At 38.8% G+C, this 286,981-nt stretch overlaps 1 protein-coding gene across 1 annotated transcript; it reads right to left on the bottom strand.

Moving 5' to 3' along the window:
- Positions 1 to 46,618: 46,618 nt before the first annotated feature.
- ST8SIA1 (ST8 alpha-N-acetyl-neuraminide alpha-2,8-sialyltransferase 1) lies at positions 46,619 to 200,285 on the bottom strand (the record flags this gene model as incomplete). The annotated part of the gene is made up of 5 exons (XM_081249202.1): positions 46,619 to 47,105; positions 101,320 to 101,412; positions 107,408 to 107,517; positions 141,434 to 141,578; positions 200,050 to 200,285. 5 exons carry the CDS (start codon positions 200,283 to 200,285, stop codon positions 46,619 to 46,621), a joined length of 1,071 nt encoding a protein of 356 aa, XP_081105328.1.
- Between the last annotated feature and the right edge of the window lie 86,696 nt (positions 200,286 to 286,981).

Here is a 286,981-nt window from a genome sequence, read left to right on the forward strand (position 1 = left end):
CCCACATGCCATGCGATGTGGCCAAAAAAATAAATAAATAAATATTTAAAATCTCTAGAAATTGTCCTAAAAGCACACAGCAAATGAAGAAATAGTTATTCAAGAAAAATGCACTGAATATTTATAAGAACAGCCAGACTCTATCACACTTGAGCAAGAATTGGTTCCCTACCTCCATTGCCCCTGCCAGGTAAGCATCAAAGCTCCACTCCAAGAAGTTATGGCCAAGAAGATGGGTTTTCCTCTTCCCCTGGCTTCTAGGCAATAATTTGAAAAAAAAATCCCTAAAAATACCTCCCCAGTACTTCCCTGGGAGGAGCAAGCCACCAACATTTCTCATCCCTTCCAACTCTGTCTAAATTCCAGGTGACTGCAGGCAAGAGGTTGAGGGCTTCCTTCCTCCAACCAGTTCCCACTCATAGGGTGGAGGCCCTACTGCTGGTGTGTCAGGCTAAAAACATTGGGGCCCTGATTGCCTTTGGCCCAGCTTGCTTATAGGTCAGAGCTTCCGTATCAGGAGAGGAAAGCCAAGAAGACCAGGGGCTTTCATCATTTACCAAATCCCTGCACAAAAAAAGGTGTGTCACTCCAAGAGAAATGGACCACTGTCCTCACATCCAACTACACAGTAAATGGTTCAGAGATTTTTTTTCCCCAAAGCATGAAGCTGGGCATAAGAACAAAGAGCTCGAGCTACACGTGGAACAACTCTTACAGAACACCTACTGAATGCTGGCAGAAGACTCCAGACCTCCCAAAAGGCAAGAAACTCCCCACATACCTGGGTAGGGCAAAGCGGAGAGATTCCCGCACAGAGGATCGGTGCCGAGCGGCACTCACCAGCCCGAGAGGCTTGTCTGCTCGCCCACCAGGGCAGGCTGCGCTGGAAGCTGAGGCTCGGGCTTCGGTCAGAGCGCAGGGAGAGGACTGGGGCTGGCGGCGAGAACTCAGCCTGAAGGGGGCTAATGTGCCACAGCTAGCCGGCAGGGAGTCCGGGAAAACTCTGGAGCTGCCGAAGAGGCAAGAGACTTTTTCTTCCCTCTTGGTTTCCTGGTGCGTGAGGAGAGGGGATTAAGAGCGCTGCTTAAAGGGGCTCCACAGACGAGCGCGGGTCACGACTGAAAGCGCGGAGCCCAGTGACGGGCGTGGGACGCTGGGGCTGCTGCTGCCGCCGCCAGGAGGCCTGTGTGCGAGCGCAGGTCACTGTCCACACCGCCCTTCCGGGAGCCTGTGCAGCCCGCCACTGCCGGGGTCCCGGGATCCAGGGGCAGCTTCCCTGGGAGAACGCACGGTGCGCCTCGGGCTGGTGCAACGTCACGCCGAACTCTACCGCTGCAGGCTCGCCCCGCACTCCGTGCCCCTCCCTCCCGCCCGGCCTGAGTGAGCCAGAGTCCCTGAAGAGGCTGCTCCTTTAGCCCTGTCCTGTCTGAGCGAAGAACAGACGCCCTCCGGCAACCTACATGCAGAGGAGGGGCCAAATCCAAAGCTGAGACCCAGGAGCTGTGAGAACAAAGAAGAGAAAGGGAAACCTCTCCCAGCAGCCTCAGAAGCAGCGGATTAAAGCTCCACAATCAACTTGATGTACCCTGCATCTGTGGAATACATGAATAGACAACAAATAATCCCAAATTGAGGAGCCAGGAGTCAGTGCTGTGCCTCTGAGGTGGGAGAGCCAACTTCAGGACACTGGTCCACAAAAGACCTCCCAGCTCCACATAATATCAAACGGTGAAAATCTTACAGAGATCTCCATCTCAACACCAGCACCCAGCTTCACTCAACGACCAACAAGCTACAGTGCTGGACACCCTATGCCAAACAACTAGCAAGACAGGAACACAACGCCACCCATTAGCAGAGAGGCGGCCTAAAATCATAAAAAGTCCACAGACACCCCAAAACACACCACCAGACGTGGACCTGCCCACCAGAAAGACAAGATCCAGCCTCATCCACCAGAACACAGGCACTAGTCCCCTCCACCAGGAAGCCTACACAACCCACTAAACCAACCTTAGCCACTGGGGACAGACACCAAAAACAACAGGAACTACGAACCTGCAGCCTGCAAAAAGGAGACCCCAAACACAGTAACATAAGCAAAATGAGAAGACAGAAAAACACACAGCAGGAGAAGGAGCAAGATAAAAACCCACCAGACCTAACAAATGAAGAGGTAATAGGCAGTCTACCTGAAAAAAGAATTCAGAATAATGATGGTAAAGATGATCCAAGATTCTATTTCCCAGATCCAAAATCTTGGAAATAGAATAGACAAAATGCAAGAAACAGTTAACAAGGACCTAGAAGAACTAAAGATGAATCAAGCATCGATTAAAAACACAATACATGAAATAAAAAATACTCTAGATGGGATCAATAGCAGAATAACTGAGGCAGAAGAACGGATAAGTGAGGTGGAAGATAAAATAGTGGAAATAACTGCTGCAGAGCAAAATAAAGAAAAAGGAATGAAAAGAACAGAGGACAGTCTCAGAGACCTCTGGGACAACATTAAACGCACCAACATTCGAATTATAGGGGTTCCAGAAAAAGAAGAGAAAAAGAAAGGGACTGAGAAAATATTTGAAGAGATTATAGTTGAAAACTTCCCTAATATGGGAAAGGAAATAGTTAATCAAGTCCAGGAGGCACAGAGAGTCCCATACAGAATAAATCCAAGGAGAAATACGCCAAGACACATATTAATCAAACTGTCAAAAATTAAACACAAAGAAATCATATTAAAAGCAGCAAGGCAAAAACAACAAATAACACACAAGGGAATCCCCATCAGGTTAACAGCTGATCTCTCAGCAGAAACTCTACAAGCCAGAAGGGAGTGGCAGGACATAATTAAAGTGATGAAAGAGAAAAACCTGCAACCAAGATTACTCTACCCAGCAAGGATCTCATTCAGATTTGATGGAGAAATTAAAACGTTTACAGAGAAGCAAAAGCTGAGAGAGTTCAGCACCACAAAACCAGCTTTACAACAAATGCTAAAGGAACTTCTCTAGGCAAGAAACACAACAGAAGGAATACACCTACAATAACGAACCCAAAGCAATTAAGGAAATGGGAATAGGAACATACATATCGATAATTACCTTAAATGTAAATGGACTAAAGGCTCCCACTAAAAGACACAGATTGGCTGAATGGATACAAAAACAAGACCCATATATATGCTGTCTACAAGAGACCCACTTCAGACCTAGAGACACATACAGACTGAAAGTAAGGGGATGGAAAAAGATATTCCATGCAAATGGAAACCAAAAGAAAGCTGGAGTAGCAATTCTCATATCAGACAAAATAGACTTTAAAATAAAGACTACTAGAAGAGACAAAGAAGGACACTACATAATGATCAAGGGATCGATCCAAGAAGAAGATATAACAATTGTAAATATTTATGCACCCAACATAGGAGCACCTCAATACATAAGGCAAATACTAACAGCCATAAAAGGAGAAATCGACAGTAACACAATCATAGTAGGGGACTTTAACACCCCACTTTCACCAATGGACAGATCTTCCAAAATGAAAATAAATAAGGAAACACAAGCTTTAAATGATACATTAAACAAGATGGACTTAATTGATATTTATAGGACATTCCATCCAAAAACAACAGAATACACATTTTTCTCAAGTGCTCATGGAACATTCTCCAGGATAGATCATATCTTGGGTCACAAATCAAGCCTTGGTAAATTTAAGAAAATTGAAATTGTATCAAGTATCTTTTCTGACCACAATGCTATGAGACTAGATATCAATTACACGAAAAGAGCTCTAAAAAATACAAACACATGGAGGCTAAACAATACACTACTTAATAACGAAGTGATCACAGAAGAAATCAAAGAGGAAATTAAAAAATACCTAGAAACAAATGACAATGGAGACACGACGATCCAAAACCTATGGGATGCAGCAAAAGCAGTTCTAAGAGGGAAGTTTATAGCAATACAATCCCACCTTAAGAAACAGGAAACATCACGAATAAACAACCTAACCTTGCACCTAAAGCAATTAGAGAAAGAAGAACAAAAACATCCCAAAGTTAGCAGAAGGAAAGAAATCATAAAAATCAGATCAGAAATAAATGAAAAAGAAATAAAGGAAACGATAGAAAAGATCAATAAAACTAAAAGCTGGTTCTTTGAGAAGATAAACAAAATTGATAAACCATTAGCCAGACTCATCAAGAAAAGAAGGGAGAAGACTCAAATCAATAGAATTAGAAATGAAAAAGGAGAAGGAACAACTGACACTGCAGAAATACAAAAGATCATGAGAGATTACTATACGCAACTCTATGCCCATAAAATGGACAACCTGGAAGAGATGGACAAATTCTTAGAAATGCACAACCTGCCAAGACTGAATCAGGAAGAAATAGAAAATATGAATAGACCAATCACAAGCACTGAAATTGAAACTGTGATTAAAAATCTTCCAACAAACAAAAGCCCAGGACCAGATGGCTTCACAGGCGAATTCTATCAAACATTTAGAGAAGAGCTAACACCCATCCTTCTCAAACTCTTCCAAACAATATCAGAGGAAGGAACACTCCCAAACTCATTCTACGAGGCCACCATCACCTTGATACCAAAACCAGGCAAGGATGTCACAAAGAAAGAAAACTACAGGCCAATATCACTGATGAACATAGATGCAAAAATCCTCAACAAAATACTAGCAAACGGAATCCAACAGCACATAAAAAGGATCATACACCATGATCAAGTGGGGTTTATTCCAGGAATGCAAGGATTCTTCAATATACGCAAATCAATCAATGTGATACACCATATTAACAAGTTGAAGGAGAAAAACCATATGATCATCTCAATAGATGCAGAGAAAGCTTTTGACAAAATTCAACACCCATTTATGATAAAAACCCTGCAGAAAGTAGGCATAGAGGGAACTTTCCTCAACATAATAAAGGCCATATATGACAAACCCACAGCCAACATTGTCCTCAATGGTGAAAAACTGAAACCATTTCCACTAAGATCAGGAACAAGACAAGGCTGCCCACTCTCACCACTCTTATTCAACTTAGTTTTGGAAGTTTTAGCCACGGCAATCAGAGAAAAAAAGGAAATAAAAGGAATCCAAATTGGAAAAGAAGAAGTAAAGCTGTCACTGTTTGCAGATGACATGATACTATACATAGAGAATCCTAAACATGCTACCGAAAAACTACTAGAGCTAATTAATGAATTTGGTAAAGTAGCAGGATACAAAACTAATGTACAGAAATCTCTGGCATTCCTGTACACTAATGATGAAAAATCTGAAAATGAAATCAAGAAAACACTCCCATTTACCATTGCAACAAAAAGAATAAAATATCTAGGAATAAACCTACCTAAGGAGACAAAAGACCTGTATGCAGAAAATTATAAGACACTGATGAAAGAAATTAAAGATGATACAAATAGATGGAGAGATATACCATGCTCCTGGATTGGAAGAATCAATATTGTGAAAATGACTCTACTACCCAAAGCAATCTACAGATTCAATGCAATCCCTATCAAACTACCACTGGCATTTTTCACAGAACTAGAACAAAAAATTTCAAAATTTGTTTGGAAAAACAAAAGACCCCGAATAGCCAAAGCAATCTTGAGAACGAAAAACGGAGCTGGAGGAATCAGGCTCCCTGACTTCAGACTATACTACAAAGCTACAGTAATCAAGACAGTGTGGTACTGGCATAAAAACAGAAAGATAGATCAGTGGATCAGGATAGAAAGCCCAGAGATAAACCCACGCACATATGGCCAACTTATCTTTGATAAAGGAGGCAGGAATGTACAGTGGAGAAAGGACAGCCTCTTCAATAAGTGGTGCTGGGAAAACTGGACAGGGACATGTAAAAGTTTGAGATTAGATCATTCCCTAACACCATACACAAAAATAAGCTCAAAATGGATTAAAGACTTAAATGTAAGGCCAGAAACTATCAAACTCTTAGAGGAAAACATAGGTAGAACACTCTATGACATAAATCACAGCAAGATCCTTTTGGACCCACCTCCTAGAGAAATGGAAATAAAAACAAAGATAAACAAATGGGACCTAATGAAACTTCAAAGCTTTTGCACAGCAAAGGAAACCATAAACAAGACCAAAAGACAACCCTCAGAATGGGAGAAAATATTTGCAAATGAAGCAACTGACAAAGGATTAATCTCCCACATTTACAAGTAGCTCATGCAGCTCAATAACAAAAAAACAAACAACCCAATCCAAAAATGGGCAGAAGACTTAAATAGGCATTTCTCCAAAGAAGATATACAGACTGCCAACAAACACATGAAAGAATGCTCAACATCATTAATCATTAGAGAAATGCAAATCAAAACTACAATGAGATATCATCTCACACCAGTCAGAATGGCCATCATCAAGAAATCTAGAAACAATAAATGCTGGAGAGGGTGTGGAGAAAAGGGAACACTCTTGCACTGCTGGTGGGAATGTGAATTGGTACAGCCACTATGGAGAACGGTATGGAGGTTCCTTAAAAAACTACAAATAGAACTACCATATGACCCAGCAATCCCACTACTAGGCATATACCCTGAGAAAACCATAATTCAAAAAGAGACATGTACCAAAATGTTCATTGCAGCTCTATTCACAATAGCCCGAAGCTGGAAACAACCTAAGTGTGAATCATCGGATGAATGGATAAAGAAGATGTGGCACCTATATACAATGGAATATTACTCAGCCATAAAAAGAAACGAAACTGAGCTATTTGTAATGAGGTGGATAGACCTAGAGTCTGTCATACAGAGTGAAGTAAGTCAGAAAGAGAAAGACAAATACCGTATGCTAACACATATATACGGAATTTAAAAAAAAAATGTCATGAAGAACCTAGGGGTAAAACGGGAATAAAGACACAGACCTACTTGAGAATGGACTTGTGGATATGGGGAGGGGGAAGGGTAAGCTGTGACAAAGCGAAAGAGAGGCATGGACATATATACACTACCAAACGTAAGGTAGATAGATAGTGGGAAGCAGCCGCAGAGCACAGGGAGATCAGCTCGGTGCTTTGTGACCGCCTGGAGGGGTGGGATGGGGAGGGTGGGAGGGAGGGAGATGCATGAGGGAAGGGATGTGGCAACAGATGTATATGTATGACTGATTCACTTTGTTATAAAGCAGAAACTAATAAAATAAAATAAAATAAAATTTAAAAAAAAAAAAAGATCAAAGAGCTCTGAAGCTCTTCCCAAAGAAACTGACTTTATTTAGAAAAGAATGAGGGGGAATTCAAGGATAAAAATGCTCTAGAAGACAATGGAGATTTTTGTAGTAAGCAATTAGCTCCACAAAAGCAATAAAATAAATTGTACACTAACTTGTTTATCATAGAGAACCAGGGAACGAGGTTTAAAAAAAAAAAAAAGATCTCCTGGGATAGAAAAACTACCTCCACAAGTGGCCCAAATTTAATTGGGTTTGACTGTGGATCAATTTATATACTGAGGCATTGCTGAAAACAATAGAGCAACCAGCCAGCAGTTATTGGAGTCAAATAGCTGGGTGTGATGCCAACAGAGGCAGACAGCTTAACAGAAAGATCAAGGAAAGAGACAGTCAAAAAGAGCCCTGCTAAAACCATTGTCATTCCAGAGCGACTGTGTACATGCCCAAGGATGCACCCTCTGAGGAGTGACATCATAGAAGGTTTGAACAACACTATATACCAACTAGAGTTAATGCACATCTATACAACACTTTACCCAATAGCAGCAGAATACACATTCTTCTCAAGTACACTTGGAACATTCTTCAGTATAGACCATATGCTATGCTATACAACAAGCCTCAATAAATTTTCAAGTATTAAAATCATACAAAGTATGTTCTCTGACCACAGTGGTATTAAATTAAAAATCAGTAATAGTAGGAAACCTGGAAAATTAACACATATTGGAAATTAAACAACACATTCCTAAATAAACAATGGGACAAAGAAAGTTGGGTCAAAAAAGAAATTAAAAGAACATTAGAGGGCTTCCCTGGTGGCGCAGTGGTTGAGAGTCCGCCTGCCGATACAGGGGACACGGGTTCATGCCCTGGTCCGGGAAGATCTCACATGCTGTGGAGCAGCTGGGCCCGTGAGCCATGGCCACTGAGACTGCGTGTCCGGAGCCAGTGCTCCGCAACGGAAGAGGCCACAACAGTGAGAGGCCCGCGTACCACAAAAAAAAAAAAAAAAATTAGAAAATAATTTTTTTACATACCAAATTTATGGGACTCAGTTAAGGCAGTGCTTACAGGGAAATTTATTGCTATAAATACATATTGATAAAAGAAAAAAGATCTCAAATCAGTAGTCTAAACTTCTACCTTATGGTGCTAAATAAAAGAAGGCAAACTAAAACTAAAAGAAGCAGAAGGAAAAAATTGTAAAGATTAGAGTGAAAATTAATGAAATAGAGAATAACAAAAAATGCAGAAAATCAATAAAAACAAAACTTGCATCTTTTAGCTGAACTGATGGGGGGAGGGGTGGTCAGTGGCAGGAACAGAACATTACAAATGACTTTAAAGGAATAAAAAGGATTCTAGGGAACTACTATGAAATTGTTTTCAATCAAATTAGTTAACTTAGATAAAATGGACCAATTCCTAGAAAGACACAAACTACCAAAACTGACTCAAGAAGAAATGGAAAATCTGAGTAGACTATAAGTTAATAGATGGAATTTGTAATCAAAAATTTTCCACCAATAAAATTCCAGATGGCTGCAGTAATAAACTCTACCAAACATTTAAAGAAGACTTAACACCAATTCTTCACAAACTCTTCCAAAGGATAGAAGAGGAGGGAATACTTCCCAACTATTCTATGAGACCAGTATCACCCTGATACCAAAATCAGATAAAGATCACAAGAAAACTACATACCAATGTCCCTTAGTAAAAGTTCTCAATGGAATATTATCAAATCAAATCCAGCAAAAGAATTATACACTGTGACAAAATTCTTGGTAGCTAACCCAAGAATGCAAAATTGATTTAACAACTGAAAATCAATTAGCCTAATACCCCATTTAAATAGAATAAAAACAAAAACCACACGATCCTCTCAACAGATGCAGAGATACATTTGACAAAGTCCAACATCCCTTTATGATAAAAAAGAAAAAGGAAAACAACCTGGGAATAGAAGGGAACTTAATCTGGCAAAGGTCATCTACAAGAAAATGAGCAGCTAACATTATGTATAATAGTGAAAGACTTAATGCTTTCCCACAGAAACAAGAAAAAGATGTCTGCTCTTGTCACTTCTATTCAATATTGTACTGAGGTTTTTGCCAGGGCAATTAGGCAAGAAAATTGAAAAAAAAAACTTTCCAGATGGAAAGGAAAGAAATAAAACTATCTCTATTTAGAGATGGCATGATCCTGTATCTAGAAAATCCTAAGGATGTGAGAGCCAATGCAATCTGGACATACTGATCATGTCCTAAGATTCTCGAGTGTTGCTAGTGAGTCTGTGTCCAAGGACTATAGATTAAGTATAAATATTGAACATATTTATATATTTAATACAGATGAATATTAAAATAGCCCTGCTGGTTTCAGCTTAGAGAGGCAGTTCATCAGCTTAGTGGGAATAGATCTCTTCAGAGTTTTGGTAATTGGGTTGTGTAAGAATGAAATCCCAGGGAAAACTACAGTGATTAGATGTCATTAGAGCTATGCAAAGTTTTCCTTATTGTAATGACAATGACAACAAAGCAGAGTTTTCAGGTGGTCTTTTACATTTGGCAGTAGACTGGGTAAATGACTATCGAAGAAAATCTTGATGGTAGAACAGTTTGTAATTCTGATGGTTTTTTGTTGTTTTCTCTCTGGACTGATGGGATATATCTGAGACCAGAATTTCTTTGTGCATTTGAGTTTAGATTTCAGTTTTATATTTGTTGGGACTATTATGCTTTGAAAATATGAAGAATTTGGGAACCTAGTTATACACAGAGGGCAAATTTTTAATTACTTAGAGAAATATTTTTAAAGAAAGCTAACATAGGAAGAACCTATTTTTAATTTTACAATGCATCCTACATGTTTCAAAACACGGAATATGCTTGAAAGAAAAACAACCCTTTTCTTTTCTAAATAGAAGTAATATGTGTTTATCAGAGAAATTAAAAAATGCTAAAAAAAAACCCAGAAAATTATCTCATAATTTTATCATCCAAAGGTAACAGCTAGAAGTTGATATACACCTTTGAGACTTTTTTTCCTATGGCTATTTGTAATATGTGTGTGTTTACAAAAATGATACCATTTTTTTTTGCAACCTGTGTGACAAAACTATAAATATAATTTTATCACTATAAATATGAAAATACAAGTAACACACTATAAATATGGTAAGCACAGTCTTTAGTGGAGCCTTAGTATTCTGTTGTATTTAATTAATGTATTTAATCAATTCTCACTGTAGAAACTTTGTTTCTAATTTTTTTGTCATAATAAATGAAAAAAATCTGAATAGACATTTCACCAAAGATATACAAATGAATAATAACTACGTGAAAATTGGCTCAACATCATTAACCATCAGTGAAATACAAATCAAAACCACAGTAAGATGACTTCACACCACCAGGATGGCTACAATAAACAAGACAGATAATAAACAAATGTTGACAATTTTGGAGAGCATGGAACCCTCAAACACTGCTGGCGGGAATATAAAATGGTACAAAGCTTCGGGAAACAGTCTGGCAGTTTCTTAAAATGGTAAACATAGAGTTATCACATAATGCAACAATTCCACTCCTAACTATATACCCCCAAATGAAAACATGTCCAAACAAAAATTTGTAAACAAATGTTCACAGCAGCATTATTCACAGTAGCCATAAAGTGAAAACTACTCAGATGTCCATCAACTAATGAATATATATATATGAATATAAACGTGTGTGTATAGAGATAGATGTATACATGCACATATATGTATGATGTTGTATATCTGTATGTATTAGTTTCCTGTTGCTGCTGTAACACTGTAAACTTAGTGTCTTAAAGCAACACAAGTTTTTTATATTTTAATTCTGGAGGTCAGAGGTCCTAAAATGATGTTCGCAAGGCTGTGCTCCTTTTCGGGGCTGTGGGGAGGAATTCCATTTCCTTGTCTTTCCAACTTCTAAAGGCTTCCCTCGTTCCTTAGCTCATGGCTTTGCATCTCAAACCTTTTCCCCCTCTGCTTCTATAGTCACATCACTTTCTCTCTAATTTTGACCCCGTAGCCTTCCTCTTACAATGTCCCTGTGATTCTAGTGGGTGCACCCAGATACTTCAGGATAATTTCCTCATCTCAAGATCCATAACTTAATTATTTCTTCAGACTCTCTTGTGCCACATAAGGCAACATATGCATAGGTTCTGGGGATTAGGATATGGGTGTCTTTTGAGGGCCATTATTCCATCTATCAGACTATAAAATGGAATATTATTCAGCAATGAAGGGGAACTAAATACTGACACATGCTTCACCGTGGGTAAACGTTGAAAACATGTTAACTGAAAGAAAGCATTCGCAAAAGACAACATATTTTATGATGCCTTTTATATGAAATGCCCAGAACATGCAAATCTACAAAGACAAAAGTAGGTTAGTGGTTGCCTTCAGCTGGAGAAGTTGGAGGGAAATGGGGCGTGACTACTAAAACATATGGAATTTCTTTTTTTGAGATGATAAAAATGTTCCAAAGTTGACCGCGATATGCTTGCACAACTCTGTGAATATACTATAAACCATTGAATTGTGCACTTTAAATGGGTAGATTCTGGGGTATGTGATTTTATATAAATAAATCTGTCATATTAAGAAAAACAACTAGGACTATACATCCCCTAGAATCTCTTGCCAGCAAAATATAAGAATCCTAGTTGATTCATATCCTTGCCAGCATGTGATATTGTCACACTTCATTGGCAGGAGTATATCAATTGGCTGTAAACATATTGGAAAAGTGTTTGGTAGTAGTCTATTTGCCTATTTCTGGTAACAAACCACTATGAATTGTAATGAGTTAAAAGCAACAATTTGTTCTTTACTAGTTTTGTTGGTTGACCATGTTCAGCTGGATAGTTCTTGCTTCAGGCCTCTGGTGTAGTCGCTGTCAGATGGTAGTAAGCACTGGATTTTTCTGAAGACTTAACTGGGCTTGACATAGAAGACAGCTTGCTCGCATGGCTGGCAGTTGATTCTGGCTGTTTGCTGTAGTTTAGCTGGGGCTCTCTATCAGAGTGCTTATATGTGCTTTTCGATGCGGTTCAGGCTTTTTACAGCATGGCAGCTGGATTATAAGAGATAGCATTCCAAGAATGAGTGTTCCAAGAGACCAGAGCAGAAACTACAAGGCTTCTTATGACAGACTCTTGGGAGTCATGTGGCATCACTTCAACTACATTCTATGAGCTACATAGGGCCAGCCCAGATGCAGTGGGGAGAGAACTACACAGAACTTGAATACTGGGAAAATGTAGTTCACGGGGGCCGTCATGGGAACCTGGTTCTTACCGTCTCCCTCTAACCTCCATGATTCACTTCCCATCTAGCAACAAAATGCTCTCACAACCTTCCTAAGACCTCTAAATCCTCACTCTATTAAGTCATCAGGGTCAGGCTTGAAGTCTGTCATCTCATTACCTAAATCAGGTCTAAATATAAATGGAGCTCCTTGGGGACAGCTCCCTCTACTGAAGGTCCTCGAGTGCAGCTCTTAGAGCATGATTCTCTTAATCTGAAGACCTGTGAATTAGAGAGACAGGTTATCTTTTGATACACACCCAATGTACAATGCTAAGACAGGGAGAAGATAACTGTAGGAGACATTTCTATGTAAAAAGGAGAAGACTAAGAAGCACATAAGTGTTAGTGAGCTAGAGAAATTTTGTTGAGTCCAATCCTCCTCCCTAGAAGTGATTCTCTGAAGTTCTAGGCTCTGCCTTCTGGGCTCTCGGTTCTGCACTCTGAGCCATCTTTCCTCCCTAAGAAATAGCACTCTTCACAGCTGAGCATATTTCTCAGACCGACTCGTGCCTGTAGAAGGTCAGGGGTTATAAGGGCTCTTTTTCTTTTGAACTGTCTCTGTCCCTGAAGTCTGAGTAGGCGGTTGTTTTTGTTTGGTTTTGATTTTTTTTTTTGCCAACGTAATGCTCTTCAAAAATGGTGTAAGCTTTCTGTGATTATTATTGTTGCTCTGTCCAAGGGACAAAAAGCCACACCCACAAATATCTCCTGGATAGGCCCCATTCTTCTTTGGAATGAAGAACAGGGTGCTTTGAGATGATGTCTTTGAGATTCTTAGAAGCCTTTTTGTCTAGCAGATAAGAGAGTCATGCCCTTAAGATTCTTAAAAGCCTATTGTCTACCTATGAGGTCTATGGAGCACACATACATTTTATCTTTCTGAGGTATCAAGAAAAGATCTTACGACTAAATCCTTGACTTCATCTTTACCCTGAGACTGTGTTTTGTTGGTACTGCCAAGGATGTGATCTTGTTCTGAGGTCATTTCTTACTGTGAGAACCTTTTGCTAGCTAGAAACATTGTCATGGATCTTATTTCATACATTCTAGTAAAAAAGTGGACTGTTTCTTCTTTAATTCAACTCTTTCTTCTTACACTTTTATTACAGGCACTAGAAGAACCCAGTTATCACTTTCAATGTTCTGCCTGAAAGTCTCCTTAGCAAAGTCACAAGTTTGTTAAGACTCAGGGGATAGTGTTGCTAATTGTTCTGCCCTGATCCTCTCTCATCCAGACTGCAATAATAACTGCCTCATAGCCCTTCAAAAGTTTGGTTACAGTTTCCTCATGCCCTGTCAAGCTTCTCCTCACTATCTAGTCCCAAAATCAATGTTACATGTTTTAGGTTTTTGTTACAAAAACACCTCATATGCAAGTATCAATCTGTTTCCTTATATATTTGCTGAATAACAAACAATTCCCCAAATGTAGCATTTTAAAGTAACAGTGTATTATCTCTCATGCTTTTATAATTTTTCTGGGCTCAGCTGGGCAATGTTGATCTGGAGTCTTTCATAGCAGCTGGGACTAGAGTTCTGTGAAGACTGAGCTGGTCATCCAAGATGGCTCCCTTACATGGATAAGAATTGATGCTGGCTGTTGGCTGGGAACTAATCTCGGGCTGTCTACCAGATAAATTTTCATCCTTTTCCCCTTTGCCTTCCTTCCTACTCTTGCCTCTCTCTCTTTTTTTCTTCTCTCCCTTTCTTTCTCTTTCCTAGCTTCTCCTGCCTCTCTTTTCTTTCTCTCTCTCCTTCTTTTTATAAATGTAATTTTATTTATTTTTTTATACAGCAGGTTCTTATTAGTTACCTATTTTATACACATCAGTGTATACATGTCAATCCCGATCTCCCAATTCATCCCACCCCCCCTACCACCACCCTTCACCCCCACTTTCCCCCCTTGGTGTCCATACATTTGTTTTCTACATCTGTGTCTCTATTTCTGCCTTGCAAACCAGTTCATCTGTACTGTTTTTCTAGATTCCATATATATGTGTTAATATACAATATTTGTTTTTCTCTTTCTGACTTACTTCACTCTGTATGACAGTCTCTATGTCCATCCAGGTCTCTACAAATGACCCAATTTCGTTCCTTTTTATAGCTGAGTAATATTCCATTGTATATATGTACCACATCTTCTTTATCCATTTGTCTGTTGATGGGCATTTAGGTTGCTTCCATGACCTGGCTATTGTAAATAGTGCTTCAATGAACATTGGGGTTCATGTGTCTTTTTGAATTATGGTTTTTCTCTGGGTATATGCCCAGGAGTGGGATTGCTGGGCTCTCCTTCCTTTCATTTCTTTCTTTCTTCCTCCTTCCCTCCCTCCCTCCTCCCTTCCTTCCTTCCTTTCCCTTCCTTTCCTGTCTTTCTTTCTTTTCTTTCTCTCTTTCTTTCTCTTCCTTTTCTTTCCTTCTTTCTCCCTTCCACCTTCTTTCCTTTCTTTCTCTCTCTTTGATACTTTGAGACTTTAGTCTTTGCAGTGAGGAAACTTGGGAGGAGAGAGGCCTCATCCTGGTGTCTTGATCAGATGTTGACAATTTGTCAGCAGGTGTGTTTCTGGCCCACAGGAGCAGAGCATGCTGCATCTCCCACCACTGGTAGGTTTATGCCACATGGGGTCCCTAAAGCTTGGTTTGAGCCCTAAGGCTGTAAAACCATGAATAAGTGATGGATAATTACAATCAATCAGCCAGCAGCCAGAAAGAAGAATAACAAACAGAACTCCCAGACTTGGAAGAATTTCATGGAATAGAATTGCTGGTAGAGATAAGTGACAATTTAAATTTCGAAAATAAATAATAAGAGCATTTAGGGAGATTCTATTAAAACCTTTTTAAAAAGACCTTTAAAGATGATTTACAATTACAAAGTCAGCAAGTAAATAAAAGGAGAGATTGGTTCCTGATGAATACCCAATAGGTGACCTGTAAGAGCCACTCAAAGAAAAATCACAAAACGCAGAGCAAAAATTAAAAGAAATGAAGCATTAATAATAAAAATGGAGGGCATGGGCTTCCCTGGTGGCGCAGTGGTTGAGAGTGCACCTGCCGATGGAGGGGACATGGGTTTGTGCCCCAGTCCAGGAGGATCCCACATGCCGCGGAGCGGCTGGGCCCATGAGCCATGGCCGCGGGGCCTGCACGTCCGGAGCCTGTGCTCTGCAATGGGAGAGGCCACAAAAGTGAGAGGCCCGTGTACAGCAAAAAAAAAAAAAAAAAATGGAGGACAGATCCAGGAGGCTTAATAGTTTACTACAAGATGTAAAAGAAAAAGTAGACATACTTGTCTAGACAGAAAATGTTCAATAGGAAAAGACATCATAAATTACAAGATAAATTAAGATAGTGAAAAATATTTCCAAACACTATGGCAGATAGCATTTCTATCTATAATAAAAAGATTTTAAATTGATTTTAAAAAAAGAAAAATTGACAGAAAGCATGACACAAACTGCAGATCCAAATCAAAGTGAATATATAATAGAAGCCTTACTTCCATCAAAAAGGAAATGGTTGTTTAAATTTGGATACAGTCATACTGTGAAATATTATGTTACCTTAAAAAGATACATTAAAGGCATAAGCAGCATAAAAAGAAATGTACATATTATGATCCCATTTTTATAAAGTAAGCAGTTTCTCCAAAGCCTTACATTTCTACACATGTATGTATGGGTACACAAATGTATTTGTTTGTATATGACAATATGAGCCAGAGACAGATATGAAAATTTATGACACATGGACGTTATGACTGCATAAGAAGAAAGAGAGAGGAAGAAGTAATTAAAAAAGAACAAGAAGATTGCTTCTGAGAAAAAGAGCAAACATGACATGATATAAATTATGTAAAATTATATAGACATATATGTGTGTCTATATGCAGAAAGAGATATATGAAAGGAGAAGCATTAAATTTCACTTGTAGTTATCTCAGTCTGGAGGAATTTCAAGTATCAGTTTCTTACTTACATACATGTTAATGATTGCTTGAATTTTTTTTTCTTACAGACAACATCCTCATATCCTCAAAATTGAGGAGATGAAGGCTAAATTTTGAATGAACACATCTTGAGATAGGAAAGGTCTGAAAGGTTGCCTGGTTGACCATCAGCAAGAAATGTGATTGGATGCAGTCCTGAGTGGTCCTGCAAGAGAGCCTTAATAGCTCAAGAACTGAAAGTTGGCCAAAATAGCTCTTAATTGTTTGGGAAGGAAAACCCCTTCCAGCATCATACTGAGGAATGCTTTCCTCTTGCATGAGAGAGGGTTGGGAACCCTTGTGGGTGTGATGGCTGAGCCAATAGCAGTACTGGAATGAGGGGAGGGAGAACATCAGTGTGTGTGACAGTGATGACTGAGAAATGACAACTGCCAACAGCAACACATGTCAAACCCTGAACTCCTCTCTCACTCCCTCTCCTTCCTCCCATAATCCTTTGGGGCCAGAAAGGGGCAGACCCTCTTCCTTAGTCTTCTTGTCTAGATCCCCTTAAGGAAGACCCTAACCTGGAAGGCTTGGTTAGGAAGATAAAGAAGCTAGCCTTGGGAATTCCCTGGCGGTCAGTCCAATGGTTAGGACTCTGCGTTTTCACTGCCGAGGGCATGGGGTTTGATCCCTGGTTGGGGAACTGAGACACTGCAAGCTGCATGGCACAACTGAAAAAAAGTGAGGAGGGAAGAATATTAAGGAAATGTTTAAGCCTTCTTTCAAAATGAGAATCTGGTTCACTAGGTTATGTCTTAATGCATGATTCTATTTTCAATGTCGAATGTGGAAAATGATCTTTTATTTACTTTCTTTTGTTGAGCTTCCCTGGTGGCACAGTGGTTGAGAGTCCGCCTGCCGATGCAGGGGACACGGGTTCGTGCCCCGGTCCGGGAAGATCCCACATGCCGCGGAGCGGCTGGGCCCGTGAGCCATGGCCGCTGAGCCTGTGCGTCCGGAGCCTGTGCTCCGCAACGGGAGAGGCCACAACAGTGAGAGGCCCGCGTACCACAAAAAAAATAAAATTAAAAATAAAAAAGAGGAAAGTATAGAAATTATTTTTAAAAGTGTTACCCCCGTCACAACAAGTACCATTTACAGTGTACTTATTACATGCCAGACTCAGTACTGCGTTCTACGTGCACACCCTTACAACAACACTATAAAAGAAATATTATTAAACTTATTTATTTTAGTGAAAAGAAACAGACTCAATGGGATTAAGTAAGAATACACTTAGTTAGAATAGCACAGTCAGTGGTAAATATGATTAACTTGAAAGCACATGCTCTGAATCATTGTGTGACCGTCCTCCTAGTCGTATCCATGGAAGAGAGAGAGTGTGTGTGTGCATGTGTGTGTGTGTGTGCACGTCTGTGCTCATGTATGAGTAAAGTGTCCTCAGTAGTCTGTAAGTATCAGAATTTTGGTCTGCTATTTAATGTACTAAGAAGTAAATTCTCTTCATTCCCTCCATTTCTAAAAGCAAGATTTGCATCTTTGGGGCCTTCCAGAAGCCTAGACATAATCTCCAGTGGGGAACTAAAACCAAGAGCAGATCCAGGCTCCATAAGTGAGGGAGAAACACGGTGCTCTGTCGGCTGAGTTAAGGGAGAGCACATCTGATGAACACTCAGTAATGGCTCCTGGAGAGGGTGACCTTTGACCAGGGACTCGAAGATTTTCACGGACAAAGGGCAGGTGGACCAGGATTTCGGAAAGGAGGTGGGCTGGGGGGTACTGGGGACCACAAGAGGGAGATTTAGGCCTAGAGGACAGTGGCTGAGAAGTGCAGCTACAACAACTTGGGTTGGAGATAGAATAGGAGCAGCAGAAGATGAGGTTAAAAAGTCAGACTGTCCAGGTCTCTTCCCTGGACAGTCCTGGATGCCCAAGTGAGGAGTCTGTTCTCAATCTGAAATATAACAGGAAAGGGTCACAAATTCTCACCCTCACAGAGGCCAGGTAAGTAAAGTATGTGGGCAAAGAGGGCCAACTATAAGACACAGACATATACTTAATTTATATTAAACACTTAGAAATTATCTTCACTTCCCTAAGCAAGTATGTTGCCTTTCAATCATAATTTAAATATGTAGCTTCTCAGGTTATCTTTCATCTTCTTATGTTTGAAATAGAGATGAGGAAAGAGAAATATTTCTCCACTCTGAGAAAAACAACAGCACAAACACAACCATAAATAACAAACTATACTTGGTCCCAGCATCAGGAATAGATAGGGAGAGCTGAGGACTCAGACAAACTGGAGTGGATTTGTTTTGTCTCTGGAGGTACTCAACACGCAGCTCTTTATTGCCTCATGAGAGACCGGGCCCAGTACTTGCAGATCTTTTAGGTTTTCATGAAAAATTAGAAATTCTGAATTTGATATAAAATCCTTTGATTATTTAACAATGGCTAAAAAATGTGTTTTAAAAACTGAGTAAGCCAAACAAACAAAACATATATCCCATCTAAATTAGAACCGTGGGCTCCTAATTTGCCCCCTTGCTTAGGAAATAATTAATGTTTTTTGAATAGAAGGATAATACATTTAGAATTTACTTTAGGAACATTATCTGGGGGTCATATATGAAATGAACTAAAGAAAAAGGAGAACTCGAAGCAGATAGACCAATTAAGGCATCGTTCAAAAAGCTGGGCTTGAACTGAGCAGGAAGCTGAGGAAATGGAAAGGTGTTTCCAGGTATAGGACTGTGAAAGAGAGAAGGTCTGGAATTTGGTAGCAGGATATGGGGAACAAAAAACAAAAAACAAAACACAACATGAAGTGCAGTGGTTGTTTACAGTAATAAAAAATTCAAGGAAAAAGATTGCTTTTTCTTTCTCCCATGATGTTGATACCAAGGGAGGGTATGACAGTGACTTCAAGTGCCAGGATAAAACAAACCCCAGAACAGGAAACGTGAAGCAACAGGAAGAGTAACAGACAGAAAGATATCAGATAAGAAGGAGATTTCAGGAAAGGTTCACAGGTAACACAAACAATGAGGTCACAAGGAACGTGGACGTCAGTGAATAGGGAGCTGCCTTGTGATATTAATTTTTTTTATGTTTCCTTTTCTTTTAGAACACTTTCTTTTAAAGCAACAGTTGCTCCAAGGTCAGAGTCAGAAAATACTCCTCTGGCATATTTTATCAAGCACTTCTAATGCACTAGACATTATTCTGGCTACAGGAAATAGAATCTGAATATGATTGTAAAGTATATACTTTCATGGAGAGAATTCTAGTTCAGAAGACAGATAATCTTTTAAAAAACAGACAGTGAGAAAATAGCAAGTTATGATAAGTAAAATACAAATAACAAAACCACAGTGATGCAATACAGAATAACTAGGGGGTTACTTTAATTGGGGTGGTCAGGAAAGGTTTCTCTGTGAGGGGCCAGTTTCCATTTTCCATATTCAAGAGGAGGTCCTCATCTAGAGTCTAAACCCATACTGTTGTCTAAGTGAAAAGAAAATTATCTTGGGCCGAGGAGTACACATACTGAGGAATTTGCTGAGAGAGTTCTGACACTGTTAAACTGTCCTCACTGGTAGGGCAAATTCTCAGCTGCTCTCAGATTATTACAGTGCAGTATTAGCAAGTGAATATTTGTTTTTATTTGTTTACTTCATTGTTTTATTTTTCTCTCATGGAGCATTTTCTTGCCTTTAATATAAGTTGAAGGAGGCTTCTGGCAAAGATGGAGTTAATGGGAGCTGGCTTACTTTCCAACTTGAAACAAAAGAACAAAATATGACTTTCCTGGCAGTGGTTAAGAATCTGCCTGCCAATGCAGGGGTCACAGGTTCAATCCCTGGTCCAGGAAGATCCCACATGCTGCAGAGAAACTTAGCCCGTGCACCACAACTACTGAGCCTGCACTCTAGAGCCTGTGAGCCACAACTACTGAAGCCCATTTGCACTAGAGCTTGCGTGCCGCAACTACTGAGACCATGTGCTGCAACTACTGAAGCCCGTGCGCCCTAGGGCCAGTATTCTGCAACAAGAGAAGCCACCACAATGAGAACCCCGTGCACTGCAACAAAGAGTAGCTCCCGCTCGCCGCAACTAGAGAAAGCTCGCAAGCAGCAGTGAAGACCCAACACAGCCATAAATAAATAAATAAACAAATAAATATTCTTTTCCATTATGAAAAAAATAAAGAACAAAATAGTAGAAGATCTAAGAAGCAATAGGGATGTAAAACAGTTTGGTAGTTTCTTAAAAAGTTAAACACATTCCTGCTGCATGACCCAGACATTCCACATGTAGGTATGAGAAATGAAAACAAACATCCATACAGACATATACATAAAGCTCATAGCGATTTGATTTGTAACAGCCAAAAACTGAAAAACAAAACAAAACAAAACACATGTCCATCAGGAGACAAATGGATAAACAAACTATGGTATAGCCATATGACAGACCATTATTCACCAATAAAAAGGAACAAAGAATTGATACATGCAACTACATGGATGAATCTCAAAATAGTTTTGCTAAATAAAAGTCAGAAAACAAAGGGTATCTACTGTGTGATTTTATTTATAGAAAATTCTAAAAAATGTAAATTTGTCTATAATGACAGAATATAGATCAGTGTTTGCCTGAGGTTGGGAAGGAGGGAGGTGGGGAGAGGCAGGAAGCAGAGATAGAAAGGGGTACAAGGAAACTTTTGGGTGTGATTAATATGCTTGTTATGGTGATGTTTTTCACAGGTGTGTACATATGTCAACTGTATAATTTAAATATGTGCAATTTACTGTATACCAATTGTACCTCAATGAAGCTGTTAAAATTATCGAGGAAAATATGTCAATATCCAGAATCTGACAAAGATTACTGCAAACTCTTTCCCATTTAATGTGAGTGTGTTTTCAATATGAAGTGGGTCTTGAGGCAATGCTACTGAAATTATTTGATAAATCACTTATCTTTATAAATTGTTTAAAAGTTTTTTTTATTTAGAAATTTAATTAGCAGTTTTAACATTAATAAGGCCATACTATTGGAATATCATGTAATTATGTTGGTGTCTTTCTTGCTAAAGTTATTATTATTATTTGCACAGTTAAAAGCTTTTTAAATAAATGATGAATATGCAGTACACTATTTATGGGGGATGAAAGTGCATCTGGAAATAAAATACAACAAATTATCCACAGTGGTTCTCTCTGGGGTAGAATTACAAGCTCCATGGCTGATTTAATACATGGCCCTACTGTTTTGATTTTTAAAAATTAACATGCTTTATAATCTCCAAAACTGGATCTTTCCATTTTAAGAGAAAACAAAGAACTTCAGGAAAAGTTCCTGACACAGTGACTGGCACAAGACACTCACTGAACTGTAGCTATTACCTAAACCTCAGGTAACTGGCAGCCTTCCTGGGAACGCTGGAGCATCTTCAAAGAAACCCTATTCTGGTTCTCTACACAGACCCAGAGGAAAGACAACATGGAGAGTCTATTTATTCAACAGCCGCTTTGAAGACAAATACATCCCCTCAGTAGTCTGAGGGGATATATTTCCCCTATTTCTACTTCAGTCCTTTTCCACAAATTTCTGTCCTTTGCAGGCTAGAGCCTGATGCAAAAAAAAAAGACAGTTGTCCTAGATATACACAGTCTTTGAGGGCACAGTTTGGAGATGCACAGGACACTTGTAAAAGTGGGACAGCACAGTCTCACCGTAGCCCACAAGGAAGTAGAACCTGTGAGCAGGCAGCTGCCTCGGGACCAGGGCACAGATCTCCACCTGGTTAGCCTGGCGCTTTAGAATAAGCTGGTCGGGGAGGCAGTCGGGGAAGATGCCCAACAGAAACTGGCGAAGGAAAACATCTTCTACCGTTCGCTCTGTAGCCTGGTCCTCCCCACCACCCAGGTTACCTGTGTGCAGTGACAGCCAGTCCTTGCGGTGGGTGACGTGGTGAGGCGCGTGCGCCTCCTCGCAGTTTCACTAGCTTCTCCCCCTTGCCCAGTCGGACTCGGGCCGCCCGGTTCTTGGCGCCGACCTAGCAGGTGTTCAAGGCTCGCGAGACGCCCGGCAGCTTCCGGTTCTAGAGTGCATATGGGCGCCGCCATCTTGGGCCCTAAAGCTACCGATTTTTTAATGTTTGTCTTTTCAGGGGCTAAATATGCCCTTATTTTCTCCACCTTCCCGGGCTGCCACTCTCCGCTCCTCCCCGTGTGCTTTCCGTGTGTCATTTTCTATCAACCAAAAAAAAAAAAAAAAGTACCATCTGAAAAGCAAACTGAACCAAAGCATCACTGACTTTAAATATCAGGGATTTATTTCCTCATTTAGCCATTGAATCAGAGATAACACTTTATGCAGATGAGGTTCAGTTTTGGAAAGTGTTTTATACCGGAACAGTGAATATTTCTCTCTAGTACTGACGATTAATTGCTGTTCTTCTTTTGAATCTCTCACATGTATTGATTCATAGCAACCAAGAAGCTTAGCTTTGAATACAAGTATGGTAGGGATTGATTTGTGCGAGGGTTATTAGATGTATCAATCAAGTGGATCTTCCTTTATTTCATCAGCTCGGTTTGTACACCGGGCTCATACACAGTCTCAAAGGTTGCTAAAAGCAGCCCTAACACAGAGTGAAATCAGTGGTAAATTAAGTATCAAAGATGCAGTTACTTATTTTTCTCCTAAACCTTGGAAGAGACACCTATGACACAGTGAAAAGTTAAGACAGTATAGGATCAATTCTTTAATAAAATCATTGGCGTGATGCGCCCCCTGACAAATCAAGAGCCCAGAGAGAAAAGACAATTTAATAAATGACAGCATTTATACCCCTCCCCTATATAACACTTACAACACTTGTTCAGAATACATTTATTTGGAAAGGTAGAGTTAAACTTTGTACTCAGAGTTCTTTTCTTTTTAAGAACTAACCACTGATCCCAATATAGCTTTCCAAGGGAGAAAGAAGCTTACTCTAAAATGGAGAGTAATTTCTTTGGAAGGTACAGAATCCTTGTCACAGAAGGTTTACAAAAAGTTATTTGACAGTAAGGATAGTACTTATAAAAATGATGTCTTGAGATTCTTACAGATGCTATAGTTCTGCCATTCTTTGGGAATTAGTACATTGGCATAGTAAGAAGACCAATTTTAAAAGTCAGACTAGAAATTGCATTTTATTTAAAATTAGAGGAATTCAGTTTTACTTATAATCTCTATATATTCAGGCCATTTAGCCTGAATTGGATCATATTAAAAATGAGAAATCTCTAATCTACCATGGGGATACTACCAGTATTTTCTTCCTTCCAGACACAAATGTGTACATACCATATGATTCCATTTGTGTGAAATTCTAGAGTACAAAAACCTAACCTATAGTGTCAGAAAGCAAACAGTGTTTTTCTGGGGCCAGGATTGGGGGAATTTACTGAGAAGGAAAACAAGAAACTTTTTAGAGTGATGGACATAGTCTATACCTTACATCATGTGTCAAAAACTCATCACGCTGTGCACTTAAAATGTATTCATGTCATTACTTTAAAATTCTACTTCAATAAAGATTTTTAAAACTATATTAAGATACCATTTTTTACCTATCACATTGGCAATAAATTCAAAAGCTTGACAACACACTTTTTTGGTGAGGTTGTGGTGTAATGAACACTCTTACATTGCTTAGAGAAGAAAAAAACGTTTCAAGCCCTAAGGAGGGGAATCATATGCCTCTTGATACAAGAGTCACAGAATATGTAGCATTCCTGCCAAAAAATGCATTATCAGAATCTAATAATGTGAGGCTATCAGACAAACCCAAATTCAGAGACATTCAATTGATCTGAACTCTTAAAATTTTTCAATGTTAAAGACAGAGGAATAGTTCCAGATTGAAGGAGACTAAAGAGTTATGACAACTAAATGCAATATGTACTCCTAGACTGGATCTTAGAACAGAAAACAAACAAACAAACAAACAAAAAACAGTTATAAAGGACACAAATGGGACAATTGATAAAATTCGAATAGAAACATGTAAGATAATACTGTTATATCAACATTAAATTTCTGAAATTATCTTTATACTATGGTTATGCAGGCAAATGTCTTTGTTGTTAGGAGATATACACTGAAGAATTAGGGATTAAAGGATTATTTTGTCTGCAATTTACTCTCAAATATTTCATCAATAATAATAGTGGCAATGATTAGAGAGATAAATAAAGCAGATACGGGCAAAACAGTAATGACTGCTGTCTCTGAGTAAAGGTTATATGGGAGTAGGATTTTTACAACTTTTTAAGTTCGATGGTTCTTTTAAATTTGGATTTTTAAATAAATAATTAAAATGAATCTTCAAATAGCAGTTTCTCAATTGAGAAGGAAAGCCAAAAGAGAAAGGAGAGAATTTTTTTTTCCTTGGGCTCTTAGAATTGAGTAGACCTCTTGGATTCTCGGGAAAGACTTCAAAATGTCCCAAAGATGATAGCTTTGGGGTGTGTCTAGGAGCTCAGAAAGTAAGGCCAGAAAATAGCCTGGTAGAAAGTGGGCAAAAATGCATATGTATGGTGGTAATGGAAGGAGGTCAGTATTTCTGCAGGCTTATTTCTGCTCCTGCTCTGCCAGTTTGCTTCTCTAATTCAGGGGGCTATGAACATTTCATTGCAATTTTGGCAACACTGGAAAATGTACATACAGTAATATTAGTAACAGGTGTTGATGGCCACAATAATTCCCTGGGAAGAAAAACGTGTTCCAGAATTTACCTTGAAACTGGGGTGGACAACTTCTTTAGTCCACAATGCAACCCTTAAGATTAAGACTGTATATTAGAGTCACTGCCAGATCAATATGGTTTGGAATATCCCAAGAAAGAAGACAAAGATAGAAGGGAATTCTGTGAAAGAAAGGGAAGAAGGGAGAGAAAGGCAAGAATAAACACGTGCTGCCAGCACTACCTCAGCTGCCCCTCGAAGGCACTAGCACGAGGTGTTTGCTTCTGCTCTTACCCCTCCCACAAACCTCAGAGAGGATGATTGCCTGAAACACAGGGGCTGGTTACTGCATGAGGGACATGACACTTTTTTCAAGTCAAAGAAATTTAAACTGGGCAAGGGCTCACTACTCCTTTGAATTTTTATAATTCTTTGTTCTAGTTTGCCAACACTTGTCTCATGCCTCCCTTTATTTTAATTTTTATACATGTTTTATCTCCCTTACCAAATTGTAGATGTCCTACAGGCTGAGTACAGAACAAAGTAATTTTTATGCTCCTCAAAAAGTTCAGTATAATGCCTAACAACTCATGCTCAATAAATATTTATTGAGGGAACATGACATTAAAAAAACAAAAACAAAAAAAACTAGGCCATCAATATTTCACTTGATGTGTTGTTGTGTGTGAGAGCCCCCTAGTGTTCAAAAAGAGCTGTGTGAAGGAGCCCGGATTAACAGGAATTTAAGCAAGTTTTCAAGGGAATGATCTTGGACTCACTTCTTTAATTCAAGATGCTTTTCTTTTCTTATCTCTCTGATTTATTCTTCTGAGGGGAAAGATCAGTTTTAGAATATTGAAACTCATTAATTCTCCAGGACAGCAGCACCGACTATGCTTCAGCCTCCTTCCCAAAGGCCTTTTCATTCAACCCATTAATGGAAGATAAAGTGTGTCATTGACTCTAAGATACATCTTTTCACATTTTAACATTTCTGACAAACAGCTGTCAAACAGAATCTTATCGATGCCTTTCAAGGTCACTCTTTGCTAAGCAGTAATCATGGCATTGTAGCCATTGCCTACAGGTGTGCACACTTGGTTATGGCACTTCTCACATCAGTTATGAGCATTGTTTCTATCAAGTTTGTTAAATTTAACTGTCGTTTGAATATATTTTAAAAGATATATACCTAGATACACTAACTGCATATCTATATCTATATTTATACATGCACACACATACACATACACATATACATAGAGAGACAGAGCCATACTTGGCTTTAAAACATAAAGCTATTGTGTATGCAAAAAAGGCAAGAAAATTATGCAGTGGGATGTAAATCAGTCAGTGTAAATTGATTATTTTTTGAAAGAATTCCAGATTGTGCTGCAAAACAACAACAAGTTTCCTACAAGGCCTAAGAGGGGAAGAGACCCAGAAATCGATAGAGCTGTGTTGCATTCTATTACTGAGATGCATGTAAAAAGATTGCTTATTATGTGCCAAGCAATGCAGCCAGAAGTGGGAAAATTTGCAACTCTCCCTCTGAATAGATAAAAGAAACTTCAAAGTAATGAGTGACTGATGTGACCTATTTGCCCATTGCGCAGACTATCGGTAAGATGTTAACTTGTCAGCACCTTCCTGATTTTTTGGAACAGAAGTGGTTTACCTGTAATGATACATGATTCATTTGAGGTAAAAATGGAAACAGTAATAATGGTAAATTGAAAATCCTGGTGAATCTCAAGGTAGAAACACTTTTCAAAATCATATTGACAATGTTAGAAGTATTAAAGAGATCAAGATAGTGAACACAAGTAATAAAAATCAGCATATCTACAGCCACTATGGAAAACAGTGTGGAGGATCCTCAAAGAATTAAAAATAGAACTACCATATGATCCAGCAATTCTGCTTCTGGGAATATACCCAGAGGTGACAAAAGTACTAACTGGAAAAGATATTTGCAGCCCTGTGTTCATAGCAGCATTATTTACAATAGCCAAGACATAGAAACAACCTAAATGTCCATCAGTGGATGAATGTATAAAGAAGTTGTGATATATATATATATATATATATATATATATATATATATATATATATATATATATATATGTGTGTGTGTGTGTGTGTGTGTGTGTGTATGATGAATGTTATATATATACATATGTATATATATGATGGAATGTTATTCAGCCATAAAAACAACAACAACAACAAAAACGAGGAAACTCTACCATTTGCAAGAACACAGATGGACCTTGAAGGCATTATGCTAAGTGAAATAAGTCAGATAGAGAAAAACAAATACTATATGATCTCACTTACATGTGGAATCTAAAAAAAAAACCCCATAAAAACCTAGAAAACTAAACTCTTAGAAAAAGAGATCAGATTTGTGGTTACCAAAGGCGGAGGGGAGGAGGAGGGGGAATTGGAGGAAGGTGGTCAAAAGCTACAAACTTCCAGTTATAAGTAAATACTAAGTATGTAACATACAACATATGACTATAGCTAACACCATTGTATGATATATAGGAAAATTAAGAGAGTAAATCCTAAGAGTTCTCATCACAAGGAGAAAAATTATATTCCTTTCTTCTTTTCTTTTTTTTATTGTGTCTATATAAGGTGATGGATGTTAGCTGAACTTATTTTAATTATTTCACAATATATGCAAATCAAACCATCATGCTGTATGCTATACACTTATACAGTGATGTATATCAATTATTTCTCAATAAACTGAAAAAATCAGCATGTCACTATGATAATATGCATAATTACTGATGACTGAACAATTATCTCCATATATTTAAGCCACAACATGAAATCTAACAATGAGATCTTCTCCAAAAGCGCATTATGTATAAATGGCAAAATAATTGGATGGATAATGGTTGAGTTAATGGTGGGCTAGCTAAAAGTTACTTGGAATTGGTGTCAACAGCTACCCATAACTCACACAGTAGTTTGATTTCTGATGCATTTCATGCCCATGTATCTTAATAGTTAAAGGAGAAGCTCATTGAAAACTAACTTGAGTTGCCTTGGCTATTCTTAATTCTTGCTTTTTCCATATAAATTACAAGTTACACAACAAACTCTCTAGGTCTAGATCAATTTTAGGAGCAATGACATCTTTAAGATATTGAATCTTTTTGTTCATGAATATAGTGCATCTCTCAATTAATGTAAATCTTCTTTACTGTCAATAAATTTTATAATTAGTTTGTAAAAGACCTCTGAAATTTTTGTTGTATTTGTCATGGATTGACATTTCATTGTTTTTGTTGCTATGAAATAAAGTAATTTTATTTTTCAAATTGTATTTTCTAGCTGTTAGAAAGTAGTAGTGATAAAAGATAAAATTGACTTTCATATGTTGATCTTATATCTGATAACCTTGCTAGATTTCTGCCTTAATTTTTAAACTTGTCAAATATTGGAAGGTGAATTTGGTAATTTTGGGTTTCCTGTCATTTTTTAAAAGAAGAGTTTTTTTTTTCCTTTCAAATTATTTTATTTGTATTTATTTATCTATTTATTTATGTTAAACTAATTTTTATTGGAGTATAGTTGACTTACATGTTGTGTTAGTTTCTGCTGTACAGCAAAGTGAATCAGTTATACATATATCCACTCTTTTTTAGATTCTTCTTCCATATAGGTCATTACAGAGTATTGAGTAGCGTTCCTTATTAGTTATTAAGTTCTTATTAGTTATCTATTTTATATATAGCAGTGTGTATATGTCAATCCCAGTCTTCCAATTTATCCCTCCCCACCCCTTTCCCCCTTGGTAACCATAAGTTTGTTTTCTACATTTGTGACTCTATTTCTCTTTTGTAAATAATTTCATTTGTACCATTTTTTTAGATTCCACATATAAGTGATATCATATATTTGTCATTCTCTGTCTGATTTATACATCACTCAGTATGAAAGTCTCTAGGTCCATCCATGTCACTGAAAATGACATTATTTCGTTTTGTTTTTTTTTTATGGCTGAGTAACATTCCATTGTATATATGTACCACATCTTCTATATCCATTCATCTGTCAATGGACATTTACTTCCATGTCCTGGGTATTGTAAATAGTGCTGCAATGAACATTGGGGTGCATGTATCTTTTCGAATTACGGTTTTCTCCAGATATATGCCCAGGAGTGGGATTGCTGGATCATATGGTAACTCTATTTTTAGTTTTTTAAAGAACCTCCGTACTGTTTTCCATAGTTGCTGTACCACTCTGCTTTCAGAAAGCAGAGGTAGAAACACATCCTAACTTATTTTATGAAGTCAGTTTTACCCTAATATCAAAGCCAGACAAAGATATCACAAGGAAGCAAACATCCCAATGAACGCGTTCCTCCTGAACATGGAAACAAAATTCTTACTAAAATATTAGCAAACCAAGTCCTGAAACACATAAAAACTTTAAACGACATGAGAAAGTGGAGTTTATCACAGTTACGCAAGGTTGGTTTAATATCTTAAACTTGATTAATTTAATATACCACATTAATAAAATAAAGAAAATAAAGTTGTTCATCTCAATAGGTACACAATAATGCATTTGTAAGTAGCAATAGTCATTCATGATGACAACTCTCAAAAAACCAGGAATAGAATTCAAATTTTTCATTCTGATAAATAGCATATACAAAAAAAACTAGAGCTAGTATTGTATTAAAGCTGAAAGATGAAATGTTTTTATTTAAGATCAGGAATAAGGCAAAGATGTCTACTCTCAGCATTTCTATTACACATTGTGCTTGTGGTTCTAGCCAGTTCAGTAAGGCAAGAATAAAATTAAAGACATACTTATTGAAAAAAAGAAATACATGTGTCTTCACTTGCAGATGAAATCAAAAGCACTATCTTTAAGGAAAAACATAAAATCAACTTCGTAAAAATGAATTTTTTTATTCAAGAGACAACATTAATAAAATGAAGAAATAATTCAAACAAGGAAAAATATTTGCAAATATTATATCTGAAAAAGGATGTGCATACAAAATATATTTTTTAAATCTAAGAATTCAATAATAAGAGGAAACACTCCCTCCTCCAAATGTGCAATGCAAAGGATTTTAATAGACAGTTCACCAAAGAAGATATAAGCACTGAAAATATAAGCACTGAATATAAGCACTGAAAATATACTCAATTAGTCATTAGGGAAAAGAAAATTAAAACTCCATAGAAATACCATTACACATTAAGAAGGATATCTTTATTTATTTTATTTTTTATCATTATAATTTTTACTATGGTAAGAACCATATAAAATGATATATACCCTCTTCACAGAGGTTTAAGTATGCAGTATAATATTATGAACTATAGGCACAATGTTGTACAGAAGTTCTCTAGAACTTTTTCACTCTATACCCATTGAGAAGAGGGATATTTTTTAAAAGACCAACAATACCAACTGTTATTGAGTATGTGAAGAAACAATCATACATTTATGTTGGGTGTGTATAGCTACTTTGCAAAACAGTTTTAGTAGTTTCTTAAAAGGAAAATCTTACCATGTGGGTCAGCAATATGTACACAGATGTTTATAGCGGCATTATTCAAAGTAGCCAAGGGCCTAAACTGGCCCAAATGTACATCAACTGTTGAATTAATAGGCAAAATGTGTTAAATGAATGCAATGGAATGTTATTCAGCAATAAAAAGGAACAAACTATTGATACATGCAATGACAGGGATGAATCTCAAAAACATTCTAATAAATGAAAGAAGCCAGACATAAACGACTAAATACTGTATTATTTCATTTATATAAAGTTTCCAGAAAAGGCAAAACTATAGAGGCTGAAAGCAGATCCACAGTTGTCTGGGGTTAGGGCTGAGAGCCAGGATTGACTACTGGAATTAGGAAATTTTGGGGGACGATAGAAGGGTTATAAAATTGGACTCTGATAATGGTTTCACAACTATACATTTTACTAAAAATCATCAAACTGTACATTTACAATGGGTTAATTTTGTGGTACATGAAATACCCCAAAATAAAATTGTTTTTATTGGCAACCTAATTTATTAGCAACCTAATTTTGTTTTAACTAAAGTGTAATGTCCATGTCCCACACAGATCTTGGGTAGCTTGTCTATTAAATAATAATAATAATAATGATAACAACAATAATAATAAACCTGTCAAGCTATTAGCAAGTGGAGCAGAGGGGACTGGAAAAATCCTCAGGTGCAACAATAATTTACTTGGCCTGACATCTCCCTGCTTACTAAACCACCCTAAGAACCATTTTGATGGGAAAAGGTTAGTTAAGCTGGGCCTGAAAAACACAAGAACTTACATAGTTTTGCACATTCTGGTGATGCCTAGAACTGGAGACTGCTGCTGCTAAATCCAAAGGTAAAACCTCTGTCAAAGTGCTGAAACTCAAAGATAAAAAAATTCTAAAAGAACTAGAGGGTGAAAAAGAAGCTGAAATCACATATATGACAATAATTTTAGCAAAATCCTCATCAAACACAAGGCAAACCAGAAGACAATGGAATGACATAGTTTAAATGTTAAAGTAAAAACTGTCAAGCTATATTTCTATACCCAGTAAAACATCTTTCAAAAATGAAAATGAACTATAGACATTTTCAGATAAACAAAAGCTGTGAGAGATTTACTGCCAACACTACCAGAAAAGCTAAAGGAATTTCATCAAGCTGTTGAGAAATGATACCAGTTCTACAGAAAGGATGATAAAGCATGAAATTAGTACATGGGGGTAAACAAGCAAAGTATATTTTAATATCCTAATTTCTTTGAAAGACTAAGCAAAACAACAATACTGTATTACAGGGTTTATAAAATACATAGTAATAATACACATGTTGTCATGTCAGTTTGAGCTGCTATAACAAAGTACCATAGACTGGGTGGCTTATAAACAACAAAAAAGTTACTTCTCACATTTCTGTAGGCTGGAAGTCTGAGATCAGTGTGCCACCATGGTCAAGTTCTGGTGAGGCCTCTCTTCCAGGTTTCAGATTTCTGATTTCTTGTTGTGTCTTCATATGATAGCAGAGAGAGAAAGCAAACACTCTGGTGGCTCTTATAAGTGCACTAATCCCATTCATGAGGGCTCCACCCTCATGACCTCATTGAATCCTAATTACTATCAAAAGCCCCACGTCCTAATACCATCACATTGTAGGTAGAGTTTCAATGTATGAATTTTGGGGTAACGTAAACATTTACTTCACAACACACAACAATAGGGAAAAAAAGGACAGGAGAGACAGAGTAAAGTGACTTATACTATTGCAAACTTCTAATATTATATATAAGGTGGTATATTAATTCAAGTTATACTGTGATTAAAGGTACATATTATAATTCCTAGAGCAACAACTAAAATAAAAGCATAGATTGAAATCCAATAAGGGAGATAAATAAGACACTAAGAAAACACATGATTAATCTAAAAGAAAACAAGAAAGCAACATGGAAGGAAAAAAGGCACAGAGCAAGCCAACAGCAAACAAATAGCAAGATGACAGACTTAAACCCAGCCATATCAACAATTACATTAAGTATAAAGGGGTTGAACATTCCAATTAAAGGATAGAATTGTCAAAATAGATACAACGCTAAACAAGACCCAACTATAAGTTGTTTACAAGCGATGCATTTTAAAAATAAATATAACAATAGGGAAAATAAACAAATGGAAAAAGATATGCCATGAAAATAGTAATCATCAGGAATCTTGTGAGTCTTTATTAATGTCAGACAGAGTAGACTTCAAAACAAGGTTTATGACCAGGAGTAAAGAAAAATATTTTATTTATATATTTATCTTGATATTTATTTAGAGCATAATATTTATATTGTTAAAAATGTTAATATAGGTATTCCCCACTTTTCAAAAATTTGCTTTACACCATTTTGTTTCTATGAAAGACATATATTAGTACCTGTTTTCGCTAATGGAAGGAATTCTGAAGAGAATTTTTGCTTTTACAAAAAAAAAAGGCAAAAACTAAAAATAACATTCAGCTTTTGTCTTTTTTTTTTAACATCTTTATTGGAGTAAAATTGCTTTACAGTGTTGTGTTAGTTTCTGCTGTATAACAAAGTGAGTCAGCTACATGCATACGTATATCCCCATATCCCCTGCCTCTTGTGTCTCCCTCCCACCCTCCTTATCTCACCCCTCTAGGTGGTTGCAAAGTACACAGCTGATCTCCCTGTGCCATGCAGCTGTTTCCGTTTGTTTTGCAGTGAACCGTTATAGAGGCTTCCCACACCCCGGGCACTGACAGTGGCACCTCCAAGATCCTTCTCCAGGAACTACACTCAACATCTCAGCATCAAGCTGCCATAGCTTTGAACTATGTCTGTGAGCATCTGAGCTTTATCTCAATTTATTTTGTGCATCTGTTTTCAAGATGTGTCTTAAGGGAATTGCTTCTTCACTTCATGCCATTTCTGGTTACAAAAGGTTTCGTAAGAATGCTCTGCTTTTGGATAGCAGGGAAAACCTGTAATAAAGGGTCAATTCATGAAGAAAATATAACAGTCTTAAAAACTATTTCCCAAGCAATCAGCCACCGAGGTGATCAATTAGGACAATGGACCAACTTGAAAGTAGCAAGCAAGCCTTTATTCACTTATTGTATCATCACAAACAAGAGGCAAAAACAAGTGCCAGTTCCTAAGTGTTTAATTTTTCTTCATGGGATGGCACTGGACGAGAGTCAGATGGATGCAGTGCAGATGGGGGAGTCATCTCACTACCAAGGAGCCCTAAACAAAAGGCTTCTGCCTCTTTATGTACCTATGGGCCAGGAGGAGGGAGAGAGACAAGGGCTAGGAGCAGAAAGGCACTGAGTTAAAGTGGAGAAAAGTGCCTTAACCCAGACCCGTGATTAGGAGGATATGTACTGGGCTAGGAATGCAGACATGCATCTGAGAATGGCTGTCCCAGGAGGTCCTGAACCCCTGACTGCAATTCACTCCAGAAAATCAATACATCAGCTCTGTACAAACCTGGTGTGGCCGGGACAGCTTTCTCCCCACGAGGTCTGCCGGGCAAAGCCTTGGAATGACCTGTGGTCAGGGCATGAAGGATCAGACAGTCGTCTGACCTGGAGTCAGACTCCTCAGTGTATGTAGTTTACAAGAGAATCGCAAAGTACGTAAAGCTAAAATGCACAGAACTGAAAAAGGAATGGGCATACACTTGGAGACTTTAACATTTCTTTTTTCTGTAATTGAAAGAGCAAGCCAAAAAAACTGTCAGTAAGGATACACTTGACCTAGTAAATATTTTTAGCACACTCCTGCCAACAACTGTGCTCATGGAAGCTGGGCCATAAAACAAGGCTCAATAAATTTCAAAAAATTTAAATCATACATAGAAGATTTTCTGATCATGACAGAATTAAGTCAGAAAGAGATACCAAAAAGATACTAGTAAACACTACACATATTTGGAAATTAAAATATACACTTCTAAAAACCCATGGGTTAAAGAAGAATCACAAGGGAATTAGAAACTATTTTGAATTAAACAGTAATACAAGCACTATATATCACAATTTGCAGGGGCCACTTCTACTTCCATTCCTTGGTTCCCCAGATCCAAATATTCTAAATACGATCCAAATATCTAAATATAAGAGAAACTGGTTACTGCCCAAAACATACACCATGTCTTGTAAGATGGTACCACAACTTCCTAAGATACTGTCTCTCAGATGGTCCTTAAAGTGAATCTGTTAGGCCCTGCCAGCTTTCTGTAAGGCAACTGCTTTTAGGTCAGTGTTTCTCAAACTTTTTACATTATCCCCCCCACCCTTATTCCAAGGAAATTAAAAAAAAATTGCCCCTAATCATTGTAATATTTAAGATTTTTTTGCCCCTTAAAACAATCTTTTGCCTTTTGTGGAGGTAGTATCACTCCCATTGAGAATGAATGCTCTCCATGATATGGTAAAGAGCAATACTTGTTAATTCCATAGGCAAAAGCTCCTTTCTGTACTTCTTTTGCTGTAAAATGTGTCCTTGGTCAAAAGGATGTTGTGTGTTGTATATGCCAATATGGTACATAAGTCCTTCTGTAGACGGTGGTGTACATAAGTCATGGTGGTGATGGCAGAAGCATTGAGGACAGGAAAGACAAATCCAGAATAAATGTCTATTTCAGTGAGAACAAATTGCTGCATCTCCATGATGGAAAGCACTGATAACCACTCCTGACCTTTCAAGGCATTAACTGTCCTATCTCAGTCTTAACCTTTATAAGAGATCGAGGCAAAACAGTATGTTGAATAGATACCAGTTAATCTCTTTTCTCAGTTACCCCACTATTTTCTCTATAGGCTTCTACACAGAGTTGTTTTGCTAGCAGGTATGGAGGTTATGCATGGAATCAATAATCTGGCTTCCACCACTGCTGAGTGCCCAAGCAGTAATAGCATGGACCAATATAAAAATATACAGATTGCCAACAAACACATGAAAGGATGCTCAACATCCCTAATCATTAGAGAAATGCAAATCAAAACTACAGTGAGGTATCACCTCACACCAGTCAGAATGCCCATCATCAAAAAATCTACAAACAATAAATGCTGGAGAGGGTGTGGAGAAAAGGGAACCCTCTTGCACTGTTGGTGGGAATGTAAATTGATACAGCCACTACGGAGAACACTATGGAGGTTCCTCTAAAAACTAAAAATAGAACTACCATACGACCAAGCAATCCCGCTACTGAGCATATGTCCTGAGAAAACCATAATTCAAAAAGAGTCATGTACCACAATGTTCATTGCAGCTCTATTTACAATAGCCAGGACATGGAAGCAACCTAAGTGTCCATCGACAGATGAATGGATAAAGAAGATGTGGCACATATATACAATGGAATATTACTCAGCCATAAAAAGAAACAAAATTGAGCTATTTGTAGTGAGGTGGATGGACCTAGAGTCTGTCATACAGAGTGAAGTAAGTCAGAAAGAGAAAAACAAATACTGTATGCTAACACATATATATAGAATCTAAAAAAAAAAAAAAAAGGTCCTGAAGAACCTAGGGATAGGACAGGAATAAAGACACAGACATAGAGAATGGACTTGAGGACCCAGGGAGGGGGAAGGGTAAACTGGGATGAAGTGAGAGAGTGGCACTGACATATATACACTACCAAATGTAAAATAAATAGCTAGTGGGAAGCAGCCGCACAGCACAGGGAGATCAGCTAGGTGCTTTGTGACCACCTAGAGGGGTGGGATAGGGAGGGTGGGAAGGAGACTCAAGAGGGAGGGGATATGGGGATGTGTGTATATGTATACTGATTCACTTCGCTATAAAGCAGAAACTAACACACCATTTTAAAGCAATTATACTCCAATAAAGATGTTTAAAAAAAAAAAGGCTGTTTGGGGTTACTCTGAAATATATTTTGTATGAGAGACTGCCAAGTAAACTTACACTGTTATGTTCTTGATAAAAGATAATGAGTTTGAATCAGAATAAGAGGAATTGTGTTAAAAACAAACAAATAAATAAATAAAGCCATTTCCAAATAGATCAGTAATCCACCTGGTGGCGTGTTGATTACAGCTGACCGACCACATGAACTCTCATGCTCCATTCTTACTGTCCCCTTTTCCTCTACACACAAAGGTCAGAATCTTCATCGAAGTGTATCTTGAGATCAATAAACTCTTGATTGTTTTGTAATGTAACTTTTGATTGCATTGTTTATGATGAAAAAGATCCCAAATATTGAGGTTGATTTTTTAATTCATGCCTGGAAACCATGACTCTTGTGGAGTAAAGAAATAATTTTCTCTCCATATAAAAGACGTAAAGGATTTGTTTTCCTGTACTTTCAAAATCCTAGAAACTAGTTAATATGCCACAGAATTACACGTCAAGCATAAACAGATATGGCCTCAACTTCATCCCGTGGTTTCCAGATCACTCACAATAAACTTCACAAGATTCAATTCAATCATCCTACATCTTTAGTCCTTCATACCATCAAGAACCTAACTGTATATCCAAATAATAAGTTTTCAAGCAAAAATATAGACTGTGACTCGTAATTACACTTCTTTTGGGTTTAGGAATTCTTGAGTAATTAATGCCTTTGGATTCTTAATATCTGTTTTTGAATGCTTAAACCAAAATAAAGTAGAACAGCAGGAGTCAGTAATATCTAGATTTTTTTACTTAATGATAGTTGGTGAAAACAAGTGAGATCTATTTTCCTCATGTGATCTGAGAATAGATTAGAGCAACCCACATTTATGCTGGAGCTCTGCCCTTTTCCCCCAAATGATTCAGCTAAACCTCATGAAGATTCAACATTAGGTAACAGAATGTCCTTTCCTAAAATAGCTTTAGTCCAAAAAGCTGTTATGTGAGAATGAAGTTCAGAGAATTAATAAGGAGGTCTGCACAAAGCACCTTGACCAATTTCTGGGGAGAAATGTATGGTAAAGGATGGACCAAGGTGACTTTTTCTGATATCTCTCCCTCTTGAGAAAGTGGCAGAATGGGGCCACGGGAGTTCAAGGTAAATGGGAGCTTGAAGCAATTATCTAAATAATTCAGACAAGAAGGCACACTTGGGCTTGTCAAAGTCACTGAACCTAAATATTTTGAATCCTGTTAGAAATTTATTAAAGTATCTCTAGGGCACACATACCGATATTGACTCACTGTGTGAAGGAAAAATGTTATCCCTGGAAAAAGTAGGCTCATGTACATATACCGTGTTAAATAAATTCTCAGTTTTCTTTCTACTTTACTTTGCCCAGTAGATAGTGCCTTTCACCTGCATAACAAGTACGAATAATGTCCTTATATCCTATTCATAGCATTTATACTTCTGTATTTCTAAAATAATTTTCTAAGTAGCATGAGTTTTCACCCAGAAGAAACAAAATCAGTGTAGCTGATATGAATACAAAATAAAGGAAGAAAAGAAAAGGAAATAGAATTACCCACACGCTTCTGGGAAATAAAAAGACTTCACAAGTTATAAAAAAAAATCATTTTATTCACAGGGTACTTTTCCAAAATTTCTCCAAGTAAGGGAGGTAGAGAAATTGAGACTTACTGAACCTTCCCAGTACCAGCCATAATTACAATGAACACAGCAAAGAAAAAGACATGTTTTTACAGCAAACCTCCTCCTATGACATTGCATTTAAATTCTGTGGAGAGAACAACTCAGCAGAACCAACAGAGATACTGTTTTTCTCAAGTCATACTATAAAAAGTACCAATTAAAGTTTTTTCTTACCTGCTACATATTCTATGAAACTAAAAAAAGAAGAAATGAAGAGCACAGATTTTCCCCACACCTACTGCTAGTGGAGTTTGGTTTTATTAGGAAGAAGTAATTCCAGGTACACTTCAAAAGTGATTTCAATGTTATGGTCTAATCTAACATCTTTTCCAGAATTACTGCATCTATGGACTTTTAGACTACTGTACGAGGAAGAATATTTGAATGTTTCTATTTTTTTCTTAGTCCCAGTCTCTGCAAATTTGCTCTTGAAAAACAGCTTGCATACATGTGGAATACTATATAATGTGCAATCATTGAGTTAAAGAGAAACTTTCTTTTTCAAAGCTTTTCAGACTAACTCTGCTGTATGGTTAACTGGAGTTCTAATCATGTTCCAGACTTTTAAAAATGTAGGCAAGTTTTCAGTGGAGCTCTCCTTGTCTGTTCTCGCTCCCTTCCTTCTAGTGTCTCTGACTTTGATGTATCCCAGTGGCCATCAATCATCACAAATTGTGAATCCTATATATTATGAAAGAGTTGTCTCTAGTAACCTACCAACAAGAAAGCCCAAAGGATTGGTGCTAAAGAATGAATGAGAAAGAAAAAAAAATTGTTTCCTTGATTCCACGAATGCTAGAATTTGCTGGAAAAACAAACATTTTTAGTCTATGTGTCCCCCTGTGGTTATCACCTAAGGCGTTCCCTATGAGAAGGTTCTACTACTTCAACAAAGGATATTTACATACTGTTATCAGACGTCTCCAAGGCCTATATACTATTGTGCATTTATATAAAATAGTCACATTCACTACACTTATAAGAGTTCTTGCTGATGATAAAGATACAACTTGGAACAAACATGGTTACACCTCTACAGTGATGGGGTACACGAAGGAAATACACAAGGAAGTGGGAGCCAAGCCAGAAAAAGTTAAGGCACCCTCTGCCACCCCCCCACCAGGTCAGCCATCTTTTTCTTTTCAATGGGCATAACTAATGCAAGGGGTGTGTGTGTGTTTACACTAGAACACAGGGGAGAAAATACATCTATGTCTGCCTAAGTAATCATGAATATAAAAGCTTTTTACTGAGGTATAATTTTGGAAGCAGTGCACTAAAGCTAACTCTATGCATAGCAAAGGGTGATCATGTTTCAAAGGGTCAAGTTCAAGGTAACACTTCCTACTATCGCTGCTGCATCATGACAAAAGATTTAAATAATCTTATTTTGGGAGTACGCATCAAAGTGGAGATGGAAGAGGGGTGTGAGAATGGGAGTGTTTGCATATTCAGGCTCAGACACCAAGGAAAGCCCAACTTGGAGAGGGCAGAAAGTGGGGGGGGTAGCATTTAGACCGTGAGGGTCCAAGTAGGTAAATAAGTGCCACTTCTGCTTTCTTCCCTAAGCATCTCACAGTCTCACGCTGCTTTCTCCAGTGTCTTTCCATCATTAGCCATAACAACTGCATGACAATGTATTTCCTTTAAAATGTTTTGAAAAGGTTCTTGAGGCTGACACAAGGACAGCAGCCTCTGTGCTCTCTCTTTGCTGCACACTAAGATCCTTCCCAGTGGTCCCTCTCTATTAAAGCCCTGATTTTTATCTGTATCTTTTTCATTTTGGTTAAACCTCTTTTTTAAGATTACAATTTTCCATTTCTCTTACTATGTAGAGAAAAACAGACATATCTATCTCCTGACTTTCTCTGCCCTGGATAAAAATCACATCTCTTAGATGTTTATTGGTATCATGTGAAACATAAGCTTTTAAAATGACAAATAACTGGAGAAAATCTAATTACATAGAAGCAGAAAGAGACATGATCAATATATTTAGATACTATTCTATAAAACTCCCAGATAGCTTCACATCATTGATTCTATCCCACAGCTTCAATAGAAAAGCAAATCAGAAAGAATTTTAGCACAATGTAGAGATCAATACAAACACAGGAGGTAGGTAAATTAGTGACCATAACCAAAATATAATTCCTCTTTTGTGCTTTAAAAAGTTATAGTTATGGGCTTTGGCTATCATACAAATGCTCACAAGTATTGTAAGTCAATTTATAGTAAGTTATTTACTCCTTATTTGTTAGAGATGGAAGAAATCAGAAGTGCTGGCACCAGAAAATCAGAAGGAGACAGAAGCATATATTTTTTCTTTATTGCAATGACAAGAAGAATTTTTGTGTTATGTTTGAATGAATTTTCCATTCATGTATTTATTTCAATCTCTCACCCCTAGGATGTAGGTAAAAACTTCAGAGAAGCCTAGGCTAGGGGTAAAGCCAGTAGTACCCATTTTCTTATGCTAGGAAGAAAAGGTTATAGCAATTGCAGATTCACACAAATCTCCTTTCACTTACAAAATAGGAATTTTATGGTGCTCAACCTAAACACTGTGGCTTCACATTTAGGGTTTAATAAACAGACAGTCTAGGCTTCAGGATGCCTTTGGATGAGTCTCCAGGCTTTTCAAAGAGGCTATAGAACTTTCTCTAGGCTACTAGAGAACTAGTAGAACATGTGCTATCTTCCCAGCTTCAAGAACTCAGAAAATGCATCAGAGTAGAGAAAAAAAGCTCTATTTTTAATAAACACTGGCAAGGCCATAATCAGGTCAGGCTGACCAGAATTCTGTCACAAGACACCCAAATTTAGAGAGCACAAGTTTAAGCATCTCAGCAAATTTCCACACCAACTCTCTAGTCACAAGACTACTAGCTCGACCGCGGAGCCAGGCCAGCTTCCTTGGTAGTTGACAGAGATAGAGAGTGTTGGAAAGCCAAGGCCAAGGGCAGAGACTTCTCTGACCCTTTATGTCCGGAGAGCATGGGGACTGCATTTTTCCTCCTTTGGACTTCCCTCTTCCTTGTCCCAGCACTCAATTCACTGAAGTTGTCAAAATTGCTACTTGTATTTAGTTGTTGTTACTGCTCACTTTGTAAGAGGCTTGACCTATGTTGCAGGTGCCTCGGAGTTGTCTGCACACTTCCATCCCTGCTGTGTGCCCACTAAAATCAGATCATCTCAGAGGAGACCTCTACACTGGGAAGATGAAGAAATAAAAAGCACAGTATTGGGGCTTCCCTGGTGGCGCAGTGGTTGAGAGTCCGCCTGTCGATGCAGGGGACACGGGTTTGTGCCCCGGTCTGGGAGGATCCCACGTGCCGCGGAGTGGCTGGGCCCGTGAGCCATGGCCGCTGGGCCTGCGTGTCTGGAGCCTGTGCTCCGCAACGGGAGAGGCCACGACAGTGAGAGGCCCGTGTACCGCAAAAAAAAAAAAAAAAAAAAAAAAAAAGCACAGTATTTTTCTCAAGACTTATTCCTCCACATGCTCATCCTCAAGTTCCCACAAATGTCCTTATAGCTCTTGATCTGTGAAACTCTACAGACAGAGCGCAGTTATTACCTGGTTCTGGTGGGAAAGTTTTTATACAACACAGTAAGCATTTCCTGAAGTTTTCAGTGGACTGTGACATTTTTTTCCTCTTAGGTCCCTCCTAACTAGGATTTATCAGTTAAAAATTTCACCAAGTCAGTATTTTTAAACATAGAAATGAAAACTCTAGGTGGCTGATTTTCAAAACAGAGAAATAGGAGGTGGTATATAATAAAATTACAACCTACCATAGCTGCCGACAAGAAGAAATGTTATTGATATCATTTCTATTTGAAATTATCTGTAAATCTTTTGACTAATCTCAGAATATTTTTGGTGAATTCAGAGTCCTAGGATTTTCCCAGTTATTTTCCATGTAGATTTTTAAGCCATGTTGCCCGTTGCTTCAGGTACAAGTTATATTTAACCTAAACAAGCTTTTTACCCCAGAAAAGGGCATAAAACATCACAAAGCCAAACACAGAGTACTGTTTGAACATCTGTCACTTTGGATCATTGGATTATTTGCCCTTGTTAAAATAGCTAAAAGTGAATTCTACAGAAACAAAATCCAGGAAGCTCTCCTTAACTTCCTGTGTTACTTACAGTTTAGATGCATAATGTTGTATAAACTTGGTCAAATACTCTATATAAAGCATATGTGTCCAGTGTCCTCTTCCATATAAAAATCTTTCATACAAAAAATTACTTTTCTTTGTTATGGAATGACTTAATCCTTTAGCCATCCTCATTTGACCAAAGTCTAATTAAAATCAAACAGAGGTCATCCTTACTTATGATCCTTAACATCGGTGCAATTTTCCAGTTGGAGCTAATAAAAATAAAAATTCGCGTCAGGTACTCATTTTCAGTCTCTTCAACCCCTCTTTTATGGAGCAACCTAATTTTTGTCACTAAAAAGCAATTTAAAAATTACACTGATGTCAGAGGGTGACACCTTCTCTTGGCAGATGCATCAAAAATGATGAAATACTTTCGTATTAAATGTGTCTGCCATAACTTGAATCTCTTCTGAGCTGCATCTTAAAGGTCAGTAATATTAAAATGTAATCAACAAAATTTGACAAAGAAAGAGGTACAATTCTGAAGGATTCAATTTCAAATAAACAAAATAAAATAATGGGAGTTTAAATTCAACTTCTTGATGTGGCACATAAATACAATGGAATGTTACTCGGCCATGAAAAGGAACGAAATTGAGTTATTTGTAGTGAGGTGGATGGACTTAGAGTCTATCATACAGAGTGAAGTAAGTCAGAAAGAGAAAAACAAATACAGTATGCTAACGCATATATATGGAATCTAAAAAAATGGTACTGATGAACCTAGTGGCAGGGCAGGAATAAAGATGTAGACATAGAGAACAGACCTGAGGACACGGAGGGGGGGTGGGAGGGGAAGCTGGGACGAAGTGAGAGAGTAGCACTGACATATATACTACCAAGTGTAAAATGGATAGCTAGTGGGAAGCAGCTGCATAGCACAGGGAGATCAGCTCGGTGCTTTGTGATGACCTAGAGGGGTGGGGTAGGGAGGGTGGGAGGGAGACGCAAGAGGGAGGAGATATGGGGATATATGTATACGTATAGCTGATTCATTTTGTTGTAGAGCAGAAACTAACACAACATTGTAAAGCAATTATACTCCAATAAAGATGAAAAAACTAAAAAAGAATTCAACTTCTTAAGAGTAATAGAGTATGCCAGAGTACTCTGAAAGATAATTCTAGAAAGATCCTCACTTAGGAAAACACATATTTCAATAAGGATGGATATATATAACTTTATGCTACACACACGTACACACACACAGACACTCAAAACTCCTAGGTTTAGATACATCTATCTAACCACAGAAAAGGGAATATGTATGCCATACCTAAGGATTATCACTATAAAATAATGCCAAACTGTAACCTACTCTAAGAAAACATTCTCATTAAATTGTAGTCCTACTTTGAATGATGTGAGCATGTATGTGTATCCTTAACTGAAGACAATATGGAACAATCAAAATATTACTTTGGTCGAATCCAGGGTTTCTCAACCTTGGCACTATTGGCATTTTCAAGTGGGGAATTCTTTGTTGCAGGGGGGCAGGGGGCGCTGCTCTGTGCATTGTAGGATGTTTAGCAGGATCCCGGGCCTCTATCCACTAGATGCTGGCAGCACCCTCCAAATCATGACAATCAAAAATGTCTCCAGACATTGCCAAGCGCCACCAGATGAGGGAGGGGAATCACCCCATTAAGAAGCCCTGATCTAATTACACTTTATTGATTTGGGCCATTTCTGTTTTGCCTTTCAGAAACCCCAAATGGACTAAAAGACTAACCATTGTACAAATCTATTGCATAAACCTAGCCCAGGAATCATAAGATGTAAAATTTCCAGAAGGCATCTCCAATGGAACTGTGATACATGGGTTCTATGGAGCTCATTAGTTACATGTGAACAGTTGTAATAATTAAAGCACTAATCTGAGTGATACATATTTTATTAACTTTTATGTATGTTTTTTGTTAGGCCTTTTATATTTTGATGAAACATATAGCTAAAAATATATTCCTTTTTAAGGTAGTTATTAAGTAGTAACAATAGCTCAAAAGAGGAAATATATTCAGGGTTGTACACACAGCGAATATTTAATGCAACTCCCTCATAGTACATTCTCATTACATTTTTGCTGCCAAATAGGATCAAAAGAGCAAATGAGATCTGCAGAGAATCAATACTCTCAAATTCTTAACTTTCTAAGTATCAACAGAATCTGTGTTATGTCAACCAGCCATATTTTAACTGCTGATCTCTATAATAACCTCAATATTCAATCATATTTAGAAATTGGCTATTCCAATGATGTAGAATTTTTCCAAGGGCTTTGTTATCTTGGTATCTTTTATATTAACCCACCAAAAACTGCCACCTGTTTAAGTCTATATTGTATACTAAGTCTCTACCATTAAAAATGAAGCAGAACTTTTGGGTACACTTTACCTACATTTTGGTGACACTTAAAAATAAAGTTAGTGATTTCTACTGTCTCCTTTTAGATTAAGGCATCCCAAAGCACAAAGACCATGTGAGGTTTCTTTTACCTTTCTCTTACAGGTAAACACATCTGACTGCTTGTAATCTGTCAACAGAGTTTGTGTGCAGTTGTGTCAAAGCTGAGGTAACAAGCCTTCTAAGCAGTCCTACCTGTTACTAAGGGAATAAACAGCTACTAATTCACATCCCTTTACTGGTGTGAAGCATGCCTTGATGACCATGCTTAACACAGGGCTTACTCATGAGATGTTGGGAAGAGTCGCATTGACTAAACCAATTCTGCTCATTTGGAGTGATTTGGGGGTAAGGCTTGCATCTCATACTGGTTTGAGCATTACGGCAGCATGCAGTAGGCTGGCTTCTCTCATATCAAGGTGTAGTAGGTAGTACATAATGCATTTGTAGCTCTCCAACACCAGTTACAGATTTTTGCCACCCCAGGTCATGTGGGTTCGGCTTTCATAATCACACAGGAATGAGCTTTGTTTAACAGTGTGTGTGTGTGAGAGACTATGTATGAGGGTACACAAATATATGCATTCTTTTATGTGTGCATGCATATTCTTTATCTTGGAGGGAACATACCATGGTAGATAGAAAAGGATATGCCTTCCAATCTATCTTCCAGAGACTAAGCTTTACGTCATTGTGCTTTACTTCATCTCCAAACATTAAATTATGAAGACAATTCTGCCAATTTGCAAATAAATAATGCACTCATATTTGCAGTTTTTTGCACTAAAATAATAAGAATGCAAACAGGTTACATAATGCACACCTAAAATTGAGTTTATGCCCTAAATTCTGAGGAGGGAAAGTGGCTCTTCATTCTGACAATGAATCAACCCAGACTAAATTCAACAATGCTTCACATTGTCTAAGTAGACCTGACAAAAGGGGAGAAGGTCATTCTTATTTAACATTTTTTAAATGGAAGGGAAGGGAACTCTAGTTAACATAGACTTGGTTCAACAAATCACAATAATCAGCTGTAGCATTTTGGATCCATATTATTCAGTAAGGGATTTTTAAAATCTACCCCATCACCTACTCACTGCCCTTAAATAAGGCAAAAATAAATAATAATTTTTTAAAAACCTATAGTTCTAATGTTAGTCTTAATAAGATAGTTTTTTTTAATTAATCCAGTTCATGTTGATAATCACTAACACTTTTACCCTGGCATTTCATTTACTATACCTTGATTAATTCCTCTGCTTCAACAACTAGAGTTTTGTCTTGTTTGTGAACTGTACCATCTCCATTTGAACCATGAAAATGTGCTTTACCAACATCATTTCATCAGCATGTTACTAGTTGCACATCCACCATGTGCTATAAAAGATTTCATAGGACATTTCACTTCTTCTTTTGTCCTTCCAGCCAACAGTAAAAGTAGAGTTCCCTTTGAGTTTTTGTTGTCGTTTTTTCCAAGTGGCCCACGCAAATCCATGAAATGACCTGACCATTCCCTTTTGGAGTCACGTAGAAAACCTAACAAAAATACCCTGGCTCAGTCCTTTCTTTTTCCACAGTCCCTAGGAAGTGGGTGGGAGTGAGGTGTCCTCACATGGGTCTAACTGCATTCTCAGTGCACCAATTTTATGAAGATACCAGAGTTGGAGAAATTCCTCCGGCATGGCATGGAAGCCAGAAAAGGGCAGGACATTATCATAGTAGTGGTGGCTGATGGGTTGTTCATGCATATTCACAGAGAAGGGCCAGAAGCCATAGATGGCCACCTCTTCACAGAGGCCCAGGGCCGCGCTCACCAGAAAGAGTCCTGTGGACAGGCGCTTGGCATGAATTCCCCTACTTTTCCAGAACTTCCCAATGCTACGCAGAAAGTTGGGGTTGGCAAAGAGCACTGTTTGATTGGCACCAACATCTGACAGTGTGTAATAAACCCGGAGGGATGGCTCTGTTCCCGTCTTCATAGAAAAGGCAGGCATGTAGATGTAACTGTGGTTATACACTTTCATGTGGTCCACAAACGTCTTTCTGGACCACAGCAGGTTCTGAAACCTATCAAAAAGAAGAAGCTCAATTAAACCTGGAGAAAAGAAACTCATCAATACCCACTCTACCTTTCTTCTGATGGCCCTGATAGCTCATATCATCTCAGCAAAAAAAAGAGAAAAACACTTCTCTTGTATTTAAAATCCACCTTGAACTTACTAGTTATCTCTCATCAAGTAGCCTGACTTTTCCCCACCACAACATCTTAAACTCCAGTTAAGTTTCTTTAATGAGATGTCCTCTGAACTAAAATACATTGTACATTTTGTTCTCTTTTAGAATTTACTTGCCTGGAATGTAAAAATGAGTTAATACTCATGAATTCACAAAGATTGCTGGTTGTTGGATAGGCTTTTGATAAAAACTACTTGTGTGGTAGACATAAGCACATGACTGGTTTTCTCATCGGCAAATCAAAGGAATCACTTCTAAGATACTTCTTACCATTGAAATTCTATAAGTATGCAGCTTAATCAGTGAATGCTATATTATAATATTACATGGAAAAAGAAAGACTTGTCTCTTTAATAAAATGCTACTAAGAGTTGCCCATATTGCTTGCTCCAAAGAACTCCTCTTTCCTATGTTCTTTCAGTTTGGATTACATAGAAAGAGGATCTCTGATCCAAATGTATTCAGCTAAAATTAATGGTACACATCCTATGCATCAGGCATTGTGGAAGTACAATTTTAATGACCCAATTTTTGATCTCAGGAAATTCCAGTCCAATTGTGAAACAAAAATATAAGTGAGCACAATATAATGTTCTAAGTACAACCGTTGACATTTGTATAAATTACTATGGAAAACAGATGAAAAAATAATTCTGCCTTGGGAGAGAGAGTGGGTTCCAAGAAAGCTACAGAGAGGGGATGACATTTAAATACATCTCCTTAGGGGAACAACAGGAAGAACAACCACTAAACTATAAAGGACACTTTGGTCATAGGCAAGGGTGCAGTGTCCTGAAACAATGATGAGGATTATGTGTCCCTGGAATGAGTGAGACAGGGATTGTGGAGGCAGTGATGGGAGATGAGGTATGTTGCAAAAACCCTTGTGTCTCTAATTTGTTTGGGTTGCACTCTGTGATGACTGAGAACCTTCACAGAAGTGAGTACTTACAGCACTTACTATCTGGACTACAAATATTTCATCATCTGTTTAGTTGTCAATCTGTGTCAAAAAAAGTGACTCTGGTGATCTGGGGAAGGAAGAGGCTGGTGGCCTGGAGACCAGTTAAGAGGTTGCTGATGTAGCTCAAGTGAAAAAAGACAAGAAGACGGTGAGTGCCTTGTAACTTCTTGTTCTTTCACAAACGGAAGTCACCTGTCTTGGGTTACGTGCAGGTGAAGAAGAAGCATTTGAGAATGGAATTGAGCCACTACCAGCAGAGGGAAGTCTGGCCTGACAGGTTGGCAGGGCTCATCAGAAATATGTGAAACTGAAATTCTGAATACACAAATCCACAGGATTTTATGTCGCAATCAATGTTATGAACTCTGCCTGCCAAGAAAGATGTTCTTCTTAAGCCCAAAGAAAGGGAAATTCCTCAAGTTTTCTTCATGTCCTCGATTCAGCAGCCTGCCTTAGCAATTTTCCCTAGGCTCTGACAGAGAAGTGACAACAGGGTTTTTAGGTGCAATAACTTTACCCTAAAAGAAGGCAAGGAAGACACTGATCCATACTCTGGAGCTGGGCTAGCCTCTCCAACACAAACTCCTGCTTCCCAACTTCAATAGGCTCTGCTTAATAATTCTTTTATTCTCTCCATTATCCGCCCATATTTGCTGCTCACTAACACTTTCCCAATCGTGTAGATACACCCTGCAGATAACTTCCTACTTCATCTGAACTATGCTTCTCAAACTTTAGTTAGAATAACCTGTATCACAGATTCCTAGATTCTGTTGAGAGTGATACAGGGAGTTGCATTTTTACCCAGCATTCCCTGCTGATTCTGATGCAGGTGTCCTGGGGCTATACTTATTTAGAAGATCAACACCATCAATGTAAGCTATCTAACTCTCTGCACCTTTCCCTCAGCATCTCTTTCTTTACATCTTCTAATTTTGTCCTTGCTCCTTCTTCCTCTCTGAGTCTTCTCTTCTGTGAAACAGGCTGTTTCACACTCCCTAGTGGGTCTCCCCTCTTTAAAACAATGAACCTCTCCATCTCTACTGAATTATTCCCTTCTATCTTCTAAACATGGCTCTAACTTAATAAAAGAAAATTCAACATAAGCCCAGAGTGTTCCCAGAGCTACCCTCTAGTTCTCTCATTTCACCATCAACATCCTAGAATAGTTAGTACACTTCTGCTTGTTCCCTTTCTTGCTTCCATTCCCTCCTTATTGCTGTGCAGAATGGTTTCTATTCCACAGGGCTCTTCTGGCTGAAGGAACTTCTCCTTATTTTTGTAGTGGACTACATACTAATGAGAATCACAGAGAGCTCCAATAAAATCAAGGCAATTGATTTTATGAACTCTGTCTTAAAGCTGACTGATTACTTTTTTTTTTTTTTTTGTGGTATGCGGGCCTCTCACCATTGTGGCCAATCCCGTTGTGGAGCACAGGCTCTGGATGCACAGGCTCAGCAGCCATGGCTCACGGGCCCAGCCGCTCCGCGGCATGTGGGATCTTCCCGGACTGGGGCACGAAACCGTGTCCCCTGCATCGGCAGGTAGACTCTCAACCACTGCGCCACCAGGGAAGCCCTGACTGATTATTCTTGAAGAAGGTAGTTTTCCTTCCTTGAGTTTTAACTTTGAAAAGGAACACACATCTTGGATTTACTGTACTCCTAATTTTATTGGCATGGTTAAAAACCCAGCTTATATATTATGTTTTAGTATTTTTATCTACCTCATTCTTCAGAATAGCTCAGAATTGTTGTATATTGTATGAGTGGAAACCTATTAAATAATAATTGAAAAAGAAGAAAAATGAAACTGACCAGTCAATAAAGTATTAAAAATAGAAGTGATTAATATATAAAGAATATGGGCACACAATAGAAAAATATAACACAAAGTACAGAAATATAGCACATTTGACAAATGAATTTAATATGTGATAATAGAAACAATGATGAAATTTTTTAAATTAGTTAATAAACAACGTCAAGATAACTAGTTAATAATTTGGAAATTTGGGGGGGACAGATTCATACTTGACAAGAAATTTTTTTAAAATTTCAAGATACGTAAGATAAATATTTAAAGTCTACATAAAGAAAACAAGAAAAACTAAAGAAAACAATTGTGAACTTACCATTTACAAAATATCTTCTACAAAGGAAAATATTGACAAAATTGATTATGTTAAGATGTGAAATTTCATTACCACAAAAAAGAAGATAACTGAAATAAAAAAGGAAATGACTCCAAAAAATATTTTCAGCCAACATGACAAATAGAATGTTAATACTGACAACATTATAGTCTAAATATATTGGTATATTGACAAGAAAATGGACAAAAATACAGACAATAAAAGGGAATTGTGATTAATAAAATGTTCAGCTTCAGGTTGCCAGTCAAGATGAAAACTGAATAGAATCAGGGAAGGTAAGGGCCCAGCTCTCCCCTCCTAGAACAAATCTCTAGAAATAAGAGAAAATATGTTTTTTAAAAAAATCTACATTTATTCTAAAAAAAGAAAAGAAGGCAAAACTTCAGTCAATCCCCACATCTGGAATACTTCTGAAAACAGAAAGCTTATAGAAGGAAAGCAGAACATAAACTAACTTGCCAAGCATTACTCCAAAAGGTAGTTGTGCCCTATTCCTTAAGGCAGGAGATACTGGAGAAGGTGGGTGTCTTGGAACAATCAACAAGGTTATTGTTCAGATTATAGGGCAGCAGGAACATGCAGGTGGGTAGAACCTTAAAATCCCACACTGGCCAATTATCACTGTGTGTAGTGGAGAGGTAGTGTCAGCCTCTAGGGAGGAACAGTGGCTTTGTGCCCAGATGATACTTGGCCCAGTCCACAGGAAACTGGGGATTCTTTTCAATTCATACAGTATTGGCAGCCAGGCCAATGGAGGGCCAAGAGAGAGACCTGTAGATTATGACACTTGGGAGTCACCCAAGAGAAAGCCACCTTGCCGCCTTCTCTTCAACTGAGAGTGAAGCCCACCTGTCAACAGGTCAAGTCTCTGCACAGAGCTTCCAGTCTCCAAACAAGAACAGATAGTCAAGATCAGAAGACATTGAAGGAAAGCCTCCAACACGAAAGTCAGAGAACAGAATGGAAGAACGAAAGAACTCAGAAAAAACCAAGATCACTAAAGAGGCAGAAGAAAACTCTTAAAAGTCTATAATTAGTTTGTTTAGAAATATTAATTATTAATTATTAACTAATATTTGCACCCATAACTAAGACTTAGATGCTATAAAATGAAAAAAAAATTTAGGTAATAAGAAAGAGCTGTTAGTAACTAGAATGTATAACAACAGATGGATTCTGGTAAAGGAAATCTCCAGGAAGACAGTTTACACAGCAGGCTGAGAAAGCCATCAATCAGATTCTATGAGAGAAAAAGATAGTTTCTAAAAGGATGTCTATACATAGAGAATCCTAAAGATGCTACCAGAAAACTACTAGAGCTAATCAATGAATTTGGTAAAGTAGCAGGATACAAAATTAATGCACAGAAATCTCTTGCATTCCTACACACTAATGATGAAAAATCTGAAACAGAAATTAAGGAAACACTCCCATTTACTATTGCAACAAAAAGAATAAAATACCTAGGAATAAACCTACCTAAGGAGACAAAAGACCTGTATGCAGAAAATTATAAGACACTGATGAAAGAAATTAAAGATGATACAAACAGATGGAGAAATATACCATGTTCTTGGATTGGAAGAATCAACATTGTGAAAATGACTCTACTACCCAAAGCAATCTACAGATTCAATGCAATCCCTATCAAACTACCAATGATATTTTTCACAGAACTAGAACAAAAAATTTCACAATTTGTATGGAAACACAAAAGACCCTGAAGAGCCAAAGCAATCTTGAGAAAGAAAAATGTAGCTGGAGGAATCAGGCTCCTGGACTTCAGAATATACTACAAAGCTACAGTAATCAAGACAGTATGGTACTGGCACAAAAACAGAAAGATAGATCAATGGAACAGGATAGAAAGCCCAGAGATAAACCCACGCACATATGGTCACCTTATTTTGATAAAGGAGGCAAGAACATACAATGGAGAAAAGACAGCCTCTTCAATAAGTGGTGCTGGGAAAACTGGACAGCTCCATGTAAAAGAATGAAATTAGAACACTCACTAACACCATACACAAAAATAACCTCAAAATGGATTAAAGACCTAAATGTAAGGCCAGACACTATAAAACTCTTAGAGGAAAACAGAGGAAGAACACTCTGACATAAATCACAGCAAGATCCTTTTTGACCCACGTCCTAGAGAAATGGAAATAAAAACAAAAATAAACAAGTGGGACCTAATGAAACTTAAAACCTTTTGCACAGCAAAGGAAACCATAAACAAGATGAAAAGACCACCCTGAGAATGGGAGAAATATTTACAAATGAAGCAACTGACAAAGGATTAATCTCCAAAATTTACAAGCAGCTCATGCAGCTCAATATCAAAAAACCAAACAACCCAATCTCAAAATGGGCAGAAGACCTAAACAGACAGTTCTCCAAAGAAGATATACAGATTGCCAACAAACACATGAAAGGATGCTCAACATCCCTAATCATTAGAGAAATGCAAATCAAAACTACAATGAGGTATCACCTCACACCAGTCAGAATGGCCATCATCAAAAAATCTACAAACAATAAATGCTGGAGAGGGTGTGGAGAAAAGGGAACCCTCTTGCACTGTTGGTGGGAATGTAAATTGATACAGCCACTACGGAGAACACTATGGAGGTTCCTCTAAAAACTAAAAATAGAACTACCAGACGACCAAGCAATCCCGCTACTGAGCATATGTCCTGAGAAAACCATAACTGAAAAAGAGTCATGTACCACAATGTTCCCTGCAGCTCTATTTACAATAGCCAGGACATGGAAGCAACCTAAGTGTCCATCAACAGATGAATGGATAAAGAAGATGTGGCACATGTATACATGGAATATTACTCAGCCATAAAAAGAAACTGAGTTATTTGTAGTGAGGTGGATGGACCTAGAGTCTGTCATACAGAGTGAAGTAAGTCAGAAAGAGAAAAACAAATACCGTATGTTAACACATATATAAGGAATCTTAAAAAAAAAAAAGGTTCTGAAGAACCTAGGGGCAGGACAGGAATAAAGACGCAGATGTAGAGAATGGACTTGAGGACATGGGGAGGGGGAAGGGTAAGCTGGGATGAAGTGAGAGAGTGGCAATGGACATGTATACACTACCAAATGTAAAATAGATAGCTAGTGGGAAACAGCCGCATAGCACAGGGAAATCAGCTAGGTGCTTTGTGACCACCTAGAGCGGGGGGATAGGGAGGGTGGGAGAGAGACACAAGAGGGAGGGGATATGGGGATGTGTGTATATGTATAGCTGATTCACTTTGCTATAAAGCAGAAACTAACACACCATTGTAAAGCAATTATACTCCAGTAAAGATGTTTTTAAAAAAGCAAAAATAAAGAGGGCAAAAAAGAAAAAAAGAAACGAAATTGATTTATATGTAGTGAGGTGGATGGACCTAGAGTCTGTCATACAGAGTGAAGTAAGTCAGAAAGAGAAAAACAAATACCGCATGCTAACAAAAAAATAAATGAATAAATAAATAAAAGGATGTCTCAACAACAAAAAAGTGACCCTGACAGACTAGCATGTTGGCAGTAATGAAAGAAGATTTGCAGCTCTAATGGGAGTCTGGAGATGAATTAGTGACTGTTGCATGGAAAGCCTTTATTTACTCTGGGGAAAAATTAAAAGTTGAACCGGATATTAAATACTTGTAATAGACTTTTTGTCTCAGATGTGAACAGTACTTAGATAGACATTAAGGTAAGCACTGACTATTGACTTGATTGTGATATACCTGGATTGAGAGATCAAGAAAGTGTAAGTGTGTATGGGGGAGTGGTGCTGTGAGGAGCACTTTAAGAGAGAAAAATATTAATTTTTCCATAAGAAATCTATAGATAAATGGAAAAAATTTTAATTGCAATTAAGCAGGCTGCTTTAAAATGTAACAAGAGAAAAATCAGCTAGAGAAGTTGAAGGCCTTGGAACATTTCATGGGGGTGTGTATGACAGGAGATTGCTGCTTTCTATTTGAAAGCAGTTGTATTATTTGATCTTGAAAACTATGTATTATACACATAATATTTTGGTAAAATAGATATTAAATTTTTTAACTCATAAAAATAGAAAATAAAGAATATATATATGTATAACTGAATCACTTTGCTGTACAGCAAAAATTAACAAAACATTGTCAATCAACTATACTTCAATAAAATAAATTAAAAATATAAACTAATGTATATTGATCCAATGAACAATACCACCCAAAAGTGTAACAGTCAAGAAACTTTATGCACCTAACAAGATAGTTTCAAAATATATTTAGCAAAACTGCTTAAAATTCAGATAGATAGGTATTCACAAACCCACAATCATAATTAAGTCTTTAATTTTAAAATGTCTATTATTTTTAAACATGAATAGAAAGTTTCTAAAATGACCATGTTATGTCACAAAAGAAAATATATAGTATGATATATATACATAAAGTCCAGATCATCAACCACATAAAAATATACATACTGCACTGGAAAACATACTTCAAGTATGTTTACAAGGGGAAGTCAATATTTACAGTTGATATAATTACCTATCTAGAATATATAAGAGAACCAACTGAAAAATTATTTATTAAAACCAATAAAGTCTAGATCAACTTCTAAAAATCCATAGTTAAACTAGGAGAGAACTTCCTCAGCCTGATAAAAAATATCTATAAAAAACCTACACCTAACATAATACTTTATGGTGAGAAACTTGAAGCTCTCCCACTAACATTGGGAACGAGTCAAGGATGTCTCCAAGTCAAGAATCTCACCACTACTTTCGACATTATACTGGAAGTCATTGTTAACACAATTAGATATGAAAAGGAAGTGAAAGGTATACAGACTGAGAAGGAATAAAAAGAACTGTCTTTTCAGATGACATGTAGAAAATCTGAAAGAATTGAAAATGCTCCTGGAACTAATAAGGTTGCAGGATACAGGGTTAATATACAAAAGTCAATTGCTTTCGTATATATCAGTAATAACAAGTGGAATTTGAAATAAAAAACACAATACAATTTATACTAGCAGCACCCAAAATGAAATACTTAGGCATATATCTAACAAAATATGTACAAGGTATATGTGAGGAAAACTACAAAACTCTAATGAACTAAATAAAAATCGAGGAACTAAATAAATGGAGAGACATCACATGTTTACAAATAAGAAGACTCAATATTCTCAAGATGTCAGTTCTTCCCAACTTGACTTATAGATTCAGTGCAACCCCAATCAAAATCCCAGCAAGTTCTTTTGTGGATATCAACAAATTGATTCTAAAATTTATATGGAGAGGCAAAAGACTGAGAGTAGCCAATACAATATTGAAGGAGAAGAATGAAGTTGGAGGACTGACACTACCCAACTTCAACACTTACTATAAAGGTACAGAAATCAAGACAGTATGGAATTGGTAAAAGAATAAATAGATCAATGTAACAGAATGGGGAGCCCAGAAATAGACCCACATAAATACAGTGGGTCTTTGACAAAGGAGCAAAGTGATCTTTGACAAAGGAGCAAAGGCAACACAGTAGAACAAAGATAGTCGTTTTAACAAATGGTGCTGGAGCAAGTGGACATCCACATGCCAAAAAATGAATCTAGACACAGACTTTACACTCTTCACAAAAATTAACTCAAAATGGAACATAAACCTAAATGTAAAATGCAAAACTATAAAACTCCTAGAAGACAATGCAAGAGAAAATCTAGATGACCTTGAGTATGGTGATAACTTTTTAGATAAAACACCAAAGGCACAATCCATGAAAGAAATAATTGATAAGCTGGACTTCATTAAAATTAAGAACTTCTGCTCTGTGAAAGACAAAGTCAGGAGAATGAGAAGACAAGCCACAGCCTGGGAGAAAATATATGCGAAATACGCAGCTGATAAAGAGCTGTTATCTAAAATATACAAAGAACTGCTAAAACTCAACAATAAGAAAACAAACAACTCAATTAAAAAATGGGCCAAAGACTCTGACATCTCACCAGATGGCAAATAAGCATATGAAAAGATGTTCCACATCATACATTATCAGGGATATTCAAATGAAAGCAACAATGAGATACCACTACCCATCTATGAGGATGGACAAAATCCAGAACACTGACACCACCAAATACTTGTGAGGATGTGAAGTAACAGGAATTCTCATTCACTGCTGTTGGGAATACAACATGTATGTACAGCCACTTTGGAAGACAGTTTGGTGGTTTCTTCCAAAATTCAGCATACTCTTACCACACCATCCAGCAGTCATGCTCCTTCAACTCAAAGATGTTGAAAACTTATGTACACATGTACTTATAGCAGCTTTATTCATAATTGTCAAAACTTGGGAGCAACCAAGATGTCCTTCAGTAGGTGAATGGATAAAGAAACTGTATAATTTCAATCCAACAGAATATGATCAACGCTAAAATGAAATGAGCTATGAAGCCATTAAAAGACAGGGAGAAACCTTAAAGGCATATTATTAAGTGAAAGAAGCCAATCTGAAAGGGCTACACACTGTATGATTGCAACTATATGACATTCTGGAAAAGGCAAAGCTACAGATATAGTATAACATAAAGATCAGTGGTTGCCAGGGGTTGGAGGGGGAGAGAGGGATGAATAGGTAGAGCATGGAGGATTTTTAGGGCAGTGAAAATATTCTGTATGATACTGTAATGTTGGACACATGTCACTATACATTTGTCCAAACCCATAGAATGTACAATATCAAGACTGAACTGCAATGCAAACTATGGACTTTGGGTGATTATAATGTGTTAATGTAGGTTCATCATTGGTAACAAAATTACATCTAGTGGAAGATGTTGATAATGGGGGAGGCTAGGCATGTGTGGGGTTGGGGACATATGGGAAATCTTTGTACGTTCCTCTCAATTTTGCTGCAAACCTAAAACTGCTCTGAAAAAATAAAGTCTTTAAAAAATCCATAGTTTCCCTACACAAGAGCAAGCACATACTAAAAAAAAAACATAGTATCAAAGGTTTTATTTGTAATAGCAACATGGCCTCAAACACCTTGAAAGAAACCTAAAAATAAATATATAACATTTTTATGGAGACAGTAATGAATATTGAAAGATGTCTCTCCAAATAAATGTATAGGTTCAATGCAATCTCAACCAAAATTCCAATTTTTTTTTTTTTTTTTTTTTTTTTTGCGGTACGTGGGCCTCTCACTGTTGTGGCCTCTCACGTTGTGGAGCACAGGCTCCGGACGCGCAGGCTCAGCAGCTATGGCTCACGGGCCCAGCCGCTCCGTGGCATGTGGGATCTTCCTGAACCGGGGCACGAACCTGTGTCCCCTGCATCGGCAGGTGGACTCTCAACCACTGCGCCACCAGGGAAGCCCCCAATATTATTTTAAAATAAAATTTTATATGATGAATCTAAAATTCACATGAAAGGTAAATCAATTATACATATTCAAGGCAATTTTAGATAAAAGAAGCATACAGGAAGGACTCAACTTACCAAATATCAAAACTGATTATAAAACTATAGTAATAAAAACACAACAGAATCCATGAAAGAGCAGACAATCTATAAAGAGTCTAAAAATGGAACTAGGCATATTTAGGGATTTCCTATATGATGAAAGTGACATTTCAAGCCACTTCATAAAAACTGACTTCCATAAATTGTACTGGGACAACTAGCAAGCCAAATAATAGAAACTAAGATAAATTCCTCCCTCATAGTATTCAGAAAATTAAGTTCCAGATGGAATAAAAATATATTCTAAAATTAGAAGAAAATATAAGAAAATACTTTTAAGACCTTGGGATACAAACGGCCTTGTTAAATAAGGCACTAAAAGCAAAATCCATAAAGGAAAAGATGGATAAACATGACTGCTTCAAAATTAAATATTTCTATAAGATAAAGGTTATGTAATTAATAAGATAAGCAACAGATTGAGAGAAAGTGTTTACAACATGCATAACAAAGGATTAACAGCATGCTAACACGTATTTATGGAACCTAAGAAAAAAAAATTGTTCTGAAGAACGTAGAGGCAGGACAGGAATAAAGACGTAGACGTAGAGAATGGACTTGAGGACACGGGGAAGGGGAAGGGTAAGCTGGGATGAAGTGAGAGAATGGCATGGACATATATACACTGCCAAACGTAAAATAGATAGCAGCTGGGAAGCAGCTGAATAGCACAGGGAGATCAGCTTGGTGCTTTGTGACCACCTAGAGGGGTGGGATAGGGAGGGTGGGAGGGAGACACAAGAGGGAGGAGATATGCAGATATATGTATATGTATAGCTGATTCATTTTGTTATAAAGCGGAAACTAATACACCATTGTAAAGCAATTATACTCCAATAAAGATGTTTTAAAAAAGCAAAAAAATCCCCAAAGGATTAGTATCCAGGATACAAACAATAAAAATCAATAATATACAAATAACACAATAGACAAATGGACAATGAGCTGTCGAGTCTGAGGTGAGGAAATTCAAAGGGCCAACATACATATTAACATATGTACAACCTCACTAGCCTTCAAATTATATATTTATATCAATTTTAAAAAATTGTAACAAAACTACAGTGAAATAACAGTTTTCTACATATCCAATTGGTAAAAGTTAAGGAACATGATAATAACAAGTATTAGAAAGAGTATGAAAAAGGGGTACTTTATGCTTCAAATAGAAGTATGAATTGTTACAGTTTGGAAGGTGATTTGGCATCTTCAACATGCACACTTACTGACCCAGCACTTCCATTTCCCTGAGGGTGCTTCTGATATTTATAGAACCTCCCTCACTTCTCTTTTAAGTCTTGGCTCAAATGTAAGCACATCAAATAAATCTTTCCTGACCACCCCATTTCTCTCACATTTGTTGCATTTGTCCATTATACCTATCACTACATGACATTTTACTACATATATATAGTAAACAAAGATATATATATATATCTTTGTTTATTGTTTGTATCCTCTTGAATGTATATAAAGAGGACTTTATTTTGTCTACCCCTAAATCTAGAGCACTAATAAGGGTGCCTGGCACATGGAACCAAGTTAATATTCATGAATGTTTGCTGAAGTATGCAGAAAATCAGAAACAACCTAAGTGTCCATCACTCAGGGAATGACAAAACAGTGGTATGTCCATTCTATGAATACAAGGCAATTCTTTAATAACACGACTCTATTTGTAAGGAAGCAGAAATACTTCCAAGACAAAATGTTACATGGAAATGATGAAGATGCAGAATTACTACAGCAATTTGTATAGTGGATTATCATACAGGATAAAGATATATATTTTCACATATGTATATAAATGCATGGGAAAACGTTGGAAGGATACACAATAAACTCAAAACAATGGTTACCTCTGGGGAGAGCAGTGGGTATAGGGCAGTAAAAGAGGGTCCAGCCTTATCTGGAATGCTTCTGTTCTTTAGAAGCTGAATATATTTATGTGTTACTGTGTTATTAGATATTTCCTTTTGAAAGGTCAGGCAGCTTAATATTTATATAAATGTAAAGTAAGACAATTGTGAGTTTTTAGTTTACTCTTTTCAACACACCAATAAATTAGGCCTAGGGTGTAATTTTATTCTTTTTAAGTTTTTAATATTATTATAATGTTGTCTGTACCATATAAACCACATTTACAAAAAGAGTCACAAGTTTTCAAGTTAATTTATCTTTTAAGCATATTTCATTTTAAAAGTTCACTTCTTTTACACAGAATATATGTTCTAATTTTCTTCTCTATAACTTTTATTTGAATACTTTTCTTATTAGTTACTTCCTGTTCAAATGTTTCAGCAATTTTCCAGTAGGTTAACTCATTTCCTCCTGTTATTTACTTGCTTTTTTAATATTTTGGACTATCTGCCATGTTCATGGTTGCTGTCATTTTTCTGTGTCTTTGTGCAGCTGTTTGTTTACCCAGCTGTTGCTTCCTTTTCCTCTGTCAATGAACATTGATTTTTGTGTTGATTTACAATACTTTCCTCCTCTGGACCTTCTCATCCTACGGGGGTGCCTCTCCCACAAGAAAATATTTTACCAGATTGCAAACAACACTTCATACCAAGCTATTCCCTTCATACATAGTACATATTAAAACATGCCCTAAGAATGCAAACTTTAAAAAATATTTGTAAGGTGAAGCTTCCAAACCTAAACTGGGGATGTGGCTAAGAGGAGAGAAATTTAGGACAGGCCTTTCAGAGATGGATATATCTGAACTGAATTTTGAAGACTGAGCAGAAGTTGGCTATGTACATGGAACTGAGGAGAAAGAGCATTCCTGCCTGAGAGAGCAGCCTGGGCAAAGGCACAGAGGGGAGAGAGGGGGACTTCTGGAAAATGCAAATAATTTAGCATGGTAGAGCTTTAGCACCTTGGGAGTAGCTAGTGATGAGGCTAGGTTGGTGCACAGGGCAGTATAAAAGATTGACCTACTGGGCTTCCCTGGTGGTGCAGTAGTTGAGAGTCCGCCTGCCGATGCAGGGGACACGGGTTCGTGCCCCGGTCCGGGAGGATCACACATGCCGTGGAGCGGCTGGGCCCGTGAGCCATGGCTGCTGAGCCTGCGCGTTCAGAGCCTGTGCTCCGCAGCGGGAGAGGCCACAACAGTAAGAGGCCCGTGTACCGCAAAAAAAAAAAAATTGACCTACTGCCAATCACGGTTGAGATTTTACTCATAAAGAAAAATGGAGAGCATTTTTCCTCTGTGACAGAGATGATGAGGGTGCTCCCCTGGGGGCTATAGGAGAGGAAAGAGAAACTGACTTTGGTGACTGGGAGGACCAGGACTTAACGTCACTAGAAAACAGTGGTGAGGTCTAGGGGCAGTGTCCATGCTGATTTAGTATGAATGTTGCGCCAGTTGTTAGATCTTTGTCCCTCCTAGGTGTGAGGATGTTTTCAGTTCTGGTGGCTCCTCTCATCATGATATACAACACAAGAGAAGGTGGCTCGAGGGGAAAGATTATTACCCAATTTTGGACCTTCTGAGCTCTGGACATAAGATCACCCAGAAGAGCAATGGGCCAACATATAAAACACTGACAAATTATAGCATTTAAATGGTGGGCAAAGGGGGTAGAATTCTAGCAAAAGGTAGATGGGCAGCAAGGTGAGGGGACCCCAGGAGAGTGTTCAATAACAGAAGAGAAAAGAGTTTCAGAAGTTTGTCAACAGTGCTAGATGCTGAGAAGAGATCTAGTGAAACGAAGATAGAAAATGCTACCTGGAGATTCAGTAACACACCTGTTCTCAGTGGCATCAGCTATTTTAGTAGAAATCAATCTAGATCATGGGTTGAAAACTCAAGTGTGTCCAGGGGCTAAGCTGATTAGGAAAATATATGCAGGGCAAGGACAGGACAAGAGGGAGTGGATCTAGAAATGGAATGTACTTGTCCCATCTAAAGGATTTCAAATTAAAAAGAAAAAGAAAAAGAATGGCTAAGTAAAACTGTCATGCAGACCAGGTCTGGCCCACTGGCAACAAGTCAACCCTCAAAACTTAATCATAATTCCAAATGACAATGAGACCATGAAACCACAAAATCCCTTTGAAGCAGATGAAAAAACAAATGTAGTAGATTTGGTCTCTTGTTTATGAAATTAGTGATAGTCTCAGATAAGAAATTGGAAGACCTATAATCAAATCACAGAAATAATCAACAAATTCTATTATAATGTTCTTGCTTAACACGTGTTATCTTATTTAAGCCTTATGCTAACTCTATGAAGAGGGCATTATCTCTTTTCTGCTGTGGAGGAAATTGAGGAACAGAGCAGTTAAGTATTTTACAGAAGCTTCATAGCTGGAATGCGTATAGTAGACTCCAGATTCCAACTCAGCTCAATCTGACTGGAGATTCAAGGCTCTTTAAATCACCCTGTGTAGCTTTTCCTTAAGGGAAAGATGTATGCCTCCTGCCCTATTTGAATTCATTCACCTGTGATCTGGGATACACTCCTTCTCACATTCTCAAAAATCTGGTTCATGTTACCCTCTTTATTGCCTTTATCTTCATCCACTCCCTTCCACTGGCCCACTTCCCCCATGTGAGCTCTTGGCCAATTCTCCCTCACTTAAAACAAACTAACAACAAACAAAAATTTTCTCAAAAGTACATCTTTCTCTAGTACATCTGCTTCCTGATCTCTTTCTTTCCATGCATAGCTGATCTCTTCTTATCTCAAGTCACCCATACTCTCCGGGAGATTTAATTCACTTTCATTTCCCAAACTAGGACCCAAACTGGTAATGGGTGGAAAACACTATTTTAACAACTGATGCCAGAGTCCTTTTTGGAAACAGAATTCCCTTTGTTTAAGTGTAGAGGGTGCTTTGGGTGTTGAAGGTGAAATTCTAAGAGTATGTCCTGGGAGTAGAAAGGGAAATAAGTGATAACTAACCTCTCCTGCATACGTAATTAATGGGAATTTGGGGGCGGGGAGAGCCAAAGGGTGAGATGAAGGGAGAAAGAAAAGAAATGAGGAGTAACAACATCCCAGGAGACTAGAGAGTAGCGGTAACACATCAAGTGAGACCTTTCCAGTGACAGGGTGGTCAAATACTTTTTGTTTGTTTGTTTGTTTTGCGGTATGAGGGCCTCTCACTGCTGTGGCCTCTCCCATTGCGGAGCACAGGCTCCGGACGCGCAGGCTCAGCAGCCATGGCTCACGGGCCCAACTGCTCCGCGGCATGTGGGATCTTCCCGGACCAGGGCACGAACCCGTGTCCCCTGCATTGGCAGGCGGACTCTTAACCGCGCCACCAGGGAAGCCCTACAAGAGATACTTTTGATTGCCTTCACATTTGTCAAGCAACATCTGCTTTCACTGGTTTTTATGCAAACCATCCCCCCCTCGCCCCCCCATCTTAAACCGGAAAATGGGTAATTAGAAACTGAATAGCACTCTTAAATACAAATCTCTCATTAGAAGCTAGTTCATTTTCTTGTAAACAGAATATGATCATTTTCAACAAACATCAAACCCTCTAAGAATCATATAATCATTTTTCAATCTCACGAAGCATTTAGAAAAATTTCATTGTTTTCCGAGACAAATAAAACTGTGCTTGTTTTTCTGACCATAGGTGTTCTTCTTTTGTGGTTTCTCCCTTTTGTAGTTCTCAGAATAGCAATTATATTTATTTCTTTAAAATTCCTATGAAATTAAAGCCACAGTAAACTTTAAAAACAGATATAGATTTATTTTAAGACATATAAAATTAGGTGAGGTATATTCTAATCTGTGGAATGTCACCTTTTAGGTAAAAAAACTATGGCAATGTTGGCACAAAGCAATAATCTTATATTTTATTTTTTTTTTTCTTTTTTTTTTTTTTTTTCTTTCTTTTTGCGGTATGCGGGCCTCTCACTGTTGTGGCCTCTCCCGTTGCGGAGCACAGGCTCCGGATGCGCAGGCCCAGCGGCCATGGCTCACGGGCCCAGCCGCTCCGCGGCATATGGGATCCTCCCAGACCGGGGCACGAACCCGTATCCCCTGCATCGGCAGGCGGACTCTCAACCACTGCGCCACCAGGGAGGCCCCCAATCTTATATTTTAAAAAACAGATTTCATTTTAGAAGCCAATAGACATTACCATATTCATATATCATAAAAAATTTTAATATAGATGGTGGTCTCAAATGTGGCTTCCAATGGTAGAGAGGGTACTTGGAGAAGACTGAATATTTGACTCTTCCACAGGCAAACTATGCAACCTTAAGCAAGTTACTTCCTCTCTTTATGCCTCAATTTTTCTCCTCCAGAAAAAATGGAGATAACAAGAGCACCTAGTTATATGGTTGCTGTGAGATCTGGGTGAGTTCATACGTGTGATGCACCTTGAATAGTGCCCGGCACATAAGAATTCTTATAATTTTTGCTTTATCATCATCATCACCACCATCATCGCCATGATCGCCATCACCATCATCATCATAATCACCATTATCATCATCATCACTATCAACACCATCATCACCATCACCATCATCATCATTCTTCCTCTCCTCTCTGCAAGAACAAGTAATGAGAAACCGATTCTTAAAGAACTGTAGAGAAGTAAACATTACTGCCAAGGAAACAAGTTATAAATGAACAGAAAAACCACGTCCTAGGCAGGATGTGGCTAGCACGTGTTTATCCAGGCATTGCTAGAATACTGAAATGAGTATAACTGTACATTTGTCATTTTTCTTTATTTTGTGAAAAAAAATTAAATATGTGACTGATATTCCAAACTATCAGTGAACACTTAGAAATAACAAGGAAAGAATAAGGGTCAGTGAAAATGGTCAATTTCATGTAGTTTGCCAGAGATCTATTGAGAGCAGAAAGGGAATATCAAAGAATTGTTTCTATAATAAAAAAGAAAAAAGCTAAATATAATCAAAGTTTTATAAGAGAATGATATCTCTCCAAAATACTGTAAAATTATTTTATCACAAAGAATTTATCTGTGCCCTCCATAATGTAATTTATAAACAATTAATGGAATCATTTGCATTTACATGAACATTTTTAATGTACTGCACATTTATTCTAGGTATCACATTTATTTAATGATATATTCCATTGTTACTCAGTTTAAAATTTTGCCAATAAAATCATTATCATACATCTAAATTATATGTTTTAATGTTATTAGAGTCTCTATTTCTTTGACTACTTCACAATTGAAAAGTTAGAAAATAACTTGCATTTCTCTTCTGTGGCATAAACTCAACTCAAACTGAAAATCTGGGAAGGGTGTGAAGGAAGGGATCCTTTTCTCCCAGGTTCTGGGAAGGGGGTGGTGAGAGGGATGATCAGTTGCACTTAAGAGCCAGGAAAGAGCTGAGGGCAAGGGCACTTGCTATCACTGTGCAGCCCACTGACTGATCTGAAGAAATGGAAGAATAAATGTTCCACCTGCCTTTGGCTGGATGACTAGGCAGGTTGAATGCTTGATATTGCCTCAAAAATATGACTAATTTGGGGAGATTTCTGGATGAGAATTTTAAGAAATGAAATCATTATTAACTAGTCATTTACAAATCCCAAAAGCCACTAGAGAGTGTATTTGATAATCATGGGGAAGCAAACGGAAATATCTCACTAGATGTGCCACCTGTAACTTGCAAAGGCTACTTTTGCAGGCTGCCACAAGACATGTCAGGGTGTCCATGACTCATCTGCAACGAACACCCATTGCATCTGGTGTGGTCATTACATAGAGAGGTCATTATCTCAAAAACATAATCAACTATCAGATTTCACTTTCACTGAACCTTTCTAATCCATTTTTGGGTACGATCATCTGAGCATGCTACTTGGCAAACTTGCTCTGCTTCTGAAGATCAAGACAGAAGGCTAGTTTGTATATAATTGCAACATGGTAGGTCTTAAATTGTAAATGAAAAGGTCTGCTTGAGAATTAAGCTCTATATAAACTCTACAAAATGATTCCTGAGAAGCTTGGAATTTATAACTAACCAACCTCAAAAGCATATACTTAAGGAACACAAGAATCAACTCCAAGGCCTTATTTACAACTCACATGGTAGGACATGGATCATTCAAATACCACAAAGAGTAAACTGGACAGACTTATTTTTAAAATAGCATTGAATTATGGTTTCCTCTTTACAAAACCAGTATATAGTAATTGTATAATTGTAGAGAAATTAAGAAATGAAGATAAGCACAAAGAAGTGTGTTTGGCATATAGTAAATGTTCAGTAAATATATGCTGAATGATAGAGAGAAGGAAAAATAAAATAATAATCACACAATTCCATCAGAGTTGACCTCTATTAACATACTGATTTCCATCTTTCAACACACACATACACACACATCCCTAAAAGCAGGATTGAAATTTACACACAACTCAGAAGTCTCCCTTTTTTTTCCCTCTACAGTTGCCTTCACCTTGTTCTGGTGGTCCTATTCTTACTAATGGCTGGAGAAGACCTTCCATTTGTCAGTTTAAAGTCATTCAGTGTCTTTTGAAGTAAAACGGTCTTTGGACTAAATGCTTCATCCATTTAAAATGCAAAACTCCTTCAGAGCTGTTTTTCCTCTTTCAGGAGGTCTCTCCTCCTACTCTCCCCTCTGGATCCTCATAAAATTGATGGATCCTTTGGCCATCTCTAATGCAGTGTGGTTTATCTTGTCTGGTCCTTGGGGTCTAGCTCTGGTGTCTCTGAGATGTGGTCAGTATCTCTGGTTTCTTTGGACACCAAGCTGGCCACTAGTGCTCAAGTCTGTGGTCCCCTCTGCTGTCCCAGTAATCCATGGTTGCCCTTCCCCAACCTTGGGTCTCTTCTTCTCTATTGGTACCCTTTTTTTTTTTTTTTTTTTTTTTGGCTGGGTCACACGGCATGTGGGATCTTAGTTCCCCAACCAGGGATTGAACTCATACCACCCTGCAGTGGAAGCTTGGAGTCCTAACCACTGGACCACCAGGGAATTCCCCCTCCATCGTTGCTTTTAATGTTTTTGTATCTTCCTACTGGAAATATGGAAATGTCGTGATTCTCAAAATATCACATGCAGGCTATGGAGAACTGGAGACATCATCTCAAGCCCACCCCTGGGCACTCTCTTTTAGCCATTTTTTATTTATCTCCCAGCACCAAGATGGACTCCACTTGGGCTCCCAGTCTCCTTGGAGAGACACATAGTCCTTTCAGACACACACCCTGATCATTCACACTATTAATACCCTAACTCTCTAATTTATACCATCACCTGGAAAAAAGAAGAGGAGGCATGAGGACAGATGGGGAAGAAAGGAAAAAGAGAGAGAAAGCAAAGGGACATGAGGAAGAGAAGGTAAGTAAAAAGTACTGCCAAAAACAAATGGAAAGATAAAATCAGGGGATCAAAAACTTGTGTGGTTCAGAGTTAGAGAAACAAATAGAGAAAAGGAACAAAAATCATTTTACTTCTTTCCCTGTCACTGACTCCATTCTCCATCTGCCACAGTGAACCAAGTTGCAGAGGGAAATAGCAAAGTGAAGAAAGTAACTAAGAAGAGGAGGTGAGGTGTGTCTCAGTTGCTCTCTTCAACTTCAAGGACTAATTATACACCCATTTCCTCTCACCACCAATTCTTTCAAATCATGAACTGCAAACAGCCCCAGACAAACCTCAGTAGGCTGCAAAACAGTTGATTCTGTGGCTAGGTAAAAACAGAGGCTAAGAGTTCATTATATTACAGTTGTTGAAAACAGAGCATCTATTTTTTTTCAGGTTGTGATTCAAGTGTTAGTGGATTACATCAGCTTTTAAAGTAAACCATCTTTCCCACTTACACTTCTATTAGATGTGTGGGCAAACAGCGACTCCTTCCACTTCTATCTGTCCTCAGTCACTGCCTGTCTACACTAGAAAGTATTTTGATAACAAATTTTATATGTTATATACACCCAGCAGCCATTCTCCTACCTCTCTAAACATGGTTAATACCAACCTTCTCCCACTGCTCAAACATGGAAAAGAAAGTTAAAAAAAAAACCAGAACAGCACATATATTGGAATCTTCTTAGTACCATGCTCTCTCTATAATCACACTGTGTTAGGATAACAGACCAAATATATTTATAGGAAGGATGAATTTGGGGGAAAAAGTTCATTGATTTATTATATCTGTTATTGGATTAATTTATTTTTAACATGAGAGTCTCTATTTTTCAGCATCATCCTGTAGGGGTTTCCCGGAACTAGGTGGGGCAGTTAAGTTCCTCCTTAGAATCTCTGAGAAAAGCCTTCTGCTAGGTCATATACTAAGTTGGAAAAGCATGGTCCAGACAGATATTCAGCAGAAGAAGGGGCCTCACAAGAAGGAACTGTAGGAAAAGAAAAAAAAAGAAAAGAAAAAAAACTTTTTGCTCTTCTTGAGTCGTTTTATTTCAGGAATCGATTTACGTGAGAAAATCCTTAATTTTCCAAAAAGAAAATCTCTAATACTTAAGGAGGAGAGAAATGATACTGAAGAGTTTATGTTTTTGTCACAGTTGGTAAAAATTATCCATTCAAAGTACCAAAGGAATTTTAATTAAAAGTAAAGCACTTGGGGCTTCCCTGGTGGTGCAGTGGTTGAGAGTCCGCCTGCCGATGCAGGGGACACAGGTTCGTGCCCCGGTCCGGGAAGATCCCACATGCTGCGGAGCGGCTGGGCCCGTGAGCCATGGCCGCTGGGCCTGCGTGTCTGGAGCCTGTGCTCCGCAACGGGAGAGGCCACAGCAGTGAGAGGCCCGCGTACCGCAAAAAAAAAAAAAGTAGAGCAGTCTGTGTGAAAGAAAAGTAAGTAATATTATTGCTAGTTAACGATGAAAAGACCATATACATACTGTCTTTCTGGGTTTTATTTTTCTTTGCAAGCAATTATTACAGCTCATTGATTTATTTATGACTGAGAAATAAAATTAGCTTATTTATATATTAATAGTAAATAAGTCTATATAGTACTGATGGTTCATATTATGTGTCAACTTGATTGGGTCACGGGGTGCCCATATGTCTGGTTAAATATTATTTCTGGGTGTGCCCGAGAGGGTGCTTCCAGAGGAGATTAGGATTTGAATCCATCTGAGTAAAGCAGGTAGCTCTCCCCATCATCCAAGCCACTGAGGGCACGAATAGAACAAAAAGTCAGAGGATGGGAGAATTCATTCTCTCTGCCTGATTACTTTAGCTGGACATTGGTCTTCTGCTTTTGGATTGGGACTTAACACCATTGGTTTTGAGGCCTTTGGACAGGGACTAGAACCTAACTATGTATTCTTGGTTCTCAGTCCTTCAAACTTGGACTGGAACTAAGCCACCAGTTTTCCAGTCTCCAAGCCTGCAGACAGCAGAGGATGGGACTTCTCAGCCTCCACAGTTGCATGAATCAATCCTCTATAATAAGTCTCTTCATCTATCTATCTATCTATCTATTTATCTATGTATCCTATTGGTTCTGTTTCTCTGCAGAATCCTAACTAATACAATAGTCGTATACTTTAACATAAATAACATAAGACAAAGACATGCACACATACCTAAATTTATACCTAAATGGCTAAACTGTGCTACCCACACGATTGTATCAGCAGCCAGAACTCACGGCTGCTCTGAAAAAGTCAAGTTTAGAGGGAAATTAACAAGCCCTTTCTTATTTCTTTAAATCCTAGAAGAGCAAAACAAATAGTCTGTTCATTCATGTCACTAATTCCAGCATTTATTTAACAAATGTTTGTTGACTTGTTGTGATGGGGAATGAGGATTATAAAATTAATTTATTGTCATTGTAGAAAAGGTAAAAGGTATACTTAAGAAAAAGAAATCCCTCATAGACTCATGCAAGTGCTGAATGCACTGGCATATTTCTCCAGAGTGTCTTGTCCCCTATATATTTTTCACAAGTTGAGATCTTACATATATCTTCTATTCCACTCTTTTAAAAAAATGTTAAAGTAAAAGTATTTCCAAAATCATTTAAAGCCACTGAACGGGGACTTCCCTGGTGGAAAAGTGGTTAAGAATACACTTGCCAATGCAGGGGACGTGGGTTCAATCCCTGGTCCGGGAAGATCCCACATGCTGCGGAGCAACTAAGCCCGTATGCACAATTACTGAGCCTGCGCTCTAGAGCCTGCGAGCCACAACTACTGAAGCCCGTGCGCCTAGAACCTGTGCTCTGCAACAAGAGAAGCCACCGCAATGAGAAGCCTGTGCACCGCAATGAAGAGTAGCCCCCGCTCACCACAACTAGAGAAAGCCCGCACACAGCAATGAAGAACCAACACAGCCAAAAATAAATAAATAAAATAAATAAATTTATTTTTAAAAAGCTACTGAATGCATTTCTTACATTTTGGATGTTTAGGGTGTGGCAATTATATCAACATCCTCACATAGTATCCATTCCGACCTCTTTCTGTGCCTTCTGCTCAGAAGCTGGGATACTAAAAACTGCATTTCCCAGACTTCTTTACAGCTAGGGTTTCAGCTGTGATGTAGGTTCAGCCAATGAAATGCACCTGTGTGTCTTGAATTCTGAACTGGGTTGAATAGATTGTTTTTGAGATTTTTGTTTTAAAACATTTAATATTAACCTACAATACAATGTAAACTTTTTTGAAAAAAATTTAAAGTACACTAGATTTCTTCAGTAAATGATCAGATAACTATCCAGGTGTGGTACAAGTTGGGGCACTGCATCCTTTGTGGATGGATTTCCTGTGGCTGCATCCCTCACAAGTCCTAAAAAAAAAAAAAAAAAAAAAAAAGGCTGTTAAGTGGAGCTCCTTGTTCGAGCACCAGATAACAGTCCTCTGATTTTGCATTCTGGGGGTGATCACTCCTTCCCACACTCATTTTCTGTGACTTTTTCCTTGGCCTTGGCACCATTAGCAATTTTCATAATGACTGTTCAGTTGAAGATTCTAGGTTCTTTTTAGCTTGTTTAGCTTTTGTTTTTGTTTTCCTTTTAAGAGACACATATTCTCCACTGGCCGTCTCTTATCCAAACATCATAGTGGAGGCAAGCAAGGAAAAAGAAGTATTTGCTGCAGGAAATTCTGCAGAAGTGGAAGAAAAGACTGGAAGGGCCCCCACTGAGGCTGCAGAAACTCAACTGACTCCAATTGGGTGTCTTTGCTTGATCATTTCCTGTGGAAATGCAGCCAAATCTATAACTTCAGTCTTGAGAGTGTAGAATGAAACTGGAAACAAGTGTTTTTGTTTTAAAGTCAGATTCTGACTCAAGTAGCATGTGTCTGGAGCTAGCAGATGACGTGTAGCTTCTCAACATGGCAGGTGGCTCCCTGCTCTGCCCTCTACTGATCACAGTAAGTTCTGCAGTGCGGCCTCTGGAGTCATTCTCCGTTTCTTCAATGTTTCATCAGCCTCCCAACGATTTTAAAATCCATTTAAATCAATCCCTTTATGCTTAAACTACCTAGTATGGATTACATTCTCTACAATTAATCTTCAACAATAGAGTGTTTGTAATTGTTCAAGATAATACTGAATTCTTTGATACCCCTCCTTTTTTTTTTTTTTGCTTTCTACTTTATGCTATACAGATTTCAAGATTACCATTGTAAGATGGACTTTCAGAAGTCTTATTCCTAATTCAAAAGGTAGGAATATTTTTAAGGTTCTTGATACATGTCAATTCTTTTGTTTTTCTAGAAGAGAAGATTGCACTAATTTAGTCCCCCATGATTCTCCCATAAGAATGCACAGTCATTGTTATCTTTTCTCTTTATTTTTGCTACTTCGATGGTTAAAAATAGATAGCTTGCTATTTTAATGTAATTGTATTTAATTATTAATATTGTTGAATACTTACTCATTTCATGAGCCATCTGCATGTACTTCTTTGTGACTTTTCCACCTTTATATCCAATTATCTCCTGGGCTGTAATATTTTTCATATCTATTTACATACTATCTTTATATATGAAAGAGATTTACCATTTTTCTTTTCATAGCTGATGTAATTTTCCCCTAAATTATTGTCGGATTTTCAATTTTATTCATGTTTTGGGCAAGAAGAAATTAAAAATTTTTGGAGTCAAATAATCATCCTCCTGTGATTTCTGCCAGCACAAAGTATTCCATCCTCAGAACAAATAGGTATTCACATCAATGTTATTTTTTGTGTGGTTTGTTTCTTACGTTTTGTGTTCATTCTTATACTCGGTGGAATAGTGTTCCTCCCAAAATCCTTGTCCACCCAGAAACTCAGAATGCAACCTTATTTGGAAATAGGGTCCTTGTAATGTAATTAGTTACTCTGAAATTAGGTCATAGCAGATTAGGATGGGTCCTAATCCAATGACTGATATCCTTGTAAGAAGAGAAAACAGACATGGCCACACAGAAACACACAGGGAGAATGCCATGTGATGATGAAGGCAGAGATTGGAATGATGAGTCTACCAGCCAAAGATTGCTGGCGCCACCAGAAGCTAGGAAGAGGCATGGAAGGATCCTCCCCTAGAGACATAAAGAGGGCACGACCTTGCCCATACCTGGATTTCAGATTGCCAGCCTCCAGAGCTGTGAGACGGTAAACCTCTGTTGGTTTAAGCCCCTCAGTTTATGGTTATTTGTTACTGCAGCCCAAAGAAACTAATACGAGGAGTATACAATTGGTTTTGGTATATGGTCTCAGATAAAATGTTTATTTTTTTCTCAAATTGCGAATAACTGGTCCAGCTGAAGCCAGCTCCTAAAGGCATGTGAGAGTCAACTGCACTTCTCAATTCCACACTGACATCACACTGGTAGCTTGAAATTGGACACAGTAGCCGTTCTTACACCATGAACGTTGGCAAACTCTACAAATCATGTTGTTCCTCCACACCCCTACAGGGGGTTTTAAAACACTGACCAGCATACCACCGTTCAGTCCCTACATTTTTAACAGCTTTTGGATTTTACTATTAGTACCTTATACTGCAAATTTCCTTGAGTATTTGGCACTCAGCTCTGGTATGTGTGTGTGTGTGTGTGTGTGTATACACACACACACACACACACGGAACATACTATATAATCACGTAATTCAAGAAAGGTATTTGAGAAATATATTTTCTGAGCCCTTGTATTTTATATGAATAGACAACTTGGCTGGAGAAGGAATTCTGCTGTTCAAATCTCTGTACCTATTGTGACACTGCTCCTGAAGTTCAGTGATATGGAGAAGTCTGAAGCCACACTTATTCTTACTCCTTTGTAAGTAAACCATGTTTCTCTGACTCGGTGCTTGTAGAATTTTTCTCTTTATCCTTGAAATGTAAAAATGTTGTCAGAATATGTCAGTGGGGGTCTTTTCCCATTAAGTTGACCTTGGAATGTGACAAGTGCCTTTAATCTGTGGACCAGGTCCTGTTTCAGAAAAGATATTTTAACATTTTTTTTCTGATTGCGTCTAATGATTGCTTATTTTTTGTTCTCTCTTGATTCTTCTTCAGAAAACCTGAAACTTACACGGTTCTCCTTTCTTTTTCCTCCATCTTATTTCTTTTTTAAAATTTCTTTTAATTTTAAAATTTTTATATTGAAGTATATATTTATTGAAGTATATATTTTTATTGAAGTATATATATATATACATATTATTTTCAGATACATTTCCATTAAGTTTATTACAAGATATTGAATATAGTTCCCTGTACTATACAGCAGGACCTTGTTGATTATCTATTTTATGCATAGTAGTTTGTATCTGCTAATCCCAAACTCCTGATTTTTCCCTTCCCCCCTCCATTTCCCCTTTGGTAACCATAAGTTTGTTTTCTATGCCTGTGAGTCTGTTTCTGTTTTATAAATAAGTTCATTTGTATCATTTTTTAGATTCCACATATGTATTATCATATGATATTTGTCTTTGTCTGACTTACTTCACTTAGTATGATAATCTCTAGGTCCAATCATGTTGCTGCAAATGACATTATTTCACTCTTTTTTATGGCTGAGTAGTATTCCACTGTATATATGTACCACATCTTCTTTATCCATTCACCTGTCAATGGACATTTAGGTTGCGTCCATGTCTTGGCTATTGTAAATAGTGCTGCTATAAACATTGGGTTGTCCTCAACCTTATTTCTTGTCATGTACCTCTCTTTTTTTCCCCCTCTACATTCAAGTTTAAATATTACAGGCTTTACTGTCTGCACTCTAACTCTGCTCTTTGCTGCATCCAATGTGAAACATATTGCTTTCTTTGCAATTCTGCCTGCTCTTAGCCATCTCTGTTTTCATCTGTACTTTCAGCTCATTCTCTGTTCTCCTAAATACCCCTTGTACCCAGTGGGTCAATTCCTGTTAAGTACATCAAGCTAAGCCTTTGAAGGTTTTTTTCTTATTTCCTCTGGAAAAATTTTTTTCTGTTTTTTTTCTTCTGAGCCTTTAAGTCACTTTTCTTTGTGCTGCAGAATATTTAGGGGAATCTACACCAAATATTTTAAAATTATTTTCCATAAACAGTAAACACACATGCACGTATGCATGCACACAACCACTAACCTGATCCAGAACAATATTTGGCTGCAGGATGGGTGCATGATGTCCTCTTACCCTCTTACTGGTCATTTAGGTGTTTGTACATTGTCTTTTTTGGATCTATTCCTAGAGAGAACGCTGGAGTGCTGAACCCTGGGCCTGGTTTCCACTGTCTTGTAAACACTCATCTCTTGTTTCGACTGGACTGAGGGAGGATGTTCCACTCCAACTGGCCAGTTGACTGACTGCTAGGAAGTCATATGCAAGCTTTAGTCTTCTTCAGTCAATGACAGAAGTAAAAATTGTACTTCTAGCTGCACTATTCTTAGGGCTCTTCCTCTCTTCTTCATCTTCCCTCTGTAAACATTTTCCTGAAGCTTTTACAGATCTCAGCCTGCAAAGGGCTACTGTCTCTACCCATGTCAGCAAATGTATTGTGAAGTATGGTTTCCAAGTGGACGAAAAAGAGAACTGACAGGGAGAAGGAAGGGCATGACAATAACACTCTAAAAAGAGTTCACATGGTTTTGGAGTTTTTCTGTTTCTTGGCTAGTGGATAGAATGGGGTTGGGTCATAGTCTTTTCCCATCTTCTTCCCAGATTTCTGTGCTCTTCTGATTCAGTAGGCTTAGTTTAGGATTATGACTCTCAACTCAACATTCTCCTTGCTATAGTTAGTGGAAATTCCATAAAGATGTTAGCATTTGATTTCCTCTTATCCTTATTTTTCAGTTACCTTGTAGATTTTTTGGGTCATTTATTTATTTATGGTGATTTAATTTAAAATTTGGAATAAAGTATTTCACCAGAATGGCACATATAACCCAGTTACTTGCTGAAGATTCACTCTCTGTGTGTCAAACACTCTGGTTATAAAAAAAGATGAAAGGGACAGTGCCCAGCCTTTGGAGAGCTAAGTCTTGTAAGAGACAATGAGGAGAAGGACCATCCAGGCAGAGGGCACTCCATGAGTGCAGTGGTGCTGGTGAGCGCAGTCTTTGGGGAGTGATGAATGATGCTGGAGTTTGAGGCAAATGGGAGAGGTGGTGAGGGATGGATGATGAGCTGAGACTTCATTGAGAAAGTGATGGGGAGCCAATCAAGAATTTTCATTTTGGATTTCAGAAGATGTATCTGTACTGTAGGGGAAAACAGATTGAAGGAAGATCTTAGGACACTATTTGAGCTCTGACAAGGGCTGTTATCCTTTGAACAAGGGCAATGTCATGAGAAATAATGAGACAGTACAAAGTTAATGAATAATGTGAAAGTAACATTGTCAGGGCTTCACAGGTAGATGATGAAGCCAGGAGGTGCAAGGAAGACTTAAAGGTTAGTCACCTCAGTGACTGGCTGGATGGGGCTAATAACTGTAATAGGGATACAGGGACAAGGAAGATATAATGGGAAAGACCATTAATTCACCTTGGGGATATATTAAATGTGAGATACTTATGGGACTTCTCAATGGAGGCAACCAGTAGACACATAGCTGTCTGAAGCCAAGAAGAGAATCGCGGTCTGGGATGGATCTACACTAGTGGTGGTTATGGCTGACAGTGAAGGCTGTGGATGTTTTCCCCAAGAGAAGGCAAATCCAGTGAGAAAAAAAAAAAAGAAAGAGCTAAGAGGTAACACTGGGAAGCACCAACATCAAGGAGGGAGGGTAGATGAAAGAAAAACCAGCAAAAGAAGCTAACAAGAAACAGGAAAAAGAGATGTGTTGGGACTCAAGGGAGCAAAGAATTTCAAGGGTGGGGAGAGGGATAAACTAGGAGTTTGGGATTAACATGTACACACTACTATATATAAAATAGATAGCCAACAAGGACCTACTGTGTAGCACAAGGAACTATACCCAATATTTTGTAATAACCTATAAGGGAAAAGAATATGAAAAATATATATATACATATATATATATATATTTATGTATAACTGAGTCACTGTGCTGTACACCTGAAAGTAACACATCGCAACATTGTAAATCAATTATACTTCAATTTTTAAAAAAAGAAAAAAAATTCAAGGAAGCAGAAAAGCAAATGTTCAAACAAATATTAACTGAAAGCACTTGTACAATAACACAAGTGCTTCTAATCAGAAAACTTTTCCATCTAATGAGAATTTGTATTAGGAAGCCTCTGCCTTCTGGGCTTTTTAGCTATATCAGGCACAGGTTATTATCTAGCAAAGATTTGAGAAATGTTGCCTTTTTGTTTCACAGAATTTGTTGCAGTGATGAGCTGAGAGGTAACCCAAGAAGGATACAACTTTACAAGAGCCTCTGGTCTTAGAAGACAGCAGTAGAGTTTGAATCCTGCCCTCTACGGGGATTTGTGATGCAGAAAAGTAGAGTCTGTTTCCCATTAGTTCTCCGAATGCCATCATTAATCTTGTGGGCAGCAGGGTCAGCTCTAAGACTAACTAGCCATATACATGGTGTGACATAAACAATACTAAAGATTCCTTTCCAATCAATCACTGAAAATACCTCCCCAGCCCCTACCCCTAAGACAGCCAAGGTGTCTGCAATTTCTCTAGTTAGAGAATTATTCTAATTTGCTAAAGCACTTAGATTCCTCCAGGTGGTTCCATAAAAACACTGAGAGGAGTAAAACATTAACTCATTATCAGCCATTAATATGTCAACAGAGAAACCTGTTCATCAAATGACTTGTTACTGTCTTAGGAAAAAGAGTTGCTACAGGGCATTGAGAAGACTTGAGTCATAGGGCCCTGCCTCTAGGACAGGGCTCTTGTAAAGAAGGAATACCATGTCACTGGGAATGGGAGATAGGATGCTGAAATAAGGGAAAGGGACAATGTAAAGCAGAGTTTCTCAGACTTTTTAAACCCAAATTTCTCTTTAATAAATATTAAGATCTCTTATGTCACTGTCCCTCCAGAACCCAAATTTCTCTTTAATAAATGTTAAGATCTCTTATCTTGTCGCTGTCCCTCCAGATTCTGATGTACTTCCCAAGGTGGCTGTGACCTCCCCTAAGAATCACAAATCTGTAAATTCCAAACAACCAAAAGAAAATGTTGCTAAACATGATTTCCTGTAATTTGTGAAAACTACAAGGAAGTTTCTTAAAATTTCCAAATATAAATATTTCAATATATAATTATATTATAATACTGCATATGTTTTTCCAAAGACCCACGTCCTGCCAGAGATCCTGACTTAATGTACCGTCTGCACTACCACCACTACCCCTGTCACTAACACGTGTACTCCAAGACAGGCAAGAGGCAAGCAATCGGTCAAATTAACTAATATTGGCCATTTTTCCTCCCTGAGCTAGAGAGCATCATAGAAAATAATTGTTATAGGCTGAAGCAAAAATTTAAACCAGAAAAGCCAGCCCATGTGGTAAGAAAATGCCTGAAAATAGAATAAGGAAACAAGAATTTGGGATGGCCAAATACAGACTAATTCTTCTATTTTATGCTAATATTTACAACGGCTTTATTGCTTAGATTGGGTTGTTGTGGTTTTACAAATGCCAAATTACTAGAAGACAAGAATAAGAATTTCTCATCTGTGTGTTGACTGTTTTAAATGTGTTCGAAAAAACTGCCAGTTGGATTGAGCTACTTCTATGGAAAGGGACTGATGCTAGGGTGATGCCGTAAGAACCATAAAGAGACAGGAAATCCAGAGGATGTAGACAGGAAATCCACAGGATGCCAATAGGAAGCAGAAAGGCCCCCTCCCTCTTCCGCCAGCCTCTGTCTAATGCCCCCTATTGGAAAGCCTCACAGGGAACCAGGTAGCACAGGAAAAATGTGATCTGTAGAGTCCTGGTTCCAACATCACAAAACACTGTAAAGGAAAGTGTGTTTGTAGCTGAGACACAACAACCTACTAAGTGGCACAAGCAGTAAGAGCAGAAGCATAAAAATTTGTTGGAAGACTATTGCAGTAATTCAGAAGAGATGATGGCTTGGACCAGGGTAGTGGCCGTGGAGAAGGTGAGAAATGGCTATAATGTTTGAAAGAAGGTTCATCAGAATTGGCAGTGGATTTAATCAAATATAAGGTATGAAAGAAAAAGATAAGCCAAGGTGGACTCCAAGGTTTTTGAACTGAACAACTGGAAAAATAGAGTTTCCATTTTTTCAGATGGAGAAGATGGCAGAACCCATGAGTTTTAAAGGGGAAAAAAATAGGAGTTCTGTACAGATTATTTTAAGTTTGAAATTCATATTTGATATCCTAATAGATTAGCCAAGCTGAGAGTTGGGTGTATGAGCATGGAGATAAAGAATTATGTCCTGGCTGCAGTACAAATTTAGGAGTCATCAGGGTATATATAGTATTTAAAGCCATGAGACTGGAAGAAATCCTGTAGGGAATAAACAAATAGAGAAAAAGAAAAGTTAGAGGGTAGATTCCTGAACCACTCAAATGCTCATAGGTTTAGGAGTTGAGATGCCAGGAAAAGCTACTAAGAAGTAGTGGCTTCTGAAACAGCAAGAGAATCAAAAGAGTGTGGATTTGGAAGCTAAGTGGAGAAAATGCATTAAGAGGGAGAAGGATCAAATGTGTCACATGGTACTAAATAGGTCAAGTAAGATAAGAACTGACAATTAACAATGTGGAGTTAAAGAAATAACCCAAGAAAACTTCCCAAAGTGGGAGGACATGCGCTTGCAGATTAAAAAGGTCCACTGAGTTCTAACATGATAGATGAAAGTAGGCCAATAATAAGGAACATCATTGTGAAATTTCAAAATACTGGGGGTGCAGGAAGAGAAGGAGGTAAAGATAAGATCAGTTTGGAATGCAGGGGGAAACAGAAATCCAGATCACATACAAAGATCAGGAATCAGAATGACATCGCTTTTCTCAAAAGCAACTTTGGAATCTAGAAAACACTGGAGAAATGTCTTCAAAATGCTAAAAGAAAAGGATTTCCAAACAAGAAGTAAAATCCTACCAGAAATATCAATCAAGTTTGAGGGTAGAATAAAGATAATTTCAGACACACAAGATTTCAAAGCTTTTAATTCCCTTGTACCTTTCCTTGGGAAGCTATTGGAGGATGTGCACCAGTAAAATGGAAAAAAAAATATCCAAGAAAGAAGATGATACAGGTTATGTGAATTCAGAGATCAATACAGGTGAAAGGGGAAGGGAATCTCTAGGATGATGGTGAGGGAAGATTCCAGGATACCAGTCTTGCACCTAGTAGGTATTAGAACACGTGAGAAGATTCCGAGACTCATTCTTTAAAAAGCTGAAATTGGGGCTTCCCTGGTGGCTCAGTGGTTGAGAGTCCGCCTGCCAATGCAGGGGACACGGGTTCGTGCCCCAGTCTGGGAAGATCCCACATGCCACAGAGCAGCTGGGCCTGTGAGCCATGACCGCTGAGCCTGCGCATCCGGAGCCTGTGCTCCGCAACGGGAGAGGCCACAACAGTGAGAGGCCCACGTACTGCAAAATAAATAAATAAATAAATAATTAAAAAAATAAAAAACTAATATAAATAAAAATAAAAAGCTGAAGTTGACTGTTTATACAGCTGAGTGTCATTTAAACAACTGGTTTAGATTTGGGAAGTTGTATTACAAACAGGTACATTTAAAAAAAAAAAAAGAAAAAGAAGAAGGAATAAGACATGAATTAACTCCAGGCAGGAGGGATTGGGATGGAGGAGTGAGAGCAGGGATGTTTCGTTCTCCTCACTTCTATTTTGCCTGGAAAGTGGAAAGCAAGGTTATCACCTCAGAGAAGAGGGATGAACAGGCGATGTTGGAAGTTTGACAGAGAAGACAGCATATAATCATCTAGAAGTGGGAGAACGAATGGACTTGAAAAATGCTGTGGAACTGGCTACCAGTTCTGAGTGGCATATGAGAGAGCTGGTTTCTTTGGACTGATAAACTGAGCTAATGGAAGGTGAGAGCAGCCAGAACGAACAGAAACGACTCCAATATGAGAAAAAAGGACACCAAGCAGAGAGTGTGGCTCATAAGCCTGAGTGGTCATGAAGAAGAGCAGAGATCAATTCCAAGGGAGAATTGGCAGGAGTGGTCCCGAGCAGGCGGCGCCCAGTGTAAGAGTATTCCCAAAACGCACACTGCAGAAGTGGCTTGAAATAGAAGGTGATGATACCGCCTCATTTGAAGGAAAGCAATTTGAAGAATTGAAAGGTGTCACAGTTAAAATATCACATGGTAATTTGGCTGTGAGAATTGATTGTAGAAAGGTGGAAGATAATAGAAGCAGAGAACCTGGTAAGGGGTAATCACAATTTATCCTGAAAATGAGTAATCAATTACCTTTTACCCAGATGGGAAATAGTATACTAAGGGGTGAGCTTAAAGCTACTACAACAAGCAAGTATTTAGTGATGGGATGCTTCTCTTTTATTAAACAGCTCCAAAAAAACAACTGGAAATAGAAGCGATGGTAAATTCAACTTTAATAAAAAGGTTTTCTGTATTAACTTGCAGTGGCCTGGGTCCTTTTCCTGCTGACTCTTCGTGTTTCAGTAGTAATCTTGTGGCTTCCTCTGTTTTTTGGTTTTGTTTTGTTTTTGTTTCTCTCTTCCATTTCCTCCTGCTGTCAGAATCTTGGTAATATAGTATTACAAAGTCATAAATCACTTTTTTTGTCTCCTCAGGAGTTTCACCCAATTGTCTCTTCAACAAAAATTCTCCCTTTCCCTTTTAAACGGTAAACTCATTACTGGCCTCTTGGAGTTTTCTCTTCTCTTCTCTCCCAGAGATAACAACTAAATATAAGCTGTGAGAGCAACTATAAACCCCTAGGTGATAGTTCTCCAACTACTTCCCAGGAAAAGAAAAGAGAGTCTAAAGTCCTAGGTTCAAGCCAATTCTGACACAATATCTGATTGAAGCAAATCACTTAGCTTGTCACAAAGACTGTCACAGAAAAATCAGGATAATGCTAATACCTGCATTACTAGCCTCTCCATGTGTCGCTCCTGTGTACATAATGGTTACACAATGCTTAGTGTTTCTTTCTTTTATGTGTCACTCTGCCTCCAAACATTCACTCTTTTTTTCTACTTAATTATTTTTTATTTCTGGGTAATTGGCAGGTATTATTTATTTAAAAGAAATTATATTCCATCAGATCTAAGATGCTATCATACAATTTATCAATAATACAGAAAAAAAGAATACTGTCAATGAAACTATGACTCAATGATTTTACAATAGTGCTATGGACAGTCCTGCACTAGCCTCTACTTGCTTTGACATTTCTTTCATCCATTCCAAGGAACTGATCGATTTTTCCTACTTTCACATGCACTGTCTGACTTTTGATATGGAGACGATCATTCTGCACACATCTTAGAAACTATTTATAATACTGCTTCATCTACTTGTGGGTATTTTCTTCCTTCATATTTATTTTGCTGCCTTACAAGAAAATATAGAGTTGCTTCCATCATTTCTCTGAAATAATTTGTTTATAAGTCAAATTGGCACCGCACTGCTGTTTCTGTGCCTTTCTTTATACACAATAGATATTCCATCATTATGGTTATATTTTAAATGTCAATCAAATTTAACATGTGCAGTATCCACAATGCACAAACCCTGCTCAGGAAGTGTCAACTATGCCTCAGCTTCTAACTGGTCACCAGAGGCTGTAAAAGGCAGCTCAGTCTCATAAATGCTATAATATGAAACTACTCCCCTAATCAGAAGAATATGTTATTTTTATCTTGTAAGCATCTCTTCCTTCTGCCTTTCCCTTCATTAGTACATGCAATAGTATTTATCAAATATGTTATCTGACCCACCAATTTATATTCTTCCTGTGTCAATAATTTACATCCTGACCCTGATCATTAAGATGCCTGTCCTCCTGGGTTGTTTTTTTTGTGGGCATGTGTGTGTCATATAGAGATCCAGATATGAGAGCATATCCAGATATGCATTTAAGTTAAAATGCATATCATGATTTATAGATCCAATCAAACAGTAGAGCTCTTATTTTTTAAAAAAAAAAGTTCTAGTAAACAAATTAAACCAATTTAGTAATAGAAACTTAATAGAGACATGTTCTTCTTTTTTTAACATCTTTATTGGAGTATAACTGCTTTACAATGGTGTGTTAGTTTCTGCTTTATAACAAAGTGAATCAGTTATACATATATGTATGTTCCCATATCTCTTCCCTCTTGCGTCTCTCTCCCGCCCACCCTCCCCATCCCACCGCTCTAGGTGGTCACAAAGCCCCAGGCTGATCTCCCTGTACTATGTGGCTGCTTCTCACTGGCTATCTATTTTACGTTTGGTAGTGTATACATATCCATGCCACTCTCTCACTTTGTCAGAGCTTACCCTTCCCCCTCCCCCTATCCTCAAGTCCATTCTCTGGTAGGTCTGTGGCTTTATTCCCGTCTTGCCCCTAGGTTCTTCATGACTTCTTTTTTCCCCCCACCTAAGGTCCACATATATGCGTTAGTATACAGTATTTGTTTTCCTCTTTCTGACTTACTTCACCCTGTATGACAGACTCTAGGTCCATCCACCTCACTACAAATAACTCAATTTCGTTTCTTTTTATGGCTGAGTAATATCGCATTGTATACATGTGACACATCTTCTTTATCCATTCATCAGCTGATGGACACTTAGGTTGCTTCATGTCCTGGCTATTGTAAATAGAGCTGCAATGAACATTTTGGTACATTACTCTTTTTGAATTAGGATTTTCTCAGGGTACATGGCCAGTAGTGGGATTGCTGGGTCATACGGCAGTTCTATTTTTAGTTTTTAAGGAACCTCCATACTGTTCTCCATAGTGGCTGTATCAATTTACATTCCCACCAACAGTGCAAGAGGGTTCCCTTTTCTCCACACCCTCTCCAGCATTTATTGTTTCTAGATTTTTTGATGATGGCCATTCTGACTGGTGTGAGATGATATTTCATTGTAGTTTTGATCTGCATTTCTCTAATGATTAATGACGTTGAGCATTCTTTCATGTGTTTGTTGGCAATCTGTATATCTTCCTTGGAGAAATGTCTATTTAGGTCTTCTGCCCATTTTGGGATTGGGTTGTTCTTTTTTTGATATTGAGCTGCATGAGCTGCTTGTAAATTTTGGAGATTAATCCTTTGTCAGTTGCTTCATTTGCAAATATTTTCTCCCATTCTGAGGGTGGTCTTTTCGTCTTGTCTATGGTTTCCTTTGCTGTGCAAAAGGTTTTAAGTTTCATTAGGTCCCATTTGTTTTTGTTTTTTTTTAATTTCCATTTCTCTAGGAGGTGGGTCAAAAAGGATCTTGCTATGATTTATGTCATACAGTGGTCTGCCTATGTTTTCCTCGAAGAGTTTGATAGTGTCTGGCCTTACATTTAGGTCTTTAATCCATTTTGAGTTTATTTTTGTGTATGGTGTTAAGGAGTGTTTAATTTCATTCTTTTACATGTACCTGTCCAGTTTTCCCAGCACCACGTATGTAAGAGGCTGTCTTTTCTCCACTGTATATTCTTGCCTCCTTATCAAAGATAAGGTGACTATATGTGTGTGGGTTTATCTCTGGGCTTTCTATCCTGTTCCATTGATCTATATTTCTGTTTTTGTGCCAGTACCATACTGTCTTGATTACTGTAGCTTTGTAGTATAGTCTGAAGTCAGGGAGCCTGATTCATCCAGCTCCATTTTTCTCTCTCAAGATATCTTTGGCTATTCAGGGTCTTTTGTGTTTCCATACAAATTGTGAATTTTTTGTTCTAGTTCTGTGAAAAATGTCATTGGTAGTTTGATAGGGATTGCATTAAATCTGTAGATTGCTTTGGGTAGTAGAGTCATTTTCACAATGTTGATTCTTCCAATCCAAGAACATGGTACATCTCTCCATCTATTTGTATCATCTTTAATTTCTTTCATCAGTGTCTTAGAGTTTTCTGCATACAGGTCTTTTGTCTCCTTAGGTAGGTTTATTCTTAGATATTTTATTCTTTTTGTTGCAATGGTAAATGGGAGTGTTTTCTTGATTTCACTTTCAGATTTTTCATCATTGGTGTATAGGAATGCTAGAGATTTCTGTGCATTAATTTTGTATCCTGTTACTTTACCAAATTCATTGATTAGCTCTAGTAGTTTTCTAGTAGCATCTTTAGGATTCTCTATGTGTAGTACCATGTCATCTGCAAACAGTGACAGCTTTACTTCTTCTTTTCCAATTTGGATTCCTTTTATTGCTTTCTCTTCTCTGGTTGCCATGGCTAAAACTTCCAAAACTCTGTTGAATAATAGTGGTGAGAGTGGGCAACCTTGTCTTGTTCCTGATCTTAGTGGAAATGGTTTCAGTTTTTCACCATTGAGGATGATGTTGGCTGTGGGTTTGTCATATACGGCCTTTATTATGTTGAGGAAAGTTCCCTCTATGCCTACTTTCTGGAGGGTTTTTATCATAAATGGGTGTTGAATTTTGTCGAAAGCTTTCTCTGATCATATGGTTTTTCTCCTTCAATTTGTTAATATTGTGTATCACATTGATTGATTTGCGTATATTGAAGAATCCTTGCATTCCTGGGATAAACCCCACTTGATCATGGTGTATGATCCTTTTAATGTGCTGTTGGATTCTGTTTGCTAGTATTTTATTGAGGATTTTTGCATCTATGTTCATCAGAGATATTGGCCTGTAGTTTCCTTTCTTTGTGACATCTTTGTCTGGTTTTCGTATCAAGGTGATGGTGGCCTCGTAGAATGAGTTTGGGAGTGTTCCTCCCTCTGCTATATTCTGGAAGAGTTTGAGAAGGAGAGGTGTTAGCTCTTCTATGAATGTTTGATAGAATTCGCCTGTGAAGCCATCTGGTCCTGGACTTCTGTTTGTTGGAAGATTTTTAATCACAGTTTCAATTTCATCACTTGTGATTGGTCTGTTCATATTTTCTATTTCTGCTGGTTCAGTCTCGGAAGGTTGTGCATTTCTAAGAATTTGTCCATTTCTTCCAGGTTGTCCATTTTATTGGCATAAAGTTGCTTGTAGTAATCTCTCATGATCCTTTTATTTCTGCAGTGTCGGTTGTTACTTCTCCTTTTTCATTTCTAACTCTATTGAGTCTTCTCCCTTTTTTTCTTGATGAGTCTGGCTAATGGTTTATCAACTTTGTTTATCTTTTCAAAGAACCAGCTTTTAGTTTTATTGATCATTGCTATCATTTCCTTCATTTCTTTTTGATTTATTTCTGATCTGATCTTTATGATTTCTTTCCTTCCGCTAACTTTGAGGCTACTTTTTTCTTCTTTCTCTAATTGCTTTAGGTGTGAGGTTAGGTTGTTTATTTGAGATGTTTCTTGTTTCTTAAGGTAGGATTGTACTGCTGTAAACTTCCCCCTTAGAACTGCTTTTGCAGCATCCCATAGGTTTTGGGTCATCGTGTTTTCATTGTCATTTGTTCCTATGTATTTTTTGATTTCCTCTTTGATTTCTTCAGTGATCTCTTGGTTATTAAGTAGTGCATTGTTTAGCCTCCATGTGTTTGTATTTTTTACAGATTTTTTTCCTGTAATTGATATCTAGTCTCATAGCATTGTGGTCAAAAAAGATACTTGATACGATTTCAATTTTCTTAAATTTAACAAGGCTTGGTTTGTGACCCAAGATATGATCTATCCTGGAGAATGTTCCATGAGCACGTGAGAAGAATGTGTATTCTGTTGTTTTTGGATGGAATGTCCTATAAATATCAACTAAGTCCATCTTTTTTAATGCATCATTTAAAGCTTCTGTTTCCTTATTTATTTTCATTTTGGATGGTCTGCCCATTGGTGAAAGTGGGGTGTTAAAGTCCCCTACTATGATTGTGTTACTGTCGATTTCCCCTTTTATGGCTGTTAGTATTTGCCTTATGTATTGAGGTGCTCCTATGTTGGGTGCATAAATATTTACAATTGTTATATCTTCTTCTTGGATCGATCCCTTGATCATTATGTAATTTCCTTGTTTGTCTCTTGTAGTAGTCTTTATTTTAAAGTCTATTTTGTCTTTTTTGAGAATTGCTCCTCCAGCTCTCTTTTCATTTCCATTTGCATGGAATAAAAAGAACTGAGGAAAGTCTCAGAGACCTCTGGGAAAACATTAAATGCAGCAACATTCAAATTATAGTGGTCCCAGAAGAAGAAGAGAAAAAGAAAGGGACTGAGAAAATATTTGAAGAGATTATCATTGAAAACTTCCCTAATATGGGAAAGGAAATAGTTAATCGAGTCCAGGAAGCACAGAGTCCCATACAGGATAAATCCAAGGAGAAGCACACAAAGACACATATTAATCAAACTATCAAAAATTAGATACAAAGAAAAAATATTAAAAGCAGCGAGGGAAAAACAACAAATAACTCAGAAGGGAATCCCCAAACGGTTAACAGCTGGTCTTTCAGCAGAAACTCTGCAAGCTAGAAGGGAGTGGCACGACATATTTAAAGGGATGAAGGAGAAAAACCTAAAACCAAGATTACTCTACCCAGCAAGGGTCTCATTCAGATTTGATGGAGAAATTAAAACCTTTACAGACAAGCAAAAGCTAAGAGAATTCAGCACCACCAAACCAGCTTTACAACAAATGCTAAAGGAACTTCTCTAGGCAGGAACCACGAGAGAAGGAAAAGACCTACAATAACAAACCCAAAACAATTAAGAAAATGGTAATAGGAACATACATATCAATAATTACCTTAAACGTAAATGGATTAAATGCTCCAAGCAAAAGACATAGACTAGCTGAATGGATACAAAAACAAGACCCGTATATATGCTGTCTACAAAAGACCCACTTCAGACCTAGGGACACATACAGACTGAAAGTGAGGGGATGGAAAAAGAGACATGTTCTTATAATTCAATGTGTTGAAAGTCAATATAAATGCTGTGTAAAAATTCTTAACCTGGTACTCCTTCTGGGTCAGCCCCTTAATATTTTATCACTGGAGTGCAACCTACTCTCAATGGATCTGCATAAAAGTATCATGAGAAATTAGGCTATTCCAGTATTTACTAATTATGTACTAATTATTCTTTTAAAGTAACATTTGATGTGACCTGCTACTTAATGCTGAGGATTAGAACTTCAGAGAGGGAAAGAGAAAGGGAAGAAACAAATGGACACTGATGTGATAACTACTCCATGTCAGGAGGTGGGTTCTTGTTGCCAGGCTCACTTCCACTGCTCCCAAGACAATGTTCCTGAAAAGATGCACAGAATGTTCTGACTTTCTGAATTCAGTACATAAAATTTGGGGTCCAAGCCAATCTTACTTAGATCTGGAAAGGCAGGAACACACACACACAAAATCAGGGCTTCATTCTATTGTCTGCTCTTCTAACTCATAGGGCTACTGTATCATCAAAGGGAGTTAACATTAGGAGAAAATGTAAAATAACAAGGCTTGCTTTTAATGAATTTTTTCCTATTATAAAACTTTGCAGCCAATTTGGAAAATGTTGATTTATTTCCTTAGGGATTTTCTATGCATATAGTTTTACATAGTTGAAGCATATGCATTTATATACTTATTTTTTCACTTACTATGTGGGCATTTTACCATTTGTTAAAATTATTCATGAATATTATTCCATAATATCATTGCATAATATTCCATCAATATGGACACTAGTTACAAAACCACCGATATATTTTTGTATGTCTAAAGAGGGCAAATGTTTTCAAATTATTTACAACATGATATGTGTGCTTGTACACACTAGGGTTTTTTTCCCTTTATTTTTAGGACAGATTTGTAGAAAATTATAAAAGGTCCATTTTAAGTAATTTTTATTTATCAACTTTTCAAAGAATCAACTTTAGCTTTTTAGATCCCCTCTGCTGTACTTTTGTTTTCAGGTTATTCTTTTCTGGGTTTCTTTTGTTGTTGCTGTTCCTTCTTTCAATTCTTTGGAGATCCTGGGACTTGAAGTTGATGCTGTGATGGAGTAAGTCTTGAGGGTGTTCAGGGAAAGACTAATGTTATTTTGAATGGGCAAGGGATATGAATTGTGACCCAAGGCAGATTATATTTTCCAGAGATGACCACAATAACATCTCCTATCATACATATTCTTTTAACAATGTGACTTTGACACTTCTCCTAACAACAGGCAGATCTGTGCTAGGACTCTTTCCTCTCGAAGCTGGGTGGGCCTTTGTGATTGCCTCAACCTATAGAATGTGATGGAACTGACCTATATGCCATTTCCATTGTGAGGTTATACAAATGTCATGACTTCTGCCATGTTCTCTTTGGACACTAGCTTTGGTGGCAGCCAGCTACCATACAAACAATCCAACTGTACTGAGGCTGGCATGCTGTGAGGGGGCCCAAAGAAGCTCACAAGGAGAGACCACATGGAGATCCCTGAGACTAGATGGAGAAAGAGAGATGCCCAGCCAACCCCAGCTGCTCCAATCCTTCACCATTTCAACTCCAGTCACCGGATGAGAGATCATAAGCCAGACCTCCTGAGTCTGGTCCTTCCTGAATTCCTGACCCACAGAAACTGTGAAAAACACTAAAATGACTGTTGTTGTTTAAGCCATGGCGAATGATTTGTTATTGAGAAATAAATAACTGAAACGAGCTTTAAAACACTTCAATCTCTCCCTCCCAATTTAAGTGATGTTATTTTCCAGTACAGTCATCCCTTGGTATCTGCAGGGTATTGGTTCCAGGACCCAGTCCATGGATACTCACATCCCTTAAAGCAGGCTCTCTGTATCTGTGGCTTCTACAAATCATATGTAAAGATAAGGTATAATTATTATTTCATATGGGTGAGGTTCGTTTAGATTTGTTTATATGTTTACCAATTGCCTTTGCCATCCCAGATTTTCCTTCTAAAGTAACATTCTTTTTTCCTGAAATACATTCTTTAGAATTTCTTTCTGTGAAGGTCTGCTGATGGTAAATAATCTGTCTGTTTTTACAGAAAATGTTTTTCTTACTTGAAAGACAATTTGTACACACTCCTATGTTGATAGTTTCTTCTCTCAGCATTTTGAAGATATTTTCTCACTGATTTTTTTTTAATTTATATTGGAGTATAGTTGATTTACAATGTTGTGTTAGTTTCAGGCGTACAACAAAGTGAATCAGTTATACATTTACATATATCCACTCTTTTTTTCTTTTAGATTCTTTTCGCATACAGGCCATTACAGAGTATTGAGTAGAGTTCCCTGTGCTATACAGCAGGTTCTTACTAGTTATCTGTTTTCTATATAGTAGTATGTATATGTCAATCCCAATCTCCCAATTTATCCTCCACCCCCAATCCCCTGCTAACCATAAGTTTTAACATCTGTGACTCTACTTCTGTTTTGTAAATAAATTCATTTGTACCCTTTTTTTTAGATTACACATATAAGTGATATCATATATTTGTCTTTCTGTGTCTGTCTTACTTCACTCAGTATGACAATCTCTAGGTCCATCCATGTTACTGCAAATGGCATTATTTTGTTCTTTTTTATGGCTGAGTAAAATTCCATTGTACATATGTACCACATCTTCTTTATCCATTCCTCTGCTGATGGACGTTTAGGTTGCTTCCATGTCCTGGTTATTGTAAATAGTGCTGCAATGAACACTGGGGTGCATGTACCTTTTTGAATTATGGTTTTCTCCAGGTATATGCCCAGGCGTGGGACTTCTGGGTCATATGGTTGTTCTATTTTTAGTTTTTTAAGGAACTTCCATACTGTTCTCTATGGTGGCTGCACCAATTGACATTCCTACCAAAAGTGTAGGAGGGTACTCTTTTCTCCACACCCTCTCCAGCATTTATTGTTTGCAGATTTTTTGATGATGGCCATTCTGACTGGTGTGAGGTGATACCTAGTTGTAGTTTTGATTTGCATTTCTCTAATAACTAGTGAAGTTGAGCATCTTTTCATGTGCTATTTGGCATTCTGTATATCTTCTTCGGAGAAATGTCTGTTTAGGTTTTCTGCCCATTTTTGGATTGGGTTGTTTGTTTTTTTGATATTGAGCTGAATGAGCTGTTTGTATATTTTGGAGATTAATCCCTTGTCAGTTGCTTCATTTGCAAATATTTTCTCCCATTCTGAGGGCTGTCTTTTCGTTTTGTGTATGGTTTCTTTTGCTGTACAAAAGCTTTTAAGTTTAATTAGATTCCATTTGTTTTTTCCCATTGATTTCTGACTTCCATTTTTATTGTTGGAAGAAGTCTGCTTTTAGTGTAATGATCATTCTTTTGTAGGTAATGTTTTTTTTCTCCAGCTGCTTTTAAAAGCTTCTTATTATCTTTAGTTCAATTTTACTAAAATGGTCTAGGTTTGCATTTATTTAAATTTAATTCATGTTTGATACTTTGTTTTTTGTATTTATGGATTACATTACTCTTTAACTCTGAAGACGTCTCAACTTTTACCTCTATTTTATAATTCCAAAATTCCATTTAAAGAAAGACTGGACTGGTAGTCATTCTTATTCCAGTCTCCAAGTTTCTTTGTCTTGTCTTCATATTTTCTATATCTTTGTATCTAAAAAATTATTTGCTCTATTTTCCAGTTCACGGATCCTCTATTCAGTTATGTCTAATCTGATGTCTGTCCATTTCAACAATTATATTTTCATTTCTAAATTTCTTCTTATTATTTTTTTTTTGTGATACGCGGGCCTCTCACTGTTGTGGCCTCTCCCACTGTGGAGCACAGGCTCCGGACACGCAGGCTCAGCGGCCATGGCTCACGGGCCCAGCCACTCCACGGCATGTGGGATCTTCCCAGATCGGGGCATGAACCCATGTCTCCTGCATTGGCAGGCGGACTCTCAACCACTGCGCCACCAGGGAAGCCCTAAATTTCTTATTTGGGGGACTTCCCTGGTGGTCCAGTGGTTAAGAATCTGTCTTCCAATGCAGGGGAGGCAGGTTCAATCCCTGGTCGGGGAACTAAGATCCCACATGCCATGGGGCAACTAAGCCCACACGCTCTAGAGCCCGCACACCACAACTAGAGAGTCCCCATGCCACAACGAAAGATCCCGCATGCTGCAACTAAGACACAATGCAGCCACATAAATAAATAAATAAATATTTAAAAAAATAAAATTCCTACTTGGTTCTTTTTTAAAGCTATCTAGGTAATTTTGATATTTTCTTGCTGACTTTTGATTCATATTTATTTTTTCTATAAGAATTTCATACTTAGTAATATATTGCATCTGACAGTTTCAGTAAATTCTCAGGCGTGTCTATCCACAATTTTTGTTTACTTTTTATCTCTGAGGACTTTCAATATTGTGAATTTCAGTGTTTCCTTATGAGCTTATATCTGTTTGAAGGTGTTATTCTGAGAGCTTTCCTCTGGAAGAAATTCGTGTTTGCTTCTATTAGAAGCCATAGACTGCTAATATGACTTGGGACCACATTGTCCCTTATCAAGGCTTAATATGGGGCACACATTAACATGGTAAATCCAAGGCTTGGTCTCCTGTTCTCAGCTTTAGTATCAGAATTTTATAGTTCACAATGCTTGGTCTGGTTTTAGGTTCATGATTTTCTGTTTTGTGTTTTGGGGTTTTTGTTTGTTTGGGGGAGAAGTATGCAGATACTCTTGGAGATTCCCTAAATTCGATGAGCCCAATAATGCATTACAAATATGTTTTAACCAAGAACAAAATGTATTCCAACAGGAGAGTCCTCCTGAGTAGCTATTCTGGGTATTAATCAGAATAGCTTCTACTGGCCACAACTACATTATTTCATTAACATCTCTCAACAATCCTCAAGGTAAATAATTTTATTCTCAACTCACAGGGGGAAGGTTAAGTAACTAACTTTACATAGCTAGCAAGTATGAAGCACTTACTAGCAGTGGCACTAGAATTTGAACACAAAGTCTGTTTAAAGCCAAAACTTGGATAACTATTTCATCCAGACACAAACCCCATACAGATCTACACCCTTTTAGAGGCATCTCTTCTCTGTCTTCTCCTTGCTCTCTCTAGTTCCAGTTTTAGCATCTGCCTTTTAATTCCCTTATATCACAGCAGATGTTAGACAGAATGGCTATCAGTGACTGCCAAACCTTGGTGCAAACACTGATAAACTGTTCTAAGTTTGGAGAGAAAAGAAAAAAGAAGTCAGCGGGCAGAAGAGATGGAGATGTTTAGGAACACAGTCTGAGGCATGAGTCATGTAGAATATTAAAAAGAAGTTGCTATAAACCCTCTTTGGATCCAAGTCATTCTCCTCAAAGCTCAAATTATTTTTGAAAAAGTACATCAATAAAATAAGCAATTGTTCTCCCAGATAATACCTCTACACTCCCAAGTACCTTTAGCAAAATTAGAGGTGATAACCATTGGATAGTCTCTTTCACTTGTATGAAAAGAGATTACCCAGTTTCTACATGATATTAGAAACCTCAAAATAAATATTTGGGTCTTATATCAAGTCCTTCCAGTCAACTAAAAGCTACACACTTACAAACTTTAAAAGGTTAACTCCACCATGATTTGTACTCCATTTGTTCTGATAGTTTTTTTGTTCCTTAATTTATGTCAACTTTTTTAAAAAAGAGGAACCAAGTTTTCCCTGCTAAACATTTCATTAATACTGCTTTGAAATATCTGTTACTAAAAAATTTATCTCCTTAGTTTAAGACCATAGAAACATTTTAACTGACACCAAAAAATTCATTAATTTTCCTTTTTAAAGACAATTTAAACCAGAAATTCAGTTTGAAGGATATTTAAAATATATTTATTCACTTATTCATTCATTCCCTAAACATTTACTGTGTATATCCTGTATGCCAAAAAACATGCTGGGGTCTCAAGAACACAGATAAAAGATTCTTGACCCCAAGCTGTTCACACTGATACTACTGCCTCTAATATGCTCACATGGAAGCACACACTCAGAACACTGATGCTCATTTTTGTGGCTGCATATAATAATCATTGCCCAAGCTGGAGCCTCAAAGCTCAAAAGTAATATAATAACAGGACAATCAATTAAGTTCCAGTTTTTATTTTTTAACCATCATTTGCCCAAATATGTACTGAACACCTGATATGGGCAAAATGGCTAATTGAGGTTTCAATTCTATTGAAAAATTAAGAAAGAAGCTTTGAGAACTGTAATCTCTAATTTTACTTGATAGAATGACTCAGTTTGGGCCAGTGAATTTTAAAACTATTGTGAGTAATGGAAGCCTTGGAAAATTGGATTTAAAAAATACATAATACACATACATAAAATTTTAAAAATAAATTTCAGAAGGGATTCAGAGGTCCCCTGGACCCCCTTTATGGATTCCAAGACCACAGAATGTCTGTTGACTGGGAGCAACTTCAGGGTATGAGTTGTATTTTCTTCAACTTTGTACTGTCTCAGAGTAGATTTCAAAATATATTTGTTGAATGAACACCTCTGCAACTTTGTTCTTGTGAAGCTCCCATTTTAATCTCCCTCTTCCCCCATGAATTTCCAAATCCTCAAATTCCACATATGCACTTTTCTAAAACATTTACTCAAGACTAATCTGATAGCCTAAACAACTTTTCCAAACTCTACTTGCATAATTTTCCACTTCACAAAAGACATACCTCCTATTATCCCAAATATTATAATGATGCAGTGCCCCAGAGTGTAAAAACCACCAGGCAACCAAACAAAGAAACATTTGTAAGGTACATAGTTTCTGAAGAAGTGTCCCCTGAGAACAAGCAAAAAGATCTTTATAAGAAATAGATGGAGGCTGTGCCTTATTTTATCCAGGGGACAAACTCTTGGCAACTCCTATACCTTACTTATATGTTGAATAATTAGAACTCAGAAGTGAGATGATTATATGGGGTTACATTTTAGCACTTAATTGAATAAAATGTAGTCTGCCTTTTCCTGACAGAAAGTCAACTCAACTTAATGAACTAATTTGACAAAGCGCACTGGCTATGCTATGAGGACGTGGAACATCCAAAAAGCTAAATCTGAGACTTTGACAATATGTATTTAAATATGCACAATGTAGAAACTCTGGAAGTTCATGCTTGGCAACAATTTAACTTCATGCCAAAAAAAATTAGGTAACTTTTAAAAGATCAAGGAAATAATGACGGATTTTAAAAATTCTTTTAAAGTGTATTTGAACAAAAATGTTTGCAGACCAATGGGTTACAGCTGGTGCATGTTAATGAAGGGCAACCCTGTGAAGGGATCCTTGGTGCCATCCACCTACAAAACCCAGAAAAGGAAGGAAGAGGACAACAGCAGTGGGTGTGAGGATCCAACAGACTCTGCTGTCACATTAGAATAACTTCTCTAACCCATAAAAATGCAATCAGAAGTTGGATGAGACTGCAAAGCCCTTTCTAATCTGTGTCCCGGGCACCCTAACTAATCCTTTTGTTCTAGGTGCTGTCAAAAATAGTTCACTATATACCCATTGAACAACAATCTGTTAAGAGAATAGAACTCATCTTAAGTGTTCTTATTACCACACACTCAAAAACACAGGGGCACAAGGAAACTTTTGGAGGCGATGGTTATGTTTATTACCTTGATGATGGTGATAGTATCATCGGTGTATGCATATGTCCAGACTCATCAAATTATACACATTAAACATGTGCAGTTTTTTTTGTATATCAATTATACCTCAATAAAGCTGTTTTTAAAAACTGAAAATGTACTCTAGACAAGATATCCTAACAAAGGCTATAGCAGAGCCCCTTCTTACTGAGAAATTCTACTAACTACATCAACGAATATTACCTTCTCTAACCTTATTTTTCCTACAGGCAGAATAATGTGTACATTATAAATATATATATAAATATATACACATTAATTATACATATATAATGTGTGAATCATCATTATGGGTGCCTTTCATATATACTGAATTTCCTCACGCCTGTTTTATCTTGATGCCGATATCTTTTCTAGGAGAATTTTGTAGTGAAAACTCATAGTGCTTATAACTCTCAGTGGAATATTTTTATAAGCATCAAGGATCTGGAGGACAGCCATGAAAATCAGTGGTACTTAGGCATTTCCACTGCACATCTTTGCCCAATGAATTTGATTTTTAGTCACATGAAAGTGCAAGACACTGCCAGCATCTTGGGTGTGCAAAGCTTTGGGAGGAGACTACAAGATCTGAATAAAAAACTTCCTGAATCCAACACTCTCCTCCCCTGAGAAGGAACCACTTGTTGGTCATCCGAATTGTTATGGACGTGTCTCTAAACCATCCTGTTAACTAGTTTTATTTTTATCTTTATATGGACATCCTACTGTATTTTTATGACTCCCTTCTTTTTGTCAATATCAGGTTTTTGAAGTTCACCCACTTTATTGTGGGTAGTCATAGTTCATGGCGGTAAAGCATTCCACTACGTGAACATACCTGAATTCATTGATTCATTCCACCATGAATTCACAATCAACTATTTTAATTTCTAGCTACTATAAATGTTATTATACATTTCTCTCTTATAAATACTGTTTTTCTCTAGGGTATATACCTAGGAGTGGAACTGCTAGGGCATGGAGCATGCGTATCTTCAACCCTACTACATAACGTCAAAACACATTCCAGAGTGGTTGGAACCATATTCCCTCCAAAGAGCATATACGGTACTTTCGGGTCCACATCCTCACTAACAGTTGGAATAAGTTCTGCCAACCTGATGGATGTGTAATGATATCTCCTAGGGAATCTTATTTGCATTTTTTCTGATTACTAATGTGGTAGAGCATCTATTCATTCATTTATTGGCTATTTGGAGTAGCTCTGTGAAGTCTGGTTCAACTCTTTGACTTATTTTCCTACCGGTTTTCTGTTTTTCATATTCAATTAATTTATTTCTAAATTACACATAAAAGAGTTATTTGTATATTCTGGATCCAAGTCCTTTGTTAGTTGTCTTTCTCTAAAATGTGGTTGTATTTGCCCTACTTCTACCACGTCTTTTTATGAATAAAAGTTCCCAATTTTAATAAATCAAACTTATCAGTCTTTTCCCTTCTATTTAGTGCTATGTGATTCTTATATAAGAAATCACAAGACCTATGTTATTTTCTACAAGCTTGCTTGTTTTGCTTTTCAAAGTTAGGTCTAAACCATCTGGAAATGATATTTGGTATAAGGTATGAGGTAGAGGTATAATTTCATAGACACCTAACTGTCTCCACATCATTTTGGAAAATTTGTCCTTTTCTCTCTGATCTACAATATTACCTCTGTCATATATTAAGGGTCTATATATATGTGAATCTGATAACTACAGAAGGAGAAAGGAAAGGGTCAAAAATTAAATGTTTAAGAGGCAAAGTAAAGCTGTTGGTTAAGATTAAGTTCAATATAAAGAATTAGCGCAAGGTTAAGCAAGAATCATTAGAATATTATTTGACATTTAGGTTGTCCAAAATGTCCCTCAATAAAATTCCGTAATTTTTCTATAGAGGGTTTGCTTTTTTGTCTAATTGTTTGTTTGCTTTTTTGGCCGAGCCACGTGGCTTGCGGGATCTTAGTTCCCTGACCGGGGATTGAACCCACGCCGGAACAGTGAAAGCACCGAGTCCTAACCACTGGACCACCAGGGAATTCCCATTGTCTAACTGTTAAGTGTATAAAAGTATCTGATGTTACTGGGATATAGTTTTCCATATTTCACAAAATGGAACTGCTATATACATTTTGATTTTGTATTCAAAAACCTTGCAACATTGAATATACTTTGTTAAGTGAAAAAACTTTCACTCCTTTTTCCAAAATGACTTATCACTTGTGGAAACTCAATTGTCTCCTTGTGCAACATATGGATCACCTGGAAAGATGGGGTGTGCGATGGTCACTGGTTAAGAGTATGGGTTTTGGACTGAGACAAGTCTGGGTGAAGTCCCAGACTGAACGACCAGCAGCTGTGAATATGAGCAGATGAGAAAACTTATGTCACATTTGTTTTTCTGTAAAAACACACATTAAAAGACTTCCTTATTAGGATTATTTTTAGATTAAATGAGGCAATGCATATAAAGAACACAGAACCTGGCACATGGAAACACTGACTAAATGTTGACCCAGTATTAATCATAATGACTCTTGCTTGCCTTGCATTAATTCTTTATATTGAACTTTTTTCCCTTCAAACAATTATTGATCCTTTCCTTTCTCCTTCTGTAGTTATAATTTTTCTCAAAATCACAATCTCACTTTCTCTTTCATCTTGCTCTGTCTTGTTCTAAATAAATGCTCGTTTTCACGAGCTTTTTAAAATCTTACCACCAACTCCACACATTCAGGTAGAAAAATAGACTCTTTTGTCCTTCAGTGTAATGTACTGAATGTTTCATTCCCCTCCAGGAACGGAAAAGTATTATACTATGGTTATGCAAGACATTACCATTGGGGTAAACTGGATGAAGAGTACAAAGGACTTTCCTGTACTTTTTTTTGTTTTGCAACTTCTTGTGAATCTGAAATTATCTAAAAAAATTTAAATAATCAAAGAAACATATTTCTGTAAGTGTTCTCTTGACCTTTTGCTCATTCTCTTGAATCTGATATGAACCCTTCCCAATTTTAAAAATTGCACATTTTTATGATTTCCAGAACCCCAATCCACTTAATTGAATTAAAGAGACATCATCATCATTGCTGATTTTCTGACATCTTCCTGATCAGACCCCCAAGTCCTCTCACAAAAACCCACAAAAAACCCAAGACTGAGTGAGAGTCGATAACTAAACTGTAAAAGAGAAATGTTTTGTTTTCTTCTTCTTCCCAACTCCTTGCTATGCTACATTAGTTTATGTCAGCAAACAAATCACACTAAAAATTAAATACAGAGGGGCTTCCCTGGTGGCGCAATGGTTGAGAGTCCGCCTGCCGATGCAGGGGACACGGGTTCGTGCCCCGGTCCGGGAAGATCCCACATGCCGCGGAGTGGCTGGGCCCGTGAGCCATGGCCGCTGAGCCTGCGTGTGCGGAGCCTGTGCTCCACAACGGGAGAGGCCACAACAGTGAGAGGCCCCCGTAACGCAAAAAAAAAAAAAAAAAAAAAAAAAAAATTAAATATAGAGCACTGATTTTTGGTCATTCATTTAAGTTATTCAATACTAACTCACAAATTTGACTGGCATTTTTGGTTTTCAGTGACATTTTTAAAACTAACTGTTTATTATGAAAGTAATATACCTATAAAGCTATATTCACTGACAGCAAAAAGGCTTACCATACAAAAATGAACAGAAAACTAAAGTACAAATTTTGGAAAATGTCAAATCATATATGTAGCATTAAGTCCAAAAAATAGGAAGAATAATCTGAATATAGAAAGAACAAAAACACAAAACTTTTAAGTCCATTTATACAGTCTTGATGAAACCTATATCCATAAAAAATATGCTGCTATGAGAAAAATAATTTAGCTCACAAAAAATAAAAATACAATTAAGAACTGGAAATGGTAGACTACATAGCAGAATGAACACAACTAAAATAAGATTTAGTGAGCTGAAAGGGGTTATTCTTGGGACACAACACACATATACACACACAAAGCTACATGGTACAAGGAAAGAGTTAGAAATCATGGTTAATATATCTAGAAGTTCTAGTATCCACTTAATAGGAGGACTAGAAAGAGAGAGCAAATATAATGAAGAAGAGGAAATAATCAGGCATATAAGAGAGAGAATGTTCACAAAGATGAAAAGCAATACTAATGATAGCTAACATTTATATAGTGCTTACAATATACCAGGTACTGTTCTACGCATATATATAATTATAATATACATATATACACACACACATATTTACACATATATACATCTACATATATATGTAGTTTAATTCATTGTAGGTATGAATTAAACTAAGTATTATTATCCCTGCTTTACAGATGAGGAAACTGAAGGAGGAAGTGTTAAGTAACTCAGTCAAGCTCACACAGCTGTGAGTGGGCGAGCAGGAAGCGAAAACCAAGTCATCTTGCTTTAGAGGACAGGCTCATAACCACTACACCTCCACATCTTCCAACTCAAAAGACCTCTTATTAATGTGCCAAGCAACATTAATGAAAAAAGAGACCCACTCTGAGATATATTTTGGTAAACTTTCTGAATTTAAATGGTAAAAAGAAATGTATAAGTTTTAGTAGAGGAAGGAAAGAAAGATTTCCCTCAAACAAAAAACTGAATAAATTTCCATTAGATTTTTGTTGGCAACTCTGGGTGCCAGAAGATAATGAAACAATATCTTCAAAGTTCTGAAGAATATATGGAATATCTGAAAAAAGTGTACCTCGTGTTAGTTATAGTTATTTACAAATGGTGAGGTTTGGGGTGATTCTTTTTGTTACCATCTTCTTTGTGTTTTTCTCTCTTAATTTCTTACAATGAACATATATTTTTGTGGAAAAACATTAAGATCAGTGTTATAAAAATAAAGATAGTCACATGGATTAAATTTCTTAAGTATGAAAAATGAAACTATAAATGCACTAAAAAAATACAGGGTAATATTTTCTCATTGGAGGGGATGTGGGTAAGGAAGATTGTCTAAAGATAGTTTTTTTTTTAAAAAGGAAAAGACTAACAAGTTTCATTGTATAAAAAATATTGAGTTCTGATAGGACAGAAGTTAAACAGACTAGAAGAAAATATTTGCTCCATATATAGCAAACAAAGACTTAATATCTATACAGTTCTTATAAATCAACAGGAAAATAGCTTGTAAAAAGAAAAAAAGTACAAAATGAGCAAAAAATGCAAATAGGCAATTCACAGAAGAAAAAATACTAATAGTCAATACCCACTCAGCCCTTCTTATATTAAAAAAAACACATATTAAGTAAAAAATAATGTATCATTTTTAACTCAGCAAACTGACAAAAATTTAAAAGATGAACAGCACATAATGTTTTCAGTATTGGAAAACAGGCAGTCTGATCCATGACCGAAGAGGAAGTAAATGGTACATTTTGGAAGTGTAATTTCACAGTATCTGTCAAATTAAAAATTGGTTGTGTTTCCCAACATCTATTTTATAGGAATACTTACTTATGAACCAAAACAAGTAGTGTAGCATTGTTTATCAAGTGACACACAAGTGCTGTTCACTTGGATAAGACTTCCTTAGGTGGCAAATGCCTGAGCTTAGAATATCTGGGTATTTCACTATTAACTGCTAGTGTACATGGGAGAGCATAAAGGCGATGTCTGACTCTTCTTTTCACAGAGACTGAGTCATTCTCTACGACGAACAGTCCTTGGATAAACAGCTCACATCTTACCGCTCAGCTTCATCAACTAGAGACCGACGACCCCCAGAAGCTCCCACAGCAGCTGCCAAGATTTCTGGAATCGATACTAGAGTAAGAATTTTCCATCTGCTTTCCCAAATCTGACTGAATATCATGTGATGCACTATACTGTAACATCATATAATCACACATTCTTGTACATTCCCACAATATTGCTACTTTCATGCATGTATATGCAGTAAAGTGGTCACTTCTCTGTTTTTACTCTTTAATAAAGTTGATATGACTTCAGTTCACCAATCAGTGCCAATCAATGAGTTGGGACTGAAGCCAACAAATTGGAAAGTAGTAGTAATGAGTAAGCACAATATTATATTACTTCTTTGAGCAAAACGATTGATTCACATGTTATTTTTACGATCTCTAAAGGCAAGAAACGGAATCCCAGAGGAAGCATGAAATAGTGTTTGGATTCCCATAATTCTGTCTAGTTTATTTACAATTCCCTCCTTCATCCTTCCTGCCTGTCCAGATGGTTTTCTTCTTTGTTTCCCAAACTGAATTATGTTCACTCCTTTAAGATGTTAAATATTTCGAAAGCTTTCCTTTTAATTCCTCACAAACAGAAGTCATGAACTCTTACCTTTGCCGAATTATGCTGGGGTTAGCCGTCACTAAATGACTTTTGGATCCAACATCCTTAGTATATTCACTTGACAAAGGAGGAAGATTGCATCTAGAGGAACAAGAACAAGCACTTCAGAATGATTTACATACTTTTAAATCAGGTCAATTATCATGGCAAATAGGAATTTTACTAAGTCTAGCTCAATTCACAAATAACTTTTTATCACCTCTCCCTTTCAATAGACATTAGATGACTAACTCTTAGCATCTTCAAAATGCTGTCATAAAAACTATTTCTGTTTTAGAAGAAAGAAAATGTCAGCTAGAGAGGTAAGGGATTTACTAAAGGAAACAGATATAACTAAAATGAATTTATTCCATTCAAAATATTTTTGAGGTGATAAGTCAGGGTATACTAGACTTGAAATTAGTGCTCAGGAGGGTGTAGTCCCCTAGAAGACATAGGACCTACAGTGCTCTCTGTGGATACCAACAAACTTCAAGAGAAAAGGAAGAATTGTATTTGCTTGTGTTTTTCATTCTTTTCCCAAATTCTAAATTATAATAGTACATTCAAGGCAAACTCTGCCACCTAAATCAATGCATGTGCGACTTTTGGGTACATGACCAACGTATGGTTGCCTACTGGTGAAGACAAAATAATCTGTCATTTAAAGAAATGCAATGATTCTCCACCATCCCAGTCTAGGCAAGGGAAGAGTACAGGTGACAGAAATAGCTCCTCCTCCCCCCCACACACACACACTCACACACAACACAGCCCTGGGTGCTCTCCTCTACTGCAACATCTCATGAATGCTTACAACGGAAAATATTGCAACTGCAAATCCAAATCCCATGGCTTTCTGCCAGTGAGACCTTAACCAAGTTGTCAACTGCCTCAGTTTCCCCATTACACAAAATGAGGATAATGACTTTTCCTCTCCAATAAGGTGGTTGCAAGGATTCAAGTAAGAAATGTATAAAAAGTCCCTACCTTGATGCCTCATACACAGTAAAAGGTCAAATATATCACATATCAGAAATATCATATAAATATAACTAAATATATATCTATTACTTCTGACCATCCCAAATGAGTCCATAGCTTCCATTAGATTTTCTTTTCTTACTGAGTCCTAAGTGCTCCTCTCCACCCATGTCTCTAAGTTGACTCCACAGCAGGGCACCTCTAACTTTTTCTTACTTCAGCAAACCAAAGCATCGTGTTTTTGCCGGTAGACATCTTACAAATATTAAGGTCTAGGCCATTCCCCAGCTATTAAAATTTCCCTACAAATTTCCCCCAGGACATGGACTTGTCTGAGCACCGACTCAGCTGATCAGCACAAGTTCCTTGATGTCGTCTCGTATTTACCCTGTATTTGACTCCTACTACATCAGGGCATCCCAGGCAGAAACTTGTCTCAGTTGATTTGGAATCTTCCTTTCACCTGCTCTTTGGCAACAAGAGTCTGGTTCTTCTGGCAGCTCCCCACAGATTAGTCAGCCAGTTGAGTGCCCAGTGAGAACAAACACAACAGGCATGGTGGCGAGCCTGGGGGAAGCCAAGTCACAGAGCCTACTTAAGGCATCTCTAGTCTAGTGGTCGCACCATATCCCAAGAGGTTCCCGAAGACCATGTCGGGGAGTGAGCTCATCCGGCCATGGTGCTGACTGTGGTCTTGTGACTTAACTGATCTTTGCAAAGATGAAAAGGACTCACAGGATAAAACACAGCCTAGAATTTGGGCATCTGTCTCTTTTTTTTTGATGAATGTAATTTTTTTTTTTTAGTTTTTATTGGAGTCTAGTTGATTTACAATGTTGTGTTGGTTTCAGGTGTACAGCAAAGTGAATCAGTTATACACACACACACACACATATATATCCATATATATATATATATATATATATATATATATATATATATATCCATTCTTTTTCAGATTCTTTTCCCATATAGGTTATTACAGAATATTGAGTAGAGTTCCCTGTGCTATACGGTAGGTCCTTGTTAGTTATATATTTTATATATTGCAGTGTGTATATGTTAATCCCAATCTCCTAATTTATCACTTCCCCTTTGATCCTGATGGCCCTTCATAACATTTGAGAATCAACCACATTATATTAAACCTGTAAACTCTGAATATTGCCGGAAAGTGCGGTTAACCTGTTTTGTCATCGTTAAATGAAACTAGTTTGTATTCCTGAAAAAATACTTTGTTTTTCTGTGCATTCCTCATAGATTGATCCATGGCTCATGTGTTTGGGTCCACTTCACACCTCCTATCACAAAGCAAAAGCTCAGAAAAACACTTCCAGACACTAACTGCCAAATCCTGCAATAGAGGGAAATGCTTAAAACAATAAAGATAATATTTTATACATTCATTTCTGGAAAATAATGACATTGTGTTCTGGTGTAAATATCTGTTCTTCTGGGTAAACTTTCTCTTCAAGTCCAAATTTCTATGACACTTCCCTGTAGCTCTTCTCTTCGAAAAAAAGCACACTATAATTCTAGCTCCACAATTCCTAAATTGATAATTACATAGATTTACATAAAAGGCACATTTAATACAATCAAATTGTTTCCAATAAGGCATAATTGTGTAAAAGTGTTTCCAACTCTGCATTATCGCTTGTTGGCTCAATGAACGGATATTAATGGCTGAAGTGTCTTAGTAACTGTACTTGTGATCCTAGAAGATACGATCACAGAACTGATGAGGAATGAATATTCTTTGAAGTGGGGAGTGGAGATGGGTGGGTGATGTGGGTCTGGAGAGGAATCTTTAAATAGAATAAATTCTAAACTTCCTTTTTAAGTTGCATGTACACTTAAATATGCAAAACACATATAATTGAGAATAATTCAAAGGCACCAAAATTATGTTGTCCTCACTCATATTCCTGAGCCACCCAACTCCTCTCCAGGACAAAATCACTGTTATCTCTTGCACAACTTCCAGATACATTTTATTCAACCATTTTATTTTTTAAAGTATTGCTTTTGGTTACAGAGCAAATGTTTACTTTGAAAAACGGGGAGTTGACTTCTAGCATTAGAAGACGTATTTGAAAATGTCCAAGCAAAGGAAATTATGGCATTGTTATATCCTAATTCTGGAAAACATCTTGAACTGTAACTGGGTATACCACTGTGTACAGGTAAGGCTGTTTTGGGATCTCATCTTTCAATGTAACTGTCCATGTACCCTATAGTCCAGGAACATACTATGTGCTTTCTAATTACATTTACTCACTAAATGTTTAATTTTGAACGTATGATATTACCTCAATTTCCTCAGGGTGCCCCCAAAATGTGTATTAAGCAACCGTGCATAAATAGATACATAAATGGCCAAATAAGAATACTTTATAAAAAATTTATCAACATTTAATTACTCCCACATTGTAAGCTATTAATAAGGCTTCTTAAACATTCAAAGGCGTTATGATAATGGCGCCATTCTTGAAACTGAATCAAAGGCACATGCACATCTAGTTTTGATGTTACCTTCTTTGAATTTTTTTCAATCCTCACCTCCCTCATCATTCCATGAACATCTGTTTAATCCTGTGCTGTGCACCCTAATCACAAGCACTCATTGATTCTGAACTTGAATATATCAATATTGATTGTATACAACACAAATGTAGTCTTGGTTATTTGTAACAAATAATATAGGTAACCCCCTAAGATGCTTAGGCCTGATCTTGTGCACATTAAGTTTAAAATATCCATCTTCCTAAATGTAGTGACAAACACACGCCCACTCAGGGATACTAAAAACATACATTTATTGTACTAATGCCTCCTTCCACATTGCACTCAGACCTCCTGAAATCACTTAACTTTCCTGAATCTGTGAGTATAATATTTCCACTCTTTCTTCCTTACATAGTTTCTGGAAAAAGCAAATCAACTTATACTCGAGAGCAATATGAAAATTTAAACTAGACTACGTGAATGTGTTACAGCGGTGTGATAGTCACATCATCACAGAATCAGAGTTTCCACAATGGAAAGGCTTGTGGTATTGTCTGCAGCCACCTCCTCACATAGATTAGAAAGCTGAGCTGCAGCAAAGGTACAATGGTGCACTGAGGGTCACAGAGTGAGTTTGCAGCAAGGGCTGGTCCTCCAACCCCTCTGTTTTCTTTGCTGGCCCTTCAGCCTCCACCTAACACCAATGTATTAGCGGGGGTACCTCTGCTCTTCAGGTAACTGTCCCCACTTCTACAGCTTAAACCCCATCTCACCACGCTCTCCCCATGGCTCACAACCCTGTGGCAGCCCTTGGTGTCCTTCCTACATTAGAGCTTGGACAGGGTGGCCTGTGTCCAGAATGGAAGGGAGAGAGGGTTCTGCCCAGATGCCACTTCCCCTCAGAAGGTCCCAACTCACTCATCATCTGCTTCTGAATCACCCCAGTCACAGCACTGGCACATCTCCAGGTTTTAAGTCCATGAGGGAATTGTTCAACATACCATTCCCAACCCCACTGAAGACCCAATACAAAGTAGGTGCTCACCAAACTGACGTCGACTTGAATTAAGAGAACTACATTTTTATTGTCTCCATGTTTCTATGGTTTGTACGTATCACAAAAAATAAGAATGGCAATGGAGAGGAAAACAGAGTCTTACACTGGAAAAACTAGGGCAGGGCAACTCCATAAAGGAAAGAGAGATAGAAAAGGACCCCACTCCCACTCTGCAGCAGGCTTCACCCATGAGATAAAGTCTTTCAAGGAGCCCAACCCTTGCTCTCTGAGAGGGAACTTGACCCTCCCCTGAGTACACAGCTTCCTTGAAACACTCTCAGATAGGCTTTACTCTCCCCTACTCCACTTAGCTCAGAGCCCAGAGGTGGTTCAGTGTTCTCTCAGCTAACTTTTGCTACTTCTAGGCCATTATCTATTTATCCTTAAAAATGAACACAAAACACAACCGCCAGCCCCCTTCAGCTTTCTGCTCTCTGTGTTGCTGGACACCTCAGACTTCCTGGCCCCGGAGCTTTTTGGCCCCTGGTTCATAGTCATTTATTTCCACTTCACTGAGACTTCGGGGCCCACCTGAAAGACCCTCCCCAGAACAGCCTCCAGGTTCCTACACTTCTTCAGTAACAAATGTCCCTTTTTTCTACAACACGTCTGCTCATCCCCCAGAGAAGGTGAAGTCACATCCTCCAGTGGGCCATTCTTTGACATTAGCTCTCTTTTGCCCACCTTCTCTCATCTTTCCCACCACCGCCCCCTCCAGCTCTGAAGCACCCCATCATTTGGTCCCATTGGCCCCCCTCCTTTCTCCTTCACACCTCTCAGGGCCCACTTCCCATCCGGCCGAGACTTCAAAGTGTGTCACTTCACACTCTGTCTAGCCAGGACCCTCCATGCTGTCCTTTCCCACCCTTCTCTCCTCTCCACCAGACAATCCCAAGCCTGTGTCTATCCAATCACTCGCTATCTTCCCTGCTGGTCAAAATTACCCAACGGCGCAGGTTGGTGCCATTTCAGTGTCACGGTCTCTACTCTTGGCTGGAGGTGTCCTAGCGGTTCCTTTACCCACCCCTGCAGGATCACGTCACCACTCTGCTCAGTCTCCTGACCAAGCTTCCTCTTCACTCGAAATGTAATCTCCCTCCTTCCTTCCAGTTTTCTTCGTCCCGCCCAGATTCAACCCCTCTTCGAATCCTATCCACTACTTCCAAATGCTTTTGTGAAAAACAAAGCAGCAGAGTGTGTAGAATGAAATGAATGAATGAACATGTTTATTCATAGAGAGTTTGTCTTAAGAACAAGTCTCAAAGTTGGAGTCATCCTACTGTATCGTCTAAAATTAAATGAGTGTTTCCACTCTGGGGGTCTCCCCACGACGTCTGAAGCTCTCCCAGCTTTGCACTTTCTTGGGGCCCGTTCCCTGGCTCCCCTGGCCTATCTTCCTCAACTCACTTCTATGTGAACTTGAAGGGACGCTGAAGAGCAGCTACCGCTGATGAATCACCAGTGACTGGTTTCCAAAGGCTCCGGGGCTGGCAGGAGGGGTGGGGGAGAAGAGAGGAGGCAGAGGCCGCGCTGTGGGAGCTCTCTTACCGCATGACAAAATCTGCTTCATCTATTTGACGGCCACAGTCACTCTTCTTCAGAATCCCACCATTTCCCACCACCGCGCATTTCTTCAAGGGCAGCTGGAATGGGGTTGCCTAGCAACAGAAAACAAGGCGGGTTTTCACTGCAGAGAACACACAACCACTCACAAAATCATTGTTTACAGCAGACCCGGCCAGAGAATTTGGCTGAAGACTGGGCAGAGGGAAAAGAGCATGTGGAAAGAAAGATGCCAGGACGTTTGCAAGGAACAAACGAGCCTAGTCCTTTGAAATAAACGGGGTTTTTTTTTAGCTCCCTGAAGTGTATTTCAATATAACATTTTTTGGTATCAAACTGGCCGTGCACATAGTGGGGAGTGACTGCTAAAGAAAATGGAAAAATCCCCACCAAACATTCTTAGGATTCTTTTTAAAGGCATTAAGCTGGGAACGAACTCGAATGAATTCTATTCCCCTATTTGGATGCAATTTCATTCATTCATACAATCAGTCATTCACTCAACGTTGCTGGTGTTTCCTATGCTAACTTGGGGATAAACGCGAAGACAGAGAAATCACAGGTCTCAGAATTCACAGTTTGGGATGTGAGGAGAGTGTGAACACAGAAACTTATGCAACAGACCCTATTGTAATGCTGAACTTGCTGTAGAAGAGGTATGTTTCACGTGCTGTGGAGAATCCAGAGAGGGGCAAGAAGGCACGTCTGTCAAGCTGATTCAGGGAATGCTTTCTTACTCGAGCTGAATCTTTTAAGGATGAGTAAGATTTTGCCAGGCAGAGAGAACAGCATAAACAGAGGCACAGAAGTATGCTGAGAGCAAACGCTGTGTTTATGAGCACATGAACACTCTGGGCAGGTCTGTTTAGAACTTAGGAGGCACTAAGGGACAAGTGACTTGTGTCCATCCAGACAGCATATGACTTTCTGCAGACATTGAACTGGATTGTGAAGAAAATGTTCCGTGTACCTGAACGTTCCCTGGGGTGCTATTTATAGTACCAGGGAATATCAAAACCCAGCACTAGCCCCTGGAAGTGAAATGTGACATTTGGTCTCTTTTAGCTGGGTCAGCAAGAGCCGCCAGGCACGGCATTTCCTGCTTGCTGAAACCAGGCACAGCAGTTGGTGTTCTCTGGGGGAACACCTTACATCTGCATAACTGGGATATAAAACAACCATGCTGATATTAAGTCAGCCATCCTTGATGAATCTGAAGGGCATAATATGGATTACACCAAAAGACTAAATAAATACCTGAATATACGCACATAAATTAATTAAAGCAGAAAAATGAAATTCCAGGGGTGTGAGTGATCACTGGTAGGTGCGGGGCACTCACTGTACCACAAGAAGGGAATTTCACTTCCTTGATTTCTATTTTGTAAAAGGAATAGCCAGAGCTATGACAATATAGCTGATGAAGATATAGTACTGAAACTGTAGCATCTAAGCATTTGCAGAAGGGAAAGACTTCCCTTCGTAACACTACAGCAGAGACTGTCCAGTGACCTCCAGATCAGGCTACAGGAGTGTCAAGCAAAGGCCAGCACCCCAACACGCCCAGGATAAGCCAGGATGACACGTGGCATTTTTCTCAGTCACTCCTGGGAGGAAGGTTTGAAATCAACAAACACATGGGTTAGATCTGTGATTTTTTTAGATGTAGATTTAAGTCTTTATGCTCAAATTAACTGTTCTTTTATTCCACGACTATTTATTAAACACCTACTATGTCCCAGGCACTGTCCTGGGTGACAGGGACATAATAATCCCTGTTCACAAGGAGCTCACATCCTAGTGGGGAAATGGATGATAAATAAGACAAATGAGTAAATAAACAGAATATCAGATGGTGACATGGGCTGTGGAGAGAAAGAAAATCATTGGCATGAGAAGATGAGGAAATACTTTTGAAGAGGACTTGCCATTGAAATAGGGTGGTCAGGAGACATGGAAGCAAATCCCTGAAGGAAAAGGGGTAGTGAACCTTACCGGTACCTGTGGGAACCACCGGAAGGGACACTTCTGGGGTATGAAATGAAGAGGAAAGAGCCCACTGTGTCTGGAGATGAGTACGCAAGGGACAGAGGAGGGGGGGAGATTAGAGACTTACCTGGTAGGAAGGTTGGGGAACAAATTCTGTAGAGCTTTGGAGGGTACAGACTTTGGGCTGTATTATGAGATGAGAATCAAGTCAAGGTAGGGTGAGCAAAGGAGTGACGCTATAACATATTTTGGAACAATCACTCTGCTGCTGTGTGAATAGGCTGTAAGATGTCATGCACAGAAAGAAAGACACCAGTCTCCTGAAACAGCAGACTAGAGATTTTGGTGGCCTGGGCTAGAGTGAGAGCAGTGGGGGTGGTCAGAAGTAATCAGATTCTGGAGATGTTTTGGAGGAAGAGCTGACCGGATTTGCTGATGCAATGGAAATAGGATAAGAGAAAAAGAGAGGACTCAAGAATGATGCCAAAGTCTGGGGCTTGGACAACTGTGAAGACGGACGTGCCATTTACTGAGACACGGAAGATGATAAAGAAGCAGGTTTTGGTGGGGGGGATAATTCGGAGTTCAATTTTAAATATGTCAAGTGTGAGATTCTCCATTAGACATTTAAGTGGCAATGTCAAGTAGGCAGTTGAATACATGAGAATACAATTGGGGAACTGGTCTCTCCTGGAGATAGAAAGATGGAGGTGATCAGCACAGAGGAGGTATTTAAAATCAGGGGACTAGCTGGTGAATGAGTGTAGACAGGAAAGACAGGAGGTCTAAGAACTGAATCCTGGGAGGCTCCAACAAGAAGTCAGGAGACTGATGAGAAGTCGGTAAAGGAGACAGAAGGAGTGGCCAATGGAATGGGAGAGAAAAACAGAAAAGTAGAGTGTCTTGAAAGCAAAGTCAAAAAAAAAAAATCTCAAGATACTCAAGAAGGATGGAGGAAAATTGCAGCAAATGCTATTGATAGATTGCGTAAGATAAGTGCGGAAAATTGCCACGGGATTTTGCAACATGGAGGTCACTGGTAACCTTCCTCAGGACAGACCTGTTTCAGGAGTGAGGATGGAAGCCTGATCTGAGTTCAGTGAGTTATACAACTATCTGTATACAGTTTATGTCAAAAGTGTGGGCCCACTCATGCACTACTAATATTTAGTTTGCTTTGTAAAAGCCAACTTAACCCCCACTCATTGTTGTTAAAGGAAAGTCCCTGGACCACATCGACTGACAATACCAGTTTTCCAAGCAAGGATCTGGGCACAGAACAAGCAGAGCTGGGAAGTGGCAGCAGCAGTAGCAGCATAAACCTGGGTACAAATACTACCTCCTAACTTCCAGATTGTGGGACCCGTGGGCGTTCCACTTCCTGTCTCTAAAGAGGGATAATGCTGCACAGGACTATATGAGATTATATGAGATGATGTACATAAAGCATCCCACTGAGCCACTAGCATGGTGGTCCTCCCATTATCCTTCCCCTCTTCTTTCATCTCTTTCCTCCTAGCAGAGTCCACTGACTTGTTCAAGCTACAAAATACTTAGATTCCATGGGTTTGGGAGAAACATGGTAAAATAGTGATTTATCACACTCTATCTTAACAACTGGAATAATTTTATTAGCCTACTTTATATGGTATTTACCTGTTCTTACATTATATATACATATATGTCATATACAACATATATGTATATATATATGTTTTATACACACACACACACACACACACACATCATTGCACTTTTTTAAGCCTTTGAACAAAAGCCCAGTTGAGGAAGAAGCCATTTCTGACTTTGTGCTGGTAATATTTGCTTACTTCCTCTTCATTTGGTCAATGCTAGCCCTCACACAAGCAACTTCATTTCAATAACTGTTTCTCCGGTATCTGGGTGCATTCTTCTGGGCATTGGTAATATGCCAGTGAACAAAGGAGCTCACCAAAGTTTTACAGAGAAAAAACTTAATTGAGAAAATACTGAGGAATTTTTTTTAACTAATTGAGATAATACTATCATTTTATTTACTATCATTATTCTATTCTAGACACAAAATATTTTAACTTGGCAATGGTCGATGCTTACCAGAATGATCCATGAGCAAGGTGTCCTCCTTTTGCTGTATATTACATAGAAAGAACTTTGGTCATCCATTTCTACAAAAATATTATGATTCTGTCAAGGAGTATTTTTATTAAGGCACTAACTGCATCCTTTCTTTTCAAAGGTATCTCCTTGCACCCATGTAAGAAAATATCTACTGGGTCTGAGAATATAGTACTATACTCTAACACTCTTCCTGCTAACCTTAAAAAATACTACTCTAAATGAAAGGATGGATTAGGCAGATTGACTACAGCCATGGTCTCAAAATATTGCTCGACCACCAATTCACCTTATAAATCTTTGTCCAAGTTTTTTCACCTATCACTGTTCCATCTAGTAATGGCCATCTTCTTAATGACTCTATTATATTAACCATCTGGATTCAGATTATGGTTTACCAGGCCCGGCAAACTCTCAGTGCCTCACTGGAAGTCAGGCATAATAATAACTATCCCATCTGTCTCCCAGTATGATTATGAGAATTAAAATCAGCTGAGGTGTTGAACATCATCAGAAAACTCTGAAGTCCCATACAAATATATGAGACTAGTACATTATTAAATACTAAAAGAATTAAATTATCTGGGGAAAAATTATCATTACATTGCTAAAGCACTACTATTACATATAGTTTACCTTTGTGTGAGATACTTGCAATTTCAAAGGTTTACACAGATTTTGAACAAAATATTTTCTAATCATTGGCCCTTAGAGGGTATATCTACTACTCTGATCAATCAATGAGTTTTTAAATGCACATTTTTGCATGAATCAATCCGAGTATTATATCTTTTTTGCTCACTGTTCTATACGCAAACTAAGAACAGATCAGATGATCAATAATCTGCTCAATAATTATTTAATTTGCAGATTTCTATTGAGCATCCAATCTATTTTAAGCAGTGTCTGACCTAAAGGCATTTTCTTGATGTCATAATGGATATATTATTCGTTTATTTATTTTTAAAATTTGTTGACATATAGTTGATTTACAATATTGTGTTAATTTCTGCTGTACAGCAAAGTGATTCAGTTATACACATATATACATTCTTTTTTTATAGTCTTTTCCATTATGGTTTACCATGGGATACTGAATATAGTTCCCTATGCTATACAGTAGGGCTTTGTTCTCTATCCATTCTGTATATAACAGTTTGCATCTGCTAATCCCGAACTCCCAATCCATCCTTTCCCCAGCCCCCTCCCCCTTGGCAACCACAAGTCTGTTCTCTATGTCTGTGAGGCTGTTTCTGCTTTTGTTTTGAATTTTATTTTATTTTTTTTATAAGGAGGCTCTTATTAGTTATCCATTTTATACATATTAGTGTATGTATGTCAATCCCAATCTCCCAATTCATCACACCACTACCCCCCGCCCTGCTTTCCCCCCTTGGTGTCCATACGTTTGTTCTCTATATCTGTGTCTCTATTTCTGCCCTGCAAACTGGTTCACCTGTACCACTTTTCTAGATTCCACATATATGTGTTAATATACGATATTTGTTTTTCTCTTTCTGACTTACTTCACTCTGTATGACAGTCTCTAGGTCCATCCACGTCTCTACAAATGACCCAATTTCATTCCTTCTTATGGCTGAGTACTATTCCATTGTATATATGTACCACATGTTCTTTATCCATTTATCTGTCAGTGGGCATTTAGGTTGCTTCCACCACCTGGCTCTTGTAAACAGTGCTGCAATGAACATTGGGGTGCATGTGTCTTTTTGAATTATGTTTTTCTCTGGGTATATGCCCAGTAGTGGGACTGCTGGGTCATATGGTAGTTCTATTTTTAGTTTTTTAAGGAACATCCATACTGTTCTCCATAGTGGCTGTATCAATTTACATTCCCACCAGTAGTGCCAGAGGGTTCCATTTCCTCCACACCCTCTCCAGTATTTGTTGTTTGTAGATTTTCTGATGATGCCCATGAGTCTGTTTCTGTTTTGTAGATAAGTTCATTTGTGTCATATTTTAGATTCCACATAAAGTGATATCACATATTTGTCTTTGTCTGACTTACTTCAGTCAGTATGATAATCTCTAGGTCCATCCATGTTTCTGCAAATGGCATTATTTCATTCTTTTTTATGGCTGAGTGGTATTCCATTGTATATATACACCACATCTTCTTTACCCATTCATCTGTTAATGGACATTTAGGTTGTTTCCATATCTTGGCTCTTGTGAATAGTGCTGCTGTGAATATAGGGCTGCATGTATCTTTTTAAAGTTTTGTCCAGATATATGCCCAAGAGTGGGATTGCTGGATCATATGGCAACTCTATTTTTAGTTTTTTGAGGAACGTCCATACTGTTTTCCATAGTGGTTGCACCAATTTACATTCCCGCCAACAGTGTAGGAGGGTTCCCTTTTCTCCACACCCTCTCCAGCATTTGTTGTTTGTAGACTTTTTTATGATGGCCATTCTGACTGGTGTGAGGTGATACCTCACTGTAATTTTGATTTGCCTTTCTCCAATACAGTAAGTCCCCTATGTACGAACCTTCAAGTTGCGAACTTTCAAAGATGCGATCATGCGTTTGCACGTCCAATCACGTAAGTTAGTTCACGTGTCTGGTGTACATTGTCACGTACGTGCATCCTTTACAAGTGGTTGTGCTTTTGTGTACTTTACTGTACTGTACTGTATAGAGGACAATAGTACAGTATCTTTATTTCAAGCCCAGGATGTCTGGCAGCACGCGTAAAAGCAGCGGTGATGTAGCTGGTGCTGCTAAGAAGCACCAAAAGATAACGATGGAAACAGAAGTGAAAATAATTGAGAGAGTGGAGTGACAAGAGGAAGAAGAAGTAACTGAAGAACCGAAGAGAGTCACAACGCAGGAAATGGCAAGGGGCTTTTCTTTATTTGAGGAGGCACTGTTAGTATTTGAAGCACAGGACTGGAACGTAGAAAGGTACACGAATGTTGCAGCAGCCATTCAGAAGGCAATCCAGTACTACCATGTCATCTATGATGAGAAAAAAACAGCTACCACCCAGACATCACTAGATCGTTTTTTCAAGAGGGTAGATAGAATTGCATCCAGCAAGGAACCAGAACCTCTGTCATCAACGTCAGGCGTGAGTGAAAGTGCAGGTTGCCCTCCATCTCCTGTTGCTGATGATCCTTCAGCTCTACCATCTCCCATCTCCTCTCCCTCCTCCAGTCAGTAACTCTTCTTGCCTGTTCACTCGATGCCAATCCCTGTATGCCAGCTGTTGGACTGTACTACTGTATTTTTCAAGGTACGGTACTGTAAGATTAAAAATGTTTTCTTTATTTGTCGTGTTTGTTTTTTATGTATTACTTGTGTGAAAAGTATTATAAACCTATTACAATAGAGTACTACTTAGCCGATTGTGTTAGTTGGGTACCTAGGCTAACTTTATTGGACTTACGAACAAATTGGACTTACGAACGAGCTCTCAGAATGGAACTCGTTCGTAGGGGACTTACTGTAATTAGCGATGTTGAACATCTTTTCATGTGCCTCTTGGCCATCTGTATGTTTTCTCTGGAGAAATGTCTATTTAGGTCTTCTGCCATAATGGATATATAATCTCCAAACTTCAAGAACAAACATGAGACCCACCACTCTCTAAACATGAGCCGATTAATGAAGCCATTCAGAATCTTGCTTCTGAGACACGCTTACCCTTATTACGGTCCACAGCCTGCACTGCCTGTGCCTCTTCTTAAATAGCCCTGATGCCTGATTTCCCTTTTCATTCAACAATTATTTGTTGAGCCCTGATATGCACCAGGAGCTGTTGCGGATGCTGGAAACGTATTGGTGAACAAAATAGACACATACCCTGCTCCTGGAAACAGGAAAAACAGAATTTAACAAATAGGAAAGTACAGAATGCTATAAGGTTAGGAAAAATCTCTCTGAGGAACTGACACTGGGACCTGAGATCTGAATTTTTTACGCATAAGAAAGGTAGTTAAGATTTCGGCCTATTAGATCATCAAGATTGGGGAAAAAAAGACAAAAATTAAAGTCTTTGATGTTTTATGGAACGAATGAAAGTGAAAAGACTCGTTACAGGTTGGAAGACTTTTTCAGAAACAAACTACAAATGCCAACTGTGAAAATATTCCTGGCTGAGAATATGCCTTGAAGAAGGCTATTAAAAACTGAAGAACTTAAACCCTGTTCTTTGTGTCTTATGTAAATAGCTCCAAAGCGTCCCAGAATGGCTCTTGTAATTAAGTGAATAAAGCCTTATTTACCAAGTCATTTCCAAAGCCCAACACCTCACTTCCTTTTCCTCTTCATGGGCAATCCACACAAGACAACAAAGTAGTAAGGCCCAGTGACCTTGATCACCTACTCATCTTCCTCACACAGACATAACTAGATGTCCTCAATGATAACTACACTAGCTCTATGAGAGACTGAGTTAACCACCGTCAATCTCTAAATCTTAGAGTTTGGGCTGGCCTTGCAGGGAGGGGAGGAAGGACAGGTGTGGGAAAAAAGAAACGTGCAAACCATTTAGTAAATAAAGAACTGGATTAAACAAAGTGTGGTAACTATTTTCACAGGAATACACGACATTTTAGTAACAGCACCTCTACCTCTGATCACAAATTAGAAGTGCAGAAGTCAGCAAGGGAGTGCTACACCTCTGGCTAGGGTCTGCGGCCCCTGTCCAGCAGGAAGACGTTTCAGAAGAAGAGACCTTCGGCCCTTTACCCCTTAAGAAGAAGGGTGTAGAGTCTCTCAGGAGGAAATGAGACAGGCTGGGACCTGGGACCCTTTGCTGCAGTGCTGCAGAGCTTGTACCTGGACACACCTCTCCTCCAGCAACAAAATACAAAGAAACTGTCTGGGACTAAAAATAACTGTGTACACACCCAGTTGGGGCAAAATTATGGACAAAAAAGAGAGCAAAAAACGCAACTGCCACTCCTGAAGAGCCTGGAGCAAAAGCAGGTTAGTGTGCATGCACCCTGAGCAAAACAACACAAAGGGGTGGGCAGACCACCGAAGCCACCACTCCAGCCCGACCCCTGGACACACCCCTACCCTCACCCCATGTAAGGAACAAGCTCGCCCCCCCTTGGGGAAGCAAGCAAACAAGGGAACCTGTTGTTTGTTCTCACTCCCCACCCTGCTGCAGCAGGGGCCCCAATAAAGCCTTGCCTGAAAAAAGAAAGTTACAATATTCTTGGAGAGAGAGGGTATCTTTTAGGCATGTCTAACAATGTAAAAAATTAGCATCAGAACCAAAGAATAAAAGATGTTCTGCAGAATCACTGTAGGACAAAACTGGAGATTAGGGAGAAGGCTGTAATGTCCCTACATCCAGGTAATAAAAATAACTAACCTTAAATCTAGGCTTCTTGGGAGCATCAGGAAGCCAAAAAGTTTGAAATCCTGGAAGCGACCCACTTGGATTCTATCCACGGTGAAGCTCGACCAGATACAACCTAAGCCCCAAACAAATGAGAGGAGGCTCTAAGGTGTCCAGAATTAGGAGAACTGAGTAACAGACTGAATCAGATTAAGCAGACTAGTGGCCAATTAAATAACTTTAATATCAAGAATTTCTGTAAGCAATGAATTCGTATTTTAAAATGCTCTCCTGCTTTTGAAGATGGTAACAAAAGACTCCATTGTTTTAAATTTAATACAGGATATATCAGATTATTATAACTCTCACCATACTTCACTAATTCAATATTTTTCTCAGATACACTGGGTGATTTTGGGACCTAACTTGTTCTAGATTCTTCTTCCTCTAGCTCCTTTCTATCATTCTGTTTCCATTGTACCCGTAAGCTACATTCCTCGCCTTCCTAATTTTATACTTGAGAGGAAGGGGAGAAATGCCATAAATATTGCTGAATAAACATGGTTTCATAAACTAAAAAAAAATGAGGCTGTCAAGCTAAATTTTGCTGGTTTTGTTACACATGTAACTTTATGCTGATACTTTAAGCTGGAAGAGTTGGCACTTCTATTTTCACGCTTCACAATTCAAAGGAAAAATCTTTGTCTTGCTCTGCGACTCCCTCCAGATTTCTCTTTTATAGGAAGGAGGAGTAAGTCTTCCTTGTCATGCAGTTTTCAAGGTAGAAAAATTACCAAGCCTTTCAGTACTTAGAACACCACCAAGTGCCATGATTAAGAAGAGGAATCAATGTCAATGTTAGATGTGGGTCTCAAGTCCTAATAGAAAAGCAGGGATTTTGATTTGCAACCCTTTAGATAGGCCTGAAAGGCTGTCACTATATGCCAGCCGCCATTAGTGATGAAGTCAAAACATATGCTTGCCCTTATTGATGAAAATATCAAGTTTTTGTCCATAAGAACATGAGCTCACACATCTAATTGCATCTAACCCATTCATTCCTATGTACCCTCACCCATGTATCTGCATGGACTCCCACACATAATTATGCTTCACTCACACACATAATTTAATTTCTTGCCCATATGTTAATTATACCCTCAACCTAGGCATCTAAATACACCCCCCCTCCGCCTCACATCTAATTACAGCTCCCCTCTTCTGAATGTAATTACACCATTCAGCCACCCATCTAATTATGCCCTCCTAGACTATTTAATTGCACTGCCCTGCTCAAGGACCTAATTACATTCTAACCAGTGCATCAATGAAGCCCCCAGCCCTCCAACCATAGTCTTCAGATGCACATCTCTTTATCTCTGTATCCCACTTTATTATTTCAACTAAAGACTGGCAAGTTCCCACAAGCAAATTCCTAGTAAGTATGGCGCCCAACAAAACAGGCAAAATGATGACAAGATGCAGCTGAATCAAAAGCAGCTTTGGTCCTTTCCAGTAAATAAGCTTTTTCCAATATTTGCTTTTTTGGTTATTTAACCAGCCCCATTGGAAGTCCAAATTAAAATTTCAGATGTTTTCTTATTTTGCATGTTTAAGCTTTTTTTTTTTTTTTTTTTGGTACACGGGCTTCTCACTGTTGTGGCCTCTCCCGTTGTGGAGCACAGGCTCCGGACGCACAGGCTCAGTGGCCATGGCTCACGGGCCCAGCCACTCTGCGGCACGTGGGATCTTCCCGGACCGGGGCACGAACCCGTGTCCCCTGCATCGGCAGGTGGACTCTCAACCACTGCGCCACCAGGGAAGCCCTGTTTAAGCATTTTTATGATGAAAATATCTAGCAATTAATTTATTTCAGAGACAAATGCTTCTCGTTACAGATATTTAATTATTGAACCCTTTAAAAAGATATTACCCAAAACTTTACCTGGGGATATATATTTATAAATACTAAATACAGAACATTTGCACATCCCTACCACTCAAAAAGGGTTAATTGTTCTTCAATTATACACGATGAATTTCCAGAAAGTTGTTGTTAAGATCCGTATTCCCCATTCCACTAATAAAATTATGATTTTAAAAAAGATTAGTTCAGTATTAATAGTCTTTCTACATAGGATGCATCTCTGGAAATTGAATGAGGTGAATATTTATATATTGGGTACTGTTTCCCTATTAAACTTTCTGACTCAATCCATTATTTAAAAAAAATAACACTTAAGCATTCCAAGGAATATTATGTATTTTTCACATATCTATTATTCTGGACATAACTTTTGGAAGCCAAAAATAAAACATCAGTTCAGATTGTAAGAACAAATCTGACTCCTTATTAGATCTGTTCCTTTTCCTGTGCTTAGTCATGCTGACTCTGCACCTTTTGTAACAGAATGTTGCCTATAGCCTGAAATATACAGGATGGCCTATTCTCAGGGCTCTGACCTTTAAGAGTCCATTCATACAGAGATAAAAAGATGCAGAACAGAGAATAATTTCTGTCTTGTTGGAAGTTGGCAAGAACATCATGACCTATGTGGACAGCTGCAAGAACAAAGGATTCCGACCCCAAGAAGTCTGCAACAACTAACCAAGCCTCTCTCTCACCTCAGCCATAAAAAGAAACGAAATTGAGTTATTTGTAGTGAGGTGGATGTACCTAGAGTCTGTCATACAGAGTGAAGTAAGTCAGAAAGAGAAAAACAAATACCATATGATAACACATATATATGGAATCTAAAAAAAAAAAAAATGGTCATGAAGAACCTAGGATGGGAATAAAGACGCAGACCTACTAGAGAATGGAGTTGAGGACACAGGGAGGGGGAAAGAGAAGCTGAGACAAAGTGACAGAGTGGCATGGACATATATACACTATCAAAGGTAAAATAGCTAGCTAGTGGGAAGAAGCTGCATAACACAGGGAGGTCAGCTGGGTGCTTTGTGACCACCTAGAGGGGTGGGATAGGGAGGGTGGGAGGGAGGGAGACGCAAGAGGGAAGACATATGGGGATATATGTATATGTATAGCTGATTCATTTTGTTATACAGCAGAAACTAACACATCATTGTAAAGCAATTATACTCCAATAGAGATGTTAAAAAAAAAAAAAGTGCTTTGCTGAAACCCTTTGAGGAGTTCACGTTTTTTGGGCACGAGCCACCCATCCCCCTGCAATAAACCTTTTTCTGTTCCAAACATCAAAGTTTCAGTTTGTTTGGCCTCACTGTGTGTCAGGCACACAAACTTGCTGTCAGTAACAAGATGACCATTCATCAGATTTATTGAATATTTCACATTCAATTCCTGGTTAACTGAAGTTTGTTACTGATCTTGTTTCTGACCCATGGATGCTAAAGCCATAAGGGGGACTTCCCTGGTGGTCCAGTGGATAAGACTCCGAGCTCCCAATGCAGGGGGCCTGGGTTTGATCCCTGCTTGGGGAGCTAGATCCCGCATGCTGCAACTAAGACCTGGCGCAGCCTAAATAAATAAATAATAAATAAAATATTTTTAAAAAATAAATAAATAAAGCCGTAGGAAGGCTGAGCCTGTGCTTTAAGCCAGAGGTTGGCCACATTTCAAAAATTCTCAGAACTGGGGGGCTTTTTATGGTGGAAAGGAAAGGAAATCTGAAGGGCACGCACATTGCAAAGGTAGTGGCCAGTGATTCTTAGTAGTGAAGCAGAAAGTGGCAGCCGCCGCAGCCGAAACTATACCTCATGTCATGGCGAGACTTTGTCTTCTCAGCTCCCAAGGTGGAAATACCACTGAAGGATTCTTTTTCTGCAGATAGGCACAGTTCCTTTTCCTGCTGATGAGCCTTACCCTAGAGCCTGCCTGCCTGCACCCGAGTCCTGGCTTAACGTTTCTTCTATAACCGCTGGCAAGTTACTTAACCTCAGTGCCTTACTCTTCTCATTTGTAATAATGGTATCCACCTTGTACAGCTGTTGTGAGGATTAAATGAGTTCTGTCTGGCACAAGGTAAGTGATCAATAACTGTTATTTTTATTTTTAATGGACCCAGATTTCCTCAGCAACAAGCCTAGAAACCTTGGAGTCATGTTTGCTCATCTCTCAACATCACCCTAACACCTACAAAAGCTCTTCTATGCTTTTTTCTCCTTCCACTTTCATTGTAAATATTTTTACAATGGCTGGTTACTATTAGTCGGCTTCTAGTTCTTATCTCCCATCCCTCCTTCACTATCATATACCAGTTATTCTTCTAAGACAAAGGCGATGGTATCACAGGTGTTTGCAGTATGTCCAAGTGTGTCAAATAATGCTCATTAAATACATGTATCAATTATCCCTCAATAAATCATTAAATAAACAAACAAAGGCTAATGCAAATCACTCCCCTACCAAAAAAGTACAAAATGTACTATGTTGTCTGCCGACAAAAACGTTTGAGATCTTTACAGAGGCACTCAGGACCCACCAACACCCCAAAATCCCTGCTCATCCTTTTCTCAAACCACATCATCTATGCTCACACCCAATATTCTCTCCACACCATTTTAGTTACGACGGTTGGCCTCCAATACAACTCAAATTTCTTGTCTCCCTATATTTTTGTTGAGGCTGCTACAGCGCCTCTTCCCCTCCTCGCTTCCCTACTCAGTTCTCCACCAACCAAATTATTTTTCACTCTTAAGATTTATGAAGTGTCTGCAGGTATTGTGTCCAATAAGATCCCATACAAATTCAAGGAAATGTTCAAAAACTGAAGCAGATCAGAGGAACGTTAGGATTCATTTATGCTCAATGAGTCATGAGAATTAGGTATTAAAGCTGTGCATGGTGGCTTGTAAGTATATGTGGAGTTGAATCAAATCATTTCTTCAATACGTCAGAGGCTTTTAAACTTATGACTGTTGATGTCGTTATTCTGCTTGCTTGGAAATGGAAGTCTCTTGTTTTTTGAACAAGGCTGTATGCAGAAAAATCCCGTAAAAAGAAACAAAAATAGAAAAACAAAAGATAAGATGTTGTTTGAGGTCAAGGTGGGCGCCCTCCCCTCCCCGACCTCTTGGTCTCTCTCATTCCTGAAAGTGACACTGAGACACCCCAAGGAATTTGATGGTGTAGACAACTACTAACCTAATCAAATTCCTTTTTTTTTTGCCCCAGAAATGAAGAACCACAAACATCAAACACATTTCAGCTAAGGACATTTGGCAAGCGTTTATTGAGTGACAACCAATCATATACCAGTCACTATACAACATATTGGGGCAAAAAACCTGACCCCCTGGCTCTATGTTTATCCCACTAAAATGTGGTGGGAATTAAGACATCTGTTTTGTTTTCAATTATAAATAGTGTGCAATTACTCAGTAATGGAGCAGATTGTTAAACTGCTAATCCAATTTAACTGATTAAGTACCTGAACTAGCAGAACGAGATTATCAATTGCCTGCTAATTAACTATGAAATTAATTATTAAGTTTAAAGAAAGCAGACCCAGTACTGTCCCATATATAACTATTCCATTAAAAAGTGAAGAAATCATGGGGGAGGGATAAATTGGGAGATTGGGATTGACATACACACACTACTATATATAAAATAGATAACTAATAAGAACCTACTGTAGAGCACAGGGAACTCTACTCAGTACTGTGTAATGACCTATATGGGAATAGAATCTAAAAAAGAGTGGATGTATGTATATGTATAACTGATTCACTCTGCTGTACATCAGAAACTAACACAACATTGTAAATCAACTATACTCCAATTTAAAAAATTAATAAAAAAAATTTTTTAAATGCAGAAATCAGACAGAGAATATTCTCTTTGAGAATAACTGGCTCCTGAGGCTTCCCACCTCCCCCCAACTTTATAAAAAATTATCTGTCTTCCTTTCTTGTAAGAGAAAGAAGGAAAAGAAGTTGTTTCCAGAGCATCCCTTTCTTCCCAGCATTGCTCCCTGAATCATCTCCCAGGACACCGCCATACAAACCTCCAGTCAGCTAAATTTTATAGCCTCTAAGGGCCCACTCACACCCCCACCTCTACTTATTTCACCCTACCAGCCTCTCCCCTTTTTTCAGTGTGACCCACGTATATCAGAATCACCCTGATATGCATATTAAAGATGAGTATTCTTGGTCCCACTCCTGCCCTCTTGAATCACAATCTCTGAGTAGAGCATGAAAAGCTAAAGTTCTCCTACACAATTCATGTGCACAGTAAAGTTTGTGACCCACCAGATCCTACCAACCCTCAAGTACAACCTAAGGTCTTCCTTCCTTAGAACTTTCCCTGACCAATCTCATCTTCTGGGATCGTCATCCACAATCCTGACCACTACCATCAAAGAGCTACAGTGCTGACTGTCCCTCTAACTAAACGCTCTAGACACTTAGCATTTGGCACCAATTGCTAGCCTCCATTTTGTCTATATACCCATCCTCCACAAATACAGAATAAGCTGCCCAAGAGTATAAAGCATGTCTTGCAACTCCTAATGTCCTCAGACATTGTATACTGAGCACAATAAGTACATAAAAGTTTTCATTCATTCATTCATTGACTTACCCAGAGATGCTAGGAATATAAGCAAATAAAGCAAATTTGTTCACTTTTCCAGACTACTGGTATAGAGGTTAAGGATACACAGCTGAGCTAAAAGAGTCTAGCACACAAGAGTTACAAAATCAAATGCCTACAGAATCCAGGCAAGAAGCACAAGCAGAGTGGAAGGAAGACAATAGGGAGTGCTAAGAACTATGGTAAACAAAGGACACCTGACCAAACCAAAAAGAGCAGGAACTGATCCATACCCTGTTATGAGTACTGGGACCCAGTGCTGCCAGATATACTGATTTTTTTTTTCTAAGCAATACTAAAAATCCAGATTTTTATATGAGATCTAGTTTTTAATGTTGGCAATATAGTTCAGATGACTTTTTTCTTTAAACAGTAAAAGCCAAACAAAAGACATTTGAGGGCCAGGTTTGGCTTGCTGATAGCATTTTCTCCTCTAGAACCCAGGCAGAGCCTTAGCTGACTTATATTTATTCAAAGGGTAGGAGGTTAGGGACTTCCCTAGTGGTGCAGTGGTTGGGAATCCGCCTGCCAATGCAGGGGACATGGGTTCGAGCCCTGGTCTGGGAGGATCCCACATGCCACGGAGCAACTAAGCCCGTGTGCCACAACTTCTGAGCCTACGTGCTGCAACTACTGAAGCCCACACACCTAGAGCCCGTGCTCTGCAACAAGAGAAGCCACTACAATGAGAAGCCCACGCACTGCAATGAAGAGTAGACCCCGCTCGCCACAACTAGAGAAAGCCCATGCGCAATAATGAAGACCCATTGCAACCAAAATTAATAAATACATAAATTTAAAAAATATATTTATATAATCTTAAAAAAACCCCAAAGAGTAGGAGGTAAGAGATGAGTGTGAATCTTCAATTATTCAGAAAGATATAGGAAAATGCATGTTTTAGGGAAGTTTTAGCCAAAGACTGGGGAAGACTCTCTTTCCCTTTCCAGGACCTAAAGAAGGAGGTCCTTTGAGAAGGCAGTTTGTGAAAAATTCAGGATTCAAAGAGACAAAGAACAGATCAAAGGTTTTTTGAAAGTCTCCCTAATATCAGTTTAAAATAATATTAAGTCATATTCAGATAGTCTCATCCTAAACAGTTGTTTGTTTTCTAACCAAAATGGGATCATCTTATCCTTGCTGTTGCAACATGCATGTTTATTTAACAAGATATGATGCACATCTTTCCACCATTGTTTTAATACCCTCATTCTATTTGACTGGATAGGTGGCTCATAATTTAATCGATTCCTTACTGTGAATATTTTAGGTGGTTCCCAATTTTTCACTATGATAAACAACACTGCTATAAACATCTTTGGATTGTGGCAAATCCAGGCAGGTGGATAGGGAGGGAGGGATGAGCCCAGTCTATTTTCTCCTTTGGTATAAACAATCAGGTTGGCTTAATTTTATGTAAAGTTCCATGCAGGAGCCTCTTCAAGACCACTTTTCAGCAAGAGTGCCATCCCTAACCCATTCCACACAGAATTCCTCATGCTGTTACGGACCTGATACATACAACCTTGAGAACTTGATCAGTTCTTTTAAGGTAAATCCTTAGAAGTGGAATCGCTGGGTCAGATAAGAAGCACATATTTAAGGCTTTTGATATGCACTGAGAAATTTCTCACCAGAAAAACTGTACCAGGTTCACTGACCCCAGTGTGCCCTAACAACCTGGGTCATATCAATAAAAGTTAGCAACTGAGTAAGTATTCATCCATTTCCATAAGAAAAACAGAGTGGAAATCTCCTTATATACTCTCACAGCTATTTCAGACATACCAAGGGAGATACTTTATTGTGTTATAATCATTCTATGGTGGATTATTTAATCTGAGAGGAAATGATACTCAAACAGGATCCAAGGTATTAACATAAGTGAACTAGAAAAGAGGAGATAAGAGTCTCCCGGGGAAAGGAAGAGAGGGCCAAGAAGCTCTATAGAAAGACAGAACTTAGTGTTTATGAGGAACTGAAAGCAGGCCAAGAAGGTGAAGTGTAAAGGGTGAGAGGGAACACTATGGAAACTGATGCTGGAACCCCAGGCAGGGACCAGACCAGGCAGAGCCTTGTGGGCCTAAGAAGGCTGTCTTCTCCTGAAATCAATGGGAAGCTATCAAGGATTTTAAGCAATGTGATGGCATAATCTGATCTACATTCTAAAACAATAACTCAGGCTGCAATGTGGAAACAGACCGGTGAGGAGGCCAGATTAGATACAAGAAGGCCAATAAGAGACTACCGTAAAATTCTAGGCAAGAGGCCACTGTCATCTGGAATAGGATGGCAGAGGCAATGGTGGAAAATAAGGAATAGAGATAAAGAGAGAGAAACGATCTTCACAAACATCAAAATGTCTTTCAGCACTACCCGGTAATAATTTCTCAAGAATAATGTGTTTGAAAAGTGATTAATAATAATAGCAAAACAAACAAAACCAAAATAACAACTACACACATGTCCGGCACCAATACTGTGGCTCACTTTAAAACTGTATGATCATTTCATCTCAAGACTAGGATGAAATTCTGAACACTAAGAAGGTGATCTCAGACACACCATCCCACACCCTTTCCTTCTCCCAGTGCTGTTGCCTTCGTGGGAATGACCTTGGGTCCTTCTAGCACAGGCAGCATCTCCTTCCAAAAGAATGAGGCTGCTGTCATGTGGTTGCAAAGGCTTTGGAAGAATAGCTATCCATTCTATTGTTCATTCAGCTCGTTTTCATTTACCACCTGCTATGCCACGTGCCAGGCTCTGTCTAGGTGCTGCCTTCAAGGAGTTTACAGCCTGGCGCACAGAAAGCACGTGAACAAATCACTGCTATTCAATAGTATAGTAATAGATATATACACAAATTTGGGTGGGGTGGGGGGGCGGAGGACAGATTTTTAGTTGATATGGCAGACAATGGAGATTTGGGAGAGGGAACTGGGAAGGTTATTCAGACATGAAGATGCTTTAGCTGGATCTTGAAAAATAAGAATTCATCAGACAAGGAAAGGAAGAATATTCTGGGCAGAGGGAATAAAAAAGCACAGCTTTTGGGGGGAAATGCAAGTCATGTGGTAATTACAGAGTACAGTTGACCTTTGAACAGCAGGAGGATGAGGGACCCCAACTCTCCACACAGTCAAAAATTCTCATGTTAACTTATAATCAGCCCTTCTTATACTCGTTTCTCTGTATTCATGGTTCTGAACCCATGATTCAACGCACGGCAGACGGGAAAGTACTTCAGTACTTACCTTTGGAAAAAATCTGCGTATAAGTGGATCCATCCTTAAACCCGTGTTGTTTAAGGATCAACTGTATCAAGTAATGAGAAGCAGGGGAAAGAAGGTGGACGGCTGTTACTAAGCTTATATTATTTTATATTCTCCGAGAGTTCAGATATTGAAGGCCTGTGTGCCCCCGTATGAAGTTTGAACTTTATCCTGTAGCGGGTAATCAAGCAGGGTTAACTTGACCAAGACTGATCCCCCACGGTCCAGAAAAGGAAGTGGCCTCTGATAAAGTTCCATGGATACCAGCAGTGGTCAGGCGCTGAAGACCCTCAATCCTGGCCAGTAGCAAGACCGGGATCCCAGCCCTCCCATCATGCCAGGGAAGAGGCTAGCTCCTGCCGAACCATGAGCTGATGGATAAATCCTTTTCTGGCAAGCTACGTCATTCACCTGTGTCTGCAAGCCTTGTCCTCTAGAGGCCCATCATGACTGCAGAGGGCTTTCCATAACCCACAAGCACTGAGCTGATAAACCAGACCGAAGCCAAGGCTCTGCCGTATCTTAATACTTTAATATCACAGTCTTTGAATCACACACACCTAATTAGACGGCTAATATGTCAGCCTAGTTTAAGAGTCCCTCTCCTGGCATCCAGAAAGTCTAGGATCTCATCATTTGTAATTATGAAAAGGCAGCAAAGTATCTGCCAGCTGCTACTTGGCCTTCTCTGTGAGATTCCTCCACTGACACTGCTCCAGCAGATTTGGTGAGTGTGCCGTTTGGCCACTTGCTCTTGTGTGCATGGCGGGCAGAGAGAAGCGACCTAAGAGAAGTTACACAAACATATTTACGTTTTATAATGACAGCCGTTGGCAGCAGGGTGGAGGGCATTTCAGGGAGGCAAGTTCATAAGAGTGAAACCTGTCAGAAAGTTCTTGAATGAGCCCATAGAACAGATGATAAACCCTGAACTACCACAGTGGCAAAGAGGTCAGGGAAGAGGGGATGGAGTCAAGAGATATTTACAAAATAAAACTGCATTGGGGAAGTGGTTAGTACAGAGGACAGATTCAAACGTAAGACCCAGGTGTCAACTCTAGTGATTCGTGGGCTATAGTATCATTACCTGAGGCAGGAAGCCAAGAAGAGAAGCCGGCTGGGGAGGGAGGGCATTTAAGTTTGAACATGTGGAAGGTAAGGAACCTCTGGGACACTGAAGACAGTACCCGCTGTGGGGAGAGAATGGGTCTGTCTTTACTCACCACTACCTCCCCAGAACTAGCACTGTCCCTAGTACACAGCACAAGGTGCTTAATAAATGCTTGATGAATGAATGGGTGAACTCATTTTATACAGAATCACCAAAATTTTAGGAAAGCATAGTTTCGCTGGCTGCAGGACATATTTATTTTGGTGGCAAGTCCAATACATGTGAAAGGGAATTTCTGGTGCATCAGAGCCTTATTTTAAATTTTAACTCAACTCTGACTACATTTTATTGATTCTTGATTTGTACTAAATTTTATGGATCATCTAGTAGTACTATATATATATTTTTTCATTTAATCGGGATATATTTTATTTTATTTTATTTTATTTTTTTTGTGGTACGTGGGCCTCTCACGGTTGTGGCCTCTCCCATTGCGGAGCACAGGCTCCGGACGCGGCTGGAGCTCAGCGGCCATGGTTCATGGGCCCAGCCGCTCCACGGCATATGGGATCTTCCCGGGCTGAGGCACGAACCCATGTCCCCTGCATCGGCAGGCAGACTCTCAACCACTGCGCCACCAGGGAAACCCCCTATATTTTTTTAAATAACCAATAAGGACCTACTGTATAGCAAAAGGAACTATACTCAATATTTTGTAATAAGGGAAAAGAATCTGAAAAAGAATATGTGTATGTATATATATGTATAACTGAATCTGTGCTATATACCTGTAACTAACATGATATTGTAAATCAACTATACCTCAATTTAAAAAATCACATTTGAACAGGACCAATAGATACTTGTAAATAAACAAGTAAATACAAATAAAGTTAAGATTAAAGCTTATTTTATAAAAACAAAAAGAAGAACTATATTTTTTCTTGAGTCCATACATATCACTGGCCTTTGGGTTTGAAGAAGTCCTTCAATAATCCCCATCTCATCTGGAAGCACCTGCCAAATGTAGTTACTTCAGTTCTTAATGACCTGTGCGTTACAGTCAAAGTCTATGTCAGGCTTTAACAAGAAAAAGCAATTAGGAAATGTATACGTTTTATGGCTCCAAAATTAACAATATTTTGTGAATGTGCTATCATCTGAATAGTAGATAAGACCCAAAATGTATATAAAAGCAGAGTAGACCAAACCCTAGGGAGATAAAAATTTAAGCAAAATAATCATGTACTTCTAAGGAGCTGCTAGCCAGTGCTATATTAACAGCAGACCACCTCAAGTAAAGACACTACTGAATGAATTTAGTTTGCTATTGTCTTTTTCTCAGCACCTTTTTTTTTCACAGTAAAGAGTTAAAACTCTGAGTCTCGGTAGACAGGCAAAATAAAATTCGGCAAGAAAAATTTTATGAAAAATAGTTTTCAGAGTATAAAACTTTGGTTATCCTCAAAAAGCACTTCCGTTTCCATTACAGACAGCACACCCACACCCTATCCTGAGTTTCTCCACCACACTTATCCCCTCACCTATTTTTCTGACAAGCTGCTAACATATTGCCTTAATTAACAATTTGCCCAGATTCTCTCCTTCACTTAGCTTCTGCACCCTCTGTCCTGTCAGCCTCCATAGAGGTGACACAGGAAAGGATAAGAATCTAACATTTTTGTCTTAAAAATTCTTCTTTATCAGGCCTAATTCTCAGCCTGAACCCACATCGGAGCCACTGCAGATTCGGCCTGAGCCCTGGGAAACGTGGATCAGCTCTAGCTTCAGGGGGATGATCTGGGGGAGTGGCCACCCAAAGCTGTGGGAATCACCATCAAGTTACACCTGCGGTCTTCTGACCCTGACCTTCGGGTATGGCTCTGGTAACTTGGCTTCTGTCTTATTTTCAAAACACAGCCCCAGGTTGCCCTTCCAGACTCCTGGTGCCCAGCTCAGACTCAGTTCCAGAAAGGTGCTTCCACCTTGTTCTCAAAAATGGTGCCTAATTTTGACCCCCAGGCTGGAAACTTCCACCTTGTTCCCTTGAGTCCCTGCCTGGATTAAACAATCAACTTTCCAAGCCTCTAGAAGGACGGAACCCTGCCTTCCTCTGGCCAGTACCTCCCCAAAGCTGCCAGTTGCCAAAACCTCCAGCCTAGTGGCTGGGAACTTGAAATCAATGACAGTTTAATCTGGTTCTCTGGGTATAGCTCCACCCTCCCCCAATCTCCATGACTGAGTTTTGCACACTATTGGCACATCTTTTTTTTTTCTTTTTTTTAATTGAAGGAGTTGATTTACAGTGTTTTGTTACTTTCAGGTGTACAGCAAATTGATGCAGTTATACACATATATATATATCTATTCTTTCTCAGATTCTTTTCATTATAGGTTATCATAAGATATTAAATATAGTTCCCTATGCTATACAATAGATCCTTGTTGTTTATCTATTTTATATATAGTAGTGTGTATATGTTAATCCGAAACTCCTAACTTATCCCTCCCTCCCCCCTTTCTCCTTTGGTAACCATAAGTTTGTTTTCTTTTCTTTTTAATTTATTTTATTGAAGTATAGTTGATTTACAATGTTGTGTTAATCTCTACTGTAGAGCAAAGTGATTCAGTTATACGTATATATACATTCTTTTTCATATTATTTTCCATTATGGTTTATCACAGGATATTGTGTATAGTTCCCTGTGCTATCCAGTAGGATCTTGTTGTTTATCTACCCTATATATAATAATAGTTTGCATCTTCTAATCCCAAACTCCCACTCCATCCCTCTCCCACTCCCCCTGCTTGTGACAACCGCAAGTCTGTTCTCTATGTCTGTGAGTCTGTTTCTGTTTCGTAGATTACTTCATTTGTGTCATATTTTAGATTCCACATATAAGTGATATCATATGGTAGTTATCTTTCTTTTACTCCTTATTTTCTTCTGGTTACTGGAAACAGTTACCTAGGGTGAGAATCTTAATAACCATTTCTGGTTACTAGCTGGACCGCATTTTACTCTCCACAGCCAAATTAACTTCCCTATTCTATCCCCACCCCAACCCTTCTTCACATAGAAGTTCTGACCCTACAGATAAGAGGATATGTTAGGTCATGAGGGATGACAAGAATACTGTGCCAGCTCCCATGGGATCTAAAGATTATAGGCCAATTAGCAGAAGAAGGAGAGTAAATTGATTTGAACAAAAACAAACATTAAGAAAATGTTCTCTGTACTCATTTTGTATCTTTTTATTGCCTAACCAAATTAATTAAGCCAGAGAAAATTCAGTGTTGATATGATCTAAGTTAATCAAATGTATCTATATGCAGTTAAGAGATCTCTAATAGACTTAAGGAGTGCAAATGAGCATATCAAGAGCAGAGGCCTCCTGGTATGAAAACAAAAGCTCAAAATGAAGTCAAGGAATCCAAATCAGAAAAGAAGAAGTAAAGCTGTCACTGTTTGCAGATGACACGATACTATACATAGAGAATCCTAAAGATGCTACCAGAAAACTACTAGAGCTAATCAATGAATTTGGTAAAGTAGAAGGATACAAATTTAATGCACAGAAATCTCTTGCATTCCTACACACTAATGATGAAAAATCTGAAAGTGAAATCAAGAAAACACTCTCATTTACCACTGCAACAAAAAGAATAAAATATCTAGGAATAAACCTACCTAAGGAGACAAAAGACCTGTATGCAGAAAATTATAAGACACTGATGAAAGAAATTAAAGATGATACAAATAGATGGAGAGATATACCATGTTCTTGGATTGGAAAAATCAACATTGTGAAAATGACTCTACTACCCAAAGCAATCTACAAATTCAATGCAATCCCTATCAAATTACGACTGGCATTTTTCACAGAACTAGAACAAAAAATTTCACAATTTGTATGGAAACACAGAAGACCCCAAATAGCCGAAGCAATCTTGAGAACGAAAAACGGAGCTGGAGGAATCAGGCTCCCTGACTTCAAACTATACTACAAAGCTACAGTAATCAAGACAGTATGGTACTGGCACAAAAACAGAAAGATAGATCAATGGAACAGGATAGAAAGCCCAGAGGTAAACCCACGCACATATGGTCACCTTATCTTTGATAAAGGAGGCAGGAATGTACAGTGGAGAAAGGACAGCCTCTTCCATAAGTGGTGCTGGGAAAACTGGACAGGGACATGTAAAAGTATGAGATTAGATCACTCCCTAACACCATACACAAAAATAGGCTCAAAATGGATTAAAGACCTAAATGTAAGGCCAGAAACTATCAAACTCTTAGAGAAAAACATAGGCAGAACACTCTATGACATAAATCACAGCAAGATCTTTTTGACCCACCTCCTAGAGAAATGGAAATAAAAACAAAAATAAACACATGGGACCTAATGAAACTTCAAAGTTTTTGCACAGCAAAGGAAACCATAAACAAGACCAAAAGACAACCCTCAGAATGGGAGAAAATATTTGCAAATCAAGCAACTGACAAAGGATTAATCTCCAAATTTTATAAGCAGCACATGCAGCTCATGCAGCTCAATAACAAAAAAACAAACAACACAATCCCAAAATGGGCAGAAGACCTAAATAGACATTTCTCCAAAGAAGATATACAGACTGCCAAAAAACACATGACAGAATGCTCAACATCATTAATCATTAGAGAAATGCAAATCAAAACTACAATGAGATATCATCTCACACCAGTCAGAATGGCCATCATCAAAAAATCTAGAAACAATTAATTCTGGAGAGGGTGTGGAGAAAAGGGAACCCTCTTGCACTGTTGGTGGGAATGTAAATTGATACAGCCACTATGGAGAACAGTATGGAGGTTCCTTAAAAAACTACAAATAGAACTACCATATGACCCAGCAATCCCACTACTGGGCATATACCCTGAGAAAACCATAATTCAAAGAGTTATGTACCAAAATGTTCATTGAAGCTCTATTTACAATAGCCCAGAGATGGAAACAACCTAAGTGTCCATCATCAGATGAATGGATAAAGAAGATGTGGCACATATATACAATGGAATATTACTCAGCCATAAAAGAAACGAAATTGAGCTAGTCTGTCATACGAGTGAAGTAAGTCAGAAAGAGAAAGTCAAATACCGTATGCTAACACATATATATGGAATTTAAGAAAAAAAAATGTCATGAAGAATCTAGGTGTAAGACAGGAATAAAGACACAGACCTACTAGAGGGCTTCCCTGGTGGTGCAGTGGTTGAGAGTCCGCCTGCCGATGCAGGGGACACGGGTTCGTGCCCCGGTCTGGGAAGATCCCACATGCCGCGGAGCGGCTGGGCCCGTGAGCCATGGCTGCTGAGCCTGCGCGTCCGGAGCCTGTGCTTCGCAATGGGAGAGGCCACAACAATGAGAGGCCCACATACCGCAAAAAAAAAAAAAAAACAAATATATATGGAATTTAAGAAAAAAAAATGTCATGAAGAATCTAGGTGTAAGACAGGAATAAAGACACAGACCTACTAGAGAATGGACTTGAGGATATGGGGAGGGGGAAGGGTAAGCTGTGACAAAGCAAGAGAGAGGCATGGACATATATACACTACCAAACGTAAGGTAGATAGCTAGTGGGAAGCAGCCGCATAGCACAGGGAGATCAGCTCGGTGCTTTGTGACCGCCTGGAGGGGTGGGATAGGGAGGGTGGGAGGGAGATGCAAGAGGGAGGAGATATGGGAACATATGTATATGTATAACTGATTCACTTTGTTATAAAGCAGAAACTAACACACCATTGTAAAGCAATTATACTCCAATAAAGATGTGAAAAGAAAAGAAAAAAAAAAAACGAAGTCAAAATCAGATAGAAATGCCTTTCTACACTTGGACATTTGCCAGTAAGAAGGACCAAGATGAAGAAAGCAACTGAAGAACAACAAAGATATACCAGCTTTTTCTCCAGGAAAACACCCTGTCATATCAACCAAATCTAAGAAGAAAATGTTCTGTGGAACATTAACACCTCCTGAAAAGAGTTATCACTCCCATCAGACCTACGGGATGAGATTTGACTCAGTGGTAATTGGTGTCATGCAACATTTTCAGTTGTTCTCAGGAAGCTTTAAGCCTGAGCCATAATCAGTCTTTGTACTAAATTTTACACACTGTCACATATTTTAGAAAGGTCCACACCGTGGCGAGACACACCATTCCTTACAACTCATTTTCATTTTGTTCTCAACCATAGACAACCTGTGATAATTTTCATTAGAGAAAGGTCTTAATTTGTAATTATTTCTCAGTTTGAAAGACAAAGGCGTCTTACAGTTTGCTTTCAACTACTCTGTGGGGCAACTAACTTCTAATTGTGTGCTTTCCTTTCCTCCGAGGATAACAGGTATTTGGAAGTCCTGTGGTGACCCACTCTCCTCATCTGCTCAGTTACGGGACAATGAGAGGAATAGAGGCTACTAATCCATTGTCAAGATACACAATCTTAATTCACTAGAAATTAATAATGTATCTTACATTGCACTTTCAGCGTATCATAATTATTATCCAACTATAATGATACAAATGTCCAATTGGCACAGCCTGAGGCATTCTCCATAACTAATTTATACTTCCCTAAATCCCAGACTCAACAGATTTATCTTTTCTCACCACTCACCAGCATGGAAAATTGATTTGACCACTTTTCTAGAGTTTTCCCCCCCATTGGTTCCCAAAATGCCTAAGAAGTGCTTACATGCCATAAATGCTTAAGCAGATAATAAAAGTAACATTATTATATGTTTGCACAGTGCATTCATTACAAAGCACTTTTACACCCCTAATCTCATTTTAACTTGGTGTCTCATAATAACACTGAAATACAAACACCAGGTATTATTAGTCCCGAACTGAAAATTATAAATTCAGGCTGAGAATAGTTACATGACTTGCCTGGGATCACAAATGTCATCATAGAAAGCCAGGTCTAAAACCCAGATCTGTAGACTCCATTCCCTACATATTTCTCTAACGTTGCCATTTAACCAAGGATGATAGGAGTAAATGCTCTGAATTATTTAATGGTAGTGGGATCATGTTCTGGATTTCTATAATAAAGAAGCAGTGTGCAAAGATTAATTTGCCTTCCTTTCTCTATCACAGATGCGATGCTGTGATTTATAAGGAACATTCAGATGACAAAAATATGTTTCCCAAATATATTTGGTCTTCATGCCCAGTTCCTGACTTACAGCTCCCAAAACCCTTGGAATATCCTGAACAATAAGAGCAAAGGGAACATCTTTTATAACATTTGGTCTCTTGTCCTCAGTTCCTGAAAATCCTTCAGAGCCATAAAGGTGAAAATGGTGTCTTGTTATGGATAACAAGCCCCTTCACACCCCATCTGGGTTGATGTTAATGTTAGTGACTTTTGGAAACCATCTAAGGATGGGGACTGGTTGTCAGGGGAACCAATCATGAACAGAGGGTTGGACCTTTCAGTCCCACCCCCCTGATCTCCAGGGAGGGGAGAGGGGTTACAGGTTGAATCAAGCACCAATGGTCAAGGAGTTAATCAATCATGCTGACATAATGAAGCCTCCATAAAACACCCAAAGGATGGGGTTCAGAGAGCTTCCAGGTTGGGGAAACAGGGCGCTTCCACTTACCACGAAGCAGGGCCCCAAGGTCCAGGAGAACAGAAGCTCCTTTGTTGGGGAGCTCGCCCTATGTGTCTCTTCATCAGGCTGTTGATCTGTATCCTTTAATATCCTTTGTAATAAATCAGTAATCTAGTGAGTAAACGGGTTTCCTGAGTTCTGTAAGTCATTCTAGCAAATTAATAGAACCCAGGAAGGAGGTCGTGGAAACCTCTGATTTATAGCCAGTCGGTCAGAAGTACAGGTGACAACTCGGATTTGCGATTCGCATCCTGAGTTGGGGGGAGTCACTGGAACTTCCCATTTGTAGCCGGTCGGTCAAAAGTACAAGTAATAACCTGGGCTCATGACTGATGTCTGAAGTGGAGCGTGGTCTTGTGGGACTGAGTCCTTTACCTGTGGAATCTGATGCTAACTCTGAGTAGGTAGTGTCAGAACTGAGTTGAATTGTAAGACTCCCAGCTGGTGTCTGAAAAGTGCTTGGTGGTATGGGAAAGTCTCCACACAGTCTCCACACACAAACACATTGGATTTGGGTCCAGAACCCATTTAATAGAAACCACTTGGAACTGGTTTTATTTCTCCTTCCAAAGTGGGCCACTAGGGCACTCAAAGTCAAAAGGCAACTACAGTGCTGTACAGGATCCTAGAGCCTACATATCTGTATTCTATTTTTTTCCTCTCAGATAGCTACGAAAGAATTTCTCCATTTCCTCTAAGAGTATTTATATAAGGGAAGAAAAAACCTTAAAATGTTTTCAAGGTGATTGCGTGATAAAAATTAACAATGAATCCACCAGAACCCATGACTTTTTAAGAAAAAAATAGAAACAAGATAATAAACAATAACACTCTGGGGGACTTCCCTTGTGGCGCAGTGGTTAAGAATCCTCCTGCCATTGCAGGGGACACAGGTTTGAGCCCTGGTCCAGGAAAATCCCACATGCCGCGGAGCAACTAAGCCTGTGCACCACAACTACTGAGCCCAAGTGCCACAACTACTGAAGCCCACACACTTAGAGCCCGTGCTCCACAAGAGAAGCTACCACAATGAGAAGCCCACACACCGCAACGAAGAGTAGCTCTCACTCGCCACAACTAGAGAAAGCCCACACGCAGCAACAAAGACCCAACGCAGCCAAAAATTAATTAATTAATTAATTTAAAATAATAATAATAATACTTTGGAAATCAGACAGGCCATGTTTTACATGCCAGCCCTCCACTTGCGAGCTCTAGAGCCTTGAATAAGATATTTAACCCTCCTCAGTCTCAGTTTCACCCATGAAAGGAAGACCAGAGTAACAACCACACAGAGTTGCTATAAGGAGAGAGTGAGATAACCTGTGAAGAAACTAAGGCAGGCAGTTGTCCAGGTCAACACATGGAGTGCATTTGCCTTACAGCTGAAATACTGAAATTTCCCAGCCTCTCTTGCAGCTAGACACACCCATGAAATTCAGTCCTGGCCGCTGACACATCAGCAGGAGTCTGTCCAGATTTCCTCTTCTGTTTCCTCTCTGTCCTACTGGGATCCTGGATCAAAACTAGAAGGTTCCTTGGCCATCAGCTAAAGATGTTCAAGCAGGAGCCTGGGAACTTGATGGTGCTGTGTAGCCACCATCTAGCTCTAAGCTACTCACCTCCTAATTCCTAACTATTGCTTGCGATAAATAAATACCTATTTGGTTAAGCTCCTGTGTCAGGTCTCAGCCAAACACAAGTCTGACAACATGAACCAACACAGGCTTGGCAAAGATCTATGCCGACCAAACAGTCCCCTCAGTTTCCTTCTAGTTGAAGAAGTATAAGTTTGGAAAATGATTACAATCATATTGGTAAGTAAAAAAGCAAGCTACCAAATGATGTAGATTATATAGTAGAATCCAAATTTCGTTACGAGAAAAAAACTGCTCTGAGACTCGGGAATACCCAGGAACTCAGAGGATTCTATTAAGCACATTACTGTGAAAAAAAAAAAAAAGTGTATTTTCATTCTAACAAAGTCATTTTGACAAAACTACTTCAAAATATCCTGCTGGGTTTCCCCTGGGCCAAGGGCACTGTGGGTCCACACCAAGTGGAAGATGTCAGGGAGTTTATGGCGACCAGAGCAGCTGGAAATGTCTGTCTGTGGTGCATTAATGATGTTTTGTGATTCTTTACATGTGGCCTTGGGTAGATATTTTGAGGGAAAATGAGTCGTCTAGTTTGTGATGTATTTCACGTGACTATCCAGCACAATGTAAGAGAATGGTGGGCCGACCATACATTTATTACACCAAAGAAAATATTTATTAAATTATATCAACACAGTTGTGGTTTCTAACATTCCTGCTACTCCCTCACTCATTGCCAAGGAAATTTATGCTCTTTCTGGGTAAAAATATGTCTTAGGCCAAATTAGCATTTATTCGGTATTACATACAAATGTGGGACCATGTAGGCTTCAAAGGGAGAGGTGGAGCGGTAAAGAGCTGATCCCAGCCTAGGGGATGGAGGTATCCTCAAGTATTCTCAAAGTGGGAACACCTACCATCACACTGTCCCCTCCAAACACACACACACACGTACTGAATATTCTAGAAAACCTACATGAGCATTAAACTTCGGCCCTTTATGTCTAGCAATATTCAACAAAGATTTCACCAAAATACATTTATAGAGCCATTTGAAAACAGCTGCATCAAATTGTCCTGCTTGGTCTCCTATAGTTCAAGCCAGGGCACAGCAGTGGTCCAGCCCAGGTGGGACATACATAGGCAGGGAGAGCAGCTGGAAATGAGCATCTATATTAAGTGCGAAGCACTGCACGAGGCACAAAAATGAGTTTCCTCAAAAGCTCACAAGATGGGGCTTCCCTGGTGGCGCAGTGGTTGAGAGTCCACCTGCCGATGCAGGGGACACGGGTTCGTGCCCCGGTCCGGGAAGGTCCCACATGCCGCGGAGCAGCTGGGCCCACGAGCCATGGCTGCTGAGCCTGCGCATCCAGAGCCTGTGCTCTGCAACGGGAGAGGCCACAACAGTGAGAGGCCCGCGTACCGCAAAAAAAAAGAAAAGCTCACAAGATGGTATTGAGATCAGCAGATAAAGACTTTTAGAAAACTGTGATAGGTGATTAGGCAAATAACCGTATAGGAGGCAGAATTGAATAAATTTGATAATAAAGCCATGGGAAGTCATAGGAGGTCCAAATAAGAAGCAACTAACTGTAATTACAAAGTATACAGCATCTCACTAGGGCCCTTGTGGACCCTCCAGCCTTGATTCAGGACATGTTAACTTTCCACATCACACAGAGAATCTTGGATTGCATCTTGGCAACAACAACAAAAGCAGTGATTAAAATAGGCAAAGGAGTAATACCAATAATAATGACAGCTGACATATATGGAGCATTTAGGGGAGAAGTGTAATATATAATTAAACTAAATACATTAAAATATATAATTTACAGTGTGATATAAAGTTATACATCTGAGTTAGCAAAGGAATGATTTAGCATTATCTTGCTGAAACAGGGAGCAGAGGGATGCTTTGTTCAACTGTCAACACGGAGCTCAGCTCACTCACCTGCATTTCTGCCTAATCAACACACACCACTTTCTTCTCACAGGGAGCATGAATGAAGCCTAACAATTAACTGACAACTTGGCTTCCTGATAACAAGCTAGAAATCTTTCACTGAGAAATAAGAGGGCCCGGGGATAGACACCCTTTGATGCAAACTGATTCTCCAGGATTTCTATAAATTAATGAGTCATTTCAGAATCTCTTCAGAAGAATACACAGGTAACCTTTTTTCAAGTCTATCCATTGAACTGGTTCAGCCCTTTGTCATGACTGTGCACACACAGAGTGATGGGATGACTTTCACTTTCTAAGAAAAAAGCATTTTTCCTTTATTATTCACGGATGGTTCCTTGGTCTTGCAGCTGGCACACAGAGACACAAAATTCATGTGCACACACTTGAAAAAGAAAACGTTTCCTGCTATCTTACTGCTGCAACTTAACGGATAAGATGGGAAGTTAGTTTGTATTTCTTTAATCATTTCTTCTCTTCAAGTCTATTTTCTAGCACAAAGTCAGTTAGTATGACTGAAGGCCGTCGTCTATAAAATCCTATTTTGGGTTTCTTTAAAATCTTTTCTATTTGATGAGCTGTTAAAGGAGATTGCTTCCTTATCTCTTCTTCATTTCATAGCGGGAGTTGATATCAGTGTTTGTACAAAGAAGATGCTGTGAATTGGCTTACTCAACCTCAATTCCACCCTTTTTCTAGCTTCCTGCTAAAGCTTGATTGCTTTAAAAACTGCCCCTCCTGGACTTCTTTGCAACTAGTGTTCTGGATGCAAATTAATCTTACCCACTAGATGCACTTGAGGGAGATTTGGAGGGAGGGGGTGAGTTGAAACCCATCTTCCTGGCCCTGTTTCTGCTAATGGGAGTGGCCACTGTGGTTTTCTAATCCCTAAACCACAGTTATGGCAGTAAAGTTCTTGGGCTAAGTAATTCCAGGAGCCACCTCTTGACTCCCACTCCTCTATTCGCCTAACGATTTTTTAAGTGCCAAATGCCCAATATGAAATATCCTTCTGCTAAAAACACCTAGGAAGATTTCTGACTAATGCAATTATATTCTTCATTCCTCAGTCTAAAGATGCAGTATATGAACCAGGACAACATTAATAAACCTAAAACATTTACATAATGCTTTGTAGTTTACAACATACCTGGACATGCATTATATGACATGTCCTTGACCTCAACTCTGTGAGTGGACAGGTACTGCTCTCGCCACTGTACAAATAAGAAAGCTGAACCTCAGGAGAGTTAGGTGACTTAGCAAGGCATTTAGTTAGGAAGAGATGAAGACAAAATTCAATCCTACATTTTATGACTGTTAATCATTTCCTTTGACATAAAGAAGGCTCCCAAGGGCAAATGAAGAAGAGAGAAAAAGCACAAGGATGCTGGCCATGAATTAAACCTTCTATTTCCTATTTTAAAATAAAGTTTTTTAACTGTATCATTATACATACTCTAAAACCGTTAAATTGGATGAAAACACACTAGCAAATGGGAGCTATTTCATAGAGCATGTGACTTTGGTTCTGGTACTGCCTGTGCCTCAAACTTTATAAGATGCCTCCTCTGAAGAATCTTTGCTATTAATACAGATATATATTTTCCACCTCTGACCATGAATTCCCTTTCTGCACAATCATCTGACCAAACCAAGAGTAGCGTGAAGACTTGGGGAAGCCGAGATTCATTTCTCAATTTCTCCCTAATGGCAATTTCACCGAAGATCCACTTCCCATCTCCAACTACGGCTCCCTAGAAATAAAGACTTCCTTTTTCCCCCCACTAGCTACATAGATATATTTTAGTAAAACATTTGATTTCAATGCTTTGGAAACCACAAAGAAAAACATTAAGGAAGCAAAGCTTGATTCAGACCACTTCAAAAGTGGTCAAATACTTTCTCTCCATCTCCACCACTCCTACACTTCATAGCAGTAATCTAACCACAGGGTTAAGATTCACACGCCCTAAGAAGCAACTTCTGACCATATGGTCCCCACTCCCTGTGAGCAATATCAGCCCTAAGAAAACATTCCAGTGTTGCAAATCTTCAAGATCATGCCACAGCCAACCTCAAAACACTGGAATTCCAAAATTCCCTGATCTTGCTTCCTTCTCTGCTTGCTTTCTTCAGTCTCATATGACTCAAATCAGAAGGGCTAGGAAATCTGTTACTCTGTACTATCCTACTGCTGCCCCTGCATCACAACATTATTTGATTTCTTCACGAAAAAATGACAGTATAAAGGGAAGCATTTATAATTCAGAAAAGTAAGAAGATGAAAAGAAGTAGATCTGATTAGTTAGGCAAAATCAATTATCCCTTTCCTATGATATCAAGACATATAAGAGACTATATTGAAAGGCAACAAACTCCGTACTAACCTGGGGGAAGAGAGAATAAGTTGAATTGTCAATGGTGAATGAGTATAAAAACTCCCCATCGTACCACATGCTCTTCCCCATGGGGGAATTCATTTTAGTCATAGCAAAGAGATGGGCGGGGTCACAGCAGTCTTCCATCTGTTTCCTAGGAGAGAAAACAGAGAGAGAAAAGAACAGCAGGTTAAGTGAGCAGCAGACTCATTCACTTGTCATTCCCACAGAGATGTGCAGCCTTACTTCAGTGCCAGCTCACAAAAGCATCTGTGTCTCCAGGGTGATTAGCCTACTATTAATTCATTCTTTCAGCCATCAGAATGCATGACTGGAATATTTCATAATTTTTAAAAAGTTAAAAAAAATACATCAGCTTGTAGGACTGTAAATTGGTGCAGCCACTATGGAAAACAGTATGGAGACCCCTCAAAAAATTAAGACTAGAACTACCATGTGACCCAGCTACTCCACTTCTGGGTATTCATCACAAGAACAAAAAAACACTCCTTTGAAAAGGTATATGCACCCCTATGTTCACTGAAGCATTACAGTTGTCCCTGGGTATCTGCAGGGAATTGGTTCCAGGACCTGCCTCAGGTACCAAAATCCACAGATGCTCAAGTCCCATAATCGACCCTCTGTATCTGAAGTTCTGCCTCCATGGATTCAATCAACCTCAGATTGTGCAGTACTGTATGTATTTATTGAAAAAGTCCATGTATAAGTGAACCTGTGCAGTTCAAGCCCATGTTGTTCAAAGGTCAGCTGTATTTACACTACCCAAGATATAAACTCAACCTAGGTGTCCATTTATGAATGAATGGTAAAGAAGATGTGGTATATATACACCATGGAATACTACTCAGGCATAAAAAAGAATGAAATCCTGCCATTTTTGACAACATAGATGACCCTTGAAGGTATTATGCTAAGTGACATAAATCAGATAGAGAAAGACTGTCTGATTTCACTCATATGAGGAATCTGAGAAAAAAACAAAAAAACAAAACAAAACAAAAACAAACTCATAGTTGCAGAGACCAGATTAGTGGTTACCAGAAGGGAAGGAGGTTGGGGGGTGGGAGAAATTGGGTGAAGGGGTCAACTGTCTGGTGATGGATGGTAACTAGATACATGGTGGTGATCAATTTGTAGTGTATACAGATGTTAAATTATAATGCTGTACTCCCGAAATTTATATAACTAAACAAAAAGAAAGAAAAACAGCTTAGAGCTGTTGGGGATGAGGAACTAGAGTACAGTCATCCTTGGTCTCCTCGAGGTTGGTTCCAGGACCGCCCCCCCCCATACCAAACCCCATGGATGCTCAAGTTCCTTATATAAAATGGCACAGTGTTTGCAGATAACCTACACAATTTCTCCCGTGTACCTTAAATCATCTCTAGATTACTTTTTAGTGCACTACCTAATGCAGTGTGCTATGTAAATAGCTATAAATACAATGTAAATGCCATGTAAATAGTGGCCAGTGTGAGGCAAATTCAAGTTTTGCTTTTTAGAACTTTCTGGAAGTTTTAATTTTTCCAAATACTTTCCATCTACCCATTGGTTGAATCCTCAGAGGCAGAATCTGAGGATGAGGATTTGGGGGCAACTGTACTTGGGTTCAAATATTGGCTCTGCCACTTACTGACTCCATAACCCAGGAATGTTATTGGGCTTCAGAAACAGCCTCAGAGACTGTTCTTGAGAATTCCTTGAGAATGCACAGGTGAAGCATGTAGTACAAGTTTGACCTCATTGCAGAGATGAATAAATCGAGTCAGTGCCTGGAACTCTTCCCAACACCTGGTGCTTTCTCTGGTGCTTTCTGGTTGGCTTCCCCTTCACAAAGGTTTCAACAGAAAGGACAGGGGAGAGGGGCTTGGGAAAATGGCCTTCATCTTTCAAAGTTGCTAGAATGTGCGTCACTCTTGCTTCTACATCATCATTCCATCAGCTGCTCTTTCCTTGTCTCCTCCATCTTTGGTAATTTTTATTGTGTTTCATTACCCAAAAGGCAGCCTGAACAGAGGCAGGAAAGTTTTATAGTGAATTGCCTACATTTTCTCAACTAAGCATCCTAGGTACTATAGTCAGTCAACATAGAACTAGACATGGCTTAAGACTGTCTTTAAAAATGAGGAGAATTACCTTAAGCATGACTCTCAACTTTTTGGGGTGAGTAAATTTTTGAGCCCCTATTCCATTTCTGGTGATATCTTACCACTTTTAGTCCTTACAGGAACCCTAAGAGATAATTAAGGGAATTATTATCATTATTATTCCTAATTCACATCTGAGGAAATGTATTGGGGCCATCACAGGACATGCTTTTTCCTCTCTGCATGCTGCCTGTTCAGGACCATTTTGATTCACCCTTACCTTTCTCTTTCCTGAAGGAATGCTTTCCAAACACCAGCCAAACACCTGCAACACACCACGTGCCTTCCTAGATCTTTTCCCACTTAATTCTCACAGTGAGTGACCTTGGAGCTACATAGCTTTAGGATTCTTTTTTTCAGTAATTTAACTTGGGGCACATCACTAGTGAAGTGGTGGGGCATGATTTTGCTCCCAGGTCTTTTTACTTCATATCTGGTACTTACTTCCAGCCAGACCACAGCTCTCACCTCCAAACCAAACTAAACTTGCTATTGAGCACAAAGTGCTACAGGAAATTCAGAAGAAAAATTTGTCCCAGCCATATAATAACACCCCATTTAATCTTTATTAAGCTAGCAGCTTACATATCACTTTGCACTGGCTTCCTCTATTCATCCCCCAAAAAACTAAGATAGAGCTGATTACATTACCTTAAACTTACAGACAATGGAACTGAAGCTCAGAGCAATAGACTTGTTCAAGTCAAGTTCATGAGGTTCCTGCACTGTTGGTAGGAATGTAAACTGATAACAGCCTCTATGTAGAAGACTATGGAGCTTCCTTAAAAAACTAAGAATAGAATTACCGTATGATCCAGCAATCCCACTACTGGGCATATACCCTAAGAAAACCATAATTCAAAAAGATACATGTACCACAATGTTCATTGCAGCACTGTTTACAATAGCCAGGACGTGGAAGTAACCTAAATGTCCATCAACAGATGAATGGATAAACAAGATGTGGTACATATATACAATGGGATATTACTCAGCCATAAAAAGGAACAAAATTGAGTTATTTGTAGTGAGGCGGATGGACCTACAGTCTGTCATACAGAGTGAAGTAAGTCAGAAAGAGAAAAACAAATACCGTATGCTAACACATATATATGGAATCTAAAAAAACAGTACTGATGAACCTAGTGGCAGGGCAGGAATAAAGATGCAGACGTAGAGAACAGACTTGAGGACGGGGGGGGAAGGGGAAGCTGGGACGAAGTGAGAGGGTAGCATTGACATATATACACTACCAAACGTGAAATGGATGGCTAGTGGGAAACAGCCGCATAGCACAGGGAGATCAGCTCGATGCTTTGTGATGACCTAGAGGGGTGGGATGGTGGGGGAAGGGAGGCTCAAGATGAAGGGGATATGGGGATATAGGTATACATATAGCTGATTCACTTTGTTGTACAGCAGAAACTAATACAACATTGTAAAGCAATTATACTGCAATAAAGATGTGGGGGAAAAAGTTCATGAGGTTAATAAATGTTTGTTTAATTATTGATTATATGTGTGTTAGATGGACTCAAATTCACATGTTTTCCTACAGCATCATCATGCTCAGGGCAATCATACCCTGAGTGGGAAAACCAAATACTCGACAGAAAATAGAAAGTGTCACATGTGTACAAATACTTTTAAAAATCTAAGAGTTATAGCAAATTCAAAATAAGCATAGCACCATTTGCAATATGGAAGTGCTTTTCTTATAAACTTTTGGACTTTCCCCTCCATCCAGAGTACCTTCCCATCTTCCTTCTGCCTTGCACATGTCTGGAGGTGGCCAAAAAGGGACCACAACGTAGAAGTATGTTCACCCCCCATGCCTGAGAAGGGCCCACACGAGCTCACCCGCTATACAGGCTACAACCACAGAAGCAAAAGCAGTAGTGGAAATAGCACTCCCAGCAGTAGGAGTGGTAATCATGGTAGTAGTAGTAGTAATGGTTTTTACAGAGTGCTTGCCTAACACTGCTAGGTTTGGGGGATACAAAATTGAACTTCACCTCCATCCAACTTACAGGTGACCCTCCAGAGAAGACACATACCAGCCTTTAGAATGTTTAGAAAATTTGGTTCCCACCCCCTTTCTCATGCTTTGCATTATGCTGCCTATTATTTGTGGCAGGCAATAAAATCACAGAGTTGAAAAAGCAGAAGTAAACCCATTTTTATATTCAAGTTGAAATCTGCAGATTATTATGTTTCAGTTAAGTGTGAGTTGAGTATTGGAGTTAAAATGTAAATGCTTTTTATTATTTGAATTCAAGATTCAGAAGAGCTACTGCTAAATGATGCTATAATTGCATCATGAAGGTAAGTATTTAGGAAGCCTGGGAGCCACTTGTTAAAAACTCACTCAGGTTCTCATCCCCTCCCAGTGAAAGCCATGCATATCAACTAAGCCAAGAAGACCTCACTGGCTTACTGTGCCCGGAAGACTGAGGTTCTGGTGAAACTAAACACACAAATAAGGGTGAAAACCCAACCACTCCATTAATAATGCCCAGTATCAGCATGAACCTTGCTGAAACTCTCTTGGATGCCATGTTCATCACTTTGGTCACCAGACATGAAGGAGGTTGGGAGGCTGTCACTCCAATGACTGACACTATCGTACCCCTTCTGAGGAAGAATTGAATTTGAGAAAGCAGAGGTGAAGGAGGGTTTCACTTTGGTCTCAGTATTTGGCCAAACTCTGCTGTCGCAATCCAGCTTTAGACTCAGCTAAACATCCAATTCAATGTCATTTCTGGTCTCCTTGTACACGTATGTGACAAACGCTTGTGTGATCATTTCCTTCACCATCGTATCTAAATAGGGTGTTGATGTTAGTAACATAAACAGGGAATGTCACTAAAGTTTGCTGTTTACAACTGAATGTGCAACTTAACATTCTATAAGCAGCCTAGAAATAGATGGAGTGAAAAATCTCCTTATATGCTTTCTATGTTGAATTTCTATCCATCAGGTGAAGTATAAATGTATCTTTAATACTTTGAAAGGAAAATGCTGCAATAATAAATTTATTGTGAAAGCTATTAATTTTATGTATAAAAATTATGAAGGATCTTCAACTACAGAGGAGAATAAATTGTCAGTTAAAGGAAATATTAAGTGTGCTTAGCATAAAACCTTAGGAAAAATACTGCGTCATTTTTTTACCAACAAATATTTATAAAATTTTAAGCAATAATATAAGGAAGAATAACAGAGTTGAGATTACATGAGAATTCTAATCTTTGTAGAATGAGTTGATATACTAGCATTCAAAATATTAAACAAATATTAAACACATAACCCTTAAGAACTTTATTTAATTTTCAGTTATTTAATTCCATTTAGACAATGAGTTGCTCAGGGGAAAAAAAAAGTCCTAGTTGGGAACTCTTCATATAAGGGATTAATAGTTAAATACCAAATCTGCCCCTAAAAATTTCATGAGAATAAAAAACCCTATAAACAACACCATGAAAAATCATCATGACCCAGTCATAATAGAAAGTTCCTCATATCCTTAACTGCTTTATTCTTCTTAACAGCACTTATGCTCTTTATATGCCATATGTTTTATCTATACTTCTATTGTCTGGGTCCCCAAGTCCCAGAATTTAAACTCCACGAGGGCAAAGACTTTTGTCTTCTGTTCACTGCTCTGTCCCCATCCCCTTAAATGGTGGCTAAGACACTGAATTGGTGCTTAATAAATGTTGATCAACTGGATGAACAAATTACAAGTTGGAAGAAGAAAATGTTACAGAACCTCAACGCACATTTTGTCCTCACTCATCAAAATTCAAATTGAAGAAGTCAATTCCTTACATTTGCAGTCTATGGAGACCAAAAGACAAAAGCTTGTCAAAATAACTGCTACAGGTGGGTAAACATTTTCAGTAGTAGCAGATCCAGGATTTTTAAGATTTGCTGAGTGGTGAATCCCAAGTTCCTTATACTGTGCACTAAACATTAGTGTGATTAAAGCGAGCATCCCTTTTGGATTGCAGGCCTGCAGCACAGGCACCACAGGAGTGGTCCATCAGTGGATGGCACTGATAAATTCTGTTTCCTTCACCAGTGTCAAACTTTCAAAATTTGACTTATAAAATTTTAGGCAAGTTTTCAGATTTAATCTTGCCTCCAAAAAATACTTTCTATTCTAGCGATGTCTGACTTCAGTCAAGTACTGATTTTAACATTTGGCTTTTGGCCAAAATGTATATCTAATGTATTTCCTCCAGACAGTTCAATCGATAGCTCTTGTTGTAAACTGTCCTGAGTTGAGTTCCTAAAATTCCTGTTAGACTAGTATATGTTAACTCCTTGGTTAATGTAGCTCCAGATTCACTGTTAAAAACATGTCCACATACCATATCAGAGGATAATATATATAAAGTCCTTAGCACATTATATGTTTTCAATAAGTATTCATTTCATTCTCCTTCATATCCAGGCACCATTCGATTCTGCTTGCCTCCCACAATCCTAGGTTATGACTGTTTCCCAGATACAACTATCCATAAAAAGAAATGAAATTGAGCTATTTGTAATGAGGTGGATAGACATAGAGTCTGTCATACAAAGTGAAGTAAGTCAGAAAGAGAAAGACAAATACCGTATGCTAACACATATATATGGAATTTAAGGAAAAAAATGTCATGAAGAACCTAGGGGTAAGACAGGAATAAAGACACAGACCTACTAGAGAATGGACTTGAGGATATGGGGAGGGGGAAGGGTAAGCTGTGACAAAGCAAGAGAGAGGCATGGACATATATACACTACCAAACGTAAGGTAGATAGCTAGTGGGAAGCAGCCGCATAGCACAGGGAGATCAGCTCGGTGCTTTGTGACCGCCTGGAGGGGTGGGATAGGGAGGGTGGGAGGGAGGGAGACGCAAGAGGGAAGAGATATGGGAACATATGTATATGTATAGCTGATTCACTTTGTTATAAAGTGGAAGCTAACACACCATTGTAAAGCAATTATACTCCGATAAAGATGTAAAAAAAAAAAAATAGTTACCTCCCCCCTTCCATTCCCAAACATGTCCCTATTTGGATGATAAATTATATGTTCACTCCATTAAGAGTAGAAGATAAACAGCAGCATCCAATAAAAGAGGGCTCTTCTTTAAGTGAAGAATCTGGTGGCCTACAGAGAAATTTCTTTTTCTAAATATGAAAACGGCAGATTTCACAGAGATTATGGCAGGTAGGGTTTGTACCATCCTGAAGTTGGTTTTCACCCTAACTTAAAGGAATCTTTGTCTTAAATTACCCATTTTGAAGCAAGTATAAAAGTAAGGAGTCACAGCTGACTGAGGGCCCAGGATCTAGAACAAGCACTAGTAGAAGCTGCTCTGAAGTGAATGAACAGCAGGGCCCTGCCTGTAGGAGACTTGGGAGCAGGTGGTGACAATACCATCTCTGTGGCAAAGGCCACGCCTTCTGTCCACAGTATTGTCCCCTCAATGGCTTACATCCCTGACCTAAGAGATTCAAAATACACACTCGATACAGTGTAGAGGTTTGTATTCATCTTATTTCTCTGTAAAACTCTCTTGAAAGGTATGGAGGAGAATTAGTTTCATGAGATTATCACTTAAAATAATGTTTTCTACAGATATAATAAAAAAGGCTTTTCAAAGGTTAATCTCTGGATAATTTGCCAGGACTACAAAAACAGAGAAAAACAACTCTTGCATACTACTTAAGACAGCAAGTAATCTTTTATTTAGCGGCATTTTATTCTTCACATTTGAAATGACTGTATTATAAGGAAAAAGTATTTCAAAGAGAGGTCGATCTGTGCCCCATGTAATTTGCATTTCTCTACCACAGGCAGAGCAGACTTACAGGAGAAACTTTTGGAAAACAAGTATTTCAAAGATGATCTGGTTTTCCCTAACACATATTTGTTTTGTAGTGCACTTAACAAGTACACATGATTATTTGAATTGAAGAGTGTAAATTTTTCCAGGAAGGATTTCATTAAGCACTTACCTGCAGTCTTCCTACTTATGCTTATCTGTCTATACAACTAGAAAAGCCCTAGTGTTATCCTTTGAGAATCACCGGTTTGCTTTTTTGGTAACTGAAACTGACTAGGCTCCTTTGAACAGTGCTCATTACTTGATTCACTCAATAAATATTTATTGAGAACTTTCTATGTGTCCAGTGCTGTTCCAGGCACTAGGGACAGAATGGGGACCAGGAGAAGGAGAGCTTGGAATACTTTGCCCTCTTAAATTCTAATGGAGAAGACAGACAAAAGATGAAGTATGTGAGTAAGGGGTGGGGGTGTAATTTTCAACAGGAGGCTGGGTAAGTCCTCACGGGGTAGGTGACGTTTGAGTTTACTCAGAAGGAGGTAAGGAAGTAAGCAATATAGATATCCAGGCTATCCCAGAGAAAAGGATTCAGGGAGAACAAACAAGTACAAAAGGCTTAAGGCAGGAGTGACCCTGGTATGTTCAAAGAACATGGAGAAAACCAGCGAAGCTAGAGTAAGGAGAGTGTGGCATTGTGGGGGGCAGGCGGGTCGCAGGGAGAGGATCATGCAGGGCTGCACACATGTGGTTTTTACTCCAGTGAAAAGAGTAGAATCTGCCCTCACCATCAAACTTCTTGTGGCATCATCCATAGACCCTCAAGGATAAATCCAACTCCAAAATCACACAAAGACATTTGGATTTTCCTGAAATTGTAATGGAGGGGGTTGGGTCACCACACCACAAAAACTTCTTAAAGTCTCCCAGTGAATATCTGTCTTTTTCCTGGATACAATTATATCATTTCCTCTAACCATCCCCAAAGCCAGCCTTTTCTCCATCACCTCTCTCTCTTATCCAGAGAAACTTCACTTGATTAAGCCCTCTAATTTTGACTCCCTTTCTAATCATTTAACATCAAACTTAGGTATGAAAAGACCTATTATACATACTCTTTTTGGATTTTTTTTCCTCTTTTGAAGAATGGAAGGATTTGAAAGACAAAGAAAATTTTCCTGTTCTATATGTTTAATTTTACGAATAAAGATATTTCTCTCTTGGTCTCTTACCAGGATCATGACAAAACAGCTAAATGGATATACACCAAATTTGGATAATATATTTTTAGTGGTATGAAACTTAAAAACATCGGTTTGGAGGAATGCAACAAATTCACTTTAGGAGGCTTGGTAGGAGTACAGGGAAGGGGCCAGTGCATCCCCTCAGAGAAATAAGTGGGCAGTCATCCATGAGACCATGAGGTTTTGAAAATGAGGTCTAGATCAGAAGCACCAGTACCCACGTAAACCACCATACTCTACTGAGTTTTAAACTTCTGCCCAAGTGGCAGATGCTTCAAATCACGAGTTACATTGATTTACAATTGAGCTGTTTCTCCAATGCACAAGTTTACACAGTAAAGGGGGATGCAGCAGGGATTTCTTTATGTAATCATGTTAATGGTGTTCCTGAATAGCACTAGGAGAAATTATGTTTTAAATATGCAAACTCTATTCAGCTGAACCACACATTAGACCAGATGAACTTAACAGATATACATAGAACATTCCATCCAAAAGCAGCAAAATAAACCGTTTTCAAGTGAAAATGGAACATTCTCCAGGATAGATCACATGCTATGCCACAAAACAAGTCTTAGTAAATTTAAGATTGGGATTATATCATGTATCTTTCCCAACAACTATGAAACTAGAAATCAACTACAAGAAAAACACTGCAAAAAACACAAACACTTGGAGGCTAAACAATATACTATTAAACAAGCAATTGGTCACTGAAAAAATCAAAGAGGAAATAAAAAAGTGCCTGGAGACAAATGAAAACAAAAAAAAACAATGATTTTCAAAATCTATGGGACACAGAAAAAGCAGTTTAAGAGGAAGTTTATAGCAATAAAGCCTACCTGAGGAAATGAGAAAAACCTCAAATAAACAACTTAATCTTAGACCTAAGGGATAAAGAAAAAGAAGAATAAACAAAATGCAAAGTTAGTGGAAGGAAGTAAGTCATAAAGATCACAGCAGAAATAAATGAACTAGGGACTAAAAAATAAAAACAACAGAAAAGATCAATGAAACTAAGAGCTGACTCTTGGAAAGACAAACAAATTTAATAAATATTTAGCCAGACTCATCAAGAAAAAAAGAAGGACCAAACAATTAAAATTAGAAATGAAAAAGAAGTTACAACTGACACCACAGAAATACAAAGGATCATAAGAGATTACTATGAACAATTATAGGCCAGTAAAATGGACAACCTAGAAGAAATAGAAAAATGCCTAGAAATGTACAATCTCCTAAGACTAAACCTGGAAGAAATAGAAAATATGAACAGACCAATTAACAGTACTGAAACTGAATCAGTAATTTTAAAACCCCAACAAACAAAAGTCCAGGACCAGATGGTTCGTTGAATTCTACCAAACATTTAGAGAAGAGTTAACACCTATTCTTCTTAAACTATTCCAAAAAAATTTACAGAAGAATACTTTCAAACTCATCCTATGAGGCCAGCGTCACCCTGATACTGAAACCAAAGATATCACAAATAAAGAAATTGCAGATTTTTAATATCACTGATGAATGTAGGTGCAAAAATCTTCAACAAAATATTAGCCAACTGAATCCAACAATACATTAAAAGGATCATACCCCTTTTAATGTATCAGTTGGGATTTATCCCAGGGATGCAAGGATGGTTCAATATCTACAAATCAATCTATGTGATACATCACTCTAACAAACTGAAGAATAAAAATCATATGATCATCTCAATAGATGCTTTTGACAAAATTCAACATTTATTTATGATAAAAACTCTCCACAAAGTGGGTATGGAAGGAACATATCTCAAAATAATAAAGGCCATATATGACAAAACCACTGTTAACATCACACTCAATGGTGAACAGCTGAAAGCATTTCCCCTAAGATCAGGAACAAGACAAGAATATCCACCCTTGCCACCTTTAGTTAACACAGTATTGGAAGTCCTAGCCACAGCAATCAGACAAGAAAAAAAGAAAATCAAAGGAATCCAAGTTGAAAAGGAAGAAGTAAAACTGTCACTGTTTGCAGAGGACATGATACTATACATAGAAAATCCTAAAGACATCACCAAGAATTTAATAGAACTCATCAAAGAATTTGGCAAAGTTGCAGGATAAAAAGTAATATATGAAAATCTGCTGGTTTCTAAAAACTAACAATAAATTATCAGAAAGAGAAATTAAGAAAAAAATCCCATTTACAATCATATCAAAAAGAATAAAATACCTTAGAATAAATATAGCTAAGGAGATAAACGACCTGTACTTGGAAAACCATAAGACACTGATGAAAGAAGTTGAAGATGACACAAATTAAGAGATATACCATGTTCATAGATTGGAAGAATTCATAATGTTAAAATGACCATACACCCCAAGGCAATCTACAGACTCAATGTAACCCCTATCAAAACACCAATGGCATTTTTCACAGAACTAGAACAAATCTGTAGAGAAATACAAAAGATCCTGAACAGCCAATGCAATCTTGAGAAAAGAGAACAAAGCTGGAGGTATCATACACCCTCACTTCAAACTATACTACAAAGCTGCAGTAATCAAAACTGTTTTGCACTGACACAAAAACAGGCACATAGATCTATGGAACAGAATAGAGAGCTCAAACATTAACCCACACTTATATCATCAATTAGTCATGACAAAGGAGGCAAGAATATACAGTGGGGAAAAGACAGCCTCTTCATTAAATGGTGTTGGGAAAACTGGACAGTTACATGCAAAAGAATCAAACTGGACTATTTTCTCACACCATATATAAAAATACAGTACAAATGGATTAAAGACTTAAATGTAAAACTCAAACCCAAAAAAACAACTAGAAGAAAACAGGCAGTAAACACTTTGATACCAGTCTTGAGCAGTATTTCCTCACACAAGGGGAAAAAAAGCCAAAATAAGCAAATGGAACTACAGCACACTTAAAAAAAAAAAAAAAAAAAAGCTTTGCATAGTAAAGGAAACTATCAGTGAAACAAAAAGTCAGCCTATTGAATGGTAGAAGATATTTGCAAACAATATATTTAATAAGGTGTTGATATCCAAAGTACACAAAGAACACATACAACTCAACATCAAAAAAAAAAAACCCAATTAAAAAATGGGCCGGGCTTCCCTGGTGGCGCAGTGGTTGAGAGTCTGCCTGCCGATGCAGGGGACGTGGGTTCGTGTCCCGGTTCGGGAAGATCCCACATGCCACGGAGCGGCTGGGCCTGTGAGCCATGGCCGCTGAGCCTGCACGTCCAGAGCCTGTGCTCTGCAATGGGAGAAGCCACAATAGTGAGAGGCCTGCGTACTGCAAAAAAAATAATAAATAATAAAAAAATAATAAATAATAAAAAAATAAAATAAAATAAAAAATGGGCAAAGGACCCAAATAGACATTTTTCCAAAGAAGACAAAGAAGACATACAGATGGCCAACAGGCACATGAAAAGATGTTCAACATCACTAATTGTCAGGGAAATGCAAATCAAAACCACAATGAGATATCACCTCACACCCTTCAGGATGGCTATCATCAAAGATACAACAAATAACAAGTGCTGGCAAGGATATGAAGAAAATGGGACCCTTGTGCACTGTTGATGGGGATATAAATTGGTGCAGCTACTATGGAAAACAGTATGGAGATTCCTCAAAAAATTAAAAATAGAACTACCATATGATCCAGCAATTCCACTCCTGGGCATTTATCTGAAGAAAATGAAAACACGAATTCTAAAAGATATATGCACCCCTATGTTCACTGCAGCCTTATTTACAGTAGCCAAGATATGGAAGCAACTAAGTGACCATTGATGGATAAATGGATGAAGAAGATATGCTGTATTTATACAATGGAATATTACTCAGCCATAAAAGAGAATGAAATCTTGCCATTAGTGAGAACATGGATGATCCTAGAGGGTATTATGCTAAGTGAAACCAGTCAGACAGAGAAAGACAATACTGTATTATTTCAATTATATATGGAATATAAAAAACAAAACAAATGAACAAACATAACTAAATAGAAACAGACTCATAGATATGGAGAACAAACAGGTAGTTGCCAGAGGGGAAAGGGGGTCAGCAGAAGAGAGAAATAGGTGAGGGAGATTAAGATGTACACACTTTCAGTTACAAAATAAATGTCACAGGTATGAAATGTACAGTGTAGGGCTACTATACATAAAACAGATAACCAACAAGGACCTACTGTACAGCACAGGGAACTATACTCAATATTTTGTAATAACGTATGAGGGAAAAGAATTTGAAAAAGAATATACATATATATCTGAATCAGTTTGCTGTACACCTGAAACTAAAACAACATTGTAAATCAACTATACTTCAATTTAAAAAAGTTTTTAAATGATGTACAGTGTGGAGAATATAGTCAATAATTATGTAATATCTTTGTATAGTGACAGATGGTAACAAGACTTACCATGGTGATCATTTTTAAATGTTTAGAAATATCACATCACTATGCTGTGTAACAGGAACTAACATAGCATTGTAGGTCAATTATACTTCAAAAACAAGCAAACAAACAAATTCATATAAGAAGAGATAAGATTTGTAGTTTCCATAGGTGATGGAGTAGGGGGAGGGGGAACTGGATGAAGGTCATCAGAATGTACAAAGCTCCAGTTATAAGATAAATAAGTACTAGGGATGTAATGTACAACATGATAAAGATAATTAACACTGATGTATGTTATATATAAAAGCTATTAAGAGAGTAAATCCTGAGTTCTCATCACAAGGAAAAATATTTTTTCTGTTTCTTTAATGTTGTATCTCTATGAGATGACGGATGCTCACTAAACTTCTTGTGATAATCATTTCATGATGTATGTAAGTCACTATGCTGAAAAAAATTAAGAAAAAAGAACTCTCTTTAGAATGATTTTTTCTTTTCTTGTTCTAATAACACCTAGGTGTGAGATTATTTCTGTGAAAGATGAGAAGTTAGTGGAAAGCAAAACAAACAAAAAGGAGACAAATGTGATAGAAACCACATGGGTTTTCCAAACTATACAGATTTCTCTAAACTAGGAAAATGAACCAACAAACATAAGATGACCTAAGTGATAAATTTTAGAGGTTCAAACCCAGGAGTCAAGTTTGTTGGATTCAACTCAGCTCTACTGCCTACTCAATGCAGGACTGGAGCATTAGTCCTGAAATTTTTTTGTCTCTTCCATGATATACGGCACATACTTCTGGTATTTATGTGAGTAACCATTCCAGTATTTCAACATACTCAAAATTATTTTCTGAGAAAAATTTTGGCTTTTCGTTATGACCCATTTTCACAGGATAGAATTCTGTGCAACAAAACAAACCAGGGATTCTCAATTTTCTTACCAGAATATTAACTGTGCCACCTGCTTGTCTAAAACATATGGGTCTCTCTTTACTCAGCACAGAGTATCAGCCATTCAGGTTGTCAATACCCTTTAATTTACTGTCATCTAGTTCCCATTAAATGTGTGGTTAAAGGAACGGGTATTTGGGAGAGACAAAGGGATGTCTTAGCAGATTTTCTCCTAGGAGTTCGACTCTTTATTTTCTTTCTCTGTATCAAATCAAACCACGAACAAGTCAGCTATTTGCATAACTAGTAGCTATTTTTAAATGCCCATCCTATAAACTTTCACAGATGAGAACACAGCTTATTCTCCAGGTCAAATGTGTCAATTCAGTTTACCCCCAACATATTGTGAAAACAATGAGGCAGGTATTTTCAGTTCATCCATCTATCATCCCTCACCTTGTTTGTTATGTTCGCTACATTTGTACTTAATTTTGAATTGTTTTGTGAATATCATTGATCCCATCGAGATAGAAAAGTATTGAGACAGTTGACAGCAACAGTTAAGGAGAAGAGTAGGCTTAAAAAGGAAACAAAAGTGAAGATGAATTTTAAAAACTGAAAGCATTGAGAAAATAAAGGATAGTACAAGTGTAGATGGAATGAGTCATTTGACAAGAGCGAATAAAGAAACAACACTTGAAAAAAGTGAAGAAAATAATAGATGAAAGAGGTTTTTTTTGTTTTTAGTTTGTCAATAAAGGATAAACAGAAGCTGAAAACTAGAGACCGGATAAGCCTACTAATGATGTCTTCAGTGCTTAGAGATAAACAAGACTGCATTCAACTGGGGGAAATACAAAAATGTATGTTTCCTGATGTTCAAGGCCACACTGAATCTGCCCATTAAAGGGGACAAAGGCAAGTGTTTATGGGTTACCTGCTAAGGAATCCCTCACAACATAAGAAGAGATCAAGGAAAATGCTTAGTTACCTCAAAACCCTTGAGGACAGACAAAACCTAACCATTTGGGGAAACTGTAACTTAATTGGCTATAAAACCAAAAAGCAGAATAACATACTTTCAAAGGACAGAGTCACACTCTACTTGGTAGAAATGTATTGGGGAATGCAAGATCAAAAATTCTCTTGGCCATTTTGGACTTGAAAACAACTTTTGGAACAGTAACCTGTGAAAAGTAGAGAGGTCTCTGAATAAACTAACCATCCTGTAGAAACGCCTTCAACCAAGTTACATTACAAGGCTATGCTTTTATTGAGGGTCAGTATAAGAAACAGTTACCTCAAGAATAGCATCCAGGGCTTCCCTGGTGGTGCAATGGCTAAGAATCTGCCTGCCAGTGCAGGGTACACGGGTTCGAGCCCTGGTCCGGGAAGATCTCACATGCCACACGGCAACTAAGCCTGTGTGCCACAACTACTGAGCCTGTGCTCTAGAGCCCACGAGCCACAACTACTGAGCCCGTGCGCCTGGAGCTCGTGCTCCACAACAAGAGAAGCCACCGCAATGAGAAGGCCACGTACCACAAAAAAGAGTAGCCCCTGCTCTCCGCAACTAGAGAAAGCCATGTACAGCAACAAAGAACCAAAGTAGCCAAAAATAAATAAATAAAATAAATAAATTAAAAAAAAAAAAGAATAGCATCCAACTTTCTTTAAAACTGAAGTTGAAGGTAATGCCTATTACATATTCATGGTCTCATTTATTTATGTGATAATTTTCTCCTTGAATTTAGTGTCAGGAAATTTTTTTCTAATTACATAAAAATGTTATGTTTCTACTTATCAAACAATAAGAATTACTTTGACCCATCAACTGGTCCTTTGGACTGAGTCATCAGGAAGTCCAGAAGCAAATACAGTGCAGTTATAAGACCATTTCAGCCTCAAGCCTATGAACTGCTCTCTTTATTGGTGGTTGTTTTTAAAATATTAATGGTTGTTTTTTAAAATGTACTATATTTTTAAATTATAGAAATTTATAATTTACAAATGTTCATCTTAGAAATTTTCAAAAATACAAATTAGAAAAATAGGGAAAAATAAATATCACAGATAATCCCTCCACACAGAGGTAACTGCTGTTAATAGATTGTTTGGTGTGTATTTTTCCTATGCATTAATTCAATTATTCCCTTAGTCAGTAAATATTCAGTAAATATTTATTGAGTACCTAGTATGTGTCAGAGACTGAAGGCACAGCAGTAAACAAAATGAGCCCAGTGTTTGCCCTCTTGAAATGGGAATTTAGTCTGTTTACAATTTGTTGATGCTACAAACAACACTGTGGTAAACATTGTCATGCTTAGATTTGTGAACATATTCATGATTGTTTTCCTGGGATACAGTTTTAGAAGTATTTCCTGAATTAAAGGGTATATACTAATGAGGTTCCTCTTGCTTCAAAAAAGTACATTATACAAAATACAAACAGAGTTTAAACTACTAAGTGTTTCCTTTCATATTCCCCACACCCATGTCTAGACCAAAAGGCAATGGTTTCATTCATTCAAATAGTGCTATTTTTATTTTCCAACTATTTGTACTATCAATTGACTTACTACTAAGGAAGATGAAGATATCACTATCCAATCCTACCCCAAACAGACATGCACAGATTTTTCTTCATTCCACATTCCCCAAAGAATTACATAAAAAAATTTAGTTGAACCAACATTATTTTAGTATTATGAGTCCTAAGTATGATTTCATAGCTGAGTACTATCACTGTATTTCCTTTCTTGTAGGCTTTCTAAAATTTGCTTTTCCTGGAGTTAACTATTGCCTATTTTCATTTGCTTCATTTATCATGTGCCTTCCAATAATTCCCCTTCTAATTCTTCAAAGAACTGTAAAATTTTCTCAGTGTGGTCAAACACATCAAGAGATCAATCAGTTTGATTTTTTTTCTTGGAAACATCTCTTCTGGAGCCTTTGTCCTCTGGCTCTAATCTGGGCTGCCTTCTCTCTAGCCTTGATGAACACCTGTCATCTTGGGAACTGCCTTCACCTCTTTTCTGTATTGTATTACTCAGTTTCCTTTATCCATATTGTCTCTTTCTTAGTACTTTCTCATTTGGGTATAGCATATACTCTACTTTCTTCTCGAGAAAGGGTGCAAGCAAAGTACATTTTTTGAGCCTTTGAATGTTGAAAATACTCTCACTTAGTTTGGCTGGGTATAAAATTCTAATTTAAAAATGATTTTTCTCAAAACAAGATAAATTTTCTCAGATTTTGAAGGCATTATCCATTGTTTTCTAACTGCCAGTGTTTTGTTGAGAAATCTGGCATCATTCTTATTTCTAATCATTTGATTTTAATCATTTTTCATCTTAAAAGGATTTTAAGATCTTAAATTAAGGATTCTGAAATTTCACAATCATATGGCTTGAATAGGTCTTTTGCATTCACTGTGCTAGACACTTGGTTGTCCTTGAAACCAGGAAACAGGTCCTTCAGTTCTGAAAACAACCTTCTATTATTTCTTTAATAACTTCCTTTTCTTCTATATTTCTCTTTCTGAAATTTTTATTATCCAAACTTACCTTTTTTTCCATTTTTTCACTGTTTTATTTTTCTTTTCTATTTTGGGGGGAATGATTTCCTAAACATTATTTTACAAATCCACCTATTGAACTTTTAATTTCCACTACCATATTTTTAATATCAAAAAGTTCTTTCTGGGCTTCCCTGGTGGCGCAGTGGTTGAGAGTCCGCCTGCCGATGCAGGGGACACGGGTTCGTGCCCCGGTCCGGGAAGATCCCACATGCCGCGGAGCGGCTGGGCCCGTGAGCCATGGCCGTTGGGCCTGCGCGTCCGGAGCCTGTGCTCCGCAACGGGAGAGGCCACAACAGTGAGAGGCCCGCATACAGCAAAAAAAAAAAAAAAAAAAAAAAAGTTCTTTCTGATCTTCAAAAAATTTTTTTATTAATTTTTATTGGAGTATAGTTGCTTTACAATTTTGTGTTAGTTTCTACTGCATAGCAGAGTGAATCAGCTATACGTATACATATATCCCCTCTTTTTTTGGATTTCCTTCCCATTTAGGTCACCACAGGGCACTGAGTAGAGTTCCCTGTTCTCATTAGTTATCTATTTTATACATAGTATCAATAGTGTATATATGTCGATCCCAATCTCTCAATTCATCCCACTCCCTCCTTCCCCTCTTGGTGTCCATTTTTTGTTCTCTACATCTGTGTCGCTATTTCTGATTATCTTATTTTCAAAAAGTTTTATGTTCATAGCTTCCTAACCTTTGTGAATGCAATACATTTTTTTGTGAGAATCGTAGCCATATAATTTGTTATATATTTTTCTGCTTCCTTATTGTCCATTTCATGTGTGTTTTTTCTATTGGTTTACTTTGGTCTCTGTCTTTCATGTTAGAGGCTTTCTAAAAATATTTTAGAAATATTTTTATTTCTAAATAAAGATCTATAGCTCTCTGTTTACATTTAAGAATGAGGTACTAAACAGATGAATAAAAGCTCTGTGCTTGGATAGTAATTACCAACTGCTGGGCCTCATCAGAGTGTAATTCAACAGCCATTTCATGACAGGATCCCCAAATGTCAGTATCCACATCTTTTTCTCTTGTATTAGTCAGTTTTCCCATTGAGGAATCTTCCAATTTCTCGATAAGGTATAAGCCCGGTTGATAATATTCTGGGAGCTAAGTGAAAAGAGAAGGCTGAGGTCTCACTCTTCAGAATATAACCTTTCTCTTAATTTCCCTGTTTTCAGCTGATGTCTCAAGTCCAGAGTCACTCCGTGTCATCTCCAGTCTTCTAACACATGGACAAAGACAACTTGTGTCTGTGGGTAAGGGGAGATCGGGAACACTTCCAACCAAACTTCCTGCTTTTAGTGTCATCAGCACTCACCTCTAATTGCTGAGTCTTTGGGGAATTCTGCAACATAAACTGTCTTCCTTCTTGCTGGCTTACCCTGTTGCAAACACTCAAGTTTCCAACTTCTGTACTCTACATGCTGTCAGACGTGACTGAGCCATCTGCTTTTCATCTCCTAAAATTCTGTTGATGCCTTTTGTCTGCTATTGTAGCCTCTTCCATTTTCTTCATTCTTACAAGTTCATTCTTATTTATATTCCTCTATTATTATTTATTAGTCTTTCAGGAGGAGTCAGAAAACCAGAAGTCAGGTGGTATTATCCTTTTCCAGTTTAACTTCTTTACTGGTGATTTTCAATTTTTTCTGATTTGAAAACATATGTGTGTAAAACTAAACGGCTGCCAGGAAAAACGATTCTGATGATGGCTGCTTTAAAGAAATGGAAATGGGGGGTATTAGGATATGTAGGGATTTTAATATTCATCTTATATGTTTCTATACCTTTTTAGTGCTGTGAAAGTTATCGTTTTTATTATTTTATCAATTTATCTCTTATTTGTCATATTTTTTTTTTTTTTTTTTTTTTTGCGGTACACGGGCCTCTCACTGTTGTGGCCTCTCCCGTTATGGAGCACAGGCTCCGGACGCGCAGGCTCAGCAGCCATGGCTCACGGGCCCAGCCGCTCCGCGGCATGTGGGATCTTCCCAGACCGGGGCACGAACCCGTGTCCCCTGCATCAGCAGGCGGACTCTCAACCACCGCGCCACCAGGGGAGCCCTGTCATATTTATTTTTATTCATTCATTCATATTATGTATTTATATTTACCATTTTATTACTTTATCGTATTAAATTTGATAAAATTTTTATAACTATTAAAAACTTAAAGTAACAAATGCTTGTTATAGAAAATCTGGTAAATATTTAAAAGGACAGAGGAGAAATTAAAAGTTAAAAAGCAATACAACCACACTGAGAGAAGTGCAATTAATATTTTTTTATCCCAGTGATCTTAATGTCATATTCTCAGGCTTTCTTTAAAATTAATTTACACTTACTAAACACCCCTTCTCTCCAGCATCCTGAAAGTCTCCTTTTTATCTAAATCCTTAATTTCTGACCATAAAAATACTTATCTTTATCCTAAGCCAAAGAAAAATTTCCTCAGAAATGCCACCTTCTTTAAGATATGCTAAAATCTCTCTGAGGACTTTTACAAACAAAACATCTCAAAGCACTTATTGCTTCTATTTCCTCATTAACTTTTTCACTTGCCTCCAGTCCATCACCTTCACTGAAACAGCCCTCTGCAAGGGCTTCAAATACATCCAAATGACCAAATCAAATCAAATGGGCTTTCCTCATTTCTTACTCATCCAAATAACCACTCTGGCCTTTGGCATTGTTGACCAACTGTTTCCTTCTTATAAGCTTCTCTGCCCTGGATATCCATGGCAGTGTATCAACCCACCTAACCACCTCCTCTCTATTTGCTTTTTCTCTCTTTCCTGACAAAATAGCAGTTCTTCCTCCCATCACCTAAATGTGGTTATGTCCCAAGGCTCAACTTTGATTCGCAGTATTTTTTTCTTATGCTAATAGTAATGAAAGATTGAGTCACAGTCATATTCCTTACGCTCAACCAAAAAAACTAATAATATCTCGAATAGAGATACAAAAGAGAAAAAACTTAGAACAGACCATCAGGAGATATCTAAAACTGAGTGGGCAGGGTTGGGCTAATGGAAAAAGGAGGATACAGAGAAAAAGGAATTAAGAAAAACACTCATTTCTTACAATGCACAAGACACTATGTCAGGTCCTTTCAAATATATGCTACCCCATTAGTTCTTGACACAATCCCGTGAGTCAGGTACTTTATTTCTCTTTACAAGAATTAAGCAGGGGCACAAAAACCACAGAGCTATGATCCAGGTCATCTGATGAGGAAAGAAGCACAGTGTAATGTAAAGAACGGAGACTCTGGGGGTCACACGGCTTTAACTCCACCGCTTACTGCCATGTGGTTTTACCCAAACCACTTAACACTCTGGCTTTCAGGTTTCTCATTTACAAAATGGGGACAAACTTAGTTGATGACTAATGAAAGGATTGTAAATAAGATGTATAAAGTACTTAGTACATAGGAAGTGCTCATAAGTAGTTGTGGTTATTATTATTCTGACTCTATTATAAAGACAGGATATTTTTATAACAAAAGAGAATGCAATGGGAAGCAAAGCAACAGAGTTTCAAGAAGAAGAGGTAATGTTTTTTCTAAAGCATAGACCCAAGCCCAGACAGAACTCTAGGTTTCTCATGGCTGCACAGTTTTAGAGAAGAGATCTCAGCAATTTGCCATCAACAGAGAGCGTCTCTGTGAGCAGTGCCAAGAAGTGGGTCCCACTGTGACTGAGCAAGAGTCAGTGAAATAACACGAGTCAAAGTCATTTTGTGAGCTGGAAAAATGCTCGACCCAGGAGCTCCTACTGACTAGAGATCATATGTCCCCAAAAGACAGTGCTCGCATGACTAATAAATATTACGACAAGCTGTGGCTATCCTTTCTGGATAAATCGTTTTGACAAAATTTTTAAAAGGCAAAAAAAGGTATGTATTTTTTAAAGGAACAATAACGAAAAGGAAAAGCATCATAAGCCCCGGCGGATTTAGAAAGATCAGACTACAATAAATGCTGACTATTCTCCACACCTCCTTTATAGCATGCCTTAACATTCCTTTGCCATAAAAATGTGATGATCAACCTGGTAAACCAAAAGTGAACAGACTACAAGAAAAAGACAAACTGACCAGAAAAGCTGAGAGAAGCATTATAGCCCATGGAAGTATTTCAGGCAGCAGCTGCAGACTGTTCCCAGACACTCTGATAATGGAGAACATAATTAGTTTTCCTTGACAAAGAAAAATAGAAGAACCAATGAGGTCAAAAATCCATAAATTAATTCAATTCAATGAGCGCTTGTGTTCGTTTGAATAAATCCTCTGTGCTTGAAACTGCAGGTCACAGAAGATGAACAAGACACAAGCCAAGGTCATGAAGGGTACCCAGATATTTATTCATTCATACATTCATTCATCGATTAAATGCTTATTACACACTGTGCAAAAGACTATATGCTAAACCTCAGGAATGCGGGTGAATAAGATGGGTCTCTGTCTTCTAAAATCTCATGGTCTTGTGGTAAGAGAGAGCAGCAAATAAGCAAGCTCATCACCATTTATCAGTGTCTGGAGGAAGATGCACAGAACGCCACCGAGGGGAGATAATTGGAGGGCTGGCTCGGGTGGGAGAGAACAGGTGGAGGGAGATGGGAAAAGATTTTCTAAAGTCAACATGTAAACTGAGAATGGAAGGACTAAGAGGATTTAGCCAGACAGGCCAAAAGCTAGAGGCATGAGAAAAATAAAGAATTCCTGACCAAGAAAACAGCATGTACAAAGGCACCAAGTTCCCAAATCCCACAGGCCAGGGCCAGTCCAGAACAATTTTCTTCAACCATCTCTGGTAAAATGAGGAGAATGCAGGCAATGAGTGAGGCTTTCATATTTTATTTTAATTAGCAGCCTTTTTTCCTGAGATTGTGTCCTTTCTACATTTTGATGGTAACGTGTAAAGTCTTTAATGAAATGGTGGTATCTTATCATTTCCTTTCTGCCACAATACAAAATTATCCATTTATTAATGTCCATTTCCTAATTTCTTTGGTAATTTTCTAGCCCATTAAATCCTAAATTTGGGAAAGCCGGAACATGATGAACAGAGCCACAAGTACTTGGCATGATTAGGAGGCAAAACATACATGGCAAATAAACATGAATTTGTTTACAGAGGAGATTTGAATTCCAAAAGTAGGCGAGGACCAGATTATGAAGGGCTTTATACAGCTGGTTAATAAGTTTAGACTTTATCCCATAGGCAAAAAGGAGGGGAGTGACATTCAAAAGGGAAAGGAATTAGCAAGTGTGATGCTGGACAAGTCGCTTACTCTCTTTCTCTGTTGCTTATTTGGAAAATGCTGATGCTGGTAACCACACCACACCTACCAGATTCATGGGTGCTTAAATCAAAATAAGACAAGTTGATGAAATACTCCATAAATTCTAGGGTATATTCCAAAGGTAAAGGGTTAATATTAATAAGATCCTCCTTCTTCTCTAAATAAATATTTAAAGTAACCAGTTTTAAACTCCCACCTCTACCCCCATCACTTTTGGCCAAGGTTTTGAACAGGTCTTACTGATAGGACATGAAGTGCCAAAAACAGTAAGACACTTCTTGAGTTCTAATTGACGAATGACACGTCTCTGCACAGACTCTGATCTTTATGTGTGACAAAGGACCACCTCTTAACAATCTACCAAGTTAATTTTTAAGTGTTATGAAAAATTTAGTATTCAAATACTAGAATTAAAACATTTTTAGAGTTTACCAAGAATTCCCACTCAACATTCTACAAAGAAGCCTGGCTGCTGTGTCACACTTGGCTACAGGACAATGCTTCCTTTGTGCCTGACACATGCAGTTTTGAAATTCCCACAATTGTTAGAAAAGACGTGTTGTATCAGCGCATCATCAGTGTTGTGGGAAACTGGTTGTGATTTTCAACCGCTAGTGCTCTTGTTTGTAAATATAAATTACTTTAGTCCTTACTGGATTCACCAAAAGGCAGATATGTTTGTATATGGTGTGCCAACCAAGTAAGGGCATCACAGAAATGGAAAAAAAAAATTTTTAATAACTTGATACTTGAATTCCTATAAAGCATTGAAATAATCATCATGGGCAAATTCAAAAAACTTTGCTAAACCAAGCATCCCATATTCTTTTCAATGGTTACGGCCTCTAAAAGTTTTAAGCAGAACTTTTGATTAATTTCATAAACAATTTTAGTTTCTTATGCATTATTAGACTAACTCTTTGGCAGGTAAGTGATGAGTATTTACACTGAGAATGTTGTTGTATGTTATAATTTTCGAGCAACTTTAATTTGAGACATATCTGTATTATTTACAGTTCAAATATGAACCATCCATAAATGTGCTGGTATAGGCATAGCTCGCAGTTAGTAAGCTTTGGAAGCAAGCTAACCTGAATTTGAATTCTGGTCCTACCTCTTAATACATATGAGACCTTGGCTATATTCCATAAACTCTCTCAGCTTCATTTTTCTCAACTGGAAATAGGAGTAAAACAGTATCTACCTCATAGGTTAGCAGAGAAAATGAAATAAGATCAATCATAGAAATTCCTTTGCATGGAACCTGTCACATTGCTCAAAGTTAGCCATTATTATTATTACTATTTTAATTCATTTTTCAAAATAAAGCAAACCTAGCTTACAAAGAAGGACAAGAAGACTTCATGCATTAAAGCCACCAAATAAACACACTTGAGTTTTGCCAACAAAGAAAACAGGAAAAATGCAGAACAAATGATGGAGGAGTTATTTCCACACAGAAACCATCAGGAATAGAAAATGGGATAATATCCAAGGGAGGAGAAAATGAGAAGCAAGAGAATTCCAGCCTGTGCCAAAGGGCTTGGGTAAACACTTGTCCACAAATGTCACCCTGTTCCAGTGAATATAGACAACTAAGCCAGATACCCATGATGATCAACAATGAAATAGAATTATTGAAATGTACACTAAATTGTACCAAAATTGATGAATGTATATCTAAGCTCAATTTCCCAATTTTTATGTAAAATACTTTAAACTTCTCACACAGGTGCTTTTATGTCCAGAATATGCTAGGAATGTCCATGAAGCCAAGGGCATGTGTTGCCAGCAGGAAGGTCCTAGGCCATCTGGGCTGACCAATTCGTGGTCAGATATCTGGCACCAGCAGACATGCTCTATTTATGCCTTGGTATTTGCTCACAATGCAAATCTAGAGATTTTCATTTTTATTAAATGTTTGTCTAGTGAAAAGATATTTTTGCTGTATTTGCTTCGTGTGTGTGTGTGTGCACACCCGCCTATGTTTGGGTATGCTGCAAGGCAAGGGGTGCATTTGGAATAAATGCTTTGTGATCCTTCAAGCACTGAGATGGTTTATCTGAAGAGAGATAAAAGAAGGGAATAAGTATGTCAGGATGTCTGCCTCTGCCATCCATCCAGACCCCTGCTAGCTCAGTCCCACCTGGTGCACAAACATCCACTGCACACAGACCAGAAGCAAGCAACTGACCAAGTGACTAATGTGGAACTGGTCTAGCCTTACACTCTTCCCTTCCCTCCTCTGTGATCACTGAGGTATCAGCATTCATTGTAGATTTTCAGTCATCAAAGAGCTCTCAAACGCAGTTTCCCCATAGTATCAAAGAAGAAAAGGAAACCAGCCCGTGTGTCTCCTGATAGAAGTTCCTAACTCCCCCTCTGTTATTCCATCATAGAGCTTTGAATTTTCACTCCCTGGGGCATCTTCTGGAGGATCACTTAAGGACAAGTCAACACATACCCATGAAAGAGCTATGGGAATGCATTGAGAATCCCATCGAACAATGAAAGGGGCAAAGATTTAAAGAAGAAAAATGAAATGATAACTGGCTCAACAGGCAGAAGAAAACTCGATTCCAGCACAGACTCCATGACTCAGGACGAGAGTGTGTAGCTAATGTCAAATTGGCCTGTCGGTCCAGTTTTAAACAGCAGCACCTGAGGCTCCAACCTGATTTATCATGTATCTTCCCCCTCTTCCATTAACTCTACTAAATCATTTTTTCACTGGGGAGTTTTCTGCTAGGTCTCTGAGATCTATCTGCCTCTTCTACACCAGCCCCATTCTCTGCACTCGATGTTGGGTTCTTGGCACGGTGTTCTCTTAACTCACATCCCTGCCTCTGACAATCCGCCCCCACCCCTCTACCAGACATCGGCTCCTAGTCACAGTTACCGAGTTACTTCCACACTCAGGAGCTTACAGTGGCTCTCAAACTCTTACTGAACCGTGTCCGAACTGCGTGAGATTTTCTTTCATTCTCACGTTCACATAATTCTGCTGAAACCAACCATTCAGCACTAGCTCACAACCAGAAACCATTTCTCAGCCTCAGAAAGTGCCATTACTATTTCTCTGCCACTTCAAATCCCACTCATCCTTCAGGCGTAAGTTCAGCACTCTTTTCTTCTCCTAAATATCATTACTTAGTTGTCTGACCCATTGCCTACAAGCATCTGGAGGTCTGGGACTATGCCATTCCCTTTCTCTGTATCCCGTCTCAAAGCCATCATTATAGTAACAGCTCAACAATGATTTGATGGATAAAAGAAGATGTACTAGGCAGAGTTGAAATTCTCTCACTTGCAAGCAAGAAGTTTCTATTTTTGCCATTTTTCCTACTCCAGCCCCATCCTAACCACCCATGATAGACCTGTGCTCCACTAACAAAAAACTTGGTTTAGAGCAGCCAATCTGTCTCTGAAGTAAGATGCAGGCAGAGAAAATAGAGCAAAATTAACACACACCAATTTTTAAAATCTATCATCAATTTCCTCTCTTCTGAACAGAACTTCTGTTTTGGCTCTTGCTTTCCATTTCCCCACAAAAATCTAAACTATTTTCCTGCCCTCCCTCCTATGTGCCCTCCTAAAATAATGACATTTACAGAAACCACATTCATTTAAGCCTCTCACAGTGAGCTGTGTTTCCCTCTCAAACTGAGGACCTTACTGTAGTGAGGGTTAAGAGGAGAATATGCAGCAAGAGTCCTTGAAGGAGTGAAGAAATAAGGACTTCGAATAACCTGGAAAAGATGAAAGTGGTTATGGCAAACAAACAAAACCAACTCAGAACCCCCCTCCAAAAAGACCATCACAGAGAGGCAATGTTATATGATGAAATCTGCTGTTTCTTCAAGTCAGAGGTCCATCTTACTTTGTTTCCAGTCACCATAATGGTTTATCAAATGCAGATTTATTATATCAAATGCAGATTTCCACCACAATTATTCCAACACAATGCAATCTGGGATGAGGTTTGGTGACTATACTTAGAGGATCTAGAAGCAAATAAGCAGGGGGGAGGGAGGGACAGTGGAAGAGAGAGAGGGAGAAAGGGAGAGAGAGAGAGGAAGAGAGAGGGAGGAATGAGAGGAGGAGAAGAAGGAGGAGGAAGGAAGGAAGGAAAAGGAGGGGGAAGGAGAAGGAAGAGGAGAGGAAAAAAAGAAGGAAGAAGGGGCTTCCCTGGTGGCACAGTGGTTGAGAGTCCGCCTGCTGATGCAGGGGACAGGGGTTCATGCCCCGGTCCGGGAAGATCCCCCATGCCGCGGAGTGGCTGGGCCCGTGAGCCATGGCCGCTGAGCCTGCGCGTCCGGAGCCTGTGCTCTGCAATGGGAGAGGCTGCAATAGTGAGAGGCCTGCGTACCGCAAAAAAAAAAAAAAAAAAAAAGAAGGAAGAAGGAGGATGACAAGGAGGAGGGGGAGGGTGGTGGTGGGGGAGGGGAGAGGGAAGGGGAAGAGAAAAGACAGACAGGCAGCAAACAGGCTTCCAAAATCATTTTTGAGGCCATGTATAGGGATAGTCTTAGAGAGTAGTCCTGAAGTCAGAGATTCCTGAGTCTGCATCCTGGCTCAGCCATTCACTACCCCTCCGAGCCCCACTGTCTTCACACATCAGAAACTTGCCCAAGGTCACAGAGCTCGAAACTGATGAGGGGTAAGATTGAAATGAAGAGAGAGAGAGAGAGAGAGAGAGAGGAGAGGAACGATAAAGAAGTCCAGCCCTGAACACATTAAATAAACACCAAAAGCAGACCCATTAAAGAACACCAATCACAAGAAGTAAATATTAAAAATGAGAGCAAAATTATCATTATTTATAAGATATATAAAAATGCAAGTGCATATATGGAAAACCCAAGAGGATAAACCAAAAAAAACACTAAGAAACTTAAATAAGGTGGATTGTTATAAGTAAAAATTATTAACTTTCCTATATATGAACAATAATCACAGAAATAATTATGAAAAGAAAATACTACTAGGTATAAAAAAGAAGCATCAAAAACAAAATAACTAGGAGCAATCTCAATAAGAAATGTATAGAATCTAAGAGAAAACAACTAAATACTCTGTTTTGAGAAATAAAATAAGGATTGAATTTATAAGTAAATATATCTTATTCTTGGACAGAAAATGTCAGTTTTGTAACAATATATCAATTAATGAAATTCAAATGAAAATATCAACAGGAATCACTTGAACTTAAAAAGCAATCTCAATTGCACCTAAGAGAAAAATATGAAAGAACCGCAAAGAAAATTCTGACAAAGAAATGGTGACTAGCCTTTCGAGATACTAAAATTTACTAAAAAGCTACAGTATTTGAGACAGTACGGCTGTAGAACAGAACTACTGAGACAAAGCTATGCAAGGAAAGTGGAACTTCCAAAATAGACCCGAACATACAGAATTATCTAGCATGGATAAACTTGACATTTCAAATCAGTGCAGTGAGGTAAGTTTTTTGTTTTGGTTTTAAGTAATGATGCTAGAACATATGGGGAAAATACACGCTCTCTACCTCATTATACTAAAATAAGTCACAGACAGATCCAAAATTTAAATGTAAAAAGTTAAATCAGAAAATACCAGATGAGGAGGAGGAACAAAGATGGCGGAGTAGAAGGACTTGCTCTCACTCCCTCTTGCGAGAACACCAGAATCACAACTAGCTGCTGGACAGTCATCGACAGGAAGACACTGGAACTCACCGAAAAAATACCCCACGTCCAAAGACAAAGGAGAAGCCACAATGAGACGGTAGGAGGGGCACAATCACAGTAAAATCAAACCCCATCACTGGTGGGTGGGTGACTCACAGACTGGCGAACACTTATACCACAGAAGTCCACCTACTAGAGTGAAGGTTCTGAGCCCCACGTCAGGTTTCCCAAGCTGGGGGTCTGGCAACGGGAGGAGGAATTCCTAGAGAATCAGATTTTGAAACCTAGTGGGAATTGATTCCAGGACTTCAACAGGAATGGGGGAAACAGAGACTCCACTCTTGGAGGGCACACACAAAGTACTGTGTGTATCAGGACCCAGGGGAAGAATCAGTGACTCCGGCTGTGACTGAACCAGACCTACCTGCTTGTGTTGGAGGGTCTCCTACAGGGGCAGGGGGCAGCTCTGTTGCACCCTGGGGACAAGGACAGTGGCAGCAGAATTTCAGGGAAGTACTCCTTGGCCTGAGCCTTCCCAGAGTCTTTCATTAGCCCCACCAAAGAGCCCAGGTAGGCTCCAGTGTTGGGTTGCCTCAGGCCAAACAAGCAACAGGGAGGGAACCCAGGCCCACCCATCAACAGCCAAGTGGATTAAAGTTTTACTGAGCTCTGCCCACCAGAGCAACAGTCAGCTCTACCCACCACCAGTCCCTCCCATCAAGCCTCTTAGATAGCCTCATCCACCAGAGGGCAGACAGCAGAAGCAAGAAGAACTACAATGCTGCAGCCTGTGGAACAAAAACCACATTCACAGAAAGATAGACAAGATGAAAAGGCAGAGGGATATATACCAAATGAAGGAACAAGATAAAACCCCAGAAAAACAACTAAATGAAGTGGAGATAGGCAACCTTCCAGAAAAAGAATTCAGAATAATGATAGTGAAGATGATCCAGGACCTCAAAAAGGAATGGAGGCAAAGATCGAGAAGATGTAAGAAATGTTTAACAAAGACCTAGAAGAATTAAAGAACAAACAAACAGAGATGAACAATACAATAACTGAAATGAAAACTACACTAGAAGGAATCAATAGCAGAATAACTGAGGCAGAAGAAAGGATAAGTGACCTGGAAGACAGAATGCTGGAATTCACTGCTGTGGAACAGGAGAAAGAAAAAAGAATGAAAAGAAAGGAAGAAAGCCTAAGAGACCCCTGAGACAACATTAAATGCAACAAACATTAGCATTATAGGGGTCCCAGAAGGAGAAGAGAGAGAGAGAGGACCAGAGAAAATATTTGGAGAGGTTATAGTCGAAAACTTCCTTAACATGGGAAAGGAAATAGCCACCCACGTCCAGGAAGCGCAGCAAGCCCCATACAGGATAAACCTGAGGAGAAACACACCAAGACACAAGTAATCAAATTGGCAAAAATTAAACACAAAGAAAAATTATTGTAAGCAGCAAGGGAAAGATGACAAATAACATACAAGGGAACTCCCATAAGGTTAACAGCTGATTTCTCAGCAGAAACTCTACAAGCCAGAAGGGAGTGGCATGACATACTTAAAGGGATGAAAGGGAAGAACCTACAACCAAGATTACTCTACCCGGCAAGGATCTCATTCAGATTCAATGGAGAAATCAAAAGCTTTACAGACAAGCAAAAGCTAACAGAATTCAGCACCTCCAAACCAGCTCTACAACAAATGCTAAAGGAACTTCTCTAAGTGGGAAACATGAGAGAAGAAAACGACCTACAAAACCAAACCCAAAACAATTAAGAAAATGGTCACAGGAACATACATATCGATAATTACCTTAAACGTGAATGGATTAAATGCTCCAACCAAAAGACACAGGCTTGCTGAATGGATACAAAAATAAGACCAATATATATGCTGTCTACAAGAGACCTACTTCAGACCTAGGGACACATACAGACTGAGAGTGAGGGGACGGAAAAAGATATTCCATGCAAATGGAAATCAAAAGAAAGCTGGAGTAGCTATACTCATACCAGATAAAATAGACTTTAAAATAAAGAATGTTACAAGAGACAAGGAAGGACACTACATAATGATCAAGGGATCAATCCAAGAAGAAGATATAACAATTATAAATATATATGAACCCAATGTAGGAGCACCTCAATACATAAGGCAACTGCTAACAGTTCTAAAAGAGGAAATCAAAAGTAACGCAATAATAGTGGGGGACTTTAACACCTCACTTACACCAATGGACACATCATCCAAAATGAAAATAAATAAGGAAACAGAAGCTTTAAATGACACAATAGACCAGATACATTTAATTGATGTTTATAGGACATTCCATCCAAAAACAGCAGATTACACTTTCTTCTCCAGTGCACACACAACATTCTTCAGGATAGATCACAGCTTTGGTCACAAACCAAGCCTCAGTAAATTTAAGATAATTGAAATCATCTCAAGCATCTTTTCTGACCACAATGCTATGAGATTAGAAATGAATTACGGGAAAAAAAATGTAAAAAACACAAACACATGGAGGCTAAACAAAACGCTACTAAATAACCGAAAGATCACTGAAGAAATCAAAGAGGAAATCAAAAAATACCTAGAGATAAATGACAATGAAAACATGACGATCCAAAACCTATGGGATGCAGCAAAAGCAGTTCTAAGAGGGAAGTTTATAGCTATACAAGCCTACCTCAAGAAATAAGAAAAACCTCAAGTAAACAATCTAACCTTACACCTAAAGGAACTAGAGAAAGAAGAACAAAATAACCCCAAAGTTAGCAGAAGGAAAGAAAATATAAAGATCAGAGCAGAAATAAATGAAATAGAAACAAAGAAAACAATAGCAAAGATCAATAAAACTAAAAGCTGGTTCTTTGAGAAGATAAACAAAATTGATAAACCATTAGCCAGACTCATCAAGAAAAAGAGGGAGAGGACTCAAATCAATAAAATTAGAAATGAAAAAGGAGAAGTTACAACAGACACGCAGAAATACAAAGCATCCTAAGAGACTACTACAAGCAACTCTATGCCAATAAAATGGACAACCTGGAAGAAATGGACAAATTCGTACAAAGGTATAACCTTCCAAGACTGAACCAGGAAGAAAAGAAAATACGAACAGACCAATCACAAGTAATGAAATTGAAACTGTGATTTTAAATCTTCCAACAAACAAAAGTCCAGGACCAGATGGCTTCACAGGTGAATTCTATCAAACATTTAGAGAAGAGCTAACACCCTTCCTTCTCAAACTCTCCCAAAAAAATTGCAGAGGAAGGAACACTCCCAAACTCATTCTATGAGGCCACCATTACCCTGATACCAAAATCAAACAAAGATACTACAAAAGAACAAAATTATAGACCAATATCACTGATGAATATAGATGCAAATATCCTCAACAAAACACTAGCAAACAGAATCCAACAACACATTAAAAGGATCATACACCACAATCAAGAGGGATTTATCCCAGGGATGGAAGGATTCTTTAATATATGCAAATCAATCAGTGTGATACACCATACTAACAAATTAAAAAATAAAAACCATATGATCATCTCAATAGATGCAGAAAAAGCTTTTGAAAAATTCAACACCCAACTATGATAAAAACTCTCCAGAAAGTGGGTATAGAGGGAACTTACCTCAACATAATAAAGGCCATATACAACAAACACACAGCAAACATCATTCTCAAATAGTGAAAAACTGAAAGCATTTCCTCCAAGATCACGAACAAGACAAGGATGTCCACTCCCACCACTATTATTCAACATAAGTTTGGAAGTAGGTTTGGAAGTCCTGGCCATGGCAATGAGAGAAGAAAAACAAATAAAAGGAATACAGATTGGAAAAGAAGAAGTAAAACTGTCACTGTTTGCAGATGACATGATACTATACATAGAGAATCCTAAAAATGCCACCAGAAAACTACTAGAGCTAATCAATGAATTTGGTAAAGTTGCAGGATACAAAATTAATGCACAGAAATCTCTTGCATTCCTATATGCTAATGATGAAAAATCTGAAAGAGAAATTATGGAAACACTCCCATGTACCACTGCAACAAAAAGAATAAAATACCTAGGAATAAACCTACCTAGGGAGACAAAAGACCTGTATGCGGAAAACTATACAACACTGATGAAAGAAATTAAAGATGATACCAACAGATGGAGAGATATACCATGTTCTTGGATTGGAAGAATCAATATTGTGAAAACGACTATACTACCCAAAGCAATCTACGGATTCAATGCAATCTCTATCAAATTACCAATGGCATTTTTTACGGAACTAGAACAAATCATCTTAAAATTTGTATGGAGACACAAAAGACCCTGAATAGCCAAAGCAGTCTTGAGGGAAAAAAACGGAGCTGGAGGAATCAGACTCCCTGACTTCAGACTATACTACAAAGCTACAGTAATCAAGACAATATGGTACTGGCACAAAAACAGAAATATAGATCAATGGAACAGGATAGAAAGCCCAGAGATAAACCCACGCACCTATGGTCAACTAATCTATGACAAAGAAGGCACAGATATACAACGGAGAAAAGACAGTCTCTTCAATAAGTGGTGCTGGGAAAACTGGACAGCTACATGTAAAAGAATGAAATTAGAATACTCCCTAACACCATACACAAAAATAAACTCAAAATGGATCCGAGACCTAAATGTAAGACAGGACACTATAAAACTCTTAGAGGAAAACATAGGAAGAACACTGTTTGACATAAATCACAGCAAGATCTTTTTTGATCCACCTCCTAGAGTAATGGAAATAAAAACAAAAATAAACAAATGGGACCTAATGAAATTTCAAAACTTTTTCACAGCAAAGGAGACCATAAACAAGACGAAAAGACAACCCTCAGAATGGGAGAAAATATTTGCAAATGAATTAATGGACAAAGGATTAATCTCCAAAATATATAAAAAGCTCATGCAGCTCAATATTAAAGAAACAAACAACCCAATCCCAAAATGGGCAGAAGACCTAAATAGACATTTCTCCAGAGAAGACATACAGATGGCCAAGAAGCACATGAAAAGCTGCTCAACATCACTAATTGTTAGAGAAATGCAAATCAAAACTACAGTGAGGTATCACCTCACACCAGTTAGAATGGGCATCATCAGAAAATCTACAAACAACAAATGCTGGAGAGGGTGTGGAGAAAAGGGAACCCTCTTGCACTCTTGGTGGGATTGTAAATTGATACAGCCACTATGGAGAACAGTATGGAGGTTCCTTAAAAAACTAAAAATCGAATTACCATATGATCCAGCAATCCAACTACTGGGGATATACCCTGAGCAAACCATAATTCAAAAAGATACATGTACCACAATGTTCATTGCAGCACTGTTTATACAATAGCAAGGTCATGGAAGCAATCTAAATGCCCATCGAGAGACAAATGGATAAAGAAGTTGTGGTACATATATACAATGGAATATTACTCAGCCATAAAAAGGAATGAAATTGGGTCATTTGTTGAGACGTGGATGGATCTAGAGATTGTCATACAGAGTGAAGTAAGTCAGAAAGAGAAAAACGAATATTGTATATTATTGCATGTATGTGGAACCTAGAAAAATGGTACACATGAACTGCTCTGCAGGGCAGAAGTTGAGACACAGATGTAGAGAACAAACGTATGGACACCAAGGGGGGAAAACCACGGTGGGGTGGGGATGGTGGTGTGCTGAATTAGGCAATTGGGATTGACATGTATACACTGATGTGTACAAAATTGATGACTAATAAGAACCTGCAGTATAAACAAACAAACAAACAAACAAACAAAAACTAATACTAAACTTTCTTTGGGTTATTTGTATGGAAATATGTTAATATAAATGTTTCAGACATTACATGAAATTTCTAAAAATCTTATATGTTCTGGTATAATGTTATAAGTCATAATTCTAGTTATTACTTTAAAATATATATCTCAGGAATAACTTTAAAAAAAAAGAAAATACCAAATGAAAATATCTTGGGCTGCAGGATTCATGACACAAAGGTTCAAAAGCCATAAAAGAAAAAACTGATGAAGTTGATTGCCTGATTATTCTTTAAGTCTTTACAGAAAAAAAAAAATGTTTTCCTATTTCTTTTTTTTGCAAAAAGTAGACTTTTATTACAGCAGACTTTAAAACTTTTTAAAACATTAACATAAGCAAAGTCAAAAGATAAATTGGGAAAAATATTTGCCATAGATATGACAAAGTCAAAAAAGAAAAAAATGACCACCTCAAGAAGAAAGTAGGCAAAATACATGAAGTATCCTTCCCTGGAAAGGAAATCCTCAGGAATAAATTTAAAAATTTTTTTAAAAACAGTAAAATGAAGCTCAGTCTCACTAGTCATTAAAATTATAATTTTTCACCTACATATTGCAAAATGTTTTAAAGTTAATACTATTCAGTTTTGGACAGACTAACAGTCTCCTTTGAGTCACAAAACAGATGACTTCCATTGGAAGATAATTTGTAAATATCAGTCTATCTAAAATCAAATGTGTTGCTTCATGACCTTGAAACTTTCAGTTTAAGAAGCTATCCTGTAGAGATAATTGCAGAAGCAGAAACATCTATTTCCAGGATGTTTGTTAAGCCAGTTTTGGTTTAAAAAACAAAGGAAAAAACTCACCATGGTCAATTCTAAAATGCAATTTTATATTCTCTCCATCTTTTTTGTTTAATGAGATAGTATTGCTTTGTGCCACACGCACTAAATGAGGTATCTACTGACAGATATGTTGTCAGTGGGAAAAGACGGATGTTGTTAAGAATACTTTTTATGTGATTTGATAATTACTTGATAAATGTTAGCTATTTATTACTACATTAACAAATTACTCCAAAACTCAGCAGCTTCAAACAACAAAGATATACTTCTCACACAGTTTCTGAGGGTCAGGAGTGTCTGAACTGGATGGGTCTGGCTCAGGGTCTCGGATGAACTTGCAGTCAAGCTGTCGGCTACCGTCACTTAAAGCTGGAGGATCCACTTCCTAGCTCACTTCCGTGGTTGTCAGGGGCCTTGGTTCCTCACTGGCTGTTGACAAGTCACCTCGGTTCCTTGCCATGTGTCCTTTACCACTTTCTTACCTCAGTTCCATGAACTGGCCAAGTTCCTTACAACATGGCATCTGGTTTCTCCCAGAGCAAGTGACCCAGTGGAGAGAAAAAGAACACCCAAAATGAAAGCGATGGTCTTTGTAACTTAATCTCTGAAATGATATACCATCACTCCTGCAGTAATTGATTCTATTCTAGAAGTGAGTCACTAAACCCAGCCTACACTCAAACGGAGGGGATGGCACATGAATACCAGGAGGTGGGGATCATTGGGGGCCATCTTAGAAGCCATCACTATACTATATATATATATATATATATATATATATATATATATATATGGAGTATATCTAGATGTTTATATAGATATGGATAAAAACACTTATATAAAGTAGGAGGATTGTATCAATACATCCCAGTTTGTTTGAAATAGTCCTATTTTATTGATGCTGCCTTGGCGTAATGATAGTATTTTACCTCAAGTATCCCAGTTTGAATACTAAATTATACTCTGAATAGAAAAAACATCTAAAAGGATACACATCAAAACATTAACACTGTTTACCTCTTAGAGGGAATGAAATTGAGAAGACTTCTATGTTTGCTTAATACACACTTGTAAGTTTTAACTTTTACACTAAAAATGCATTACCTTGATGAAGAGTTTTCAAGAAACAGAAATTACACATTAGATCTCTATATTATCTTTTGGAATAACTCAAAATATTATCACATGGCTTCCATTTCAGGCACAGAGACTGACACCAAAAGAAAAGTCTCTGGGGATTTCAGCTATGGAGAGAAGAGAGAGAATAACTTCCCTTTTCAGGTGACACAGGAAAGGTCACCACGCAGTTAGCTGTTCCACTCTGGTTTCTCTCAGTTTTACAGACTTCAGTCCCCTGATACCCCATAGTTGGTACCACTTCTTAGCATCCATCTCACAGGTATAAATGAGAATTAAGAAAGTGTGTTATGACAGCTAGATAGGAGAGGAAAAAAACAAACAAACAACCCTAAAGCTAAGCCCCTGGGATGAATAAGAGATGTAAGGCGGAGACAGAAAGGATGGAGACACCTTCCTGCTGGCTTGAACCCAAGATCTTTGCTTGATTTGCAGGATCTTTGAGGAGTGGGCGGTAAAAACAGCTTTGGATACTTGGATAACTAAAAATACAACAAGTGTTAATTCACCTTCACAGACTGAAATTTTACCATCTGAGATTCTTTCCTTTGTGTTAAAAAAGGTAGCAGGCTTTAACTTGAACCCCTGAAAGTCAATGTTGGTCCTACAGCAAAGGGAGCAGTCCACCATATTAAGGAGGCTTAGAGCCCTAGATCCCATGAACCCTAGAGCCGGACAGATTTTTTACTAACTGCATAAGCCTGAGCGAGGTCCTTAAGCTCTCTTTGTTTCAGTTTCTCCATCAGTAAAACTGGACTATCTTAGTCTTTTCAACAAATGGTGCTGAAACAACTGGACAATACACCTGAAAAAAAATGAGTCTAGGCACAAACCTTATACCTTTCACAAAAAATAACTCAAAATGGATCACAAACCTAAATGTAAAATGCAAAACTATAAAACTCCTAGAAGATAGCACAGAAGAAAACATAGATGACCCTGGATATGGCAATGATGTTTTACATACAACACCAAAGGCACAATCCATGAAAGAAATAACTGATAAATATTATCAACTAATTGACTGGACTCCATTAAAATTAAAAATTTCTGCTCTGTGAAAGACAATGTCAAGAGAATGAGAAGATAAGCCACAGACTGGGAGAAAATATCTGCAAAGACACAGTTGATAAAGGACTATTATCCAAAATATACCAAGAACTCTTAAAACTCAACAATAAGAAAATAACAACCCAATTTTTAAATTAAAAAAATAAAGATCAACTCATAGATACAGAGAACTGATTGGTGTTTGCCAAAGGCTGGGGGGTGGAGGTGGGTAAAATGGGTGAATGTGGTCAAAAGGTACAAATGCCCAGTTTTAAAATAAATAAGGCCTGGGGATGTAAGGTACAGCATGGTGACTACAGTTAGTAATACTGTATTGTACATCTGAAAGTTGCTAAGACAGTAGAGCTTAAAAGTTCTCATCACAAGAAAAAAACTTTGTCACTATGTACAGTGATGGGTGTTAACTAGACTTACTGTGGTGATCATTACACAATATACATAAATATTGAATCATTATTTTATATACCTAAAACTAATATAATGGTATATGTCAATTAGATTGCACATTAAAAAAAATGGGCCAAAGACCTTAACAGACACCTCAGCAGATGGCAAATAAGCATATGAAAAGATGCTCTACATCATGTGTCATAGGGGAAATGCAAATCAAAACGACAATGAGATATCATTACACACCTATTAGAATGGCCAAAATCTGGAACACTGACAACACCAAATGCTGGTGAGGATGTGGAGCAACAGGAACTCTCATTCATTGCTGATGGGAATGCAAAACGGTACAGCCACCTTGTAAGATAATTTGGCAGTTTCTTACAAAACTAAACATACTCTTACCATACAATCCAGCAATCAAACTCCTTAGTATTTAATCCCTGAAAGTTTAAAAACTATGTCCACATAAAAAACCTGCATGCACATGTTTACAGCAGTTTTACTCATAACTGCCGAAACTTAGAAGCAACCATGATGTCCTTCAGTAGGTGAATGGATAAACTGTGGTAGATTCTTACAACGGACTATTACTCAGTGCTAAAAAGAAATGAGCTATCAAGCTGTGAAAAGACATGGAAGAACCTTAAATGCATACTACTAAGGGAAACAAGCCAATCTGAAAAGGTTATATACTGTAGGATTCCACCTATAGGACATTCTGGGAAAGGCAAAACTATGGATTCAGTAAAGGATCAGCGGTTGCCAGGGTTAGGGGAAAGGGCAGGGATGAACAGGCAGAGGATTTTAAGGGTACTGAAAACACGTGGTATAACACTATAATGATGGATATGTGTCACTATACATTTATTCAAACCCATAGGATGTACAACACCAAGAGTGAACCCTAATAAGATACACTATGGACTTTGGGTAATTATGTCAATGTAGGTTCATCAATTGCAACAACTGTACCACTCTAGGGGAGGATGTTGACAATGAAGGAGGCTATGCATATGTGGGGGCCAGAGGGTATAGAGGAAATCTCTGTAACCTTCCTCTCAGTTTTGCTGTGAACCTAAAACTGCTCTAAAAAATAAAGTCTTGGGCTTCCCTGGTGGCGCAGTGGTTGAGGGTCCGCCTGCCGATGCAGGGGACACGGGTTCGTGCCCCACTCCGGGAAGATCCCACATGCCGCGGAGCGGCTGGGCCCGTGAGCCATGGCCGCTGAGCCTGCGCGTCTGGAGCCTGTGCTCCGCAATGGGAGACGCCACAACAGTGAGAGGCCCGCGTACCGCAAAAAAAAAAAAAAAGAAAGAAAGTCTTAAGAAAGGTACGGGGAGGCAGAGGTACAGTGAGGGGCCTAACCGGCCCTTGGGAGCTTTTAAGAAGGAAGACGGGAAACATGTGCCAAGGAATGAGGGTGGCCTCTAGAAGCTGAGGACAGCCTTCAGTTGGCAGCCAGCAAAAAAACGGTGACCTCCTTCCTTTAGCCACACAGGAGTGAATGCTGCCAACCACACGGATGAGGAAAGAAATGGATCCTCCTCTAGAACCTCCAGAAAGGGATGCAGCCTGTAGACACTTTGATTTTAGCTCACTGAGATGAAGCCCACGTTAGACTTCTATTCTGCAGAAATGTAAAATAATAAATTTGTGTTGTTTGGGGGTGGGGAAGGACTATCTTACAAAACTCCTATGATGAGGGTAACATACATAAAAGTATTTCAAAGAGGATCTGACACATAGTAAGCGTTCATTAAATGCTAGCTCTCAGCACCACCTACAATCTAAGCGGCCTTAGGCAAATAATTCCTCACAGCCTGTTTCTTTATAAAATAAGGATAATAATATCTCCCTCACAGAGCATTTGTGAATGTTAAATGATAACACTGCGTAAAGTGCTTAAAACAGGGCTTGGCATATGGCAGACACAAAATAAATAACTATACTACTAAAAATATCATCATTATTGTTTGAAAAATGGAGCTGATTTTAAAATCCAGGGTTAGATGGATATATTGCACATGAGACCATCTAGCACAGTGCTTGCATGTAACTGGTGCTCAATAAATGCTAATTAAATATAAACTTAATTTTCCGTATTGCATCTCTATTTTAAAAATGTAAAGAGCATTTTTCAGAATGCTTAAAAGTTATAAATCTTGAAATCTGATATGCCAGGAGCAATCTTCTGGCTTCTCTACAGGTTCTTTCCTTTTGTAACAGGATTTTCAGTGGGATTTTATGCTGGAATTATGGTTGAAGTCCAAAGTTGGAGACAAAGATGCTAAGTACATCATATTCTGAGTTGAGGGAGGCACTGGATATGCGGTCAGTCCCCCAGGAGGGCTTGAGGGGGGCTCGTTAGTAATCGAGACTCCCCCCACCACTACTATCCCCCAACCATGGTCATAAAAAGAGAAAACTGGCATGGGGGGGGGGAATAAATTAGGAGTTTGGGATTAACATATACACACTACTATATATAAAATAGATAACCAACAAGGACCTGTACTTGTTGTATACTGTGTACTGTATAGCACAGGGAACTCTATTCGATATTTTGTAATGACCTATAAGGGAAAAGAATCTGAAAAAAGAATATATATATATATATATATATGTATGTATATATAACTGAATCACTTTGCTGTGCACCTGAAACTAACACAACATTGTAGATCAACTATACTTCAAGAAAAAAAAGAGAAAGAGAGAAAACTGGGAGCTGGAGAAGTCTGTTGAGGAGTGGGGATTCTCCCCTTCCCCAAAGAAGAGGGAGCACCCAACAGAATTAAGACTGGGGGTACCTGGCCAGAGGGGTACCCTTCCATAGGGTTGGCTTAAGGCAACACCCTTGTTGGTCCATCCCCCAAGCTTCCTAAGTGGAAAGAAAAGGAAATGAGAATGAATCAGCAGTAGGAGAGTGACCCTAAATGATGAGGCAACAGTGGGAGACACTCATGGTAAACCCCCAAAATGGGGGTGTGGGGAGCATGGATGACTTTTTGGGATGTGAGACCTTGATCACCTGCTCAAGATGGAGGTGAACTGACTCAGCTGAGCATTTCGCTCTTCCTAGGGCCCATAGGGATCCTTTAAGAAACAGTGCACAATGACAGTCTTAGAAGGGTACAAAAACTCTTCCAGGGGATAAGTATAACAAAATATGAGGGTTTTTTTCTTCTATCTGGGAATTGTGGTCATAGCCCCAAACTGAGATCAACATGTGCCAAGTACCCCATCTTTTTTTTTTTTTTTTTGCCGTATGCGGGCCTCTCACTGCTGTGGCCTCTCCCGTTGCGGAGCACAGGCTCCGGATGCGCAGGCTCAGCAGCCATGGTTCACGGGCCCAGCTGCTCCACGGCATGTGGGATCTTCCCGGACCGGGGCATGAACCCGTGTCCCCTGCATCGGCAGGCAGACTCTCAACTATTGTGCCACCAGGGAAGTCCTAAGTACCCCATCTTTTAAGTTCAGAAAGCTGCCAGAAGTTGGAGCCAGCCACTTCCCTACAAGTCTTCTAAGTGGTGGTACCCGACCCGAGGAACAGTCCCCGCACCGTACAGCTGATCCATACTAAGAAGGCCTGGGAGGGATGAGCAGCCCCGGGAGTGCCCTGTTTTGGCCGTGATGCTATTGCTTCTCCATCCTGCGGGGAGAAGAGACAGTGCTCTCCCTCCCTGCCAACTAGGGAAGAAGAGGGATGGGTGAAGTTCCAAAAGAACCCACTTATAAAAGCGCTGAGGGTCTGCATTAAAGAGAAACAGTTATTGCATCCTCGGGTGCTTTGCTGTGCTGGCCCTGCACTGTCTGGGAAGAAGAAACAGACATGGAAAGAGGTGGTGAGGCTGAGGCGATGGGCAGTGAAATTCCCTTTGGTGAGGCGAGGATGGCGTCTTTCCTCCACCTGAGAAGGCTGCCCAGCAGGCAAAGGAACTAGGACAATTTGCTCTTAAAAAATGTGGGCAGGCTGTCAGGGTTCACCTGAGAAGCAGTAGTCACCAAGAGAAAGACTGTGAATAGTCTCCTTCCTCCCTGCCCAGTGGGGAAGGAGCAGCTTCCAGGCAGGGGAGGATCAGGGCTCTGCATCAGAGGGCACCCCTCACACTTCCAGCCCAGGTGCTGGGATTCATGCAGGGTCACACACGAGAGTTTTCACTGTGCTTTAAAATCAACACAACTGGGGCTTCCCTGGTGGCGCAGTGGTTGAAAGTCTGCCTGCCGATGCAGGGGACACGGGTTCATGCCCCGGTCGGGGAAGACCCCACATGCTGCGGAGCAGCTGGGCCCATGAGTCATGGCCGCTGAGCCTACGTGTCCAGAGCCTGTGCTCCACAACGGGAGAGGCCACAACAATGAGACGCCCATGTACCAAAAAAAAAAATCGACACAACTGAGCTAAGTACCAAGATAAGACTATCCCAATAATCAAGGTGGATGTAAATCGATAAAATCTGGCCAATCTTGGTGACAGACCCATTAGTGTCAATAAAGGGGAGTAAGGGGTGAGGGTCAGGAGGTAGATCTGACAAGGCATAGTTGGAGCAGTTACCAGGAAAAAATAAAATGACTGTATTTTTACCCCCAAATTGAGGCTTCCCAGTCCCCGGTGGATGCATCCTATTTCCCGCCTCTCTGCTTCCTGTTGAGCTCCCTCTCACTATGGCAGCCTGGCTGGGGGAGTGCAGAGCAGTAGCTCACCAAGTGAGAGATCCCCCTCCAAACCGGGCTGGCTTCTCCGTCTCTTTTATTCCACTGGTAATTGAGTTTTGCTTTCCCCCAAGGACTCATGTATCTTTTAGCAATGCTTTAAAGGGCTTTTTCTCTCTGATATCTCACATATTGCACAGGTTACCCAGAGTCGAAAGATATTATACCACTGAGCTGCATGGAGTCCCCGTGCAGGCCAAAATCTCAATGGACCAAAGGAGGGACTTGAGCCCTCTCTGGACTCCACCAAATACAGACACACACAGCTCAGTTCTGAAAGTGAAGGTCAACCTGCGTTTGGTTTTCCTCCATAAAAAGGAGCTGAGAGGCTTTTTGGAGCACATATCTGTTCCTATAAATACTGTGTGCTTCTATGTTCTCTGCCAGAAGGCCCGTGTCCTCCTGGCTACCCGCTTTATTCCCAGGGCCTAGCAACAGTGTCTGGCACATAGAAGGCACTGAAGAGATATTTGCTGAATGAAGGAATGAGTGGAGGAGTGAATGAATGAATTGGAAGTGAATATTTATGGCATGGAGTCTTAATATTAGGCAACAAAAGAAACTACCCCTGAAAGGTATTCCAACAGCTGTGGACAGGCCTTTCAGATAATCCAGTGTCTTTATTCAGACAACAAATACTTCTTAGACACTTAGTAATAAGACAGTGATGAGGGATCTAAAACAGACAAAAACAAGACTGAATCTCTGACCCTAAAGCACCAAAGCAACAGTATGTATAAGCTGCTTCAAACAGGTACAAGGGGAGAAGGACATGGGAAGAAATGACATAGGTCAATGTCAACACAATCACCAACACTCAACCTCCAAAAACCCAACCCAACAAAATATCATCATGGGATTTTTGTGCCTTTTTACTGCACCTTCACCCCCCACTCAGTGGGTACGATCTGTTCCAGAGTCAAGCTCAAGAGTTTTTATTTCAGTAAACAGGAAAAAGACTCTTAACAGAGTCAGAAAACACAATTTTTAAATTTAAGACCGTTGTATTTTTCCTTGAAATCTCTACCTTATAGTGAAGCAAAGTTCATTTTCCCTTTTAAATTACAGTTTTATTTAATTGCTTAAGTCCTGGGAAAATGATGCAAATGGTTCTATAAAGGCACTGCTTTTTTTTAAAACTGAAGTATAGTTGATTTATGATCTTGTGTTAGTTTCAGGTGTACAGCAAAGTGATTCAGATATATATATAAATATATAGATATATTCTTTTTCAGATTATTTTCCATTATAGGCTATTACAAGATATTGAATAGTTCCCTGTGCTCTACAGTAAGTTCTTGTTGGTTATCTATTTTACACACAGTAGCATGTATCTGTTAATCCCATACTCCTAATTTATCCCTCTTCCCACCTTCCCCCTTTGGTAACCATAAGTTTGTTTTCTATGTCTGTGAGTCCATTTGCTTGAAAATGCAAAAACTCTAATTGAAAAAGATACATGAACCCCAATGTTCACAGTAGCACTATTTACACTACCCAAGATGTGGAAGCAAACTAAGTGCCCATCGACAGATGAACGGATAAAGAAGATGTGGCATATATATACAGGAATATTACTTAGCCATAAAAAGGATGAAATATTGCCATTTTCAGCAACATGGATGGACCCAGAGATTATCATACTAAGTGAAGTCACACAGAGAAAGACATATTATATTATATCACTTATCTAGGGAATCTGAAAAAATAACACAAATGAACTTATTTACAAAATAAGACACTGCCTTTTAAATGTAGATGACAGACCATGCTAATGGGGAGGAAAACCGTGACAGATAAAGGTACATGTTACATAGCACTAAGTAAATTCCTCATAGCTAGGTCTCTGCAATTGAGGGGAGACTGTCACTGTACATATCCAGTTTTATGGGAATCTTTCTTAGCTGTTTTGGCTTGTTGACCAATTTCATCATTTAATGCTAACAATCATTGTATGTCTGACTATTTACGCAATCGTTATCCACACTGAAATGGAGGAAACCTCAAATCTGCCCTCAGCCAAAGTCAAAGATTTTCTATGAACAACCAAAGAAACCAGTTATAAAGAACTGGTGGTGGGGGGAAAAAAACCCATCAAGAAACTACTTTTGGAAATGTATACTAAGAAAATAAATGGACAAATGCTTAAGATGTATACACAAGTATGTTCATAAAAGCATTATTTCTAAAGGTAAGAAACTGCAACATGAATATCCAGTAACAGTGGATTACTTAAATAAATTATTAACTATCCTGAAAAAGGAAAATCTTATAGCCGTTAAAAAGCAATGATGTACATACAGCAAGATCATTTTGACCCACCTCCTAGAGAAATGGAAATAAAATAAAAAATAAACAAATGGGACCTAATGAGACTTAAAAGCTTTTGCACAGCAAAGGAAACCATAAACAAGGTGAAAAGACAACCCTCAGAATGGGAGAACATATTTGCAAATGAAGCAACTGACAAAGGATTAATCTCCAAAATATACAAATAGCTCATGCAGCTCAATATCAAAAAAATAATCAACCCAATCCCCAAATGGGCAGAAGACCTAAATAGACATTTCTCCAAAGAAGATATACAGATTGCCAACAAACACATGAAAGAATGCTCAACATCACTAATCATTAGAGAAATGCAAATCAAAACTACAAGGAGGTATCACCTCACACCAGTCAGAATGGCCATCATCAAAAAACCTACAAACAATAAATGCTGGAGAGGGTGTGGAGAAAAGGGAACCCTTTTGCACTGTTGGTGGGAATGTAACTTGATACAGCCACTATGGAGAACAGTATGGAGGTTCCTTAAAAAAATAAAAATAGAACTACCATACGACCCAGCAATCCCACTACTGGGCATATACCCTGAGAAAACCATAATTCAAAAAGAGTCATATACCACAATGTTCATTGCAGCTCTATTTACAATAGTCAGGACATGGAAGCAACCTAAGTGTCCATCCACAGATGAATGGATAAAGAAGATGTGGCACATATGTACAATGGAATATTACTCAGCCATAAAGAGAAACGAAATTGAGTTATTTATAGTGAGGTGGATGGACCTAGAGTCTGTCATACAGAGTGAAGTAAGTCAGAAAGAGAAAAACATATACTGTATGCTAACATATATATATGGAGTCTAAAAAAAAAATTGTTATGAAGAACCTAGGGGCAGGACAGGAATAAAGACGCAGATGCAGGGATTCCCTGGTGGTGCAGTGGTTGAGAGTCCGCCTGCCGATGAAGGGGACACGGGTTCGTGCCCCGGTCTGGGAAGATCCCACATGCCGCGGAGTGGCTAGGCCCATGAGCCATGGCCGCTGAGCCTGCACGTCCGGAGCCTGTGCTCCTCAACGGGAGAGGCCACAATAGTGAAAGGCCCGTGTACCGCAAAAAAATAGACTTGAGGACACAGGGAGGGGAAGGGTAAGCTGGGACGAAGGAGAGAGTGACATGGACATATATACACTACCAAATGTAAAATAGATAGCTAGTGGGAAGCAGCTGCATAGCACAGGGAGATCAGCTCAGTGCTTTGTGACCACCTAGAGGGGTGGGATAGGGAGGGTGGGAGGGAGGGAGATGCAAGAGGGAGGAGATATGGGGTATATGTATATGTATAGCTGATTCACTTTGTTTTAAAGCAGAAACTAACACACCATTGTAAAGCAATTATACTCCAATAAAGATGTTAAAAAAAAGTGATGATGTAGATCTACATATATTCTTACTACAAAAGTATTCACGACGTACTGTCAAATTCATTATATACACACACGGAGGCATTGAATGGTCTGGAAGAATATATACCAAAATATTAGCAATGTTTCTCTCTGGGTGAATAAATGTCAGTCACTTTTACAACTGAAAACAGTATTGGTCTTATATTACATGCCAACTTTGAGAAAGAAGAACTCTTTAAAGAAGCTCTTTGATTTCTCATATTCAGTATTTGCCAAATATTGGGCTGGCCAAAAAGTGCCTTCGGTTTTTAAGTAAAAATAAAAGACACATTTTTCATTTTCACCAAGAACTTTATTGAACAACGTATTCACCCTTTTGTTCCACTACCTTCTGCCATTTTTTAGGCAACTTCATAATTCCATCTTCCCAAAACGTTTTATCTTTTTGAGCAAAGAACTGTCCCAGGTGCCTTTTACAATCTTCCAGGGAATTGAAATTTGTTCCATTAAGGGAATTTTGTAAAGACTGAAATAAATGGAAATCCAAAGGTGCAATGTCTGGTGAATACAGTGGGTGAATCAGAACTTCCCAGCTAAGCTGTAACAGTTTTTGCCTGGTCATCAAAAAACATGCAGTCTTGCATTATCCTGATGGAAGATTATGCATTTTCTGTTGCCTAATTCTGGACGCTTTTCATGGAGTGCTGTTTTCAGTTGGTCTAAATGGAAGCAGTACTTGTTGGAATGAATCATTTGGTTTTCTGGAAGGAGCTCATAATAGAGGACTCCATTCCAATCCTACCATATACACATCATCACCTTCTTTGGATGAAGACCGGCCTTAGGTGTGGTTGGTGGTGGTTCATATCGCTTGCCCCACGATCTCTTCCCTTTCAGATTATTGTACAGTATCCATTTTTCATTGCCCGTCACAATATGTTTTAAAAACGGAATGTTTTCATTGCATTTAAGTAGAGAATCGCAGGCAGAAATACGGTCAAGAAGGTTTCTTTTCCTTAACTTATGTGGAACCCAAACATCAAAGCAATGAACATAACCAAGATGGTGCAAATGATTTTCAACGCTTGATCTGGATATTTTGAGTATGCCAGCTATCTCCCATGTGGTATAACGTTGACTGTTCTCAATTAATGTCTCAATTTGATCACTATCAACTTCAACTGGTCTACCCGATCGTGGAGCATCGTCCAGTGAGAAATCTCCAGCACAAAACCCCGCAAACCACTTAAGACACGTTCAATCCGTCACAGCACCTTCTCCATACACTGCACAAATCATTTTTTGCGTTTTGGTTGGATTTTTACCTTTCTTGAAATAATAAAGCATAATATGCCGAAGATGTTGCTTTTTTTCTTCCATCTTCAATATTAAAATGGCTACACAAAAATTCACCAGTTTTTATGTCTTTTTTTAAATGCACGCTGATATGACAGCTGTCACATACAATCTAACAAAATTGTTTTGAATGAAGTTAAAGACAACTAAGTGCTGCTAGAGCCATCTTACGGAAAAAAACGAATGAACCTTTTGGCCAACATATCTTTTCAGTATCCTTTTTAAGGATCCTTTTGAAGAAAGTAATTTGTTCCAATGTGGTAACATTTTTTTTAAAAAGAAACTCATGGTAAATAATTTTTTTCCAAAATGAAAATCATAAATCTATTTTATCACAAGCTTGTAAGTTAAAAATTAATTATATGAGAAAATGTTAAAGCTATAATGTTGAATGATTAAAAAGGATATAAAACTAAATATACAAAATACATAAAATTTAGTAATAATACACATGCAAAAAAATACACAAAAAGAAAGTTACAATGAGCACTTCTGAGGAACGGAATTATGAGTGATTTTTTTTCTCCTTTTTCCTACATTTAAAATTTTCCTATAGGGGCTTCCCTGGTGGCGCGGTGGTTGGGAGTCCGCCTACCGATGCGGGGGACGCGGGTTCGTGCCCCGGTCCGGGAGGATCCCACATGCTGCGGAGCGGCTGGGCCCGTGAGCCATGGCCGCTGGGCTTGCGCGTCTGAAGCCTGTGCTCCACAATGGGAGAGGCCGCGGCAGTGAGAGGCCCGCGTACCGCAAAAAAGGAAAAAAAAATTTTTCCTATAATAGGTATCTATTACTTCCAAAATCAGACAAAGAGATATATCCCCATATCTCTTCCCTCTTGCATCTCCCTTCCTCCCACCCTCCCTATCCCACCCCTCTAGGTGGTCACAAAGCACTAAGCTGATCTCCCTGTGCTATGCAGCTGCTTCCCACTAGTTATCTATTTTACATTTGGTAGTGTATATATGTCCATGCCACTCTCTCCTTTGTCCCAGCTTATGCTTCCCCCTCCCTGCGTCCTCAAGTCCACTATAATTTTTTTAAATAAGCGTGAGGGACATAAAATCATGTACATATTTGTTTTATCAATAATTGAAACAAGCACTTTGTTCAAAACAAGCCCTTTCTCATTACACTCACTTGGAAATAAATCTCTGGTTTGTAGTCTGTTCCTCAAGCCCTGAATAATGGAGACCGTGTAACTCTGAATTCATTTCAGCTTCCTTCTGGCACCTAATTAAAGGAGTGGCACAGCTCTTATGGCTTTGGCAGCTTCCCTCTCATGCAGTGCCATTGCTAGAAGACAGTCCAACAGGAAGGGGGAAAATCGGTTGCTTCGAAACTCAGCATGATTATCTAAAACAAACTCTCACCCTTGGAACACAGTACTCAGTTTCTTACTGACTTAACTAATGACACTAGACTCGACAATAACTTCTATAAAATCATGAACCATGTCTAACTTTCATCACTGTATTCCAGCACCTAACTGGTACACAAGAGGCATTTACTAAATGTAGATAAATGAATGATTGAATGAATGAATGAATGAATGGGTGATTTATGACTGGGGTCTGCTCTCTTCCTTAAAGTTCTGCTGGCCATTTTACAGCAACCTTAGTACTAACACTGTGGAGGAAGAAGTGTGTCATAAGGTCACATTTCATTGTCATACATTCCATTACTAAAAGTACAATAATAGGCATAGGATGTGTCCCAGGAAGCAGATTTTCTCATCATCATGGCTTAATAATTAGCAATTATTCAGCCCCTAAGCCTCCCAAGGTAAGAAGTGCCACCCCTAGCTAAGGCTCAGAGAAGCCAGGTAAATTTTTCAAGGTCACAAAGTTAATAAATGACAGAACCAGTATTAAAACCTGATTCTATGGGGCCCTGAAGTCCAGGCTCTTCCTATGTGGGAACAATCATCTTGTCATCTCATCAAGCCAGCTTGAGAATGACTATGGCTTGCACACTAATCATCTCCCTTAATTATCATCATAAACCTAGGAAGTGAGTTGGCATATTATACCACGTTTCAGATGACAAAACAAAGGAACAGAGAGGTTAAGCAGCTTGCCCAAGGTCACAGAGCTCCCAAAAGAGCCAAAATAGGATGAAAAGCTAGAAAGTATTTGACTAGAAATCTATCAACTTCATCATAAGGGACTGCATTAATGATACACAGTCAGCATCACTTCCGAAATGACTCACAACTATGATGAGAAAAACAAGCTTTGAGAAAAAAGCTTGTTTTACTGAGTTGCTGCCTAGGCATTTTACAGTATGATAGCCCTGCTCACACCCAGAGTCTGGACATTTTGATAAGGACTCGCGTTTAGGATGCCCGCCCTAAGTTCCCTCTTTGCTTTTCTCCAGGTACCTTTTAAAATAACAACTTAGAGTTAAGCCAACAAAAAGTTCCAGACCTCTGCCCCAACCACCTTATAAGTACTAGGTGCTTGTTACCTTGCTTTCTGTCTCCCACTCTTGAGCTCCTGGCCTGGGACGGAGGGCTACCCCTCCTCAAGCTCACTGTCCCCCCTTGCTTCTGGGATCTGTAAGTAACAAACCCTAGACTCCACTTCCTTTGTATGAGTGTATTAAAACCGTGTCTTCAATCAATACGACCACGGGTTTCACCTCCCCAAAGTGGACGCTGGACGCTGAGGGAGGTACCTATCGCCACAGTGGGGAACTTGTGTCTCCTGATTCAGCATGTTTTTTGTTTGATATAACAGCTCTGGCTTCCTAACAGAAGACAAACTGGCCATACTCTACACTAACATATATAATTATTCAGTTGATCCAACTAGCTGCCTAAACACTCCTCTACAAAACGAAGACAAATAGACTCCCACATTGCAAAAAAAAAAAAAAATACCCCTACTTGCAAGGCAGAAGACAAAAGTGCAAATTAACAAACAGATAAAATATATGTTCTCTCCTCCTATCCTTTTCCCTGGACAAATATACCTGTATAACTATCTGGAATGCCAGATTCAAATTGAGGCTTCTCAAACTCTAGCAAGTTTGGTACTGGAACATGGCAACATAGAAAGAGCCACCCCTCCCCATGTGTACATGTGAAATCCCCCCAATCCCATATCCAATTTCCTCTCACAGCCTCCCATTCTCACAAAGAGCTGTTCCTTGGCCAACCCTTGGGCCTAGGAGTGCACACAGCAGTGGGACAAGCCACCCCCAGGATGAGGAAAAGGGGAAACACTACATAAAGGCAGGCAGGCTACGGAGTGGGCTTGAGTCATGTGGGCTGGGAATTCCAGGGTCTACAAAGGCCCCATTGAGCCTTGCCTGATTGAGAAGCGGTGAGACCAGAGGAGGGGCAAAGTGAGCTCCCCCCTAAAACACAGGACACAAAGCATGGGCTTCTCTTGCCAAGGTCTAAGGGGGGGCACTGATCAGCTCACACACAAGCTTTCAATAGAAACTTATCATAAATCTCCCCAAATGCATCCCCTCTCCCTACCGTTCCCTAGAACCAAGACCTGTCCATCTATCAAAGTAAATTCATTCACTCCTCTTCCAGTCATCAAAGCATTTACAGTTTGTCATTTCCAAATGTAGCTGTTAATTGCATGATATTTTCTGGGTGTTTTAAATCCTGTCAATCGGACTGACTTTGTTTCTCTAAAGCAGTGATTCTCAGCCAGCAGCCACTTTGCCCCCTGGGAGATATATCTGGGGACATATATGGTTGTTTCATTCCGTGGATGGTCAGTAGACAAAGGCCATGGGTGTTGCTGAATATTCTACAATGTACAGGACAACCCTCCACAACAAAGAATTATCCAGCCCAGGATGTCAGTGGTGCTGAGGTGAGGAAACTCTATTCTAGAATAGGAACCCTTTGAGAGGATGCCATTTACTCCTTCGGTCCCCAAACAGCCAAGCAGAGTGCCGGACCTCGATAAATCCTTGCTGGCTGACTGGCTAACTGGTCCCACTCCATTCTAAAACGTTCAGTCATGCAGTAACTCAACAAAAATGAGTGTGCCAGGAACCACAGCTCAGCTCTGGGGATGCAAATATGAATGAGTCGGCATGAAAGGCAGACAAGTAAACTGGTACTTTTAACACAGCTTGAGTAATGCACCTGTCATTACCAGCTATTTCTATATTTACCTGTTTATTATGTCTCCCCTCGTTAGCCTATAAATTTCAAGAAAGTAAGGGTTTTGTTAAGTTCACTGTTATGGTTCCAGCCCCTTTTACGATAATAGTGGTAGATACAGTAGTAGACATTTTGGATCAATGAAAAAATGAAATAATATGCACAAGGCTTTTTTTTTTTTTCCCCCTCTGAAGGAGGAGATTCTAACACATCCTGGGGAGGAAGGAAGGAAAGCTGCCTTGAGGAGAGCTAATTCGGATTAAGCACTAATTACACTTGGCCCTCAGTGTCCATGAGGGAATGGTTGCAGGACTCCACCCCATCTCCCCGCCCTCCCACCCTGCACAGACACCAAAATTCCCGGATGCTCAAGTCCCTTATACAAAACGGCTAGTATAGGATGCCCTCCATATCCGTGGATTCTACATCTGAGGAGTCAACCAACTGCGGATCTCGAATTTCCATCCTAGGCTAGTTGAATCCGCGGATGCGGAAACCACGGATTCGGAGGGCCGACTCTATGTGCCAGAAACAGTTCTCAGCATTTTCAATGTATAACCTATTCTAATGCTCACAACACTCCTATAAGAAACCACAATTTGGGCTTCCCTGGTGGCGCAGTGGTTAAGAATCCGCCTGCCAATGCAGGGGACACGGGTTCGAGCCCTGGTCCAGGAAGATCCCACATGCCACAGAGCAACTAAGCCCATGTGCCACAACTACCGAGCCTGCGCTCTAGAGCCCGTGAGCCACAACTACTGAAGCCCGCACGTCTAGAGCCTGTGCTCTGCAACAAGAGAAGACACCACAATGAGAAGCCCGCGCACTGCAATGAAGAGCAGCCCCTGCTCACCGCAACTAGAGAAAGCCCATGCGCAGCAACGAAGACCCAACGCAGCCAAAAATAAAAATAAAAATAAATAAAGAGGGCTTCCCTGGTGGCGCAGTGGTTGAGAGTCCGCCTGCCGATGCAGGGGACACCGATGCAGGTTCGAGCCCTGGTCCGGGAAGATCCCACATGCCGCGGAGCGGCTGGGCCGGTGGCCACTGAGCCTGCGCGTCCAGAGCCTGTGCTCCGCAACGGGAGAGGCCACAACAGTGAGAGGTCCGCGTACCGAAAAAAAAATAAAGAAATAAAATAAATAAAGAAATAAATAAAATAAAGAAAGAAAATTTTTAAAAAAGAAGCCATGTTTTACATACGAGGAAATGAAGTCTGATTTGCTCCAGAACACGACAAAGAGTGGCAGCAGGGTTTGAGGACCGCTAACTTTGGAACCTTTACTCTTAACCACTGCAACTGCACTGTGGAGAGATGAGTACGAACTGACCCCGTGAAGGGTGGGCCCTGCGGCCTTGAAGGAAAAGCATTCCAGGCAGAGGGAATGGCGCAAGCAAAGCCAACACAGCCTGGCTTATTTCAGGGACTATAACTTTTACCTATATGACTAAAGCATGAGGAGGAACACGGATGAAAGGTGATGGTGGAAAAGTAATCATGGCCAGATCATAAGAGACATCAGCAATGCCTCGTTTCCCCAAGATTATCCGGGAATGAGCCTAAGGCTTAGAGTCTAATAGCTGTGGGTGGAAACTCAACCCAATCACTTTGTTAGTGGTTCTCTCTGAACCTCCATTTCCTCAACTGTAAGACAAAGAACATACAAATATTTACTTTATAAAATAGCTATGGGAACAAACATAACTAATACAAGCACTAAGAACTGGACCTGGTACAAGTCATGAGTCCAAGCAACGTGAATGACTTACTTTTGTTATTGTATCATTGCTGATGGAGTTTTTTCACATGTGTAAATCTGCAGCATAATGGCAGCTTATTTTCGTAAGCACCACATTAAACCAGCTTTTTCCTAAACTACTTTTACAGTGAATTCCACAAATTCTCCACTTAACAAACATAATACTTACATCCCATATACACAGATGGCTGCACCCCCCTCCCATCCCGTCACCCCCCCCCTCCAGTGCCCTTCTGCAGCCACCGGGGCAGCTGTGGAAACACCCGAAGCTTCTGGTAACCATAGATTTAAAATAGGACAGAAAGGAAGCTACGTAAAGCTAGAACTGCTTACAGGAGTGTTTTTTGTTCAGAATTTAGAAAGGGAAAGAGGAACAGGACTACTTAGACTGATGGCCCCCAGCCAGTGAACAGACAGGATGCTCACAGCACTCTGGTGTTATCCCCTTTCCCCAGATCCACCAGGAACAGTGATGTGCCACCTCTGCTGATGTCGGCACATGGCCAGTGCCCTTGGATACTTGATGTCTGTTCATTTCCCATGAGCTGCACCTTAAGCCCATTTCAGAGCTTGTGACCTGGCTCCCACCTGCCTCCCAGTCTGCTTACTGCTGTGCTTGCTGTGGGCGACTTAAGAACTTTCCACACAGGAAGCACACCAGACACTTGCCCACCTCCCCGTCTTGGCTGTTGCTGTCCTGTCTGCCTGGAACATCCTCTGCACTCCCCTCTCACTACTCCCCCATCTTACAGTCCTTCAAGGCTGAGTACAAATACCACCTCTTTTCCAACTTCCCTCCTTCCCCAGAATCAAGTGCCACGTTCTATGAATCTCCCCAGCCCTTTGTTTGTGGTTCAATTGTTTAAGGGCCACGTATTAAACCGAGGTACGAAGCAAGCATCCTTTTAAATGCTATCTGTACGCTACCATAGGATTTTCACTATAAACCCGTAAAAAATGATTACAAACCCCATTTTACAAATGGGGAAGGTGAAGCTCTGAGAGTCAAACTTGCCAACGGTCATACAACTAGAAAGGGAACTCCAACCATGTACTGACAGTTCCCCAATTCCTCAGTTTTTCACTCTGTTAATGCTGCCTCTCTTTAATGGCTTTATTGCCAGGTGGTTAGTTGATTACATATATATACACCTGTCAGAGGGACCAGGGCATAGTCATCTTTGTAAACGCAGATAACAAGGGACCCATACAACGTTCTTAGAAGAATTAAATCAGACAGTACATTGAAAACACTTAGCATAGTGCCATGCGTATAACAAGAGCCTAATAATTTGTTGGTTTTGTTGTTGCTACCATGTCAGGTGCCTTGCACATAAACTGTGAACAGGAGTTTATTTCTGAGAGACAACCAAAATGGGGAAGGACCTGAGGGAAGAGACAAATGCCACTTTGGTTTGGCATTTCCTTGCACGACTTGATTACTCAGTCAGAAGCAGCAAGAGTTCTGTAATAACTTTAAGTTTCTATGATAGGGTGAATTGACTTCTTTACCCTTCTTAGACTATGTGGGTGATGGGGAAACTTCTTATTTAGCAAAACTCTTGCAGCTTTGTTACTTTCTTGCTGCCCACACCGCGCCTCCCCCCCCACCCCCGCCACCCAAGCAATCTGTCAAAATTCCCCTCTGAGAAGTCAGCACTTAAGTTCTAACCTTGGAGAAGAAGAAAATCACAAAGGTAAATGAGAGCACTGAGGGCAAAACGGAATCTGAAATTCTGATGCTTATAAACCTAGTGAAACACTTTCTTTTGTCCTCACAGGATTTTACAAGACTTTAAACCATCACATTTCCTTACTCATAGGTTTTTGTCAGTCACGCCCTAGGAGGAGGTAAGCTGTCTCAGAGGAAGCAATCCATGCATCCTGTTTACTGCTCTCCCCCAGGGCCTAACTCATACCTGGTGCACTGTAGTCACTCATTAAATATGGGTTGACTGACTGGCTGCAGTTGTTTATATGTATGTATATATGAATATACATATATTTATACATATACATACATCATTCCGTGGTTTATGGATAAATGTGTATACATCCCCACATGTAAGTGCATATTGTACATTTATGTATGTGTGTTTGTATTTGTGCAGAAGATAATTCAACTGGCAAACACAAATACCTGTTTGCCAAAGTTGTGTGTCCTTAACACAATAAAGGCCTCTGGCTGACCTAATAGTTAACAATCATACTCTGTTACCCATGTACTAACAATCCAGATGTTAAAAAACAATCAAACATGCAGAGTAAAAAAAAATTTTTGACTTAACAAACCATGATACTTTGACTATCTTTTAAAATCCTCGTCCCTGTTCATTGCTTCAGTGGGGAGGCGTGCGGACGGGCGAATTTGAACCACTAATGATTCGCTGCAAATCTGGCAAGTGAAACATTCCAAATTCCTATGTCCTGGCCAAATGTCCTTATTAAAGTTGTAACGTATATAACTTATCATTTACACTGTCTAACAATTAGAATGACACCACTGACTAGTTATATGTGCCAGACACTTGGCATCAGTTTTTTAATTTAAACTTTACACCAACCCTGCAAGGTAGATGCTATTATCTCTATCTGTACATAAGGAAATTCAGACTCAAAGAGATAGAGTAACTTGCCAAAGATCCTCTGCTGTTTCCCTAGTCATGGCACGGTCAGTCTAATCATTCAGGATTCTCCTCCAAAGCCCAAACTCTTTTCCATGAGCAATGGTGCCACTTACACAGTCTTACAGACACTAAGTTTGAGGGGTATGTGTTTAGGCAGTTTTGGGATTTTCGTAAGTATTTCTCTGCACAGAGAGACTAGACCAAATGCCAGCCAAGCACACTGAAGATTACCCCCAGGCTACAGACAGCAAGAGGCAAGTGTGCCTGAGAAACAACCAGCCTGGGCTTCTCAGAATGTGAAGCATTTTCCACTCAATTATGTCCTCCAAAAGAAATCTATTCTCTAAAAGAGCTTCATTATTGCTCCTCCTATTAAAAAAAAATGTACTCTTTCATTGCAAACCAATGGGAAGCTCTTAACTCATTTCCTTACATTACTTGAAATGAAAGTGCCTTCTGTCTCTAGAGAAAAGAATGGCTGCACGCTATGCCTTTTCAGTAGAACAATCAATACCATGAAGGCAAGAGAAAATTAGCTCTTATATACTTTTAAGTGGAGTGGGGTTATTTTAAACTTAATGATAGCAGAATTCTAAACAGAGAGACAGAAGGAACGTCTTCCCTCGCAGTTTAAAGGCGGATTCAGCTGCCTTTCCCTGCAAGGTTTGGCTATTATCTCTTTGACCTTTCCAGCAGCAGGCCTGAGAAAGGGAAGGAAACCATATGTTTTAAAAGTTTGTTTTCTTAATTTACAGATATTTCTGAACATTTGTAACTAACAGTAGTGAAGTTGGCTCTCACCTGGCCATATACGGCTTTCAAAGATCCTATGCAGAGCAGAGGAAAGCACTCCGTACCCCCTCAACTCCCAGACCACAACCATCACAGGAAGAGCCAACTGCAGCATCTTCAGCTGAATGGACTGAAGGTGAAAGGGGCTCCTGACAGTGGGAGAAGCATCAGGGTGCCCCTTCGGCACGATCAGGAAGGCAGAGAAGAAGCGGAAGTAGCTTTGCCTCACCTCCAATCTTACCGCACAACCCCTGCTGCCAAGAACTCATCTGTAGACCCTTAAACTGAAATTCCCAGAAAAGAAGGGAAACTACAGCCTCTGATTGATGCTCAGAGGTTGATTTCCAACGTGGTTTTGGTTTTTTTCTTTGTTTTCTGATTTCAAGTCCCCACCTAAAGTACATCTCCCAGCCTCCAGAAGGCATCCACAGTAAGCCAAGCAAAAGAGCTGAGAGCTTTAGAGCTTTAGGTGACCAAAATCCCAGCTCCGACCCTGCAAAGGTACATGACCTTGGGGAAGGAACTTCTCCTCTGAAGATTCAGTTTGTGGTTGGTAAGATGGGGATATTAATATCTGTTATTAGAAAGTCGGTGAAACTCCAGTAAAAATCACTCAGTCTCCGGCTCTTTAGTAGGGCATCAGTAAGTGCCTTGTGTTTGTTATGGGCATACTGCACAAAGCAGCGGGAGCCAGGCTGGATGTCCATGTTTTCACTGCCCATGACTCCCTCATTAGTGACTTATGTTACCAACCATGCACCAAACCCCAGGAAGACGCCTGGTACCTGCTTCTAGTTCTCTACAGCTTCGAATGTCTGCAGAGCCCGAGATAAATTCTCATTAAGTTCAAGGGACAAAGTTAGCCTAGATTCTTCTTCCCACCGGTTATCGGCAAATCGTTGACTACAACTCAGGCTTGGGAAGAAATGCGTACAGACTTTCCACAGCCAAAGCAGGTGTCTGCACATCTCCCGGGGTAAGGGCTGGGGAAGGGCCCCTGACTAATGTCTCCAGGTTGGGAACGACAAAGAAAGGGACTAGGACAAGAAGAACGGGATGAAAGGGCCTCTGCAAGGCGGTCCTCGCCGGTGACCCTGTCCTCGGCGTCCCTGGAGGAAAGGACACGAGCTGGGTGGAGCCGCGAGAGCAGGAGTACCTGAAGACTCTGGCCGCCGTCTGGTTCCTCCTCCACGCCGTGCCCTGTTGCAGCACCCCCTGCACAATCTCCTTCTCGTTGGGCAGTCGGTAGACGGGGAAGATGTACAGCCAGCAGAGGACCACGACGCAGAGGGCACTGGCTCCCACGGGCAGCCGGGTCCGCGGGAACTTCCACGCCAGGACGGCCATGGCCCCTCTGGACGTCTGTCGCCGGGCCCGCCCGCAGGGGCTCATCGCAGCCCCCGGGTCCCAGGGTGGCGGTCGAGGGCCGAAGCCTCAGCACTAGGCTAGGCGCAGGGGCAGCGGAGGATCCCCCCACCGCCGGCCCCCCATGCACACACACCTTTCGATTTCGTGCTCGCACTCGCACGCACGCTCCTTCGGCTCCCACAGCTTCAAAGGTCGGCGCAAGGATTTTTTCCAATGCAACTTTTCCGAGGATTTTTTTCTAGGGGAAGTGCCCCGGGAGCAAGTCACGAGCTACGGCCATGGTCGCTCCCCCTGAAGAAGGCGGGCGCCGGGGTCTCCAAGAGCGCGGGGAGCGGCGGCGGCGAGTCGCTCCCGCCGGTTCTGCAGCGTTACCGTCGCCCTCGGCGTGGGGCCGGGGAGAGTCTCGGCTCCCTCGCAGACATTTGGTCCGCGGCGTCCCCTTCTGAGCGATGCTCCTGCTCCCTTCGCCGCTTCTCCCCGCCTCCCGCGCTACTGCGCTGCCGGGCACCCCCCAGACGCGCTCCCTGCGCCGCGCCAAGTCCTTGGAAATTTCCACGGCGGCCCGGGACCGCTAGCCCGCCCCGGGCTTCTCCGCCTCCCCCGCCAGGACCCCTGCTTCCCACCCCTCCCGGCGAAGAAAAGAACTCGCTTTCATCAGTTAATTCAGCGGCGCGCCGCAGCCTTCCGCGGCGCCCGGGACTTCGCAGACAAACGCCCGGGGATTGGTGGAAATCAAGGTCTCCCCTCCCTCCCCCACCCGCGAAATTGCCTCCTTCGACCCGTTCAGATGCGTGACGCTCGGCTGGAGAGCGCGCCCCTCTCTCCCGCCCTGGTCCCCCGGAGACAGAGGCAAACAATACAATAATGATAATAACCCTCCCCCAAAATGCGTATACACAAATCCCTGAGTGTGGCCGAGACTGGCTGAAAACCTGACCCTCCGACACGCAGCCGGCGCGCCGGGGCTGTCACCCTGCCGCCGTCACCCTCGGCTCTCTCTAACTGGCTGGTTATTAACCCGCAGTGAGGCGCGAGGAGGCCGGCGGAGATTGATTCCTTCCTGGGCCCCCACCCCCATTCCCCGGTCCCGGAGCCGCGGCTCCAGCGACACCCGTGCGCGCGCGCGCGCGCGGGCACACACGCAGACACACACGGGCACACACGCTCGCGGGCCCGCACGCGCGCGCACGAGGAGGTGCGTGCACACCGGGGTCCTCCGCCTCGCCTCCGCCCTGCAGGGAGAGGCGCTGCTGCATCCAGATGTGCAGGCAGCTGGTGGCCCAGCAAACAGACCTCGGGACATGACAATGCCTTGGAGGCGCTGTCGCCTCCTCTGCCTTTTAGATGCAAGGGCCGTTTGTTCTTCGACGTCCTTCTATCTCCACCGACCAGCTTATCGCAACCCCGACCTTGGGAAAGCGCCACCCGCCTGGACCGGCCGAGCCCAGGGACACACAGTTAGCCATTTCTGCTACCCCGGCGGCCGGCGAATAGCTCGGCTACCTCCTAGCGGTTGCCTAGTGTATTTGCTTAAGCGTCTCGTCAAGCATGATGTGTGCAGGGACAAAGAAATCCAGCAGCCTACTAACCAGGTCGCCTTCGTCGTCACGAAACCAAAATTTAGGGCCATAACTTCAGTTGCTCAGCCGACCAAGCTGCAGCGTCCCTCGGACCTACACTGAGTTTTACATGGCCTGGTGCATCTTTCTCCACTGAGAGATGGGACTTGAGAAGTTGATGGAAAGTTATTTACCAAAAAGGACCACCAAAGTCTCATTCCTCCCTCTTAGGAGAACGGCCCACTGCCCTCCGGCCTGCAAGCATGTCCCAGGAATCCCTCCTACTTAGGTGAATCAGGAGAGATGAGAAAGCGTAAAATCCCAAAGTTACATCCTACACAGTGGAGCTTAATCGAGATTCTTTGAAATAATGATTACCTGCAAAGTAGTCCTGCAAAGTACTCAACCCACCCTCTTCTGTTCTGGGAAGAGGATTGTAAGGGGCGGCGGGGTGGGGGGGGGCGGGGGTGCAAGGGGCCAGGGAAATCTTTCCCATAGTTGCCAGGCTGTGGATAAATCATCTGCCTCCTTTGTTCCAGTCATTTAAATAGAACACAAACTATCTACTTTCTCTTTTCTTCCCCTAGTCCAAGGGGTACTCCTGTCCCAGTCCCAAATAAATAAGACAACAACCAAAAATATTGCAGTTAGGAAGGGGTTATATAAATGTTTCCCCATTTAATGTCATAAAAAAATGCAGAAAAGTTGTGCCTTAAACCAAGGGACTTCTGTGATGCAATGTGCTGTTTTTCCTTCTTCTGAAAACTAAAATTCTCTTACCTTTGTTGACTCCTGCCCTACCCTACAATCCAACTTAATTCCCTGCTTCTCTGGAGCATGAACACCGAATCCAGTCAGACCATTGCCCTTCCCCTTCCAAGTCACACAGGCATCACTTTTGTCACTGTGTTTTGTGGTCCACGTTCTTCTTTCATGAGATACCGTTTTTCTCCCTCCATACAAATCCAGCACATGATTCAAGGCCAAACCAAGTGGCTAGGAATTTCTCCCTCCATGTGTTCCCAGACCACCTAAAACATAGGCTTCATAGGTAGGAACTCAGTAAATGTTTCTGGTTTCTGCTTCTATTCCCTTTGACCTCCTGATCTGGATGTCTATAGTATTCGCTGGCTCTGACAGATGATTAAACGTTTAGATGTGTAGCGTTGCTATGTTGCTAGCCTTTTTTACATGTAGCTTTGCCTCAGCAACGGGGCAGTAAGAGTATTTGGTCTCATATGTCAAATGACAAGCCTGTGCTTTTGATCCAAAGGAGGACTCCACATGACATGCCTCCATGTCTGCGGGAAGAGCAGGAACAATATTTTATGTTTTTTTCATATTCCTCCAGGTACAATCTCAGGCTAGAGTACATACATACTCAACAAACAATTGTTGCTTGGTTGTTTGCTTGAGAATTTGAGCGTCTCAAATTTATTTGGGCTGTTGCTCAGGCAGCACTGCTAAGGAAATGTATAAACCCCCATGTTTAATGTATTAAATAAAATATTTTACCTGATATTTAGCTCTCTGGTTTATACGACTTTTATTAGGTAGTTTAGGTATTGTTTTATAGTTCTGCAACTGAGTACACAAGCAGGGTTTGCTATATAAATGTCTTTTACCGGACCAGTCGACATGATGTGCAAAACTACTTGATACCATAAGTAAATTTGATGGGCAGTGCTTTTGTGACATCAGAGTTGTGGTGAAGGCTCATCTAAGAGATGAAGCCACCACAGAACTGAAAAGAAAGGAAAAGGAGCCCCTCACACTGAAAAGTTGAGAGAAACCAAGATGCAGGGAGATGATCAGAGTGAAAGGGTCACACGCAATTTACAAGCTAGCTTGGATGCTGACAGTGTGTAGACAAATATTAATAGTCATGTAGAACTTTCTCATTAGAAGACTAAAGAGAATTGTCAGTGAGTTGAGATTACAAAATTCAAAAATATCACCCTTTCTTCAGTCTCCTCTCAAGTTCTTGTTGTCAGAATGACTTGGAATTGAGAGATGAAAGCAAAAACCATGCCCTTTTCACAACCAGTTACAATACTAAAGCAAATAGGGTTGTAAAATGAGAAAGACTCTGAATATAGATTATCTGAATAAATGCATTTGCTTATCTCCACTCCCTCTTATGACCCCACTTAAAGGACACTAAAGGAATAAAAGAGGCATATGGGCTTCCCTGGTGGCGCGGTGGTTGGGAGTCCGCCTGCCGATGCAGGGGACGTGGGTTCGTGCCCCGGTCTGGGAGGGTCCCACGTGCAGCGGAGCGGCTGGGCCCGTGAGCCATGGCCGGTGGGCCTGCGCGTCCGGAGCCTGTGCTCCGCAACGGGAGAGGCCACAACAGTGAGAGGCCCGCATACCACCAAAAAAAAAAAAAAAAAAAAAAAGAGGCATAAATTCAAAAGAACAAGAGAAAAGGAAAGCATGCATAAGCAGGCAAATTGTGTCAAAAAGTCCAAGTAAGTAATTGAAGAGTGATAACTGATTTATCAGAATGGAGAAACCCCTGGGCCTTCAAGTGATATTGTGTGTTTGTGCATGTGTGTGTGCACACACTCGCACAGGATTGGGGAGTCTAAATTGAAGCCAACAAGAATCAAGCTAATTTGCACTATGGAGCACTCAAAAGGCTCAGAATTTAGAAGCGTCTGGTACCTCTGAAGATGGAGGTTATGGATGAAAGAAAATAAGAGGTTTGTTTGAAAGTCTTTAGAAGGAACAGTGATATCTCCAGGAACAGTGTTATCCTCTAGCCTGGCTTAACATATGAGATTACCTCTCTACAGAAACTGACCAGCACAAAGGAGAAAACCTACACATTGTGATATATGCAGGAGGTCTCCAACCAAACAGCCATATCCCTGCATCACACCTATGGTGAAGCACATCAGTGAAAAGTTCTACTCACACAGACCCACTGGCCTCTTTGTTAGGCCTCAGTCTTAAATAAGAGTGGGGAGTCAAGGATCCCAGACATTTGAAGAGTCTTTAACATGAAAGCAAAGAAAAAACAAGCAAATAAAAAATTGCAAAAAAAAAAATAAACCCAGACAGGGAAAGAATAATGCAGAAAACATAAGGTATCTTGAATAAAAATTATAATGAGGAGATTGGTTCAACATGGCGGAGTACAAGGACAGGCTCTCACTCCCTCTTGTGAGACCCCTGCAATCACAACTAACTGCTGAACAATCATGGACAGAAAGACACTGGAACTCACCATAGAAGATACCCCACATACAAAGACAAAGGAGAAGCCACAGTGAGATGGTAGGAGGGGTGCAATCACAATAAAATCAAATCCCATATGTGATGGGTGGGTGACTCACAAACTGGAGAACACATACCACAGAAGTCTACCCACTGGAGTGAAGGTTCTGAGCCCCACGTCAAGCTTCCCAACCTGGGGGTCCGAAAACGGGAGGAAGAATTCCTAGAGAATCAGACTTTGAAGCTTACCTGGATTTGACTGAAGGACTTTCACAGGACTGGGGAAAACGGAGACTCCACTCTTGGAGGGCACACACAAAGTAGTGTGCACATCGGGACCCAGGGGAAGGAGTGGTGACGCCATAGGAGACTGAACCAGACCTACCTGATAGTGTTGGAGGGTCTCCTGCAGAGGTGGGGGGGGATGGCTGTGGCTCACCATGAAGACAAAGACACTGGCAGCAGAAGTTCTGGGATGTACTCCTTGGCGTGAGCCCTCCAAGAGTCTGCCATTAGCCCCACCAAAGAGCCCGGCTAGGCTCCAGTGTTGGGTCGCCTCGGACCAAACAACCAACAGGGAGGGAACTCAGTCCGAACCATCAGCAGACAAGTGAATTAAAGTTTTACTGAGCTCTGCCCACCAGAGCAACACCCAGCATTACCTGCCACCCATCCCTCCCATCAGGAAACTTGTACAAGCCTCTTAGATAGCCTCATCCACCAGAGGGCAGACAGCAGAAGCAAGAAGAACTACAATCCTGCATCCTGTGGAACAAAAACCACATTCACAGAAAGACAGACAGATGAAATGGCAGAGGGGTATGTACCAGATGAAGGAACAAGATAAAACCCCAGAAAAACAACTAAATGAAGTGGAGATAGGCAACCTTCCAGAAAAACATTTCAGAATAATGATAGTGAAGATGATCCCAGGACCTCAGAAAAAGATTAGAGGCAAAGAGTGAGAAGAGCAATAAATGTTTAACAAAGACCTAGAAGAATTAAAGAACAAACAAACAGAGATGAACAATACAATAACTGAAATGAAAACTACACTAGAAGGAATCAATAGCAGAATAACTGAGACAGAAGAATGGATAAGTGACCTGGAAGACAGAATGGTAGAATTCACTGCTGCAGAACAGAAAAAAGAATGAAAAGAAATGAAGACAGCTTAAGAGACCTCTGGGTAAACACAACAACATTCGCATTATAGGGACACCAGAAGAAGAGAGAGAGAGAGGACCCGAGAAAATATATGACGAGATTATAGCCAAAAACTTCCCTAACATGGGAAAGGAAATAGCCAACCAAGTCCAGGAAGGGCAGAGGGTCCCATACAGGATAAACCCAAGGAGAAACACACTGAGACACATAGTAATCAAATGGGTAAAAATTAAACACAAAGAAAAATTATTGAAAGCAGCAAGGGAAAAACGACAAATAACATACAAGAGAACTCCCATAAGGTTAACAATTGATTTCTCAGCAAAAACTCTACAAGCCAGAAGGGAGTGGCATGACATATTTAAAGTGATGACAGGGAAGAACTTACAACCAAGATTACTCTACCCGAGAAGGATCTCATTCAGATTCGATGGAGAAATCAAAAGCTTTAGAGACAAGCAAAAGCTAAGAGAATTCAGCACCACCAAACCAGCTCTATAACAAATGCTAAAGGAACTTCCCTAAGTGGGAAACACAAGAGAAGAAAAGGACCTACAAAAGTAAACGCAAAACAATTAAGAAAATGGTAACAGGAACATACATATCAATAATTACCTTAAACATGAATGGATTAAATGCTCCAACCAAAAGACACAGGCTTGCTGAATGGATACAAAAATAAGACCCATATATATGCTGTCTACAGGAGACCCACTTCAGCCCTAGGGACAAACAAAAGACTGAAAGTGAGGGGATGGAAAAAGATATTCCATGCAAATGGAAATCAAAAGAAAGCTGGAGTAGCAATACCCATATCAGATAAAACAGACTTTAAAATAAAGAATGTTACTAGAGACAAGGAAGGACACTACATAATGATCAAGGGATCAATTCAAGAAGAACATATAACAATTATAAATATATATGCACCCAACATAGGATCACCTCAATACATAAGGCAACTGCTAACAGCTATAAAAGAGGAAATCGACAGTAACACAAAAATAGTGGGGGATTTTAACACCTCACTTACACCAGTGGGAAGATCATCCAAAATGAAAATAAATAAGGAAACAGAAGCTTTAAATGACACAAGAGACCAGATAGATTTAATTGATATTTATAGGACATCCCAACCATAAACAACAATATACACTTTCTTCTCAAGAGCTCCTGGAACATTCTCCAGGATAGATCATAGCTTGAGTCACAAATCAAGCCTTAGTAAATTTAAGGAAACTGAAATCATCTCAAGCATCTTTTCTGACCACAACGCTATGAGATTAGAAATCAATTACAGGGAAAAAATGTAAAAAACACAAACACATGGAGGCTAAACATTACATTACTACATAACCAAGAGGTCACTGAAGGAATCAAAGAGGAAATCAAAAAATACCTAAAGGAAAATGACAACAAAAACACAATGATCCAAAACCTATGGAATGCAGCAAAAGCAGTACCAGGCAGGAAGTTTATAGTAATACAAGCCTACCTCAAGAAACAAGAAAAATCTCAAATAAACTATCTAACCTAACACCTAAAGGAACTAGAGAAAGAAGAACAAACAAAACCCAAAGTTAGCAGAAGGAAAGAAATCATAAAGATCAGAGCAGAAATAAATGAAATAGAAACAAAGAAAACAAGAGCAAAGATCAGTAAAACTAAAAGCTGGTTCTTTGAGAAGATAAACAAAATTGATAAACCATTAGCCAGACTCATCAAGAAAAAGAGGGAGAGGACTCAAATCAATACAATTAGAAATGAAAACAGGAGAAGATACAACAGACACCACAGATACAAAGCATCCTAATAGACCACTACAGGCCAATACTACTATGCCAATAAAATGGACAACCTGGAAGAAATGGACAAATTCTTAGAAAGGTATAACCTTCCAAGACTGAACCAGGAAGAAATAGAAAATATGAACACACCAACCACAAGTAATGAAATTGAAACTGTGATTAAAAATCTTCCAACAAACAAAAGTCCAGGACCAGATGGCTTCACAGGTGAATTCTATCAAACATTTAGAGAAGAGCTAACACCCTTCCTTCTCAAACTCTCCCAAAAAAATTGCAGAGGAAGGAACACTCCCAAACTCATTCTATGAGGCCACCATTACCCTGATACCAAAATCAAACAAAGATACTACAAAAGAACAAAATTATAGACCAATATCACTGATGAATATAGATGCAAATATCCTCAACAAAACACTAGCAAACAGAATCCAACAACACATCAAAGGATCATACACCATGATCAAGTGGGATTTATTCCAGGGATGCAAGGATTCTTCAATATACCCAAATCAATCAAGGTGATACACCATAGTAACAAACTGAAGAAGAAAAACCATATGATCATCTCAATAAATGCAGAAAAACTTTTGACAAAATTCAATACCCATTTATGAAAAAAACTCTCCAGAAAGTGAGCATAGAGGGAACATACCTCAACAAAATTAAGTCCATATACAACAAACCCACAGCAAATATCATTCTCAAATAGTGAAAAACTGAAAGCATTTCCTCCAAGATCACAAGCAAGACAAGGATGTTCACTCTCACCACTATTATTCAACATAGGTTTGGAAGTAGATTTGGAAGTCGTTGCGATGGCAATCAGGGAAGAAAAATAAATAAAAGGAATACGGATTGGAAAAGAAGAAGTAAAACTGTCACTGTCTGCACATGACATGATACTATACATAGAGAATCCTAAAAATGCCACCAGAACACTACTGGAGCTAATCAATGAATCTGGTAAAGTTGCAGGGTACAAAATTAATGCACAGAAATCTTTTGCATTCCTATACACTAATGATGAAAAATCTGAAAGAGAAATTAAGGAAACACTCCCATTTACCATTGCAACAAAAAGAATTAAAATACCTAGGAATAAACCTACCTAGGGGGACAAAAGACCTGTATGCAGAAAACTTAAGACAGTGATGAAAGAAACTAAAGATGATACCAACAGATGGAGAAATATACCATGTTCTTGGATTGGAAGAAGCAATATTGTGAAAATTACTATACTACCCAAAGCAATCTACAGATTCAGTACAAACCCTATCAAATTACCAATGGCATTTTTTACAGAACTAGAACAAAAAATCTTAAAATTTCTATGGAGAAACAAAAGACCCCGATAAGCCAAAGCAGTCTTGAGGGGGAAAAAAGGAGATGGAGGAATCAGACTCCCTGACTTCAGACTATATTACAAAGCTACAGTAATCAAGACAGTATGGTACTGACACAAAAACGGAAATATAGATCAATGGAACAGGACAGAAAGCCCAGAGATAAACCCACGCACTTATGGGCAACTAATCTATGACAAAGGAGGCAAGGATATACAATGGAGAAAAGACAGTCTCTTCAATAAGTGGTGCTGGGAAAACTGGACAGCTACATGTAAAGGAATGAAATTAGAACACTCCCTAACACCATACACAAAAATAAACTCAAAATGGATTAGAGACGTAAATTTAAGACCAGACATTATCAAACTCTTAGAGGAAAACATAGGAAGAACACTCTTTGACATAAATGACAGCAAGATTTTTTTTGATCCACCTCCTAGAGTAATGGAAATAAAAACATAAATGAACAAACGGGACCTAATGGAACTTCAAAGCTTTTGCACAGCAAAGGAAACCATGAACAAGACCAAAAGACAACCCTTAGAATGGGAGAAAATATTTGCAAACAAATCAACAGACAAAGGATTAATCTCCAAAATATATAAACAGCTCATGCAGCTCAATATTAAAGAAACAAACAAACCAATCCCAAAATGGGCAGAAGACCTAAATAGACATTTCTCCAAAGAAGTTATACAGATTGCCAACAAACACATGAAAGGATGCTCAACATCACTAATCCTTAGAGAAATGCAAATCAAAACTACAATGAGGCATCACCTCACACCAGTCAGAATGGCCATCATCAAAAAAATCTAGAAACAATAAATGCTGGAGAGGTGTGGAGAAAAGGGTACCCTCTTGCACTGTTGGTGGGAAGGTAAATTGATACAGCCACTATGGAGAACAGTATGGAGGTTCCTTAAAAAACTAAAAATAGAACTACCAAACGACACAGCAATCCCACTACTGGGAATAAAGCCTGAGAAAACCATAATTCAAAAAGAGTCATGTACCACAATGTTCATTGCAGCTCTATTTATAATAGCCAGGACATGGAAGCAACGTTACTGTCCAACAACAGATGAATGGATAAAGAAGATGTGGCACATATATACAATGGAATATTACTCAGCCATAAAAAAAAACGAAATTGAGTTATTTGTAGTGAGGTGGATGGACCTAGAGTCTGTCATAAAGAGTGAAGTAAGTCAGAAAGAGAAAAACATATACTGTATGCTAACACATATATATGGAATCTAAAAAAAAATTGTTATGAAGAACCTAGGGCAGGACAGGAATAAAGACACAGACATAGAGAATGGACTTGAGGACACAGGGAGGGGGAAGTGTTAGCTGGGATGAAGTGAGAGAGTGGCATGGACTTATATATACTACCAAATGTAAAATAGATAGCTAGAGGGAAGGAGCTGCATAGCACTGGGAGATCAGCTCGGTGCTTTGTGACCACCTAGAGGGGTGGATAGGGACTGTGGGAGGAGACACAAGAGGGAGGAGATATGGGGATATATGTATTCGTATAGCTGATTCACTTTGTTATAAAGCAGAAACTAACATACCACTGTAAAGCAATTATACTCCAATAAAGATGTTTAAAAAAAATTCTATGTCCAGTCAAAATATGACTCAAACCTGAAGGTAGAAGAGACTTTTCTAACACAAAGTCTTAAAATCTGTACTCCCATGCACATTTTCCTGGGAAAATACTGGAAAGACTCCACTAAAATAAGAAGTTTACCAAGAAAAAATGCATTAAGTGTTCAGAAATCCAAGGCTCTCATGCAGGAGAGGGACAAACAGAATTCCTAAGGAAACAGATTAGACTCAGATCAAAAGAATAATCAATAACTTCCGGTTTTAGCTCAAAATTAATTGGAAATTGTAACTTCCATCCTTCCAAGAAAACTGAGCAAGCTGTAAATCAACAACTTTTCTTGCATCATCAGAGAACTGAGGTCACAAGGTAAACCACCAATCTTGAAACATAGGCAGATCCAGAGCCAGAGCTGTGATCTGTTTATTTGGAGCAGAAGATGTGGAGCCATAAACTGGTAGGAACAGTTCAGGGTAACTTGGAGTCCCACCAGTTTCTCAGGGTGAAAAACTGAGAAAGATCCGCTTAGGGCTCTGGTTAGTGTAGAGAAGAGTAATCATTGTAAAATATGCTCATAAGTCTGTCATACAGAGTGAAGTAAGTCAGAAAGAGAAAGACAAATACTGTATGCTGACACATATATATGGAATTTAAGAAAAAAAATGTCATGAAGAACATAGGGGTAAGACAGGAATAAAGACACAGACCTACTAGAGAATGGACTTGAGGATATGGGGAGGGGGAAGGGTAAGCTGTGACAAAGCGAAAGAGAGGCATGGACATATATACACTACCAAACGTAAGGTAGATAGCTAGTGGGAAGCAGCCACATAGCACAGGGAGATCAGCTCGGTGCTTTGTGACCGCCTGGAGGGGTGGGATAGGGAGGGTGGGAGGGAGACACAAGAGGGAGGGGATATGGGAACATATGTATATGTATAACTGATTCATTTTGTTATAAAGCAGAAACTAACACACCATTGTTAAGCAATTATACTCCAATAAAAAAAATGAAAATTACAGAATTAAAAAAAAAATGCTCATAAGATTCTCCATAGCAAAGTCCTACTTTCTAAGGAAAAAGACCTTATAATAGCCCTATCCCATCTGGAGGAAGGGCATTTCTCCTATTTTAACCCACAGGTGTCTTCCTGCCTCAATTAATTTGAGAAAATAAAACTATGAAACACTTATGAAGTTCACAGCCCAGGAACACAGGCCTTCTAAAAGACTGAAATTTAATCATAGTATCATGGAACACTTCCCTTCTTTCACGCATTACCTCCAGGCTAATAAGTTTCCAATGAAATAACAGGATTACAGCTGAAAAGTTACAAATGCATATTCTCTCTGAGGAAAGAACTTAGGAGGCCCAAAGTCAATAGATCAGTCCAAACAAGTGATATTAGAGAAATTTGAAGCCTATGGAAATTTGGAGCTACTACAAGCATTAAGCACAGGCAAATACCCAGCCAAATTAACACAAAACTTTACACTAAAGGCCTAGTTATCTTTATTTCTATTACTCAATACATCATACCTGGCTTTCAACAAAAAATTGTATGACAAGAAAAAAAAACTGTGTGAATTGACAAAGCAAGGATCAGAACCACACACAGCAAAGAACATATGACCCAAGTGTAGGAATTATCAGACAGAATTTAAAATCACTGTGATTAATATGTTAAAGGCTTTAATGAAAAAGGCAGTCAGAACGCAAGAACAGATTGCTAATGTAAGAAGAGCAATAGAAATTCTAATAAAGAATCAAATGGAAATGCTGGAAAACAGAAACCATAATGAAAATAAAGAATGTATTTGATGAACTCATCAGTACTGCATATGGCTGAGGAGAGAATCAGCAAGCTGGAAGACAGGTCAATAGAAAATTCCCAAACTAAAATGTGGGGCAGTAAATAGTAAATTCTAAAGGTGTTAAAGGAGCTTCCTGGAGGATGGCCAAGACTGAGGAGTAGGAAGACTGAGCTCAGCTCCTCCCATACTCATACCAAATTACAACTATATACAATATTATATACATATATATATATATATACATATATTAAAACTATACACAATATTCTATCGATAATAAAGACTAGAAGACTAGCAGAAAAGCTCTTCTATAACTAAAGGTATAATGAGGGAACCACAACAAGATGGGTAGAAGGAGTGGAGACACAATATAGTCAAGACACATACCCCAGATGGGTGACCCAAAAACAGGAGGATGATTACAATTGCAGAGGTTCTTCCCAAGGAAAGAGGGGCCCAAGCCCCACATCAGACTCCCTAGCCTGTGGGTCCTGCACTGGGAAGATGAGCCACCAGCACATTTGGCTTTGAAAGTTAGTAGTTCTTACTCCTGGGAGGGGAGACCCCGAGGGTTGTGGGAAATACAGACTCCACTTTTAAAAAGCACACACAAAATTTCACATGGTCCAGGACCCAAGCCAAAAGTAGTCATTTGAAAGGAGCCTGGGTCAAACCCACATGATGATTTTGGAGAGCCTCCCAGAGAGGCAAGAAGATACTGAAGCTCACCCTGGGGACAAGGACACTGGTGACAGCAATTTTGGGAAGCTTGTCCTACCATGAGAAAAATGTTGCTGTAAACCACCATTTTGGAATCTTCCCTCTAGCTTTTTTCTGCCAAGACATGGTCCCACCCACTGTGCTATTGGCACCAACACTGAACCTCCTATGGCCAAGCAACTAGGTAGGTGGGGACATAGCCCCACCATCAGCAGGCAGACATCACCACCAACAGGCAGACATCAGCCCCAGGACTGTGACAGCCCTGCAGCCTGCCATGTTAGGATCCAGCCCACTTATGAATAGGACAACACCAGCTCTGGGGTACCTTGGGTCCCTCAACCACCCACCTTGAGATCTGACCCCAACCACCAGGAGAGGAACACAAGCTTTGGGACACCCCAGATGCCACATATATGTATATTTATATATATCATGAGCTTGACCCATCCACCAGCAGGACAAAATTAAATCCAGAACTCCTGACCCCACAGCTACCTACTGCAGAACCTGGCTCCAACCACCAGTGGGCCAGCACTAGCCCTGAGATGCTATAGGGCTCTGCAACAAGCCACCTTGTGGCCCAGCACCACCCACCAGGGTCCAGCAGCCTCTGCACAAGATGGGACCTGGCAATCAACTGAACCAGAGCCAGCCACACCTATCAGACAGCCTATGGTAGTCAGCCCACCACAAAAGAGGGACACATACACAGACCACACAGAGAGCACCTCTAGAGCATATACTTTTTTTTTTCTTCCTGCGGTACGCGGGCCTCCCACCGCCGCGGCCTATCCCGTTGTGGAGTACAGGCTCCAGACGCGCAGGCTCAGTGGCCATGGCTCACAGGCCCAGCCGCTCCGCGGCATGTGGGATCCTCCCGGACCGGGGCACAAACCCGTGTCCCCTGCACCGGCAGGCGGACTCTCAACCACTGCACCACCAGGGAAGCCCTAGAGCATATACTTTTGATGACCAGAGGGGAGTACACTGCTGGAATGCATAGGATGTCTCCCACAAAAAACCACTTCTCCAAGGTTGGGAAACATAGCCAACCTACAAGATACATAAAAATAAAAACAGCAAATTAGGCAAAATGAGGCAACAGAAGAATATGCTCCAAAATAAGGAACAAGGTAAAATCCCAGAAGAACTAAGTGAAGTGGAGATAAGCAATCTACCCAATAAAGACTTCAAGGTAATTATCATAAAGATATTCAAAGAACTCAGAAGAAGATTAGATGAACAAAGTGAGAAGTTAAAAGTTTTTAACAAAGAGTTAGAAAATATAAAGAGGAAACAAAAAGAGATAAAGAATATAATAACTGAAATAAAAAGCACACTAGAAGGAATCAACAGTAGATTAGATGATACAGAGGAATGGATCAACAAACTGGAAGAGAGAGTAGTGGAAATCACTGAAGCTGAACAGAAAAAAGAAAAAAGAAATGAGGACAGTTTAATAGATCTCAAGGACAACATCAAGCAGGCTAACATTTCATATTACAGGAGTACCAGAAGGAGAAGATGGGAGAAAGGGGCTGAGAATATATTTGAAGAAGTAGTAACTGAAAATTTTCTTAACCTGGGAAAGAAATATCCAGGTCCAATAAGCACAGAGAGCCCCAAACAGGATTAATCCAAAGAGGACTGCACCAAGACACACTGTAATTAAAATGGCAAAAGTTAAAGATAAGAGAGAATATTAAAAGCAAGCAGGTAAAAACAATAAGTTATATACAAAGGAACTCCCATAAGGCTATCAGCAGACTTCTCAGGAGAACCCTGCAGGCAAGAAGGGAGTGGCAGGCTATATTGAAAATGATGAAAGGGAAAAGCCTACAGCTAAGAATACTTGGCAAGGCTTTCATTCAGATTTGATGGAGAAGTCACAAGTTTTACAGACAGGCAAAAGTTAAAAGAGTTCAGCAACACCAAACCAGAATTACAAGAAATGTTAAAAGGGACTTCTCTAAGCAAAAAAAAAAAAAAAAAAAAGAAAAGGCCAAAATTAGAAATATAAAAATTACAAGAAGAAAAAACTCACTGGTAAAGGCAAATATACAGGAAAGGTAGTAAGTCAACTACCTATATAGCTGGTAGGAAGGTCAAAAGACAAAAGTAGTAAAAGCATCTATACCCACAACAAATAGTTAAGGAATACACAAAACAACAGGATGTAAAATATGATGTCAAAAACAGTAAACGTGGGTGAGGAAGTAAAAATACAGAATTTTTAAAATGCATTTGAACTTAAAAGATCAAGAACTTAAAATAATCACGCATATGTAGAGATTGCTATATATAAACCTCATGGTAACCACAAACCAAAAATCTATATTAGATAACACACAAAAAAGAGAACAGAAATTGAACATAACTCTAAAGATTGTCATCAAGTCACAAAGGAAGAGAGCAAAAGAACAAGAAAGGGATAAAAAAGAGCTACAAAACCAAGCCAAAAACAATTAACAAAAATGGCAATAAGTACATACCTTTCAATAATTACTCTAAGTTTAAATAGATTAGATGTTCCAATCAAAAGACATAGAATGGCTGAATGGATACCAAGACAAGACCCATAAAAGAGACTCTCTTCAGATCTAAAGACACAGCACAGACTGAAAGTGAGGGGATGGGAAAAGTTATTCCATGCAAATGGAAATCAAAAGAAACTTAGGGCAGCAATACTTACATAAGACAAAATAGACTATAAAACAAAGACTGTTATAAGAGACAAAGAAGGACATTGTGTAATGATCAAAGGATCAATCCAAGAAGATATAAGAATTATAAATATATAGGCACCCAACATAGGAGTACCTAAATATATAAAGTAAATATTAACAAGCATAAAAGGAGAAATTAACAGTAACACAACAATAATAGGGGACTTTAACATCTCATTAATGGACAGATCATTCAAACAGAAAATCAGTAAGGAAACACTGGCCTTAAATGACACATTAGACCAGAAGAACTTTATATATATATAATTTATATGATATATATCATTTTATATATATACATATGATATATATATCACATATATATATATTATTCCATCCCAAAGCAGCAGAATACACAACATTTTCAAGGGCACATGGAACATTCTCCAGGATAGATCATATGCTAGGACACTGAACAAGTCTCAGTAAATTTAAGGAAATTGAAATCATATCAAGAATCTTGGGACTTCCCTAGTGGCCCAGTGGTTAAGACTCCATGCTTCCAATGCAGCAGGCACAGGTTCGATCCCTGGTCAGGGAACTAAGAGCCCACGTGCCACATGGCCAAAAAAAAAAGAAGAATCTTTTCTGACAATGTTATGGCACAAGAAATCACCTACAAGAAAAAAACTGTAAAAAACACAAGCATGTGGAGACTAAACAGTACACAACTAAACAACAAATGGATCACTGAAGAAATCAAAGAAGAAATTTTAAAATTCCTGGAAGCAAATGAAAACAAAAACATAATGATGCAAAATCTAAGGGATGCAGCAAAAGCAGTTCTAACAGGGAAGCTTATAGCAATACAAGCTTACCTCAAGAAACAAGAAAAATCTCAAACAAAAACCTAATCATATACCTAGAGGAACTAGAAAAGGAGGAACAAACAAAACCCAAAGTTAGTAAAGGGAAAGAAAGCATAAAGATCAGAGACAAAATAAGTAAAACAGAGACAAAAAAATTAGAAAAGATCAATGAAACTAAGAGCTTCTTCTTTGAAAAGGTAAACAAAATTGATAAACTTTTAGCCAGACTCATCAAGAAAAAGAGAGAGAAGGCCTGAATCAATAAAATCAGAAATGAAAGAAGTTACAACCAACACCACAGAAATACAAAGGATCACAAGAGATTACTACAAATAATTATATGCCAATAAAATGGACAACCTAGAAGAAATGGACAAACAGATGGAAAGACATACTGTGTTTTTGGATTGGAAGAATTAATTTTGTTAAAATGGCCATACTCCCTAAGGCAATCTACAGATTCAATGCAATCCTTATCAAAATACCAATGACATTTTTCACAGAACTAGAAGAAATAATTCTAAAATTTGTATGGAAGCACAAAGACCCCAAACAGTCATAACAATCTTGAGAAAGCTGGAGGTATTGTGCTCCCTGATTTCAAACAGTCTTACAAAGCTACAGTAATCAAAACAGTATAGTACTGGTACAAAAACACACACATAGACCAATGGAACAGAATAGAAAGCCCAGAAATGAGCCTACACTAATATGGGCAATTAATCTATGGCAAAGGAGGCAAAGACTATAAAATGAGGAAAAGACAGTATCTTCAATAAGTGGGACTAGGAAAACTGGACCACTACATGCAAAAGAATCAGACTGCACTACCTTCTCACACCATATACAAAAGTAAACTCAAAATGCATTAAAGACTTAAAATGTAAGACACTAGAATAAAACATAAGCAGTACAGTCTTTGACATCAGTCTTAAGCAATATATTTTGGATATGTTTCCTCATGCAAGGGAAACAAAAGAAAAATAAGCAAATGGACTACATCGAACTAAAAAGCTTTACACAGCAAAGGAAACTATCAACAAAAAGAAAAGGCAGTCTACTGAATGGGAGAAGATATTTGCAAACAGTGTATCTGACAATGGGTTAATATCTAAAATATACAAAGGACTCATACAACCCAACACCAAAAAAATAACTCAGTTAAAAAATGGGCAGAGGATCTGAATAGACTTTCTTCCAAAGACGACATAGAGATGGCCCACAAGTATATGAAAAGATGCTCAGCATCACTAATCATCAGGGAAATGCAACCCAAAACCACAATGAGATATCAACTCACACCTTTCAAAATGGCTATTATCAAAAAGTCTACAAATAACAAGTGTTGGCAAGGATGTGGAGAAAAGAGAACCCTCATGTACCATTGGTGGAACTGTAAATTGATGCAGTCACAATGGAAAACACTATGGAGATTCCTCAAAATATTAAAAATATAACTACCATCTGATCCAGCAAAGCCACATCTGGGTATATATCCAAAGAAAACCAAAACAGTAATTAGATAAGATATATGCTTACCTATGTTCATTGCAACATTATTTACAAGAGCCAAGATATGGAAGCAACCTAAGTGTCTATTGATAGATGAATGGATAAAGAAGATGTCATATATATATATATTATATATACACATACATATAATATGCATATACACAATGGAATACCACTTAGCCATAAAAAAGAAGGAAATCTTGCCATTTACAACAACATGGATGGACCTAGAGAGTATTATGCTAAGTGAAAACAATCAGAAAAGAAATACAAATACTGTATTATTTCACTTACATGTGGAATCTAAAAAATGAAACAAATGAACAAATGTAACAAAACAGAAACAGAGTTATACATAAGGAGAACAAACAGGTCGTTGCCAGAGGAGAGGTGGGTGGGGGAGGAAAGAAATAGGTGAGGGAGATTAAGAGGTATAAACTTCCAGTTGCAAAATATATGAGTCACCAGTATGAAATGTACAATGTAGCAATTATAGTCAATAATTATATTATCTTTGTATGGAGACATATTGTAACTAGATTTATCAAGGTGATCATTTTGCATAGAAATGTATAGAAATATCAAACCACTATGTTGTATAACAGGAACTAACATAGTGTTGTAGGTCAACTATACCTCAAAAACAAACAAACTCATAGAAAAAGAGATCAGATTTGTGGTTACCAGATGCGGGGGTAGGGGGGAGAAAAATTAGATGAAGGTGGTCAAAAATGTACAAACTTCTAGTTATAAGATGAGTAAGTATACTAGGGATATAATGTACAACATGATAAATATAATTAACACTTCTGTAAGTTATATATGAAAGTTGTTTAAAGAGTAAATCCTGGGTTCTTATCCCAAGGAAAAATTTTTTTTCTATATCTTTAATTTTGTTTCTGTACAAGATGATGGATGTTCACTAAGCTTACTGTGACAATCATTTCATGATGCATGTAAGTCAAATCATTATGCTGTACACCTTAAACTTATACAGTGCTGTATGTCAATTATATCTCAATAAAAACAGAAGAAAAAACAAACAAACAAAAACAACTTTTAAAAAGATGTTAAGTATGTTTAATTGGAATACCAAAAAGAAAATTAAGAGAGAAAGGAGCAGGAGAAATCTTTGCAGTAATAATAGCTTAGAATTTTCCAAAGTAATAATAGACACCAAACCACAGATCCAGAAAGCTCAGCGTTTAACTGAGTGTTTAACTGTTTAACTTTACATACAGTAAATATCCATCTTTACTTTAAATTAAGAAAATCCTAAATCTGTAGGTTATGGGAAGAAAGCATGAAGCATTAGTGAATGTATCCCATCTCATGAGTGCAGAGTTCGGCCAATTCTTTTTGTGTCTTTCGAATGCAATCTTCCTGTGTTGCTACCATCTCAAGTATACTTCTGATTTTCTTTTATCTCCGAACATACTCCTTGCCTGCAATCTTTTTGCTCATCCATTTTGTGTACCACTGACATATTTACCTTCCTAAGAAACTCTTTTAATTGCATCATCTTGCAGTTAAACAAGGACTCCCAGTTTCCCACATATGTGTGACTAAATCCATAGTCTATCAGGCAGGATGTACCGCAGTCTCGCCAATCCTTCTTTGCAAGCTTATATCCCCATACAAGCCATGCCTCCAACCAAGTCATTCTAGTTCATGGCCCTACCTTTCTTGTGCTTGCTTCGTTTATATAAGCCTTCGTTTGACATTCTGCCTGTACCGATCTTACCCATCTTCAAATCCCATCCTTTTCATGAATGCTTATTTTTCCCCACAACATTCCAAGCCATGGTCATATCTCCCCTGGTTGATTTTATGCCAGTATCTATAGACCTCTTTTAGCAGAGCTTATAGAATGATTGCAACAGGGTTTGAATTTTTACTTTGTTTTCCTCTCTGTATATTGAATTTACATGATTTGCCTTCTAAGTTAGATGTTAAACTACTTAGAGCAGGCACCATCAAATACAACTAAAAGGTCATCTTTTAAAGCCAAACCACTATGTAGGTATAAAAATACAACTATGAGCAAGACAGACACAGTCCCAGTTCACACGTTGCTTAAAGCCCATCCTTTTTTGCACTAATCGTCTTTTGTGTATTAATGGAGATAAAACTGTATTTAATGACTATGCCTACCTATAATTCCTCTAGCATATCACAAAACAGACTTTTATGTTGTACAAAGTGCCCATGGAGCATGAAATAAAAAGCTTATCAAGACAAGTCTGTATTCCCAAATTCACAGCCTAAAGCAAAGAAATTTCCTGTCTTTCACAGTCAAATACCTTACAGCGTTGGTGGTATAGTAGTGAGCATAGCTGCCTTCCACAGTCAAACACCTTTGCTCCTGTCAGTAAAAATATCCAGAAGCAATTGTATTGAATCCGGTTTCAGTGGCCCAGGGTGATTTTTATCATAGAGCCATGTTCAAATAAATTCTTTGTGTACTTTGTAAAATAATCTATTTTATGAGACCCAGTGGAGGCTAAATGCCCACTCCATCTGGCATAATATATTTATTTTTCCCAAATGTCAATATGTATACTGTACGAAATTCCACCCACAGTAGACTACAAAGTCACTTAATTTTTCTAGGCCACATATTTCTCTCTCCTAAAATTAGAGAATTATTCTTGATAATCTTGAAGTTCCCTCCAATTATAAAATTCTACAATTATTCTTACATACACACCACCTAGAGTTAGAATCAGAGTGATGAACATAAAAAAGGATGGGAAACAAAAAATTTTCTTTAGTTGTGTGATGGTTAATTTTCCTTGTCAACCTGACTGTTGCCAACAGGGTGCCCAGGTTAAACTTTATTTCTGAGTGTGTCTGTGAGGGTTTTTCTCCATGAGATTAGCATTTGAATCAGCGGACTCAGTAAAGTGTATATATTGCCCTCCCCAGTATGGGTAAGCATCGTGCAATCCCCTGAGGGCCGGAATAGAACAGGAAGCAGAAAAAAGAGGAATTTGTCCCTTTTTTCTTCCTGCCTACTTGCTCGAACTGAAACATTCATCTTCTCCTGCCCTTGCAGTGGTATTTATACCATCAACTCCCCTGGTTCTCAAGCCTTCAGACTTGAACTGGAATTACACCACCAACTTTCCTGTATCCCCAGCTTGCAGATGGCAGATCATGGGATGTCTCAGCTTCCATAATCATGTGAGCCAATTCCTCATTTTATATATATTTATATATGCATGCATGTATTTCCTACTGGTTCCATGTCTCTGGAGAACTCTAATTAATACAAGTTGTAAAATGAAAATGAGACGTGGGAAGATGAGGTCAAAGGGGCCAAGAGGGGAATTTAGATGTAGCTCCTATTATCCTTATTAGAGCTGCCCCCAGCCACGTACTGATAGAAATGTTTGAGTGCAAATGAAGCAACAAAAACTTAACCTGGGGGTTGTGGGTAAACATTTTGCATTTGACAAATGTCTTTTGTGCAAGATAATATATTTGTAAATATCAAAACCAGGCGAAGTCCCTAGCTATTCTTTCAGATCTACTGACAGAAATAGAGGCAATCCTGCATCATGAGAAGGATAAAGAAAGCCTATTCCAGTATTTCCCAAACTTTAATGTACATACGACTCACTTGGTAATCTCGTTAAAATGCAGATTCTGATTCAGAAGATTTGAAGTCGGGGCCTGCTGTTCTGTATGGCAAGCAATGATCCTTAACGTGTCAAAACCTAACCAATTTGTGCCATAGGGAATATAAATAGCTTTTTAATTTATGGCACTGTGGGTGTTATGGAACCAAAACAAAGAACCCACTTACCAGTGACATTTTGCCATAGTCTGGCTTCAGCCACATTTTAGGCTGGCCTCAGTTTTTCCACAAATGCACCCTCCTAGCCTGAGCCTCCATTGTATCTGGGCACTGCCCTTTTAAGTATATCAGATTCTGTTGCAAGCAGTATGTCAGGGCTCATGCCTTTCCCCAGAGATGTTAGCAAGCCCAATCCTCTATCAGTTTAGTAATAGGTGAAGACCTTTCTCCTATTGCTTCATCATCTTTCCAGACACACCAACAAGTCTGCAGCTATCTCACTAGTTGTCCTTTTCTGGCTTAACAGGTCTTTTCCACCATGATAGTGAGACTCCAAAAAAGCTATCTATCTCCGCTTGTCTTCATATACCAAGTCCAACTCCCCAGACGTGCAAGTCCCTCTTAGTGTATTGTGGCCAATATTGATCAAGGCACAACAGATGTTCTCACTGTGTATTTGTGGTTTGAGTGAAATTCAGAAGTTGTGCTAGTTGAGCCTATGAAACTCTTAGATGCAGTTCATTTTGAGTAAGCCGTAAAACTTCCCATAATTTTTCTTTTTGAAGTTCCAGACATGAATTACCAATTATATATGATAATCATATCAAGCCAGTATTCAACCTCTGGAGCACCATCCTCATTCCATCAAGATGGGCTTGTGAAGCACTTTATCTCATTCACATCTGGCATTGTCAAAAGAGCAAAGTAGATCCTGATATCCAAGGCAGGCAGCATTGCAGCAAATCATCTCCCATCATACCCAGTTGCCTTAACAGGCTGTCATCTTGGTTCACAGCAAGGCACGGTATCAGCTACAGATGCCAAATCTGCAATCCCTCCTCCAGTTCAAAGATACGATTCTTCTAGAAACTACAAAAGAATCAATACGATAAACACAACCAACAAAACATTACCCAAATGGCAATTGCAACCTGCTCTTATTCAAGTGAGTTATCATGAAATGCTGTTGATTAATATCTTTTCTCTAAGTGTCCCAAGTACATTCTTCAGATGAATCTTATAGTAGGGCTTCAATCCAGTTCTCCTTCTCAGGGGAAAACAAATCTGGGGGCTTTGCCTAGCATTGGCCATAAGTGAACATCACATCTGAAAGAGCCTAAAGTATTGATTCTCTTGTTCTGAGATGTTCTCTCGGGAAAATGTGAGGTGCCCTTTCCTAGCATCATCACCCAGTTACATACTCCCTTCCCATCTCCCACAGTTTCCACTTGCTTCCATTTATTATCTTGTTTCAGACTTCCAGGCTGACAGTCTCTGCCTAACCACAGACCAAGCTTCAGGCCCAGCCTTGCCAGAGTTTCCTCTTCTGTTCCTGCCCAGGAGACAAGACTAGCATTTTGAAAGATTAAGGACGATGAGACTGTTTCCACCACTAGGCAGTGAGACAGCACTGACCGTCAAACCTAGTTTAGGCACATGACATGCCATCCAACTCACTGTTCCCTTAAGAATACACTGAGTCAAATTCAGAAGAATTAAAATAGTGTTCTGAACACTATTTTCCTCTTCCAGACACACAAGGGCAGCCCCAGAACCAGCACATCTGAATGTGGGAAAACAAAAGAAAAATTGGGGGAGATAGGAAGAATACAGAATTGCTGTGATTGCATCAAACCCCACTCCTTTCTTCGCAATCCCCATTCCAGAAACCTGTCCAAAGATGTGTCCCCTTTACTACCCATATAATCAGATGAAACGTGCATTCACCCAAGTGAGACAGCCATCATCTCCTGCCTTATCATCCCCCAGGTTTATTGTTAGGTACTTTAATTGCTCATTGTAGGTAGCAACCAAACTTCTACTCTGCATGTGGTCAGGGATATTTGTCCATATGTTATTACTCTCTTTAGTCCAGTTTTGTACATAACCAGCAGCTAAATGCATACCTTGGTCCAGTGAAATCTGGGGGACCAATTAATGCACAACTGGTGCCCCATACCTTAAATGATCTTCTCAGCCATTGTTGAGGTCACTGGGGAAGCACAGACCAAAGTAAATTACATGTCTACTCCAGGCAGGACTCATTGGAAGACAGCTAGGGCTACTCATGAGTCCTATTATCCACTTGCCGGCTAAATGCTGGCTCTTAAACTTGAAGACTCTTATCCAAAGCCATCTTTAGGTGATTCTTTTCTTCTTGACATTTTCTACAGTCTTTTACCTCATTAGCAGCTTCAGCAGGAGGAAAAGGAATCTGTCATTTTTTCACCAGCGTTTCATAACTTGAATATTTTCATGCAGCTCAGTTCACGTACCTGGGTAGTTATTTCCAGTGGCTGGACAAGGACAGTCTCTACATTCCCAGTCCCCTTTTGAGCCACCCACTGGGCTTTTCTGGTTGGCATTACATAGCTCACTTCAATTCATCCTTGGAATTCCTACAGGTTTTTCCATAATTGCATTCTCTGGGAAGCGTTGCCTGACTATGCATTCAGATCTTAGTAAGGTCAAGTTCTTGCTGTACTATAGATACAGTGCCCTCAATATTGACCATTGTTCAAACTCACCCTTGCTTCTTCAGCCAAGGTTTTATGACCCACTGATCAAATGGGGTAAACTTCTAGACTGCAAAGCATTCTCAGTTTGGGAACTTCTATCATTAAACCAGGAAACTCACTTTGCTTTAATAAGGAGAGAAATCTATGATTCAAACCATGTAGCACTAAGAGCTGCCAGTTTGGGGGGTTCCTGTGGTTGGCCCTAAGGGCAGGGTGATGCTATAACTATGGATACAATATACATCTCCAGGGCCACAGCCTGTGGTATATTCATATATATATATATATATATATATATATATATATATATATATATATATATGATTTCCACTTTTACACTGAGGTCTTCAGAGCTGCTCCTTCCTTATGGGAATGAATCTGACATTGCCCAAGACATAAAGGTATTATGGATCTCAGAATTATTTTAAATCCCTGAGCAGTGGGAGCAGTATCTACTGAAGCCCAGTAAAAGGCCAGTAATTGTCTTTCAAAGGGGTCATATCTCTTCTCAACATCAGGGAACTTTGAATCCAATATTCCAACAGCTGCTGCTTGGGGAGGGAAGGATCGAGTTAAACACTTCTGCAAGAGACTCCAGTCTGTGTGTCCAGATAGCAAAAGCCTTCACAATAATTTGTGCATTAGGCCAACTCAAATGGTACTATTTGAAGCTACAGCCCTCTGCAAGTCTCTCAAAGCCCGTTTTTGTTTTGGATCTCATTCAAATTCAGATTTTCTTCTTGTCATTCAATATATTAGTGCTTGCAAGATGCCCAGGAACAGTGTATGGTGTCCCTAAACCCAAAATGCCCCACAAGTTGTATCTCTCTTATTAACAGGGCATGGCAAATACATCAGTTTATTCCCTGCTTTGGGTGGCCTGTCTCTCATGGTCTCCAACCCAAGTAATTCGCAAGCATTAGCTGACTGAACTCAGCTCTTTATCTTAGCCATACATATAAACCATCTTCAACTAGTCATATGGACCAGTGTGGTTTTCAAATCTTGCGGGCTTCCTCCTCTGAGAGGGAAACTTTCATACTATCATTAACGCATATGTTAACTTTGCAGTTGACTGTGATCCGGTCTAAACCTCACTAGATTGTCAAAAGACACTGGAAAACTCAACTACCCTTAGGAGAGGATGGTGAATGTTTATCAGTCATTCCTACAAAAAAGGAAAATTTTGCCTGACTTGCTTCTAAGATTGGGCCAGTATAGAAAGTACTAGTCAAGACTATCACAGCATCCCAGTCATCTTAGCTTACTGGATTTTCTGAACAGCTTTCCCCATGTGCGACATGGTAGGAGTGATCAGTGGAACTACTTGATTTAAGCACAATAAATGACATTTCATTTCCATGAATCATCTACTTTTTCCCCACAGGCCAGAGAGGATGTTTGCAGAGCAAGCTGCTGGGAATTCGTATCCTTTTAAATATTTAAATTAAATTTTAAAACATTAAAAATTAAAACTAAAATTTCTTGTTATTTTCTTGGGACTTGGTACTGTTTAGTATTCGGTAGGGAGGAGGGTGCAGGCAATTCTAAAAATTCCTAATTAATATGACCAATTAAAATCAAGCATAAGGTACTGCCCACAATGGCAAAGCACTCCATTCACAATCACATTTATTCCAACTATGCACTCAGGTATATTGGTAATGCCACTACAAGTTTTTTGCATTTAGGAGGATTTATTGGGGTTTTTTGGATATTGTTCTTTACTTTCTCACTTTCCAAATAATGGTTTTGCCATAACGCTAGTACTTCACATCATAACATCAACTTACCCCTAAAGATTTGCTTTTGGTCTCCTGATTTTTCCTACCACTACATAGCAGGTGTTGCAGTACATTGTTCGCCAGTATGCTATAACTCCATCACCCCAAGGCTATTCAGTTTAGACATAGCATATAGCCTTCAATCCCCCCACCCATGGGATTCAAGTCAATCATCTTTTCTTTCACCACCTTAACAGATGGAGTAAACTCAGCACCCTCCTCACACATCCTTCTTCTACTCCCCATCAGTACTACTGGATTTAAATTCATCCAAGCTGGAATAAATAAAGTAAAATTTGACAAGACCGTTTAGGCAAGGTGGTCACCTGTACTGAAGGAGTTTTTCTTCCTCCCAGCTAGCAATAATGTGCAATCTAGTAATGTGCAAAGTCAACACATTTTTCTTTTGTTTCCAAATACCTACATTAACTTTATGTGGTCTGATATTATTTTTCCTTAGCCCCATCAGTGATTTAATTTTTACGAAAGCAGTTTGCTGTAACCAGAGGATTGTATTTCTGGTCACGTCTTCCTCATTTTACCTCTCCTTCTCAATGCATTTTGCCAATTCCTCAAAAGTCAAAGTTTTAGCATCCAAATTCCATTGATAACATTTGTCCCTGGTAATTTGTCACAGATCTTTCACCAAACCTAGGGTGGGTTGACTAACACCCTAGCTTCAAAATGTTGTTAGATTTCCATTCTGGCCAGGATGGTATAAGTCTATTTTAGCCTAATTACAACTCTGGACAAGATACAAAAGCACCTGAGAGCTTTGAAAATTAAAAAGTAGCAGGGAGATTGGGAAGAGAAATCAAATAATCAGTATGGCAGTGAATTTTCTGAGTTTTTCCTCTCCTTTATCACAATACTTTGACCCAAGGCTGGCCCACAGCACAGCATGGAAGATAACAGAAACTCAAAGAGAAATCCTCTTTTTCTTGCCAGAGGACCAGAAAAATAGACCTTTACTTATACCATCTATTTCTTTCTCAGACTTTCTATTTTTTCATTTATTTCAAACATGTTTGTAATTGTTTGTTGAAGATTTTGTATGGTGGCTGCTTCAAGTTCCTTGTCAGATAATCCCAATATCTGTATCAGCTCTGTATTGACATTGGTTAATTGTCTTTTCTCATTCAAGTTAAGATTTTCCTGATTCTTAGGATGATGGGTGATTCTGATAGTATCCTGGACATTTTGAGTATTGTCATGAGACTCTTATTTAAATCTTATTTAGCAGACATTATCTAACACCATGCCAATTGGAGAGAGGGGGAACTTTCCCATTACTCCCAGATGGGCATTGAAGTTCACATTCCCCATGTTCTCTACTGATACCACTGGGAGTGGAGGGAAGAGAGGATGTCATTACATCTGGATAAGGGTGAAGACTAGCCTCCTCAGCCTTTGAGAAAGGGGATATGGTCACTATTTATTATGAGTTCTGGTGGTTGCATTAGGGCGGTTAGTGTCTAAAAGACTTCTTTCTTGCTAGTCTTCCACTTTCCTGGTCCTTTAGCTAGAGAGAGTCAGTTTTTCTTGGAATGATTTTGGCTATGCCAATTGATGTTTCCAGGTTGTCTCTTTCAGCACCCAGTCCAGGGTGTATAAATCAACAATGACAATAACAATAACAAAAGGGAACTCTGCCAGGGACTCTGCCAACTCCCTAGTTTTCCTTCTTTCTCTCTATCTTTCAAAGTCCTCTATGTTTGATTTAGATATACTGTCTAGGATTTTTAGCTGTACTTATTAGAAAGACTAGGGTAAAGTTTGTCCACTCCATATTATCTTACAACCAGAGGAAACCTAGTTGTCTTTTGAAACAGAACAATCAAGTTTCTCTGGAGAATTTTAACAGGACTCAGGATTCCATAACATAATTTTCAAAATGTCCAGGGTACAATCTATAATTACTCAAAGTACCAAAATCCAGGAAAATGTGCCTAATTACTGAGGGGAGAGACAATCAACATATGACAACCCTGAGATAACTTAGATATTGGAATTATCAGAAAAATACATTAATGTAACCATTATAACTATGCTCTATGAGGTAAAGGTAAAAATTCTTGAAATAAATGGAAAGACAGAAGTTTTCAGCAGAGAAATAGAAACTATAAGAACAAACCAAATAAAAATTTTGTAACCAAAAACCACAGTATTGGGAATAAAAATATCAGTGGATGTGCTCAATAGCAGAATGGAGATGACAGAAGGAAGAGTGAATTAGAAGATAAATTTAGGGAAATTATCTAATTTGAAGAAAACAGAGGGAAAAAAGGATGGAAAGTACATTAACAGAGTCTTAGGGACTTGTGAAACAGTATTAAATGGTCTAGTATTCATATCATTGGTGTCACAGAGGAAGACAAGAAACAATTATTAAAGGAAAAAATATCTAAATAAATTACACTGAAAACTTCCCAAATTTGAAGGCCTGAATCTATATATTTAAGTACCTCAGGAAACAACACACAAGTAAACTCAAAGAAAAACCAAGCCCAAATGCATCATAATAAAACTGCTGAAAACCAAAAATTAAGAAAAGCTTTAAAAGGAGCCATTAAAAAAATGACACATTGCATATAAGGAAACAATTTGAATGACTATGGATTTCTCATCAGAAACTACAGAGGCCAGAAGACAGTGGAACAATATCTTTAAAGTCCTGAAAGAAAAGAACTGTCTATCCACAATTTGATGTCCAGTGAAAATATCCTTCAGAAATAATCGCAAAATAAATCTATTCTCAAATGAAGGAAAACTAAGAGAATCTGTTGTTAGCAGACTTGCTTAAAATAAATAGTAAAAGATGTTCTTCTGGATGAGGGAAAATAATACCAGAGAAATATTTGGAACTACTGGAATAAAGGAAAAGAAACATAAATAGGCATATATCTAGATAAATATTTAAAAATATTTTCTCATCCTAAGTTTTTTAAATATATATAGCCATTGAAAGCAAAAAAAAAAACTTGTTACATTTTCTAGTGGTGGGCTTTCACTTAATTAAATGTAAAACATATGACAACAATAACATAAAAGGAAGAGAGAGTTTCTTTGCTTGAAGTGCTAAAATATTAACTCTAAGTATACTGTGAAAGGGTAGGTAGGTATACCATAATCCCTAGAGTGCACATAAACACACACACACACACACACACACACACACAATATATATCCAATAACAATATGGTATCCAAGATATATATCAAATAATAATATGAAAGTAATGGAATGTTAAAAAAAGAAACAATCCAAAAGAAGGCAGAAAATGGGAAACAGAAGAACAACAAATAAAACCCCAAGCATATTAATATTTACATCAAACATAAATAATATAAGCATATCAGTTAAAATACAAAAAATTTCATATTGGATTAAGAAAATGAGGCCCAAATATAATGTTGTTTACAAGAAATTCACTTTAACCATAATGATATAGATATGTTAAAAGTGAAAGGATGAAAAATTATACACCATGCAAATATTAATCAACAGAAAACTGGAATTATTATATTAATATGAGACAAAGTATATTTCATATAAAGAAGGAAAGTGTGGATAAAGAGGATAACGATAAAAGGTCAGTTCTTCAAAAATATATAACAATCCTAAATTGTTTTGCACCTATTAATAGAGCTTCAAAATATATGAACACTTATAAAACTTAAAGGAGAAGTAAACGAATCCACAATTATACTTGGAGACTTTAAAAGTCCTCTTTTAGTAATTGATATACCAAGAAGACACACAAACAGCAAGAATATAGAAGACTTTAACTACCAACCAACTTGGCCTAATGTACATTTGTAGACATTTATAAACTATAGAATATTCTGCCCAACAAAAGAATATAGAATATTCTACACAACACTTTCATTTCAAGTTTACATGAGGAATCACCAAGAAAGACCATATATTTGGTCATAAAACAAACCTTAACATACTTGAAAGAAGTTACATTATACAAAATAAGTTCTCTGACACAACAGAATTAAATTGTAAGTCAATAATAGAAAGATATATGGAAAATTTCCTCATATATTTGGAAATAAAACAACTTGCTTCTAAATGCCATATGGGTCAAACAAGAAGTTGTGGGAAAGTTTAAAAGTCATTTAAACTGAATAAAAATGAAAATGCAACATACGTAAATCTGTAGCGGGCTGCTAAATCAGGGATTAGGGGAAAATATATACATACACAATTTGCTTAGATTATTAACATTTGATGTATATATAATTAATTAATTAATTTAAAGTTTGTATTAGAAAAGAAGAAAGGACTCAAATCAGTCATTTAAGATTCCACTTTAACAAACTAAAAAAAGAAGAGCAAACTGAATTCAAAACAAAGAAAATAACAGCAACAACAACAAAAAGCAGAAATCGATGACGTAGTTGTTTTGGGTTTTTTTTAAGAGAAAATAAATGAAACCAAAGCCAGTTACTTGAATAGAATAATAAAATTGATAGACTTTTCACGAGTCTGGTCAGGAAAAAAAAGAGAGAAGATACACATTACTAACATAAGGAAAGAAAAAGGGATATCACTACAGACCATGTAGACACTAAAAAGGTAATAAGAAAACACTACCAAGGAGACCTTCAAGATGGCGGAGGAGGAAAACGTGGAGATCACCTTCCTCCCCACAAATACATCAGAAATACATCTACATGTGGAACAACTCTTACAGAACACCTACTGAACGCTGGCAGAAGACCTCAGACCTCCCAAAAGGCAAGAAACTCCCCACGTACCTGGGTAGGGCAAAAGAAAAAAAGAATAAATAGAGACAAAAGAATAGGGGCGGGACCTGCACCTCTGGGAGGGAGCCGTGAAGGAGGACAGGTTTCCACACACTAGGAGCCCCTTTGCGGGCAGAGACTGCGGGTGGCGGAGGGGGAAAGCTTCGGAGCCGCGGAGGAGAGCACAGCAACAGGGGTGCGGAGGGCAAAGCGGAGAGATTCCCACACAGAGGATCGGTGCCGACCGGCACTCATCAGCCCGAGAGGCTTGTCTGCTCACCTGACGGGGTGGGTGGAGGCTGGGAGCTGAAGCTCAGGCTTCGGAGGTCAGATCCCAGGAAGAGGACTGGGGCTGGCTGCGTGAACACAGACTGAAGGGGTCTTCTGCACCACAGCTAGCCAGGAAGGAGTCCAGGAAAAAGTCTGGAACTTCCTAAGAGGCAAGAGACCACTGTTTTGGGGTGCACAGGAGAGGGGATTCAGAGCACTGTCTAAATGAGCTGAAGAGATGGGCGCGAGCCACAGCTATCAGCGCAGACAGCAGAGATGGGCATGAAATGCTAAGGCTGCTGCTGCAGCCACCAAGAAGCCTGTGTGCAAGCACAGGTCACTATCCACACCTCCCCTCCTGGAAGCCTGTGCAGCCCACCACTACCAGGGTCCCGTGATCCTGGGAGAACACATGGTGCACCTCAGGCTGTTGCAACGTCACATCAGCCTCTGCCGCCGCAGACTCTCCCCGCATTCCATACCCCTCCCTCCCCCCGAGCCTGAGTGAGCCAGAGCCCCCAATCAGCTGCTACTTTAACCCCATCCTGTCTGGGTGGGGAACAGATGCCTGCAGGCGACCTACACACAGAGGCAGGGCCACATCCAAAGCTGAACCCAGGAGATTTGTGAACAAAGAAGAGAAAGGGAAATTTCTCCCAGCAGCTTCAGGAGCAGCAGATTAAATCTCCACAATCAGCTTGATGTACCCTGCATCTCTGGAATACCTCAATAGACAATGAATCATCCCAAAATTGAGGTGATGGACTTTGGGAGCAACTGTAGACTCTGGGTTTGCTCTCTACATCTAATTTGTTTCTGGTTTTATGTTTATAGTTTAGTATTTAGAGTTTATTATCATTGGTAGATTTGTTCAGTGATTTGGTTGCTCTCTTCCTTTTTTATTTATATATAGATAGATATATATATAGTTTTCTTTTTCTCTTTTTGTGAGTGTGTATGTGTATGCTTCTTTGTGTGATTTTGCCTGTATAGCTTTGCTTTTACCATTTGTCCCAGGGTTCTGTCTTTTTTTTTTTTTTTTTTTTAGTAGAGATTTAGCACTTGTTATCATTGGTGGATTTGTTTTTTGGTTTGGTTGCTCTCTTCTTTCTTTCTTTTTTTATTACTTTTAAATTTTTTTATTTTTAATCAGTTTTGCAATTTTTTATTTTAATAATTTTATTTTATTCTTTCTTTCTTTTTCTCTCCCTTTTCTTCTGATCCATGTGGCTGACAGGGTCTTGGTGCTCCAGCCGGGTGTCAGCCCTGTGCCTCTGAGGTTGGAGAGCCGAGTTCAGGACACTGGTCCACCAGACTCCACGTACTATCAAACGGTGAAAGCTCTCCAGATCTCCCTCTCAACACTAAGACCCAGCTCCACTCAATGACCAGCAAGCTACAGTCCTAGACACCCTATGTCAAACAACTAGCAAGACAGGAACATAGCCCCAGCCATTAGCAGAGAGGCTGCCCAAAATCATAATGAGGTCACAGACACCCAAAAACACACCACCGGACGTGGTCCTGCCCACCAGAAAGACAAGATACAGCCTCAACCACCAGAACTCAGGCACCAGTCCCCTGCACCAGGAAGCCTACACAACCCACTGAACCAACCTTAGCCACTGGGCGCAGACACCAAAAACAACAGGAACTATGAACCTGCAGCCTGCAAAAAGGAGACCCTAAACACAGTAAGTTAAGCAAAATGAGAAGACAGAGAAACACACAGCAGATGAAGGAGCAAGGCAAAAACCCACCAGACCAAACAAATGAAGAGGAAATAGGCAGTCTACCTGAAAAAGAATTCACAGTAATGATAGTAAATATGATCCAAAATCTTGGATAGAGTCTGTCATACAGAGTGAAGTAAGTCAGAAAGAGAAAAACAAATACTATATGCTAGCACATATATATGTAATCTAAAATTTAAAAAAAAAAAAAAAGCTTCTAACAAACCTAGGTTCAGGACAGGAATAAAGACGCAAATGTAGAGAATGGACTTGAGGACATAGGGAGGGGGAAGGGTAAGCTGGGACGAAGTGAGAGAGTGGCATGGAAATATATACACTACCAAATGTAAAACAGATAGCTAGTGGGAAACAGTTGCACTGCACAGGGAGATCAGCTCGGTGCTTTGTGACCACCTAGAGGGGTGGGATAGGGAGGGTGAGAGGGAGACACAAGAGGGAGGGGATATGGGGATGTATGTATACATATAGCTGATTCACTTTGTTATACAGCAGAATTTTACACAACATCGTAAAGCAATTATACTCCAGTAAAATGTTAAGAAGAAAAATAAATATACAAATGGACAATAAACACGTGAATAGGTGTCTGTCATGTATTATGAATAATGAGTAACTATTTAAAGCTATTGTAAATATCACTACACATCTATTAAAATATGTTAATTGATTAATTAACTAATAAAATTTAATTAATAGCCATTAACAATACTAAATGCTTTTGAGGATGCACAGCAATGAAAAGTTTCATACATGACTGATGGGAATGCAAAATGATACTGTTACTTGGGAAAACAGCTTGCAGTTTCTTATAATGCTAAATATATACTTACTGTATGATTCAGCAATCCCATTTCTAGATATTTATCCAAGAAATATAAAAACTTATGTTCACTCAAAATCTGCACAGTATGTTTATAGCAGTTTAATTTATAACTGCCAAAAGCTGGAAAGAATCCAGAAGTCCTTTAACTGGTGAGTGATAAACTCTGTTACATCTATAAAAAGGAATATTACTCAGCAATTTTTTAGAAAGGGCTATTGATACACAAAAACAGGAGTGAATCTCAAATGCATCATGCTAGGTTTAAAACACCATACTCAAGAGGCTGCACACTGTACAATGCCAAATATATGATATTGTAAGAAAGACAGAGCCGTAGGGATAGAGAACAAATCAGTGGTTGCAGGTGTGGGGACAAGAGAGTGCTTGATTACAAAGGGGTAGCATGAGAAACCATTTTTTAGGTGATGAAACTGTTATGTTTCTTGATTGTGATGGTGGTGATTATACAACTTCATGCATGTTTCACAACACATAGAACTGTACACAAAGAAGTGTACATTTTGCTGTATGTAAAATCAAAAAATTATAATAAAAATAAATGTTAAAATAAAACCTTGTTAGATCCCATCTCCAAGTATTTTTTATTATGCCTGGGTGCTTGTTTCTAGCAATAATTGTTATAAGGGGAGATCAGACTTCTGTGGACAATCAGTAGTGTCCACCATAGAAAGTTTAATTCTGCATGGAATTATTCGCTAGTGAAAAACCTTTTTGTACAGACCCCTAAAGAGAAATGATGAGAGGATTAAAAATTTGCAGACAGTAGAATTGAACAATCGCTGCAATTCTCTCATCCATATAGAAACTCAGTAAAGCCATTGCAGCCTGTTCAATAAATTATTAAGAGATGAAGAAACTAAGCCAAAGGAAATAGGCAGAAAGGAAATGAAAAGTACAAGGCAGGGTAAAAGGAGAATACAGTGTAAAAAGGGAGAAGAGGTAGAGTTGGAAAGGGAAGACAAGATAAGGGGGGAAAATAAAATGGGATAGGGAGTGTATGAGATCTTTATATCTTTCTTATGCAGAATACGTTTCCCATAATGTAGATACAAAAGCAAAAACATCAATTGGGTGCAAAGTGTTACCGATTTTTGGCTCTGAGTTAAGCTTCTCACACACTAAAAGAAATTGCTAAAAGTCTTCTTTTTTATAAAAATGTTGTCAAGTATTCTGCCTTAGAGTTGGTGTATAAAGTATCACTGTGTTTCTCAGAAAATGAAATTGTCTTACTGTTCTCTTATGAGTATCTCTGTTGCCGGTTCTCATATTCTTTAAGCATAGGGAAACTGCTTTCTCCATAGATGTTAAGTTGAAAACAACATTAAAATCAACTTATAAGACTGCCAAAGTTATCAATAAACTATGTGGTGTTTTAACATTTACAGCAGTGCAATGTGGCATGGATATCTTCATGGCATAAGGAAATAACCCCTTTCCTTAAAATAAAACACCAAGCCCTTACAAAACAATCAAATTGTATTCATTCATTAAAATGCCAATGAAAATATATACAGAGAGACTGCCAAGAGCACTATAAATTAAAGTTAAGAGAAGAAATATATCAAATTCTGAGAAGTTCTACTAAATACATTGTCTATCGGGATGAATTATTACAAGTCTTGAACCTTGGACCCAAACACGTCACAACCTTCTTCCTGGCATTTCCAAAGAGCACACTTAGAATGGACATCTTAGGGTTTTTGCCTTGCCAGCCTCTAATTCCCCTTCTTCTGGTCCTAGCACAGTGAGAGCCGAACATTCTTTTAATATCTGTCCATGTAACTGCAGTGAAGCTGACTCTCCCTGTTTCAGGATTAGGCTTGTGAAGTAAGCATGGACGATAGGAGCTCTGAGGCTCCCCTTACTATGGGGATTGGTTCAAGAATGGGCACCTGACACAACCCGGGCCAACCAGAGCCAACAAGACTGTATTTTAGGACTTAAAAAAAATTGTTGGGAAAGTGAAGCTCTTTTTCTACTGAAGTGGAACTAGTAGAGTATACATCTTAAGATATTGGTATCCATGTTACTGCCATGTGGAGAGGATTGAGAGAGAAGCCAACACAGAGAAAGCAGAGATTCCAGATATATAATATGTGGAAACTGAGGCCCTGACAGTATCACGTATTGCTCTGGATCTATTTCTGTAGCTCTACCTTTGAACCTTTCAGTTGTTGAGAGAATAAATGTACTGTTTATTAGACCATTTGAGTTAAGGATCTGCCAAGTCTCATGGAAAGCACCCAGGCTAATAAAGTTTATAAACTAGTTTTTCTCTCCATTTATCATTCAAATTCCTGAAAACACAAACAAACAAAAACCAACCAGTAAAACCAGCAGGAAGAGTGAAGGGCCAGTAGATAGGGCAACTAATTGCAAAAGTGAGGAGGGAAAGAGACAAGAAGAGTATGGAGAGCCTCTGTGCCTCACCTCCCATCAGCAATATTAAGCTGAGAGAAGATTTTTAAAAAGCTTCTACTTGGATCTGATTCTCCCTTCAGCAGCCTACATTGGATTATGATATATGTATATCAGTAGTCTTCAACCAAGGAGATTTTATTCTCCAGGCGACACCGGGTGATGTCTGGAAGGAGACATTTTTGGCTGTGATAATTGAGAGAAGGGGGCTACTAACATCTAGTGGTGGAGGCCAGGAACCGGGATGCTGCTAAATATTCTACAATGCACAAGACCACCTTCCACAATAAAAAATTATCCAGTCCAAAATATCAAGAGTTCCAAGGCTGGAAAACTCTCATCTATATCTATCAACATCTACATCCTTATCTGTATCTATTTTTAGACCGAGTACTTGTTTCGGCTTCTGGTGGCTTTTGTAGCTTTGGATGTTTGGGGTTTTCTGATAAGCATCGCTTGTTCTGGATAAGAGACCACAGGATCCATTAGCAGACTTTTCAGAGGCCTTAAGAAAAGATGTTTTCAGTAATATTGACCATTGGCAGTCAGTTTCTGACTCGAGCAGCAGAGCCCTGATTTATGTAGCCACATAAATTCTGAAGAGGAACAGATCCTGTGGCTGGGAATGGAAACTCCCACAGTTCTGAAGACTGTGCAGCTGGCCTCCACTAAGGAAGTAATAATATTCCTGTGGCACTTCTTAAAAATAATAGCAAAAGGGAGAAAAAATAGAAACTAGCTTTAGGTGTGAAATACCAGCATATTTTCAAATACTTGGAAAATGGGTACTTCTTTACCAGGAATAGTAAGTTAGCAAATTCAATTTACTCTTAAATGGATCTTCAGACTCAGGTAATACTGTTCATCTCTGAGAGGCACTGAAAGTACAAAACTTAGGTTCACCCTGAGAAGTGGACAGATGATTTATATATGAAATAAATCAGAGAAAAATCTTCATTTTTTTAAACTGAGAAAGTCTAAATAAATAAAACTTTTACTCTAACAAAAGAGCTAGAGTATGGGGGAGGGAGTTAAAGCTGAAAAATTCTCTAGTTTGCATGTAGCAAATCCTCTCTGTAAGAGTAAAAAGATAAAGCTACATTTTGAGCCACGATATTGATATTTAAAAACTGGTTTGGGGGCTTCCCTGGTGGCGCAGTGGTTGAGAGTCCGCCTGCCGATGCAGGGGACGCGGGTTCGTGCCCCGATCTGGGAGGATCCCACATGCCGCGGAGCGGCTGGGCCCGTGAGCCATGGCCGCTGAGCCTGCGCGTCCGGAGCCTGTGCTCTGCAACGGGAGAGGCCACAGCAGTGAGAGGCCCGCGTACCACAAAAAAAAAAAAAAAAAAAAAAAACTGGTTTGGGTATGAAAACAAAGAAAAACATTTGTAATCATTGTGTTGTTTTAAGTGCACTTTTAAAAGACTTTAAAAGATTTAAGAAAATTTGTGTTAGACTTACGAAAACATTACAATTACAATCTATGTTTAAGTATTTGGAAATTTTAATTGACTACATAAATAAGCTTCTATTTTTGGTTGTAAAAAGAGTCTGTGAATATTTGGAAAATTTTGTGTTAAGGATTAAACAAACATTAAATGACATACAAATAAAGGTGAAGTTTTGTCTACATACATGAAAAGCCCTCCCGAAAACTGCTCACTTCCCAAGTTATCACTTGCTATCTGTCTGCCCTTACTTTAGGTCTCTCTGATTATAATGTCATAAGAAGAGAAAACCCACTGAGAGAAAGCACCTGTCAGGAAAGATTAAATTACCCCATTATAAAATCCCTCCTCCAAATCATAACAGTATGTTTAAGAGGCCATGTTTGAGAACCAGACTTCATGGATTCAACTCCTGTGGCTCAGCCATTTAACAGCGGTGCCACCTTGGACAAATTATTTAACTTATTCAACCATTCTCTGACTCAGTTTATTCCTTTGTAAATGGGAATAACAATAGAAGCTACCCTATAGAGTTGTTATAAGGATAGAATGAGATAACATTTTTAAGGACTGGGCATAACACATGAAAGATGGATAGCATTATTATATTACTTGAAACACTGTAACCTTTCTCCCTGTCTCCTAGAATTGGCAGGGGTTTGCTGTTGCTGTTGTTGTTTGATTATTTTTAGATTTGAGACCCAATCCCAAAAATCTGAAGGGAAACTGGCCAAAAAATTTTCAAAATATTTATTTAACTTCACCAAACTGTAAAAGAAACATACTGTTACTTTTAGTAAAATGTTCTAATAGTGCATTTCACAAATACAAAATGTACAGGGTTGAAAATAGAACATAAGATATATCAATGAGTTCTGTTTAATAATTGACTGGATCAGAAGGAGATAAAATTTAGAATGAAAGGAGACATATGGACATTCACAGTGATGGTGACAAAGATGTGAGGATGGTTCTCATTTGTTGGATGCTTACTGTACACCACACCCTCTTCTGGGTATTTGTTCACTCATGTTCACTCAACTGGTCCTCAGAACATCCTTGTAAGTGGGCACTAGTGTGATTTCCATTTTTGTGAATGAAGAAGCTACACACTGAGAAGTTGAGAAACTTTCCCATCATTTCCTTTTAATACTTTGTTTTTACATTATCTGGGCCAAGCAAAATAGTATATTATCTGGATTAAATGTCTTTGAGACATTTATAAGCTTCATCATTTGCAGGGAGATCCATCTTACTAAATTGAAAAATGATACCGAGACACTAAAGTGTTAAAATTTTCTATTATTTTACTCTTTTATTATTTCAAATATTCCTATTTTATTGCTTTTCTATTTCAGGTATAAATCTGGTTATGTAAGAATGGTCTTCATAAACTATAACAGAAACCATCTGAATGAACTTATTTACAAACCAAAACAGACTCAGACTTTGAAAACAAATTTATGGTTATCAAAGGGGAATGGTGAGGGGGGATTAATTAGGAGTTTGGAATTAACATATACACACTACTATATATAAAATATGTAATCAACAAGGATGTACCATATAACACAGGGAACTCTACTCAATATTCTGTAATAACCTATACAGGAAAAGAATCTGAAAAAGAATGGATATATGTATATGTGTAACTGAATCCATTTGCTGTCTACCTGAAACTAACACAACATTGTAAATCAACTATACTCCAATATGAAATAAAAATTATATTAAAAATTTAAAAACAGAAATAATCTGGCATCATACCCAGACCTCACTGACATTTCAAGCAGTGAGGAAAAATAATATGGCTTAGGTAGTTTGGCTTGAGGCCACAGCTTCTGTAGCTTCTGAATTGTTTAGCAAAATATTGAAGTTTGAATTCTCCTCTCCTACATTCTTTCATAAAAGGGGAGAGGGATATTAAATGAGTGATACTAATCAAAGAAAAAAACATATTTTCAGAGTTAGCCAACATGCACCAGAAGCTCAGATACCAGGAGTCTGGAAGAAGTGAGGGGTGAGAGAGTGATCTTCAAACTGAAAGTTGATGAGTGATACCCAAACTCCAGCAAGACTGTGAGTTTCCCACATCCCTGCACATACAGAGCCTGTACACAGCCAAGCTGGCAGGACCAATTTAAAAAGAGAGCGTCAGAGATAAACTGAAGAAATAAAGCAGTGTCCAAGAGTGAGAGAGGCAGGTGCAGGCTAGAATGAGTAATTGTGATTAGCCTCATGGAAAAGCAGATCATCTCTCCTGCAGGTAGATGGACAGTAAGACCAGGAGTCTTCCTCATTCACCTAGAAAGACAAAGTGGTCCTTCCTGAACTTGATAGGATGAGGCTTAGAGATGAGATCACTTAAACCTTATGTAATGTTACTCTATCTGCAGACATGTGCTATTTAGACTTGCAAAACAAGAAACTAATAATTACTAGCTCCAAACAAATAATTTAGGATAGTTAAGCTCCTGGAAATCACATCCTTAAGGGTAGCCCTAAAAAGCCCAGGCAGTGGGAAATGCCCACATTCAAAGGGTCAGTGGAAATGAAGAGGTTTTTGATATTCTTGTTGAGGCAAAAATAGAGATCCACAAAAGACCTGGTGACTGGGATTGCAACCATTGAAATGCCTGCATTCTTGAGAGAGAACATAATATACACGGGTGCATTTTTTTCCCCCTCAGGTGCAAACACACAGTAGCATAATAACCTCTGGTGACTTGACATTGACAAACCATGGAATACAAACAACTTACTTGGAGGGACCGGCATCCTGATGAGCCCGAAATCAAGGTTTTCTCTTCTCCATTGATGTCTTTCATTCAGTTACCACAGAGTTCCCATTTTTGGAGTTTACCAAGTACTAGGTTTGGGGAACATCATTTTGCTTGGGATAGCTCTTCTCTAGGAACTTGGGATTTTAAAAAAATTTTATGGTGGGTTAAGTGTGGGGGGCTGAAACTGTGATTATCTTATGTAGCCTGTTATTTAAACATGAGGCATATGTAACTTTCTGAGATCCTGAAAGAACCACACCCATATCCTCTAAAGACAGTACCTGCTGAAGATTTTTCAGGGGTTCTCAGTCTTGGCTGGCATTAAAATCAACTCAGAGCTTTTAAAAACTGCTAGTTCCGCAGCCCAGTGATTATCAGAGTGTGGTTCCTAGACCACTACCAGAATCATCAACATCACCTGGGAACTTGCTAGAAAAGCAAACCAGGGGGTAGGGTCCAGCAATCTCTGTTTTACTAAGCCTTCCAGGGGATTCTAAGGCACACAAAGGTTTGAGAACCACTGCCCTAGCTCATCTCAAGCAAATGAAATTAGAAATTCTGGAGGAGAAGCCTGAACATCAGATTAAGGACCACTGTATTAAAAAAAAAAAAAAAAAAAAAAAACCACTAAATCTACTTAAGCAATTGGAGTGAGATTCACCTGGCTGAGACTAAGCAGAAAAACGACTGGGAAATTTGAGGGTTTAATTTAAGAAATTTGGATTATAATTTCTTTGGACTTTCAAAGATCAAGAAAATTTGATTAGGACTTAATTTCTTTTTATTTATAAATCACAAAGGCAAAATAATTTGGTTTCAGATTTTAAATCCCTTGGACTTAAGTAATTTACAACAATTAAAAGAAAAACCTGTTAAGATGAAAGTTCTCAAGCATACACAAAAGTACAGATAATAGTATAACTGACCTGTATATTCCTCAGATTAAACAATTATCAACTTTTTAAAAGATATTCTTTTCAACTGATCTTTCTTTTCTTCTTTCTTTCCTTCCTCTTTGTCTTGTTTTGGTTTGGTTTAGTTTAGCCAAACCAAACATTTTGTTTTGTTTTGGTTTGGCCAGGGGGCGGGGGGGATGGAGCTGGTGCTATAGTATTTTTGAGAAAATCCCTGGTATTATTTTATTTAAAATCACAGGTACTTGCATAGGTGTCACTAAAAAGTAGGAGCATTGTCTTACATAACCACAATCCTATTTTCTTTTGTAACAGAATTAATAATAATTCTTTGGTATTATCTAATACCTTGTTTGTAATAATATTTCCTCAATTTTCTTAAAAATATCTTTTGCAGATTCATTTGAAACAGGAACAAAACAAAGTCCACACATGGCATTTGATGGTTACATTACATTTCTTAGGTCTCTGTTAGTTTAGAACAGGCACCCCTCCCTTTTATATTCATGTCATTGACTTATGGATGAAATAAGATGGTTCTTCTGTAGAATGCCCCTCTTCTGAATGTGCCTAATTGCTTTCCCCTGGTGCCATTTAACTTTTCCCCTATTCCTCTCATCCCATTAAACCAGAAGTTAGATTGATAACCTCAGTTACAGTCAGTTTCAAGCTTTTTTGCAAGAATACTTCATATTTTGGGTTGTGTACAATACTTCGTAATGTCTGCTTGTTTAGCTGTGTTGCTGTTAAGACTAACAAGTAAATTCAACAGTGGCTGTCTGATCCTTCTATTATAATCATCAACATTCCTCTTGATGTTTTGACATCCATTAATGATTACTGTTTGAATCAGTTATTACTTTAGAAGTCATAAAATGGTGCATTTATAATGCTATCACCCTTCCTATGTTTTCATCTGGAATACTTCTATAAAACCAACTACTTTTGTTACAGAGTCCAAACTCCTACTGCTCACTGCACAACAGGCCAATAAATTGAGAGACAAGTTGTTGGGGCAAGGAATAGCAACTTTATTGGGAAAGCCAGCAGACTGAGGAGATGATGGACTAGTGTCCCAAATACCCATCTTACCCAAGTTAGAATTCAGGCGTCTTTTATATTAAAGAGGGAGTGGGTGTGGCTGGTTGTTGCAAACTTTTTGGTGTTGTTCTTGCAGCTGTCCATGTAGGTCTGGTCACAATGTTCCTGTAAACCTCCAACAAGATAATTGTTATTTTCTGTTCTGCAACTTTTTATCACTATATGAATGGAAAAGTGTTTACATTTAAATGTCAGAGTCTTGAGAATGGACTATCATGTATATTTCAGGCTATAGGCAACATTCTTTTGCAGAAGGTGCAAAGCCAGCATGACTAAGAGCAGGCAGCAGAGCTCAAAGATTACAGATAAAGGAATAGATACAGTATGAGTCAGGTTTGTTTTACTCTGTTACACTCTCATCAACTAAGGCTCTTTAGTTAGCTTGAAATGGTGCACAGAACAAGATGAATAAATGCTTAACTCTTTCTCTCTTTGATAACATTTATCAAAAAGTTTAAGGAACATATCTTTCTACTCAGCAATTATGCCTCTAGAAATTTTTTCTACACATATACAAATCTGGAAAGAAATATGTACAAATATTTTTGATGTGGCATTTTTTTGTAATAGAAAAAATAAAATTCTGAAAATAACTCAAACGTTTCTCAATAAGAGATTGCTTAAATGGATTATATGTATTTTTACAAAAGAATAGTATGCAACCATTAATAAGTGTGCTTCTCTTAGAAAACTAAGAAAAGGAACTTCCTTAATTTAACAGAATCTGCCTACTGCAAGGCCACAGCAATCATATGATTTCATGAAGAAACTTTAGATACATTCTGTTTAAAATTGTGACAAGACACCATCTACTATCTCATCTATTCATTAAAATGGTATTAGAAGTCCTGGCCAACATAATGAGACAAGAAAAAGAAATAGTAGGTATAAGAATTGGAAGGAAAGAGACAAAATAACCACTATTGATACAGAGAATCTCATCAGAATAAGGAAGCCAGTTTGCTCAATACAAGGTCAACAAATAAGAATCAACAACATTCCTCTACAGCAGCAATAAACAACTAGAAAATGTACGAGGAAATAAGATACCCTAAACAATAACAATAAACCTATAAGATGTCTAGCAAAGAATAAATCTAACAAAGAATATATAGAATTACATGAAGAACAACTTTAAACTCTATTAAGCACTTAGAAAAGGAACTAAATAAATGAAGAGATAACCAAGTTCATCTTGAAAAACATGAGATTGCAAAGATATTTTTCCTTACACAGGAACGCATAAAGAAAAAAAATCTATAAATACCTCGTGGTCCCAAACAAAATCCAGGTGGACTTTGAGAAAATATGACAGATTCTCAAATTTAAGTGAAAGAATAAATGTTTAAGGATAACTGACACAATTTTTAAAAAAGGAGGGTAAAAATATAACTGACATATTTAGTTGCTTACACAGCAACCATTTCCCCATTCTTTCTTATTAGTAGAGCTCCATTTGTGTTCACCTCCTTCTATGTGACTGAAGGAATGCCCCATTCTCATGTCATTCCTAGGGCACATTGTAAATGGTCTTAGGCAATCACTGTGGTCCAATTCTCTTTGCTTAGATGTGGACATTTGGTGTGATCTGGCCAATGATGTATGAGGGGGAACCTACTACAGGCCTTGGGTGAAAAGTTTCTTCACTCTTTTTTTTTAACTGAAGTACAGGTAACTTCTTCACAATTAAAGAGACAAGAAAAGACAGTCCCTCTTCTAATTCTCTGCTTTGCTATATCAGAATACGTTTCCAGCTACTACTACTGCCATTGTGTAACCTGGAGGGGAAAGCCAACTTGCCAATGATAGCTGAGTAAAGCCTTGGAGATTTCTTATCTCGGGATTTCTGGTTTGCATAACATAATAAACGTCCCTCATTGTATAAAAATGGGGTAATATTATATGTATTAATTCAAAAAGATCATGAAACATATTTTAAGTAGGGAAATAATACAAAATAGTATATAGAATATGATTCTGCTTGTAGAAAACAAAACACATATGTATTATTTACACTGTAATATGCATAGAAATTTATCCAAGGAAACAAAAGAACCTATTATCAATATTTACTTCTTTTGCATAATATCAGGCTTTTGCTTTATAATACTTTTCTAATGTTTGAATGTTTTTTATCATGAGCATGTGTTATTTCTGAAAAAAAATTACATGGAAAGAAGAAAATGGTGATTTGTCAGGTCAGGGAAGAGATAAAAGGAATAGAGCACGGAGCAATGGAAAGAGCTATGAATAAAGAACAAGAAAACAAAGGTTCTACCAAATAATAAAGTCTGACGTCAACATTTGGATGATGACATAGGTTGGGCTGGGCTTATACTGCTGCTAAGTTTCAGTTTCAGTTTCAGTTTCAGTTATAGTCAAATTCTAGCTGTTGCCCCGTGTTCCAGGACAATGAATGGAGAAGAATAAATTCCAGGTAGCAAGGGCTCTTCATATATCTGCTCTCAGCTGGCTGAGGAAGACTTTATGTTCAAAACTTTGGTTCATCTCATGGAATGCCCACCTGCCTTATCTGCCAAGCAATGGATTTTGTGCTAAAAGAGGAAAGTTTCACAAGTCATTAATTATACCAGATGGTGGTGGAAGACTTAATAGACAACATAAATCTTCTGGGGAAACAAACATCAAGCAATCACTTCAGGAAATAGAATCCATCCATACATCAGTACTGACAGTCACTAGTTTTGCCACAGCACTTATCCATCATGGAAGTTGGTTAGATCATCATAAATTAAGTCATCCAGAAATACAGGTAGGAAATTCCTATCTTCATAAAACATCAAGTCCCAGAATGATCAATTCTAGGAGAAAAAAGTATATATATTATGCCTCTATATTTGAACAGAAATATAACTCATTGTGATAGAGTCATAGTGCAGCCTGCATGGAACCCTGTGGGAACAGAAAATTGATAAAGAACATACTTGTTACAGTGGCAGGGATCTTGAATCTGTGACAAGGGTTGCTCTTTTGAGTAGAAAATGGTGGTAATGTACAAGCATTGAGGTCAAAGTTCTGTGTTCAATCCCTGGGGGGCCAATTTTCTTTTTTTTCAGTCCACATTGTGCAATTTGCCCTTAAATAGGACCAAAAAGGGAGGGCACTGGGAATGTAAGAATCTATCTCTATTACTGGAAAGCTATTCAAATGGCTTACTCTGCAGGTGGCAGGTCACTCACCTTTAAAACAAGAGAGAACCAATCACTATGAACACAGCAGATACTTGTAACTCATATAAGTGTTGGAAAATGTTAAATATTATTTCAAGAAATATAACATTTACTTTTGATATGAGATAAGGTACTTTTATTGGGTTGGCCAAAAAGTTCCTTCAGTTTTTAAGTAAAAATAAAAGACACATTTTTCATTTTCACTAAGATCTTTATTGAACAACGTATTTACCGTTTTGTTCCACTACCTTCTGCCATCTTTCAGGCAACTTCATAATTCCATCTTCCCAAAACCTTTTATCTTTTTGAGCAAGAACAGTTCCAGGTGCCTTTTACAGTCTTCCAGGGAATTGAAAATTTTTCCGTTAAGATAATTTTGTCAAGACCAAAATCAATGGAAATCCCAAGGTACAATGTCTGGTGAATATGGTGGATGAATCAGCACTTCCCAGCCAAGCTGTAACATTTTTTGCCTGGTCATCAAAGAAACATGCAGTCTTGCATTTTCCCAATGGAAGATTATGCATTTTCAGTTGACTAATTCCAGATGCTTTTTGTCTAGTGCTGCTTCAGTTGGTCTAATTGGGAGCAGTACTTTTTGGAATGAATCATTTGATTTTCCAGAAAGAGCTCATAATAGAGGACTCCCTTCCAATCACACCATTTACACAACATCACGTTCTTTGGATAAAGACTGGCTTTTTGTGTAGTTGATGGTGGTTCATTTCACTTGTCCCATGATCTCTTTCATTCCACATTATTGTACAGTATCCACTTTTCATCGCCCGTCACAATTTGTTTTAAAAATGGAATGTTTTTGTTACGTTTAAGTAGAGAATCTCATGTGGAAACATGGTCAAGAAGGTTTTTTTTGCTTAACTTATGTGAAACCTAAACATCAAAGTGATTAACATAATCAAGCAGGTACAAATGATTTTCAACACTTGATTTGGATATTTTGAGTATGTCGGCTATCTCTTGTGTGCCATAACATTGACTGTTCTCAGTTAATGTCTCAGTTTAATCACTATCAACTTGAACTGGTCTACCCAATTGTAGAGCATCATCCAGCGAGAAATCTCCACCACAAAACTTCGCAATCCACTTTTGCCACTTTTGATCAGTCACAGCACCTTCTCCATACACTGAACAAATCTTTTGCATTTCAGTTGGGTTTTTACCTTTCTTGAAATAATAAAGCATAATATGCTGAAAATGTTGCTTTTTTCTTCCATCTTCAATATTAAAATGGCTACACAAAAATTCACCAATTTTGATGTGTTTTTTTAAATTCACGTTGATATGACAACTGTCACAATACAATCTAACAAAATTGTTTCAAATGAGGTTAAAGACAACTAAGTGCTACTAGAGCCATGTTATGGAAAAAAAAAAAAAACGATTGAAGGCTTTGGCCAACCCAACATGTCATGTGAAAACTAGTAACAACTTAACTCACACAGAAAACTGTGTATTCTTTGGAATTTCCCTAGCTCAACATTAAACATTGAAAGAACTCACCATAGTAGCTCATGGAGAAGAAATATATTCTAATGATTTTGCCCTTGATATTACAAAATGTCATTCTGTCAGTACTTTTCCATAACTCTTGTCATTACAATACTTTTAGCACTTGACTTTTCCTTTGTGAGTTAAAGAAATAACTATTAAAAAGTTAATAACAAAAAATTTAATAATAATAGTACTAGTGTAATACTATTACCACTAGTATATAAATATCAGTATAATAAAAGTAATAGTATTTATTTATTATCTTTAGTGATGGCTCATTAACTGGGATACCTTGAAAACCTTTGCCAATTTGTCCAAATTTCTACTAATCAAATTTTTCAAATATAGATGTTTAAATTAAAAAATGAACACTGAATCTAATTAAACTGAAACCTTGATACTTGTAATCTAGTCATAATTTTTGAGAAAAAAATTACCTTAGAAAAAATGGATACTTTCTTTAGTCTAAAGAATCTAGCCCCTGGCTGCTTATCAAATGTAGATAGAGAAAATGAAGCATATGGAAAGAGGCAGAAAAAGAGGAATTACTGCTAAATTTCTGGCATGAGCAAGGAAGGTTCCATCCGGGTGAATCCATGTATCAAGTAGAATAGGCTAACTGCAACAGCAACCCAAGATCTAGGTGGCTTAACCTTGCAGAAGTTTGTTTACTACCCAGTCCTGCCTGGACTGTGAGCATTATTGCAAGTTTCAGCTAGTCATGTCAAGACCCTGACATTCTTTACCAGGGCCATTCCCAGGGTTATAGTTACTGTGATCAGCCTTGAAGGATGAAGTAACGTCTTCCCCATGGGCAAAGGCAGGCTTGCTTCTGCTTACAATAAAAGTGGTGAATTCCCCAAGCTCAGTGGTCCTCTTCTGTAATATAGCCCACTGCATGTGGAGACATCTCTCCTGTGTCCTGAGTTGACTGAATGGAACTTGGGAGACAAGACGAATAGGTGCAAACCAACATGAAGCTCTGGCTACCACTTTTGTCAGGAATAATAAAGTCTTCTGTTTCTGACTCAGGAGTTTTGTGTTTTCTTCCAAGATCCATGAAACAGTAACAGGTACACATGTTATCTTATGGGTAGAGTAAAATCCCAGATCCTTCATAATTCTTGACAGGTGGAAGTTGGGGCTCTGTTCCACACAATCATTCAGAGATCCAGGCATATACTAGCTATTAGCTCTTCCAGCCAGAGTCCTCACCCACCTATTCAGCATCTAACTGACAGGTGAGGGAAGGACCAAGGGGGACTGTATAGGAGGTTCTAGGGCCCAGGCCTGGAAGCAGCATAAATCACTTCCATCCACATTCTATTGACTCAAGTGTGGTCGTGTGACCCCACCTTACTAACAGGAAGCAGAGAATTATTTAACTGTGTGCTCAGGAGAAAAAGGAAACAGGTCTTGAAAAGGATATAGGGATCTGCTTGTCAGAGTCCACCAGGCTGGCGTGATAATGAAAAATACAAAATCATTTTTGGAATTTTAGAATTTACTCAATTGGAGTTAGTGCCTGGACCAAATAAGGTTAACAATTACATCTAGAGCTTTGTTTTTTTGTGTGTGTGGAGGAATCAGCATTTCTACATTACTGTCAAATGAGGGAAAGAAACAAGAAAAGTGTAGCATTCACTATTTTTCTAGAGAATGAAGAAGGCTTTCCCATCTTGATCTGCAAAGCCTTGAAACAAAAGGACAATTAAACTTGTCAATTAAAGATAACTTGGGCTCCCCTAATTTTTAAAAGTCTACTTGGGTTTAACTTCTTTTATTTCAGGTAATTGTTCAGGCATTCAGAGTGTCTCCCCTATCAGAGGATGCATGGGTGTGGAGGTGAGGAGAAAAGGATCCTGGGGTCTGGGAGTGGGTCCTGCACTGTGCCCCTGGCCGTCTTTGACTTCTCTGAGGCTGTTTCTCATCCTGCCTGGACACTGGGCATTTTTCTGGTATCTTCTGTTAAAAGTCACTGGGAGGAAAACTTGCAGTCTTTTCTCTTTCCTGACACCTTGTGCTGGTATCTCCACAATGACTGAACTTGGCCTTGGTTGGACAGAAGAGAAGTCAACAGAGCTCCCCTCAACTGTTCTAACCTGTCACCTGGATGCACCTTTCTAGTTGCTCTCCTTCTGTAAGGGGACTTGAAATTCCAGCCTGTGCCCAGGAAAATGGAGAGAAAGCCTTCCTCCTCCCATATGCCCAAACCTTGTCTGGTTGTTTTTAACTCCTCACTCTCAAGCCTTGACATGAAGCAGGAGGAAGAAGTTATAGATCTGACCATGTCCTCTTTGTTTCCTCTTCTCCGTTCACCCCTGGAGATCTCCCATTCTTCCCTATGAGATCAACATCCTTCCTATATCACAGTCTGTCTGCTCCCTTTTCCTGCGATCCCTAGTAAAAGTTGAAGTTCAGACGACCAAGCTTTAAGGAGTTTGCAAATGTAGAAAGGCTCTCTCTCTCTCTCTCTCTCTCTCTCTCTCTCTCTCTCTCTCTCTCTCCAAAACTTGCTTCTAAGGATCCTGCTTTTACAAGAGTCCTAAATGCATCTGAGCAATAAATAGTGCATTCTGTCCTTTCTCCAAAGCACTGAAACCCACTGGTTCATTAGGTGGAAACTCCCAGGACACCACAATTTAAAGGGAAGAAAAATACCTCACTTTACTGTTTCAAGTGTGTATCTGTTACACTCTCACTCTTAAAGGAAAACAGCTAAAAATATTGGTAATGTTTACTTCCAATACATATTCTTTCAGGACCACTTGTAACAAATATTACCTTGTGGTTTTTGGGACTATCATAACTTTCCATTCCAGGACAACACTCACATCTTGGATGAGTTTCAAATCCAATATTACACAATCAACTTCTAGTAATTACTTCTCCGTCTCTTTTTCCCAGACGAGTATTGAGTAGTATCCATTGTCATGGAGCCACACTGGGAACTTCAATGTGGCTATTTTATTTTTAAAAAGATAACTCTTGTCTCATTCGAGTTTTAACTTGTTCATGTCAGTATATAACTAAAAGGGGAAGTTTTCTTGTTTACCAGTACAGTTTTTCAATGCTATTTTGAAACAACCTTGCTCTTTGTGCTAGAGGTCTGGCTCTTCAAGTCAGAAAATTAAAAGCTGTCTCAAGTTGAAAATTAGGAAATAGAATCACAGAGGTTTGCTATTCTAAACATTCTACTGGGAGAATTGCTCTATGCCAGAACTCAGCCAGGTGGTACGAGTACGGGACTGCAGTAAAACGTGTCCCTAGATTCAGGTTCCAGTTTGGGTTGAGCATGGAGAATGAACACTAGCATTCGGGGGCAACCACGGGGCCAGACACGGATTGGGGAGATAAGGAAGAGTTGAGGAGTCCTTTAAACTGGTAAAGACCCCAAACAACATTCTGACTACACCTCTGTCAGATGGGCTTTTTCTCAGCCACAGACCATGAGGAATATTTTGTACTTACACATCATGAAAACATTTTCTGACAATTACTCATTGTCAGTATCAATGTTCTCATACTTTGAGTTGTATTTCTTAAAATAGAATAAGAGTAATACCATTCTTGTCACAGGAAGTATTTAAACAGAGGCCGTTGAGGCTTATTATTGAAATGTGAAAATAGATTGAAATGTGAAAATAGATTCCCCTTTTCCAAGATCTATGGTCCAAAGAGCAAAGAGACAAAATAAGTCTTTTGGATCTGTGGAAGAAAAATCATGTCATTCAAAAAACAGTTTTGCCCATAAGAATGGGAATACGTTCCATATTAGGAAGTGGTCTTGTTGATTCACTTGTACAATTCTTCCACTTCTTTATTTTTATAACCTCAGCAACATAAATATCAAAGCACCTCAGTCTCCACAAGGAGTATCAGCAAGACATGACTTTATATGTAGCCAGTAAAAGGCCATCAGAAGATTCTTTTTCCACATTTGCTGAGCATTTGCAGTTATTTCTATTTTAGCAGGTTCCAATAATCTAGAGTGGAATAGAAGACGTGCATCTTTCTTTTTCTAAGGATTATAAATACCCAAAATACCGCTGACTTGGGAGAAGCCCTCAAAACACTCCGACCCTCTCACAGGCCCCTCCCCTGGATCCCAAGCCCGCCACCCCCCTGCCCTCCAGCACCTCCTTGATGCCCCTGGAGTAGCAGCAGTAATTTCTTGTTTTTATTGTCTTTGGGGATCCTAAGAAGTACCCAGGAGAGAAGCACTTCCTTGTTCTAGATTATCACTTGCCCTTTTGTTCTTCAGTTGTGGCAAAAGAGGAAGTGATATAAAAAATGTATTAAAAGAAAAACAGAAACAGCTGTCGTTGCTCATATTGGGGAAATGGATTCAGAGAGTTTTGTCCACGTTTATTGCAATGTTGTGCTCAGAGAGTTTAAATTGAAATGACAGTTTTGCCGCTGCTAGCTGTGTGACTTTGGGGAAAAGAGTTCATTATTCTGTGTTTCATGGAGCCCACAAAATAAAAAATGAGTAAAATTTGTCCTTCACAGGATTGTTGCATGAAGATTAAAAAGTTAATAGACGTAGACTTTTGAAGTAGTATCTGCATATAAGAAGAACGATATAAATATCAGCTGTTTTTATTGTGGTTTGTTCAAGTGGAAATGAAGAACAACACAGATGGAGCTGGTGTCCTACCTTCTCTTATGATTTCAGTGTATTTCTTTCTGTTTGGTCTTCAGGAAAACTACTGGCTCATCCTATTTACCTCGAGGCATTCACACCCTCTTTTGTTGATTGCATTTTCTTTACAGCTACCCATTAGCCAGTTGAGGCAGTGGTTATATAGCCCCTTAGCTTTCTCTATACTTGATAGTTTGACATCCCTAAACTATCATATATTTTCATAGCAGATGGTGGATTACAAAATGTATGCCCTAAGCTTACAGCCCACAAATTTAACACCAATAACACTGTATAAGCCAGGAACTGTTGAAATCACAGTCAATAAATAATAAGCAAAGGAGTTAATGCTAATAGAATTAGTTTGCCCCCCAAAATATACAAAATAACATAGATTTTATATGTCCAACCTACATGAAGTGACTAAATTCTGAGAAATATTTATAGTTTCATGTAACTGAAACATAACTTCTACATGAAATGTGATGATGCCCAGTTACGCAAGATTTTTTTTTTAATTGGCCATATATAAGTTCCCAACCTCTTTTATGTCTAGGTAAACCCACTTTTTCAACTAGGTCAGCACTTTCTTTGTTCACAGAAGAGAATTGAAAGCTCCACGTCTCATGGGTTTTCCACACTAACACTGAGAGGCAGTGACAGACATAATAGCAGCTGAAAAACTGGTTTCCCAATGGGTTGATCAGAGTCTTTAGCTCCTTTTTCACCTGACACTTCATGGGACTGGCCCCTTTGGACTAAGTGCAGGTTCTTCCACATTTGATTGGAGAATATGAGAAAAATACCTAAAGTCTTATTGATATGAGCAAATGGATGACTGAGAAATTATAAATATTAACGGGATATGTGTTATAAGAAGAGTGCCATGGACACCAAGAGAAGAGAGGGGTTCAAGCAGAGTAGAGTGGTGAGCACTGTCTAGAGCTACAGAGATTTGAACAAGATTGCTGAAGATGATTTCTAGTCATCTCTTGGATCCACGCTTTAAGTCATCAACCTTGTGAGTGCAGTTTCAGTGGAAAGGTTGAGGTAGAAGTCAGATTAAAGTGCATGGAACAGTGAATGACAAGTGAGGATGTAAAAAGAGCAAATCATATGCCTTTCTCAAGAACTTTGAATTATAAGATGAATAATTTCTGGGGATCGAAGTACAGCATAGTTATTATAGTCAATACTGTATTAAATCCTTGAAAGCTGCTAAGAGAGGAAATCTTAAATATTCTCACTGGAAGAAAGAATAGTAATTGGGTAACATGATGAAAGTGTAGGCTAACCCCTGGTGGTAATCATTTTGCAATGTATCAAATCAATATGTGTATACCTTAAACTTACCTAATGTTAATGTTATATGTCAGTAGTAGCTCAATAAAGCTTGGAGAAAAAAGAACTTTGTTTGACAAAGGAAGGCCCAGTAGCTAAAGCCCGATGTAGGGAAGAGTAGGAACACGTTTATATTTTAAGATCAAGAACAAGCAGAGTGAAAAGCTTGAAAATAAGAGACGGACTCGAATTTGGAGAAGTTTTAGGGGGAAACTGCACAGATGTGACTTAAAACTGAGTTACAGAAACTAGCCTGAAAAAAAGAGACGGGATTTCCTTTCCTCTGACAAAGTAGAGAGGAGGAGACAAGGTTGGAAATAGCTACTGGGAGGAAGGGGAGAGAGAGCAGATCCGAGACTGGATGAGGCCTCCTACACATGGTTTACTGTCAAACAGAGATTGTTCTAGCACCAATTTGCAAGAAAAGGGTAAATGGCTAGAGTGGCCTAGGATTGGGATCTGGTCAGCTGGTGTGGCAAGAAAACAGACTTTGGGCTTGCCCAGCCAAAACCACACAGTCGTGTAATTCCCTGAAAGAAATCTGTGTGGGGGGTGGGGGTGGGGGGGTGTATCTCCTAGTGGTTCTGTTTCTCTAGTAGAACCCTGACTGATACAGACAGTAAGCAGCTTATCCTAGGCACACTGTTGGTAAGTGGTAGAGCCACTATCCTGACCTGGGTGGTTTGGGTCTGGAACCAATGCTCTTAACCTACAACACCATACAGCCCCTCCAGTTAATTCCAGTCATTAGCAGTCTAATTGAATATTCACAGTACAGGACTTGACTCTGTGGGAGAAAGCAAAGAGAAAGAAAAACAAAACAAACATGAATGAAAATACAGTCTAAAGGAGATCATTGTGTGTAGGGATATGCAGAATAAAGAGTATAGCAATAGTCCTTACAGTCTCAAAAGAGATTTTGAGTTATGTTAGGGAACAAAAATGAAGAATGCGTATTTCCTCAGAAGAAGAGCCCTCCAAGTGCAGTGTATGACATGGGCAGAGGCCAAAGAAAACCACGTGGAATTTGAACATGGTGAGTCTCCAAAATGAAAGTCAGTGAGCAAAGAACTTGAAATCTGTTATTCCTTATCAATTGCTGCATAACAAAGTGAGGGCTGGAATCAGCTTAAAACTCACTCATATGTCTGGCAGTAATGCTGGCTGTTGGGGTTGATGGCTTCTTTATGTGGTCTCCTCACATTTAATCTTCAAACTATGGTGGCTAGGTGGACAGATGAATCGATAAAGAAGATGTGGTACATGTATACAATGGAATACTACTCAGCCATAAAAAAGAACAAAACAATGCCATTTGCAGCAACATGGATGCAACTAGAGATTACCATACTAAGTGAAGTAAGTCAGAAAGAGAAAGACAAATACCATGATATCACTTATATGTGGAATCTAAAATATGACAAAAATGAACCTATCTACAAAATAGAAACAGACTCACAGACATAGGGAACAGACTTGTGGTTGCCAAGGGTGGGGGGGGAGGCATAGATGTGAGTTTAGGGTTAGTAGATGCAAACTAATATATGCAGAATGAATAAACAATAAGGTCCTACTGTATAGCACAGAGAACTATATTCAATATCCTGAGATAAACCATGTGTGTATGTATTTATAACTGAGTCACTTTTCTGTACAGCAGAAATTAACACAACATTGTAAATCAACTATACTTCAATTAAAAAAAAAAACATGGTGGCTAGATTCCAAGGCCTAGTATTGAGAAAGAGATGGGGCAGGGGCAGGGGGGACTGACTGTATCAACTTTTTATAATGTAGCCTCCGAAGTTGGCCAACATCTCTTCTACTTTCTTTATTCCTGGATTCTATTTCCAATTTCAAGCAGAAAAGAATTACCCCATTTCTTGGTGGGGAAAGGCAAAGTTCTGAAGAGCATGTGGAACTGGAGTTACAGTCTGCCATACAGTAGCTCATGGCAGAAGGCTCCCATTGTGAGCCAGGCCAGTGACTCTTTGAAAAGCTTACTGGGGGAGGGAGAAGGGTGTATCACCCTCCTTTTTGCTTACAGCACCTTTATTCAACATTCTTCAGTGGTCTGGCTTTTAAACCAAACCATTTAGCTTCACACCTCAAAATCTTGGAGATTTGTCAAATACACATGAGTACTTTCTGTCAATGTTTTGTCATATCCTGAATAAAGGAGCAGAAAGCTCAGAGCTGAGCAAGTGAGCACAGCCCATTCCATCAATACCCAGTTCTCAGTGGCTGGAATTGGATCTAGGATGAGGCAGGTAAGAGTGTTTTCATTCAAACGGAAAAAAGAAAAACACTAATTCAAAAAGATACATGCAACCCAATGTTCTTAGCAGCATCATTTACAGTTGCCAAGATATGGAACCAACCTAAGTGTCCATCAACAGATGAATGGATAAAAATGTGGTACATATACACAATGGAATAGTACTCAGCCATAAAAAAGAATGAATTTTTGCTATTTGTAGCAACATGGATGGACTTGGAGGGCATTATGCTATGTGAAGTAAGCCAGACAGAGAAAGACAAATACCATATGATATCACCCGCACATGGAATCTAAAAAATACAAGAAACTAATGACTATAAGGAAAAAGAAGCAGACTCACAGATATAGAGAACAAACTAGTGGTTACCAGTGGGGAGAGGGAAGGGAGGGAAGGGCAATATAGGGTTAGGGGAGGAAGAGGTACAAACTATTAGGTATAAAAATAAGTTACAAGGATATATTGTACAACACAGGGAATGTAGCCAATATTTTATAATAACTATAAATGGAGTATAACCTTTGAAAATAGTGAATCACTATATTGTACACCTGTAACTTGGATAATATTGCAGAGCAACTATACTCCAATTTTTAAAAAATATTGTCTTCATTCAACCTAGAAGATGACTTCCATTCATGGCAGAAGCATAAACAGAATCTGAACACACGTATTAATTATTCTTGCTGTTGAGAGCATGTGAGCCCAGGTTTTCTACTCTCATTAAGTGGCACCATGATGGAAAGAGCTATTATCACCTCCATACAAGAGAGGCATAAAAACAGGACAGATTTTCCAATCTAAGGATGCGTGACTTTTCACTCTGCTTTGAGGCTGTTGTCTATGATTCACAAGTTTTCCCCTAAACGCAGCTTCTTTACCTTCCACTAATTGAATCCTAGCTCACTGAGTCACTCTGTTCTGCATCTGTACACCTTATGCTACCTTGTTTCCAGAAAGATTGGGCTAAAATTTTTTCTTCCAGTCTGCCTTCTCTAACTGGAGCCACTGACTTTTTAAAAAATTTTTATTGGAGTATAGTTACTTTACAATATTGTGTTACTTTATACTGTACAGCAAAGTGAATCAGTTATATGTATACATATATCACCTTCTCATTTAGGTCACCACAGAGCACTGAGTAGAGTTCCCTATGCTATACAGTAGGTTCTCATTAGTTATCTATTTTATTTTATTTTTTAATTTAATTTTTTAATATTTATTTATTTATTTGGTTGCATCGGGTCTTAGTTGCAGCACGTGGGATCTTTCGTTGCAGCACATGGGCTCTTTGTTGCAGCACACGGGCTTCTCTCTGGTTGTGGCACATGGGCTCCAGAGCATGTGGGCTCAGTAGTTGTGGCATATGGGCTCTCTGTGGTGTGCAGGCTCAGTAGTTGCAGTGCTCGGGCTTAGTTGCCCCCCGGCATGTGGGATCTTAGTTCCCCCACCAGGGATCGAACGCACGTCCCTTGCATTGGAAGACAGATTCTTAACCACTAGACCACCAGAGAAGTCCCAGTTATCTATTGTATACATAGTAGCAATAGTGTATATATGTCAATCTCAATCTCCCAATTCATCTCACCCACCTCTTTCCCCCTTGGTATCCATACGTTTGTTCTCTACTTCTGTGTCTCTATTTCTGCTTTGTAAATAAGATTGCCTATACCAATTTTTTTCAAATTCCACATATATGCATTAATATACGATATTTGTTTTTCCCTTTCTGACTTAATTCACTCTGTATGACAGTCTCTAGGTCCATCCATATCTCTACAAATGACCAAATTTCATTTCTTTTTATGGCTGAGTAATATTCCACTGTATATATGTACCACATCTTCTTTATCCATTCCTCTTGATGGACATTTAGGTTGCTTCCATGTCCTGGTTATTGTAAACAGTGCTGCAATGAGCACTGGGGTTCATGTGCCTTTTTGCCTCCTTGATTTCTTCAGTGATCTCTTGGTTATTTAGTAGTATATTGCTTAGTCTCCATGTGTTTGTGTTTTTTACAGCTTTTTTCCTGTAATTGATTTCTAATCTCACAGCATTGTGGTTGGAAAAGATGTTTGATACTATTTCAATTTTCTTAAATTTACTGAGGCTTGATTTGTGACCCAAGATGTGATCTATCCTGGAGAATGTTCCATGTGCACTTGAGAAGAAAATTTATTCTTCTGCTTTCAAATTGAATGTCCTATAAATATCATTTAAGTCTATCTGCTCTAATGTATCATTTAAAGCTTGTGTTTCCTAATTAATTTTCTGCCCAGATGACCTGTCCATTGGTATAACTGGAGTGCTAAGGTCCCCCACTATTATTGTGTTACTGTCAATTTCCCCTTTTATGACTGTTAGCATTTGCCTTATGTATAGAGGTGTTCCTATGTTGGGTGCATATATATTTATAATTGTTATATCTTCTTCTTGGATTGATCCCTTGATCACTATGTAGTGTCCTTCCTTGTCACTTATGACAGTCTTTATTTTAAAGTCTATTTTGTCTGATATGAGTATTGTTACTACTCCAGCTTTCTTTTGATTTCCATTTGCATGGAATATCATTTTCCATCCCCTCACTTTCATTCTGTATGTGTCCCTGGGTCTGAAGTGTCACTGACTTTTTCATGTATTTCCTGATAGCAAATAAACATGCTTTTCCCATCTTTTGCTGTACATTTTCAGTGGCACCAACATGCCACACTGATTCACTCGTTTACGTTATCAATTACTTTTACTGAAAATAATTGATATATTTATATATCAATATCTTAATAATCTAATATCAAGTATAAGAGTTTTTAGAAAACTGGTAGAAATGGATAGAAAGTTTCTGGAAAAAAGATAGAAATCAAAGAAAAAAGCTAATGGTACTTTGAAAACTATAAAGCACTGCTATTAAATAATTACATATATATATGTACACCTATATATATATATTTTGTAGACCTGTATAAATACTTATGAAACACTGAACAAGAGACATTGTAGCCACCTTAAAGCAGAGGAAGCTGGGATGTCTGGGAGATAGCGGTAAGAACTGCCATCAGAGAGGGTGGAAGGGGACAATTCATAAAGAATCTTGCAGGAATTTAATTGCATTCTAAATGAATGAGACTTCAATGCAGAGTGATGGAGTTAATGGAGACAGCTTGACTTGAAAAGCTCTGTGTTCTAGGTGTCACTAATACAGTCGTGCCTGGTTTGTTGTTATTGTTAAAGTTTCCTCTATGGTCGTTCTGTATGTGATAATATGTCAGGCCTTCCCAGGGTTTTTGAACACTTACACATGAGACGAGTTTTGAATATCCTTCCCTAAAAGCTGTAGCAAAGAATAAACTTAATGGACAGCAGACTGGTCTGGGTAGAGTAAGTCCCCTACAAAGGAACAAGTCCCATTCTGAGAGCAGGTTTGTAAGTCCAATTTGTTTGTTAAGTCCAACAAAGTTAGCCTAGGTACCCAACTAACACAATCAGCTATATAGTACTGTACCGTAGTAGGTTTATAATACTTTTCACACAAATAATACATAAAAAACAAACAAACACAAAAAAATGAAGAAAACATTTTTAATCTTACAGTACAGTACCTTGAAAAGTACAGCAGTACAGTCCAACACCTGGCATACAAGGGCTGGCATCGAGTGAACAGGCAGGAAGAGTTACTGACTGGAAGAGGGAGAAGAGGTGGGAGATGGTAGAGCTGAAGGATCGTCAGCAACAGGAGACGGAGGGCAAGCTGCAATTTCACTCATGCCTGACATTGATGGCACGGGGTCTGGTTCCTCGCTGGATTCAATTCTATCTACCCTCATGAAAAAATGATCCAGTGATGTCTGGGTAGTAGCTCTTTTTTTTTTTTCTCATCATAGATGACACAGTAGCACTGGATTGCATTCTGAACGGCTGCTGCAACCTTCGTGTACCGTTCTACGTTCGGGTTCTGTGCCTCAAAACCTAACAGTGCCTCCTCAAATAAAGAAAATCCCCTTGCCATTTCCTGCACTGTGAACCTCTTCTGTTCTTCAGTTACTTCTTCCTCTTGTCTCTCCTTGTCCTTTCTCTGGGCCTCCAATTCCTTCAGGTCTTCATTAGTAAGTTCCTTGTGTTGCACACAAGGAGTTCAGTGAAGTTGTCCTCTTGCAGATCTAGCTCCAGCTTCTCACTGAGGGTCACTAAGCTGCTGAAGACCTCTTTGGACTCCTCATTCACCTTCTCAAATCCACGAAAATAGTGAACAAACAGCAAGCAAAGGTTCTTCCAAACCCCATTCATGGTGATGGCCATAACCTCATGCCAAGGAAAGTCAATGTTTTTTATGGCATGGTAGATGCTATAGTCCTTCCAAAACTGTCAAAAGGTTGTTCCTGATTCGTCACTCGCCTTTACTGCCTGATGAGAAGTGTGACATAAATATTTCTTGAAAGTCGCTATAACTCCCTGGTCCATAGGTTGGATAAGGGACATAGTATTCGATGGTAGATGCACTACTTTGATATTGGGATGAAAGTCGTCCTTGAGTGGGGAGTGGTCCAGAGCACTGTCGAGCAGCAAAAGAATGTTGAATGGGATGTCCTTCTCCAAGCAATATTTCTCTACCTCTGGGATAAAGTGGTGGAAAAACCAGTACTGGAAACTGGTCTGTGTAACTCAGGTTTTGGGGTTACTCTTCCACTCAACAGGAAGAGAGCCCTTGGCTATGATTTTAAGGGTTCTTGTGTTCTCTGAAAAACTAAGAGAGGCTTCAGCTTCATATCGCCGGAAGCATTGTCACCAAGCAAGAGTTAGCCTATCCTTTGCTGCTTTATAGCCTGGCATCACTTTTCCTCCTTACTGATGTAACTTCGGTTTGGCATCCTCTTCCAGTATAGTCCTGTCTCAACCACATTAAAAACCTGCTCAGGTAAATACATGCCTTCATCAATAATTTCTCAAAGCATTTCAGGAAATTCCCAGGCAGCTACCATATCTGCACTCTCTGTCTCACCACTCACTTTTACATTGCGAAGGTTGGCTCTAGCCTTGAACCAATGAAACTAGACATGGCTGGCATTAAAAGATGAGCCCTCTGATTCTTTGTCATGTTTCTTCTTCAAGTCTTCATAAAGGCTTTTAGCTCTCTCTTGAATCAGCATTAAGCTGAGCAGGATTCGTTGCTGATGCTGATCCTGCATCCACACACTGAGAAGTTTCTCCATCTCCTCCATCACTTTTCCATGCTTCTTCATTACTGTAGACGTCATTGGCACAGGAGACTTCACATGTTCCATGATTTTGTCTTTAGAATCGTACTGATGGTTGAACAATCTTGCTATAAGCAACGCCTACCTCTTTTAGCTTCGCCCCACTCTCTCGATTATTTCCACTTTTCTTTCCATTGTTATCATTTGGCGCTTCTTAGCCGTACCAGCTACATCACGGCTGCTTTTATGCTTGCTTCCAGACATCCTGGCCTTGAAATAAAGATACTGTACTACTGTGCTCTATACAGTACTGTACAGTAAAGTACACAAAAGCACAACCATTTGTAGAGGATGCACGCACATGACAATGCACGCCAGACACGTGAGCTAACTTAACGTGATTGGACATGCTGAATGCACGTTCGCATCTTTGAAAGTTCGAAACTTGAAGGTTCGTATGTAGGGGACTTACTGTAAACCCAAATTTACCATGCATATAATTCCATATACTATCCTTTGGGAAGCTTCCATGTACAGGCAGCAGAGCATCTAGAAAAAGCATCCTACCTCATCCTCTCCGAGGTGTTGCCTGCAAACAGACAAGTGGTGTCTTTTACATCCTCAGTAGGTAGACACATCTCTTATCACTCCATTTCAGGCCTTAGCATCTGTACAGGATCATAAAGCGATAAAGACTTATATTTAAACAGTCGGCCCAGAACATAAATCTCTTACCCATCTTCCATTATACTTGTTTATCATGCATCTAATAATGAATTCTGTCAAATTCTTCGCTAGTCAAATTCCCTTAATTTGTTTTTTTTTAAGCTTTACCAAAAAATGTTCAGTGCCTTTATTATTAAAAAAAAAAAAAAAAGTTGACCTGGAGTGAAAGATTGTTCAAAATGCTCATAATGTAAATTAGCATACGTGTGGTTTAAAATGTAGCAGGTAATTAGTTTTCTATAATATAGGATTCTTGAGAGCTAGTCTATAATGAATAATGTATCTGGAAGAGTATGGCCGTTATAGTCTGAACTTCTGGGGCTTTGCAGTTTCAAAGGAGAAAATATATTCTGTATATAATTACTTGGCATTTTCAGTGGCTACAGAAATACCAATAACTAAATACTTTTTTTTTTTTTTTTTTTTTTTTTTTTTTTTTTTCTTTTTGCGGTATGCGGGCCTCTCACTGTTGTGGCCTCTCCCGTTGCGGAGCACAGGCTCCGGACGCGCAGGCCCAGCGGCCATGGCTCACGGGCCCAGCCGCTCCGCGGCATATGGGATCCTCCCAGACCGGGGCACGAACCCGTATCCCCTGCATCGGCAGGCGGACTCTCAACCACTGCGCCACCAGGGAGGCCCCTAAATACTTTTGATTATAATATTAAGAAAAAATTTGGCAGGGTACTTAGCAAATTTTAGTAAATGTAATATATTCATAACTGGGAAGATACTATAAGTATTCTTGAAGTGGTCTTTAAATGTTGAAATGGACTTCTTTCTAATCTTTCTTTGATTCTGACCTGGAAGGAGAATTTCAAATTACGCTGAGAAGGAACAAATCCCACGGCAGTAGGAGGCGTTAGCACCCTGCCAAGTATATGAAGGGATCTGTGAGGCAAGTTTAAGACAGCCTCTTTCTGTGTCTTGTAACCAAAATGGAATGTTTCCTGAGGCATCAAACTATGATAAATTATCTATTCCAGGATGGTAAAAAAGAAAAAAAGGAATGTGCTGATTTTAGTTAATAATGTACTCCTTTGTTCTTCCTCAGTTCTCTGGGGAGTATTTCATAACCTAGGGAAAGAAACGGGCAGGAAGCAATTAATTACAATAGTCGGATACTTTCAGTAGTAGAAGAAACAAAGGAGAAACCAAACCCAGTTTTCCTTATTCTAGTTTGAATCCTCTCACTAATGTGCAGGAGGTCACTGTGTCTCAGATAGAGCCTCCTGAAACATAGCGAGGTATACAGCAAGTTCAAGGCCATAGAGATTAATTGGTGTAGGTAGTCATGTTGGGCAGCACCTATAAACATTTTTAGCTGGATGTTGTGCATACATACATGGGTTACCTGGTGGTTCATGGAGTTGCTCCCCAAATTTGTAGGCATTGACTTCAGGCTTATAAAGGAACAATTCTGTATTCAAAAGTGTCCATTCAGCCACATCTGGAGATACAAGACTCTGAGGGCTGTGTATAGAGAGAACCAAGACAAAACTTGACAACCAAGATTTTTAAAGTTCTGCCCAATTGGGTCACCTGCAGTCGGGCCAGATAGTCCTCTTACCACAGCTGCAACCTGAGTCCTGCTCTCTGCTTGGCCCCTCCAAGTACTTTCTAACCTTGGCAAAGCATCCAGAGGTCATCCCTTCCTTATATCTTGAGCCATATAGAGGTTAAGCATACATTTCTTCCTGTCTGTAAATCCTCTCAATGATTAGTTTTTCTCTCTAATGGCAGTACTCTGTGTGCTGTATACTCACTCACCAGCCACAACCAGGCACATAAAGAAAAGGGCCAGCTAAGTGTGGTGAGAATGCCCACACTCCACATACCTTATACCTTTTGAGATGAGCTCTTGCATCTCCCATCAATTATCTGAAAGGACAGATGGGTGGGATTCTTACTGTTTGAACTGGAACCTTGAACCTTTGAAGACTATGTTGGAGAGAGTATTTTTTAATGGTTCACCAATACTATACTGTCTTATACAGTTACAGCCACTTACAAAGCACTTAACAATTTTTCTTTTAGCAAAAATGATCTTAGAAGGGCTTCTAGTCTAACACCTTAATTTTCTAAATGAGAAAAATAAGGCTCAAGGATTAAACTGGCTTGCCAATGACAGAGAGAGTTGACAACAGTCATTTCTTTAAGTATTCAAAAATCATTTATTTATTGAGTATCTACAACCCTATTCTTGCAATTCATGGATGTACAGTTTCTCACATTTTGACCTCTCTGAAATCTGGGTGAGTCTTAGAGTTGCTGTCTGCCAGGCATTGACTTTCCACAAGCATCAAAACTTGCAGAGTGGGGCTTCCCTGGTGGCGCAATGGTTGAGAGTCCGCCTGCCGATGCAGGGGACACGGGTCCATGCCCCGGTCCAGGAGGATCCCACATGCCGCGGAGTGGCTGGGCCCATGAGCCATGGCCGCTGAGCCTGTGCGTCCGGAGCCTGTGCTCCGCAATGGGAGAGGCCACAACAGTGAGAGGCCCGCGTACCACAAAAAAAAAAAAAAAAAAAAAAAAAAAAAAAAAACTTGCAGAGTGAGTGTCACCATCTGGGAAAAAAATCACAAAGACAATAATGGAGCAATCTTTTAAGAAATACTGCTTCAAGACTCAAATCAATAGAATTAGAAATGAAAACGGAGAAGTAACAACTGACACTGCAGAAATACAAAAGATCATGAGAGATTACTACAAGAAACTCTATGCCAATAAAATGGACAACCTGGAAGAAATGGACAAATTCTTAGAAATGCACAACCTGCCAAGACTGAATCAGGAAGAAATAGAAAATATGAATAGACCAATCACAAGCACTGAAATTGAAACTGTGATTAAAAATCTTCCAACAAACAGAAGCCCAGGACCAGATGGCTTCACAGGTGAATTCTATCAAGCATTCAGAGAAGAGCTAACACCTATCCTTCTCAAACTCTTCCAAAATATAGCAGAGGGGGGAACACTCCCAAACTCATTCTACGAGACCACCATCACCTTGATACCAAAACTAGACAAGGATGTCACAAAGAAAGAAAACTACAGGCCAATATCACTGATGAACATAGATGCAAAAATCCTCAACAAAATACTAGCAAACAGAATCCAACAGCACATTAAAAGGATCATACACCATGATCAAGTGGGGTTTATTCCAGGAATGCAAGGATTCTTCAATATACGCAAATCAATCAACGTGATACACCACATTAACAAATTGAAGGAGAAAAACCATATGATCATCTCAATAGATGCAGAGAAAGCTTTCGACAAAATTCAACACCCATTTATAATAAAAACCCTGCAGAAAGTAGGCATAGAGGGAACTTTTCTCAACATAATAAAGGCCATATATGACAAACCCACAGCCAACATCGTCCTCAATGGTGAAAAACAGAAATCATTTCCCCTAAGATCAGGAACAAGACAAGGCTGCCCACTCTCACCACTCTTATTCAACTTAGTTTTGGAAGTTTTAGCCACAGCAATCAGAGAAGAAAAGGAAATAAAAGGAATCCAAATCGGAAAAGAAGAAGTAAAGCTGTCACTGTTTGCAGATGACATGATACTATACATAGAGAATTCTAAAGATGCTACCAGAAAACTACTAGAGCTGATCAATGAATTTGGCAAAGTAGCAGGATACAAAATTAATGCACAGAAATCTCTGGCATTCCTGTACACTAATGATGAAAAATCTGAGAGTGAAATCAAGAAAACACTCCCATTTACCATTGCAACAAAAAGAATAAAATATCTAGGAATAAACCTACCTAAGGAGACAAAAGACCTGTATGCAGAAAATTATAAGACACTGATGAAAGAAATTAAAGATGATACAAATAGATGGAGAGATATACCATGCTCCTGGATTGGAAGACTCAATATTGTGAAAATGACTCTACTACCCAAAGCAATCTACAGATTCAATGCAATCCCTATCAAACAACCACTGGCATTTTTCACAGAACTAGAACAAAAAATTTCAAAATTTGTTTGGAAAAACAAAAGACCCCGAATAGCCAAAGCAATCTTGAGAACGAAAAACGGAGCTGGAGGAATCAGGCTCCCTGACTTCAGACTAAACTACAAAGCTACAGTAATCAAGACAGCGTGGTACTGGCACAAAAACAGAAAGATAGATCAATGGAACAGGATAGAAAGCCCAGAGATAAACCCACGCACATATGGTCAACTTATCTTTGATAAAGGAGGCAGGAATGTACAGTGGAGAAAGGACAGCCTCTTCAATAAGTGGTGCTGGGAAAACTGGACAGGGACATGTAAAAGAATGAGATTAGATCATTCCCTAACACCATACACAAAAATAAGCTCAAAATGGATTAAAGACCTAAATGTAAGGCCAGAAACTATCAAACTCTTAGAGGAAAACATAGGTAGAACACTCTATGACATAAATCACAGCAAGATCCTTTTGGACCCACCTCCTAGAGAAATGGAAATAAAAACAAAACTAAACAAATGGGACTTAATGAGACTTCAAAGCTTTTGCACAGCAAAGGAAACCATAAACAAGACCAAAAGACAACCCTCAGAATGGGAGAAAATATTTGCAAATGAAGCAACTGACAAAGGATTAATCTCCAAAATTTATAAGCAGCTCATGCAGCTCAATAGCAAAAAAACAAACAACCCAATCCAAAAATGGGCAGAAGACTTAAATAGGCATTTCTCCAAAGAAGATATACAGACTGCCAACAAACACATGAAAGAATGCTCAACATCATTAATCATTAGAGAAATGCAAATCAAAACTACAATGAGATATCATCTCACACCAGTCAGAATGGCCATCATCAAGAAATCTACAAACAATAAATGCTGGAGAGGGTGTGGAGAAAAAGGAACACTCTTGCACTGCTGGTGGGAATGTGAATTGGTACAGCCACTATGGAGAACAGTACGGAGGTTCCTTAAAAAACTAAAAATAGAACTACCATATGACCCAGCAATCCCACTACTAGGCATATACCCTGAGAAAACCATAATTCAAAAAGAGACATGTACCAAAATGTTCATTGTAGCTCTATTCACAATAGCCCGGAGCTGGAAACAACCTAAGTGTCCATCATTGGATGAATGGATAAAGAAGATGTGGCACCTATATACAATGGTATATTACTCAGCAATAAAAAGAAACGAAACTGAGCTATTTGTAATGAGGTGGATAGACCTAGAGTCTGTCATACAGAGTGAAGTTAGTCAGAAAGAGAAAGACAAATACCGTATGCTAACACATATATACGGAATTAAAAAAAAAAATGTCATGAAGAACCTAGGGGCAAAACGGGAATAAAGACACAGACCTACTTGAGAATGGACTTGAGGATATGGGGAGGGGGAAGGGTAAGCTGTGACAAAGCGAATGAGAGGCATGGACATATATACACTACCAAACGTAAGGTAGATAGATAGTGGGAAGCAGCCGCAGAGCACAGGGAGATCAGCTCTGTGCTTTGTGACCGCCTGGAGGGGTGGGATGGGGAGGGTGGGAGGGAGGGAGATGCATGAGGGAAGGGATGTGGGAACAGATGTATATGTATGACTGATTCACTTTGTTATAAAGCAGAAACTAATAAATAAAAAAAAGAAGATGTGGCACATATATACAATGGAATATTACTCAGCCATAAAAAGAAATGAAACTGAGCTATTTGTAATGAGGTGGATAGACCTAGAATCCATCATACAGAGTGAATTAAGTCAGAAAGAGAAAGACAAATACCGTATGCTAACACATATATATGGAATTTAAGGGGAAAAAATGTCATGAAGAACCTAGGGGTAAAACGGGAATAAAGACACAGACCTACTTGAGAATGGACTTGAGGATATGGGGAGGGGGAAGGGTAAGCTGTGACAAAGCGAAAGAGAGGCATGGACATATATACACTACCAAACGTAAGGTAGCTAGATAGTGGGAAGCAGCCGCATAGCACAGGGAGATCAGCTCGGTGCTTTGTGACCGCCTGGAGGGGTGGGATGGGGAGGGTGGGAGGGAGGGAGATGGAAGAGGGAAGGGATGTGGGAACAGATGTATATGTATGACTGATTCACTTTGTTATAAAGCAGAAACTAATAAAAAAAAAAGAAGATGTAGCACATATATACAATGGAATATTACTCAGCCATAAAAAGAAATGAAACTGAGCTATTTGTAATGAGGTGGATAGACCTAGAATCCATCATACAGAGTGAATTAAGTCAGAAAGAGAAAGACAAATACCGTATGCTAACACATATATATGGAATTTAAGGGGAAAAATGTCATGAAGAACCTAGGGGTAAAACAGGAATAAAGACACAGACCTACTTGAGAATGGACTTGAGGATATGGGGAGGGGGAAGGGTAAGCTGTGACAAAGCGAAAGAGAGGCATGGACATATATACACTACCAAACGTAAGGTAGCTAGATAATGGGAAGCAGCCGCATAACACAGGGAGATCAGCTCCGTGCTTTGTGACCACCTGCATGGGTGGGATAGGGAGGGTGGGAGGGAGGGAGATGGAAGAGGGAAGGGATGTGGGAACAGATGTATATGTATGACTGATTCACTTTGTTATAAAGCAGAAACTAATAAAAAAAGAAATACTGCTTCACTGATGCACTTGATGACACAGACCATGATATTGTGTGGGAAAATGTGTGTACTGGCAACTTTCACTGAAAATTTATACTGGAGATTTGGATTCTGAGTGAGAAGTTGTTTCAGGAATAGCTTAACCAATTTATTTTTGCTACGTATGATAAATTTATGTTCTTTCTAAACAAATCTAAAAGAGCTCTTCAATATATTAAAATTAAAAGCCTAAAGTGACAAGAAAGCATTGTCCCATAGCATAAATGGTGACATTTTTTTCATACGTATGTAAAATGATGGTGTATCTTACAGTTGATGTCATGCTAGTCAATGAGATATGGTATAGTCCTGGCTCTCTTCTAGATGCCGAATATTCAGCAAAGAAAAAAAGACATAAAGCTTCTGAAGCTTAAATTCCAGGAGGATAATCAAAAGAAACAAACAAGGAAAAAATCAAGTAGTGAGTAGTAAGGGCTATGTGGAGAATTAGCATTAGGTGATGTTCAAGAGAGAGATTGGGTGGCTTCTTTAAGTGATCAAGTTTCTCACCCCATGGAGGTGACTTTAAGCAGAAGAAGTAATGATACTAGGTGGGTGGAAGATCCAGGACTAGAAGGGTCTCCTGAACACCAGCACCATTGCCAACATACCTCTGAAGGCTCATAGTATAATTACGGTGACAAAGCCTATTCACAGTTCTTTTTCACTCTGGAGACACAATTCTTATTTCAAAGTGAATGTGGACTTTAGAGAAAACTACTCCTTCTTCTCATCATTTTAAATGGAACTGTCCTAGATGGCTGGTGTTTTATGTGTTAAAATACATTGGGAACTTCCCTGGTGGTCCAGTGGTTAAGACTCCGTACTCCCAATGCAGGGGGCCCGGGTTTGATCCCTGGTTGGGGAACTAGATCCCACATGTGTGCCACAACTAAAGGAGCTGCATGCCGCAACTAAGACCTGGCACAGCCAAATAAATAAATAAATATTTTAAAAATTATAATAGTAAAAAAAACCACATTGAACTTTTTATGTAATAAGTGACCTTAAGCGAATGAATCTTGAAAATCCCTGTGAAATGCAGGAAGAAAGGAGGGAAGGAAAGAAGGAAGGAAGAATGGTGGGAGATGGAGAGAGAAAGACAAGGAAAGAAAAAGAGGGAGGGAGGGAGGAAGGGACAATAACACACTTAACATCAAATGTCCTGTCAAAACGTTTGCCAAAGCTTTAAATAATTAGACAAAACTGATATCAGAATTGAAGACTATCAATTTGGAGTTTGGAGAGTAGAATAATTGACCTCATTGGCTTTTTATTCTTTTCTTGATTGATTGTTGTTTAGATGATAGGTATTTAAAACCAGAATGTTTATAAAAGAATGACTGAAAAGTTCTTGGCCAGTAATTTAGTTTTAAAATATCAGAGATTCTGAAAACTGAAATCCCCAAAACAAGCCTACAAAAAAAAGTGATAAAATAAATCTCCTGAAACATTGGGATTAAAAAATAATAAAATGCTAATAAAAAAAACAAACAAGAACTCCTAGGATAGATTAAAACTCAGAGAGCATGACACTAAAATGGTAAAAGCTATTAGAGATACATAAGTACTAAGATAATTAACTGGTTTTTATCTTAAACAGCTTTATGCTTAAAAGTTTATCTTGGGGGTCTTCCCTGGTGGCACAGTGGTTGAGAGTCCGCCTGCTGATGCAGGGGACATGGGTTCGTGCCGCGGTCCCAGAAGATCCCACATGCCGCGGAGCAGCTGGGCCTGTAAGCCATGGCTGCTGGGGCTGCACGTCCGGAGCCTGTGTTCCGCAATGGGAGAGGCCACAACAGTGAAAGGCCCGCGTACCACAAAAAAAAAAAAAGTTTATCTTGAACCCTAAACAATGGCATTTCGATTTTTTTAAAGAAAAAACAAAAGCTTTCATTCATTTTACCTGTAATAAATATTTACTCTGCCCTTATTATGTACTAAGAACTCTTTGTAATATGCCAAGAACTCTTGGTTGGTTGTAGAGCTCTTTGTAATATGCCAAGTTCAGCTGACACAAAATGAAAGCAATTGCAAACAGGTTATTAATAATTTAAGACCTAAAATCTGAGGGATAAAGTGGTACCTATGTCCATCCCATTGAGCATCCAAGAAAATTGGTCTCGAGTTTCCCAACTACAGACATTAAGTGGCACTCCCTTAGGTTCATGCCTCTGAAACATGATAAGAATAAATATGAAAGGGCTTTCTGGAAAATACCCAAGGGTACAAATAGCAATCAATCCACTGAACACAGCTCCTCCCCACCTCCTTCCACCCATTACAAATTGATGCTTCAGCTTTTATTTCCATCATTATAACCACTTTGGTGAATGAGATGTTTGTGCCAATGTGTGGAGGACAACCTCACGGGACAATAAATATTTCTGGGAGCCAATAATGGCTGAGTACTTTATTTCAAAGTGGAGGATTAGGAGACTGATCAATTTATATTCTGATGAAGGCCCATCAAACATAACTGAGTGTGTCCAAGCAAACATAGAAAGGATTTTTCCTCAATTTCCTCGATTTCAGAGAGTGAGAAAGAGATGGGAGTGTCTGTAAATAGATCCATTTCTCTAAATACACCTAGCAAATACCACCCAAGGCAGACAAGAATAATTCAACTAGATGACTCTGTTGTTAAAACATACATATATATGTGCCTTTGTCTTATAAGGTATGAAATAGTTACCTTCATCCTTATGCCAAAAAGAATCCTTCTTGTTCCCTCAATCTGAAGCCTAGCAGTTTCCTTGAAAATCTTATCTGTGAGAATAAAATGCTATGTGTGACTGACTGCAAAGTAAATGGAGAAAAAGTGTTCTAACCACTGTCTGGGTCATCATTCATTCTAAGCTTCATCTGTCAACTTCTCTACAGATCTAATCAATTCCCTTAATCTCAGATAAATAATTTCCTGTCAAGAAAACATTACTGCTAGGAGTATCAAGTTTTCCAATTAACCTTGTATATGTAAAGTTACTTCAAAAACCATCACAGTGAAAGTGCTACATTGATATACTGAAGGAGAATCTTCAACTATATAATATTTTTTGCTGTGGCAGTATACTTTTTGCTAATTGAGGTAAATAAATCTCACAGGTAAAAGTTATATCTGAGAGACATAATAAAATGATTCTCTTATTTAGCAATGAAAAATAAACCAACCTTATCAAAAATTCTGGATCATTTGCAAGAGACATTATCAAGCTCAATAAGTGGGTATAGATTGAAATCAGCATTTTGGAAATGTTTCTCAATTGATATTAATTCTTTTGTAATAATTGATTGCTCAGAAACTGTAAAAATTTTGCAATTAACAAAGAAATTTTCAAATCCATTATTTTCTTTTTATTTTGAAACTTACAAGACTATTGTGATTTAGGGCATAGATTACTATTCCCATTTTCAAGTGAGATTGTTATGTTAAGTGGTTTTGCCAAAGCCAAACTGTGATAAGTAGAAGATCTGGCATTACTTCTGACCACTAGTCCAGGATGATTTTCAATATTCTGTTTTCCTAATATCTGTAAAGTTCATTCATTCATTCATCCCTAGGTGTCTGGTGCTCTGCTAGGAACTATGGCACTCTTCTGAGGAAAAAATATTGTGAACCTAGAATTATATAGTCAACCAAACTACATAGTGAAGTTGGAATAAAAACAATTTTGGATACAAATTTTTAGATATACTCAGAACCTGAGTAAACTAAACTCTAATAAATATACTTGCAATGCAAGAAGGAAAATGAACCCAAAAGAAAAGGATGGTACACAAAAAGTAATGCTAAGCAGATATCAGGAAAGTACATTGGTAATCTAAATAAGTACCTACAACACAAAAATAACCACAACACATGGAGAGGGAGTGGCAGCACATCCAAAGGAGGGCCTCCAGAGTTTGGAGACAAAACTGAGGACTTAAGCCCGGGACACAGCATCTCCTGTGAGAGACTGCTCCAAAGAGATATTAATAATTTGAGACCTCTATTTCTGGAAAAAGACTGCCGTGTGGCTGACAGGGTCTTGGTGTACTGGCCAGGTGTCAGGCCTGTGCCTCTGAGGTGGGAGAGCTGAGTGCAGGACATTGGTCCACCAGAGACCTCCCAGCTCCACATAAAACCAAATGATGAAAGCTCTCCCAGAGATCTCCATCTCAACGCTAAGACCAAGCTCCACTCAATGATGAGCAAGCTACAGTGCTGGACACACTATGCCAAACAGCTTGCAAGACAGGAACACAGCCCCACCCCTTAGCAGAGAGGCTGCCTAAAATCATAATAAGGTCACAGACACCCCAAAACACACTATCAGGTGTGGTCCTGCCCACTATAAAGACAAGATCCAGCCTCATCCACCATAACACAGGCACCACTCCTCTCCACCAGGAAGCATACACAACCCTCTGAACCAACCTTAGCCAGTGGGGGCAGACTCCAAAAACAATGGAACAAGGAACTTGCAGCCTGCGAAAAGGAGACCCCAAGTTAAGACTGTTAACTTGCTTAACAGTAAGTTAAGCAAAATGAGAAGACAGAGAAACACACAGCAGTTGAAGAAGCAAGGCAAAAGCCCAACAGATCAAACAAATGAAGAGGAAATAGGCAGTCTTCCTGAAAAAGAATTCAGAGTAATGATAGTAAAGATGATCCGAAATCTTGGAAATAGAATGGAGAAAATACAAGAAAGTTTTAACAAGGACCTAGAAGAACTAAAGAGCAAACAAATAATGCTGAACAACACAGTAAATGAAATTAAAAATTCTCTAGAAGGAATCAATAGCAGAATAACTGAGGCAGAAGAATGGATAAGTGACCTGGAAGATAAAATAGTGGAAATAACTACCACAGAGCAGAATAAAGAAAAAGAATGAAAAGACAATCTCAGAGACCTCAGGGCCAACATTAAACACACCAACATTCAAATTATAGGGGTCCCAGAAGAAGAAGGGAAAAAGAAAGGGACTGAGAAAATATATGAAGAGATTATAGTGGAAAACTTCCTTAATATGTGAAAGGAAATAGTCAATCAATTCCAGGAAACACAGAGAGTCCATTCCAGGATAAATCCAAGAAGAAACATGCCAAGACACATATTAATCAAACTATCAAAAATTAAATATAAGGAAAAATTATTAAAAGCAGCAAAGGAAAAAAAACAAATAACATACAAGGGAATCCCCATAAGGCTAACAGCTGATCTTTCAGCAGAAACTCTGCAAGCCAGAAGGGAGTGGCAGGACATATTTAAAATGATGAAAGGGAAGAAACTACAACCAAGATTACTCTACCCAGCAAGAGTCTCATTCATATTCAATGAAGAAATTAAAAACTTTACAGACAAGCAAAAGCTAAGAGAATTCAGCACCACAAAACCAGCTTTACAACAAATGCTAAAGGAATTTCTCTAAGCAGGAAACACAAAAGAAGGAAAAGACCTACAATAACAAACCCAAAACAGTTAACAAAATAGTCATAGGAACATACATATCAATAACTACCTTAAATGTAAATGGATTAAATGTTCCAACCAAAACACATAGACTGGCTGAATGGATACAAAAACAAGACCCATATATATGCTATCTACAAGAGACCCACTTCAGACCTAGGGACACATACAGAATGAAACTGAGGGGATGGAAAAAGATATTCCATGCAAATGGAAATCAAAAGAAAGCTGGAGTAGCAATTCTCATATCAGACAAAATAGACTTTAAAACAAAGACTATTACAAGAGACAAAGAAGGACACTACCTAATGATCAAGGGATCAATCCAAGAAGAAGATATAACAATTGTAAATATTTATGCATCCAACATAAGGGCACCTCAATACATAAGGCAAATACTAAGAGCCATAAAAGGGGAAATCGACAGTAACACAATCATAGTAGGGGACTTTAACACCCTGCTTTCACCAATGTACAGATCATCCAAAATGAAAATAAATAAGGAAACATAAGCTTTAAATGATATTAAACAAGATGGACTTAATTGATATTTACAGGACATTCCATCCATAAACAACAGAATTCACTTTCTTCTCAAGTGCTCATGGAACACTTGTTCATGGAATGTTCATGGAACATTCAGGATAGATCATATCTTGGGTCACAAGTCAAACCTTGATAAATTTAAGAAAATTGAAATTGTATCAGGTATCTTTTCCGACCGAAACACTATGAGACTAGATATTGATTACAGGAAAAAATCTGTAAACATTACAAACACATGGAGACTAAACAATACACTACAAAATAACCAAGAGATCACTGAAGAAATCAAAGAGGAAACCAAAAAATACCTAGAAACAAATGACAAGGAAAACACGACAACCCAAAACCTATGGGATGCAGCAAAAGTAGTTCTAAGAGGGAAGTTTAGAGCAATATAATCCTACCTCAGGAAACAAGAAACATCTTAAACAAACAACCTAACCTTACACCTAAAGCCATTACAGAAAGAAGAACAAAAAACTCCAAAGCTAGCAGAAGGAAAGAAATCATAAAGATCAGATCAGAAATAAATGAAAAAGAAATGAAGAAAACAATAGCAAAGATCAATAAAACTAAAAGCTGGTTCTTTGAGAAGATGAACAAAACTGATAAACCATTAGCCAGACTCATCAAGAAAAAAAGGGAGAAGACTCAAATCAATAGAATTAGAAATGAAAAAGGAGAAGTAACAAATGATACTGCAGAAATACAAAGGATCATAAGAGATTACTACAAGCAACTATATGCCAATAAAATGGACAACCTGGAAGAAATGGACAAATTCTTAGAAAAGCACGTCCTTCCCATACTGAACCAGGAAGAAATAGAAAATATAAACAGACAAATCACAAGCACTGAAATTGAGATTATGTTTAAAATTCTTCCAATGAACAAAAGCCCAGGACCAGATGGCTTCTCAGGCAAATTTTATCAAACATTTAGAGAAAAGTTAACACCTATCCTTCTCAAACTCTTCCAAAATATAGCAGAGGGAGGAACACTCCCAAACTCATTCTACGAGGCCACCATCACCCTGATACCAAAACCAGACAAAGATGTCACAAAGAAAGAAAACCACAGGCCAATATCTCTGATGAACATAGAGGCAAAAATCCTCAACAAAATACTAGCAAATAGAGTCCAACAGCACATTAAAAGGGTCATACACCATGATCAAGTGGGGTTTATCCCAGGAATGCAAGGATTCTTCAATATACGTAAATCAATCAATGTGATACACCATATTAAAAAATTGAAGGAGAAAAACAATATGATCACCTCAATAGATGCAGAAAATGCTTCTGACAAAATTCAACACTGATTTATGATAAAAACCCTCCAGAAAGTAGGCATAGAGGGAAACTACCTCAACATAATAAAGGCCATATATGACAAACCCACAGTCAACATCATTCTCAATGGTGAAGAACTGAAACCATTTCCTCTAAGATCAGGAACAAGACAAGGTTGCCCAGTCTCACCACTATTATTCAACATAGTGTTGGAAGTTTTAGCCATGGCAATCAGAGAAGAAAAAGAAATAAATGGAATCCAAATCAGAAAAGAAGAAGTAAAATGGTCACTGTTTGCTGATGACATGATACTATACATAGAGAATCCTAAAGATACTACCAGAAAACTCCTAGAGTTAATCAATGAATTTGGTAAAGTAGCAGGATAAAAACTTAATGCACAAAAATCTCTTGCCTTCCTATACACTAATGATGAAAAATCTGAAAGAGAAATTAAGGAAACACTCCCATTTACCATTGAAACAAAAAGAATAAAATACTTAGGAATAAACCTACCTAAGGAGACAAAAGACCTGTATGCAGAAAACTATAAGACACTGATGAAAGAAATTAAAGATGCTACAAACAGATGGAGAGATATACCATGTTCTTGGATTGGAAGAATCAACACTGTGAAAATGACTATACTACCCAAAGCAATCTACAGATTCAATGCAATCCCTATCAAACTACCAATGGCATTTTTCACAGAACTAGAACCAAAAAGTTCAAAATTTGTATGGAAACAAAAAAGACCCCAAATAGCCAAAGCAATCTTGAGAAAGAAAAACAGAGCTGGAGGAATCAAGCTCCCTGACTTCAGACTATACACAAAGCTATAGTAATTGAGACAGTATGGTACTGGCACAAAAACAGAAATATAGATCAATGGAACAGGATAGAAAGCCCAGAGATAAACCCACACACAGTTGGTCACCTTATTTTTGATAAAGGAGGCAAGAATACACAATGGAGAAAAGACAGCCTCTTCAATAAGTTGTGCTGGGAAAACTGGACAGCTACATCTAAAAGAATGAAATTAGAACACTCCTTAACACCATACACAAAAATAAACTCGAAATGGATTGAAGACCTAAATGTTAGGGCAGACACTATAAAACTATTAGAGGAAAACCTAGGCAGAATACTCTATGACATAAATCACAGCAAGATCCTTTTGACCTACCTCCTAGAGAAATGGAAATAAAAACAAAAATAAACAAATGGGACCTAATGAAACTTAAAAGCTTTTGCACAGCAGAGGAAACCATAAACAAGACGAAAAGACAACTCTCAGAATGATAGAAAATATTTGCAAATGAAGCAACTGACAAAGGATTAATGTCCAAAATTTACAAGCAGCTCATGCAGCTCAATATCAAGAAAACAAACAACCCAATCCAAAAATGGGCAGAAGACCTAAATAGATATTTTTCCAAAGAAGATATACAGATTGCCAACAAACACATGAAAGGGTGCTCAACATCACTAATCATTAGAGAAATGTAAGTCAAAACTACAATGAGGTATCACCTCACACCAGTAAGAATGGCCATCATCAAAAAATCGACAAACAATAAATGCTGGAGAGATTGTGAAGAAAAGGGAACCCTCTTGCACTGTTAGTGGGAATGTAAATTGATACAGCTACTATGGAGAACAGTATGGTTGTTCCTTAAAAAACTAAAAATAGAAATATCATGCACCCCAGCAATTCCACTACTGGGCATATACTCCGAGAAAACCATAATTCAAAAAGAGTCATGTACCACAATGTTCATTGCAGCTCTATTTACAATAGCCAGGACATGGAAGCAACCTAAGTGTCCATCGACAGATGAATGGATAAAGAAGATGTGACACTTATATACAATGGAATATTACTCAGCCATACAAAGAAAGGAAATTGAGTTATTTGTAGTGAGGTGGATGGACCTAGAGTTTGTCATACAGAGTGAAGTAAGTCAGAAAGAGAAAAACAAATACCATATTCTAACACGTATATATGGAACCTAAAAAAAAAAAAGTGGTTCTGAAGAACATAGGGGCAGGACAGGAATAAAGACGCAAACGTAGAGAATGGACTTGAGGCAATGGGGAGAGGAAAGGGTAAGCTGGGACAAAGTGAGAGAGTGGCATGGACATATATACACTACCAAATGTAAAATAGATAGCTAGTGGGAAGCAGCCACATAGCACAGGGAGATCAGCTTAGTGCTTTGTGGCCACCTAGAGGGGTGGGATGGGGAGGGTGGGAGGGAGACGCAACAGGAAGGAGATATGCGGACATATGTATATGTATAGTTGATTCATTTTGTTATAAAGCGGAAACTAATACACCATTGTAAAGCAATCATACTGCAATAAAGATGTTTAAAAAAACAATCACAAGTTGTATATATTTTAAAATGTGAGAATTAAAAATCATAGTCAACAACATTAACTCTTTGCTTATTTGGGAGAAGGATAGGGACACTTTAAGCTTAGATTTGTTACAGAAATCACATATTAAGAACTTATATGTGGTAGACTGAATAATGGCCCCCAGAGATAGCCACATCCTAATCTCCAGGCCTGTGAATATTATTTTATATGGCAAAGGGACTTTGCAGATGGGATTAAGGATCTTGAGATTGGAAGATTTTCCTGGGTTATCCAGGTGGGTCCTAAATGTAACCACAGGTGTCCACATAGAAGATTTGATGGTAGCACAGCCAGAGGATAATGTGATGACTGAAGCAAGATGCTAAATTTCTGGCTTTGAAGATGGAGGAAGGGGCCACAGCCAAGAAATGTAATGAATGCAGCTCTAGATGCTGAAAATAAAAGGAAGCAGATTTATGCCCTAGAGGGCCTGGAAGGAGCTCAGCCCTGCCGTCACCTCGACCTCAGCCCAGTGATCCTCTCAGACTTCTGGCCTCCAGAACTGTAAAAGAATAAATGTGTGTTGTTTTAAACCACCTAATCTGTGCTAATTGTTACAGCAGCTGTAGGAAAGGGATATATGAAGAATGTGAGGGTAATCACTAAAAGAATGGACATGGAATATATGACTTATTTGGGAGGAATACTTATGCCTCTCCTTCTTCTGCTTCTAGGGGTGATTTTTATTAAAATAATACTCCCGAGCACTTAGGCCATGCCTTCTGACTCTTGTCCAGTAGAAACAAAATTACCTCTCTGAATGATGGTTGGGAGAGGCAACTTGTTGGTTCTCAAACTGACCCTGCACACAGAGGGCAAGGAGAGACCAAAGAAAGAGGCAGACCACTCCAGACTGGTAGGTGGCAGTTGTAATCAGCATGGAACTTACTTACTTAGGAGGCTCATCTTGGGACCACAAGTTGAGTAGATCTCTGCACCCGCCCAACAGAATCTTAAAAGTCTATGCAGAGACCTTAATTGGGTTCTGTCACAGGTAGACTCCAGACGGTCTCAACAACACCTCACTCTCTCAAGGTTGCATCCTTGAAAATGGCTTTGGCTGTGGGAAAGGTAGGCAGAACATACGTTCCAAGGGGAGGGGAGGGGGAGAGGAGCTTCTGATTGCCCTGGTCCAGCTCGGGGGTCAATCGGCGGTCACATCCTCTTGATGATCTCTTCCAACGACTGAACACTCAGCTCAGTCCTTTCTAATCTCCTACCTGTCTTGGGATCAGCTTATCAGCAGAGACCATGCATTCTGCTCTGCTCTGCTCTGCTTTGCTCCTCCATAAGGAAGGGGTCCTGTGGTCATTCAACACTGTTAGGGACCAGGTAAGTCTGTCTAATGCAGAGATGGTAGACTTAAAGCCACATTCTCCAAAACCATCATTAATAATAAAGGTGGCATTTGATCGACATCTGCCTTCCTCCTGTCCAACTCTCAATTGCTTCTGAACACACATAGAGGAAAGCAGGATATTAAACATTCGCTTTTGAAATCTCAATTGTCTAGCTGATAAGGACAAAAAAAAGTGAGAGGACTTGATCGATTCAATAGAAAACAGAGAAAGAGAAAAGAAAAAACAAGCAAAGGAATGGTGGACCACACAGAAGAGACACAATCAGAACAAAAATTCACAGGGAATTAAAAATATAATGGGTTGGGGAAAAAGTATATCAGGTAAAATTACCCAAAGAAAATTGGTATGTCAGTGTTCATATTGTTCAAAATATCAATGTGATTTTTAAAAAATGCATTAGTGGGAATACATTTCACATTAGTAACAGATATTTATATTGGTAAATGATATAAACAACAAAAATGATATGAAAATTGTAAAATATCATGCACCTAAAGTCGTAGCCTCAAAATATAAAAGGTAAAAGTGCCAAAGTTATAAAGACAAATTGGCAACTGCATAATTACAGTGGAAATTTTTAATGCTATGTATCAGTTAGCTATTCCTTCATAAAAATTACCCCAAAACTCTCTGGCTTAAAACAATTGTCCTTTGTTATTATTCATGAATCTACACTTCAGTTAATTAATTCAAGTGCAGGATGGACCTAGTTAGGACAACTTATCTTTGCTTCACAGAGTTTCTTAGACTAGCCAGGGCCTGTTTGCATGGCAAGGCAGAGGTTCCAGAGAGAAAGCAGAAGCACATAATACATCTGTGATCTAGGCTCAGTGTAGGCAAATCATTACTTCTGCTTTTATCCTACTGGCCAATGCAAGGCAGGAGGCCAGCCCAAACTCAAGACATGGGGAAACAGATTCCACCTCTTGATGGTAGGAGTCACAAAGTCATATACTAAATGCATGGTTATCCAGAGGCCATTATTTACAGTCATCAATGTAATCAATATGTCACATTTACCTCTCTCAGAAATTGATATGTCAAGTGGATAAAAATAGTGTTAAGGATGTAGAAGATTTAATAACATAATTAACAAGCTTGATTTTATAGATCCATGATAGACGTTAGATAGATGATACAGAGATACATAACTTGCATGTAACAAATAAATTTTCTTTTCAAGCACATATGAAACAGTTACACAAACTGAACAGAAAAACAACCAGGGAATTTTCAACAGTTTTCAAAGAACTTGTCCTTGAGATCACAGTATTTTATCATAGTGCAACTTAATTAGAAAACAACAAAGTAAAAAAAAAAAAATCCAAAAATCATGTATTTGGAAACTAGAAATACACTTCTAAATAATTTATGGACTGATGAAGACATCATAACGGTAATTATAAATATTCAGATTTAAAAATAAGAATACTGCATTAAACTTGTGGGATGATAAAAGAGCAATTGCAGGGGAATTTATAACTTTAGATACACTTATGAGAAACAAAGAATGACAATAAACAAGCTAAGTATTCACCCCAGGAAGCTGATAAAGCCTAAAGGAAGAAAAATGAAAAAAAAAAGTAAAATTGATTGCAATCATTCAGAGGATATTCTCAAACCACAAAGTAATTACGCTAGTTTATTTGAAGGAGGAAATACTATACTATTATTTGATGGTTGACTGTGATAAATTAAAAGTATATATTGAAAAGGCTAAACAACCACCAAAACTTTTTTAAGAAGAGGCATGGTTTATACGTCAATATTGAAGATAAAATGAAATTAAAAAAATCAGACCTTGAGGACATTATGCTAAGTGAGATAAGTCAGACAGAAAAGACAAATACAAATACTGTAAAGTATGTGGAATCTTAAAAAAATCAAACTTGTATAGTATAGTGATTATAGACAACAATACTGTAGTACTGCAAATGTAACACTTGCTAAGAGACTAGATCTTAATTATTCCCACCACAAAAAAGAAATGGTAATTACATGATGAAATAGAGGTGTTAGTTAACAGTATGGTGCTATTTCCCATTGCAATATATAAACGTATCAAATCAACATGTTGTACACCTTAAAGTTACACAAGGTTACATGTCAATTATATCAATAAATTAAATAAATAAATAAATAAATAAATATTTTAAAATTAAAAAAGCCAAACTCATAAAAAACAGGGAGCAGAATGGTGGTTACCAGGGCCTGGAATGAAGATGGGATGGGCATTGGCGGGATGTTGTTTAAGGGTACAAACTTTCTTTTTTTTTTTTTTTTTTTTTATTAGTTTCTGCTTTATAACAAAGTGAATCAGTCATACATATACATCTGTTCCCACATCCCTTCCCTCATGCATCTCCCTCCCTCCCACCCTCCCCATCCCACCCCTCCAGGCGGTCACAAAGCACCGAGCTGATCTCCCTTTCTTTCAAATAGTAAATAAGTAAGTCTTGGAGCTCTAACGCACAGCATGGTGACTATGGTCAACAATACTGTATTACAAGCTTCAAAGTTGCTAAGAGACTAGATCTTGTTATCACCACAAAAATATAACTGGAAGAATCCCTAAACAACACTCTTTTAAATAACCCATTAGTCCAAGAGGAAATAAAACGGAAAATTATAAAATACTTTGAATTTAATGAAAACAACATATCAAAATTTGGGGAGCCTCTTAAAGTAGTGTATATAGAGAAATGTGTCACATTCACTTTTATATATTAGAAAAGAAGAAAGGCCTCAAATCAATGATCTAAGCTTCCACCTTAGAGGAAACTAGAAAAATAAGAGCAAATTAAACCAAAACAAGTGTCAGGAAGGAAATATAAAGATAAAAGCAGACTCAAATAGCATTGACAACAGAGGAAAAAAACAATAGAGAAAAATCAGTAAAACCAAAAGCGGGTTCTTTGAAAAAGTCAATTAATGAGATAAACTTCCAGCCAAGCTTATCAAGAAAAGAAGTGAGGAGCCGCAAATTACCGATATCAGGAATTAAAGAGGATACATCACTACAGTTCCCACAGATATTACAAAGATAAATAAGGAGCTAGTATTAATAACTTTATAGCAATAAACCACAAATCAGAAAAAACAAATTACTTAGACACAAACTACCAATGCTTACACAAGAAGAAAAAGATAACCTGAACAGCCCCATATCTATTAATAAATTCAATAAAATCAATTTATAGTTAAAGATATTTGAACAAAGAAAACCCAAGACTTAGATGGCTTCATAGGCAAATTCTATCACACATTTATGGAAAATAATAGCATCAATTTTAGACAAACTTCTGGAAAATAAAAAAGGAGGGGGCTTCCCTGGTGGCGCAGTGGTTGAGAGTCCACCTGCCGATGCAGGGGACGCGAGTTCATGCCCTGGTCCAGGAGGATCCCGCATGCTGCAGAGCAGCTGGGCCCATGAGCCATGGCTGCTGAGCCTGTGCGTCCGGAGCCTGTGCTCTGCAATGGGAGAGGCCACAACAGTGAGAGGCCCGTGTACCGCAAAAAAAAAAAAAAAAAGGAGGGAACATTTTGTTTAACATTTGAAAATTTGGTTTTAACATTTGAAAATCAATAAGTGTAATTCACCATATCAGTGAACTGAAGAAGAAAATTCATCTGATCATCTCAGTAGATGGAGAGTAAGCACTTGATAATATTCAGAGTATGTTGGAAAAACCCACAGATAACATCATACTTAATAGTGAATGCCTTCCCCCTGAGGTCTGGAACAGGCTAGAATATCCACCCTTATCACTTTACATTATATTTACTTAATAATTTAATAAGGTAATAATAAGGCCAATTTAGTAAGGAACAAGAAAAATAAATATAAGCTGGAGAGTAAGCACTTGATAATATTCAGAGCATGTTGGAAAAACCCACAGATAACATCATACTTAATAGTGAATGCCTTCCCCCTGAGGTCTGGAACAGGCTAGAATATCCACCCTTATCACTCTATGTTATATTTCCTTAATAATTTAATAAGGTAATAATAAGGCCAATTTAGTAAGGAACAAGAAAAATAAATATAAGCTATTTAGATTCAAAGGAATAAATAAAACTGTCCCCATGTACAATCATAAAATGATTGTCTACATGAAAACTCCAAAGAAACACGGAAAAATCTACTAGAATCAATACATGGCTGCAGGATGCAAGATCAATGTAAAAAATCAATTATACTTGTATATACTAAAAATCAATTTTCAACAAAGATGCCATGTCAATCCAATGTAGAAAAGCTAGTCAACATTGTCCATTGCTGGAGCAATTGGACATCCATATGCAAGCAAATGAATGAATGAATAAATCCTTGACCCCTACCTCACACCATATAAAAACACAACTTGAAATGATCATGTACCTAAATATAAAGCCAAAAACTGTGAAATTTCTAGAAAATGTTTGTGAGGTTCATCAGGCAAAAATTTCTTAGATAGAACACAGCACAAACGAAAAAAGAAAAAAAAAAGAATTAGACTTCATCAAAATTAAACACTTCTTTTCCTCAAAAGATAATGTTTAAAGAACACAAAATAAGCCACAGACTGAGGGGAAATATTTACAAAATACATATTTTTTTTAAAAAACCTGACATCTAGAATTTATAGCTCTCACAACTCAATTGACAGCTGCTGAGCACTACGAACTGAAACTTGGCAGCCTTCTTCGAATGGAGTAGGCATGGAGGAAATTACCTGCTAAAGAATCCTGGAAACCTGTATGGGAGTCTTGGCCAGTTTGGCACCCTTGCTGCAGAAGACCAACATCTTCTACTGTGTGGAACCTATTCCAACAGCGACACCATGTGGCAGTGAGAAGCAAATGCAAACCAAAGAGGTTCTGGAAGCTGATTGAATATCTGGGGGACTGTGTCAAGCCCCTAGAAATGACGATGACTTCAAAGACTGGAGATTATGGATTTCTGCTAATTATTCAGATGTGTATTCCAATTAAAAAATTAATTGGAAAATAAAAGTTACAACTGTACCTTGAGTCTGCGAAGCATTTCATATTAGATGTTATCATAAATGGCATAACTATATGGTAACTTGATACTTGAACTATATCTCTACAATTTAAACTTATGAGAACTTGTATTAGTTTTCCATTGCTACCATAACAAATGATCACAAACCGAGTGACTTCAGTTTATCTTACAGTTCCACAGGTGATAAGTCTGACGTGGGTCTCACCAGGCTAAAACCAAGCTGTTGGCTTCAGCCCCGTTCCTTTCTAGAGGCTCGAGGGGAGAATCCGTTTCCTCACCCATTTAAGTTGTTGGCAAAATTCAGTTCCTTGCAGTTGTAGAACTGAGAACCCCGTTTCCTTGCTGGCTGTCAGCATGCAGATCCACCCACATTCCTTGGTTTGTAGCTCCCTTCTTTCTCCTTGAAAGCCAGCAGGTGGAGTTCAGTTCACCTCTCGTCCAATCTCTCTGACCTACTCTTCTACCCCTCCTTTCCACTTCTAAGGATTCAACTGATTAGATTCGAGGACCCTCGAAGATAACCTTGGATAATTTCCCCATCTCAGGGTCTTTAGCTATGACCCTAACTTCAAAGTCCCTTTTGTCACGTAAGGTAATAGATTCACAGGCCCTGGAGATTCAGCTTTGCAAGGGGTGGCAGGAGGGCCATTATTCTGCCTACTATTAATATGTATTTTTTAATGTTTAAAAGTCTAATCTTAAAAATGTCTTGACATTTCTACTGGAGAAAAGTCAAACTTTTTAGGATTTACCCAATCCTTCCTAATATTTCCTTCAGCCTGGTTCCTTATTCCCCTCCATTCAGCCTACACTACATTTAACTTGAGGTCAACGGAGGGTTTTTGATAAACCTCCTGAAGTCGTGTGCAAAGTTTTACATGTATGCTTATTCTTCTGGAGACAAGGTACAGAGCTTAGATCAGATTCTCAAAGTACTCGTTGAAAGACCCTCCCCCTGAAAAAAGAAAAAGCTACAAAAGTGTTTGACAATAAATATGTTGCTTTCGCATAACGTACATTTTCATGCTTCCACATTTTTCTGCATCTCGTTCAGTGAGGCTGGGGGATACCGTAGGAAGATTGTGGGCTTTGAATCTCTCAGGTGTCTGACTCAAGCTAAAACTGGTCAAGTGGTGATGGCATTTATCTAATAACAAATAATGAAGGTAGCAAGTCTGATGGGGAGCCACCAAGATGAAAGCAATTCAGGACAAGTTGGATGAACCTGCAAGACAGCCAAAAACTCAAGGGGAGGTCATCTTAACTCGGAATCTAAGGAAGGAAAGTTATACTATCTATAATAAAATTACAAGTTTGGATATGATCAAAGTTGCCATAAGCTACATGGATGGACAGCAAAATCAGGGGAAGTTTTGTCACACATATGGCAGATTATCTATCAATGAGAAGTCAACCCCAAAGAACAGAAATCCTATTTTCACAGGAAAGTGTGAACTTAAATAAAATGGTTTTATTCATAATAGCCAAAAATGTTGTCCAAATGGGGATGCATCTAGAAAGTATTATACTAAGTGAAATTTACCAAGCACAAGATCCTATTTACATGGAAGGGGAAGTGAACTGACTGCAAAAGGGAACAGGGTGTGCTCTTCAGGGGATGAAATGTTCTTTATCTTGGTTACACAACTGAACCTATTTGTCAAAACTTGTACACTTAAATTTATTGAATGTAAATTATACCTCACTAGCATACTTTAATATGTAAGAAGGATACATACTAGGTTATTAACATGGATTGGGAGGGATGAGATGGGGGAAGAGAAAGCTAGGTGAAAAGGTAAAAAATAAAACCACTCTATTTAAAAATTATGTACATGATCCAATTTATGCATTTATGAAAAATTATATGTGTATGCATGAAGAAACCTGTCAGCTATCTGATGCTGCAATATTGAAATCCAACACTTGCATCCTTGGCATGTTCAAATTTAGGGGTAGATCAGGTGATGGAAGCCAGATGGTGATGGATTACAGCAGAGTAGGAGGTGGAGGAAGTGGGACAGTGAGTCTAGCAAACTAGCAAAGTATTGGTTAAATTGTGTAGTTAAGCTTTGGAGCAGCAATAAAGAATGAAAGAGATACTATGAGGTGTGCTGTTAAATCCCATAACTGGCCTCAATATTTCCAAAAGATTAAGTCCCAGCACGTCTAAAATGATGTTTCTGAGGGAATCCACACACAGGGAACAGCAGCAACTCTTGGGGCATCAGGGAACAGCAGCTTTTCTGGAAGGAGCCAATCTTGGCATGGGCTGACTGTACTTCACAGGTAACCCACTCTGAGCAAACGGCCTGGGTCTGCAGACAGCAAGCCTGAGTTCTGTAACTCTGGCTTTTCTAGAAATCAGCCTGTGCCTCTGTTGAGTATCCAACTATTCAGACCAAA

Source organism: Mesoplodon bidens, assembly GCF_964165515.1.
Source record: "Mesoplodon bidens genome assembly, chromosome: 11".
Classification (NCBI taxonomy): Eukaryota; Metazoa; Chordata; class Mammalia; order Artiodactyla; family Ziphiidae; genus Mesoplodon; species Mesoplodon bidens.